A 250,532-nucleotide genomic window follows, 5' to 3' on the forward strand; every position below is an offset into this window, starting at 1 on the left:
TTAGTTGACTCCTCCCTAGACCTCCATCACTTCCATCCTGGACACACCGGATGAACAGACAATCTAAGAAAAAGACATACAAAAGTGGTTTCATGATTCCCCTCATCTCCAATTCCAATCTGATTATTGACCCAAAGTAGAAATTCTGGAGGAGCCACCAGAAGTTTGCTATGGAAAGAGGAGGTGGAGGAGGGAAGCTTATGCCACACCAAGTGTCTCCATCACTGCCGGACACGATTTCTCCAACATGCCTCCTCTCTTGCCTGAAGCTGTTGGTGTAAAGTTAAAGCTGAGATCATAGAAAAGTCTTCTGCCAAGTGAAAGAAGCGAACACCCATTCTGATCTCTCCCTGGCTGTGTCCACCCTGAGAATTTGAGTTTTGTGATATGAGATCATGTCCACTGTATATACTTCTGTGTCTTCTACACCCACTAGAGCACCTGCATACAACAGATGCACAATCATTGTTTTTCAGATGAATGAATTTATGGATGAATGAGCAACTGTGGATACTAGTGAGTAAATATTGCTTTGTTTATAATTACAGAAAGAATGGATATATTGCTCAGCGTTGTCCACTGAAAACAAATTTGTTTGAACAGCAATTCAATTACATCAAGAGTAATTGCCCATTACTGTATTATAGACCTAATCCGATTCCCACAGAAATTAGCATATGCATTTTAAAAGCATGATTACAACTGCCATTAAGTGACTTCCCTGTGGATTCCTTCCTGATGGCAGAAAAGTAAAATTCTGTACTACACTGACTCATTTTTCCATCTCTGAGGAGTTCCTCCCAGCTCAAGTATGACATTTGCTTAAAAGATGAAAACAGCCCCATTCCAAATAAATATGACGTCTGGACACTTTTTCAAGGACAAACATTTTATTGCAATGTAGGCACTTGGCAGGGTAAACATGTGGTTACAAAGTGGTTTACGTTTATTTGCTTTATATAGTGACCAGAAAAACCAATCCACAGTGTAGATCTCCTTATTGAGGTTGCAGACTTCAGAAGCAAATTGTAAAACCCACTTGTTTTTGGTAAAGAAGGTACATGTAACTGACTTTTTCACCAAGTGAAACTGTATTATTTATTTTAGTCAGTGATGTCTTTCTCTTCCCCAAATTAAACTTGCTAGGTTAGCAAACACCACTTAGCACTTTTTATAAAGAAATAAAATCACTTATCTGAGAGAATCGTGGAACCCTTTGAAATCACTACCTCTAATCTGAAGGTTATGAAATCAGACTTGAGAATCTCTGTAGTAAAATACAGAAGATGGAGCATGAAGACCCATAGGTCTTCATACTCAGTCTCTTTCTAAAAATTTTGAACAAGCTAGAATCTTTTCCTTGTTGTCTCCAAAATGCATTTTTTTTTGAAATAAGTTTACTCTGAATAATGCAAGACACTACTGACTCTGCTCTAAGCTGCAAAGGATAAGCAAATTCATTTTTAAGGAAAACATCCTTTCTTTGTGAAAGGTCAATAAAACATAACTAGTCATGGAATTTTTGCCAAAAGCTATGTCTTGAGGTTTTATGCATTTCAAAGAAATTTGTCCATAGGAGAGAGCCCCTGAGCAGCTTGCAGAGGCTTTTCCTGCTGCTTACTTAAATCACAATAACCTTGCTCCAACCTGGAAACCACTGAAGCAATCTAGACAAGTCTGTATCAAAAGCAAGAGAAACTCCCAGTAATAGGAAACTATTCCACTCAACATGTGAAAACAAATAAGGAAATTTTAATGCACTTTAATTTCCTGTTCCATCATCAAATGGAACAGTCACCTGACTTAATCTAGTGGACGTGTCTTTTGTGAAATATGTACAGAAAAACTCTGCGTTCTCAGCTCCGTACTTCCTCTTAATCTCTGGTCTCCTCTACCAGCGGATGGGTAGACACTGATGTTCATCCATCCAATGAAGTGACAAGTACTGTCATTTAGGGTTGGAAAAATCTCTCAGCTTTCCAAGTGGGGCCAGGAGCCCTGAGGTGAGCAAAAGGGAGGAAGCTAGAAGCTTCTACGTGGGCTTAGCCTGCGCCAGGACCTCCTTGCTTGCTGATCACCATTCTCCTGGAGAAAAGGGCAGTCCTTGGGGAGGCTGGGCACTGCACCTTTGGCTCTCAGTCTCACTGGGCAGCGCATCAGACCATTTGGCCACTTGCCTTTTGGACTTTGGACTTGATTTAAGGGAAGACTCCCAAGGGCAAAAAGCCCAAGTAAAATATATCTCCTTGCCTGACAGCAAGCCCCAAATAGCCCCAGCACAGCAGTGTGGTTGGTGATCAGTTCTCACATTTCCTGAGAAGCCTGACACAAGCAGTTCCTTGTTAGGCACTAGGGATATTAAAGTGACTTGAGAATCCAGGGAGCCATTATTCAAGGCTGTGTGTGCAGGAAGTACACAGGATGACCAAACCCTAGCATCTGTCCTTGAAGGAAGGGGCCCCTGGAAGAGACAGGAAGTAAACATAATTGCAATATTTTGTGCCAAATGCAAGGATATGAGTGAACACGGGTGCAATAAGGACCAGGGAGGGGAGTGACCTCTGCCTTCCACCTATAATGCTGCTGCTGCTGCTGCTAAGTCACTTCAGTCGTGTCCGACTCTGTGCGACCCCATAGACAGCAGCCCACCAGGCTCCCCCGTCCCTGGGATTTTCCAGGCAAGAACACTGGAGTGGGTTGCCATTTCCTTCTCCAATGCATGAAAGTGAAAAGTGAAAGTGAAGTCGCTCAGTCGTGTCCGACTCTTCATGACCCCATGGACTGCAACCTACCAGGCTCCTCCGTCCATGGGATTTTCCAGGCAAGAGTACTGGAGTGGGGTGCCATTGCCTTCTCCACCTATAATGAGAGGATCTAAACACGCTAAGTGTTAGTCACTCGGTCATGTTGGACTCTTTGCCACCCCATGGACCACAGCCTGCCAGGTTCCTCTGTCCATGGAATTCTCCAGGCAAGAATACTGGAGTGGGTAGCTATTCCTTTGGCCAGGAGATCTTCCTGACCCAGGGATTGAACCCAGGTCTCCTGCATTGCAGACAGATTCTTTACTGTCTGAGCCAAGGGTGAAACAATGCAATATGAGAGTATCCTGATTATTTTTCATCCCCTATGACCCAGAAATCCAAGCAATTCTTCATAGGGAGGTAGAGAGAGAGATATTTTAATTCCTGCTTAAATGGTCAAACTGTGGACAAATTCTTAAAAAAAAAAAACCTGATATTAACTACTTGCTGATGATAATCAAAACAAGCTCTTAGGACAATATGTTTAGATCTAATATTAAAATTTGTAGAAGGAAACTTCAAGATGTAGACCTGGGACTAAAGCTTTTAGAAAATCATCTGGTATTTTTCTGAAGGACAAGAGAATACATCTTTTTAACCTTTGGCAAGAAAGTTCATTCCACCTTAACACTCACAGGTAAAGGTCATGATCCATTCAGAAGATGTATTTCCATCTATTTCCATTAAAGCAGGTTTTGGGAGAAAGGAACAGAGCCATTTTCAGCACAGTATCAGTGCCTGGGACATAACGAGACTCAATTTGCTGAACAACTGAGCAAATAATTTCCATTGTTGGTAATATCTTTGGAACTTAATGATCTATAGCTTGGTTTCTCTCTTCTTCCTTTCTCTCTCCCTTTTACTTCCCTCTTTTCTTTCTCCTTTTATTCACTTATTCACTTTATTCCCTCCTGCGAATAAACCAGGACTGTTTCAATGGAAAGAAAGTTGTCATGTTTTGAAAATCAGTATATATTTTTTTCTTTCAGATTAAATTCCTTTGGATCCTTCCATTTATGCTAGACAAGCACCTAATCTTTCTTTTTTTTTTTTTTTGTTCTTTTTTGTTACTATGCCTAACACAGCATGTGTCGTAGAATAGCTGTTCAAATAATGTTTAATTGGCCGGCTTTATGCTTGATAATTTAGCTAAGCTCTTTCTCTGCACAGTCTAAGGCTAATTTGGAAGGCTTTCAGACTTAAACATGCCAAAGAAATTTCCTTGCCTCATCTGATGTTCTCCAAAAAGTGATTAATTAATAAGAATTAGCAAGATGAATTAGTAGGAAATTGATAGCGGCATTAGTAAGAGGCCCAGCCAGCCCCCAGACCACAGCCTCGCTCTGTTTCCGCTCAGCCTTCCTGAGATGTCTCAGGCTGATCGCTCAGGCTCTGTGGGGCGCACACAGCAGGCAGGAGGGGCCAGCGCGCACCATCTCCCTTTCCTGCAGCCGGGCTGTGGACGAACGGTGAAGCTGGATTACAGGATCTACCTTCGCATTCTCACCGAACATGAAGAAGCCTTAAAGTGCATTAGAAGAGAGTGTGCAGGGTGCCCGGCTGTCTCCTCTGCCTTGCCCGCAGCCCCGTCCCACCCTGGGCCCCTCAGCTGCCTCTCACCACCCCCCCACCCCACGCCATTACCTTTGTAATTCTTATTCAAATGCTAAAGCCGTAATTCATGGGAGGACAGTTCCATTCCACAAAGGCTTGCCTCAGTGCTTCTGCCCCGTGTGCAATTCCCTCTAGCTTCATTATACAAATTAAAGAAGTACTTCATGCTTTTTTTTTTTTTTTTTTTGGTAACAACTTGCAGGCACCCCCCCCTTCCCCTTTGGGCTGAGTTTGTTCCAAGAAAGACTGGCCACGCTGTCCCTTTCACTCCTCTGAAGGGGGCTCTGGGGGGTCTTCTCTCTGTGTATCTAGGGTATCGGTGTTTGCAACATTCTCCACCACCCACTGACACTCATGAACGGGGTAGGCCTTCCTCTCCTGGGCATCCTCACTGGTGGCAGGCTGGGCTGTGCTGCAGCTCCCGCCCACCGCCTCTTCTTCCACAGAAACCTGGCTCTCCCTGGGGCTGATGGGGTCAGAATGGAACACGCAAGCTTCTAGGGACACAGCCTCAGCCTCCACAGAGCACACGGGCCCTCCTCCTTCAAGGGTGCCCAGTCCAGAGGCATCCCCTGTGAGCTCACTCTCAGCGGGCTCTCCCGCCTCCTCTGTGGGGTCTGGGCCCCGGGCCCCCTCACTGAGCCCCCCGCAGGTTGGCTGAGCATCTGGAAATTCTCCCAGCTCCACCCCGCTGGCCTCGGCCTTGGGAGCTGGACCATGGGCCTCCCCCTCACTGACTTCACTTTCTTCACAGTTGTCCTGACCCGAGGCAGATGCTTGACTGGCCTCTGTGTCGATTTGGGTGGCTTCCTCTTCTTTTTCAATATCTTGGGGAACAAGGGCCTCCTCATGTGTATCTTTCTCAACCTCAAGCACAGCGGACTCCTCTGTTACTTCGGCGGTCACCGTCAGCAAATTTCTGAGCTCCTTCAAAGAGCCTGCGGCAGAGCTGGGCTCTGCATCTTCCTGGGTGGGTTCTCGGTCCTCAGGAGTCTCTTCCAACTCCGGCTGTGACAAGTGTGTGCCCAGGGCGCCTGCTGTCACCTCTGTAGCCACCAGATTCACAACCGGGCCATCTATACTCGAATCAATGACCTGCCTGTCCCCATCTGGGGGAGGGCTGGACACAGGGAGGGAAAGGCCTTCTTCTCTGGCCAATGGACTAGGGACCTCTGGCTGTTTCATCTCCCCTGCCTCCTGGAACACCTCATTACTCAGGATCTCACTCTCTGAAACTCCGGGAAGAACGGCTGAGGCTCTCCTGGCGGGGCTGGCCTGGTTTGACCCCGCAGGAGTTTTTAGATCAGTGAGGCTGGACACACTTTCACTGGGCAAGGCCATGTTGTCTTCAAACAAATTGTGTTTCTTCAGGATAGCAGCCTCCTTTATCACTGAGAGATACCAGAAAGCAAAACATAATGTTAAAACCTTGCCCTGACTAATCTGGAATTTCTGATTTTATCTAGAAGCTAAAATTCCCTCTCAGCTTTTCTAACCATCTGAATTTCCCAATTTCAAATTCCAGCTTACATCTAACCCTCTTTCAGGAAGCTTTCCCTGATGACCAGAGCCTACAGACTCATTCCAAACCCTGGACTTCTGTAATGTTCACTCATTCATTCCTTCACTCATTCATTTATTCAAACAGCACACTTTTACTGGACATCAACTATGGGACATGCTCTAAGAATCCAAAGATGAATGAATAAAACATGCCCTTGGCTTTCAAAGAGGTCAAATCTACTACCATCATTGGTATCACCCTTGGAGGCCCTACCACATCTCATTAGCCGCTAGTGTGTGTGGCTGCAGTGTGTCTACTTTGACTGACACTCCTTTAGGGCAGGACAGGCCCTTAGTTTCTCTGCTTTTACACTCAGAACAGTCCTGAACGTGTAACGAGTCCTTAGTACTGAGCCTGCAGAGAGAACCTTATGACCTGCCGTGTCCAAACTAAAGGCCTCTGTCCATCCGGCTCAGTCCTAGAGGCTCCAAGAGGAGTAAAATCAATAATAACAACCATTTCCTTCACATCCTCTCCAGAATTTATTGTTTGTAGGTTTTTTTGATGATGGCCATTCAGGTCAGCGTAAGGTGATAACCTCATTGTAGTTTTGATTTGCAGTTCTCTAATAATTAGCATAATTAACATAGCAATTGAGCATCTTATCTTGTGTTTGTTGGCCATCTGTACTGGACAGCACAGGGAATTCTACTTCACAGTGCTGTGGAGACTGAATGGGAAGGAACTCTAAAAGGGAGGGAATATGTGTAAATGTACGGCTGATTCATTTTGCTGTACGGTAGGAACTAATGCAACACTGTAAAGCAACCATCCTCCAATAAAAATTAATTTTAAAAAATAACGACAACCAGCAGCTGACGTTTTTGACAATCAGCCTCTCCCTCTGGCTGTGTAGGTTGTACAGTGCCCAACAATCTCACACCCCAGGGGATACCATTCACATCACAGATTTGTGTATTCAGCAGAGTAATTTTCCAGCAGGCCGCAGTAGCATGTCCTGCTCAAACCAAACCAGTATATCGTGACAATTTTTTGACAGAGAGCAGTCCGCCATCTGGAGGAAGAGAGCTTTTTTCCTAATTTGCCCAAGGGTGCTGTGGTGGACTGGCAGTAGTCTTGACTGAGCTGTGCAGATACTGAGATGACATCTTTGTATTCCTTATCTCATTGGATGAGCTACTTTGACCTGGAGCTTGTGCTTGGCCAGCTTTCTTTGTGGAGACCAGATATGTTTCAAGCCTATAGTTTTAGGGACAGCCCTCTCCTGTGTATTTCTATCAAAGTTTTCCTATCTACACTCCTATCCTGAGCAGGGCCTGATTCCATGGGATACTGTGAGCCAGAGTCCTAATGGGACTCGCCAAGGACGGAGTCACAGCCCAGTGTATTCTTTCTAGCTGAGTGGAGGTGAGGAATGTGCTGAGAGGGCAGAGCAGCTGGGAAGCCCCGCTGCTGAATCACCTGCTCCAGGCTGGGGAGGCGTTGTAAGCCTGTGGCCAAGAAGAGCTCTTTTTCCTTTGTTCTGTCTGGAACAGCCGGAGGAGGCCAGCTGTTCATGAGACACCCTAGGTTAATCTCTCTAACCTTAGTTTTCTCATCTGAAAAATGAAGCTTAAAATTCCCAGTTCACAGAGTTCTTATTTGGATTGAAAGCGAAATAATATCTAACGGGCCAGTGGAGTGTGAGCCAAACCGCAACCGCTCAGCGGAGGTCAGCGACCCTCACTTCTTCAGTCCCTTGTCCTCTGTCTCCCCAGCTCTTGGTGTCAATTTCCTCTTCCCTTTTCATTCCTGTGGACAAAACCTAGCTGGCCCTGTGGGGTCCCCATCAGGGGTGCGCCCCTCTATCTAGAGCTTTCTCCAGCACCAGGGAAACCTTTCATACCTTTCAGACTTTCATCTAGGAGGATCTGATGTAAAATCTCCTCGTAGACATTTTCAACATGGATCATATTGGTGTGATCCGCAAAGATGTACTGCTCATATTTCTGAAGCTCCTGGAGAAGGAGAGATAAGAAGATAAAGGGGACATCGCATGAGACACCAGTTTGCAGAGGAGCTCCGGAAACGACAGCTGTCCCTCTTGTTCCCCCTTGGAGTGTGAAGCATTGGTCACCTGCTTCCTTCCCCCAGACACCATGACCTGGACTGGGTTCACACTCTATGCGCTTTGAGGGGGCAGACACCAGAGACCCTGATGTCTCAAGGCCTTGTCAGTGGGTCTGGACGTTTCCTTCTTTTTCTTCTTTTTTAATGCCAACAGTACTTTACTAAGGTGTAAGCTATACCGGGAAAAATGCGCACGTTTTAAAAGTAGAGCTCAACAACTTTAAATATATAAATATACTCAGATAACCATAACCCAGATCAAGGTAAACATTTTCATCACCCCTTTTTCCAGTCTAGACTACTTACCAAGAGATTAAGCTCTGATGTTGTATCTATCACACTAGATTAGTTTTTCTTGTTTATTTAACTTTATGTAAATGGAATCCTATACTCTTTTTTTGTGTTTGTTTTTGGAGATTCATCCATGTTGCTGCATGTATCAGTAGTTCATTCTTTTTTACTGATAAATGGCACTCATTATATGGACAAGCTAAAACTGTTTATCTATATTCCTACTGCTGGATATTGACTGTTATGAACATAGATGCTATTGATATTCTTGTGTATGATTTTGTGGATTTAGGGCTTACTTGAGTGTATACCTAGAAGTGAGATTGCTGGGTCCTAGAGCAGATGTCAGAGAAGGCAATGGCAACCCACTCCAGTACTCTTGCCTGGAAAATCCCATGGACGGAGGAGCCTGGTAGGCTGCAGTCCATGGGGTCGCTAACAGTCGGACACGACTGAAGTGACGCAGCAGCAGCAGCAGCAGCAGCAGCAGAGTAGATGTATGTTTAACTCTTAGGATGCGTCCTGTTCTCAGGTGTGGAGAATCCCTAGTCACAGACTCTTGAGAAACAGTCTCCTCTTCCCCTCCAGCTGGCCCGGAAACTCTGTGATTCTAAGACAATCCAGGCATCACACAAAATCCTTCAACACTTTCTGTTTTCCAAGGGTCTCCACGTGGCTTGCCTTTTATCGGCATGAGGTCAAGGAAGGGATCAAAACGAGCCAAGTCATATCCTTGTGATTAACTCCATAATGCTTGCCCCTGACAGTGCAGGACGGGGGCTCCTGACCCCCAGTTCTTAGAGAGCCAGGGTCTTAGCAGTGGGATTCGATGGCTTTCGCTTGGAGGGAGGAGATTTACAGCAGGCCATCAGAAGCCACCCCACTCAGACTCTCAGAGCCAGGACAGGGGGGTCTGTAGCCCAGGACCAGATCCCAGTGGGTAATAATGGGACCCCTCTCTGCCCACCCTAGGGAAAGCCACAGGATTAAAGAGACATGAGCTTCCATGACCCTGAGAGGGTCTATGAGATAAGACTGACACACGGATAAGGGCCACATGGGCAGAGCGCAGCTCAGGGACTTCACAGTGCCCTGGACTGGCTGTGGGGCTCTGGGCAAGCCGGCTCACGGCTCTGTGCCTCTCTCTTCCTCTGCAAAACGAGGTTTGTGTCTTTCATCTCCCCACATGATCTTCCACTCCTTAGTTCCCTGTTATTCATCCCTCAGGACTGGGAGAAAACATGGCTCTGGGAAGTCCTCTCCGTCCGCATAGGCAGAGCGGGGCACCCTCTTCCAAACTCGGCCACCTCTCTTCCCCACAAAGCTCCTGCCATGCTCATCGCAAAGTGCGCTCTGTGCCTGTCTGCTGTCTCTAGGCTGTGAAGCCCAGGACAAAACAGGGACGGTGGCTGGGCACGTGCCTGGATCATGCTTATACATGTTCGCTGAATAAACAGCAGGCCTTTGAACTTTCAACCAGCTAAGTAATTGTGTGGAAAAGAATCATTCCGAGGGGCACTTTGCTGTTGTGATGTGCGCAACTTTACAAAACAGGTTTTCTATATTGAATTGACTGAATTGTGACACATATTAATTTCCAGGATCTGTTAAATTGGAATTAAAAAAAAAAAATCTCCCCAGGCAATTCTAACGTGCAGCCTGGGTTAAGTACTGCAGATCTTAGAACCAAGGGAAATACACACTAGTAAACTAAACAATCTTTGCCTGAAGCACATGCTCCCTAGTTCATCCTCTCTGTAAATCCAGATGTTTTTAAATGTCTTGGTACTGATACACTATTCCTCATTACTGAAAATGCCAGGCCTCAATTTCTCTCCAAACTGGTCTCTTTTGATTAAAAATCACAAGCGCCTCTTAGAGATTTGGTATAACTCTGCAGATGGCTGGAGAGAGAGGAGCATACAGGAAGAGGGTTTTTTTTTTTTAAACCCTTCTCCTCTCTTGGGAGGACGTGGCTCCAAGGCCCCCACATTGCTTTTGGGATTGGAAAATAAAAATACCCTACACAGAACATCTGCATGCAGACATGTCCAAGGTGGACCGAGTCATCCTTTGAATGGCTGGACTTTTCCAGCCATAAGATGGAAAATCATATAGGCAAGAGACAATCATACAGGTAGATTCTTTACTGCCCTGACTTGATCAAACCTTTTCTACGAAAGAAATTTACCCTCAGAAATAAGTGCCAGGTACTTGGTATGCCTCTGGCTTTCTGAAGAAAAACAGTATGTACAGAATATAAAAATGATCAAGGAAATTTTTGCAATAAAATAACTCATGCAATGGACTCTAATGTTCCAATGTTTGGAGACTCTCTAAGCTGCAAAAAGCCCTTTTTAAATTCTAAAAGGCTCTTTATTATTTGTGCCAAGAGGGAGCCGGCCTTGTGAAGGTCCCAGCTTGCAGAACATGAAGCAGCACAAAAAGTAGTAGTAAACACCATTTATTGAGTGCATCCCATGTTATCAAATGAATGCGAGCTGAGTTCAAACTCTGGTGGATTCCAGCTCTGTGACTTTGGTCCCACTACTTAACCCCTCAGGTGCAATGAGGACATAAACAGTACCTGCTCACAGGGGTCATGAGGATCAACAAGACAATCCATACAAAGTGCTGAGCACGTGGCAAGCACTCATCGAATGGTCACCGTGTCACCCTGGTCTTCTCAGTCTTAAGAAGGATACTGCAAAGTATTACCTCCATTTTCTAGATGAAATCTAGGCCAAGAGAGAGAGAAAAGCTCTTGCCCAAGGCCCCAGAGCTGCTATGTGGAGGAGCTGGGACTTGAATCCAGGTCTTGACCTGGCCTCCTTAGTTGGCTCACTTGTGACCCCGCACTGAAGGTGTGACCTAGTCACACCTTCACAAGCTTGGCTGTCACTAGCTGCCTAGTGTTCATAGAAGCTTTAGATGGTTTTAGTTTCACTGACTTCAGTAAGCAAATATTACTGAAACTACAAATATCCTTCTGCAATTGTGTGACTTAAGGTCTTTTCCTGGATAGAGTGGTCAAGTTTCAGAGGCTGTGTTGGGCCTGTGGTGGGTGGGTGGGGGTGGGGGTGTCACACCATAATGAGGAACAATCCGTAGGCACTCTATTGTAACCCTTAACTTGGTTCAAACTCAGATCATTACCCTTTGAGATTCTGTCTTGTCCAAGGGTTGGCAAATCCAGACAGCTGCTTGCCTTTGTAAATAAAGTTTTATTGGAACACAGACTGCACATCTGTTTATGGGTCATCGAAAATGGCAACCCAGTCCAGTGTTCTTGCCTGGAGAATCCCAGGGACGGGGGAGCCTGGTGGGCTGCCCTCTATGGGGTCGCACAGAGTAGGACACGACTGAAGCGACTTAGCAGCACAACAGCAGCAGCATGGCTGCATTTGTGCTATCACGGCAGAACTGTGTGATTGCAACAGGAATAATATGGCCGTGAAGCCTAAAATATCTGCCACCTGACCACTTACAGGAAAAGTGTGTTGACCCCCTCCCTGGTCATCTACTGCTTGTAAGTGCATCATGGCCAAAAAAAATTTACTTGAACTTCAAAGGCAACAAAAGCAGGTTCCGGAGTAACCCATCTCCTTACTGGTTTGCACACGGATGCCAGTGCCTTCTGCAGGGTGGGAAGTGTGATTTGAACCAACGCCTCTTGAAATATCCTCTTCCGGATGGTGCTGCTGTCATAATCATATTGCTGTCGGTACAGAGAGAGAAACGTATGCTAAAGACAACGTTACAACCTGCTAACTTTTGCGTAAACAAAAAACTCGGCAACTCACTTCGTCTCCCTTCCCACCCCCACCCTCCCATCCTAATTTCTGAGGACCCTCGTGGTGTTCCAAGGTTTCAGAGATCTTTCTATGCAGTTCTCTCACATTGCAGGTAGAGGTTACGACTGATAATGACCCATCTCCACCTCCCCTATTACAGATACAAAAACTGAGGTAAGATCAAAGCAGAGCATTACTATAAAGTTGAAGACAAAACTAGGGGATGGGTTAAAACTTCATCACCCCTGTTTTGGGTTGGTGCATGGGAGCCATGATCATCTCCTTCCTTCACTCTACACCCTGAAAGCGGGATTGGTAGGTTGTAATGATTTCTGCCAAAGAAGAGAGTGTCTGGCTCACAGCTACATTAGCACTGTGGTATGTTCAACAAAGAAGTTCAGTATCTAGAATAGGAAAGAGGATGTCCTATTGACACATGGAACAGCCAAGTCTAGAGACCCGGGTTTGATTTTAAAGGGGGTTCAGGGAGAGGGCACAGACAAACTGAGCATAGTCACAGGGATGTGTGCAGAATGGTCAGGCCAAACAAAGGATGGTTAAAGAGATTTATGCCAGAGATAACTTGGGGTAAAATCATAGCTGTATTCAAACAACCAAAGACTACCATGTGGAAGAAGGGCATGAGAAAACAGTGTAGAACTAGAATTCTCAGTGGTGAGAATTTTGACTTAGCATTGGGAAGTATGTTCTTGTAGTTTAAAGTGTCCAGAGAAGATATGGACTTTCCTGAGAGGTAAAAATTGTGTTGCCATGGGAGGGGGCATTGACCTTGATACTATCTTTTCTTTCTCAATGGCAAGTTCATTATTTTTTGTGTTACCATGGCAATTATTGCTTTTAATCTCAATGATTTGGTTGCCAGAGTTTCCTACTGCCTGTGAGGTATTAAGATCAAGTCTGAAATTCAGGGACCACCTCCTAGGCTCTGTGAAACTTTGATCTTCTGTTCCAAAGCTCTGCTTAGGGAAAGTAGGTCATAAAAAATTAGTGGACTAAGTTTAGGGATAGTTTTAGCTCAAAGCTCAAGTAGCCTGTTAAGCTTACGTAAGTCAAGTTCTTGTGAGGATCAAATGAAACAGGATAAGTTTTTCTAAAAAGCTTAAAGATATGCCCTATATACATGCAAGCTCCTATTATTACAACTATTTTGAGATACACTGATGCATGAAGCACATTTAAAACAATTTCACACAGCAGCTGTCCTTTCCTTGAAGTAGTTCCTTTGCCATGAGGTTTTTTTTTTATATATAATTTTTTTTATTTTATTTTTTAACTTTACAATATTGTATTGGTTTTGCCATATATCAACATGAATCCGCCACAGGTATACACATGTTCCCCATCCTGAACCCTCCTCCCTCCCCATACCATCTCTCTGAGTCGTTACAGTGCACCAGCCCCAAGCATCCAGTATTGTGCATCGAACCTGGACTGGCGACTCATTTCATATATGATATTATACATGTTTCAATGCCATTCTCCCAAACCATCCCACCCTCTCCCTCTCCCACAGAGTCTACAATACAGTTCTATACATCAGTGTCTCTTTTGCTGTCTCGTATACAGGGTTATTGTTACCATCTTTCTAAATTCCATATATATGCATTAGGGTTAGTCATGAGGTTTTGATTTTTCTAAAAACTGTTAATTTAAATGGGTTTTACTGTATTGCAAACTCGTAAGAAAGAGAGTGTGTGTTTTATATTTTCATATTCCATGCAATACCTATCACAATTCTTTGCTTATAGTGGACAGTCAATATCAAGTCCAATTGCTATGTAAGTAAGCCTAAGACATGTCACTCTGGCTGGTGACCAATGATGCGAGGACCTGTGGTCCCTAAAGTAGCCACTAGATGGCAGAATAGGCACGACAGTCGAAGGGGAACTGCCGCGAGATGATCCTCGCTGGTTATCAGGGAGAAAAGACCAGGCACTTGCTTTTAAAAGGGGAGGCAAGTCAAAGAGAGAACTTGATATTTTCCACTTAACAAAAGAAATGAGTCACGTTCTTGCTTCATGCTTCCCGCAAGTGAGAGAACAATTTTACCTTTAAGACTCGGAGCTTAACCTTCTCAATGGCGACTGTGGTTTTGGAGGCCTCTCCTTGGAGATGTGGGGAAAGCAACTGCTCAAAAGTGAATACTGCATTCTCCATCAGCTAGAAACCAAAGCAACACAGAAACAGAGGGCAGTCAGAAGCTGGGATCGCCACCCTCGGGTCAAAGTCAGCTTGGAGAGAAAGGAGGGCATGACCATCGGAGATGGTCACTGGCCTGGGAGTCACCCAGGGCAACAAGTCCTCATTCCACTGTGTGGTCTGTGAAATGCACAAGCCCACAACCACAATGAGGTCAGTAGGAGGCTGGGAAACACACACTCCTGTACCTGTATGTGTACAGGTATGTACACATGTATGTATCTTTTCTTCTCAGGTCTCCTTCCACCCGGAACTGGAAAACCCAAGACCATGGGATGGGGGATATCATCATTTCCTGTGGTTATTCCTATCCCCTGCAGCCAGGGCTTAATGAAATGAGGTGGGAGGCTTCTCCAATTATTTTTTGGCTCCTTAGCTCTGCACCTCTCCTTTCAGATGGATGTAAACCATCCCAGCACATCTCTGACTCCACTTTTCACCCTCCAACCCTACTTCTCTCCCTTTCTCTGCCAGGCTGGGAAAGGAGACAGGGTCAAGGTTCAGTGGAGCCCGTGACTGTCACACTCATGGGTTAGGAAATGGAAGTGGTTCAGATTTCTTATTCTCTGCACTTATGCCTGTATCCATTTCACCATAGTCCACTGCTGTCAAAGGAGCTTCAGTTAAGCCGTTGGCCAATTTTGCTCCTCATTCATCTTTAATCCTTCACAACTCAGAGGTTAGATAATAAATAAAATGTGCCACTTAATCCTGCCTATAACTTTTAAGGAGAGAAAAAAAGCTCCTTTCTTCCCCAAGCCTATGATCTGAAAGCATCCAACACAATAGCTTTCCTCTCAGCACTTTCAAGGCCATAGTGAATTTATCTAAGAATTTGTCTCACTACCAGCTCCCTGAAGTGGGGTCTGGCACAATGTCCAGCCCACAGGAAGCGCCCCGGGAATATCTGTAAAGTAGAATTATGCTCTTATGGCTTCAGTGATCCCACTCTTCCTTCTTAGAAAGCGTTAGAATATGGAACGAATTTGTGCTATTCATCCCTGTTCCTAAAGAAAAAGTTCTTTATGGGAAGGAAAAGGAATCTATGAACTAGACTCAAGAAATCCAAATTTAAAATTGTGATTGATTGACTGATTTAACTAGATTACAGAATTGATTCAAGCTAGTGGTTCTCCATTCTGGCTGCATATTAAATGCAGTAGGAATGGGATTGGGAGAAGTTTGTTGAATTACCAAAAAAATATATCAAAATCACTGGGAGTGTGCCCCAGACATCAGTATTTCTTAAAAGCACCCTAGATGATTCCAACCTGAAGCCAACATTAATAGCACTGACTTGACAAATCAATTAATTATCAATTAATGCTACTCTATTTCCCTGAGACATTTCTTCTCTATGATGCTCATCAACATGGAAAAAATGGAGCCAGCAGGAACAGGACAAAACACGTTGTCACTCAACATGATGGCTAAAGAGACGGGCCCGGTTTCCCCAGCTACGCCAGCACACCTGTCTCATCTGCTGCGCGTGATTCTCTGCAGCCCCATCCTCTTCCACCACAGATGACCCCACCGTCCCTACCTCTTGCATGTAGTTCTGTGTCCTCTGGACCACCAGATCGATGTGGGGGAACCTGAAGCGGCTCTTGAGATCCTGAAGATGCTCCTGAAGCAGGTTGACTTTATTGTAACAAGGCTCCATCTTCACGGAATCCAGCGGAAGATCCATAAGCTGCTCTAGATGCTGAATTTCAGTGGAGGGGAAAACGACACACCTTCAGACCTAGGAACTATATTACACCACTATTGTGTATGTGTGTGCTCAACTGCTCAGTCATATCTGATTCCTAGCGACTCCATGGACTGTAGCTCACCAGGCTCCTCTGTCCATGGAATTTCCCAAGCAAGAATACTGAAGTGGGTTGCCATTTCCTCCTCCAGGCGATCTTCCTGATCCAGGGATTGAACCTGCATCTCTTGTGCCTCCTGCATTGTCAGGCAGATTCATTACCACTGTACCACCTGAGAAGTCCATTACATGACTATTACATAAATTCTAAACAATCAAATATATGTTATTAGAGTGAATCACTTCTCAGATCCCTATATATGTGATATCTTCATTGTCTTTATTTCCCTCCTTTGATGGGTCCCTAGGACAGCTCTCTTGCCAGGACAGAGACAGGTAGAAGAACCAACTGGACAATGGACACATCCAGGGATGCATTCCATGGGACTCCAGTCTTGTCAAGCTCTTGATGGACTCCAAGTACCCACTTCCAGAGCTCAAGAGTTCAGGAAGTCTCTTTGGCATGTGGAACTGCTGCTGGGCTCCCAAGCCTCCAGAGCCTTGTTTCATGAGAGGTATCCCTCTCAGAAAATCCCAGGGAAGTCAAGATGCCCCCTGGACTCCTGGACTCTAAGAGTAAAGCCAGAGTCCCTGGAGCTCACTGAGGCTCTGTCTGTGCCCAAGGGCTTCTCTCTGCTAGTAGATGGGGGGTAGGGGGATGGGGATGGAGTGAGATAGGAAGAAGCATGGCCTAGTTTTAAAAACTGGGGTTCCCCATCCTCTAGTCTATACAAGTGATAGCTTGATCAATGAGGCCATGCAATTTCCAGCAAGAGGATAGCAATAGACTTCACCTGCTAAAGACTTTAAGTATTACCAACACAGACTTAACACTATGAGTGATTTCACCAACAGAGTGCATCCTATTTTCCAAGCCTATTTAAAAGTGATTTTAAAAACTGAATTTTGGAGTTCTAGAATAAACAAGAGGGTGGGTGGAGAAAGAGAAAACAGAAAAGTGTGCTGAAAACACAGGCCTAGGGAGAATTGGGGAGGAACAGGGTAACTGAACAGACAGGATGTGCTTGCTGTCTGAGTTTCAGGTCACAGAAAAGAGATAAATCTAGATTTCTAGATTCTCTAAAGAAAAATTTAACAAGGGCCCACTTTCATGGTGTTTGTAAGAGGAAAATACTACTCCCTTAAGAAATGAGTTCTAGAGAACTCCACTGAAGTAAAATTAATGACCAAAACCATGCTGTCAAACTTGCCCCTTGTCAAATAATTTGCAATATGTCTATTTTTTACGATAGCAATTAAACAGACAGGAGAGGAAAAATCAGTTACCACTTTGCTCCTGTCAGATCAGATCAGCTCAGATCAGTCGCTCAGTCGTGTCCGACTCTTTGCGACCCCATGAATCGCAGCACGCCAGGCCTCCCTGTCCATCACCAACTCCCGGAGTTCACTGAGACTCATGTCCATCGAGTCAGTGATGCCATCCAGCCATCTCATCCTCTGTCGTCCCCTTCTCCTCCTGCCCCCAATCCCTCCCAGCATCAGAGTCTTTTCCAATGACTCAATTCTTCACATGAGGTGGCCAAAGGACTGGAGTTTCAGCTTCAGCATCATTCCTTCCAAAGAAATCCCAGGGCTGATCTCCTTCAGAATGGACTGGTTGGATCTCCTTGCAGTCCAAGGGACTCTCAAGAGTCTTCTCCAACACCACAGTCCAAAGCATCAATTCTTCGGCACTCAGCCTTCTTCACAGTCCAACTGTCACATCCATACATGACCACAGGAAAAACCATAGCCTTGACTAGACGGACCTTTGTTGGCAAAGTAATGTCTCTGCTTTTGAATATGCTGTCTAGGTTGGTCATCACTTTCCTTCCAAGGAGTAAGTGTCTTTTAATTTCATGGCTGCAGTCACCATCTGCAGTGATTTTGGAGCCCCAAAAAATAAAGTCTGACACTGTTTCCACTGTTTCCCCATCTATTTCCCATGAAGTGATGGGACCGGATGCCATGATCTTTGTTTTCTGAATGTTGAGCTTTAAGCCAACTTTTTCACTTTCACCTTCATCAAGAGGCTTTTTAGTTCCTCTTCACTCTCTGCCATAAGGGTGGTGTCATCTGCATATCTGAGGTTATTGATATTTCTCCCGGCAATCTTGATTCCAGCTTGTGCTTCTTCCAGCCCAGCGTTTCTCATGATGTACTCTGCATAAAAGTTAAATAAACAGGGTGACAATATACAGCCTTGAGGTACTCCTTTTCCTATTTGGAACCAGTCTGTTGTTCCATGTCCAGTTCTAACTGTTGCTTCCTGACCTGCATACAAATTTCTCAAGAGGCAGATCAGGTAGTCTGGTATTCCCATCTCTTTCAGAATTTTCCACAGTTTATTGTGATCCACACAGTCAAAGGCTTTGGCATAGTCAATAAAGCAGAAATAGATGTTTTTCTGGAACTCTCTTGTTTTTTCCATGATCCAGTGGATGTTGGCAATTTGATCTCTGGTTCCTCTGCCTTTTCTAATACCAGCTTGAACATCAGGAAGTTCACGGTTCACATATTGCTGAAGCCTGGCTTGGAGAATTTTAAGCATTACTTTACTAGCGTGTGAGATGAGTGCAATTGTGCGGTAGTTTGAGCATTCTTTGGCATTGCCTTTCTTTGGGTAAGACTGGCAAAAAGTTGAACAAGTGATTCCCTAAGGCTGATGAAAAGAAAGTCCTTTATCATGTACAATTGGTGGAAATGTAAAATCTAAATCCTTTTTGGGGGATGTCAATGGAAACATCAGTTAACATGAGAGAAATTCCCACCTTTCAATCTAGCAATCCTGTCCTAGGAATCAGATCCCATAAAAATAAAAGCTTCAAAGTAAATGAATATATGTTACAAGGTTATTTATTTCAGCTTTGTTCCTGGTGCTAGCAATATTTGGATGGTTGAATGAATCATGGTGTATTGGTACATGAAGTATTATGCAGCTGTTACAAAAAATGAACTAGAACTAGAACATTAACTTAAAAACAGTTTCATGAGGTATTTTTGAATAAGAAAACAGAAAAGCAAAGCAATATATACATAATATAATCCCATTTTTCTAAGAGCAAACAACCTAAAAAAACATATCCCACAAAACATGTGTTTTATATGCTATATGAACATGGAGAAAAGCACAGAATAGCGTATGCTAAGTTGTTCACACTAGTTGCTTGAGTTGGAGGAGGGGACGTGGGGGAAGGACAGAAAGTTAAGTTTTAGAAAGGCTACCATGAGAAACCTCAAAATACTAACAAATTATCTTGTTTATATACAATTTCATGTATGTATGCATAAAAAAATAAAGGTTTTTTTTTTTTTTTTGGTTTTATCCACTGGCTTGGCTTGTAGGGATGTTCATCATGATACTGCAAGTGTAAAATAAAGCTGCCCAGTTATGTCTGTCACTTTAGGATACAGCGAGTCCTCTGGAGGTCTTGTTGAACCAGACTGCTGCTGTGCCCTACTCCAGGGTTTCTGATCTGGTAGCTCATGGGTGCGGCCTGAGAATTTGCATTTTTAGCAGTCATATAATGAGGATGATACTAGTCTCAGGAACATAGTTTGAGAAACATTGGTTTTTGTCATGCTTTTGGAAGCAAATCAATCAAAACACAAAACATATATAAATGAGGATATATGCATATATATTTGTACAGGCAAGGACAAAGCATGTGAAAACACACACTAAGCTATTTATATGGGTTAATTCAAGGAGTTAGAAGTGGAGATACTTTAGGAGTTGGGGGTGGGCTAGAATTAGGTGGGTATGAGCAATGGTGATTAATTTTGCCTCTATGTAAGTATCTTTGTATACTGTTTAAGTTATACAAGTACCTTCCCTGGTGGCTCAGATGGTAAAGCGTCTGCCTACAATGTGGGAGACCTGGGTTCGATCCCTGGGTCGGGAAGATCCTCTGGAGAAGGAAATGGCAACCCACTCCACTACCCTTGCCTGGAAAATCCCATTGTCGGAGGAGTGTGGTAGATTACAGTCCATGGGGTCGCAAAGAGTCGGACATGACTGAGCGACTTCACTTTTAAGTTATACAAGCATGTTATTATTTTCATAACATGAAAACCATTAATAAAGGAAATCAAGTAGATGGATGGATGAATGGATAAATGAATAATGTGGATGAATGAAGGACAGAAAGACTAGATGAATAGATGGAAAGGCAGATGAATGGAAGGCAGGGAAGAAGAAAAGACAGGAGAGAGAGAAGGAGAGAAAAAAGAATGAATGAATGCAGACAAAGACTCACAAAAAGACCATTCACACTCCACTCCTTCACTTCATACCTTACCTCCTTTAGCTGGGTACTGTCTTTGGTGGTCTGAAAGCTCTGGCTAAGTTCATCCACTTCTTTTTCAAAGAGTGAGCGCAGTTCACTGAATCCCGAGCTTACGGGTCCCATCAGCTCCTCCAGAATGGACCCCAGGAACGGCTGCACACTCTCTGCACAGCTTTTCTCCGCTGGCTGAGCCACCATCGCTGAGGTAGGAAATAGCCAGGAAACTGTGAGTGATGGCAAAACTGGATTCAGAGGCACTGGAGCCAGGCCAGGCTGGACAGTGTCCCATGGAGACATGTAACAGCCAACGCAAGCTCAGGCAGGCAACACAGACGAACCCAGTGCGTCCTGTGCCAGCACTCACCAGGATGGAAAGCCATCAAAGAGAATCTCTCCTTGAGAACTCGAAAAAGAGAAACCCCTCCCCAAGATTACCTCTGCCCTGGGATGAAATACATTTTTTGCTTGGTCCTTATGAATAGACAATGCTTAATACAAAAAAATGAAAATGCTAATGACTCATCTATTTCCTATCAATCATCACCATTATAAATTCATAGTTTGTCTTCTAAAAACACATTTATTAGGTTTTTAATTCCTTTTTCTAAGAGTTAATCAGTTCATCTAATTCAATTTTCCTCCCCTCTCCTCAAGGGCCTTTTAAAAAATTCAAGTATGGTTTCTTTTTAGGCAAAATGGAAACAAATTCCAATCGGTTTGCCACACCGCCTCCCATCCCCACACCCAATTTTTAAAAACATGCTATTTTTTCCTGATAATCAAGGATGACAAACTTAGTGACAAAAATATAAAGAGTACAGAAAATCATAAAAAGGGACTAAAAGGTTCAGGAGGGAGGGGACACATGTATGCCTACGGCTGATTCGTGCTGATATATGGCAAAAGCCATCGCAGTATTGTAAAGTAATTACCTGCCAATTCAAATAAATTTAGGAAAGGACTTAAACAATGTAACCATACTCTTACTTCCCAGAGGAAATACTGCTCTTCGGAGAGGACCATAGTAAAGATCCTGATCCAGTATGTCTGGATAGGCCATGGAAATCTGTTTTTTTGTTTGTTTGTTTAAGTATTGAAGCAATTCTCATGATTAGCCAGGTTGGGAAGCACTGCGGCAGTAAAGGATATCTGAACTGGAAAAGGCTTGAGCTTGCTCTGTGGATGAAAGGCTAGTTTTGTGGAGCTCGGTAAGCCACCGAGCCTTGTCACAGGACCACAGAACTGAGAAGGGAAGTACAGATTCATCTTGATGTCCAGGTCCTCATCCTACAGATGGGGAAGGGGGCCGGGAGATGTCAGATGATTCCACCAAGGTCACACCCTAACTTTCAGATCCAGAGTCACAATTCAAATAGACTTCTTATTTTCTATTAGCAAATAACTTGCTTATAGTGAGAAGAATGGCCACGTTCTCACTTCAATTTGCAGAAATCTTTCACAGGGTTACAAAGGATCAGACTGCCTCTTACTCTGAAAATCTGACATGACCAATACTATTGATATTATGTACTTATAAATATTTGAGATAGAAAATATTAACCAGGTCATAGAATTACTAGGGGGAAAAAAACTCTTTCTATTGTATAATTCAATGAAACAATCTATGACTCCTAAAAATAACTAACTTACTTGATACCAAAATGCAAAATTGTTTGCTAGGAGGATAAATGAATTATTTATAAATTAACTCTGGGAGAAGAACTATGTGAAAAGTGTCTAATTGAAATTTCAGAGCAATCATGGTCATGGCTAATATATAGTAAAGATTTAGTAGTTGGCTGGTATGCCCTGCTGGGTTGGGGTGGAGACAGGCACAGGGAGGGGTCGTGGGTGGCTATGCTCCTCTCTGCCAAACCTCCCCTTGCCTATGTACCACCGTGGGCTCCAGCCTCCCTTTCTGTGCCTTTATGCAGCATTCCTTCCACCTCTGCCTTCCTTCCTCCACTTCTGTTTATAAACATCCTACTCACCTCTTCAAGGCCAAGTTCAAATTTCACCCACTCGGAACAGCCTAATGCCCTGAACCACCACCCAGCTTCCTGAACTACAGTCTACTGGTGTTTCCCTAATGATCAAATAAATTTTACATCCCACACAAGTATGCTCTGCTATTTTTCAGGGATGCAGAGATGAATCATGTGTTGTGACACATTAATTCAAGAGCCGTACATTAATTCAGTTGAGCAGAGTGATGAAGAGAGAAAACCCTGGAGCTGCGGGGTGGGGTTGGTCTGACTGTTTCACACTCTACCTTCGGAATCTCAGGCAAATTACTTCATCTCTACTTCAGTTTTCTTATCTGTAAAATGGGGCTCATAATAGGCTTCATAACTCTGAAGATTATGGTGTGGATTAAATGAGTTCGCTGTGCTCAAAATGCTCAGAACTGTGTGTGATCCTCTGAAAGTACTCAGAAACTGTCAGCTCTTACTGTATCTGTGAGTAATATCATCCTTTCCAATCAACTGACATTAAAACATTCCTCTCATTGTCAGGGGCCCACATGACTTTTTTTGAAACTGAAGTGGTTCCTGCCTGGGAATCATTGTGCCCTCTGTTCTTGCCTCTTCTGTGGCATTTTTCATATTTTTTCCTTCTGTTTTGGTGTCTGTGATGTGACTTTTATTCTCTTCTACTTCTCTTCCTCCTAGGCGCCTCATAGGCCTTGTATTCAGCAGGGGCAGGATAAATGCTTATTAAATGATTCCGTATTCGTGCAGCAGAATTTAAGCCAAGAATCACATGGGAGGAAATGGAGAGAAAGCTACTTTAATACTCCCGAAGTTTTTTTGAAATCCAAAGCCCTTTATCAATGCAGCTCGATGTGCACTTTCTTGTTTTAAAGGGGAAGACAAGGGCCTGATGAAAATATGTTTCTGATATTCCATTTTTAAAAGATCTGATCATGACTTCCTTTCAAGGCTTCCTTTAGGAAACCAAAACCAGTCCAGTGCAGAATATTTTTTCATCTTATGTGAAGGGATTTAGGCAAGAGAGAAAGAGAGACTCATTTAATTCAGGCCAAGAGAATGGCCGCCATTAGCTCAGCTCAGCTCCAGTCAACAGGAGTGTATTTGGCTGTGGTACTTTAGTGTTGGCCATCTTAAGTTGTATAAAGCATTTCAACATACAGTCAACTCCAGATCAGTCGTACTAATAAAGGAATAAGAGACCTGGGTAATAGGAACCAGAAAGCAGTCTGAAGTTAATTTATATCTGGCTGGAGAAGGCATCGCATGAACAGATAAACAATAGATTCAGACGCACACGCCTTGGCTCTAGTTATGCCTCCTGCAACCTCCTCTCAGGAGGACTTGTTAGAAGAGTCCAGCGTGAGCTAGGCTGCAGTATGAACAGAGCCTGAAGTGTAGAGGATAATCCTCCAAGTGGAAAATCCCATTAGGTTCCACGTCTCTTGAACACAGGAACTAGATCTCCCCTGTTTGCTGCTAAAGCTGCATCACCTTGCTCAGAAAGCACTTAGTGAATGTCTTTTGAATGAATGACTGAGTGAATAATTTGAAAGCTGACTACCTAAGAAAATTGCTGATAAACAATCACAGATAAGCCAGCATGCTTCCCTCTGAAATGATGTTCAGTGTGGCGTGCTTTGGGGTATGTAGGAGGCAGAACCATAGAATTTTATTCTGTAGAATTTCTTACAGGCCATCTAAAGCCTCCTGGGAGGAAAGAGGCAAGCTTTTCTCTGTCAAGGGCCAGGTCAGGAACATTTTCAGCTTTGCCGCCCGTAAGATCTCAGTTCTAACAACTCAGCTATGCTCCTGCGGTGCCAAAGCAGCCACAGACAATACAGAAAGGAGTGGGAACAGCCATCTTCCAGTAAAATGTACTTTATAAAAATAGTGGCAGGCTGGATTTGATCCAAGAGCCTCAGCAGGCAGACCCTGATTGCATGGGCCCTTGTGATTTCAAGAGGAGGGCACCAAGGCACAGAGAAGTTGAGTGACCTCCCTGAACCCACATACCCAGCTGACATTAGAGCTGGGGCCACAGATGGACCTGATTTAGGATGGTTCAACTTTCAAGCTTTCAAGTTTATAACGAGGTGAAGAACGCATTACCCGTTGAGCAGAAGTGTTAGTCGCTCAGTTGTATCTGACTCTTTGTGACCCCACAAACTGTAGCCCACCAGGCTCCTCTATCTATGGGATTTCCCAGGCAAGAATACTGGAGTGGGTTGCCATTCCCTTCTCTAGGGAATCTTCCTCACCCAGGGATCAAACCTGGGTCTCTTGCATTGCGGGCAGATTCTTTACTGTCTGGGCCACCAGGGAAACTACTTCAAATTTTGAAATCTGATCTCTTCTGGAGCAGGTGAGATGCAGTATGATGCTCTTTTTGGGATGCTGGGCAGGGTTAACAGCCACGGCTCCCATCAGGGACAGGATCACAGGCATAAACAACCAACCCACTGACGGCCATTCTGTACCCAGACAAACCTTTTTGTTTTTCCCCTTCAATACACTATTCAATAAATTACATGAGCTATTCAACACTTTATAATAAAACAGACCTTGTGTTAGGTGATTTTTCACAACTATATGCTGATATAAGTGTTCTGGGCATGTTTAAGGTAACTAGGCTAAGCTATGATATTGGGTAGGTCAAGTGTATTAAATGCATGCATTTCAATTATGATGAGTTTATTGGCTCATAACCCCATGATAAGTGGAGGAAGATCTAGAAGATCTAGATTTATTGACTCTAACCCAAAAGCTTTTTTTCTTATTAAAGGAAAATCCATTATTCACTGATTTGGATATTCACTGTGAGTCTGCATATACCAGACATGGTACTAAGCACAGGGAATACCTGAGTGAACCAGGGCAGCATGGCCCTACTCTTTAAGAGATGACAGCAGGTGGAGGGCAGGGCAGAGCCATTACAATTTGGTGTAAGAGGTACAGGATCAGGACATACAGGCACCACTACAGGCAAGAGGCACTGTTTCCTCCAGCCTGCGTCACTGAAGTTTCCATGGGGAGGTCCAGACCCTTAACAGCACCACTGGCTGCTAAGTCACTTCAGTCGCGTCCAATTCTGTGTGATCCCATAGACAAGCATTACCACTTTCTCCCAAAGTCCCTCAGTTTAATTCTCCTCTGAAACTATGAATTCTCACCATGTACATGCTAAGTCACTTCAGTCGTGTTCGACTCTGTGCGACCCTATGGATTGTAGCCCACCAGGCTCCCCTGTCCATGGGCTTCTCAAGGCAAGAATGTTAGAGTGGGTTGCTGTGCCCTCCTCCAGGGGATCTTCCCAACCCAGGAATCAAACCCACATCTCTTACGTCTCCTGTATTGGTAGAAGGGTTCTTTACCACTAGCGCCACGTGGGATGTCTCACCCTGTGGAAGAGCTTTAAATGCACAGCTTATCTAGCTCATAGGAGCAGGCATTATCTCCACTGACCTTTGATCTTTCCAATTAAGAAGTTCTTTGAGTTCACAATCTGATCCATGTCTGAACGGATGGTTCCTTCCAGGCCCTTCGTCAGAGCCCTGCACTCCTCCTTCAAGGTGCTTAATCCTTCTGAAACTCGATGCTGAACCAGGTGGTAGGCCTCTTCGAGGAGCTGGAACAGAGAACAGCACACAAATTGGGGCTCTGTCATGTGTCAGAGCCTGACAGAGTCAAGCACAGGAGGGTGGGTTAATCACAGATGATCGCAACATAAACAAAACCGTGTGCACATTCTAATTTTTCTTTCAAAGTTTGAGTTTGTTTGGATTAGTCCTGATGTATATGAGACTGAGCAGACTGGGCAGTTCTCCACCCAGGGAAGGAATTACGTATAAAAAAAAAAAAGAAAAACAAGACCTTAAAAAGAGAAGGGAAGGGAATGTTCATTTTGAGCAGCAGAGCTGGCTGAGCAGAATCATCGCTCACCCCAAACCAGGCCCTCTTCCTGTCGTTCTTCTTCCCCTTCATTTTAGGCAGGATGTCTGTCTGAAGGGTTGGCATGAGCTCCTCCATCACCAGGTTACTCAGGATCTGTCGAGAGGAAGACAGCCACTATATATGTGTCTTTATTTCTGCTTGCCAAGGCAGAAGTGAGGGCTGGGATAAATTGGGAGATTGAGACTGACATATATACACCACTACTTATAAAATAGATAACTAATGAGAACCTACTGTAGAGCACGGGGAACTCTACTCAATACTCTATGGTAAGCTATAAACCTATATGGGAAGGAAATCTTAAAAAGAGGAGATAAATGTATAGATATAGCTGATTCACTTTGCTGTACGGCAGAAAATAACACAATGTTGTAAAGCAGCTATACTCAAATTAAAAAAAAAAAAATGCTTAAGTGAAAAAACCAAAAAAAGAGGAAGAAGAAAGCCTCAGAGCTGGGTTAGCTGGTAACACCTAAATCTGCACATCAAGCCAACTGAAGGTGTCATAACTGGCCACCCCTGTCCTGAATATTCATTGGAAGGACTGATGCTGAAGATCCAATATTTTGGCCACCTGATACATAAAAACGAACTCATTGGAAAAGACCCTGATGCTGGGAAAGACTGAAGGCAGGAGGAGAAGGGGATGACAGAGGATGAGATGGTTGCATGGCATCACTGGCTCAATGGACATGAATTTGAGCAAGCTCCGGGAGTCGGTGATGGACAGAGAAGCCTGGCGTGCTGCCGTCCATGGGGTCTCAAAGAGTCAGACACGACTGAGTGACTGAACTGACTGACTGTCCTGGCTACCTAAGATTGTCCTGCACTCCATGAAATCTGTTAGGTTAATAGTTTAACTCTGGGTCTGAGACCTCAGAAATCTCAAGGAAGAGTCATAGAGGGTAAATGTTCTAAATATCTGCAGGGAACAGTCACGCCTGCTGACATTTTCCCACTGGAAAGGACAAATTCCTCAACTTGAACTTCTACTATTTGAAATAGAACAATCTAATGCATTTAGGATAAGAGAGGAAACGGTATTGTGAAGGGAGTAAGACTTGGTTTTGGCAGCTTGAATCCTTGTCTGTATCCCCTGAGACCACTGTTTCCTCGTGAACTTTTCTGGGATCTAAATGTCTTCATGCTCTTTGTCCCTACTGCACCCTGAATCCCATGTCCATCTTCTTTAAAGTTTAGAAAAAGAAGGGAGTAACAGATACTTTGGAACAACTGGACATTGGTGGGATGAGAATATGGGAGAGGGGTTGTATACAGGTTTCAGAGTATTTTTTTTTTAATTGTTCCCAAGTCTTCCCTAAAATTTTGCTTGGCTCAATGGAAGTGTTTCTTTTGAATGTGAGTGGTGATTTACCTGTCTGCACATAAGGCCCCACGTAACACTGGCCTTTCTTCTTTATATTCCCCCACTGGAATTGGAGCAGTTCTGTTGTTTAGATTTAGATCCACCATGAGTTTTGGAGCTCACAGCTCAGCTTTCAGTATCAGGCTGCAGCCCAAGATTTAGAACAAGAGTAACTTGGGGAAAGGAGGCGAGCAGAATCATAGTAGAGAATCATTTGACATCTGCTCTGTGAATTGAAAAAAATATTTGTCCAAAATAATTGACCTGCTCATAAACACTCAAATTAAGATTTGGGAAAGACTTTCTTTAAGGTCACTGGTCAGTCTCATGCTAGTGGAAATACTCATGAGGTCACTAGAGTTTGCTTTTCAAAATGGCTCTGTTTACACGGGCTGTAACAGTCTAGATGAACTGAACAGGAACACTCCCAGGGTGGAGGTGGGTGAGATGTTCAGTCTGCCTAGGTCTGTGAGTTCCTAGGAGAGAAGGCTAGGAGTCAGTGCAACCGGGGGAGTTCCATCATCTGTGATGTGGAACTTCAGGTGTGACTATGATTATAACAGGGGTAGGATTTCCACTAATCCTAGTAATTCACTGCCGGGGATGTTTTGACCTTTCTTAACCATTATCTGGGGAGCAGTCAAGAGGTCAGTTCAGCTCAGTTGCTCAGTTGTGTCTGACTCTTTGTGATCCCATGGGCTACAGCATGCCAGGCTTCCCTGTCCATCACCAATCCCCAGAGTTTGCTCAAACTCATGTCCATCGAGTCAGTGATGCCATTTTTGAGGATTTTTGAGGCGTTAAAGAGAAACCTGACATGTGTAAATCCCATAGAAATCAGCAAGTGCCCAAACTGGGTTCAAGTACATAATTAATAATTCATGAACCTTATCTTGCTCAATGGAGTAAATTCTTGTTGGACACACCTGCCCAAGAGTGACGAAAGCATTGGCATTGGGAGCGTGAGCTAAGAGCTTAAGGAGACTAAAGCCAGAATTTAATTATCCAAATCCATCCTTTTGCAGAGATTGGCTTGAATCTGAGCATGAGTGTGAAGAAGATTTGAAGATGGAAATGTTACATAGTCCAAAGGAAAAAAAATGCTCCATTTGGGTGGGCTTGTAGTTTGCTTTTAGTCTTTCCCATACAATGTTCCAAGAAATTTGGTTCTATTTTATAACTTAAGGGATTGGAAAGGAAATATGTCTGGGAAAAAAAGAAGGGGGATGAGAGTGGGTTGATGGAAAAGGAGGGGCGGGGAGTGTGAGATTAGGGAATAGCCCTTGGGCAGGCAACAGCCAACTCTGTGTCCTCCCAACAGTTCATCTTGTTTCTGTATCTGTCAGCCCCAGCCCTCTCTGACTGTGAACTGCGCCTCACCAGCCCAGGACCTGCTCTGGGATTCCCTGCCTTGGTCAGCCCTCCATGAACAGGGTCCAGAGCCCTGGGGCTACCAGGGAGAAAGCAGTTAATTTAATAAAAACAAATCATATTAACAAAGGGGTTTCCCAACCTTCTTCCTTCAGAATAGAAACCACTGAGTTTTACCATAAGGAACCTAAAAATATTTCCTGTGCCTTAAAAAAAAGGGGCGCGTGTGTACATTTAACTGCTGGGATTTAACTGGGAGATTTAAAAATTCCATCACACATATAAGAAACCAAACGCACCATTAGGTTGATGGAAACCAACAATTCCAGGCTCACTCCCTGAGCTGTTCTTCTACAGTTGTTCAGTCATGTCTGACTTTTTATGACCCCATGGACTGCAGCACACCAGGCTTCCCTGTTCTTCACTATCTCCTGGAGCTTGCTCAAACTCATGTCCATTGAGTCAATGATGCCATCCAGTCATCTCATCCTCTGTTACTCTCTTCTCTTCATGTCCTCAATCCTTCCCAGCATCAGGGTCTTTTCTAAGGAGTCAGTTCTTCGCATCAGGTGGCCAAAGTGTTGGCGCTTCAGCTTCATTCCGTGAAGGCCACACTACATTTACCTTCCATATGCTGCGGCTGTGGGGAAGGTGTGAGGCCCAGCAATACTGCCCTCTTTACTGAGGCTGACTCCATGGTCTGACCAGGCTGCTGGCCGCGTGCCTTTCGTGTTACTGAGCAACCAAGTGTGAAATAGTGCATTTAAAGCAGGTCACATTCAAGGTCACCAGAAAGAGACAACTTGAACATATGGACAAGGGGAAAATGTGGATAGCTATCTGGTCTTGAAACCACCCTGATGTGTGGGAATTTTGAGCTGTTCTCTTAGCCCATCTGGTTAATTTAAAAGCAAATAAAAAATAAATCACGTAACTTGTATTTACATTTTCCAAAATGCTTTCCCTCATGACTTCATTTGATACATTTTTAACTGACAAGTAGAAAATATACTGATGCTTTTACTGGGGTACAAATATTTTCACCTTAATAGTCTGTCAAGCAAATTATTCTAAGATATTTGCTTTGCCTGGACACTTGCCTAAAATAACCATCAGCACGAGGGCATGCCATACTTGCTGTATGAGTCATTACTATGAAGATAATAATGTAGCATTGCTGAAAATCTTCTGAATACAGTCTCCGAGGGTAGAAGGGGTTAGGATAATGTTAAGGTTAAGTTCTTAGCAGACAGGAAAACAATGCAAATAAATGCAGTGCTTTAAACAAAAGATGTCACATTCTCAAACTCAGTCATGCTATGCCCTTTTCTTTAACTACTTGGTAGCTTCTTTGGGACCTTGACCTGTTTTTTCTGTGAGTCTTAGGATAGACGTTGCTTCAGTTCCATGTGTAACGGCTAAGATGAAGTTTACCCTCACCAGGCCTCACACAGGAAAAGTCTTGAAAGTTATTTCCTTTCAGCAGCTTCTTCAAGGTTCACCTGACAGGGCTCAAAATGCATGTCGGTCACAGACTGGTTTTGTGACTTGGGCCAACTTCTCTGAACGTTCTTTCTCCCGCCTGGAGGGTACTGGACGAATAATCCTGAAATGCCCTTCCAGTGCTCACATTTTATGAGGTTGTGACTTTATGAAAGAAACTCAGATTCCTGGAGGAGCAAAAGCGTTTAGGGATTTCTTCTGTTTCTTTTCCCCCTTTAAGATATTTTTAAAATTTTTTATTTTATTTTTAATTGGAAGATAATTACTTTACAATACCATGTTGGTTCCTGCCATACATCAACACGAATCAGCCATAAGTATACGTATGTCCCCTCCCTCGTAAGCCTCCCTCCCACCTCCTACCCCTTCCCACCCCTCTAGGTTGTCACAGAGCCCCAGTTTGAGTTTCCTGAGTCATATGGCAAATTCCCACTGTCTCTCTATTTTACATATGTTAGTGTATATGTTTCAAGGCTACTCTCTCAAATCATCCACCCTATTCTTTCCCCACAGTGTTGAAAAGTCTGTTCTTTATGTCTGTGTCTCCTTTGCTGATCTGCAAATAGGATCATCGGTACCATATTTCTAGATTCCATATATATGTGTTAATATATGATAATTATTTTTCTCTTTCTGACTTACTTTACTCTGTATATTAGGCTCTAGGTTCATCCACCTCATTAGAATCGACTCAAATAAGGTATTTTTTTATTCTGCAAAATTAGCACCTTCCTATGACTGCTGCTAATGCTTTATGATGTCCATATATGTACAGACCACACATGGTCCCACATACACCTCTAAGGCTGCCTTGTTCTCTGGATGCTTCTAGGTACGTCTCGCCTCACCAGAATGGCAAGGCATGAGTCATTTCACTCTATCACACCTTAAAGCAATTCACACATATCAGCCCAAAGCAAAGAGCAGAAAGTCAATCCTCCCCTCCTGCCCCCCCCCCCCACAAAAAAAAACCCAAACTCAATACTCAACTCTCAGAAAAGAATTACTAGGTACTGGCTTTCCATGGGATAGTGAAGGAATGTGAGCTGATATAAGATTTCAAATGAAAGAAAAAAAAAAAAGTACCTTAGCTTAACTCAAGGAGCTAAATAACTGTTTAACTTGAACCTATAAAGGGATGTGCTTCCTCCAAATATGAGAAATCAACAATTGACTAAAGTTCTTAAGTCTCAGGATGGGAAATAAATGAGTTTAGAATCTACCGAAGAAAAAGAAGGGGGAGGAGGAGGAGGGAAGAAAGAGGAGAAGGAGACAGAAGAGGAGGAGATTCTGCATCATATGTTAAAACAATAAAGAACAGCCCATTACCATGAGAAAATGTTTCTAGCTTTAGATATTTAATGCCCATATAAAAGCAAGATACCATCTGGCATCTTCCAAATACTGTTCCCTAATAACAAATTTCACTGGCCCCCAAAAGAGGCATTCTGGGCTATGAGGGGAAGTTAAAGAAGAGCATTCTTGGACCCTCTGCGCTTCTAATTAAATAATGTTCACACCCAGCCTCTTCTTCCTGGCTGAATCGGCCTGTGATTGGTGTCCTCATGGGGGATAGGGTCACATCATGAAACATAGTTTCCTTGGAGATCTATAACAATGTACCTGGTACCAAACCAACCCAGACACTTAGCCCCTGATTGACATTTAACCAAGGTCATGGGAGACTATGGACCTGGACACAGGAGATAGAGCACTGCTGCTGCTGCTGCTGCTAAGTCGCTTCAGTCGTGTCCGACTCTGTGCGACCCCATAGATGGCAGCCCACCAGGCTCCCCCATCCCTGGGATTCTCCAGGCAAGAACACTGGAGTGGGTTGTCATTTCCTTCTCCAATGCATGAAAGGGAAAAGTGAAAGTGAAGTCGCTCAGTCGTGTCCGACCCTCAGCGACCCCATGGACTGCACCCTACCAGGCTCCTCCATCCATGGGATTTTCCAGGCAAGAGTACTGGAGTGGGGTGCCATTGCCTTCTCCAATAGAGCACTAGAAAAGGTAAATGAAACATCTAGAAAACTATCTAATGCTTTCAAATTTGGTATCCTTTAATTACTTCATTTATAAATCATTCCATAGATGAAGACAGCTATTTGCCAACTACTTTTCAAACAACATCTTATTTCATTCTCACAGCCCTGTCAGGCAAACATTATCATTCCTATTTTTTCAGAGGAGTAACCTGAAACAGAGAAGTTAAATAACTTGGCAGGCTTTAACCCAAATCTGCTGACTTAAAGTCCCACCACAGACTTTGTACTATGCCACACTGCTCACATTTGCTGCTAGTCTCGAAGCACAGGTCACTTGCGAGAATACGCTTTTTCTGGAAAGAAATTGGAAGTGGTTCTTCCACTGCAGCTGCAGTTGTCTGGACTGCCCTGCTGCAGGTCTGGAGGTCTGGAGTGCCCAGTCAGGAGGTCTTTAGAGTGCCCAACAGCTTGCTGATCAAACGCTTCTCGACAATGAGAGAAATGGCCTATGGAACCACATCGTCCATGCCTGCAATTTTTTTTTGTTGTTTGATAGTTTATTATGACCCTGACCTCCTACCACTTAGACAGAGAACAGGATCCAAAATTCTGAGCCCCACGTTACCTGGACTTCATCCCCAGTGACCATTTCCCACGAGCCATAGTGTCCTTTCTCCTGTCGAAAGAATTGAACAGCTTCCAAAAAGGCTTGGGCTTCAAATGTCGTCTGCTTCATGTAATCTAAAAGAAAGAGGCAAGGGCATTTAGCAAAGAAAAAATTCTTAAGTTAATGTTCTTCCGTGGTTCAGAGACCATTACCTGAATATTACAAGGAATAGAATTATGAGACACAAAAAAGTGAAGTACTGAATTCAAAGTTCATTTGCAGGTGGGGACATGCCTGGTGGTCTAGTGGCTAAGACTGCATGCTCCAATGCAGGGGGCTGGGGTACCATCCCTGGTCAGGGAACTAGATCCCATGTGCTGCAACTAAGAGTTCAAATGCCATAATGAAAGATCCCACTGCTACAACTAAGACTCAGCGCACTCAAATAAATATATCAATATTTAAAAAAAAAGAAAACAACAACAAAAAAACTCAAAGGTCATTTGCATGAATGAAAACGAACTTTCAGGTGTATATCACATGACTTCCTCATTATACCAGCTGATTAACTCTATCAGTTACTAGACATGCTGGTTATGACCAGAAGCAAATCTATCCCCATTTATCTCTCTTGTAAATGTTTCCCTCAGACATCCAGGCTCCAGTGGTTTTATACCACCAAGTGTAACACCTCAGCAAAGCAGACTATTCCTTAAAATGCCTCATGTATCCAAGGTACCCCCTCCCAGTCCCCCAAACAAAATATCTACTGATATCAACTTTTTGTCAAAAGGACATCAATATAAGAGGCTGATTTTTGCAAATGAAGGAGAATAATTGTTAAAACATATAGTAAGAAACTGCTAGGTATGTTACATATGTCAGTGAAATCTCACAAAACCCTCTGAGGTGAGTGTTATTATCATCTCTAGTTTATAGATGAGGAGACTGAAAGCACAGAGAGGTCAATGAATTGCCTAAGATCATATGCTGCTGCTGCTGCTGCTAAGTCGCTTCAGTCGTGTCCGACTCTGTGCAACCCCATAGATGGCAGCCCACTAGGCTCCCCCGTCCCTGGGATTCTCCAGGCAAGAACACTGGAGTGGGTTGCCATTTCCTTCTCCAATGCATGAGAGTGAAAAGTGAAAGGGAAGTCGCTCAGTCGTGTCCAACTCTTAGCGACCCCATGGACTGCAGCCCACCAGGCTCCTCCGTCCATGGGATTTTCCAGGCAAGAGTACTGGAGTGGGGCATTGCCTTCTCCGTAAGATTATATACCAATAAGGAAATGAACTTGGGCAGTCTGATTCAAGAACCTACTTCAAAGCACTACACTACAATGCCTCACATATTAGTTTTGGGGTTTGCCTTTCCAAACATACTGGATTTTTAAAAGGTATTATATCTGAGAGGTAATATCCTACCACAAAGGAATGGATACCTAATGGTACAGGGTTTTAAAGTGTGCTGAATGGCCTTTCCAGAATTCCACAAATCACTCTATGCATGCAAATATGCTCAATTTCTGTTATGGATTGAATGCTTGTGTCTCCTAAAATTCATATATTAAAACCCCAATCCCCAAAATGCGATATTTAGAGATGGAGGCTTTGGAAGGTAATTAGGTCACGAAGGGGTAGATCCCTTATGGTGGACGTAGAACCCATATACATAATATACAATGGAATATTACTCAGCCATAAAAAGGAACAAAATTGGGTCATTTACAGAGACCTGCATGGACCTAGAGTCTGTCATACAGAGTGAAATAAGTCAGAAAGAAAAAAACAAATATCATATATTAACACATTTTTATGGAAAATGATTGTTGTTTAGCTGCTGAGTTGTATCCAATTCTTTGCAACCCCATGGAGTGTAGCCTTCCAGGCTCCTCTATCCAGGGTATTTCCCAGGTAAGCACATGGAGTGGGTTGCCATCTTCTTATTGGCAGGGCAGAAATAGAGACACAGACATAGAAAACAGACATGTGGACATGAGGGGAGGGGAAGAGGGGTTAGATGAATTGGGAGATTGGGATTGACAATATGTACACTACCATATGTCAAGCAGATAGCTAGTGGGAACCTACTGTATACCTCAGGGAGCTCAGCTCAGTGCTCTATGGTGACCTAGAGGCATGGGATGTGGGTGGGCAGGGAGGTTCAAGAGGGAGGGGATACATGCATATGTATGGCTGATTTGCTTTGTTGTACAGCAGAAACTAACACAGTACTATAAGGCAGCTATATTCCAATTTTAAAAAAAGAAAAGACTTACTCCCTCGCTCTCCTTCCTCTGTCTCTCTCTCTCACCAGCCACCAGATCTACCACTGCCTTGGTCTTGGACTTCCAAGAGCACGATATTTGTTAGAGCAGCCCAAACTAACCCAGAATATTTTCAACACATAAAACTAGCTCATGGAGGATACAGTGATAACCAAATTATAGGAATATTAGCAAGTAAGTGAATTTTAGAAATAATCTAACAATAAAGAAATCAAAACTTAGGAAAGGGAAATAAAGTGGGCAAAGTGAAGTGACTGAAAGGGCCAAGTATCCTATCTTCTGCTTCTCCCCAGTAGGACACAAAGTTCTTTTGCCAAGAGCATAGGCTCTGTATTCATAGGGTGATGTTAGATTGGTCAGCTGAAGGCAGCTGATTTGCTGGGGGGACCTTCAAAGCTTTAGCCAATGGGACTGCTCAGTCAGTGACTCAGTGGTTGATTCGGGGACTGAGCAGAAAGAACCTAAATTTAGAGGATCAATCTGCTTCAAGGGGGGACAATCAATTAATAGATTGTAGATGACTCTTTCAAGACTGACTTACTAGGTCATAAGCCTCAGGAACTTGGAAAAGAGAAACTACAACTCAAAGAATAGCCTCTATAAGAGGATGAGCAAAATTCTTCACAATGAGGATACCATGACGCCTAGAAGGTCCACATTCAAAAATGTGGAAGAGTAACTGACATTTCTAAGATCAACAGAAAGACTGGTTAAAATCTAATTCAGAAAAAGGGCATGTCCCAAGAATCAGGTTTTTAAATTGAAGCATTTTCTTCTTTGTTATTATTTTTTCTTGGTTTGGCAATTGATTTAGTGTTTAACCTTAGAGGTTTGGAAAACACAAATTAAGATTTTGGTATAAAATTGACAAGGGGCTGTGATATGGGACTCAGTACACTGGAACTATACCAACTGAGATGGAAACTGTAATTACTACATTGAGATTCAAAACTGACTCATGAGCTCTTATTTTTAACAGCTGTTTTCATTTCCAGCCTAAGGAAACAAAGAGATGGAAGAAAATGTGGTACTTAGATGAATTGCCAGACCCATGAGCCTACGAATGAGGTTTAAGTTCTTCAGGTCCTTACAAGAAGCGTAAATTTACTTATTTCTTCTCAAACTGATCCAAGTAACCGAAGGAAGAATCTGAAATCCAGTAAATACCATGTATATCTATATATAAGACAAAACTATGACACTCCCACTGATGGTTGATTTTTCAAAGGTCTTCAGAAAACATAACTGAAGAAATGAGATTTGAAGGCAAGATGTGGAGTCAGAGAGAAGTCAAAGAAGAAACAGAAGAGCTAGAATGTAGTAATGGTACAGGATGGAGCACCTTAATATAGGCAGAGAAGAAAAGTATTAGTAATCAAATGGACCATAAAGGAAATTATAGTCGTTGAACAGTAGTAATAAAATTTAAAAGAATAAGGACATGAATCTCCATTTTGGACTCTACCATTAAGCCAGACTTAGATCGGATTTTAACTACTCTTTTTCCATATGGTAAAAGGGGTCTAATTACTGATTTCATCATTAGATTCTTAGCTTATAAAGTGATTAAATTAATTTATATAAAACTTTTAGACTAGTACCTGCCACATAATAAGTTGCTTTATGGATACTGGTTCTCATGATTATAAACAAAGTTCAATAGAAACTGCCAGATCATTAAGGAAATAAAGAACAAAGGTTTGCTTTGTAAAGGACAGAGCTACATTGCAAGGGTCATATGATATTCATTTCTTCTAAGCTGCTTGCAGAGGCATTGCTGAACTCAGCCAGAAAGTACAGGTGTTTGAAAGAAACCAGATTATCAGTTATTTAATCAACTTCCTGCCACAGATCCCATGGGAACAAATTCCAGGATCACAATCACCCACTCCCCTGCCAACAAGAAATTGAGAGTTAGTTCAATGGCCCCCAGGATCAACAATGGCTTTTGGTCTTTCAGCCTTCTTCCTGCAAGATGACTCACAAAGATGGCAGGCATCAACTCAAACTCAACTTTTCCAGCATGCTGTAGTTAAGAGGATGCTCAAAGACACAGATGTGCTCCAGCTCCTTCATTTTATGGACAAGGAAACTGGAAGAAGAAATGGTTAATTTCTTAGCTGAAGGTCACACAGCTGGTCAGAATCAGAGCCAAGAGTTGAAAAAGTGCCTCTGGCATGTCACAAGCAGCCTTGGCATTCATGCTCACTTAAATCATAGACTATGAGAGTTAGAAGTGATCTCAAAGGTCACCCACCCCGAGCTCTTGTTCAATGCTGGGAGCCTTCAGAATTCATGACAGACACTCATCCAGCCATAGCTTGACTATTTCCAGTGACAGGAAGCTCACAATGTAATGAAATAGTCTTTTTTTTGTCATTGAACTGTTGTAATTATTTGAAAATTTTTCCTTCTTCTGAGCCAAAATCTGTTTCCACAAACTCTCATTAATCCTGCTTCTGCCTTTCAGAGCAAAATAGACAAGTTTACTCTTCTTCCACATGGTAGCTAAAAGATAGCTGAGTATTCTCATTTTCCTGCAATCATCTTTTAAACAATATAACTTAGGGATATTTTTTTAGAAGTTGGCCTTCCTTTTTCCTTCCTTCTCTTAGTGACCATTTTGAATCTATCAATATATTTCTTAAATTTAGAGCATGATTGAACACACTATAAAAAATACTGTCTAACCAGTGCAAATTATGTAAAGTAGAAATATTATGTTCCTTTTTCTGGTCCCTAACCTCTTTTTTCGTCAATCACACCATACTTTTGGCTCATACCTTTTTCGGAGTCCAATAAAACCCCTATAACTTTTTCATATTACACCCTTGTCAATCTAAGCCTTTTCTAACCTATATTTCTGCTTTTGATTTTGAAGTGCAGGCTTTAACACTACCCTGATTAAATTACAATTTGCTATGATGAGTTAGTGCCCCAGAGCCTGCCATAATCATTTAAAAAATTGTAATTCTGTCCCTAGACTCCCATTTACCCCAGTATCATCTGAAAACTTGGTGGGCTTACCTTCTACGTTTCTATCCAACTCATGGACAAAAACATTCATCAGATCAACGGTGAGGACAGAGGCCTGCGAAACTCTAAACATTTTAGGAGACAGATGGGAGACACATCTTGGCCATTCAGTCAACAATCACATCCTCAGGGCTAAGACATGTCTATTTTCCTTAGTCTCTTCCTAGTTCTCATCTGTGCAGCTGCATGGAAAACTCATATTTGGGAGACATGATTATGAATTTTTGCAAGGGAAAGAAAGCTCCTCTAGGCCCCGTGGGGACAATTTTTCAAGGGGCCAGCCAGAGAGAAATCGCTTTTGTTTTTTCCACTTATACAGATTTACTGCACGTCTGAGTCAACTGAAACGCCAAAGCTCCAAGGCCTATGTAGTCATTCTGGATTTTGACTCTGGCTGCTATGTCGGGACTCCCTGACTCGGGCTGGGTTTGGAAGCTGCCTTGTTATTTTATTTCATCAGTAAACTGTGCCAAGCCATGTTAGCCAATCTGCCTGGTGATTTGTGCAAGTTATGTAACGGCATTACTCACTCCACTGCTATGGGGCTCATCTCACTAATGTATACTTCTAAACTGCCTTCAGCTTCAGGTCATATGTCGTCTTTTTTTAGGAGAGCTGCAGCAAGGCTGTTTTGTCCTACTTTCTTTTCCAGAGCAGAGAAGCAGCACGGGGGGAAAGGAACCAACATTTTTTTAATTCTGTCATGGAGTATGAACCATAGGAGATGTTTACACACACTATCTCCTATAATTCTTTGCATAATCCCATTAGGTAGGAATTCATATTCCCATTTTAAGGCTGACAAAGAAACTGAGTTTCAGAAAAGTTAGCTAATCTATTTAAACTAGTAGATAGACAAGCAAGGCCTCTTTGCTTCCAATATCCTGTTATAACACTCTCTGGTTTTATTTTTTTAACTTTTTATTTTGATATAATCACAGATTCACATTTTTATAAGAAACAATACAGAGAGATTCAATATATCCTCACCCAGTTTTCCCTAATGGAATATCTTGTAAAAACTATGCTGCAACATCACAGGCAGGAAATTGACATTGATGCAATCTAGCCACCTTATTCAGATTTCATCAGTTTTACATGCACGGGTTGTGTGTGTTGTGGCTTAACTTAAGAATTATTTTAAATTTTATTTCCACCTCAAAGTTTAGAATCATATAGTTCTAGAGTTTGACTATACCTTAGGGATCATTTAGTCCAAAGCATTCATTTAATTAGTGAGCAGCTTGAGGGCTATAATGTGATATGCATTATTAAAACAGAATAAAACCCCCTCATTGGAATTAAAAATGAATGATATCTGTCCCAATAAAATTATGGCACCCCACTCTAGTACTCTTGCCTGGAAAATCCCATGGATGGAGGAGCCTGGAAGGCTGCAGTCCATGGGGTTGCTGAGGGTCGGACACGACTGAGCGACTTCACTTTCACTTTTCCCTTTCATGCATTGGAGAAGGAAATGGCAACCCCCTCCAGTGTTCTTGCCTGGAGAATCCCAGGGACGGGGGAGCCTGGTGGGCTGCCGTCTATGGGGTCGCACAGAGTCAGACATGACTGAAGTGACTTAGCAGCAGTAGCAGTATGAGACCTAGCCCCGGGATTAATTAGAAATCCCTAAATCATATTTTGTAAACTGCCAGACTAAAATATTCATCTACATCTACTGGCCAAATCATGCTATGTTAGTGAGCACAGACCTGCTAGAAAGAGAAGAGGAATAAGCCAAGAAGGAATGTATACATCCTGAAGATCCAGGGACCCCAGGATGAATTATATCAGACCTGGTGTTACTCTAGGTGAAACTACTGAACAAAAATACTAATACAAGAACTCACCCTGAGGATATAAAAGACCTCTTAAACTACGGAAAGAAAGGCGTTTCCTTTGTTTTGATAGAATGTCTTAACCACACAGAAAAACTGCATTCCTCATCCAGCTGAAAGGGGTACATCTCATGAATTTTTGACTTGTCAGTTATTATAAGACTATTAACACAGAGAAGGAAGTGGTGATTACTAAAATAAGCGAAGATTAGATAGACATATTATGTTGGTAGAATACCCACCATTGGCTTTGGGAGACATCCTGTATCTAGATTTTCGCAAGGCAAATATTAAGAGTTTTGCATAATTTTGACTGACACACTGAAGAAACTTGGATTAGTTGATAATGCAAATAAACATAATGAAGTAGTGAAACAGCCTGAATGATGGGTGCTAGTTAAAGGGCTGATGTTATTGACATCCTAGCTGCTGCTGCTGCAGCTAAGTCACTTCAGTTGTGTCCGACTCTGTGCGACCCCATAGACGGCAGCCCACCAGGCTCCCCCGTCCCTGGGATTCTCCAGGCAAGAACACTGGAGTGGGTTGCCATTTCCTTCTCCAATGCATGAAAGTGAAAAGTGAAAGTGAAGTCGCTCAGTCGTGTCTGACTCTTCGCGACCCCATGGACTGCAGCCTACCAGGCTCCTCCGCCCATGGGATTTTCCAGGCAACAGTACTGGAGTGGGGTGCCGTTGCCTTCTCCGGACATCCTAGAGGAAAAGACTTTCAATTACTTGGAAAAGGTAATTATACAGACAGAGATAGTTAGGTAACCCTAGGGTTTCACTTAACTGTGAGCTCAGTGCAAGTCAGTGGTGTGATTCAGTGAAACACAGAGCAGGTGAGGCTGGACAACAGGAGTGTGGACTGTATCAAAGACAATGATGGTTACAGATAGATTCTAAGATACACTCCTCTGAGCTTATCATTGTATACTTCCAGCTCATGCTGAGCAACATAGTATCTTTTTAAAATGTTAAAAATAAAGAAAAAAAGGTGGAGTACTTCTGAAGAAGACCAAGTAAATGAGGAATCTCACATCCTTGGCAAGAAAAAACCTAGAGGGAAGAAATCATTTTCTGTAAGAGCTGCAATGTACAAGAGGACTGGATTTGTTCTGTGTAGATTCCAAATACTAGAGTCAGGATATCATGGTCCAAAGTAGAGTACTTAGAGTACTCTACTTAGAGTACTTTGAGTCAGTACTCTGAGTCAAAATTTCTAACATTTAGATTTATCTTAGAGTGACATAGGCTCCAATAAGTTATCAAAAGTTTCAAGATGAAGTGCTCGATTGGGGCTGAGTTACCCTGCAGATGGTGTACAGACTTGCTCAAATTTCTCTATTATACACTGTCATGACATCGTGTACCTTCTCACCATAGCACTTAGAACAATTAAAATTTCATAGTTATTAGTGTAATTATTTAAATAGGCCTTTTTTCCAAGACTGTAAACTCTAAGAGCACAGGAGACTGCTCTTTGTATTCATCTGCACCCTCAATACCTGGTCGAGTGTTTGGCACATCAGAAAGGAAAAGAAAGAGATAAGAAATGAGGGAAGGAAGGAAGAGAGGAAGGGAGAAAAGGAGGGAGAGAGGGTTTCAAATACCAGAGAGAGGGCTGGACTAGGTCTCTTTATAAAGTTTCTTCTAAACTGAGATTTCCTGATTACAAACAAAAACCAAGCATTGCAAGTGAATCAGATTCTCTTAATAAGTCTTTCCTCTACTATTGTAAAGAGCTTCTGAAGGAAATGGATGTATTCATCTCAGTGCTTCTCAGACTTTGTTGAGCATCAGAATCCCCAGGAGAGCTCGATGAACTGACTGTTGGGCCCCACCCCAGAGTCTCTGATTCAGCAGGTCTGCTCCAGGGCCCCAGAATTTGCATTTCTAACGAGCTCCCTTTTCATGCTGTGAAATCAGTTCTGAATACTCATTGAAAGCACTGATGCTGAAGCTGAAACTCCAATACTTTGGCCACTGATGTAAAGAACTGGCTCACTGGAAAACATCCTGATGCTGGGAAAGGTTGAAGGCAGGAGAAGGGGATGACAGAGGATGAGATGGCTGGATGGCATCACCAACTCGATGGACATGAGTTTGAGCAAGCTCCGGGAGTTGGTGATGGACAGGGAAGCCTAGCATGCTCCAATTCATGGGGTTGCAAAGAATCAGACACGACTGAGTGACTGAACTGACTGAATGAGCTCCCAGGTGAGGTTGCTGCTGCAGGTCCAGGGCACACGTTCTTGAGAACCATTTCTTTACCCAACATGAAGGGAGTGATTCTCAAACAGAAGAATCACCTCAAGTGCTTGTTAAAAATATGATTCTTGACCTTGCCCCAGAGATTCCAATTTAGCAGGTCTGGGATTGTACCCAGGAATCTGAATTTAAACAAGCTCTTCAGGTGGTTCTGTTGCAGGTGGTTTGCTGACCAGATTTTGAGAAAGCAAATTACATAGAAGCAAGAGATACAGTGAAAGGTTGTGGCTCCTGAATGCTTAGTGTTTTGATGATGGCTTTCTCTCATTGTCAGGTTAAGAAATGTCCCCTTTGGTCATGGGTAAACCTATGGCTGATTCATGCTGATGTTTTGCAGAAACCAACACAATACTGTAAAGCAATTATCCTTCAATTAAAAATAAATAAAACAAAAAAAAATCCCCTTTGTCAACTGCTTGCTCACTTAATACAAATGAACTTTTCTACTTACTCAAGGTGATGTATAAAAACAGTACTATGATGAAGATTTACCAAAGGTATGTGGATAAGGAGCCACTTTAGGTTCGTGAGAACATCCTCTCACATGACTGGAACTCTACCCATGGGGGGAACCCCCATTCACTTCAGAAGCGGTTATCATTGTCTGGACATATATCATCAGATGCAACCCTAGTTGAACCTTATTTTCCTTTTTTTGGTACTCAGTGGCTATGTGGACTGGTATCTTCTGTGGCAGCCTTCTTTAGGATATATGATCTCACTTTTTTTTTTTTTGCAAGTTTTAAATCAAGATTTATTTTATTTTATTATTTTTTTAATTTAATTTTATTTTAAAATTTTACATAATTGTATTAGTTATGCCAAATATCAAAATGAATCCGCCACAGGTATACATGTGTTCCCCATCCTGAACCCTCCTCCCTCCTCCCTCCCCATACCATCCCTCTGGGTAGTCCCAGTGCACCAGCCCCAAGCATCCAGTATCATGCATCGAACCTGAACCGGCAACTCATTTCATACATGATATTTTACATGTTTCAATGCCATTCTCCCAAATCTTCCCACCCTCTCCCTCTCCCACAGAGTCCATAAGACTGTTCTATACATCAGTGTCTCTTTTGCTGTCTCGTACACAGGGTTATTGTTACCATCTTTCTAAATTCCATATATATGCGTTAGTATACTGTATTGGTGTTTTTCTTTCTGGCTTACTTCACTCTGTATAATAGGCTCCAGTTTCATCCACCTCATTAGAACCGATTCAAATGTATTCTTTTTAATGGCTGAGTAATACTCCATTGTGTATACGTACCACAGCTTTCTTATCCATTCATCTGCTGATGGACATCTAGGTTGCTTCCATGTCCTGGCTATTATGAACAGTGCTGCGATGAACATTGGGGTACAATGTTCATTGTACCCCAACATTGGGGTATCTCTTTCCCTTCTGGTTTCCTCAGTGTGTATGCCCAGCAGTGGGATTGCTGGATCATAAGGCAGTTCTATTTCCAGTTTTTTAAGGAATCTCCACACTGTTCTCCATAGTGGCTGTACTAGTTTGCATTCCCACCAACAGTGTAAGAGGGTTCCCTTTTCTCCACACCCTCTCCAGCATTTATTACTTGTAGACTTTTGGATCGCAGCCATTCTGACTGGTGTGAAATGGTACCTCATAGTGGTTTTGATTTGCATTTCTCTGATAATGAGTGATGTTGAGCATCTTTTCACGTGTTTGTTAGCCATCTGTATGTCTTCTTTGGAGAAATGTCTATTTAGTTCTTTGGCCCATTTTTTGATTGGGTCATTTATTTTTCTGGAGTTGAGCTGTAGGAGTTGCTTGTATATTCTCGAGATTAGTTGTTTGTCAGTTGCTTCATTTGCTATTATCTTCTCCCATTCTGAAGGCTGTCTTTTCACCTTGCTAATAGTTTCCTTTGATGTGCAGAAGCTTTTAAGGTTAATTAGGTCCCATTTGTTTATTTTTGCTTTTATTTCCAATATTCTGGGAGGTGGGTCATAGAGGATCCTGCTGTGATGTATGTCAGAGAGTGTTTTGCCTATGTTCTCCTCTAGGAGCTTTATAGTTTCTGGTCTTACGTTGAGATCTTTAATCCATTTTGAGTTTATTTTTGTGTATGGTGTTAGAAAGTGTTCTAGTTTCATTCTTTTACAAGTGGTTGACCAGATTTCCCAGCACCACTTGTTAAAGAGATTGTCTTTAATCCATTGTATATTCTTGCCTCCTTTGTCAAAGATAAGGTGTCCATATGTGTGTGGATTTATCTCTGGGCTTTCTATTTTGTTCCATTGATCTATATTTCTGTCTTTGTGACAGTGCCATACTGTCTTGATAACTGTGGCTTTGTAGTTGAGCCTGAAGTCAGGTAGGTTGATTCCTCCAGTTCCATTCTTCTTTCTCAAGATCGCTTTGGCTATTCGAGGTTTTTTGTATTTCCATACAAATTGTGAAATTATTTGTTCTAGCTCTGTGAAGAATACTGTTGGTAGCTTGATAGGGATTGCATTGAATCTATAAATTGCTTTGGGTAGTATACTCATTTTCACTATATTGCTTCTTCCAATCCATGAACATGGTATATTTCTCCATCTGTTAGTGTCCTCTTTGATTTCTTTCACCAGTGTTTTATAGTTTTCTATATATAGGTCTTTAGTTTCTTTAGGTAGATATATTCCTAAGTATTTTATTCTTTCTGTTGCAATGGTGAATGGAATTGTTTACTTAATTTCTCTTTCTGTTTTCTCATTATTAGTGTATAGGAATGCAAGGGATTTCTGTGTGTTGATTTTATATCCTGCAACTTTACTATAGTCATTGATTAGTTCTAGTAATTTTCTGGTGGAGTCTTTAGGGTTTTCTATGTAGAGGATCATGTCATCTGCAAATAGTGATCTCACTTTTTTTATCTTAATTTTTTTAAAGACTTAAAGAAATAAAAATGACCTATGCTCTCATCTCTTCCCAAGATAAGGATGGTATAATTAAACTCCTGATAAGGGAGGAGACAACAGTTTATTCTTTGCAAATACTGGGAAGATACTCTATGCCTTGAAGCTAGGTTCATTGAATTTGCCTTCCATGGCCGTGAAAGCGTTCGTCTATCACCCAATGTATCTAAGATACCTGAACAGAATCAGACCAAGAGAACAAAGACAAAATCAGTCATTTCCTCTCTGCCCAGGGCAAACATCTACAGCTTTATACGGGTGAGAGCTGTAATTCTAAGACAGTAAGTGCAGAACTGTTTCCTAATCTTCTAATGACTGTTTGTGGAGACGATGCTGAAATGCCTCAGAAGGAAAAAATAATTACATCCCCCCAAATCTAAGCAAAACAAATGAAACCTAATTTCCTCTTTAAAATGTGAATTTTAAAAGAGTACACCATATAATGCTTGCTTACAGGCTGTTGTGACTGTGTACACACTCAGGTAATCTCTCAGCTCAGACCATGGAAGCTGGGTCAGGTGCCCCTCACTGATACTGTGGGGAGTGTATGGCTTAATCCCTGCAGGGAAAACCTAAACTTGAGTATTCAGATGCATGGGGAAGATGCTTCTCTAGCTACACACTTGTCTTTCATTTTTGATGACACTTTCTCTTATTCCTGGAAACAACTGTTTACATGGGCTCCCCTGTTGGCACAGTGTAAAGAATCACCTGCCAATGCAGGAGATTCAGGTTCAATCCCTGGGCTGGGAAGATCCCTTGGATAAGGAAATGGCAACTCACTCCAGTATTCTTGCCTGGGAAATCCCATGGACAGAGGAGTTCTGGCAGTCCATGGGGTCACAGAAGAGTCAGACACGACTTAGTGACTAAATAACAACAACAGTGACCTGTTTACACCTGGTATACTTTATCACTGCAACACCCAAAATACCAGAGGAATTCTCCCTGGCTGATTCTATGGATGACATTGTGAGTTCAGAACACCTTGCCTAGTCTTACTCCCATCTGTAGAAGCATCTTTCTACAGATAAAGGAAGAGGTTTACATTAGGGAACAAACCACTGGTGTTAGCTAGCATCCTAGCTTGACACATCCACAGAGTGTACTGCTGCCTGATGATGTTATCTGGGGATTTTCATCATCATCATTAATCATCACCAGTGATTAATAATAGCATCCACCTTGCACTTGTCAGAAGATGTTACAGTTTACATCTCATTTGATTCTCACAGCAATTTCATGAGACAGGCAAGCCAGATATAATCATTCCCAGGTAGAAAATGGAAAAAACAGAAAATCAAAGAAGTTTAAGTCATTGCCCAAGGTCAGATGAATACATAACTCATTTTATCAGGTCATCAAATGAAAGCTAAAATAATAGGCAGAAAACAATTTTTTGCTCCCATACAGACTCAGTATCAAAAGGGACCTAGCCTTACTTAAAAGTTCTAACTACAATAGAAGTTGTAACTACGTTTATGGAGGATAAAATATCTAAGTTTCCTGAGATATTTGGGAAAATATAACATTTTCCCAAAGACCTAAAAAACAAAGTTGACCCACGCTCCATTCCCTTCCTAAGAAGTACAGATGGCAGTCACAGACTTCTGGAACCCATTATCTGGTCCTGATTAAGAAAGAAGTTGAGCCCAACAGGGAGCTCCACTTGGGGCTTTGTGACAACCTAGAGGGGTGGGGGGAGGTGGGAGGGAGGTTCGAGAGGGAGGGGAAATGGTAGATTTACATTATTGCATAGCAGAAACCAGCACAACATTGTACAGCAATTACCCTCCATTTAAAAATTAAAGAAGGGGAGCCTAGCTAATCCATGGTCTCTTCCTTATGTTTGGTGAGGGTCAGTATATAATTTAGTCCTCAGATTCTTAGGGACCAGATCATTTTATGAAAACTAAGAACTTCAGCAGTCATGTACCAATAAAAACAGTGTCCACATTCCTGACCTATTACAAGAAGGGCCAGTGCTGCCAACAGAGTTCTTTTTCATTTCTGGGTTAGCTGAGCCCACGATACGTATTAACTTTGCAAAATTAAACCAAGAAACACTTTGAAAACATCTTGCTATTGGGGAGGCTGAAGGCCTATGACTCTACAGCAGCATATACCATCCCACTAAATGACCCACTGAATGTGGCTTTATACTTAGAGTAAATGTGTTTGGGGGCTTTCCTGGTGGCTCAGTGGTAAAGAATCTGCTTGACAATGCAGGAGACATGGGTTTGATCCCTGGGTTGGGAAGATTCCCTGGAGAAGGAAACTGGCAACCCATTTCAGCATTCTTGCCTAGGAAATCCCGTGGACAGGGGAGCCTGGCAGGCTACAGTCCATGGGGTCACAAGAGAGTTGGGTATAACTTAGCAACAAGCCACACAAATGTGTGTTTTTATTATGAAAACTCTTACACATTCACAATCATTATCAGTAAATTCCAAGGAGCAGCTTGTTTAATAGCTCAGCTACTGATGAGTTTAAGCAAAACATGACAAGATTACTGAATGGAATATTATGCAGTCACTAAAATAACAGTTACGATGACTTAGACACATTGTGGAAAAGCAGTTTGGGGAAAACTTTAATTGCTAAACCCAGGTTATAAAAATCACATACACAGCCTGATTAAGCAATATATACACCCATACGAGCAATGACCAGAAAGGAATGCATAGGAAATGGGAAAGGAGTTATGGGAACTTTGTGACTCAAACTTCATGAAATGTTGTATTATTAGCCTTAGGAAGATACCTGCTGATCGAGTGACTTTTTTGATTGTTTGCTTGTTTTACCAGTCCTCTCTTGACCATGAACAATATGGCCTCTCCGGAGTCGAAAGAGTCCTGTGGCACTTTGTCTCTTAAATTCTCAGAGCAGCTGCCAAATCATGGCACGTTCCATGATCCCAACATTCAGGGTCCATAATGAAGTGTCTGTAGAGTGCATTTAACTGACATGTGTGGAACAGCCTTTTTCTCCCTCAGGATGGGTGGAACTCGAGCCTGGCTCCTCATGCAGCCCATCGAGCAGTTTTCAGTGTGATTTCAGCAGAAGAGATCATGCTTTTTGTCCTCTCCTGAATCATACCGTTGAGTGCGGTTCACTCAGGTCTCTGCTGACTCCTTCAAGCGTCTTCTCTTCATAAATGGAGAGAACACTCTAACCTCTCAGAGCCCTTTGAGCTTGTCACAAATACCCTTTAGAGTGTTATTACCATCCTCTGTTTGCCATGAAAGCTGAACAGCCTCACAGGATGACATACGGTCCTTGAGGACGAGGACAGGCACATTCGTCGCCGTATCCTGACAGCACATGCCTGCCCCACATGCTCTTCTGAACAGACCAAGGAACAAAGAAATGAAGGACTCAATAATTCCGAGGCAGCACAGAGCAGTGAGGGTGACTGCCTGAGGGGAATACAAACTGGGTGGCTATTTCCACTTCTGCCAGTTTGGCTACGGGGCTTGAGGTGAGTTACTTTTTGCTCCTTCCAGACTAATTCATCTCACTTGAAATGAGAGGCTGTCGGGTCTCCTTTTCCAGCTGTGAAACAGTGTAATCCTACGATAAGCCACAATTACAGTTAGTTTATCAACATTCGGAGAGCGCTTTCCATGACAGTGTTCCAACCTGGGGATATAAAGTTCCAGCTGCGAGACCACTTTATCCTCCTCTTCCCATTACACCTTCTCTCTGTCTCGCAAGCAATGCATCTTTCTCTGAGCTATTAGAAAATAATACATTACATGTGTGGCTTTCACTACATATTCTATTGGCTAGTACTGGTCTAAGTTTCTGGATCCTCCCCTTCTCCCTTTCACTAACCCAAATAACGGTTCAGTTTTTGGTTGTTACCACTGAGCTCACCACCTGGGTATTTAATTAATTAAGCCAATAAAACAGTGAAAATACACATTTGCCATTTCATGATCTATGACAAGATTATAGTTAAACTGATTTGTCTCATGTAGAATCATTAACTTAAGTCATAATGGGCTTGGTCTCTAAAACATCCTTCTTTTCCCTTGAAAAAGTAGAACCTGCCTGATATCTCAGAACTTTTAACAAAAGCATCTCAATTTACAAAATCTTCCAGTTCTCCAGGAACAGTATACTAGTTTGGGTGTTTATTTAAGTACAAACTATAAGATCATTAAAAGATTCTGTCTCAGTCAGAAATTTCTTTTATGAAGTGCTACCAAACAAAACATTATATCCTTTATCCAAATCAGAACAATCAATTGGGATATAGGTCAGTTCTTGATTATCTTTGCTGATTAAGTAAAGCAATGACAATGATAATTCTTAAAACTGTGTTTGTTTCTGTGCTTTGTATATCTACATTTGAATTCAGAAGAGTTTGTTGTCCTCGTGCTTCAACTTCTATTAAAACAAAGAACAGATTAAAAAAAACAAAAACAGTAGTCCCAAGATGGCAGAAGAGCAGGTGGACGTGGAGTGCATCTCTTTCCATAGATGCATCAGAAATATATCTACAGAACTTAACCTGGTGGCATAGTGGATAAGAATCCACCTGCTAATTCAGGGGACAGGGGTTCAATCCCAGGTCCAGAAAGATTGCACGAGCCAAGGAGCAACTAAGCCCATTTGCGATAACTATGGAATCCCTGCTCTAGAGCCCATGAGCTGCAGCTACTGGGCCTGTGTACCACAACTGCTGAAACCCGTGCACCTAGAGCCTGCACTCTGCAACACGTGAAGCCGCAGCAATGAGAAGCCCGTGCACCACCATGACGAGTAGCCCCACTCAGTGCAACTAGAGAAAGACCATGCAAAGCAGCACAGACCCAGTGCAGCCAAAAATGAATACATTAATTGTTTTTTTTTTTTTTAAAGAAATACATTACAGATGCAACAGTTCCCACAGAACGTAGGCTGAACACTAGTAAAAGACCTTGATCACCAGAAAGGACCATGAAACAAAGAACAAAGTTGCCTGGTAGGGAACTAAACTGCTCTGCTAGTCTTCCTTCCTCACTTGGGCTTCCCTTGTGGCTGTGGCTCAGCTGGTAAAGAATCCACCTGCAATGCAGGGGACCTGGGTTCGATCCCTGGGTTGGGAAGATTCCCCTGGAGAAGGAAAAGGCTACACACTCCATTATTCTGGCCTGGAGAATTCCATGGACTGTATAGTCCATGGGGTCCCAAAGAGTTGGACACAACTGAGCAACTTTCACTTTAAGTGATGGCATCTCAAACTGATGTTGGTTCAAACAGCTTCCTTCTCTTTCCATCCTTTGTTCCTTATCCAGCCCCACCCCCCCCACACACACACTCTCACATGTATGCACACATGTGTACACACACCAAGCAGCTAATCTTTCCCTGGACTGCAGAAAGTAATCAATACTGGCTTTAAAGGCTTAAGAGAAGGTAAGAGAAAGGAAAATGCGAGGGCAAAGAGACTAGGCCAACGCTGTGCAGTAGAAGTATAATGAAAGCCACATATGCAATTTTAAATTTTATAGTAGCCATATCATAAAAGTAAAAAGAAAGGGGGGCTAAGATTAATAACATATTTTATTTAAACCAATATATCTAAAACATGTAAGCCATATAAAAATTATTTTAAAAATTATTAATGATATAGCTTGCATTCTTTTTTTTCTCATACTTAGTTTTTGAAATGTAGTGATTATTTCACACTTTCAGCATATTTTATTTCAGATTATCAATATTTCAAGTGATCAGTAGCCATATGTGGCCAGTGGCCATCATCTTAGACTGCAGGGCTCTGCATGTTCATGGTTTAAGTTCTATTATTTATCTGAACGGGAAGGAGGCAATAAAAGGGAGAGGACCACGGCACACCCAAACTGTATTCAAGCAGCATCATTACAAAGGAGATGTACTCAGATGTATTCCTACTCTAAATCAACAAAGAAGGAAGAAACCTGACTTTATAATTTCTCGTTACATACATAGACAGTTCATCTACTAGAACAATCCTAGGAGCACAATAATGCACAAAAATAAGGAATAAGATGATTTACAACAAGTCCCGTATGGATTAAGATTAGAGTTGAAGACCCTTGTCAATATATCTCACTCATAATCCCTGCTCTATGGGCAGTGAGGAATCCTTGTGGCTTTAACTTGGAGGGTTCTCTAACAACAGAGCCATATCATAATACTTCTGCTTAGCGTGGCTAACCACCAACGGACATATTAGATGAGATCATTTCCAAACAGGATACAGCCTTGCAACGATCTGCTATATTTGTAGCAGCAAATTGTTCACCCTTCTCTTATGTTGCACCAAAAAAGAAAAAACAGCTAAAATGCTTGATGGATTTAGGTGTCTCCAGTTCCTATTGTAGACAGTCTCAGGAGTTGCTATAGACTTCAATTATGTGATGTAATTAATTCATTTCATGGAACATATTTGGAAGAATCAACCTGATGATGTAATTCCCTTATGGTAAAACAGAGAAAGAGGAAATAAAAAGAAAGCCTCAATTCCTGTGTTGGAAATACCAAAGCTTCTGAATGCATGAGAGAGAGAGAAACATGTGTGCACATTTCTTATGTTGATTTGCTGTTGTTCACTCGCTAAGTTGTGTCCAACTCTTTGTGACCCCATGGACTGCAGCACACCAGGCTTCCCTGTCTTCCACTATCTCCCGGAGTTTGGTCAAACTCATGTCCAAGTTAAGTTGGGGATGCCATCCAACCATCTCATCCTCTGTCACCTCCTTCTCCTCCTACCCTCAATCTTTCCCAGCATCAGGGTCATTTGATGTGTTACTTATAAGCAAATATATCTTGAGTATTCACAGTTCTTAATGGTATTTTTACCACTAAGGAAGACATGATGGAATCATAGAACTAGAGTGGACTTTTAATGTCTAGTTCATTTCTTTACTAGTAGGGTAGCATTTATTTATTTAATAACTGAAACATCACATAAATTATTCCAGATCTATGATCATTATTAATCATAGTAAAGGCTAATATTTCTAATTTGTACATTTCATGCATGGGTTTACAAATCAAAATTAATCAAGTTTAAGTCATTCAGAAGACATTCTCTCAGTCTTTCTATATATCACACTTGAGAACACAAGAGTTCTTGTTCTCAGGCAGTTCTCTCTCATGGGTGACCTGCATTCCTCATGTTACAATTGAGAACATTTCTGTAAGTAGTATCTTCAGTGGAGTTGGAAATACCCTCGGAAGGTCATTATTGTGTCTTCCCCAACCTTTTCTTTTAAGCTGAGTAATACAACTATCTCTAATACTCCTTTCAGTTTTTATTTTTCAACCCCACACTTATATTTTTGAATCTCCTCTGATAGCACTCTACAACTCGACATTTCTTAAGTTTTAGGCTAGGTGTAGTTCTCCGTGTTTAATTCTGTGCATATTTAATATAACCATATTTTATACTGCAGCCTTCCCTCACTCCTTCACTTTCAGCACTCTTAAACTCTCTTAATCATTCCTACTATTTTTCCATAGTACCTATTACCTATTATCATATTTTATAACTTGCTTATTTACTGTATTTATGGATTCTTTCCCGTCTCCACCATTGGTCCCTAACTAGAACATAAGTGTCACAGAACAGAGGTCTTTGTTTTGCTCATTGCTGTATCTTGAGTCACTAGAAGAGTGCTTGGCACATAGTATGTACTCAAGAAATATTTTGTCAAATAAATAAATATAGGCCTGATCAACACAAATTCACAGTTTCTAATTAAATTAATGTATAAGTATTCATCTAGACACATGCTCCTAGTTGACTGGTAAGTAATTGGGCAGGACAATTAAAGGTCTAAATTTAAAATACATGTTTGTGTGTGTGCTAAGTTGCTTCAGTTGTGTACAAGTCTTTGCAGCTCTATGGACCACAGCCCACCCAGGCTCCTCTGTCCATGGGATTCTCCAGGCAAGGATACTGGAGTATTCCTCCAGGGGATCTTCCCAACCCAGAAGAACCCATGTCTCTCATGTCTCCGGCACTGGCAGGCAGGCTCTTTACCACTAGCACCACCTGGGAAGCCCAAAATAAATGTTTATTTTATTACAATAGAAAATAAAATTGGGTTATATTGGAAGTACTCACTCTTCAAGGAGTTTGTTACTCCTCAGGATCAAGGATTGGGAATACTGATTATTTCTGATTCATTCCCGTATTTTTTCTAATTATGACCACTGAGTCCACCAATCAAGAATATTCAGTTATGCTCACTCACTTGTCAATTTAAATATAGGTATCAAATATTAAATGTATTTTACCTGTTTTACAAGTTAGAGCTTATAATTTTAGATTAACAATTACTGTGCCTACATGCTATCTTGAGAAAATAGACCCAACTTCCATTTTTAAACAGCAATTTTAATGATGTAAGTTTATTTTTAATCCCTATTTTATCCCCAGTGGTTATTATGGCACCTAAAATATAGTAAGGGATATTTATTTATTTAATGAAAAATTATCCTGGCAAAGGGCTTCCCTGGTGGCTCATATGGTAAAGAATCTGCCTGCAATGCAGGAGACCTGGACTCAATCCCTGGGTTGGGAAGAAGCCCTGGAGAAGGGAATGGCAACCCACTCTAATATTCTAACTGGAGAATCCCACGGACAGAGGAGCCTGGAGGGCTACAGTCCATGGGGTCACAATGAGTCGGACATGAATGAAGTGACTAAAATACTTTTCAATCATAGCAAATGAGGGACAATTTGACCAAGGACATTTTGGAGGGAAAGTAACAAATACGCATATTCTAAAAAATTTTAAAGTAGGAAAAAAAGTGGTAACGACGGATGCAGAACCAAGAAAAATCATATTTCAACCAGAATCACCGCACCCATGGCCTAATCCCTATCACATATTCACTCTCACCAAACACTGGTTGAACATGTTCTATGTATGAGTCACTGTGAAGAATTCTCTGAATAGAAGGGAATAAGATTTGGTTCGGGGGCATGAAGTTTAGTGTAGGAAATAAGATAATTCCACCATCTGTTCACCACTCTATCCCCAGCACCCCAAACAGCCACAAGGCCGATGCTTAATTTGGTAAAAGTGGTACAAAGAAAGGATAATTATCCCTAAGGCAATAAAGGGTGTGATAAATGCTATCAGAGAAAGCAAAGGGCCCTCTGAGTTAAGAAGGGAAAGGAGTCTCTCTGGTTTGGGATGGGACTGTTTTCCTGGAACAGGGAGCTAAGTGGACGAGGACAGATTCAGGAGTGGCCGGTGGCAAGGTGTTCAAGGCAAACGGAGGAGCATGACCCAAAGCAAAGAAGCAACACGTAGAGCACGTACAACCGTCCTCCCCAAACAGCATTTCCTGTTTTAAAATATCTGAGTTACAGAATCTTCAAATCAACCTGCAGAAAGGGCTTTTGATTTATATTAGGTGCGGATATAAAATTAAAGGGTTATAAAGGCTTCTGAGAGAGTACAAAGTAGTGGACTTTGAAGTCCAAGAGGCCACCGGGTTTTCAGACTGTGACCAAGATGCTGTTGTGCTGTACGAGGTCCGTGCAAAGGACTGAGTACAGAGTCTGGCACTCAGTGGCTTGTCTACGGCAGCTAGCAGCTTCCCTTCCTGTCCTTCACTCAGGATCCTAACCGCATTCTCGAGTTACTTGGAAGGAAAAGCATACATTACAGGCATACCTTGGAGATACTGTGGTTCAGTTTCAGACCACTGCAATAAAGCAAATACCCCATTAAAGGAGTCACATGAGTGCTTTGGTTTCCCAGCACATATAAAAGGTATGTTTACAATATACTGTAGTCTATGAAGTGTGCAATAATAGTATGTCTTAAAAATGTATATACCTTGATTAAAAAATATTTTACTGCTAAGAAATCCTAACCATCATCTGAGACTTTCATAAGTCGTAATCTTTTTGCAATAGTAACATCAAAGATCACCATAACCATAATAATAAAGAAGCCTGAAATACTGCAAGAATAACTCAAATGTGATACAGAGACATGAAGTGAGCAAATGCTATTGGAAAAATGGGGCTGATAGACTTGCTTGACATGAGGCAACCACAAACCTGCAAGGTGTAAAAAATGCAATAGGTGCAAAGTGCAACAAAACAAGGCTTGGCTGTCAGCACTCTAGTCTACCCCCATCAGTGTGAATCCGGTCTTTAGAAATGAGTTTTTAAACTCCTCCACTGAATACGACATGTAACAAATTAACACTTTCTAAAGTAATTTATAAATTAATGTGATTCCAATTGGAATCCCAGCAGGCATTAATGAATAATAAGCTACAATGAATGTGAATTCACAAATAAGATGATATGCCTAAAGTAATCAAGAAAAATATAATATAAATGAACTGTAAGGGGAAACATTTTATCAGATATAAGAACATACAAGAAAAATCTACTGTAATAGAATCAAAATTGCATTAACATGGGAATGAATAGATCAATGGGAAATAAAAGAGAATACTTAGATAACCTAAAGATTTTATATATATAGATATAGATATTTAATTTTATATGACAGAGATAGTAGTGTATTCAGTTATTTAGTGGGGAAGGTTAGATTTAATAAATGGTGCTAGCCCAATTGATTATCCACTAATATACATACATATACATGATTTTCAAACAGCTAGAGACTTAAATGGGCTTCCTAAGTGGTGCTATGGTAAAGAACCCATCTGCCAGTGCAGGAGACATAAGAGAGACAGGTTCGATCCCTGGGTTGGGAAGATCCCCTGGAGAAGGAAATGGCTACCCACTCTGGTATTCCTGCCTGGAGAATCCCATGGACAGAGGACCCTGGAGGGCTACAGTCCATAGGGTGGCAAATAGAGTTGGACACAACTGAAGTAACTTAGTACACACAGAGACTTAAACATTAAAAATAAAACAATATAAAAACTTTAAGATATATCAAGGAAAATTACATATCTAATCCAGGGACAGAGGAAATCTTAACCAAGGTAGAAAATCCAAAAGCCATAAAAAAAAAAAAGATATATCTGACTGCATAAAAATAAGATATCTTTGTATGGCAAAGTATATCATAATTAAAGCTTAATGACAATATTATCAGTTAATGACAACAGATAAATGATGAATTTGAGGGAAATGTTTTAAATGAAGAGACAGAAAAGAGTTAAGCTCTTATAAGAAAATAACAAAAATAGAGAGTGGAGGGTAGAGAACAAAAGAATGAATGAATGAATGAAAATGGTCAAAGAGCATCTATGGGTGATTCACATAAAAGTAAATTAAAAGGCTGATAAATACTGGATAATAAGCTTGGACTCGCTGGTAGTCAAAGGAAGGGCAGACGACTACTACTAAGTCACTTTGTGTCCGACTCTGTGCGACTCCATAGATGGCAGCCCACCAGGCTCCCCCGTCCCTGGGCTTCTCCAGGCAAGAACACTGGAGTGGGTTGCCATTTCCTTCTCCAATGCATGAAAGTGAAAAGTATAAGTGAAGTCGTTCGGTCGTGTCCAACCCTCAGTGAGAAGGGCAGTCTAGGTTTCAAGGAGATTCCCTCCTCCCTTATCAGCTTGACACAGCAGGAAAAGAGCAAAAAGGCCTTTTGGAGACAGGGATGCAGGAAAAAGAGTGCTCTCATACACTATAGAAATGTGAATTTTTATAATTCATCTTAAGATTAATCTGGCAGTATTTACTAAATTAAAAATACATTTAGCTTTAAACCTAGCAATCCTACTTCCTGGACACTGACTGCCTCAGAGAAAAAAAGAACATGAGGATCCATGCACAAGGATATGTATTTAACCATAGATTATAGTGGTCAAGGAAGCAAAGTTAAGGCCATCAGTAAAAGAATGGTTGAATAACATACCATAACATATCATATGGCCCTTAACAAATGAATCATAACCATGTCAAGTGACTTGAATAGATTTCCATGAGGCCCTATTGAGTAAAAAAAAGGCAGAAAAGAATGTATTACATAGTTTTATTTTAAAAAACCACTGACCACAAAAACCCTGTAATGTATGTATGCATATGAAAAAAATATGGAATGATACAGGGTTTTTAATATGGTTTACAGAGAAATGAAGAGGATAGGAAGAAGAGTGCAAACAAAAAAGCCTAGAACTTACGATATGACCCAATTTATGCATTTATAAAAAATATATGTGTGTTATATATATATATATATTATATATGGGTAGACAGATAGATGAGAGAAATTTAAAATAAAACAAAAAGGGGGAAACAACATTTGTCCCCCAAAATCATGTAGTTCACTAAAACTGCCTGCTGCCTGCAAATTGGTCCTCTGCCCACCCACGTTTATCAATGCTGCTTTTCCTCCACATGATCCTGGGGTAGGCACCCAGCCTCCATGTGTCCTTCTCTATCAAACGATGGCAGTGGAGCACATGATCACCAAGGTTCTCTCCAGCCCTGGCATCATCATCTGATGCCTCTGAGAACACAAGTCTATGTTTATATTTCCCTGGTAACCATGTAGCCTATAGAAATAAACCAATGAGGGTCAGAAAGCAGAAGCTGGCTACATCCCACTACCCTATTTCTGTTTTACTCGTTCTCTTTTTAAAAATGTTTCCTTGGCTAAGTAATCAGGCCAAAGCTTATTTTTATGATGCTATGAAACCATCACCATGGTGGGGACGCACGCTCACTTGTGGTGCATTTGCTGGTTTACTTTGCCATGTTCACTGAATTTCTGTTAGACGAGTGCTGGTCACCAAATAGGCATGTGAAGGAAGGGCTGGGTGCAAGCCTCCTGAACAGCATGGTGAGAACTCCAGCACTGCTCATCTGGGAACTAAGGCCCGGAGCAGGTGAAGGGACGGCTGAGCACGGTGTACACAAGGCAATCAGCCTTTGCTGCACCCCCATCACCTCATGGCTTTTCAGATGATCAGTGATCAGCACCCACGTGCCCCTGCACATCAGAGGCATGAGGAATTGGAACCAAAGCTAGAACGTTAGGGCAGAATGGATTAGGGTGAGATGGGGGTGAGGGCAGTGGACAGGTCAGAACAAGGACTGTAGATAACAAAGAGAGAAAGAGAAAATAAGAAAAGGTTACAAGAACAGGCCCTTTCTAGAATAGTTGAAATTAAACCCAAGAACTGTGGTGTCGAGTGGGGTTGGAATTATAGCTACAGGGATAATACAGGCTGGAATTGTGGGCAGAGGGAGCAAAGAGGAGGATGATACGCCTTGATGGGCATTCACAGATATGAAAAGCTGCAGGCAGTTGGCAATAAGCAGGGGAGTTCAGCAGGAAGTGGTGATGGTAGTTGAGTCACTAAGTCGTGTCTGACTCTTGTGAGCCCGTAGACTGTAGCCCACCAGGCTCTTCTGTTCATGAGATTCTCCAGGCAAGAATACTCGAGTGGGTTGCCATTTTCTTCTTCAGGGGATCTTCCTGACCCAGGGATCAAACTTGGGTCTCCTGAACCGTATGCAGGTTCTTTACTGACTGAACCACCAGGGAAGTCCCAGTAGGAAGTACATATGCCCTAAATGTAGCACTGGGAGAGGGAGACGGGGATGACAGAGTAGGTGACTCCCTCAGATTCCCAGAGTTTAAAAAAAAATTAATTTTGTAAACTTGATGAAAATTTCAAAATATTGTAACATCAACTTTAAACATTGCAAAATTGTGACTTAAATGTCACCACTTTCATTTATCCTCAGTCATCATGACAAAAAAGTGTTTTATTAGAAGAGAAAATAAAATGATGAAAAGCTGCGAACACTGTTTATGGGATGACATTACAAACACTGACATGTTATTTTATGAAAATATTTTTCTCTCTTAAAAACAGTTATAATGTATGATATGCATTCAGCATTTACTGTACGTCATTGTACTAAGTACTCTCTTGCATTATTATCTCATGTGATTTTCACTACATGAGGTCAGCACTATAAGTACCTCTCCCTTACTGATGGAAAATTGAAGAGTAATAAAGGTAAGTAACACAGCTCCTAAGAGAGGCTCCTAAAAGATGAAGCCAATATTTGAATTCAAAATAATACGACTCCATATCACCATGTCATAACACTCTCCACAAAGAGAAAATCCACTTGAATAATGCAAAGTTTCAGAGCAAGTTTTTTGCTGAAAGCCTACTTCATGAAGAGACATACACCATCATGTTCCCCCCAAAATATGTGCCCACAAATGTTTCAGTCATGCAAGGCCTATGGTCCACGTTGTTTGAAAAAATGCATGGGTCAAACTAAATATCAGAGCTCTTATTTTCAAGTATTTTGTAGACAAGTGGTCAAGAAGCTTTTTCTGTAAAAGACAAAATAGTAAATGTTTTAGGCTTTGAAGGCCACATAGTCTCTGCCGCAACTACTCAACTCTACCAGAGTATTGCAGAAGCAGTCACAGGATACCTGGGTGAACAGTGCGGCTCTGTTTTTACATGAAAACAGATGGTGGCCCAAGGTGGCCTATAGGTCACAGCTTGCCAAATCTTGCTCTAGACCACGTGTTTGTTCTTCAAGGCTAATTTGCCATGTTACTCCTTCAGAGAATCTCTCCCTCTGGACCAAGCTAAATCAAGTCCTTCTATTATAATGTTCTGGTGCATCTTTCACACACACACAGCTGAACTTTTTTTCTTTATTATTACTAGCTTGTAACATCTAGGAAGGTGGGGGTCATGTCTATTTTGTATCCCACTGGATTCTCAGAACCTAGCAAATGCTCAAGACATAAAAAGATGCTCAGTGAGTATTTGTTGGCAGAAGGAAGGGAGGGAGAAAGAGGGACAGGGAGGAAGGGAAGGAGGAAGGAAGGGAGGGAAGAAGGGGGCAAGAAAAAGAAGGAAGAAAGAGAGGGAGGGAGGAAGGGAGGGAGGGAGGCCGATAGAAGCTTCTCACACTTCACATGCTTCCGTGTTCCAGAGTAGAATTAGTGTGCTTCAGAAAGCCTCCTTCCCCAGCACCGCTGTGACAAGCATTGTGCAGTCTTAAGGCACCATTAGAAATCAAAATGTTCCAGCATGCTTTTACATAATAGAAAAACAAATTCTTACCTTTTTTTAATCTGTAGGTGCAAGGACACACATTTTGAAAGGTCATTCTACCATTCGAGGAGTGGAAAGAATGATAAGATCCATCTGGTCTTTCCTTGTATCACGCCAACATTTGGCTACGTCAAAGTACCCAGTATTAGAAAATCTGACCTTCCCCTGGTGCTGCCTATTTAGCCTTAAATTCTCCCTCTGCCCGGTTAACATCAGCCACTATATTGTGATGGAAAGTGATTAGTCAACCTACCAGTCTGGCTAATACTTTCTATCTCTCTGTCTCTTTTTTTTTTTCCTACTACTTTATTATTTTAATTTTTATTTTATATTGGCATACAGCTGATAAACAATGTTATGACAGTTTCAGGTGGGCAGCAAAGGGACTTAGCCATACATACACAAGTATCCATTCTCTTCCAAACTCCCCTCCCACCTAGGCTGCCAAATAATACCGAGCAGAGTTCCCTGTGCTGTAACAGTAGGTACTTGTTGCTTATCCATTTTAATCTATAGCAGTGTGTGTACATGTCCATCCCACACTCCCTAACTATCCCTTCTCCCCATCCTTCCCTCCTGGGAACCATAAGTTCATTCCCTAAGTCTGAAACACTACATCTCTTGATCTTCTTCACACCACTTCCTAGTTGGTGTGCAAACTCTCACCAGGTTTTATTAAGCTAATATTATAAGCCTCCTCTAAGGAGCTCCAAGAACTTCATGTCTAGGGGCTGACCCTCACTTCTCACCACAATACTATAGGTGTTATGGGTTGACTTGCCCAAAGCCCTCTGCCTCACGAAGACTTGGAGCACTAAGGCAACTCCCCTTTCCTACCCCATCAATTGGAGAAACTGCCACCTTATTTGTAGAAGGATAAAAAGAAGAAAGATGAGATTATTTTTGTTTTCATTCTGGCAGATATGAGACAAACTTGAGGCTTCACCTCAGTCATTCTGGAAGATCATTCCAGATCATTCCTTCTCGTAGAAGAATAATGTGATGGCAAACTTAGAAATGCATGTAATAGATGCTACTCAGGGGCTTTCACTGAGCTCAAGTTTAATTTTTAGTAATTTTGAATTATAGATTCGATGTCTATTTTTAATTAAATAAAACTACTAGAAGCGAGTAACTGCAATTGCATTTCAGAATCTGGACTGCCAACATTTATAATATCATATATTATATCATATAATATCATATATGAAATGAGTCACCAGTCCAGGTTCAATGCACGATACTGGATGCTTGGGGCTGGTGCACTGGGATGACCCAGAGGGATGGTAGGGGGAGGGAGGAGGGAGGAGGGTTCAGGATTAGGAACGCATGTATACCTGTGGCAGATTCGTTTTGATATATGGAAAAACCAATACAATATTGTAAAGTTAAATAAAATAAAATAAAAAATAAATAAATTAAAAAAAAGCAAAAAAAAGAAACACAGGTCTTTTGGAGCAAAACAAAATATGTTTAATCCTTCTCCTATGTGACAGAAGATAGTTGAAGACTTTTCTCCTTTCCTCAATCTTTGTGAGGTCACCTGTCCAGTTTTCTCATCATATAGCCTAGTTTCCTGACCTTGTCTTTTCATCACTTCTCTGAACACACTCTAGTACATTGCCACAGCAAGAACACAGATCTGTGCGTGAATCGGGCTGAGTTATTTAATAACTTTGTGACCTTAAAGGAGTTTCTTAATTTCCATGAGTCTCAGTTTTTTCATCTGCAAAATGAAGTAATTTTGCAGATGAAAAAAAAGTAAATTCGGCTAAAAAGTAATTCTTCTTAAAATCATCATGGGGACTGATAGATCATATATCAACCACCCAGTACATTGCTAGGTATAGCAGGCATTATTCCAGTTATTCCATTATTCCCGGATGGGATAAGAGTTCAGAAGCCAATTCAATGTGAGAGGGAAAGTCTATAAAGGTGAAGAAATATTGTTTGTGTTCTTCTTTTGTTAAGTTACTTATTCAAAAGTGAAGGTAAATTTACAATTACCAATATGACTGTAAAGGATTATATGCAAAATGACAACAGGTGTACAAAAATAATAACAAATTTTTTAAACAAAAAGGAAGGATATTTAATAGGGCACAACCAGCAAAACCATTAATTTAAATAATAACATAATGCAACAAATTTCACTTTGCCTGGCCAGTTTTAGTAGTCAGAAATATGACTAGTAAGATAGATTTTCACCAAATATCCAAATAATAAGCCAAAAGTACTCTTCTATACCAAGAATAAAGACTAAACAGGAATGATATGAAGTGATAAGGAGCATGAGAAAAAGTTGCAAAGGTGATGCACTTTGGGAGAAATGGAAAATAAGCAAATAATACACAGTCAAGTGGAAAGTCAAGGAAGAAAGCTGAGGCTTCCAAGGAACTTGCCTTTGCTGTTAATACAAATAAAATGGACCCTCCTCCCAATACTCTGTATAGTTTTTTGTTTTTTTTTAAAAGACATTTATTCAGCGTCATGATCAGACTATTACATTTAGCAATCAACAGCATGGGTGCAAAAAAAAAAAAAATCTACATTAAAACCCTTTGTTGGAATGCTTTACACTTTCCACAGATCAGAAACTAAAATAACCTGTTATACAATTAGTCACGAGTACAGTCCTCGAGTTTTTTGCCCATACACATGAGTATTGTCTAAAACATGTCTTCTTTGTAGCAGCTAGGCCCTGCCACCACTGTGCTTGGCTGAGTTCACAAATCTGTGGTAACCTGTAGCTTCCCTGTCACTTCTCTGGCTCTCCTCTCCTGCTGAGCTTTGTTTCCTGGCAGTAATGAAAACCTGCCACTGCCGTAGCTCCTGCTGCTGCTGGAGCCACCATAGCCACCTTGGTTTCGTGGTTTGGCAAAGTATTGGCCTCCACCACTATAGGGGCCAGAATTTCTGCCTCCAAAGTTTCCTCCTTTCATGGGTCCAAAATTTGAAGATTGATTGTTGTAATTGCCAAAATCATTGTAGCTTCCGCCACCTCCAAAATTGCTTCCGTCATTACCAAATCCATTATATCCATCCCCACTGCCACCATATCCGCCACCACCACGGCTGCCACCAAAGCCACCTCGACCACTGAAGTTTCTTCCACGACCAAAGTTGTCATTCCCACCAAAACCACCTCCACGACCGCCACCAAAGTTTCCAGAACCACTTCGACCTCTCTGGCTGGATGAAGCACTGGCCATCTCTTGCTTAGACAGGGCTTTTCTCACTTCACAGTTGTGGCCATTCACAGTGTGGTATTTCTGAATGACAATCTTGTCTACGGAGTCATGGTCATCAAAGGTTACAAAAGCAAAGCCTCTCTTTTTGCCACTGCCTCGGTCAGTCATGATTTCAATTACTTCAATTTTCCCGTACTGTTCAAAATAATCTCTCAGGTGATGTTCTTCAGTGTCTTCTTTAATGCCACCAACAAAAATCTTTTTCACAGTTAAGTGGGCGCCAGGTCTTTGAGAATCTTCTCTTGAGACGGCCCTCTTTGGTTCCACAACTCTTCCGTCCACCTTGTGTGGCCTTGCATTCATGGCCGCATCCACCTCCTCCACCGTGGCGTATGTGACAAACCCGAAGCCTCTGGAGCGCTTGGTGTTTGGATCCCTCATTACCACACAGTCTGTGAGCGTTCCCCATTGCTCAAAATGGCTCCTCAGACTCTCATCGGTTGTTTCAAAGCTCAATCCTCCGATGAAGAGCTTCCGCAGCTGTTCAGGCTCTTTGGGAGACTCTGATTTAGACATGACGGCAGTGGAGGCAGGGAAGACTTCAACGATGCTTTCTCGGCGGCGTCCACGGGCAGAAAGGAGTAACCTCTCTGTATAGTTATAATAGCTACTCTTATCATTTCAGACACTTCAACTAATGACCTCCTCCCTAAGATTATTCATTCAGTTAAAAAAAAAAAAAGGAAAAAAGAAAATGTGTGCCTACTTAATATACCCCAGGCCCAGGGCTGGAACGGAGATGAATTAGTAGATAGGCACTGGCCTAGCCTCCAGGAGTTTCTAATTTTTGAAGTCAGACAAGTAAGCAGTCAATGATGTTATAATGTTGTAATACTGGGAGGAAAGAGGGAAGGACAGATGGATGGACAGACAGAAAGAAGGAAATCAGAGGGGCTTTCATCTGGCCCTGATAGACTAAGGAAGGCTTTCCAGGGGAATAACACATAAGCCAAGGCCTTCAGAAAGTCAAACTAGGAATCCGCAACGGAGCTACTAAAGCGGGATTTAGTTCTAAAGAGACAGTAAGAACAGTGTTGTAATTCTAGGATATGTTCTTTGGAGGAAAGTTAAGAAGACAAGAAATAAAATTTCAAGATTATAATGTGTAACGGTCCATTTATTTCCAATTGTTAGCTCCCTATTATAATATTTCAGTTTCAAATCTGCCCCCTTCTCTTCAATTATGAAATTCACATTTCTAGGAACATCTTAATTAGAGTATAGTGGCTTAGAGTCCTAACCTGGTAAAAGGAAAAATGTTTGAGTAGAGTAGTACCCTGTTTATTTAAAATCACCAAATATGGATCTAGAAATCAGAAAAGGAATCAAAAATGGGATAACTTTAGACCACCTCCTCTGTCTACTCATCTATGTTGGGAATTTCCCTATACTTATTTCATAAATGACCAAACCCAACTATAAACGTCCATCAACCTAACACAAAATGAATGATATTAATTATACTTAGAACTTTCTGGCAATCCTAAGAAGATTTTGTTTGCAAGATCTGTTATAGAAGAAATAATAGAAGTTTTGCACTTGTTTCTGTCAACAAGAATTCAATTTATTTTTCATTTTAATGTTGCTCATTGGCCAGCACAGATGCAGGTAAATTGATTTATTTTATAGTCAAACACTAAATATGATGACATGCATCTGCATAAAAGATACACAATGCAGCACCTACACTAAGACAGCAATGCCAGCAAGGCCAACCAGAAAGCTGGGATATAGTCCCCACCACACAACACACAATACACACACACACACACTACTCTACACATATCAAAAGTGGCCCAGCTGTAATACTGCATGCCCTCAATGAATGGCCTTGTTGCACAATGTTGTGGTTTCAGACTAGGGCACATAGTGCCAGGAAGTACAGCTCACTCTGTGTGTGTTAAGCTTCTTCTGATAAGAAGAGCGAGGCGGATGCAAGCCACCTATGTTCTTGGCAAGAATGACTCATTACAATTACCCAAAGGAGTCTATAACTTTTTGGAGAGGGTTTTGCTTCTCACAACTTGAAAATATCTCATTAGATGTCTTAAACAGTAGGAAAGAACAGAAGAGGGGAGACCTTCAGCTATCACTCTCCTCACAAGGAAGAAGGAAAGGACAGTGGCTAAGATGTCTGAGAGACGCACGTGTGGGTTGATCCACCATGTTTTCAGGAGCTAAACCACTTCAAGTTGGGCAAGAGTTGACTTGAGATGAGATGGAATGAAGTAAAATGATGTTCCTGGTCTACTTCCTAGTTCTGTTATTCCACCTGTCCTTGACAGTCAGAAGAAAATAATTAGGTCCCAAACTCTCTACTATCAATTGAATGGACTAGCCCTACAATTGAGTCTTGTTTACAAGCAGTGGCTGTATGTTTGAGGTTGGTTTCCTCCCACCCAGCATCTAAGACAATGCTCTGGATATGGTAGTTACTTAATAAGGGGTCTTTTGTTCCAAATTTTGCCTACCTTGTCATTTAAGGTGTCATTTATGCCTGGCATAGATACACAAAACTAGAAAATTGGTTATCGCCAGGCCAGGCGTTTGTGCCACCCTCTGCCTTCTATGGAAAACTGGGGAAGGAACAGGGAACTCCAAATGAAGAGAAGTTTCAGTTCTTTTCTTAGTTTTCTCTTCTCAGTTGGTACTTGCATAGGCTGTACCCTGATTTCCCACAGGAAAGGGAACTTTGACCAAGCGAGTGGCTTGATCAAAAATGGCTATTATGATGTCAACGCTCCTCCCCAACTTCCTTCTCTTTCATTCCCTTTCTAAGCCCCTTAAAATAGGAAGGTCCTACTAACAGGCAGATGGTGGTCACTTGAAGCATAATTTGTGGTCTCCAAAAGAAAACACTAAAAAAAAATCAGGTCAAGTCAGGACTCCCCTTCAGCAAAATCAATATAGGAATCCAGCTAGCATAAGAAAATGTTAAAAGAAAAATATATATATATACAGGCTATGTACTTAAAGCATACAGAGATGGTAATACAGAAGTACTACGAATTTTCATTTTCACCCCTACAATATATCCCAATATACCCCCAAATTATTCTCAGCTGTATATTTGCATAAGCCAAGAAAACTCTGATTTTGGAAGAGCATTTTTATAGTATACAGTTTGCTACAAGAACACCCATCTGGGTCAGGGCACAATTTCACATTTAAAAAAAAGAGCAATTATCCCTCAATTAAAAGTAAGTCATGTTTTTTAAAAGGCAGAGAAGAGACTGAATTTCTGTATCTTAATTGTCACCTGAGTTTCAGCAAATGTACAGCCGCTCACTTCCCTCTCAGATAGATAACATGAAATTAATTATGCCGGCATGGATCAGTGAGAAGGGACTATCCTCACATCATTTGGGCCGAATAAAGAATTGGACTAGATTTTTCGAACAGCAGCTAGTCATATAATGAGCACACAACAGGTGCTTAATAAGCACTTGTTCACTGAGAAGGCACAGTGGCCCGGCAGGTGTGATAGAGCCGAACTTTGGAGTCAGATGGCCTGTGCTTAAAATCTTGTCTTCCTGGCTGCCTCAGAATCCTCATCTATAAAATGAAGGTCTGATGACAACGGTGTTCACCTCACAAGACTCTTGTGAGAGTTAAACGAGTTAATACAGTGGTTTTCCAAGTCTGGTTGACCAGGAGTATCAGTATCACCCAAGAACATGGTAGAAAAGAAAATTCTTAGGACTCAGCTCTTAGACCTGCTGATTCATAAACTTTGGAGCTAGCGCCCAGCAATCTGTGCTTTAACAGGCCTTCCAGGGGATTCTGATGCCACCAAAGTTGGAGGCTCACTGGGTTTACACCTGTAAGCAAACATCTCGGTTCACTTTGTTCCCAAACTCAGAGGAGCACTCAGGGAGCCCTCAACATTTAAAAGCAGCACCAAGTTAACTCAAGTTTTCAAAACCCAAGATTCTTCTGCTACTGTGAGAAGTGTCCTCCCTATACACGGAGGAAGGAGTCTCCTCAACCCGAAGACAGAGGGACACCAAGAAGAATTCATACAAACAGACCTTGCTTAGGTCCCCCAGTGTACTGCATGCATGCGTGCTCAGTCGTGTCCAACTCTCTGTGACCCTATGCACTTAGCCCACCAGGCTTCTCTGTCTACGGGATTCTCCAGGCAAGAGTACTGGAGTGGGTTGCTGCTTCCTCCTCCAGGGGATCCTCCCAGCCCAGGGATTGAACCTGCATCTCCTGTGTCTCCTGCACTGCAGGTAGATTCTTTATCACTGAGCCATTGAGGAAGCCTCAGTTTACCACACTTAGTTCATACTCTTTGACCTATCATATCTTTCCATGACTTTCCATTCTTCATCACACTCAGCATAAAAACACTCAGGTTTAACCATTTCTTCAGGTCTTCATTTCCTTGTAAAGGCTCCCACGTCACCTAAAACTTACATTAAAGAAATGTATAAGCTTTTCTCCTGTTAATCTGTCTTTGTTAGTCTAATATTCAGACCCAGCCAGGGACCCTAAGAGGGTGGAGAAAAGTTTTTTCCTCCCATGCAACAGTTAGAAGAGGACACAGGCAGAAGGGGAAAGAGTCCATCTTTTAAAGGAGATCATCCATCTATACATACTAAGGTACAAGCTTGGCAGAGGGAGCTGTTACATAAAACTAGATAATTCAATAGAAAAGAAAAAGGCTCACACTAGGAATGCAAAACTTGGTAAATAAATAAAATACATCACAGCTGTACTTGTTGTTAGATTTAAGATAATTTTCAGAAAGGAAATTCTATCAAGTACCCTAGCTAAAATACCATGTAACTGGTTCAGTGTTGTCCCATAAATGTTAAGCACACTGTGGTCATGCCCTGTTTTTTAACAGCTTGTTGAATATCACTTCAAACACTGATTTCATATTATAAAAATCCTAACTCTCCACCAGGAATGTAATTTAAGAAAAATAAACACTGAGTTGCTTACAGCAAAATACCTTACATTTTAGAGGAAAACCCTAGGCAGTAACCATTCTCTAACTTTGAAGGGACGCTGGTTTAGAATACAGATTTCTGGGCTCCTCTTCTCAGAGATTCTCATTTAGTAGGTATGGGGTAAAGCCAGGAAATCTGAAATGTTAAGTCTGCTCACCACTCTGACCCCACAGACCAGGTCATTCAAGGGCAAGTGGACATTCAGGGACCACATTTTGAAAAACATGGTTTAAAATCCTTGTCTCTGGATAACCCTAAACCAATAAGTGCTTCTGATTAAGTTTTCAGAGAGCTGAGACTTTTTGACCCTTTATATACAGAAATGGTTCGAACTCTTTTTAATGGAAGGCTTCCTAAGATGTAGTCCCACATTTCTCTGTCATCTTACCTGAAGCATGTAAGGTATAATTAAATCATGATGACTGACGACTTTATAACTATTATCATGGCTGATATGTACTATAGGTGCAGAGAGCATTCAGCCTAGAATTGACCAAAACACTGATTCCTGAAGTGGCCCCAGAACTTGAAAATGTTCCAAATGTCAGAGTTAGGTTTTGAGTCTCTTTTCCAAGTGCAAAGAAGGGAATGTGCAGTTGCAGAACCTCAAAGGCAATACAAAACGGCTGCAGGATGAATGGAAAATATGGAAGCTGCCTTTGTAAAACTACTACTAGAGACATTTGACTTCGAAGGTCATTCAGATTTTTATATACTGGTATCTAACAACATGGTGGGCTCTCTACTGTAACCATTCCTCTAGCTGAAAATAAAAATATGTTGGATAAAGTACACTGTAAATAATATTTTTAAATGCCTTAATGAGCTGGCAATAAAGTAAAGAATCTGTTATGAGTTACACTGTGTTCCCTCCAAATTCGTATGTTGAACTTCTGACCCTCAGTATTTTAAAAAGTGACCTTGTTTGGAAAGAAGGTCATTGTAGAACAAGTAAGTTAAGATGAAGCCATTCTGGGGTCGGTTGAGCCCTCAAACAATGATGTGCGTGTGTTTAGTTACTCCAACTCCCTGCGACCCCATGGACTATAGCCCACCAGGCTCCTCTGTCCATGGGATTCTCCAGGCAAGAATAATACAGTGATGTCCTTATAAAAAGGGGATATTTGGACACAGACATGTACATAGGGAGGATGCCACGTGAAGAGAAAGGCAGAGATAGAGGCGATGATTCTATAAGCCAATGAGAGAAGCCTGGCTTCTCTCACAGATCCTTCCCTCACAGCACTCAGAAGAAATGAACACTTCCAACATCTTCCTGCCTCCAGAATGATAAGACAATCAACTGATGGTGTTTTAAGCCACCCAGTCAGTGGTACTCTGTTATATCAGCCTTAGCGAACTAATACAAAACCCAACAACAGCCCTAGGAAACTAATATAAAACACCAAAGTGTAAGTCCAGACTTGAAGCCACTTTTAGAAAAGTGGACATTAAAAAAAAAAAAAAAAAAAAAGAAAAGTGGACATTGGTAGACCTAATGCCTTCACGATCTTTGAGCTAATGACATTTAGCTACTCTCTTTACAGCCTCCCAGGATGCTGAGTATCAGAAACAAAGGCCCAATCTGTCACTGGCAAAGCCCACTGGGGTCCTCAGGATAAACGAGATGGAATCTAGACGGTAAGTTAAGGTTTAACGTCTTCTTTTGTGCTTAGTCTAGTGTCACTTGCCAACAGGGGGCTGGGCGCAGACGCCTTGCGCCTAACTCCTGGGATTAGAGTTTCCAGTGCAGAACTGCTGAGCCTAACACCTCAGCTTGGCAGGCTGTGTGCAGAAGCTCTGCACAAGACACTGCAATCCAGGATGGTAGAGGCAGGCCTGGTGTGGAAATGCTCTGACTGGCACTTCAGTCTGGCATTTGCTGTCATTTTTCAGTCACTGTCGTGTTTGACTGTTTGCAACCCCATGCGCTGCAGCACTCCAGGCTCCCCTGACCTTCACTATCTCCCAGAGCTTGCTCAGACTCATGTCCATCAAGTTGGTGATGTCATCCAACCATCTCATTCTGTGCTGCCCCCTTCTCCTCTTGCCCTCAATCTTCCCCAGCATCAGGGTCTTTTCCAATGAGTTGGCTCTTTGCATCAGGTGGCCAAAGTATTGGATCTTCAACTTCAGCATCAGTCCTTTCAATGAATTTTCAGGGTTGCTTTCCTATAGGATTGACTGGTTTGATCTCCTTGCAGTATCCTGGGATTCTCAAGAGTCTTCTCTAGCACCACAGTTTGAAAGTATCAACTCTTCATCAGTCAGGCTTCTTTATGGTCCAACACATATCTGTGCATGCTACTGGAAAAATCATAGTTTTGACTATATGGACCTCTGTCAGTAAAGTGATATCTCTGCTTTTTAATACGCTGTCAAGGTTTAATGCTTTTTTTTTTTTTTTTAATATGCTGACATAGCTTTCCTTCTATGAAGCTAGCGTCTTTTAATTTCATGGCTGCAGTCACTGTCTGCAGTGACTTTGGAGCCCAAGAAAATTGTCACTGCTTTCACTCTTTCCCCTTCTATTTGCCATGAAGTGGTGGGACTAGACCCCATGATTTTCATTTTTTAATGCTGAATTTCAAGCCAGCTTTTTCACTCTCCTCTTTCACCCTCATCAAGAGGATCTTTAGTTGCTCTTCACTTTCTGCCATTACAGTGGTATCATCTGCATATCTGAGGTTCTTGATATTTCTCCTGGCAGTCTTAATTCCAGCTTGTACTTCATTCAGCCCAGTATTTCGCATGATGTACTCTGCACATAAGTTAAATAAGCAGGGTGACAATATATAGCCTTCTCATACTCCTTTCCCAGTTTTGAACCACTCTGTTGTTTCATGTCTGGTTCTAACTGTTGTTTCTTGACCCACATATAGGTTTCTCAGGAGACAGGCAAGGTGGCCTGGTATGCTCATCTCCTTGACAGTTTTCCACAGTTGGCTGTGATCCACAAAGTCAAAGGCTTTAGCATAGTCAATGAAACAGAAGTAGATGCTTTTCTGGAATTCCCTTGCTTTCTCCATGATCCAACAAATGTTAGAAATTTTGGTCTCTGGTTCCTCTGCCTGTTCTAAATCCAGCTTATACATCTGGATGTTCTTACTTCATGTAGTGCTGAAGCCTAACTAGCTTAAAGAATTTTGAGCATAAGCTTGCTAGCATGTGAAATGAGCACAATTACATGGCAGTTTGAACATTCTTTGGCCTTGTCCTTCTTTGGGACTGAAATGAAGACTGACTTCTTCCAATCCTGTGGCCACTGCTGAGTTTTCCATACTTGCTGACATACTGAATGCACCTCTTTAACAGCATCATCTTTTAGGATTTTAAATAGCTCAGCTGAAATTGTTATCTCCACTATCTTTGTCTGTAGTAATGCTTCCTAAGGCCCACTTGACTTTACACTCCAGGATGTCTGGCTTTAGGTGGGTGACCACACTGTCGTGGTTATCTGAGTCACTAAGACTTCTTTTTTTTTTTTGGTATAGTTTTTCCGTGTATTCTTGCCAGCTCTTCATAATCTCTTTTGCTTCTGTTAGGGCCTTACCATTTCTGTCCTTTATTGTACCCATCTTTGCATGACATGCTCCCTTGATATATCCAGTGTTCTTGACAAGATCTCTAGTCTTTCCCATTCTGCTGTTTTCCCCTCTTTCTTTGCATTGTTCATTTAAGAACACCTTATCTCTCCTTGCTAGTCTCTGGAACTCTGCATTTAGCTGTGTATATCTTTCCCATTCACGCTTGCCTTTCTCTGTCTGGCATAATATTTGCAAAACACCTGCAGAGCCAACTGGCAAGAACTCCACCCCCTCCTTCTGCAGACAGAACCCTATAAGGCAACTCGGCCAAGAGCCTGCCCAGGAAAGTGAATTCTAGAGCACAAGCTTTTCCATTCTTCACTCAAAGAATAAAGCTTTCTTTTGCTTCTGAACTGAACTCAATCTCATTCTACTGCCACAAACACAAACACCACCAGGCAGGAGGACCCTCACTAGGTCCCAACTCAAAAGACTTGGTAACAAATCCATATAAGGTACTACATTAAATTGCAGAAACCACCTGCAGACAAATGGTCTTAGACCAGTACAAGGAAAATTGCCTGTTTCAAAACCAGGGCATTAAGTGAAGGAGATAAATATTCCTCATGAAAAATCACATTCATAAGCATGTCCCCACAGCCTTTACGGCCTAAATTCACATTAGCTGAGTGGTCCAAATATCCAGCAGTGCCCTCAAGCATCTGGTAAGAGGTAACCCAAATCCTCTCTAGAGGATCTCACCTTCGGTTGGCCTCAATGCAATATGAGCTTATCATCAAAAATCACAAAGCACACGAGTTAACAAGGTGCCATAAGCAAGAACGAAGAGAAGTGAGAGCAGAACACAACCCATTAAGATCTTAGATACTGGAATCAGTGACCACAGAATACAAGATATACTAAGTTTAACATATTTAAAAATAAAAGAAGCAATTGAAAATGTGAGTGAATAGAAAGAAATTCAGATTAGAAAAAGAATCAAACTGAAAATTAAAAAAAATATTAAAAACATGGGCTTCCCTGGTAGCTCAGACAGTAAAGAATCCGCCTGCAATGTGGGAGACCTGGGTTCAATTCCTGGGTTGAGAAGATCCCCTGGAGGAGGGCATGGCAACCCACTCCAGTACTCTTGCTTGGAGAATCCCCATGGGTCGCAAAGAGCTGCAACACAACTGAGTGACTAAGCACAGCACAAAAGCTGATTAAATACAGCTGAGAACAGAGATTTGTAGAAACTGTTCAGAAAAAAAAAAGATGGAAAATATTGAATAAAAGGTTAAGAGAATAAGAATATATATTCTATATTTAATCAGATTTCTTAAAGGAGAATAAACAGAGAATGAGAGAGAAGAAGAGATAATGGCTAAGAGTTTTCCAAAATTGATTAAATAATAACCCACAAATTCAGGAAGACCAACAAATCTCATGCAATATAAATAAACAAGAAATTACAGCTAAGACACATTCTTATAAATCTACAGAATACCAAAGAGCTGGTTTCTTTTTTTAAAAAAATAAGAAAGGAACCAAATTACTCTCAAAAGAACAACAATTAGGCTGATAGCAAATTTCTCAACTTAAGTGACAGAAACCAGAAGATAGTGGAAAAAATATTCAGTGTGGTAATAGAAGCATAACTGCCACACCAGAATTTCATATGTAGTGAAAACATCTTTTAAGAACAAGGATAAGATAATGATATTTTCTGATAAACAAAATCTAAGAAAATGTGATCCCAAACTGAAGAAATTTCTGGAGGATAAACTTTAGGAAGAAAGAAAATGCTCCCCGAGGAAAGGTCTGAGATAGAAAAAGAAATTATGAGCAAACAGTGATAAAGATAAGGTAAACATTAAAGTTGTAATGTAAAAAGTAGTAACAATAATATATTTTAAGGTTAAAATAAAAAAGAATTAAAATCAAGTCAACAATATCTGCCTATCAGTGAGTAGGGAGTGGGGGGAGCACTAATGGAGTTAAAATGTTTTAAATTCTCTGTATTTTTTGAGCCAGAATTAAGGATATTGATTAATTTTTTGACTTTGAAAAGTTATGCAGCTAACAAAATATAAATAGAATATACACATCGACTGTATAGTGATAATAATTCAGAAGAAGGCCAGAATGCAGAGAAAAGGCAATAGAAAAGGTGGGCGATATAGAAAAGACAAAATAAGATAGTAGGTCTGTATGAGTAATTACGGTAGATATAAGTAGCATGAATGCTCCATTTAAAACGTTGTTGTTGTTTTTACTAACTGGATATCCAGGGAAGCACTAAAGAAAAAGAAAGTGTAGCTACATTAATATCAGTCAAAATAAAATCAAAGGCAAAAAAGCATTAATAAAGATAAAATGAGTCATTTCATAAAGAAAAAAGACACTAGGAAGATAGAACAATGTCAAACATGTATTCATCTAGTTGTGTGTGTACATATATATATATACACACACAAATATATGTATAACATATATATATTACAAAATATGTAACAAAATATAATTCAACAGTTAATAGAAATGAAAACCATCTATCACCATAGTGGCAGATTTTAACACACCTCTCCTAGTAATTGATAAATTTAGCATAAAAAATAATGAGGAAAAATACAGACTTGAATGACGTAATTGACACACTTCAGCTAATGGGTGTATACAACTGTTAAATATATATTCTTTTCCATTATCTATGGAGCTTTCATAAAAATTGACCACATACAGAGCCATAGAGTAAGGTGCAACAAATTTTAAAGGGTTATATCATATATTTTCTGTTACAGTGCAGTTAAACTAGAAATTAAGAATAAATATACACTAATATTGGAGAAGCCAATGGCACCCCACTCCAGTACTCTTGCCTGGAAAATCCCATGGGCGGAGGTAGGCTGCAGTCCATGGGGTCTCAAAGAGTCGGACACGACTGAGCGACTTCACTTTCACTTTTCACTTCCATGCATTGGAGAAGGAAACGGCAACCCACTCCAGTGTTCTTGCCTGGAGAATCCCAGGGACGGGGGAGCCTGGTAGGCTGCCTTCTATGGGGTCGCACAGAGTCGGACACGACTGAAGCAACTTAGCAGCAGAATACACTAATATAAATTTGGAAATTAAAAAATGTAATTCTAAGTAACTCATAAGTCAAAGAAGAAATGATAACGGAAATTAGAAAATATTTAAATCTTAATGATAATGAAAAACACTGTCTATCCAAATTTGCGGGATTTAGTTAAAACAATATATAGAGGGGAATTTATAGCGTTTAAATGCTTATGTCAGGGTAGAAGGGCTGGTGATTAATGAGTATTTTATAATAATTTCTACTGTTGCAAGACAAATTATCCCAAGAGCTAATGGCGTAAGCCAAAGCAATAAATATCTATCCTCTCTCATAGCTTTTGTGGGTCAGGATTTTGAAAGCATGGCTACGTGGTTCTGGCTTGAGGTGTCAAGGTTGCAGTCACATCATCTGAAGGCCACAATGCATCCACTTGCAAGGTCTTGGCCGGCAAGTTGGTGCTGGCTGTTGGCAGGAGGCCTCAGTTTCTCCCCACGTGGCCCTTCACAGAGGGCTGCTTGTGTGTTCCCACTGCGTGGTGACTAGGTTCTCCCAAGTGGGTGATCCAGAAGAGAAAAAGCCAGGCAGAAGCTACTCTTTCTTGTGATCTATTCTTGGAAGTCACATACTATCATTTTTGCCACTTTCTACTTGTGAGAAGTGAGTCACTAAGTCTGGCTCACAAGAGAAGGAAAATTCGTCCTCACTCCCCACTTTTTTTTTTTTTTTAAAGGAAAGAGTCTCAAAGCATTTTAAAACAATCCCAATGAACTGAGCATCTACTCGTTGTAGAGGTGAATAAAAAACTCCAGCAGAACAAATCCCAAGGAAACAGAAGAAAGGCAATTTTAAATGATAACATCAGATATTAAAAAAAGAGTAAACAGATACACAATAATCTGCAAAGTCCAAATTTGGTTTTTTGAAAAAGCTGACAAAATTGACAACCTTCTAGTAAGACTGGACAAGAAAAAAGAGAGGAGCTATAAATAAGCAATATGATAAATAAGGAGGGAACAAGTGCAGATGGTACAGAGAATAAAGGAGGCATTGTGAGTGTATTCTTTCAAAATATGATGATACTATACACAACTATATGCCACTAGTTTTTTTGAATCATAAACAAAATGGATACATTTCTAGGACACTGTAATCTACTAAAACTGACTTGACAAATAGTAAAACTGAATAATCGTACAACAATTGAAAAGCTAATAATCCTACAACAATTTAAAAGCTAAGTAGTTTAAAACCCTCCCTCCAAAAGAACACTACATTTAAAAAGTTTTACGGGCAAGCTTTACCAAGTAGAAAAATACATTAGAAATTCCAGTCTTAAACTATTCCAGAATATAGAAAAGGAAAAAAGAAGAGATAGGAACAGTCTCTAACTCCTTTTCTGAAGCAAGAATAACCTTAATAGCAAAATCTAAAACTGTCAGTTGCAAAATAGGAAGATTACAGGTCAAATACACCTAGCACAGATGTGAACATTCCTTAAGACATTAGTAAATCAAATCAAAAGTAAATTTCTACAAACGAGCAGCAGAGAGTGTTCACAGTAGCACTGTTAACAATAAATAATGGGAGCAACTCAAATGCCTATCAATAGTAAAATGGATACAAAAAATTATGGCATATTAATATAATGAAATGTATTCAGCAATGAAAATGAAATATAGCTACAAGCAATAACATGGGTGAATCACTGGAAATACTGGAAATAGAAGCCATGAAAGAAGATGTCATAAAATTTCATGAGATTAAGTCTAAAAACATGCAAAACGATTAAACATATGCGATAAAACCACAAAATCCAGGATGATGCTTTCTCAAAGGGAAAAGAAGGTAATAGGATCAGAGAGAGGCACCTAAGAAATAAGAGGTAACTGTATGTTCTTTATATTTTCTGCAAGTTTCATAAGCATTCTTTTATAGCTACCCAATGTTTAATTTAAAAATTCAAAACAACTAATAGAATGAACAATAGCTCCTAGTATGGTTCTCTTCCACTTTATAGGCTCTAAGTTTGTTTACAGGGTGGGAAGGACCACTGCAGCTCACCACTCTGTAACAATAGGTGAGGATTTTCTCCAGGCTCTCCTGGATGTTGAGTTTTCAAAGTTACCTTGGGACTTCCCTGGAGGTCCAATGGTTAAGAATCTGCCTGCCAATGCAGGGGACCAGTTTGATCCTTGGTCCAGGAAGATTCTACGGGGCCTAAATGCCCCTGCGCCACAACTACTGAGCCCATGCTTTCGAGCCCACAAACAGCAAGAAGAGAAACCACCACAATGAGACGCCCATGCACCGCATCTGGAGAATAGTCCCACTCACTGCAACTAGAGAAAGCCCGAGCACAGCAACGAAGAGCCTGTGAAGCCATAAAAAAATAATACAAGAAATGTGGAACATATGCCAGACAGAGTTATTTGGTAATATTGATTATCTATTGAAAGTGAAAGTCACTCAACTGTATCCGACTCTTTGCGACCCCATGGACTGCATAGTCCATGGAATTCTCCAGGCCAGAATACTGGAGTGGGTAGCCCGTTCCCTTCTCCATGGGATCTTCCCAACCCAGGGATCGAACCCAGGTCTCTCAACATTGCAGGCTGATTCATTATCAGCTGAGCCACCAGGGAAGCCCTAGCCACATATTAAAACAACCATACCATTTGCTCTGTCATTTTAAGAAGTCTGTTTCAATCTTAACCACATTCCATCTACAAGTTAAAAAACTGGAAGGCTATTTAAGCTTTCAGTCATAACAACATCAAAAACTGTCCTGTGATTTTGGAATTTATCCAATCCAAATAGCACAGACAAAAAATTTTTGCTTGAATTCACTTTACCTCTCTGATTGCTTTTTTGATTATTCTTCTAACTTGTCGCCTTTAACTATCATAATAGCACAATTTTTAGACTTTCATACCAAAATAACTACTTGGTTCATTGGAAGTGAAGGGGGAAGGTAGGCAAGAATCTGTGGTTTCACTGAAACTATAGTGTGTGTTTGACAGGCCAAAAAAAATATTCAACAGTAGTTCAATGGCAACATAGCTTCAGACAGCAAATGAACCAAAGACTATATATATATGCTGGTGGTGATAAATGCTCAATGGCTGAGAGGAGTTCTGTTTATTCTGGTCTCTGATGGAAACCTGCTTTTTCAGGTCCAGCTCTTAAATCTGGACTAATTCCAAGCAGCTTAGACGGTAAAGAATCTGCCTGCAATGCAGGAGATCTGGGTTTGATTCCTAGGTTAGGAAGATCCCCTGGAGAAGGAAATGGTTACCCACTCCAGTATTACTGCCTGGAGAATTCTGTGGACAGAGGAGCCTGGCAGGCTACAGTTCATGGGGTCACAAAGAGCTGGACACTACAAGTTAGTTGGCTCCAACTCTTCGAGAGGTTCAAATAATTTAACTAAATCTTTAAGTATACATAATATGAATAAAACATGTTGAGACCTAGTATTTCAGTTTTATTGACATATAGTTGACATAAAATCATGAGACATTGAAAATGTACATCATGGTGATTTAATGTACACAGACATTGTGAAAGGATTACACCCATCTTGTTAATTAACACATTCATCACCTGATGTATTTATCCTTGGGGGAGGTGGGCAGCGAGAACATTTAAGTTTTACTCTTTTAGCAAATTTCGTTATACAGCACAATCCCAGGGACGGGGAGCCTGGTGGGCTGCCATCTATGGGGTCGCACAGAGTCGGACACGACTGAAGCGACTTAGCAGCAGGAGCAGCAGCAGCAGTTATACAGTGCAGTGTTATCACCACAATCATCGTGTTTTCATTAGATCCTCAGACCCTTTTGATCTTATAACTGAAACTTCGTACCCTATCACCAACATCTCCTATTTCCCGTACCCCCAACCCTGGCAACCACTTCTCTCCTCTGTTTCTATCCTTTGACATTTTTTTAGATTTCACATATATGTGATACTATGCAGTATTTGTATTTCTCTGTCTGGCTTATTTTAGATTTATTACATTTAAAGTATTCCAACCTGTGTCTTCACAAGCCTTGACAAATCAGAATTTTTATTTAGACTGTATAAAACCATATATGGTTTGCATTTTATACTATACAAAATTTAACCAGTAAATAGCTACATTAACAAGTATTTCATTTCCCAAGCATAACTAAACTAAAAAATATAGTCATGTTTAGCTGGTGGACAAAATACCAAGGTATCAGACAGAGCTACTTATCAAGAAACCAGACATATCCCCGGTCTCAGATGACTTCTGGTGAATGGCTACAGGTTTGCTTCACTTTGGTCCATGCAAACGTATCACAAGAGTAACTTGATTTAATAGTAATGTGCTTTAAATGACTGAAAGATTAAAATTCTTTTAAAAAGTAATGTCGAAGGGACTTCTCTGGTGGTCCAGTGGTGAAGATTCTGCCTGCCAATGCAGGAGACACATGTTCAATCCCTGGCCCGGGAAGATTTCACATGGCGCAGAGCAACTAAGCCCACAAGCAGCGACTACTGAGCCCTAGTGTTGCGACTACTGAAGCCTTGCGCCTTGAGCCTGTGCTCTGCGAGAAGAGAAGCCACTGCAATGAGAAGCCTGTGCACCACAAAGAAGAGTAGTCCATGCTTGCCACAACTATAGAAAGCCCACATGCAGCAATGAAGACCCACAGCAGCCATACATCAATAAATAACTTTTTTTAAAGTAATGTTTGAAGGGATGCAACAGGTGATCACTAAGATCCTTTCCAAATTTAGAGTTTTATGAACAGTAAACAAGGGTCTGCTGCTGCTGCTGCTAAGTCGCTTCAGTTGTGTCCGACTCTGTGTGACCCCATAGACGGCAGCCCACCAGGCTCCCCCGTCCCTGGGATTCTCCAGGCAAGAACACTGGAGTGGGTTGCCATTTCCTTCTCCAATGCATGAAAGCGAAAAGTGAAAGTGAAGTCGCTCAGTCGTGTCCGACTCTTAGCGACCCCATGGACTGCAGCCCACCAGGCTCCTCCGTCCATGGGATTTTCCAGGCAAGAGTACTGGTGCCAGGAGCCAGCACGGGAGTCCCCACCCACAACAAGGTCATGCGGGAGAGCTCTGATGGGCAAGGCGAGTCAGAGCTCAAGGGCGCCCCCCCGGATCTGCCTGAGTGTCTACCCCAAAACCAGAATCTGTCTGTTTTACTATTTTATGACTTTTACTAACTCCCCTGACATTAACGGGGGGCTATCCCCGACCACCTTTCTTTGAAGAAAATTAACTTAGAGCTCTCGTTAATAAGTCTCCTGGGCATAATAGGAGTGTTTTAATTCAAACCCCTCTGATGACTTTCTAGCTTGCCTGACAGGTTTGTTCAGATTCACAGCCTCCCAACCACGAGAGGCACAGGAAGCTTAAGATATTCTAACAATGCAGAGCTTCTCAGAGTTAAAATTGTTAGAATAGAGCTAGTAGAGGATTTCTTTGTTGAGCTAATGCTTGCTGCCAAGTTTCCATATCCCTTACCTACTGTGTCCCTGGGAGTGTATTGATTAATATAGCTGGTGTATAAAAATGTAAGTAGTAGCTTTAATGTTTGTAACCTTGGACCCTTGAGTTAATTCTTTTCTTGTTATAGCCCACCACACTTTTGCCCTATAGGACTGTGACTTTATCTAATACTTTTGGAGGGTGGTGCTTGACTTTAGAATAATCACCTTTAGAGAAAAATAAGTTTTTCTGAAGAAAGGGTCATAAAATGTTAACAGGCCTCCTGGCCAGAAGATGATGTAAATTCACCCAAAGCTTTTGCATATGATAAGTTTGCAGAAAGAAAGCCTTGTTTCTATAAGGATCAAGGACTGCTGACCTTGCATGACTCTACCACCCTCCCCCCATTATCCTCTATGCACAACTTAAGGTATAAAAACTACTTTGGAAAATAAAGTTGCAGGCCTTGCTCACCGATCTCTTTCCTTTTCCTTTTCAGGCTGATTCCCTGGAGCACAGGGGCCCTCTGGGTTCACTTTCCTGCCTGGGCTTCTAAGACACACTCGAGAAAGTGCCCAGGGTGGGGCACCTTCCGTGATTCGAGAGGGCGCCTGCGGCCTACGTGAACAGAGCAAGTCCCATGCTGGGGCTTTATTGGCTTTCTGCGTAAACCAAGGAATATCAGCCTCTTTTCTCTCCTCTATTTCCTTAACTGCAAAATTCTTTCCTTATCTCTTTCTCTATTTCTCTCAGTCACCGACACCATCCTCCCGAGGGAATCCCTGGATTCAACCGGGGCTAGACCCCAGTATACTGGAGTGGGGTGCCATTGCCTTCTCTGAAACATGGGTCAGAAAGGGGAAAACGATAACTTCTTAAGAAAAAATGACATTCACATATGAATGTCACATATTTAGAATATGTTGAGTATTACCTGTGTGAGGCAAAGAGTACACACTAACTCAAGGAGAGACTAGTCTCCAAGCAGAGAGAATCCTTTAAAATTTTTTGTTGGGGACAGTCTATGAAAATTGGAAATTGATGTCTATAGTAATTAGCAAACATTTTTACTTACAACACATAGAGGTTTTAATGCATTGAAACAAATGTGGACAATGAAATTCTTTTTATAAGTAAAAGCATTCAAAGAGATGTTTATAAAAAATGTACTTTTATTTATGTCCAGTCAAACATCATTCATTTGTAGTAAAGTGTCCAAAAGAGTCCAAGCACCGTTGTGTGTATGCGTACTCAGTCACTCAGTCATGCCCAACTCTTTACGACCCTATGGACTATAGCGCGCCAGCTCCTCTGTCTGTGGGATTTCCCAGACAAGAACACTGAAGTGAGTTGCCATTTCCTTCTCTAGATCTTTCTGACCCAGGGGTGGAACCCTCGTCTCCAGCATCTCTTGCATTGGCAGGCAGATTCTTTACCACTGAGCCACCTAGGATCCCCAAGCACAGTTAGAATTCTCTAGTCCATAGATATGTGCGTATACAAAAATAAGCATGTGCCATAAATCCAGAAATATGTTTTCAAACATTACAAAGAAAATTCACTGTATATTTTCAGTTGAAATTGATTGATGCCCATATCAGACACTTAGTCCCTCAAGTAATAAACTTGTTTCATAAGTGGTGATGGGTGTTCAAATAAACACACCAAAAAGGATTTGCTGTAACTAATTTGAATTATATGACTCTTTTCTGTTTTAAAATTCAATTTAATTCAGCAGCATTAATTGAACACTTAAAATGTGCAAGTGTCAAAATCCAATCTAACACAGGCGTTTGATTTGACATGGGATTTCTGGGATAAGAGCTCAAGGCACACAAGCCTGACAGCAACTGATTCCAAAGTTTGATCACTATTACAGCTCCACATTCAGCCTAACTCACTCCATTACACACACCCTTGGATGACATAAATGTAATAGGTGATTGAACTAGTCTGAGTTAAACCAGAAGTTTGCGAAGTGTCTTTACATAATTGTGTTCTCTTCATTAAGAAAGACGTGCCTTTTTATATATTAATACTATCTTTTCCAATGCAGGGGCCCTTAAGCTTCCCAGATATTCTACTGTGCCCTCTTTATGATGACAGCGAGTGGTGTTTGTTTAGTGGCAGTCCTGGCTGTCCTTCAAGCCAGCAGAGGACTGCTGAACAAACCTTTGCCAGCATTGCACCTTGGTTCCAGAATCACCTTCTTCTGCTGCTGATTCCCTAATGTGACTCCTTTATTACTCAAATCTGTTATGCTTTATACTGACAATTCTTTCACTTACTCATGCCAGTGTATTCATGAATTAGGCCAAACCACATTTATAATTGTCATCTCTAAAATACACAAATTCTGAAATCAGATTTACTTTCATTATTAATTCATTAGTGTTTTTGAACCATTTTAAGAAACACAAGATATTTACCTGAGCAATGCAGGACACAAGGGCTTCCCAGGTGGAGCTAGTGGTAAAGAACCCACCTACCAATGCAGGAGACATAACAGACATGGGTTCGATCCCTGGGTCAGGAAGATCCCCTGGAGGAGGGCATGGCAACCCATTCCAGTATTCTTGCCTGCAGAATCCCATGGACAGAGGAGCCTGGCAGGCTACAGTCCATAGCGTTGCACAGAGTCAGACACAACTGAAGCAACTTAGCATGCACGCACACAGAGGGGCACAGGATGATACAAGATTTACCTTTAGGAATTTACAATAGAGTTAGAGAAGTAGGACACCCAGACATGAAAATGCACGCCGTAAGCATCCAACCACTGGAACAGACAATAGACATAAGTGAAGTTATTCTCGGGGCAGGGGTCGGTCTGAAGCTTGTTCTTAAAGGAGCAAGAGAGAATGTGAAGAGGTGAGGAGTGAGTGTTTCAGGTGTATGAGAAGGTCCAAAATGTCTAGGTAAAGCTTCCATTCAAAGCAGGTGGGCAGGGTAGGGCAGCAAGGTTGGGGAGAGGAAGCTTGTACTTGAGAAGAGGAGGAAATCAGGCACACACAACCAGTCTCTTTGGAATGAAGTGTTTCATTTTTTCGAATGGCAGTGCTGCTGAAGGCTTTTAATAAAAATAGTTGTGTTTAAATATGATTTATCTGACCATTACACATGAAAGGAGATGGAGGTAATTGGGAAAGTAAAATCAACTGAAAGCCTCTTAGAATGTTTTTTATGAGTCCAAAGCAGGTTGGTAGCAGTGAACTTGAAATAAACTACAGAAGAGACATTGGCAATTGAGTGGGTGAGTCAGAGAGCCTAAATGAGTTACTGAATTTCACATGACTCTATATTCCTAATGAACACATTGCTTAAATGTTCAACAGTAAAATCACAGATCCATGTAGTGAGTGAAGTTAGTATTTAACACAAGATCACCCATCTATTTTGCATCAATGTTTACAGATTTGGGGTGCAAACATCTGTAAGCTACCTCAACACACTCCCCATACTTTGCCCCCAATGGGCATATATGCAACTATACCTGAGGATAAAGGGTGGATACATTTGCAGAGCCTGAACCAGTTGCCAGGCCTTCAGCCAATGCCTTCTCCTCTGTCTTCTAGTAGCTTAAAATTATATCCTCTCTCCAAGGTTAGTCGTGGCTTTGATGACCACATGCAGGCTGCTGACTTCCCACCTGTGTCTGCACTCGGGACCGAGCTCCTGCTCTGCAGCTTTGTCTGGGCATCTGTCTACAAGACTCTCTCTCCTGGATGTCCCTAGACTTCCCCAGCTCAACACCTGCAACACTGAACACAAACTCCCTGGAAACTGCTCCTCTTTTTTTTTTTTTTATTAATTAATTAATTTGGCTGTGCCATGTCTTAGCTGCAGCACACAGGATCTTCTATCTTAGTTGCAAGATTTGGGATCTTTCAACAGGGGCATGTGGGATCTGATCGCCTAACCAGGCGTTGAACCCAGGCCCCCTGCACTGGGAGCGTGGAGTCTTAGCCACTGGCTGACCAGGAAAGTCACTAAAGCCTGCTCCTCTTTCACACAAGGTGCCCATTTCAGAGAAAGGCAGAAACCTGGAGCTCTTCCTTGGGTTCTCCCATCGCCTCACTTTGCACATGATCTATCCCTAAGTTCTGTTGATTCTACTTCTGGATATCTCTCTTATTCAGCCACCTCTTGCCACCTGCACTGTCACCTCATTGGTGCAAGCTACCACTATCTATTGCCTAACAAAGCTGCCTAAGTGGCCTCCTGGCATCCCAGTGGCTACCCTCCATCCGCTGCCCACACAGCAGCCAGTGTGTGTGACCTTTCTAGCGTGAAAATATGACTGACTTGCTTCTGTGCTTGGAACCCTTCAGTGGTTTCCAATTGGTGCTCGAATAAAGTGCAAATCCCTTAATATGCTTCACACAACCCTTTATAGTCTGACTCCATCTCTCCACCTCACTTGGCATCTCTCTCCTCTCTGAGCATCAGCCACATGAAATTCTTTTAGTTCCTCTAATAGTCTATGCTTTGACTCTCTTCCAGTCCCAACAAATCCTATTCCTCCTGCCAGGAACACTTTTCCCTCTTCCTGAAAATTCTTATGCCAAGGAATGATTTTCCTGAGCTGGAAGGACAGACTCACATTGATAATGATCATTATTTCACATTGCACGTGTACAGCCCTTTATATATGCAAATAGTTTTAACTACATCTCTGTATCTACAAGGACCATATTTTGCAATGGTGTTGGAGAAGACTCTTGAGAGTCCCTTGGACAGCAAGGAGATCAAACCAGTCAATCCTAAAGGAAACCAACCCTGAATATTCATCGGAAGGACTGATGCTGAAGCTAAAGCTCCAATACTTTGGCCTACTTGATGCGAAGAGCTGAGTTACTGGAAAAGACCCTGATGCTGAGAAAGATAGAAGGCAGAAGGAGAAGGGAATGATAGAGGATGAGATGGTTGGATGGCATCACCAACTCAATGGACATGAGTTTGAGCAAGCTCTGGAAGATGGTGAAGGACAGGGAAGACTGGTGTGCTGCAATCCATGGGATCGCAAAGAGTCAGATACGACTGAGTGACTGAACGATAACAACATCTCTGTAACTACAAGGATCATATTTTGCAAACTACAATTGTGAATAGGATTTTGGACAACAGGACTGTCTTAGAACATCTTGGCTTTATGTAAGACCCATTTTTGTAGCAGTGGACATTTAGAACCCTAGACTTCTCCCACCCAGGAAAAGGCACTGCAGTGAGATTCCAAAAGGACAGAGGACAGCAATTGCTCTAGGCACGTGTCACATAATGGGATGGATTACGTAGTGGCACCCCAAATTGTGCCACTCGAGTATGAGGATTATTTTGAGCTGAAAACAATCAAAACCCCAAAAGACTCAGGAAGAGCCTCTTAACTTCCCCTTTGCTGACTAAAAGAGTTAAGGTAGGAGGACTGTCCTAGAAAGAAGATATCACCATAGATAAGTATAGGAAAGTATGAGGTGTGGTAGACAGAGAAGAACCTAGCAAAGCCTTTAATCAAAGTCCTCTCTGTGTCCCACGGTCGTTTTTAACTTTTTATTTTGTATTGGAGTATAGCTGATTAACACTGTTGTGATAGTTTTAGGTGGACAGCAAAAAGACTCAGCCATACATATCCATGTATCCAGTCTCCCCCAAACTCCCCTCCCATCCAGGCTGCCATACAACACTGAGCAGTTCCTTGTGCTGTACAGTAGGTCTTTGTGGCTATCCATTTTGAGTACAGCAGTGTGTATACATGTCCATCTCAAGCTCTCTAACTGTCCTTCTCCCCTTTCTTGCCCCTGGCAACCATAAGTTCATTCTCTCTGAGTCTGTTTGTTTCTGTTTTGTAAACAAGTCCATCTGTTCATGTCCTTTTAGATTCTGCATATAAGGGATGTCATATCATGTTTCTGCTTCTCTGACTTAGTATGATGATCTCTAGTACATTTTGCTGCAAATGGTATTATTTCATTCTTTTAGATGGCTGCATGATATTCTATTGTATATATATGTACCCCATCCTCTTTATCCATTCCTCTGTTGATGGATGTGTCTCACTGTCTTTGGATGGCCCAGCAAACATGTGTTCACCAAACACTAACGCTTCTGTCTTCCTATGAATGTAGAACCCTGAATTACCTTACTTCCCTTTGAAGCCTCAGATCTCCCACTTTCTTCTCCATAGTCCAGAATATGTATCAGTTCAGCTCAGTCTCTCAGTTGTGTCCGACTCTCTGCAACCCCATGAACCGCAGCACGCCAGACCTCCCTGTTCATCACCAACTCCCAGAGTCCACCCAAACCCAGGTCCATTGTGTCGGTGATGCCATCCAACCATCTCATCTTCTCTCGTCCCCTTCTCCTCCTGCCCTCAATCTTTCCCAGCATCAGGGTCTTTTCAAATGAATCAGCTCTTCTCATCAGGTGGCCAAAGTATTGGAGTTTCAGCTTCAACATCAGTCCTTCCAATGAACACCCAGGACTGATCTCCTTTAGGATGGACTGGTTGGATCTCCTTGCAGTCCAAGGGACTCTCAAGAGTCTTCTACAACACCACAGTTCAAAAGCATCAATTCTTCTGCACTCAGCTTTCTTTATAGTTCAACTCTCACATCCACACATGACCACTGGAAAAACCATAGCCTGACTAGACGGACCTTTGTTGGCAAAGTAATGTCTCTGCTTTTGAATATGCTGTCTAGGTTGATCATAACTTTCCTTCCAAGGAGTAAGTGTCTTTTAATTTCATGGCTGCAACCACCATCTGCAGTGATTTTGGAGCCCCCAAAAATAAAGTCAGCCACTATTTCCACTGTTTCCCCATCTATTTGCCATCAAGTGATGAGACTGGATGCCATGATTTTAGTTTTCTGTATGTTGAGCTTTAAGCCAACTTTTTCATTCTCTTCTTTCACTTTCATCAAGAGACTCTTTAGTTCTTCTTCACTTTCTGTCATAAGGGTGGTGTCATCTGCATATCTGAGGTTATTGATATTTCTCCCGGCAATCTTGATTCCAGCTTGTGCTTCTTTCAGCCCAGCGTTTCTCATGATGTACTCTGCATAGAAGTTAAATACGCAGGGTGACAATATACAGCCTTGACGTACTCCTTTTCCTATTTGCAACCAGTCTGTTGTTCCATGTCCAGTTCTAACTGTTGCTTCCTGACCTGCATATAAGTTTCTCAAGAGGCAGGTCAGGTGGTCTGGTATTGCCATCTCTTGAAGAATTTTCCACAGTTTATTGTGATCCACACAGTCAAAGGCTTTGGCATAGTCAATAAGGCAGAAATAGATGTTTTTCTGGAACTCTCTTGCTTTTTCAATGATCTAGCAGATGTTGACAATTTGATCTTTGATTCCTCTGCCTTTTCTAACACCAGCTTGAACATCTGGAAGTTCACGGTTCACGTATTGCTGAAGCCTGACTTGCAGAATTTTGAGCATTACTTTACTAGCATGTGAGATGAGTGCAACTGTGTGGTAGTTTGAGCATTCTTGGCATTGCCTTTCTTTGGGATTGGAATGAAAACTGACTTTTTCCAGTCCTGTGGCCACTGCTGAGTTTTCCAAATTTGCTGACATATTGAGTGCAGCACTTTAATCTCACCATATCTTGCCGTCTTTGAAATTCTTCATACTTAAGCGAATTCCCCATCCACAGGTTATAAATTTGGTTTTCTACTGTTAATCTATCTTGTGTTATTTTAACTGCCAGCCAAAAGCACTATAGGGGAAATTTCTCCTCCCCTTCCCCACTCCCACAATAGACTTCATATTTAGTCCAGCGTGTCGGAGGGGGATGCTAAATGAAAGAGTGTCAAAAATAAAAACAACAGAGGCTTCCCTGGTGATCCAGATGTTAAGAATCTGCTTTTCAATGCAGGGGATGCAGGTTCAATCCCTGCACTGAGAACTAATATCCCACATGCTGTGGGACAACTAAGCCTGCACGCTACAACTAGAGAGAAGCCCGTGTGCTGCAACTAAGACCCGATGCAGCCAAAATAAAGAAAGAAATACGTAACCATTTAAATAAATAAAAATTTAAAGAAATAACAACAACCACACACACACACACACACACATCTCTGTGCTCCTTAGGAATGCAAATAATCTTTGAGGCACACAAAGGAAGTGCCGTCTCTTGAAGGAAAGAGGAGCAGAGAGCTCTCTGCTTGTCCTTACTTGCCCTGGAATATAGCCTTATTGTCCAAGAGCAGGGTGTAATCAGGCCCTTTGTCAGGGTTAAATAGGGACAAACCCCCTCCATAAGGAGGAAGAGAAGAAGTTGTTCCAGATTCAGAATGAATGGACATGGGTATCTAGACCAGTTTGAACCCAGAACTCCCAGGGTAAGTGGCCTGGGCTGTGTGGTGCGAATTTGAGCACAGAGGGAGGTATCCTGGGACACCTCCCCGCTCCGTCAAGTGACAGAAATCCTGGGTGGAACTTACCAGGAAGGTAATGAGATGATCTTCCCTGAAAGATCTCTTGAGGGCATTATGCTAAGTAAAATAAGTCAGACAGAAAGAAACAAATACTGTACGATCTCACTTACATGTGGAACCGTAAAAAGACAAACTGAACTCATAGAAGCAGAGAACAGAAGAGATGGGGGGTAGGATGAATGAAGGGGGTCAAATGTATGAACTTCCAGCTATAAAATAAAATCAGGGGATGTACTGTACAGCATGGTGACTATCATTAACAATACTGTATTGTATATTACACAGTGGCTAAGAGAAGAGATCTTAAAAGATCTCATAAGAAAAAAATTCTGCTAACTTCTTGAGGTGACAGGTGTTAACTACACTTTACAATGATCATATATTAAATCATTACGTTGTACACCTGAAACTAATAACAATGCTATATGTCAATTATATCTCAATAAAACTAGGGAAAAAAAGATCCCTAAGGACCTGTGAATGGATGGATCAATAGCAGCTCAGCATCAGATGCTAGGATATCTCAGACCTAATTCTCAGCGGTGGCACGTGCTGGCCTGAGAGCCCATCAACAACAATACAAGCGTACAGCCCAGAGCCCGGTCGCCTGGGGATGGAGGTCAGCAAGCTCTCCGCAGCCCCCTCAGGGTTTCTGGTCCTATGACAGCATTCATTTGACACCTATTTCTAAACTCTTCGGGTAATTATGGAAAAAAATAATGGTTAACTGGGAGTTTGTGAAATCTCTTAATGGTTTACTCAAGATCCTGCAATGAATAACAGGGAGAGATTGAAACCCAAAAAAAGTGACTCAGTAAAGATGAGTGGTACATTGTGTGGTCAAAAACAAAGAAACAGAGGCAGAAAAGGAGAGATCCATGGGCTCATTGGCCCATGGCCATCAAGAACAGTTCTCTACAACGTTCTGATGGTTTCTGGTTCTGAGGGGAGCCACGGGAAAGTTCTGCCAAGTCACGCTAAGTCTGCAGAAAACCTCAGTAAGCTTTCTGGACAGAGGAATGTGACACAGAGAACTAGGGCCACGTGACTAGACCTCATTATCTCGGTGCCTTTGATAACATACTGGAGAGCAGAGTGGGGTTTTGAATCGACTGATATCTTCCATAAATGGACTCTAACTGCAGGCTTACAATGCTTCCAAAAACTCCCCAGAGAAATTCCTATTATGTACATGAAGGGAGAATGAAGCCAGGCCCATCTGGCGGGGTAGAGAACATTCTCTGCTGAGTGAAACTTCATGGCTCTTGTGTTCAGTGCCAATGGCATGTTCCTACTAGACCACGGCCCTGCACACTGAGGGGCAGGTGAATTGAAAACATGAGTCAGATGGTGCAGGCAGTGCTGGGAAATTCTTTGCTCTCTAAAATATCAAAACCACAAGGCAAGATATCAATAAGGGTAACATTTCTATAAAGTCCCTTATGAGTTATGAGCCAGTATTATGACAAATGTTACTCAAGAGTTGCTATAGCAAAATAGAGTGACATGATCTTTTTCCATTAGCTTCCTATCACTACACCAGCTAAAATCAAGAACGGGTTGAGAAGCATCACTAGCAACTTTTGCTCTGTGGAACTGACACTCTCAGGGAAACCTCAGAACTTTAAAGTAAGTGTACAATACGTGTGTGTGTTCAGTTGTTCAGTCATGTCTGACTCTTTGTGATCCCACGGACTGTAGCCCACCAGGCTCCTTGGTCCATGGGATTCTCTAGGCAAGAATATTGGAGTGAGTACTCTTGCCTGGAAAATCCCATGGGCAGAGGAGTCTGGTAGGCTGCAGTCCATGGGGTCGCTAAGAGTCGGACACGATGACTGAGCAACTTCACTTTCACTTTTCACTTTCATGCATTGGAGAAGGAAATGGCAACCCGCTCCAGTGTTCTTGTCTGGAGAATCCCAGGGACGGGGGAGCCTGGTGGGCTGCCATCTATGGGGTTGCACAGAGTCAGAGACGACTGAAGCAACTTAGCAGCAGCAGCAGCAGCAGCCATTTCCTTCTCCAAAGTGTACAATGCAATTAGCTTTATTAGGAAATAAAGGCATAGAAGAATGAGGTGACTCAACTCAAATGTCACCTGCCCAAAGGGGCCTCCTCTGACCAGCCTTCTCCATTCTTCCCTGTGCAACAACTTCTAGTTACTCTGTAACACATACCTTTGACAACCAGCAAGTTGTCTTCTGAATTGGTGCGTGTGTGTGTCCCTCCTTCCTGTCTGAATGTAGATGCCAGAGACAGGGAATTTGCATGGTTCATTACTCTGTCCCTAATACCTTTAGAGAGGCTGGCACAGAGTAAGCTCACAATAACATTTGACTGGTTACCTTTCCAACTGCCAAATGACAAATAGCTCAATTATCTGTAACAGAAGGCTTCGTGGGGTCCAGAAAAACCAGTATTCATATCAACTTTTCAAAAATACCACATACCAGAATGAGCAGTCTTTTTTATTATAGACATTACAATTAAATCAGTATATAGAGGCAACATGGTCTGAAGCAATGCCACGCTTGGCAGTTTGTTAGAAATGCAAAATCAGGGCCCCACCACAGACCCAGTGAATATCTGTAGGTGGAGCCAAAAAAATCTGTTCAGCAAGTTTTCCAGGTGATTCTTATGTACCCTAAAGTTTTGAGTAACTAATTCAGAAATAAAAGTGAGAAAAATGAAATGTCATAAGGACTAGGATTTTCTTGGGGACAACTGGTTCATTCTTGATGTCATTGAGATTTTTTAAAAGTCAGGACAGGGGCCTCCCTGGTGGTCCAGCGGTTAAGGATCCACCTTGCAATTCAGGGGACACCGGTTCAATCCCTGGTCCGGGAAGATGCCACATGCCACAGAGCATCTAAGTCCAAGCACAGAAACTACTGAAGCCCACATGCCTAGAGTCTGTGCTCTGCATCAAGAGAAGCCACCACAGTGAGAAGTCTGCTCACCACAACTAGAGAAAGACCATGTGCAGTAACGAAGACACAGCCAAAAATAAATAAAATTAAAGTAAATATTAAAAAACCAATCAGGACGGAAGAGGAGGAGGAGGAGGCATTATACTCAAAATCGTATACATGAATATGATGCTCTGCCTACACAGGCCCTCAGACCCAGTCCACATCCTGCTCCACTGAGGCTCCGCTGCCCTGGCTTCCCAGATGGCGCTAGTGGTAAAGAACCTGTCTGCCAATGCAGTAGACATAAGAAACGAGGGTTCCATTCCTGGGTCGGGAAGATCCCCTGGAGGAGGAAATGGCAACCCACTGCAGTATTCTTGCCTGGAGAATCCCAGGGACAGAGGAACCTGGTGGGCTAGAGTCCCTGCTGTCGTACAGAGTCGGACATGACTGAGGATCTACGCACACACACACAGCATACCCTGCCCAGACTAAGCAGCTAGCAAATTGACTGTGCCCTTTGTGTACAAAACTCACACTTCACTCAGCTTCCCTCTCCTTCCCCAAGGCAACACCATCTATGTCTCTTTCAAGAAATCATTCTATAGATGACTGATCGGGCCAACCGAGAAAAGGCAGCCCAGCTGGGACCAGCGGGCAGCCGTGCCGTACCATGATTTAGATGTCTGATGCAGTCACTCAGGAGAGCACTGAACTTCTTCTGGTCAGCGGCATCCTGGAAGCAGAAGTAGCCGTGTTTGAGGAAGGGCTGCCACAGGTACACTGGGAATTCCTTGGGTAGGACCACAAAGGGCTGCGTGTTCTCCTTCTCATTGGATGCTGAAGAAACATGGAAAACACCAAGACATCTTAAAATGTGTATGTCTTATTTAAAATTCCTATTTCAGGCTGTGAGAGCTTACTTTAGGCTGTGGGGCAACCAATGGGCTGAAATGGTGGTATGAAATGTCTTCACAGGGTCAGGGAAAAGGAGAGTCCAGGCTCCCCTCGCATCCCGCCACCAGCTTCACCTGCCTCACTTGAGCAGGTGGCCTCACCTCCGATCCACAGGGACAGCTGAGGCCATCAGACACAATCGAGCTCAGCTTCCTCACCTGGAATGAGCTATAGTCAGAATAGAGTCTTTCCTCTGCTGCCACTGTGTCCACCTGTTGGACACTCACCCTACAGCTCCCAATTCACCAGGTCTGCTCTCTGCTCTCCACTCTCTTCCCACCCCCACCCCCCAATCACTGCCAAACCAGCATTTGCAGCTTTGATGCCATCAACCCTTATTCTCACCCTAAACTTGTTCCTTCTTCACCAGTCCCCAAACCAAACTCCCTGGGTCACTAACGTCATCCTGACTGCCGGCTTATGGCTTCTTCTTTATTACCCACCCTTTCAACCTGATCAGGGATTATCTGTTGCAGCCAGTTACCCCTTCCTTTGAAAACATTCTCTTCCCTTGACTTCCAGGAGGGTGACCTTCTCCATGCTTTTTAAACATCACTGCCCCTTTTCACTCTTATTGGTTCCTCTGCCCCTTCTCTCCATCTCTCTCTTTAAGTGTTGGTATTTGCCCTGTTCTGCACTGATTTCTGCCCCACTCTCTTCCCTACTCTCCGGAGGGAAGTATAGTCATCCTTCCTCTGACTTTGCATACTGCTTCTGCAGTTCATGCTTCTTTTTTCTCCTTTCCTAGGAGATCCTTTCTCTATCATACTTTTGCATAGAAAACTCTCATTCATCCTTCGAAACTCAGTTCAAAAGCCACCTCCTCTGGGATGCCTTTGTTGGCACCACCCTCTGCCACCAGAGACAGAGTAGGGTACTCCCTACCTTGTCCTCCCAAAATGTAATGATCTGTGGTTGTGTCTGGTTCCCACACTCAGAGTGAGGGACATAAAGTGAGATAAACCTCCCCCACCTCCAATTAGGGCTTCTCTGGTGGCTCAGAGGTAAAGAATCTACCAGCCAATGCAGGAGACGCAGGTTTGATCCCTGGGTTGGGAAGATCCCCAGGAGAAGGAAATGGCAATCCACTCCAGTATTCTTGCCTGGAGAATCCCATGGACAGAGGAACCTGGCAGGCTAGAGTTGGACACGACTGAGCGACTAAACAACAACCACCTCCAATTAATTCTCCCCAGAAGCAGAACCATTGCCCTGGAGCTCCTTGAGGGTGGAGGCTCCATTGTACATATCTCTGCATGCTCAACTCATAGCATACAAAGCTAGTAGATGTTGTACTACAGTTTGTTAAATGAATAAATATGTTATGTGGTCCTAGGAAATTTTTAAAGCCTTAAACAATAGAACTTTCAGCCCTTTCTTCAAAATCAATTCCAAGAAATTCAAGTTGAGCCATACAATTACTCAGATCTCCTGTCTAAACTTTATTCCTCTCCATGCATTCCATTTCTATGATATTGCATTCATTTAAATGAGCCCCAGCTTGTTTCTAGAGTCGTAGAAAACAAGCAGAAGGAAAAATGAATTCTGGGCTCCCTGCCCACATAATGGGCACTATCTCACGGGAAGCAAGGGGAGAGGGACCTACTAAGAGGCAACTGAAAGCACTGGGCATACCAAGAAATGGATCATAACCATGAGGAAAGCTGCAGAACAGACTCCTGCTACCGGCAAGCTGAGGTTGGTTTAGATATAGAATAGATTTCCTGGGGCATACATGGGAGTTCCATTTCTGAACTTAATAAAGCTGAACATGTTGGGAGCACAATCTTGAGCCCACCAGTCCCAAGCAAAATACCAAGGAATGAATCAGCATATGAATGCCAACAAATGAATAAATGATTGAATACTGTAGCAGAGACCTCCGGCTGTAACACATTTCTATCCTCTCCTCTTTCTAATAACATCCCTGATTTTGAGTTTAGCAAGTGTCTTTATAGACTAAAGACTACATTTCCAGCCTCCACTGCAGTTTGGTTTGCCAACGCCACTAAGTTTTGGCCAACTACTGTGTAAAGAAGACCTATATTGATAAACCCTTTAGTGCTTTTTCTCAAGTGAAGTTAATTCCTCCAATCTTGATGGTGCCTCTGTTCTTTTCAATAAAATTAGAATCACACAGCAATCACAGTTTGTGAAACAACACTCCTTGCCCTTTCCAAGATGTCACAATATTGTACAAACAATTGAAAGCAACATTCACCCTTTACGTTTCAAAGCTTTAGCAAGCCCCATGAAATTCATTTCTATTGTTCTCTAGTTATAATTTACTTAACCTCTTACAATAATTTTCCAGATGCCATTTTTTCCAGTCTGCATTTTTTCTGAGTTGAGTTACAAGGATATCACAAATGATCTCCTATAGAATATTCTATTTTTAAAACTGAGAAGGCCACAACATACAATTTAAAGAGTCACTGAAAGTTTAAAAAAAATAAAGAAAGAAAAATAATAATAAAATAAAGAGTCACTGAAATACCCATTCTGAAGTTCTGGGTCAAGTGGCAGTAGTCACCCAGGCCTTGTGTTTTTTATTCCTTTTCATTCCTTCTGATTTGATCTCAACAATAAATCAATTAATGTTATTATCTGCTCTGACTGATTTCATTGGAAAGTTCTTTTAAGAGGTTCTAAAGTGTGGAGTTGGTGATGGACAGGGAGGCCTGGCATGCTGCGATTCATGGGGTCGCAAAGAGTCGGACACAACTGAGCGACTGAACTGAACTGAACTAAAGAGTCAACATGTTGGTATCCCCATTTCTAGGAGCAGCTCCAGAGCCTAGATAACATGTAAGTAGACATTAAAAGAAAATATAATAATACATATAGTACACATAAAGTGTTGTTTTAGCTTGAATTACTTAGTAAGAGTTTGTTAATCTAGGTTTATGGTTCATGTACTAATCCTATAATAGTGTTATTAAAAACACTACACTAAGCATTCTGCACTGAAATAACAACTGATAAAATTATTTTACATTTTTCCCCATAAATTCCAGTGAAATGATTACACCTATTAATAAGAACCAGGACTCTCTTCAAGAACCTAAGTAATTATTGTGTGCTTTGATTTACACAAAGCCAGATGGAGTTATTACATTATCCACAGTTCATGAATCTCTATGAAGTGCTCTATTTGGTCTGTATATTATTCCTTACACTCTCGGCATGGAAAAAGTGAAATGAATGAGAATGAAAGTATGTTAGAGTTGGTAATAACCTTCTAGATTTTCAATTTCAAGTCCCTAGAGTCGGGAGAAACAGAATTCAAAGAGGTTCAGCAATGGCTAAGGAAAATGCTTGATAAGTGTCACAGAACCAGATGAAAATCCAGTCTTTAAATTCTCAGTTCAGCGCTCTTTCTATAGCAGTATTCAGCTATTATTTATAGATATGCTAATTAATGCAATGGTTTTTTTACACAGTATGTAAGAGTTACTCTAATGCCTAATGCCTACTAAAAGTATTTTGTTGACTTAGGATATTTTATTGCAAATCATCCTAAAATTAGAAAAATAACGTTTTCTGACAGGTTTTACTGAAAGATGGGATTGTACATTTCACAGACTGGGCCCAACATATTTATTTTTGCTGTCCTGTATAAAGCTTGCAATATACTCCAAAGCTTCAAGATATCTGACAAACAGTACATTTTCTATATGCTAGGAACACAGTGACTGACTTGCGTACTACCAAATATGATTTAAAGTAATAGAAGTGGTACAAGGTTTACCCGAATTAGAGAAATTATATCTTCCATTTGCCTATGGAGAATGTGTGTCTAGCCCAGGGTTCCTCAACTGTGGCCTATTGGTATTTAATGCCAGATAATTCTTCAATGTCAAAAACAGTTCAGTGCATTGCAGGACATTTAGCAAGAATTACTGGCCTCGATTCATTAAAAGTCTATTGCACCTTCCTCCCAAGTTGTGATGACCAAGAATATCTCCAGATACAGCCAACTGTCCCTGGAGAGTGAAATCCCCCCACCCTCACCCTTGAGAAGCACTGGTCTAACTAAACAGAACATGTTTAGGAATTCTGTCTTGGGAAGGAACGCTCAGTAACTCACCAATAGGGTCTGGGAAATGCCGATCAGATAATAAATTGTATTCATCTTCTGAGGTTAGCACCTTGCCACCAGCTGGAAGAATTCGGCTTTTAGGGGGAGCTCCTTTCTGATAGGCCTAAGAAAGGAAAGGCAAAAAATGAGTGGACTTTTTCCTCACTGGATTTTTGGGAAATATCAGGAATATTAGAAATAGACAAACCCAGACACCATATCATTGAGTAAGAGCCATTTATACAAAAATTATATTTTGCACCAGAAGCCTCTGTCATAGTAAACATTAGGACTTGCTCTAGGACCAAAAAAGAAAAAAAGGCTCTTATACTTTTCACTAGATATGTTCTGGCTGTAGTGATTGGGACAGGGAAGGGCACATGACCTCAGCATGTCCAATCAGAGTGAGTGTTAGGGTCAGCAAGAAAGGTTCTTACACTTTCCACTGGTTATATCCTGGATGCAGCGATTGGGTCAGGAATGATCACATGACCTGATTCAGTCCAATCAGAGTGAGCTTCAGGACTTGCAAGCAAGGCTGACAAAAAGCCTCAGCTCTGAGAGGAGGTGAGGACAGGACACTGGGCTGCCATCTTGTTACTGTGGAGAAGTCTGAAGGTTTCTGACCATGGAGATTTGGGCCTGGTAAGGAAGCTAGGCTGAATGAAGGCAAAGATTTCAGATGGAAGAAAGAACAAACTGAGTTCTGATATCACTGGAGCCATGAATCCAACTGCACCTGAAGCTGGGCCTGTGTCCTGGGCATTTTAGGTCAGGAGTCAACCAATCCCAGCCCTTTTTTCCTTTTTTTAAATCTTAAAATTTTTTTCCCTTTTTTTTTTTTAAACTGAAGTATAGTTGATTTCATGGATCACAGCCTTGTCATGGAAAAGAGGCTTAAATAACTCAATAAAGCTAAGAGCCATGCCATGCAAGGCCACCCGAGATGGACAGGTCATAGTGGAGAGCTCTAACAAGATGTGGTTCACTGGAGAAGGGAATGGCAAACCACTCCAGTATTCTTGCCATGAGAACACCATGAACAGTATGAAAAGGCAAAAAACTATGACACCAGAAGATGAAGCCCCAGGTCAGAAGGTGTCCAATATGCTACTGGAGAAGAGTGGAGAAATAACTCCAGAAAGAATGAAGTGGCTGGGCCAAGCAGAAAGGACACTCGGTGTTGGATGCATCTGATAGTGAAAGTGAAATCCAACGCTGTAGAGAACAATATTGCATAGGAACCTGGAATGTTAGGTCCATGAATTAAGGTAAATTGGACATGGTCAAGCAGGAGATAGCAAAAGTGAACACTGATATATTAGGAATCAGTGAACTAAAATGGACTGGAATGGGTGAATTTAACTCAGATGACCATTATATCTACTACTGTGGGCAAGAATCCCTTAGAAGAAATGGAGTAGCCATCGTAGTCAACAAGAGTCCAAAATACAGTACTTCAGTGCAATCTCAAAAATGACAGAATGACCTCAGTTCATTTCCAAGGCAAATCATTCAACAACACCGTAATCCAAGTCTATGCCCAACCACTAATGCTGGAGAAGATAAATGGTTCTATGAAGACCTATAAACCTTGTAAATAACAAAAAAGATTTCCTTTTCATCATAGGGGATTGGGATGCAAAAAGGGAAGTCAAGAGATACCTGGAGTAACAGGCAAGTGTTGCCTTGGAGTACAAAATGAAGCAGAAAGGCTAACAGTTTTGTCGACAGAACACACTGGTCACAGCAAACACCCTCTTCCAACAACAAAAGAGACAACTCTACACATGGACATCAGCAGATGGTCAATACCAAAATCAGATTGATTATATTCTTTGCAGCTGGAGATGGAGAATCTCTACACAGTCAGCAAAAGAAAGACCTGGAGCTGACTGTGGCTTAGGTCATAAACTCCTTACTGCAAAATTTAGGGTTCAATTGAAGAAACTAGAGAAAACCACTTGACCATTCAGGTATGACCTAAATCAAATCCTTTATGATCATACAGTGGAGGTGACAAAGGAATTAAATCTGGCAGACAGAGTGCCTGAAGAACTATAGAGAGAGGTTCATAACATTGTACAGGAGGCAGTGACTAAAGCCATTCCAAAGAAAGAGAAATGTCAGAAGACAAAATAGTTGTCTGAGGAGGCCTTACAAATAGCTGAGAAGAGAAGAGAAGTGAAAGGCAAGGGAAAAAGGGGAAAACATACCCAACTGAATGCAGAGTTCCAGAGAATAACAAGGAGAGATAAGAAGGCCTTCTTACATCAACAGTGCAAAGAAATAGATGAAAACAACAGAATGGGAAAGACTAGAGATCTTGTCAAGAAAACTGGAGATATCAAGGGAGCATTTCAAGCAAGGATGGACACGATAAAGGACAGAAATGGCAAGGACCTAACAGAAGCAGAAGATATTAAGAAGCAGTGGCAGGAATACACAGAAGAACTACACAATAACAATCTTAATGACCTGGATAAGCATGATGGTATGGTCACTCACCTAGAGCCAGACATCCTGGAGTGTAAAGTAACGTGGGCCTTAAGAAGCATTACTAATAACAAAGCTAGTGGAGGTGATGGAATTCCAGCTGAGCTATTTCAAATCCTAAAAGATAATGCTGTTAAAGTGCTGCACTCAGTATGTCAGCAAATATGGAAAGCTCAGCAGTGGCCACTGGACTGGAAAAGGACAGATTTCATTCCAACCCCAAAAAAAGGCAATGCCAAAGAATGCTCAAATTACTGCACAATTGTGCTCATGTCACGAGCTAGTAAGGTTATGCTCAAAATCCTTCAAGTTCAGCTTCAGCAGTAAATGAACTGAGAACTTCCAGATTTACAAGGTGGGTTTGAAAAAGGCAGAGGAATCAGAGACCAAATTGCTAACATTCATTGGATAATAGAAAAAGCAAGAAAATTCCAGAAAAATATCTACTTCTGCTTCACTGACTATGCTTTGGTTGTATGGGTCACAGCAAAATGTGGAAAATTCTTCAAGAGATGGGAATACCAGACCACCTGACCTGCTTCCTGAGAAATCTGTATGCAGGTCAAGAAGCAACCCTTAGAACTGGACACGGAACAATGGACTGGTTCCAAATTGGGAAAAGAGTACAAGAAGGTTGTATATTGTCACCCTGCTTATTTAACTTATATTCAGAGTACACCCTGTGAAATGCCAAGCTGGATGAAGCACAAGCTGGAATCAAGATTGCCGGGAGAAATATCAGTAACCTCAGATATGCAGATGATACCACTCTATGGCATAAAGTGAAGAGGAACTAAAGAGCCTTTAATGAAGGTTAAACAAAAGAGTGAAAAAGTGGGTTTGAAACTCAACCTTCAAAAAACTAAGATCATAGCATCTGGTCTCATCACTTTATGGCAAATATTAATAAAGGGGGGGAAGTGGAAGCAGTGACTGATTTTATTTTCTTGAGCTCCAAAATCACTGCAGACTGTGACTGCAACCATGAAATTCAAAGACACTTGCTCCTTCAAAGGAAAGTTACGACAAACCTAGACAGCATATTTAAAAGCAGAGATATCACTTTGCCAACAAAGATCTGCATAGTCAAAGCTATGGTTTTTCCAGTAGTAATGTACAGATGTGAGAATTGGATCATAAAGAAGGCTGAACACTGAAGAATTCATGCTTTCAAATTATGGTGCTGGAGAAGACTTTTGAGAGTCCCTTGAACTGCAAGCAGATAAAACCAGTCAATCCTAAAGGAAATTAACCCTGAATATTCACTGGAATAAACCACTGAATAAACTACTTCAGTATTCTTGCCTTGAGAACCCCATGAACAGTATGAAAAATAATAGGATACTGAAAGAGGAACTCCCCGGGTCAGTAGGTGCCCAATACGCTACTGGAGATCAGTGGAGAAATAACTCCAGAAAGAATGAAGGGATGGAGCCAAAGCAAAAATAATACCCAGTTGTGGATGTGACTGGTGATGGAAGCAAGGTCCGATGCTGTAAAGAGCAATATTGCATAGGAACCTGGAATGTCAGGTCCATGAATCAAGGCAAATTGGAAGTGGTCAAACAGGAGACGGCAAGAATGAACGTCGACATTCTAGGAATCAGTGAACTAAGATGGACTGGAATGGGTGAATTTAACTCAGATGACCATTATATCTACTACTGTGGGCAGGAATCCCTTAGAAGAAGTGGAGTAGCCATCATGGTCAACAAAAGAGTCCAAAATGCAGTACTTGGATGCAATCTCAAAAATGACAGAATGATCTCGGTTCGTTTCCAAGGGAAACCATTCAATATCACAGTAATCCAAGCCTTTGCCCCAACCAGTAATGCTGAAGAAGCTGAAGTTGAACGGTTCTATGAAGACCTATAAGACCTTTTAGAACTAACATCCAAAAAAGATGTCCTTTTCATTATAGGGGACTGGAATGCAAAAGTAGGAAGTCAAGAAACACTTGGAGTAACAGGCAAATTTGGCCTTGGAATACGGAATGAAGCAGAGCAAAGGCTAATAGAGTTTTGCCAAGAGAACACACTGGTCATAGCAAACACCCTCTTCCAACAACACAAGAGAACATCACCAGATGGTCAACACCAAAATCAGACTGATTATATTCTTTGCAGCCAAAGATGGAGAAGCTCTATACAGTCAGCAAAAACAAGACCAGGAGCTGACTGTGGCTCAGATCATGAACTCCTTATTGCCAAATTCAGACTTAAATTGAAGAAAGTAGGGAAAACCACTAGACCATTCAGGTATGACCTAAATCAAATCCCTTATGATTATACAGTGCAAGTGAGAAATAGATTTAAGAGCCTAGATCTGACAGAGTGCCTGATGAACTATGGACAGAGGTTCGTGACACTGTACAGGAGACAGGGATCAAGACCATCCCCATGGAAAAGAAATGCAAAAAAGCAAAATGGCTGTCTGGGGGGCCTTACAAATAGCTGTGAAAAGAAGAGAAGCGAAAAGCAAAGGAGACAAGGAAAGATATAAGCATCTGAATGCAGAGTTCCAAAGAATAGCAAGGAGAGATAAGAAAGCCTTCCTCAGCGATCAATGCAAAGAAATAGAGGAAAACAACAGAATGGAAAAGACTAGAGATCTCTTCAAGAAAATTAGAGATACCAAGGGAACATTTCATGCAAAGATGGGCTCAATAAAGACAGCAATGCTATGGACCTAACAGAAGCAGAAGATATTAAGAAGAGGTGGAAAGAATACACAGGAGAACTGTACAAAAAAGATCTTCATGACCAAGATAATCACGATGGTGTGATCACTCACCTAGAGCCAGACATCCTGGAATGTGAAGTCAAGTGGGCCTTAGAAAGCATCACTACGAACAAAGCTAGTGGAGGTGATGGAATTCCAGTTGAGCTATTTCAAATCCTGAAAGATGATGCTGTGAAAGTGCTGCACTCAATATGCCAGCAAATTTGGAGAACTCAGCAGTGGCCACAGGACTGGAAAAAGTCAGTTTCATTCCAATCCCAAAGAAAGGCAATGCCAAGAATGCTCAAACTACCACACAACTGCACTCATCTCACATTCTAGTAAAGTAATGCTCAAAATTCTCCAAGCCAGGCTTTAGCAATATGTGAACTGTGAACTTCCAGATGTTCAAGCTGGTGTTAGAAAAGGCAGAGGAATCAGATATCAAATTGCCAACATCCGCTGGGTCATCAAAAAAGCAAGAGAGTTCCAGAAAAACATCTATTTCTGCTTTATTGATTATGCCAAAGCCTTTGACTGTGTGGATCACAATCAACTGTGGAAAATTCTTCAAGAGATGGGAATACCAGACCACCTGACCTGCCTCTTGAGAAACCTATATGCAGGTCAGGAAACAACAGTTAGAACTGGACATGGAACAACAGACTGGTTGCAAATAGGAAAAGGAGTATGTCAAGGCTGTATATTGTCACCCTGCGTATTTAACTTCTATGCAGAGTACATCATAAGAAACGCTGGGCTGAAAGAAGCACAAGCTGGAATCAAGATTGCTGGGAGAAATATCAATAACCTCAGATATGCAGATGACACCACCCTTATGGCAGAAAGTGAAGAGGAACTAAAAAGCCTCTTGATGAAAGTGAAAAAGGAGAGTGAAAAAGTTGGCTTAAAGCTCAACATTCGGAAAACTAAGATCATGGCCTCTGGTCCCATCACTTCATGGGAAATAGATGGGGAAACAGTGGAAACAGTGTCAGACTTTATTTTTGGGGGCTCCAAAATCACTGCAGATGGTGATTGCAGCCATGAAATTAAAAGACGCTTACTCCTTGGAAGGAAAGTTATGACCAACCTAGACAGCATATTCAAAAGCAGAGACATTACTTTGCCAACAAAGGTTCGTCTATTCAAGGCTATGGTTTTTCCAGTGGTCATGTATGGATGTGAGAGTTGGACTGTGAAGAAAGCTGAGCACCAAAGAATTGATGCTTTTGAACTGTGGTGTTGGAGAAGACTCTTGAGAGCCCCTTGGACTGCAAGGAGATCCAACCAATCCATCCTAAAGGAGATCAGTCCTGGGTGTTCATTGGAAGGACTTACGCTAAAGCTGAAACTCCAATACTTTGGCCACCTCATGTGAAGAGTTGACTCATTTGTAAAGACCCTGATGCTGGGAGGGATTGGGGGCAGGAGGAGAAGGGGATGACAGAGGATGAGATGGCTGGATGACATCACTGACTCGATGGACATGAGTTTGAGTGAACTCCGGGAGTTGGTGATGGACAGGGAGGCCTGGCGTGCTGCAATTCATGGGGTCGCAAAGAGTCGGACTCGACTGAGTGACTGAACTGAACTGATTCACTGGAGGGACTGATACTGAAGCTGAAGCTCCAATACCTTGGCCATCTGATACTAAGAGCCAACTCATTGGAAAAGACCTTGATGCTGGGAATGATTTAGGGAAAATGAGAAGGGGGTGGCAGAGGATGAGATGGTTAGATAGCATCACCGACTCAGTGGACATGAATTTGAGACAACTCTGGGAGACAGTAGAGAATAGAGGAGCCTGGTGTGCTACAGTCTGTGGGGTCACAAAGAGTTGAGACCGTCTTTTCTCCACTTTCTTTCCTCCTTTGTTGAAGATTAATTGATTGTAGTCTGTGGGTTTATTTCTGGGCTCTCTATTCTATTCCATTGAGCCATATGTTTGTTTTTGTGCAATAACATGCTGTTTTGATTAATGTCGCTTTTTTTTTGCAAGATCATAGGACCAGCTCTAGACTAGAGCAATTGCTTCTGTCAGGGTAGAGCTTTACTTGACCTGACATGGGTCATGGTGCCTTCCGGAGCTAAGGTGAAAAAAATGTTTACATACTTGCTACTTGTAGGTACTTCAGTACTTTTGTGTAATGGTCACAAGATGATAAATCAGAGTCTTTAATCTCAGGGATATTCACTGTAGATACGTCTCAAAGGAGAGAAATGTAATCTCAGTAACTTCTAGAAATTCAGCACTACACTTATTATTTCAGATGCTAGCACCTGAATCATTCTAATAACCATAAGAATGATGACACATACAGATATTTACAGCACAAAATACTTGGAGACTGATGACTAATGAGACTGTGGGACATGCAGGTGCAATTATGGCTGCTAAGGATTTTTACCAAAAGCATAAAAATGTAACAATGATAAAATATGCCCTCATACATGAGGCTGTTTTTCAGTAAAATGGTTTGCTGCTAAGTCGCTTCAGTTGTGTCCGACTCTGTGCGACCCCATAGACGGCAGCCCAATAGGCTCCCCCATCCCTGGGATTCTCCAGGCAAGAATAGTGGAGTGGGTTGCCATTTCCTTCTCCAATGCATGAAAGTGAAAAGTGAAAGTGAAGTCGCTCAGTCATGTCCGACTCCTAGCGACCCTATGGACTGCAGCCTACCAGGCTCCTCCATCTATGGGATTTTCCAGGCAGGAGTACTGGAGTGGGGTGCCATTGCCTTCTCCAAAATGGTTTAGGATGGAATTATAATATCATGACATCTGAACAATTCTGGTCAGCAGACAAAACGCTCTGCTGTTTGGGAAACAACAGAATTGCAAAGCATCATGAAAGCAGTGAAGTAGTTGGTTAAACATATACTCATGGAGACATACAGATAAGATAAAATGTAAGTATGTGCTCTGATGGGAGGGCATAAGTCAAGGGAAAATTGTGAGACTAACAAGCTACAACCAAGATGAGAACTGAAACCATAAAACTGTGGGACCTAAAGTCTGGCATGGTGGTTCTCTTGGGAATACCTAAAATAATGTTAATAATGGCTACAAAATCAGAGTAGCAATAACATATTCTGCATCAATAAGATAGTGGTTGAAGAAACCCAAACAAAACAAACTCCTGTGTGTCTAAGAAGGCTGTTTTCATTTTTGTAAGAACCACTAATCAACTGCTCAAGCATATCAGGACCCACAGCAAATGAGAGAAGATTTGAAAACGGCGTGATATGGAGAAAGTTTAGGAACAGTTTGATTCAGACTGGCCTCAAATCTGAACTGTGTTATCTAATCTAGGTTTTTAAAGACATTATATGTTATATTATTTAACTCTCAAAACAGCATTGTGAATTAGACATTATCTCCATTTTATCAATGAGAAAAGTGAAACTCAAAGAGGTTAAATAACTTGTCAATGACCCAGTGGTGAGAAGGTGATGAAATCCAGCCCCAGGAAGCAGGAACTGAGAATGAAAATAAGAATGCTCATTTTTTTTTCCTGTTCAATTACCAGCCAAAACTGGATTCTTGATAAAAGAATTGGTAATTTATAAATATTTAATTTATAACTTTTAGGTGTAAGCTTTTTTTTTTTTTTTTTTTTTTTGGCTGTACTGTGTGACATACAGGATCTTAGTTTCCTGAACAGGGATTGAACCCATGGCCCCTGCAGTCCTACGGTGGAAGCCTGGAGTCCTAACCACTGGACCGCTCAGGAGTTCCATCTTAGGTGTAATTAAAAAAAAATCCTTTTGTAATTAATAAACAGGATATCATTAAAACTTTGAGGGACTATGGCACACTGCATGGGCATTTTTTCCAAGTTAAAAAAAAATTTGGTTATTACCAAACTCAGTGACCATATCTTAGCAACCAGAACAAGTTCACTTGAAAATGATGAGCAAAGCAAAGAAAGCAATATAGTTCATAAACTGTAAGCTAAGGGAGCAAGTTTTAACCTTAAAATGAAAAAGGGAAAAAAAACAAAATTTGATTCAAAATGAAACTTCAGTTAGTGCCAAATGTGATGAAAACCTTAATAAATACAAGAGTGAGTTCATGAGTGTTTCCTCCACATCAGCTAGTTGTCATACCAACAACTGGTCTATATTGGGCTCTGCTAGCACTTGGCCATACGCTAAGGGCTTCAGTGCGTTCATGTGTTTATCCTCACAACAACATCATGATGAAAGAATCATGCTTACCACTTTACAGATGAGAAAACTGAGGTTCACGGAGATTAATAACTTATGCAAGGACACATATATCTAGAAACTGGTAAAGGTGTGGTTCAAAGTGCAAAATATTAACCATTACGCTGCACTGCCTCTTCTTAAGCTTCCCTGAGAGGATGATGTAGTGGGACACATGAACTATAAAGTGATTTGTTGTAATTATCATTATTATTTGCACTGTTGATCATTTGCTTCAAAGAGCAAATCAAATGTTGAATAAAATCCTAAAATAGAGAAACCAAAGAAGCTATTTACTTAATGAAGGTTAGAAAGAGTAAGACTACTCAAGAAAGCAGTATGAGTATGCCTGGGAAGTGGCATAATACGTCTGCATTCTACGTTATTTCTGTTTTCCATCAGAAATGGGAAGGAAACATATTGTCAGCCTGAAGCCTCTTCCTAACGGTTTAGCATCAGAGGTGATTACTCAAGAGTATCTGTAGAGGATGTCTTGACTAGTTTTGAACTTAGAGTCAAGAAAGTAGAGTTTTAAATTGGTGACTGTCTTTAATCCATAAATAGTCACTATTCATTTCAAAGGGAACTTGAGAATCTATTGACTGACTCTCTGAATATGTGTACTGTATGAGATCTAGAAGGAATCAGTGGGATCACTCAGCCTCACACTCTAGTTTAATGGAGGCCAGAGCTCAACTTTAGTTTTCCAAATTCTCTGCCCAGTGTTCTTTCATCTATACCACATTACCACCCTTGATGGGGAAAGACATGAAAGCCAATAAAATCTGAGGTCCTCTCAGATGCTAGGCACTTTACATAAGTTACCTCGCTTTCTCCACATTTTACAAACAAGGAAAAGAATGAGATAAGCAGGGAAAAGCTAATGAAAAAGTCTGTAAGTATAAATGGAATAAAGTGTGTGAAATGTTCTGAATTTTTAGGAACCCATACAAATCCAAACACAATCTTAATAAATAATTCTTCAGCGACATAGGAGGCTTAAGACTGGGAAGACGCAGAGACACAGAGCAGAGAGGGAGAGCTGTCGGAGGTGGCTGGGACAGTCCTCGAAGCCCAGTGATTATAGGGAAAGGTTCCTGCACTGGTCACTCAGTAGAACCTTCCATGTTCACACTCAGTGTAATTACTTGTTCAAAGTCTATCTTGCCCGCCAGACTGCAAGCATCTGTGTGCTCTACAGCTATACACCTAGAACCTACTATAACCCACAGTAAGGATCTGTTGACGGAAATGAATACCTGAATCCGTTAGTGCTCATTGAATCAGTCAGTCTCAAGGAATAGGGCATGCCAATCGACCCAGACAACATTTAAGAGCACTGCAAGAGCCAGCAGCAACGAGGAATGTCTTACCTCTCTGTTCTCGTAGCTTTCCACAGCAAAGTCATTTTTAACCACAACGTATCTCTCTCTCCATTTCTTTATGTCTTCAGCAAACTGTAACAGTTCTCCTTCATACAAAACAGTTCCAGGCTCCAGCGGCGGCTTAAAGAAGATGAATACAATTAACCATGACGACAAAAGAGGGCATATATCCACTGTCTATTCATGGTATTTCAAGGAATATTTTTGGAAACTATCTTGTGCTTAGATACTCAGGAAATTGTTTCCCCCACTTCCCTCCACATTTCCCATTCCTACTTCTCCTGACCAAATGCAAATATTTGTCTTCTTGATAACTTTGTAATCTGCATTCCCTCCATTATCCTCCAAGAACAGAAGCAAATGGGAGAAGGGATTATAGTAGCAAGGTTATGCCTTGCATATGTGTGGTACTTAATAAATTCTTCATACACTCTGTGGAAGAGAGGGAGACAGGTGGTTAGCTGTAAGTTGTGAACATCTATCCCAGCATCCTGAATATGCCTCAGGGTTAATTCCTGAAAACACAGGGGCGTTCACAGGCTGTTCCCCTATTTGTCAACCTTCAGTGGCTGCCTCAATAGTTTGTGCTCAGGGGTTTTCCCAAACGCAAAGCTCTGGGGACCCAGGCTATAAAACTTCACCTACCTCCAAGCTCCTCAAAGAGATCGTGCTTGCTCTCTGGTTAAAGAACAAGCAGGCAAGGCAGCAAACCTTCATTCTACTTCTTCAATTTAAAGGTTTTTTTTTTATTTTAATTTTTTTATTATATATATATTTTTTATTTTAATTGGAGGCTAATAACTTTACAATATTGTATTGGTTTTGCCATACATCAACATGAATCCGCCACGGTGGATTTTGCATTAATTATGCTGGTGATTGGAGAAGGCAATGGCACCCCACTCCAGTACTCTTGCCTGGAAAATCCCATGGACGGAGGAGCCTGGTAGGCTGCAGACCATGGGGTCACGAAGAGTGGGACACGACTGAGCGACTTCACTTTCACTTTTCCCTTTCATGCATTGGAGAAGGAAATGGCAACCCACTCCAGTATTCTTGCCTGGAGAATCCCAGGGACGGGGTAGCCTGGTGGGCCGCCGTCTATGGGGTTGCACAGAGTCGGACACGACTGAAGTGACTTAGCAGCATGCTGGTGATTAGGGAAGTCCCTGTTAGGTTCCTAGACAGGTCTCTATTGGTCTAACTGTGTAAGGGCTAATTCTCATCCTGCCTCATGTATTATCTCAAAATATAGGAATGGGCCTCTTGTCTTTCATGTGTCACTGACTTTACATAAACTATAGTGCCTCTCTTTCTGACTTACTTCACTCTGTGAGACAGGCTCTGAGTTCATCCACCTCACTAGAACGGACTCAAATTCATTCTTTCATGGAATCTAGAAAAATTGATGACCGGATTTTCAGGGAAGGAATGGAGACACAGATGTAGAGAATGGACTTGTGGACACAGTGGGGGAGGGAGAGAGTGGGACAAATGGAGAAAGTAGCACCGACATATATTCACTATCATGTGTAAAGGGGATCTTCCCGACCCAGGGATCGACCAGGTCGCCTGCACTGCAGGCAGATTCTTTACCATATGAGCCACCAGGGAAGCCCCATAAAACAGAGAGCTGGTGAGAAGTTGCTGTGTAACACAGGGAGCTCAACCTGGTGCTCTGTGATGACTTAGAGAGGAGGGATGAGGGGAAGGGGAGGAGGTTCAAGATGAACAGGATATATGTGTAATTATGGCTGATTCACATTGTTGTAAGGCAGAAACCAACACAACACTGTAAAGCAATTTTCCTCCAATTAAAACATGAATTAAGAAAGAGAAAAAACTGTAGTGCCTTTAACACAATATTGTAAGCCAACTATATCTTAATGAAAGAAAATCATAATCCCTTTAGAAATGTCTCTCCATTTTCAAGCAAAATTTACACGAAGCATACAGAAAAGATAGATATGCTCATCTTTTTAAAAATCCACTCAGGGATGAAATTTCTAAGGTAAATTTCAAGGTATTGAGACAGATGATGAAATACTCTCCTACCTGGACTCCTTAACATGTAAAAGAGGCCCTCACTCTCCTCTTTAAATGAGACTGAAACCATATATAAGCATAACTTTATAGTTGTTACGCACAGCACTTCTTAAAACTGGGCCACTTAAATCAACTGATATGCTTGTTAAACATATGGGCTCACCCTAGATTTATTATATAAGAATCTCTGGGGATGTGGACCAGAATTTTCACTTTTATCAAACTCCCTAAATTTTTTCAATAACTGCTTTATGGCGATGACAATCAGTTATCTCTGCAAACCCATGCCACTAAATCTCTTGGTCAACTTGCAGCAGTATTGGACCCATTTATCATTCGTCCTTTCTTGAAATCCCTTCTTTATTTGTCTCAGGCACATTGCACTTCCCTGATTTTTTTTTTCCTACTCCACAGGCTATTTTTTTTTCAGTCCATCTTGCTGGAATCTTCTCCTTTTTCTGATCTCCAAATGTTGAAGGGGCCAGAACTTGGTCATGGAACCTCTCCTATTCTGTTTACACTTTCCCTTGATTATGTCCCATGACTTTAATAGCAGTTAGGAGCTAAGAAATCCCAAATTTCTATTCTCTAGCCTCAACCTCTCCACTGAGCTCCAGATCAGAGCATTTAACTATCTATTTCAATATTTCCACAGGTGCATGTCAAATAAGTATCTTAAACATAACATGGACAAAAGTGAACTTAGGATCCCCGTTCACCTCTGAGTCTCCTGAGTAAAAGACAGGTCTAACTGCTTATTTGCTCAGGCTGAAAGCTGTCATCACTAATTTCTCTCTTCTTCTGTTCTCTCAGATCCAACCCATCCGCAAGTTCAGTCAGCTCTGACTTGGAGTCTTCTCACAACAACTTCCATCACCACCCTAGTCCAATTTGCCATCATCCTTCTCTTGGACTGCTACAGTGTCTTTCTTGCCAGTTTCCAGTTCCCTCTCATGTCCCGCCCTGTAGTCTATTCTCTAGAGAAAACCCAGAGAGATCACTTAAAGTTATAAGTCACTCTGTATTCCATACCCTCCAATAACTTCCCACCACACTTAAAATAAAAACCTTTATTGTGGTCTATGGTCCTATATGATCTGGCTTCTATTAGTCACTCTGTATTCCTTTTTCAACTCTCCTCCCTTGCTCACATGGCTCTCAAGACACCAGCCTTCCTGCTGCGCTTTTAACTGCAGCAAAATCTTTGCAATTTTGTTCCATGTGCTTGGAGCACTCTTTCCACAGATACTCACACAGCCTATTCTTTTATTTCACTCTAGTTTCTGCTCAAATGTCATCTCCACAAAAGGCTTCTCCGAAATATTCATGACTCCTGCTTTGTTTTACTTGATAGCATTTCTTATTACCTGATATCACCTGATATTCATTTATTTATTTATTGTCTTTCTTCTATTTGAATATTAACAGGAAAGCAGAAAATCTGTCTTGTTCTCCAGTACTTAGGATAGGGCCTGGCGAGCAAGCATGCATGCCAAGTTGCTTCAGTCATGTCTGATTCTTTGCAAACCTATGGACTCTAGCCTGCCAGGCTCTTCTGTCCATGAGATTCAGGCAAAAATACTGAAGTGGGCTGCCATGCCCTCTTCCAGGGCATCTTCCCAAACCCATGTCTCTTGTCTCCTGCAATGGCAGGCAGGCTCTTTACCACTAGCGCCACCTGGGAAGCCCCAGGGCCTGGCACATAGTATTAATAAATATGTGTTTAGGCTGTGGATAATTATAATAATGGAGCAAAGGAGAAATAAACTACAGTTTAGAAGATAAAAATCACATTTGATCAATGACCAAAATAAAAATGCCAGAAGTATGAGGCATTGAAATTATGACTTTTTTTGTACTGAACTTCATCAGAGCAAGTCAGATTTCCTGACATCAAAGCATCAGTGTGGGAAAAGATGATAAAATCGAAATCATGCTTGTTTTCTTTTTTATATGGATTGCACCATCAACAAGAAATCATATGTTCTAACTTCCAGGCAAATAGTTTTTTGAGCACGATTTGAGAACAGATTTTTTAAACTGTCACACCAATTATTGTTTATTTCAGAAACATCATGAGCTATAAACCATTCTTAGTGGGAGAAATATGGAAACCAAATGTCCATGGGTTACCTTGGTCTTCAAAAATTGTGATGTTGAATCTCTTTGCTGCTCTACTTCACTGCGTACGTGGTTGCAGAAAGCCACGGAGTACTGGCGACTGTAATAGGGACTGAAGTTTTTGATGGCTGCCTCAGTTTTCCCTGAAAAAATATGAAAATCAGAATTTAGAAATGTATCATCTGTCAGAGACTAGACACATATCTCCATAATTCTATAAATACCCCCTCAAGGTTCCCCACACCTCTGCTTTCTAGGGATTTGTTATTTCCCCACAGTGCCTGAGAACTTAGATACCTTTATCGATTCCTTCCTGCTGGCATCACCCTGAGTGACTTCAGGGTCCCCGAGGACCATCTATCCAGTAACCAACTTGCTCCACTTTATATCAACAGCCCATTGTCATGACCACACACTCAACCATCCTCCCAGTTCTTCTACAACCACCATTCTACCTCACCCTGTTCTCCCCATCACCTTGCTCTTCATTATCCTCTACTTTAAGTCATTCAACATCTCCTGCACAGCAATACCACAGTCCCAGGCTCCAACATTTCAGCTCTGGACACACATCACTCCATTTCTTTACCCCCCAGATCCTGAGGCTCCACTTCTAGTCCTGAGGATCCACAGCCCTGGATAAAATCAACAAACTATTTCTTCTAGTTTTGCCCCTATGTCTCTGGTCTAAAAGTTTTTTTGTGATTCAAAGAATTATATAATTACCATGGGGCAACTTTTGGCTTAGGAATCTTGAGACCTGAATTCTGGTCCCAATTCTAGAAGACAGAGAAGTGAACCAGCTGTATGACCGTGGGTGTCACTCATTCTCTCTGGGCTCCAGTGTCGTAACTATAAGAGAAGGTGCTCACTAGTCCACACTCTTCTTGGAATCTATGTGACAGTGAAATATAACCATGGAAGTACAGCTGTCTGAAAACTAAGACTGATAACTACAATATGATCTCTCAGCACCAGAAGAAAATAAAGCTGAAGATTAATCATGTCGGGGGCCGGGGCAGGGGAGGTTGAGGACTGGAGATGGAGGGAGAGGGAGAGTTAGGCCCTGGAATGCTCTTGAGCTTTTCCAACCTGGGCAACCAAACTGCAGGAAAGGAGAAGGAAAAATAGGGGAGGAAGAACAAAGGAGCATTCTGAAGCAGATAAGAAATCCTCACAACCTTTCAAGCACTTCCCACTGAGAACAGAAATAAATATAGGTCCCACTGACTGTGCTTACCAGCTGTTAGTCCTTGGAATGAAATGTTAGTTTGAGAAAAGTAAATCTGATATAATATTCCAAAATATTTTAAAAGGCTTTCATGTGAACCTGGCATAGTTTTTGTTTTCAAATTTGATATTATAGTCAACAGAGAAATAGTAAAACATACAGGCAACATTTGTTTAGAGCTATTATGCATGTAAAATTTCAAAACTAAGTGAAGGGTTATAACCACGCAGATAAAGATACTCAATATGAGAACTATGAATCCACACTTGCCAATTTCTATGCCTATGGAATCATTGCCCCAAACACCCACAAGTGTATGAGTTGCTGTTGTTCAGTCGCTCAGTCAAGTCCAACTCTGTGACCCCATGACGGCAGCACACTAGACTCCCCTGTCCTTCACCATCTCCCGGAGCTGGCTCAAACTCATCCTCTCTATATGGAAAGTCCTTCTGTAGCCCAGGCATTTAGGTCTCATAATATATATGAGGTAAAGGGGAATTCTCACTTATTCTCTCAATAAAATGACATTTTCTGGTTGTATTCATGAGCTTTAATAATTACTACTTGAGTTGGTGATGGACAGGGAGGCCTGGCGTGCTGCGATTCATGGGGTTGCAAAGAGTCGGACACGACTGAGCGACTGATCTGATCTGATCTGAAGGTGCCTTGAGACCTACTAATAATAGGTTCTGTAGAAATGCAAATAAAAGCTCCTATAATTTCAATCAGGCATGCTTTTCCTTGCTCTGTGAGTTTATGGTATTACTATTAATCAGTATTTGCATAATACTCTCTTATGCTCAGGCTTTTAAGTATCTAATTGGTCATTATTTTATTAGCTTTTATGCAGTGCATAAGAAGGAAAATTCTATATACTTGTCTATAATTTCCTTGTATAGGCGTGGGGCATCTTTGAGAATTCCCACAATGAGGATGTCTCACCTCACTGAAACGTATAAATGAATAACAAAAGTTGGCCATTAGGTCCACGTAACCACTGTTTAGTCTAGCAGAACAGCTGGTTAATTTCTGATGCGAATTTTTGTATGCTTGCAAGCACTTGGATTTAAATAAAAGAAGATGGATGTCATTGTATGATGAGTTCTACAGAACCTTGAAACCTGATATCCTGCCACATCACCAAACCTCCCTCAAGGATATTCTGTTTCTACTGAGATGCTACAATGTCTCTGATCCCTTCCAACACAGGAGAAAAACACTTCTGCAACTTGAATATCTGCATATGGTGCAATCCACACAGCAGTGACCAAGGAGGGAGTACTCATAAAAAGGGATCACAGCTTTTGAGGGTAATTAACCTATTGACTGTTTCCACATGTGAACAAAACAGCTAATAACATCACAAATTCTAGAAGGAAAATAACTTAAAAGCTATTCCCAAAATGTATCTAGATTTTAGATTCAGCTGATCTAAACCCAAATAAAAGAATGCCTGGTGTAGGGATCTTGACAATTTGAGAAAAGCCTAGAGTTGGGGCAAAATAACACTGTAGTTAGGATGGATTCTGAAGTTAGATAAGGGATGAATCGTATCTCTGCTACTTACGAGTAGTAAGACTTCACACCAGTTTCTTCCCCTCATATAAAATGAAGCCAGTAAGAGTAACATTCTCATGAATTAAGGTGTTACATTACTCAACCATTAAACATGAAATATTGCCATTTGTAAGAATGCGTATGGAGCTAGAGAATATCATGCTTAATGAAATGTCAGGCTGACAAATACTGTATGATACCACTTATATGTGGAATCTAAAAAGTAACACAGATGAATGTATATGCAACACAGAAATAGACTCAGAGACATAAAACACAAGCTTGTGGTTGTCAAAGGAGAGAGGGAAAGGAAAATGACAAATTAGGGGTATGGAATTAATAGATACAAACCACTATATGTAAAATAGATAAGCAACAAGGATATACTGTATAGCAGAGTGAATTACACCCATTATCTTATAATAACCTATAATGGAATATAATCTGCAAAAATACTGAATCACTTTACTGCACACCTGAAACTAATACAGCATTGTAAATTAACTGTACTTCGATTAAAAACAAGAGTAACAGTCTCACAGTGTGGTCATAACTACATGAAATAACTCAGTAAAGTGCTCAGCACTGCATTTGGCACATAGAAAGTGCTCAGTAATCCCTAGTAATTAAACTGATGAAGAACTCAAGCTAACCACCCAGGGAAGGTCCTTAAGCTGAACCAAGGAATGAAGTCAAAAGCAAGTTGTCTACTGTTAACTCTTTAACATGGACCTGCCCTGTTGCTTACAAAACCACTATCCTACTCACTGAAAGCTCAGGACAAACATAACCTACATTTTCACAGATGTTTCAGGAATGCTTACTAGCATGTAAGAGGCTCTCAGTGCAACATGAATTAAAACCAAATAAATCAAACATTAGCCTTAATGAGCCAAAGTGAAAAGGCAAGTTAGTATATGTATTACATTGAGTTCCCCACTCTGAGCCTAAATTTTTAAAATTGAAATATAGTTTATTTACAATGTCAATTATTGCTGTACAGAAAAGTGATTCAGTTATGCATATACTGTTGTTGGGCTGTTCAGTCACTAAGTCATGTCCAACTTTTTGTAACCTCATGGACTGCAGCATGCTGGGCTTCCCAGTCCTTCACTATCTTCTGGAGTTTGCTCAAATTCATGTCCATTGAGTCACTAATGCTATCCAGCCATCTCATCCTCTGCCACCTTCTTCACTTTTTGCCTTCAATCTTTCCCAGCATCAGGGTCTTTTCCAATGAGCTGGCTCTTGACATCAGGTGGCCACAATACTGGAGCTTCAACTTCAGCATCAGTCCTTTCAGTGAATGTTCAGGACTGATTTCACTTAGGACTGACCAGTGTGATCTCCTTCCTGTCCAAGGGACTCTCAAGAGTCCTCTCCATCACCACAACTGGAAAGCATCAATTCTTTGGTGCTCAGCCTTCTTTATGTCCAACTCTCACTTCTGTACATGACTACTGGAAAAACCATAGCTCTGACTATATGGGCCTTTGTCGGCAAAGTGATGTCTTTGTTTTTTAATACACTGTCTAGGTTTGTCATAGCTTTCCTTCCAAGGAGCATCTTTTAATTTCATGGCTGCATACATTCTTTTTATTATTCTTTTCCATTATGGTTTATCATAGGATATTGAACATAGTTCTCTATGCCATACAGTAGGACCTTATAGCTTATTCATTCCATATATAAAAGCCTACACCTATTAACCCCGACCTCCCACCCCATCCCTTTCCCAAGCACCTTCCCCTTGGCAACCACCAATCAGTACTCTATGTCTGTGATTCTGCTTCTGTTTCATAAATAGGTTCACTTTTCTTATTTTAGATTTCAAATATAACTGATATTGTATGCTATTTGTCTTCCTCTTTCTGATTTATTTCACCTAGCATGATAATCTCTAGGTCCATCCATTTTGCAGCAAATGACATTATTTCATTCTTTTTAATGGCTGAGTAATACTCCATTGTATAGCCGTACTGTATTTTTATCCATTCATCTGTCAATGGACCCACAGTGGCTACACTAACTTATATTCCCACCAACAGTATATAGGAGGGTTCTCTTTCTCTCCACATCCTCTCAAGCATTTTTTATCTGTAGACTGTTTAACCATGGTCATTCTGACTGGTGTGAGGTGGTACCTGTTTGTAGTTTTAATTTGCATTTCTCTAATAATTAGAGAAATGTTGAGTATCTTCATGTGTCTATTGGCCATCTGTATGTTTTCTTTAGAGAAATGCTTATTTAGGTCTTCTGCCCATTTTGGGGTAGGACTGTCTGTTTTCTCATTGTTGAATTGTATGAGCTATTTGTATATTTTGGAAATTAAACACTTGTCAGTTGCATCATTTGAAATATTTTCTCCCATTCTGTAGGTTGTCTTTTTGCTTTGTTTATGGTTTCCTTTGCTGTGCAAAGGTTTGCAACTTTGATTAGGTCCCATTTGTTTATTTTTGTTTTTATTTGTATTGCTTTGGGGCTTCCCAGGTGGCACAGTGGTAAAGAATCTGCCTGCCAATGCAGGAGACGCAAGAGACACTGGTTCAATCCCTGGGTCCAGAAGATCCCCTGGAGAAGGAATTAGCAACCCACTCCAGTATTCTTGCCTAGGAAATTCCATGGACAGAGGAGCCTGGTGGGCTATAGTCCATGGGCTTGCAGAGTCGGACACAACTGAGCAACTGAGAGCAGTGCGGGAGACTGTCCTAAGAAAACATTGGTATGATTTATGTCAGAGAATGTTTTGCCCATGTTCTCTTCTAGTAGTTTTATGGTATCATGTCTTATGTTTAAGTCTTCAGCCATTTTGAGTTTTATTTTTGTGAATGGTGAGAGGGTGTGTTCTAACTCCATTGATTTACATGCAGCAGTCCAATTTTCTCAGCACCACCTGATGAAGAAACTGTCTTTTCCCTAGTGTATATTCTTGCCTCCTTTGTCAAAAATTAATTGACCATAGGTGTGTGGGTTTCTTTCTGGACTCTCTATTCTGCTCCGTTGATTCATTTGTCTGTTTTTATTCTAATACCACACTGTTTTGATTACTGTAGCTTAGTAGTATTTTCTGAAGTCTGGGCGGGTTATGCCTCCTGATTTGTTCTTTTTTTCCTAGGGATTGCCTTGGCAATTCTGGGTCTTTTATGGTTCCATATGAATTTTAGGATTATTTCTTCTAGTTCTGTGAAAAATGTGTGAGCCTCAATTTTGTCACTTATAAAATGGGGATTATAAGACACTCATTTTCACAGTGCCTTATAAGTATTCAATGGGATATTCTTCAGGTTAAAAAGTACCTAGAGCAGTATCAGACACTTTAGATACTCAATAAATTTTGACTATTATTACTATTATTTAATATCCCACCATAAGGGCATTCAAATAAGTGGATCAGCCCACAGGCACCACATAAAATAATCTCTGCTTAACCCAGCTTGTTTCCACAGTTCTCAAGATTCTTAAGTATTGTATTACCTTCCTCTCCACCCTCTGCAATTGAGTATCATATTCTCTTGCCTAAATTGTTTTTGAAACACACTGCCAGGTATTTCTCTAAAAGGAAGTTACTCAATAATATAAAGACTAGAACCACAAAGGGCTTCTTCCACATTTTCTTGTACCAGCATTTTGGGCACAGGCATATTTCTTCTAATCCTACTTAAGTATTACAGCCTGTACTGGGCCTTGGGCTGGTGCAATTTACTTGACCAGGCTGGTCTTAATACCCTTCAGGGTAATCATCACTGAAGTTAAAAGAAACCTCCATGAGAGCTCTGTCCACAACACTTAGCTTCAGTTCAACTTTGTAAAAATAAGAAAAGTATCTTCTGGCCCTTTTAAAAGCATCTGAATTCACACAGGTTCAAAACTCAGCACTATTATTTGATTCTTGTCACTTCTACTTTCATAACATTTCTTGAATCCACCTCCTTTACCCCATCCCAACCACCACACCGTCAATCAAGTCTTTATTATATTGCAAAAAACAATGTACAAGTGTCTTAATCTGCCCTATCTCAAGATTCCAGCATAGCAAAAAACAAAACAGACAGACAAAAAAACTTTTGTAGCTCTTAGTTCTAAAAGAGGAACAAAGAAGTCAAAACCAGAGTGGGACAGGGGAAAATGCCACTGCTAATACATAGATCCTGGAGGATTACAGGAAATAGCCAAAGCTTGGTCCCTATTGCAAAGGCAAGATTCTGGGAAGTGGCCAGAATGAGTCTAGAGTCAATGGAACAGAACAGGAGAGGCTGAATCCTCTCTGGCCACCATGGTCCCATTCAAGAGAAAGCCCCGACACAAGTTGTCAAGGCCCAAATATTAAAGTAGGGAACTGTCCTTCAGAACCAAGTCTTGCCTTTAATTTTCCCAGGCAACTCTTTTGAAAGCCTTAAGGGGCACACCTCATAGTCATAGGCCATAATCCTCTCTATCCCGGCTTGACAAGTTTCATTTGACATGTTGTTGCAAGACCATGTTAATTCCTTCATAAAAACATTCAACAGTTCCCCATTGCCTAGAAGAGTAATCACCCAGACTGGCACCAAAGGCCCTGTGATCTGGCTCCAGCTCTCTTTTACTTCCCACCTCTCCTACTCAAACTAACGCTTCTCATCTCCAGTACATGGCCATGCCTTCACCCCTCCTTCTCCCTTACTCCAAGCCCAGGTGGGAATGCCAACCCAAGAAGAAAACTTTCCGGCTCTCCCCAGCTGGATACACTCACCTTCTTTTGTATTCTCCGAAAAATACACCACTTTTGCTACAGCTGTTTAAATATAACATATCTCTCCTCCAAGTATATACTTTTATTTGTGTACTCAGCAAATATTTGTTGAATGAATGAAAGAATAGCTAAGTAAATATTTGAGTAAAGTAAATTACAGTGCATCAGAATCATGAAATCTATGCCAGTACCCTAAGAAAGGAGTAAGGTGCAGCTCTCAGTTTGACTACTTATTATTAAAAGTACGTATCCTTACACAAGCTTCCTGGGTCAGGAAGGTAACCTGGAGTAGGAAATGGCTACCCATTCCAGCATTCTTGCTTAGGAAATCCCATGGACAGAGGAGCCTGGCAGGGCTCCATGGGATTGCAAAGAGTTGGACATGACTGAACACACACACGCATGCACGCACACATACACAAACACACACGTACTCTTACACAGCATGCAATCCGTGAGGGGCCCTCGGTTAGCCAGTAGCAACCTTTTCCAGTTGTTGGGTCTAGTCAATGGAGTAACAGAGGAAAAGGACATACCTGAAGAATTGCTGAAACAGAAAAGCAGAAGCAGGGGCAGGGGTAGGATTATGAAGATGTCAACACTGACCAGGAAAGTGTTGACGAGGAAGGTGATTAAAAAAAAGCTCAGACATGTCCCCTCCTGAAGAGGCCCGCAAGGCACTACCTGAGAAGTCTCAAGCAGCTGAGCAGCCTACACCATCTTTGTCTTGGATAAAATGACCGAAGAGAAAGATAGTGCTTATGACTTCAGTACAGATTATGTTTAATAAATCCTGTCCTTCTGTAAGGGTTTTTTTGTTGGTGGTGGTTTTTAACATTGTGAGCAGACTGCTGAGCTGTTCTCTATGTGTGATGTACCAGTTTGTTAACAGTATCACATAAGCTATGTAAATTTTGTGAGTATGTATATAATGATTGTTGTTGTTCAGTCGCTCAGTTGTGTCCGACTCTTTGCAACCCCATGGACACCAGGCCTGCCTGTACCTCACTATCTCCCAGAGTTTGCCCAAGTTCACATCCATTGAGTCAGTGATGCTATCCAACCACTTATATATAATGATATATTCATTATATCAGCCACATATAATGATATATTCATTTAAAAGAATAAAGCGACTTTTAAAAACTGCACTCTCATAGCATAATTCTTTTGTTTCAAATCTGGCTCTTATGGGTTAATTCTGTTTAAGCTTTTATATCAGTTTTGTCCCTGAAATTATATATGGGGAATTACGTGAAAACAAAAGCTTTTCTTGGTTTGTGTGTTTTTCTTGACCAGTTTACAGAAATGGGAAATATACAAGGGCCTAGATAAAACTTATATGAAGTCTGAAGAGCCTGACAGATTTGTATATATTCTCATTCTAGAAGGTTCTTTATCAACATTCTAGTCTTGAAGTAGTTTATCTCAACTCTATCCTTTATCAATAGCTTTCTTCCTTGATAGATATTGTTTCTTGTGGATTATTCCTAGTTCCTCCATCATTCCCAGGATCAAAACAACTATGGTATATTAAAATATCTTCTCTGAAATATTCATATTCCATCCTTTTTCAATTACTTTGAGAAAAGTAGCTCAGGAGTTACAGTAAGATATAGAAAACCCAAACATTACTTTTGCTATATCTCCTTCTTACCTTTTTTCAGTTATTTTTTAAATAGTTGAGATTATAACATTTTATATCTAGTTTTATTTACTTAACACTCCACCTTTGGTTTTTCCTGTATTACCCTCCCAAATCACAATTTTCAGTGTTACATTTCTATTGTTACTTGAAACAGAAAAATACAGAAATTAAAAAAAAAAAGTTCCTTTGAACAAGGTGGCTGTTTCCTGGAAACTGAGGCAAATTCAGGAATGAGAAAAGGGTTAACTAGGCCTTTGGCACACTTTTGTATGACCTGTTGAGGTTTCAAGTGAAGATTAATTTGGGAGAATGAAAAAAGTCCCTCTGAAAATAAAATATTTTTAATATTTATAAAACAGAGTATAATAAATCTATTATTTGCCCCAGAGTTTCTCAGATTATAAAAGTTTAAAATACTAATGAATTATAACATATGCTTTAGTTTCAGGTTTCTAAGCACCATCACTTTGCACCGTAGGGGGAAGAAATCAGAAATCCCAATTCACAATGCAAGGTGCAAAAAGCTAATTACACAGAATAATGCCCAAGGACTTTCTCTTTCTTCTAGGAAATGCCTTAGAGAACTGGGATAAATTGGATTCTCCATAATGGAACTAAATGATGTTTTATCTTTTAAGCACATTTATTATTGGAACTTGAGTGGAAGGTTTTCTTAGACTCTAATACAAAAATTCTTCACGGGCAGCATTGATGCCAGCAGGTCCCTGTATCCTACCTGGCAGAAACTCTACTCTGAGTTAGAAATGAGACACATAGACTAACTTAAGTTCTCTGTGATTTACTTCAGTTATTCAGAAGAGAAACACATATTTGCATTCTCAAGAGCTTACATTAAACATATGAGTCTTGCTAGGACCCTCCCCGGAGTATGGATAGAAAGCAGATATACTTAGGCACAACTAATAGAATAGTTTCCTCATTTCCAAAACTGACACTCATAGAAATTCTCAATTCTGAGTATACTTGCCCTTGGACTGTTAAAGACTTTCACTTTTTTTTCCTCCAATCCCTATTCTAAAAGCAGGCACCATATCTTTAATATGGCCACAAAGCTGAGCCCATTAAAGGCATTCAATGAATCCACATGTATAAACAGATGCTGGATAAGGGGTCAGGCACCAACACCAGTTGGTGAGGCAGAAGTGAAAGCAGTATTTTCTACAAATGATCACAGCCACTGAACTAAATTAAGGTTTCCATGTGCACTGTATACGTAGTAGAACAATACTATTTAGTAGAACAATACTTCAACAGGTTAGTATGAGAGAAATGAGAGGGGCTATCTATGGGAGGAAAGTGAAAGTGAAGTCGCTCAGTCATGTCTGACTCTTTGCGACCTCATGGACTGTAGCCCACCAGGTTCCTCTGTCAATGGAATTTTTCAGGCAAGAATACTGGAGTGGGCTGCCATTTCCTTCTCCAGGGTATCTTTCTAACTCAGGGATTGAACCTGGGTCTTCTGTATTGCAGGCAGATGCTTTACCATCTGAGCCACCATGGAAGCCCTTAATGCTACCATTTTAAAAGTTACAATCCCCCACTACCTTACTCTATGGAAAAATAAAAACCCTACTGTAGTCAGCTATTCCAGAGAATAGTTTTTCAGAACCTGTAGAATCTTAAGTCTGGTTTCCTCTTTTTTAGAGAAAGAAATCAATCATAGTGTTAGAAAAATAAATATATGCCCATACTTGTACGCACACATTTATTCTTTTTTTAATATAAATTTATTTATTTTAATTGGAGGTTAATTACTTTACAATATTGTATTGGTTTTGCCATACATCCACATGAATCCACCATGGGTGTACACGTGTTCCCCATCCTGAACCTCCCTCCCACCTACCTCCCCGTACCATCCCTCTGGGTCATCCCAGTGCACCAGCCCCAAGCATCCAGTATCCTGCATCGAACCTGGACTGGCGACTCACTTCGTATATGATATTATACATGTTTCAATGCCATTCTCCCAAATCATCCGACCCTCTCCCTCTCCCACTGAGTCCAAAAGTCTGTTCTATACATCTGTGTCTCTTTTGCTGTCTCGCATACAGGGTTATTGTTACCATCTTTCTAAATTCCATATATATGCGTTAGTATACTGTATTGGTGTTTTTCTTTCTGGCTTACTTCACTCTGTATAATCGGCTCCAGTTTCATCCACCTCATTAGAACTGATTCAAATGTATTCTTTTTAATGGCTGAGTAATACTCCATTGTGTATATGTACCACAGCTTTCTTATCCATTCGTCTGCTGATGGACATCTAGGTTGCTTCCATGTCCTGGCTATTATAAATAGTGCTGCGATGAACATTGGGGTACATGTGTCTCTTTCAATTCTGATTTCCTCGGTGTGTATGCCCAGTAGTGGGATTGCTGGGTCATAAGGCAGTTCTATTTCCAGTTTTTTAAGGAATCTCCACACTGTTCTCCATAGTGGCTGTACTAGTTTGCATTCCCACCAACAGTGTAAGAGGGTTCCCTTTTCTCCACACCCTCTCCAGCATTTATTGCTTGTAGACTTTTGGATCGCAGCCATTCTGACTGGCATGAGATGGTACCTCATAGTGGTTTTGATTTGCATTTCTCTGATAATGAGTGATGTTGAGCATCTTTTCATGTGTTTGTTAGCCATCTGTATGTCTTCTTTGGAGAAATGTCTATTTAGTTCTTTGGCCCATTTTTTGATTGGGTCATTTATTTTTCTGGACTTGAGCTGCAGGAGTTGCTTGCATATTTTTGAGATTAGTTGTTCGTCAGTTGCTTCATTTGCTGTTATTCTCTCCCATTCTGAAGGCTGTCTTTTCACCTTGCTTATAGTTTCCTTTGTTGTGCAGAAGCTTTTAAGTTTAATTAGGTCCCATTGGTTTATTTTTGCTTTTATTTCCAATATTCTGGGAGGTGGGTCATAGAGGATCATGCTATGATTTATGTCGGAGAGTGTTTTGCGTATGTTCTCCTCTAGGAGTTTTATAGTTTCTGGTCTTACGTTTATTTCTTTAATCCATTTTGAGTTTATTTTTGTGTATGGTGTTAGAAAGTGTTCTAGTTTCATTCTTTTACAAGTGGTTGACCAGATTTCCCAGCACCACTTGTGTAAGAGATTGTCTTTAATCCATTGTATATTCTTGCCTCCTTTGTCAAAGATAAGGTGTCCATAGGTGCGTGGATTTATCTCTGGGCTTTCTATTTTGTTCCATTGATCTATATTTCTGTCTTTGTGCCAGTACCATACTGTCTTGATGACTGGCACACATTTATTTTTAACCATAATTAGATGGATGATAACTTTAAATTTTCTTCCATTTCATTTGGGAAAAGTGCTTGGAAATTTTCAAGATTATTTTGCCATTACTTCACAACATGCCTCCAATTTCCTCATGACACATTTGATGAGAATGAATCTTGTTTATTTTGCCACATCTCTAAACTATCTAATCTCCCCTAAGGAAGTTGCAGATTGGCTATTTTTTTTTTTTTTAACAAAAAGGAGAGGAAAGAGTGTGAAAAAGAATTGTAAAATATCATGTATGAAACGAGTTGCCAGTCCAGGTTCAATGCACAATACTGGATGCTTGGGGCTAGTGCACTGGGACGACCCAGAGGGATGGTATGGGGAGGGAGGAGGGAGGAGGGTTCAGGATGGGGAACACATGTATACCTGTGGTGGATTCATTTCAATATTTGGCAAAACTAATACAATTTTGTAAAGTTTAAAAATAAAAAAAATAAAAAAAAAAGAATATTAAGCCAATCTGACCTAGCAACTTTTTCAGAAAGCATCATAAAATTATGAATTTAGGAAGAATACTAATATTTCACCCATTAAGCAACCTTGAAAAAAATATAAAACTAAAATGCAGAAACCAAAAAAATGAAAATTCCCTTTGCTCTTTTTGAGTCTAATTATGGTTATTAATTTTATGCACATATTTTATCAGAGTCTCTCAGATTATTCCCAAATCCTGAAAATAATATTTTCTTTGAGATTTCAACCATACAAATAAACACAGCATGCACATTAAAAGAAGTCAGGCCAGACTTTAACCAGGCAACAAGCTTAGGAATCACTAAGTGATTCCCCTTCCAGAAGGTTCTCTGGTGTCTTGTCCAGATTCTGGTTTTTTTCCTAACTATGTCCTTTATTTTTTAGTTTATTCCATTTTTCTTCTTCCTGGACAGAATGATTTTTGCCTGAAATGCCTTCTGCTACAGGTTTTACTTCTTCTCTTCAAGAATCTATGCCATTAATGTAAAAAAAGATGGTAGAAAACTATGTCTGAGACACAGATATGCTTGCGTTTTGTTAGTCTGAAAAGATAGGTAACAACAAGGAGTGGACTCTGCTAGAAAATTAAAGGTGGCATTGGTAGGTTTCAGAAAGTTCAGGAAAACTTTGCAAACTATTCAACATTTTCAACATTCATGATTTTTTGAAACTATTTACAAGGCAGATCAAGTACTCATTATGGAAAATTATTTTAGCATGCTCTTTCTTAACCTCACATGAATTTCAAAACTGCCAAAATGGTTCTGACTCCTGTCCACTTGATTCAGTCAAGCACTGGGTCCTCTGAACACAATTTTCTTGATGATAGCTCAAACACTTCCAATTTTGCTTTTTTGCCAACCTAACGATTGCCAGCCAGTGTATCAGTTAATCACTAAATTTGAAAATTCTTGAGTAATGTATACCAGTGAAAAATTAACTGAAAGCTATTGCATGTGATGTTCTAAAAACAGAAACAGAAAAACTCCACCGAAAACCCCAACAGTACTATTGAGACAGCACCAGGTTATATATATTTAGTACTAGGTTATTTAAATCATCCATTTTTCTATTGGAATTGCTCTTCCATAAAGTGAGTTCTCATGGTGCTTAATAAACATGGTAAAACCTTATAAAATTAGTTCTGCTTGGAGGCCAAGCCTCACAGGTAATTCACTTGTTCTAAACTAGCTACCAAAGGGATGAAATATGACATAAAACTATAGAAAACTGAGACTACCTTTCACCCAACAAAAGGGATTTGAATTCATTTGGACAGTAGTACGGACATGCCAAGGTCAACCACATTTCAACTTCCATACATTGATGAAAAGACCAAAGGTTACAGACTTCTAGAGGTGGAAGGGATCATAACAGTCATTTCCAACCTTTTCCTATTTTCAGATCAAGAAATTAATTGACCCATGATCACAAAACTAGTAAGTAATAGCACACATGAAAATTTACAAAAATCTTTGTCAATGTTTTTAAGCAGAGTTTTTCTCTCTAATAATACTACACTGATTTTTATGGAGGAATTCAAGCATTTCATTTCGACTAATGGAGGAATATAAGTACTCTTTTGTAATAAAAACCACATTGTCATGAAGCTTTGTGAAATGATCTTAAATTGAGGTAAAAAGATGTTGTTATGGTTAATTTTATGTGTCAGCTTTAGTGGGCTGTGAGATGTCCAGGTATATGTTCAAACATCATTCAGGAGGGTGCCTTTGAGAGTGCTTCTGGATAAGGTATCTGTAAATACTAAACTGAGTGAACTGAGTCATGAACATTGTCCTCCCCAATGTAAGTAGGCCTCATCCATTCATTTAAAGACCTGAATATAACAAAAAGGCTGAGTAAGAGGCAATTTCCTCCAGCCCGACGATCTTGAGCTGGGACACTGGTCTTTGCCAGCCCCTGGCCTTACATTCGGAGAAGGCAATGGCACCCAACTCCAGTACTCTTGCCTGGAAAATCCCATGGGCGGAGGAGCCTGGTAAGCTGCGGTCCATGGGGTCGCTAAGAGTCGGACACGACTGAGCGACTTCCCTTTCACTTTTCACTTTCATGCATTGGAGAAGGAAATGGCAACCCACTCCAGTGTTCTTGCCTGGAGAATCCCAAGGACGGGGAAGCCTGATGGGCTTTCGTCTATGGGGTCACACAGTCGGACACGACTGAAGCGACTTAGCAGCAGTAGCAACAGGCCTTACATTGAAACATCACCTCTTCCTGGCTCTCAAGGCTGACTTTCAGACTGGAGCTCCACCATCAGCTCTGGTTCTCTGACCTCAGACCTTGGGACCTGTCAGCCTCCAGAATCGCAGTGAGTCAAATTTCTTATTTAAAACATCTCTCCTGTCTCTCTCTCTCACCCTGACTAATATAGATATAATCAATTGAAATACATTACTGAGTCCCAGCACAATTATCAATTTATTTCATTTAATGTATATTAAACTGTTGGGTCAACGTGTTAAAAGCAATGCAAATATCTAGGGCTTCAGTGTAATGAGTTCTTAATTTATCAGTAGAATCTGCATGCCAATGTGTTTCAGAATACTCTCTGAAATGCATGGAGTCTGTATTTAAAATATTCCCTTAAGTGATTTATGAAGGACAGTAAAAGCATTTGGCTCAGCTATATCCAATTGGCAGGAGTTGCCAGCCAGAAGGCAGAGATCCAGCAAAGCTCTGGGCACAGGGAAAACAAGTTGACCTTATCTGAGTACCCCTTAATCTCATTAAGGTGTTCCAATTAAGTGGTATCACTGTCTCAATTAAAGCTGCTGTCTCTGCTGGCTAATACCATACAGCTTCCTGGGAAATGCACTAATTAGGTAGATCTTCTTGTCTACTGACTAAGAGTCTGTTTTGTACCAAATCAAGGTTAAAAGGTACTGCTATGGACCAACCCCATCATCCATAGGATATCTGAAATGTCCTCAACATAGTTTCTCGTTTCTCTTGTCTCTTCTCTATTTGTTGTTATTGTTTAGTTGCGTCAGATTCTTTGCGACCCCATGGACTGTAGCCCACCAGGCTCCTCTGACCATGGGATTTACTAGGCCTAATACTGGAATACTCACTGGAGTATCCACTCCAGTATTCTAGCCATCTTCTTCGCCACGGGATCTTCCCAACCGGGAATCGAACCCAAGTCTCCTGCACTGCAGGTGGATTCTTTACCGACTGAGCCACCAGGGAAGGCCCTAGTATCCCTACAAGAAAGCTGTTCTTTCCTGGGATGCAGAACCTTGACTAGACACCTCATATTGTGACTATCCTAGGCAGAAGCTCTGTTCCCTCTCATTAGCATGGCATAATTCTTCATTTATTAAAGTCTTCTTTAATGTTCTTTGATAATATTTTGTCACTTTTATTCATAAAGTTTTTTGCACATCTTTGTTAGATTTATTTCTAAATCCCAATTTCAAATAGACTTTTCTTGCTATTTAATGAATAGAATCTTTTTTCTCTTACATTTTCTAATTGGTTATTACTAGCTCAACTTTTATATGTTTGACCTATATCCAGGAACTTTTTTAAACTCTTAATTTATCTTTAAATTATCTTGGATTTTCTATATACTCAATCATATCTTCTGCCAAAAGTTTAAAAATTCTCATTCACACTTCACACACAGTTCACACTCTAAAGCTGATTAAATCCCAACATGAAGTCACATTTTAATTCTATGTGGGAATTAAATCAAATGAGCTATATCAGTTTAGAAAATGTTTTTATGCTCCTGCTCAACAGATCTGGAAAATATATGGATAGAATAAATTTGCATTTTCACCCCACCTATAATTAGTTCATTATCAAATTAAAACTCTAAGATTTGTGATTCATTAAGAGTTCATTAAATTAGTGTTATTCAGTTTGAATCCCTGTACATTTTCTCAAAACTCTTCATTTTAAAATAATTTTTGTAGCCACTTCAATGTATTCTTTTCTTAATTAAAAGATCTAGGAAAATTCGGTATTGAAAGCAGTTTCCATGGAAATAGGTATTCAATACAATAGAAATATCAATACTACAGTATATAGTGCTTTCTCCTAATTTTTCTATTTTAATAGAATAATATGATATGGGGGGCTGGCAGACAATAGATGAAAACAAAATCTGAAATGCAGAATAACTTCAAAAAAATGGGGGTAGACATTGTGGTGCTAATGCCAAAGCAGGCTAAAGAGTAATTGCATTTTACACTTGCAATTGGCTCTCCAATGCAATCCAACAAATAATTAGCTCCTTTTACATTTAAGGTCTTTTCCAAGTTCAACAACTGTTAAAGTCAAGCAAGAGTCCATGAGGTCAAGGAGCATACAACCTAGAAAAAAGAAATGACAGGTGTTGTTGCTATTGTTGTTGTTTACACATTATGTCCAACTCTTGCGACTCCATGGACTGCAACCCACCATGCTCCTCTGTCCAAGGGATTTCCCAGCCAAGAATACCAGAGTAGGGGCTATTTCCTTCTCCAGGAGCTGCTGCTGCTGCTAAGGAGCACCCATAGTTATATTCAAAAGACCATGACATAAGGCAATGAGGAGCATTAAAAGAAAAGCATCAAAAACATGGTTTCTAGCTTCATGAAGGAGGAATATTTGGTTGGACCCTTTAAGAGTTTTTAGGTTTTCAGTGAGTAGAGATGGTGAGAATTTATCAGCTACAGACTTTCCACTACCTTAGACACTATATGGAGGTGTAGGGCCCTACTGTTGTACAGCTAGATATCTCCCAAAATGAGACCCTTGAGCCTGGAGAGACCCATAGGAGGGTTTGCTCCACCCTCCTAAGTGCAGAAGGTATGATAGCAAGGTGCTGATGGAAGTGGACAGGAAGAGCTAAAGCCACGTTTCAAAGAAGTATACTAGCTCTAAGGAAATAATAATAGTTAGCATCCTAAACCCTTTATGCTATTGAATTGTATACCTATGTTATTAACTTTTATACCTATTTTACAGATGTGGACATTAAAGCAGAGAAGAAATGCGTATAGTTCAGGAGAAAGTAGAAATTGAGTTGTTTTGAATCCTGCACATCTCAGAAATAGAATTCTAAGAATCAAAGGAATAATTCATGTGAAACACCTGGCAAAGTGCCTGGTACATTATAAGCCCTCAATAATTAGTAGCAAATATTTGAAGAAATGCCATTAAAAATTGTGAAATGGCTCTTCCAGCCCCTATTGGGAATCATTGACCTTGAATGATTTCTTTATCTTTCATTCATTTTATTTTTAATTGTGTTTAATTAAATAGGTAATATTCAAGTATTCAAGATGGGAAAGATTAAGGGCAAGAGGAAAAAGGGGGCGGTAGAGGATGAGATGGTTAGATAGCATCACCGACTCAATGGACATGAGTTTGAGCAAACTCTGGGAGGTAGCGAAGGATAAGGAAGCCTGGCATGCTGCAGTCCATGGGGTCTCAAAGAGTCAGACATAACTTAGCAACTGAACAATGAATGACAATATTCAAGTAGTTCAAAAACAAAATAAAAAGAGGTATACTTTGAGATATATTCCTCCCTCATTCCTCCCTCATGGACTCATTCTTGTCCATTCCATTTCTGCCTATCTCTTAAATGCAATAACTTTTACTAGTTTCTAATACATCTTTCCTGTGCATGTATGTATGTATATATTCTTATTTTTAACAATTTATTACACAAAGGTTATAAATATGCAGTGTAGCATATTTATACACTGTTTTGAAACTTGCTTTTCATGTAACAGCATATACTGAAAACTTTTCAATACTAGTACACAGAAAGTGTCCTCATTCCTTTTTTAAACCTGTGCATGGGCTTTCCTGGAAGCTCAGATGGTAAAGAATCCGCCTGCAATGTGGGAGACCTGGGTTCCATCCCTGGGTTAGGAAGATCCCCTGGAGAAGGAAAAGGCTACCCACTCCAGTATTCTGGCCTGGAGAATTCCATCAACAGAGAAGCTTGGCAGGCTACAGCCCGTGGGATCATGAAGAGTCAGACACGACTGAGCGACTAAGCACAGCACAGCACACGGTATTTCACTATATGGATGAACCAGTTGTTTAATTTGATGCTTCTTGAAGTGTGGGCCCTAAACCAGCCTCATCAGCATCACTTTAAAACTCGTTAGAAATGCAGATTTCAGGACCAGCCCAGACCTACTGAATTAGAAATTCTGGAGGTGGGGCTCAGCAATCTGTGTTTTGGAAAGTCCTCCAAGTAAATCTGATGCACAGCGAAGTTTAGAACCACCGGTTTATTCCGCGAAGTTTAGAACCACCGGTTTATTCAGTCCTCTACTGTTGATACTTAGTTTCCTCTGTCTAGTATAAGGAACGTGCTAAAGAATCATTGTATATGTGCCTTTTGTGCAAGAATGTATATCAGAGGCGGGGAGGTGGGAGGGAGGGTCAAGAGGGAGGGAATATCTGTATACCATGCCTGATTTGTGTTGATATATGGCAGAAACCAGCATGATATTGTAAAACAATTAACCTTCAATTAAAAATAAGTAAATTTTAAAGAAAGAATGTATATTAGAATGTACATGGTATAATCTCACAAAAGAAGAGTGGTAAATGGCAGTCATATATAACTGTGTTTCTACTTCCTCATTACTATTCAGGTGCATCATTTCTTTGCATCATTGCAGATTTTTGTTGGCCAGCTGGTAACTAAGCTAACAGTTATAACATTGTTTCTACAACAAGAAAAAAAAATCCAAATCATTTCCTAAATCCAAATCACTGACTTATAATTGAAGCATGTGAGTACATGAAGCACTGTCTAGATATGAGAAGAGAAACTGTTACTTCCACTTGGCAAAAGGGAAACATTTTAAAAGGAGATTCTATCTTGGATAAGATGGACTTCTGTGGCTGACTGAATGTAGATCAGAGGTGGACTGCTCCCATGGATGCAGAGTTGACTTACTGTGCAATCATAGTAGGCTGTCATCTGTCCGCAGTCCCCCAGCTATGTCACCATTTGAGGTTTTACACCAAGCACTCAGAGGGCTCATTTGGTTTCAGAACCAACACCCAAAATGAGAGACTTCTGGGGTTTCAGATATCTCTGGAGAAAGCTGGCTCAGTCTCCAAACTGAGCAGATCCTCCTGAACAAGGCTGGACTTACAATGGTCAAAAATTCTGAGAGGTGTGCATCCAAATACCCATTAATTTGGTTCCATAACTTAGTTATATGATTGTAGGCAAGTTACTTTATCTCTGGGGCAGTCTCATTTAACAGACAATATTGCCATGATGAAGATATCCCACCTCTGCTCTATGTAGTACAATAGCTGCTAGTCACATGAGGCTGTTGATTTACTTGAAATGTGTGGCTAGTGTGACGGAGAAACTGAATAATACTTCATGACTTGTAGTTAACTTTAACAACCATGGCTAGTGACTACCATGCTGAGTGGTGTGACTCTAGAAAACCTTCATATCTTCATCTCAAACGGGGGATAAAAACCACCTATCTCAGTGCTTTCCTTCATCTCTCTGGTCATAGGATTCTCTTCGGCTGCCTGATTTTTTTAAAAAAATTCCATTTCCTACCTCAGACCTACTGAATCAGAATGTACTCAAGAAAAAGCTAGAGATTTTGTACTTTCAATCACAAATCCAGCCACTGAATTTAAGCCAGTAGAGGAAAGTGTTTTTTTTTTCCCCTCCCCTACAGTACCCAATTCAAGGCTCTCTGACATATGATAAGACAGTGTAGTGCTTCTAGGGGTGGGGGATATTCCAGAAGGCTGAGGGCACTTTATCAGTTTTCCTTTGTTGTAATGGAAAGGAATAGATTACAAAAGGTACCTAGAGTAGTCAGATTCATAAGTCAGAAAGTACATTGGGAGATGCCTGGGGGCAGGTGTTGGGGAAGGAGAATCGAGACATGGTGTTCAGTGGGGACAGAGTTTCAGTTTAGAAAGGTAAGATTCGGGAGATGGATGAGTGTGGGAGTTGCACAGCCACGTGAATGTACTTGGTGCCACTGAACTGTACAGTTAAACGTATGTTTTATATTATGTAACTCTTACCACCATTTTTTTAAAAAGTAGTCACATGCAATTTTCTCTATTTAAAAAAAAGAAAGGACTAGAACAATATAAGCCAAGGATCTCTTAATGGATTGCTTTAAGGCTGGATGATCTTGATTTTATTTGATGAGATAAATTATTTTGGAATTTGGTGGAGGAAGTTGGAATAGGGAGGTAAGAGAAAACTGTTAACGTGTCATTATCACACCCAGATAATTTGAAAAACAGATGCAAAAAAGGGATGGGGAGAGAGGCAGAAAGAAAAATCTTTTATAACAAAAAGCTTCTTTAATGTCAAAGCTGTTAACTTCATGAAACAGAGAAAAGAAGGATCTCAGTAGGATTAAAAGATGGCTTTTTGGCAAATGGGTTGCATTCTAGTTCAGTCCTAGATCTGCTGCTGCTTCAAGGAGTACATTATATAACCACCACAGGGAATTCTGAAATTTCAATATAGTTCCAGAAATCTGTGAGCATACCCAAGTTGCATACGTGGAATTAATCTGCTCATTTAGATTCCTTAAGAGAACATAACGACATTCTTTTAGAGTACTTGAAGCTCTCCTAATAAAAGATACAAACAGTACAGAAAAGTTTGTTACTTGTAGAAGCAGAAACATCATCAGCTAATAAATGTGTCTGTTATGCCTCTGTGGGTTCTTCTCACCAAGCAGACAGATCTGGAATCTCATAAATAGATGCCTTTGGGTCTGCTTTACACTGGATACATGGAAACGGGAATAAAAGATGGTAATTAGGGAAAGAAGAAAGCTACGGTGAGGTAAATAAATATATATGTGTAAAGCTAAAAGAAACTCAGGTTGGGAACTTCACTTGAATTTTCATTTTAATTTCATTTTATTGTAAAATATTGTGTATATTACAGCATTAGGCTAACTGCAAATTTCAACTTTTACTACTACAGTAGATGGAAGAAAACCTAGCTATGAGAAAAAGTGTAGAGCAATTCATTAATTATTCTTTATCCCTTTTAAATCATTGATTTATGTTAAAAACCAAATTATATATAATTTGGTCTAAAGCTTTAAAATGAGGAATTTTTTAAGTAAAATTTTTAATTTCCAAGATTGGGGGTTTTTTGTTCCATCTAATATAATAAAGTATAAATATTTTGTATAATAATAACAAAAATATTTTTACTGAATGAATGAACATATGAATGAACTAGGTAAGGGTGAAAACACTACACTTTTGCCCACAACATCCTCTCCTCCTTCTTCCTCATTCATACTCTTCTCTCTCTTTTATTTCTTGATGTGGACCATTTTAAAAATCTTTATTGACTGTGCTACAATATTGCTTATGTGTTATAGGATTGGGCTTTTTTTCTTTTTGGTTTTTTTGGCCTCAAAGCATGTGGGATCTTAGCTCCCAAAAAGAGACTAAACCCGTGCTCCCCCTGCATTGGAAGGTGAAATCTTAACCACTGGACTGCCAGGGAAGTCCTTCTCTTTTTTCCTTTAAACTGAATATTTTACTATTCACCTCTGGCCCCTCAGACACTTGCCCCTCCTGATTCTCCCAACCTCTAGCTGCCTCCAAGCTCAGCTTCCTGCACTACCTGTCCTAGAGCTCTGGGATACCACTCTAATATCACAGTCAAGAGTATCTTTTATATCCTTACCCCTGCTGCTGCTGCTGCTGCTGCTAAGTCGCTTCAGTTGTGTCCAACTCTGTGCGACCCCATAGACGGCAGCCCACCAGGCTCCCCTGTCCCTGGGATTCTCCAGGCAAGAACACTGGAGTGGGTTGCCATTTCCTTCTCCAATGCATGAAAGGGAAAAGTGAAAGTGAAGTTGCTCAGTCTTCTAGCAACCCCATGGACTGCAGCCTCCCAGGCTCCTCTGTCCATGGGATTTTCCAGGCAAGAGTACTGGAGTAGGTTGCCATTGCTTTCTCCGTCCTTACCCCTAACTAACTTCAAAAATCTGTTGCATCCATACAGTTATGTAAAGTTTAAAAATAAAATAAAATTAAAAAAAAAAAAAATCTGTTGCATCCATGTGTAGCCCTGGATCAACTCTTCTGCCCATTTTCCCATCTGCTTCTTTCAGGCTTCCCAGCAGTACAGAGGACATCACAAAGCCATGCACATTTAGCTTCAGCACACAAAAAAATGAGCTCCGGTCTGGTTTGGACTCATTAGTGTTCAGCAAACATTTTCTTATCAGTGGTTATTGCCTCTTTGGGGCTTCCCTCATATCTCAGTTGGTAAAGAATCTGCCTGTGATGCAGGAGACTCAGGTTCAATCCCTGGGTCGGGGAGATCCCCTGGAGAAGGAAATGGAAACCCACTCCAGTATTCTTGCCTGGAGAATTCCACAGCAGAGGAGCCTGGCAGGCTACAGTCCACAGGGTTGCAAGAGTCAGACACGACTTAGCAACTAAACCACCACCACCATCGCCTCGTCTGCTCTCCACAGCAGCTATTGCCTCTTCATCAGTATCCTTACTCCCTCCTCCAATTTCCTTTACTCTCAGACTTCCTGTTTTAAGAAAATAGAGATAACTTGTGTTAATTCTCTCCTATCCACTTCCAAGTTCATCTCATAGTCAAATATACTTTCTTCCTTCCTGCCTGTCTCAAAGGAAGACATTCCCAACTTCTTCCTTCAAACTCTTACCCCATAAACTATATCCTTTTTCTTGGATTATCATTATCTTCCTCTCCACTGGTTTTTACCTCGAAGCCCACAAATGTGCTCAAGTCCTGAAACAAAAACAAACCAAAGCAAAAAAATCTGCTTCCAGATCCATCACCTCTTATGTCCTTCTCAATCAGCCACTTTCCCCCTTAGAAACACAACCCCAACCCACAGGGCACACACCTTGATGACTCCCATGTGTGTGTCCATCATCCCACCCTCTCCTGAACACTGCTATATATTTCCAGCTGTCTCCTAAACACACCTTTTGGATGTTGGTAGAGGCACTTCAAATTTGCTTCCTCTCTCACTTAACAAATCCACCACAACCTGGGTGCCTGCAGTAGAAATCTCAAGTCATCTTTTCCCTCTTTGGTGTCACAGACATTAAATCCTGCCCATTTGATCTCAGAAACTGCTCTCAGTCTCAGCCCTCCTATCAAGGATTATCCAGACTCTCATCTCTGGCAAGGAAAATTCCTGGGTTCCTATCTTGTTTCCTCCCTCTGACCTCTCCCTTTTCAAATCTGTGCTTCACACCACCAGCAAAGGTAATATCATGAAAAGTGCATGACTGATCAGATCCCGCCCCTGGTATAAACTATCTTGGGCTCTTCAGGCTCTTCTCAAGTTGTCCCCAGCCCACCTCTCCAGGCTGTCTTCTATCCACAGAGCGCGGCGTGCACTGCCCTGTTGTTGGGGCATGCGTATCTCTGACCCTGTGCCTCGACCATTTGCTCTTATCCATAGGCCCACACTCCCAAACATCCTCAAATTGGAAATGTACCCTGAAGCATCTCCTGACTTCCCTTCATCTAGCACTTCAGTCGGAATTAATTTCTCCCTCTTGTATATTTACAACCCAAGCTGAACCCCCAGTTTGCCCTTTTCCACTGCAGCACACTCTAGTGTAGTGAACTGTGTACATCCCCCCTCTCACCAGGATTCCCTCATAGCTCAGCTGGTAAAGAATCCACTTGCAGTGTGGGAGACCTGGGTTTGATCCCTGGGTTGGGAAGATCCCCTGGAGAAGGGAAAGGCTACCCACTCCAGTATTCTGGCCTGGAGAATTCCGTGGACTGTATAATCCATGGGGTCGCAAAGAGTTGGACACAACTGAACAACTTTCACTCTCATTTTTTCCTCTCTCACCAGCACAGCAGCTCAGTGAAAAGCCCTGAGAACCTAGAAAGGTTACTACCAGGCATGTAGTATGCCTCAACAGATATCTGGGGAATTGGTATTGTAAATATTAGCTTTATATTGAATGCATTTTCTCCCCATCTTCCCAACATCCACCACCATAACACGAAGGAGAAAGCAGGTAGAAAATTAATTTGGCAAACAAATGGAATATTCACACCAATATTTAGACTTGTAAGTACCTCTAGAATTCTTTAGAAAGTGCCATTCCAAAACTGTTCTCTTTCTTACAAGCTATGGGTTTATTTTTCCTTCATTAGAGAACCAGGAAGCCTTCATTAAATAATAATTTGTCAGAAAGAGTCATCTGAAAGCAAATTGTTTAGCTATATAAGGATTTAGTATGAGACAAATTGTAAAAAAAAAAAAAATCAGTAATCTTAAGTGTTTAGATAGCTGGCACATACTGGACTGTGGTGGCCTCCTGATGAATTCATCTCATTTGCTCCCAGCAGCCTGGGGCTCCAGAGGAGGAGCTCACAGAGGAGCATTTTATTCTTTTTCCCCAAATCTGATCTGAAGTCTACTGTTCCACTGGGAACAAATCGTCAAAGAAAGCTACATATTTATAAAGAAAGTTGTGACGTGGAAATTTACATTAAGACTATGCTTGGGTGACACCAAAATATTGGGTTGGCCAAAAAGTTCATTGGGGTTTTTCTGAAAGTTCTTAGAGAAAAACACGAATGAACTTTTTGGCCAGTCCTAAAGACCCTTGATGCTGGGAAGGACTGAGGGTAGGAGGAGAAGGAGGCAACAGAGGATGAGATGGTTGGATGGTATCATCTACTCAGTGGACATGAGTTTGAGCAAACTCCAGGAGATGGTGAAGGACAGGGAAGACTGGCATGCGGTAGTCCATGGGGTCACAAAGAATCAGACACGACTGAGCAACTGAACGACAATACTTAGGTGATTTAATCCCACTTAGTGTGAAAGAGAGGCGGGAGGGGGATCAAGTTTAAACAGTATATTAGAAATTCACAGCTTCTTGGAAAAACAAATTTATGGTGGAAATAATTTTAAAAGAGAGACCTTTAGGAAGAAAAGAAGTGAGTTCCTCTGTCATCTGTCCTGCTGTTTTCCATGAAGGCTTTCTATGGTGCTTTGGGCTTGTCTATATTTGGGTAATGGCAACAGGTGAGAAATAAAGCACAGCTGCATACTGACTCCCTGGGGAGGGGGAAATTCTGCAAACATCCTAGGTAATGAGTACAAAACATATCTGTACACACAATGCCTTCTGTGAGTCACAGGCTCTTTAAAAATCTCCAGATAAACAAACAAACAAATAAAACACCACTAAACAATAACCCCCAAAAAAGTTTTTTAACCAAATATAATCAAAAATAATTTCCAGATTGAAGGAACTTCCTTTAGGAGGGAAAGAGATGAAAGTCTTGTCTCAGTTACCCAGGGCCAGAAAAAAAAAATCTATATATATTTGTTGTTAAGGTTTTAAATAAATAACACCTGCCAACCAAAGCCAGGGAAATGAATGGACAGGAAATGAGGCAAACTTCAAAGAGGAAGTGGTTTTGAGCTGTCAACTGGAGTGGACTAAGGAGTAGGAAACACACAAGATGTGTAAAAATGGTAAATCAAGGGCCTCATCTTAAGCGAGAATCTCAAAGCCCGAGGCTAGATTATCACAAACACAAATAATACAACATATTAGATTTTTATGGCCACTTAAAATAAGAAGCAAATCAAAAGACATCAAGAAGATGGTGTATTATACATAAGACCTAAGTTTTCCACTAAAATGTATGCAAATCATTAAATCATTAAAAATCTAAAGGAAATATTTTAAAAGTGTAATTAAGAACACCTCTTTTTTATTATATAATCATCCGAGATTATTTAAAATCCAGTTGTTTGAACTTAAATCTTAATTGTTATACAATTCAGTAGCTTACCTGCTGCTTTAAAGTTATAATATAAAAGTTGAAGCAAATAAAAATTCCTTCCATCAAAAAGCAATGTGGCACTTTCCTAGCCATTCAGTGGTTGGGACTTCACCTTCAGTAGTGGGGTTGGGGAGCTAAGATCTCACATGCCTCAGAGCCGAAAAACCAAAACATGAAACAGAAGCAATGTTGTAACAAATTTAATGAAAGCTTTAAAATGGTCCACATCAAAAAAAAAAAATCTTAAAAAAAAAAAAGAAAAGCAATGGATTTCTCAAACTAATTATGCATAATAAAGTTTAAGAAAGTGGAACCATCAGGGAAGTAAAGTATGTGAAGTGAAAGTCGCTCAGTCATATCTGACTCTTTGTGACCCCATGGACTATACAGTCCATGGAATTCTCCAGGCCAGAATACTGGAATAGGTAGCTTTTCTTTTCTTCAGAGGATCTTCCCAACCCAGGGATTGAACCCAGGTCTCCCAAATTGCAGGCGGATTCTTTACCAGCTGAGCCACAAGGGAAGCCCAAAGTATAGTATATTTTAAATTGAATGTTACCACTAAAAACACATTTGTGAACAGAACTACCATGTAAAAATGCATGTTGTAGAAGTAAACAATCACCAGAAAACGAACACAGAGTTTTACACAGAGAGTTCACAGAGAAGTAAAAACTCGAAACCAAGACAAAGAAAAATCCCAGCTGGGCAGAGGGGGACAAAAGACTGAAAGAAACCACTAAAACAACAGCAGCGATTATCACTGAATAGTAAGCCCATGGATGAATTTTTTTCCATCTATTTTTATAAACGGCCATGCTTGGTAGGTATATTTTATTTTTAAATGGGTAAGAAAGAAAACTTCCTCCAGAGAGATAATACAAAGTAATAACCTGCTTCAGCTCAGTTCAGTTCGGTTGCTCAGTTGTGTCTGACTCTTTGCAACCCCATGAACCGCAGCACACCAGGCCTCCCTGTCCATCCTGCTTAGTTAAGGTCTAAATAAAAACAGATTAGAGAGCACACAATTGCCCAAATAAAACCATTATATATTATTAAATTAGTAGTTGAAAATTAAGGTAAATGGTGTTCCATTAATTGACAAAGCATGGCATAATCAATTCAATCATTTTAAGAGGAGTAGTAATCAATAGTAATCTCTCAAAGAGCATCAATTCAGCCATCATTTTCAAGAACATTTATACAGCTGAAATAAGTGATTGATTTAGCTAAGCTATGATTTTGCACTCAGGTTATTTTAAGCATGTAAAACCAATTTTAAAGAACCAGTAGTTATATAATAATAGCAATTTTTGGTTAACTATTTCTTCAATATTACAATTTTAACACATGATTCTTTCAAAATATATTAAATGTTTATTATATGCACATAATATCAGTAAGTGAATTGAAAGAAGTAGAAGGAATAATTGTCCCCAGTTTCTACCGAATGACCTTCTTCATTCTTGTTCCTTTTCTGTGAGGCACACCTACCACCCACTCCCTCATTCCCATTGCACTTCACCTCTAGACATACAAATGATTATAATGTCACTGGGGAAAGAACTCAAACATACTGGGAAATATAATAAATATGTAAAATCATTTTTCTTACTAGTTTCATTACATTTGACTTCTGATTAAAATAAATCATTTCTGTTGCCATCTATGACCTTGGTGTCATAGTTTATCCATAGAAACTCCCTTTCTTGAAATTACCAAAATATTTTTTTGGTCAGCACTTTTGAAACATAATTTACATACCATAAAAGTCATCAATTTTAAGAGTACAATTCAGTGAGTTTTGACAAACGTTTATAATCATACAACTACCACATGATATAAAATATTTTTATCACCCCCAAAGACTCAATTAAAAAAAATTCAGGCCATCTACCTAACAAATAATAACATTTATTCCCATTCAAATGTTCAAGTACCCTAAAATCAAAATTTTAAATGATTCCAAAGAGTGTTGTCCTTTGACCTACTGAGATTTAGTAAATCTGGTTTCTAAAAGTTTGAAAAGACAGTCTATGCCAATATTGTTTGTAAACAGCAACTTCCTAGAAGATTTCTTTTCGAAGAAGAAATATTAAAGTTTTAAAGCACTCATTTTGTTTCTAAGAAATCTCACTGATTTAAGAATTTCCTTCTGAAAGTAAGTCTTTTTCTCTACCAAATAGCTTTTACACTTAAATTTACATTTTGGGAGTTTTCTTAATATAAAAAAAGCAAAGGCTGGTTAATCGTATCAGTTCCATAAACGCTTAGTCAAAAATGTGAGAGTGTACTGGATAGATTAGATTATCATGAAATGTAAGTAGTAGGAAGATTTGTCTAACTTTTGCTGTACATTGCAGTTGGTGCTTTAAACATGATCACATGTCATCATCTAATCAGCCATAAGCCCACATGCAGCAAGCAGATGAGAACAGAAACATCCTCCAGAGATAGTAACAGACATAAGATCAAAAACAGGAATCCAGGACCCTTCCACCCCAAGAGAACATGCAGAGGATCAGTGTATCCAGTTCTAAGCTGCAGTCGTCTGCTTTGTGCTTCAGTGACCTTGGCTGCCAGAAAGCAAAGCCTCCGCTGTGTTTTCCTTACACATCATCTCTCACAGACTTTTCAGGACTTTCTGTTTACTAGGCTTTTCTTGATCCTCTTTCACAACTTCCTACTCAGTAACTCTTTTACCAGTAAGAGACTAGAGAAAAATGGCTAGGGTAAAACTCAAATCTATTCATCTTTCAAATAATCAGCAATGAAATAATCATTTTCAGAGGTTAAACTCTAGGAAGAGTACTGAGAGGAAAGTTTGGAATCTGTTCAATTCAAAGTGAAGCTGCTAAAACAGATGTATCTATCAACCTTCAGCCTGGATGACAGAGACTGACAGACTGATTTCTTCGGGCAGGTTTCCCACACATCTATTGTGGGGTGTGATCCTTAGTACAGTGATGCCTGAAATGAGCATGTTCAGAGTAGTATGAATGAAACTGGCCCAAGGTGAGCAAATTACATGATTTCAACACATGCTTTCCTGTGTGTCTATGAAAAGACATGCTTTAGTAAATAAGACCATCAAGAAGTTAATCATGAGATATCACCTCACGTCAGTCAGAATGGCTATCATCAAAAAGTCTACAAACAATAAATGCTGGAGAGAAATGTGGGGAAAAGGGAACCCTCTTGCACTGTTGGTGAGAATGTAAATTGATACAGCCACTATGGAAGACGGTAGGGAGAATCCTTAAAAAAAACTAGCAAAAAAACCAGCAATCCCACTCCTAGACATATACCCTAAGGAAACCAAAATTGAAAAAGACACATGTACCCCAATGTTCACTGCAGCACTATTTACAGTAGCTAGAACATGTAAGCAATCTAGATGTCCATCTACAGATGAATGGATAAAGAAGTTGTGGTACACATACACAATGGAGTATTACTCAGCCATAAAAAAGAACGCATTTGATGTAGTTTTAATGAGGTGGATGAACCTAGAGCCTATTATACAGAGTGAAGTAAGTCAGAAAGAGAAAGATAAATATCATATACTAACACATATATATGGAATCTAGAAAGACGGTACCAAGGAATTTATTTTCAGGGCAGCAGTGGAGAAACAGACATAGAGAACAGACTAACGGACATGGGGAGAGGGGAGGAGAGGGTGAGACATATGGAGAGAGTAACACGGAAACTTGCATTACTATATGTAAAACAGACAGCCAATGGAAATTTGCTGTATGTCTCAGGGAACTCAAACAGGGGCTCTGTATCAACCTGGAGGGGTGGAATGGGGAGGTTCAAAGGGAGGGGATATATGGATACCTATGGCTGAGTCATGTTGAGGTTTGACAGAAAACAACAAAATTCTGTAAAGCAATTATCCTTCAATTAAAAAAATAAAAAGAAGAAGAAAGAAGAAGTAAATCAGATGAGAAGTCAGAGAGAAGCATGAAATCATCCATTAAACAAACTCCTAACTGGGCATAATATGGGTGGAAGAGAGCCAAGGCAAACATGCCTCTCAGCTTGGGAAAGAGAGTTCAGGAGCATGGGTACTCAGTGCTTCAGCCTCCCTCCTGGAAGAGCCTTTGGTGAGATGACTGCAGTCACCAAATGTACATTATAGTTTGGGGACATGTGTTAGTACACTTCAAGAAACCAGAACCACACAGGATGTGGCTTAACTAATTTAGTCTTTAGTGATAGAGGCAATACTTCAGTAAGAGATAGACTGGTCCCTGGCATGTTTTAAAATAAGTGTATTTCATTACTCCTAAAATGTACAGTCTCTTTGTATTTTAACATCTCTAAATTGAGACTGTGTTTTATAATCAACGGGGTCTTATGATTGCCTTCCATGAAGGTGCTATCATGGCATGATTGCATGTGCACAACTTGGTCATAGCTGTTCACACTGCTATGACTGTCCCTTTAGCTGAACTTTGTTGATAGTTGGCATTGAATTTAATTGGCATTTTTATTGGCATTTTTAACAGATTATATTGATTTGACATCAAAACAAAAAAGTCATTTTGTAAAAAGAAAGGTATGGAAATGGAGTTGGAGGATAAATTTTATGTCAGTGAAATAAATATTTATCTTTGGGAAAGTGACCATAATTCTTTGTCTTTTTGCAAAGCAATGCTCAGATTTTTTAATGAGATTTAAACAAGAGGTGAAGGAAGTTGAATTGCATGTTGTTACAAAGACTCAGGCAAAGGACTAGGGCAAAGGACACCGCATGCCAAGCAATACAACTGAAAGCAGGTGGAAGTGCCAAATATCTCAAAAGAGATGTAAGAAATGTCCAAGCAATGATAACTCAGTTTGGCCAAATCATGTGTAGAACACAATGACCATTAAACATAATGGGCAGCACCTTCTTTCATAATGGTGCCCACAATCGTTGTGCACTTACAAGTGAGATCAGATGCAAAGCAATGAGATAACATAGTCAGGTCTGTCTTCAGCACCCCCTCCATGGTCCTCCCCTCCTTTGGGGACCTCAGTACACTCCCGGCTGTTTCTGTGCCTTAGTATTACCTCTCTGGGAGACACTACTATTTGAAACATAACATCTAATTATGAAATAAGCTATGGACATGGCTGACGCAAGCTATAAACTGCTTTACATAATTCCTTGAAACCATCTAGAATATTGGGAAAATCATAGGTTTATATACATTTGATTCCTTGATTGCTGGTTATAATCAGAGTGCCAATTCATCCAAACATCATGAATTCTTCCATTTAGGGGGAATAATTTGGCTTCTCCGATTTGAATTTATGATTTTTTTAAAAGCTTTAAAGTTATTAAAGTTTAGCAGAGTATTTAAGAAAAGACAAAGTTTGAACATAATAAAAAAAAAATCTTAACTGCCTCCCTATTCCTTTCTCATACCGGTTTCTTTATATCTGTTTTCTTTAACATATACAAATTGTTTCCCTTTATCTCTACCAAAGACTACTTATAACCCTGCCAACAAAAAGCAGAAGCACAAGAGTTGACAATTATAATGGTGAATTTTCAATAACCAAGAAAGCATGACAAAAAAATATCCCTTCCCCCAAATTTGACTGGAGACAGAGAAGTTAAAGAGTAACTAGGGTGAACGTGGGACTTCCCTGGTGGTCCAGTGGTTAAGAACCCACCTGCCAATGCAGGGGACATGGGTTCGATCTCTGGTCCAGGAAGACCCCACAATCCGCAGAGCAGCTGAACCCATGCACCACAACTACTGAAGCCCACAATTCAGAGCCCATGAGCCACAACTGTTGAAGCTTGAGCTCTAGAGCCCATGCTCTGCAGCAAGAGAAGCCGCCACAAAGAGAAGCCCCTGCACCACAAAGACTCGCTCCGGCTCGCTGCAGCTAGAGAAAACCCATGGGCAGCAACAGAGACCCAGTGCAGCCCAAAATAAACAATAAAAAAAATTTTTTTTGTTTAAAAATAGTGACTGAATTAAGTACAAACTCCCCACTCTAACACTGTTAGTTGCTCAGTCATATCTGACTCTTTGTGATCCCAAGAACTGTAGCCCACCAGGCTCTTCTGTCCCTGAGATTCTCCAGGCAAGAATACTGGAGTGGGTTGCCATTCCCTTCTCCAGGGGATCTTCCCGACCCAGAGACTGAACCCGGGTCTCCGGCAACACTGGAAACCCTTTAAAGACCCACATAATATTCCCAGCTTGCATTTTCCTCTACTTCTGCTACTTTCCTGCACTCTGATCAAATTATTGCTCTTTCAGCAAGAGCTGCACCTGTTCACATCCATGCTGTGCCCTCAGTCTGGAATGTCCTGTCTCCAAGTACAACTCAACCCTCCAGATTCCTGCCCATCCTTCAGAATCCATTCATTCAATATATATGAAGCACAGTCTAATTGTAGAACACTAAGGATAAAAAGAGTAATTTGGAAGGTTCTTCCCCTGCAGAATCACCATTCTGACCTATGGTAAATGCTGCATCTTCCACAAAGCCCTTTTGGATCCACTCAAACACTTGCAATCTCTCCCTCCTCTAAGTCCTCTTCTCTAGTATTATTTCAATTCAACAATCTCTTACTGAACTCCTGCTCTGTACCAGATAATACTGGATAATACTGGACACTTGCACATGCATTTACATCACTTAATACATGTAACAGACTCACTAAATAGAGTCACCACAGACCTACTGGTCATGTGAAAAAAAAACTGATGTTCATAAATTCACATTCATGGCAAGGGTCCTATTAGGGACCAGAAGCAGGTCCTATTGACTTTTGTATCTGGCACTATTTCAATCAATATTTCAGTAGCAGTCACTGGATCTTATGATTTGCGAGTCATCTCACCTTTTCTATTACAATAAAATCTTAAAACAAGAATTGAATCTCATTCTAATTAACAACTTGACACTATACGAAATATCTGGCTTACAGCTGCTTAAAGTATATTTACAAAGAAAATTGTATTCCAAAATTCCTGGTGAATGATGATTCATAATAATGCAAAGATGAAGGTCTGAGACCAACTGACATTGTGCAAAGTAAAGAAGTACCAAACCCTTAACAGAAGTTGGAATAAGAGGAAAGATAAGAATTGTGGAGAATCTCAGAGTGCATATGGGGAAATCATTCGTTCACAAAAGGGAAAATAATCTATGTGGACCTGACTGAGACTGGAAGGTCTAATGTAACAACATGCTGCTGCTGCTGCTGCTGCTGCTGCTAAGTCGCTTCAGTCCTGTCCAACTCTGTGCGACCCCATAGACGGCAGCCCACCAGGCTCCCCCGTCCCTGGGATTCTCCAGGCAAGAACACTGGAGTGGGTTGCCATTTCCTTCTCCAATGCATGAAAGCGAAAAGTGAAAGTGAAGTCGCTCAGTTGTGTCCGACTCTTAGCGACCCCATGGACTGCAGCCCACCAGGCTCCTCCGTCCATGGGATTTTCCAGGCAAGAGTACTGGAGTGGGTTGCCATTGCCTTCTCCTAACAACATGCTAGAAAAGTATTAAAAGAAAAAAATGTGAATAAGAGAAGAAAGTTTGCAAGAAATCAGACTGGCCTCATTAAGCTCTGTTCACAGATGCTAAGTTAAAGGTAGATTCTGGGGACCAAAGAGATTAGTTGAATAAATTCCAAGGTATAAATCCAGGGACATCAAATTAGTCAAGAGCTAAGGGGTTTTTAAGCCTTGACTAGGACTTGAGATCCAGAAAGAAAAATAATCCTCCTTCTCTAGGAACGTTAAGTAGTTGAGAGATATCTTAAATTACTCTGAGAGCTCATCTTGGGTCAAGAGGTAGACAGTGAGAAACTACACAGTGAGAAACATCTATAGGCTCATGGTTAAAAGCAAATGTAGACAAGGGAGAGACCGGCAGAATTTTACAGCCGGAAGGAACCATAGCTGTAATCAAATCAAATTATCTAATCAAACCTAGTCTTGTGACAGACACAAAAGCAAGGGAAAGTTGAGTCCCTTTAAAGATTTACGCTTATGCTAAACTAATTAAGTAACATGAGCTTGCCCACTTATAACAGACCTCATCTAATTATAGTTTTGTGCCCACATTCCACCACCATATACGGCAGTGAAAGCCATGTATGCACTCCAAAGAAATACATATATGCCTTGCCAGAACTCTGATGGATAGTGGGATCAGAGAATCATGGGAGACAAAGGAACTACGAGAGGGTTCACAAAGTCCAGAAGTAAAGTTCTGGAGGCAGACACGCTTCACTTTAGGTCCCCTGGGAAGTGAAAGTAGAATGCTTTCCAATGGAAGCAGGGTACAGAGTGATGCAAGCGTGCTCTCCGTTTAAGGGGTCTCATGTTTATCACACTTCTCAGTGTATACTAGTTTCCTAGTTTTCCTTTGGCTTCTGTAACAAATTACCACAAACTTTAAATTTTTTAAAAAATGACCTATTATTAGCCAGTGGAATATGCTGGATGATGCAGGGAGCTCAAACTTAGAGCTCTGTGACAACCTAGAGGGGTGATATGGGATGGAAGGTTGGAGGGTAATATACCTGTGGCTGATTAACATTGTTGTATGGCAGAAACCAACACAATACTGTAAAGCAATTATCCTCCAATTACAAATAAATAAATTAATAAAACAAGAAAAAACAACAAAAAGATCACAAGAGACGATTCTACACATGGACATCACCAGATGGTCAATACCAAAATCAGACTGATTATATTCTTTGCAGTTAAAGATGGAAAAGCTCTATGCTGTCAGCAAAAACAAGACTGGGAGCTGTCTGTGGCTCAGATCATGAATTCCATATTGCCAAATTTAGATTTAAATTGAAGAAAGTAGGGAAAACCACTAGGCCATTCAGGTATGACCTAAATCAAATCCCTTATGATTTGACAAATAGATTCAAGGGATTAGATCTGATAGAATGTCTGAAGAACTATGGATGGAGGCTCATTATGTTGTATAGGAAGCAGTGATCAAAACCACTCCCAAGAAAAAGAAATGCCAAATGGCAAAATGGTTGTCTGAAGAGGCCTTACAAATAGCTGAGAAAAGAAGAGAAGGAAAAGGCAAAGGAGAAAAGGAAGATATACCCATCTGAATGCAGAGTTCCCAAAGAATAGCAAGGAGAAATAAGAAAGCCTGCCTAAGTGAATAGTACAAAGAAAAAGAGGAAAACAATAGAATGGGAAAGACTAAGAAAGAGACATCAGAGAACATTTCATGCAAAGATGGGCACAATAAAGGACAGAAACAGTATGGACCTAACAAAAGCATAAGATATTAAAGAGGTGGCAAGAATACACAGAAGAACAATGCAAAAAAAGATCTTCATAACCCAGACAACCATGATGGTGAGATCACTCACCTAGAGACATCCAGGAGTGCAAAGTCAAATGGGCCTTAGGAAACAGCACTATGAACAAACCTAGTGGAGGTGATGGAATTCCAGCTGAGCTATTTCAAGTCCTAAAAGATGATGCTGTGAAAGTGCTGCACTCAACATGCTAGCAAATTTGGAAAACTCAGCTGTGGCCACAGGACTGGAAAAGGTCAATTTTCATTCCAATCTCAAAGAAAGGCAATGCCAAAGAATGTTCAAACTACTGCACAATTGCACACATTTCACACGCTAGCAAAGTAATTCTCAAAATTCTCCAAGCTAGGTTTCAACAATATGTGAATGAAGAACTTCCAGATATTCAAGCTGGATTTAGAAACGGCAGGGGAACCACAGATCAAATTGCCAACATCCATTGGATCATAGAAAAAGCAAGAGAATTCCAGAAGAACATCTGCTTCACTGACAATGCTAAAGCCTTTGACTTTGTGGATCACAATAAACTGGAAAATTCTGAAAGAGATGGGAATACCACACCACCTTACCTGCCCCCTGAGAAACCTGTATGCAGGTCAGGAAGCAACAGTTAGAATTGGACATGGAACAATAGAATGGTTCAAAATAGGGAAAGGAGTACGTCAAGGCTGTATATTGTCACCCTGCCTATTTAACTTATATGCAGAGTATGTCATGTGAAATTCTGGGCTGGATGAAGCACAAGCTGGAATCAAGATTGCCAGGAGAAAGAGCAATAACCTCATATATGCAGATGACACCACCCTTATGGCAGAAAGTGAAGAAGAATTAAAGAGCCTCTTGATGAAGGCTCTTGAGGAGAGTGAAAAAAATGGCTTAAAACTCAACATTCAAAAAACTAAGATAATAGCATGTGGTCCCATCATTTCATGGCAAATAGATGGGGAAACAATGGAAACAGTGACAGACTTTATTTTTGGGGTCTCCAAACTCACTGCACATGGTGACTGCAGCCATGAAATTAAAAGATGCTTGGTCTTTGGAAGAAAAGCTATGACAAATCTAGACAACATATTAAAAAGCTGAGATATTACTTTGCCAACAAAGGTCCACATAGTCAGAGCTATGGTTTTTCCAGTAGTCATGTATGGATGTGAGAGTTGGACCATAAAGAAGGCTGAGTGCCAAAGAACTGATGCTTTTGAATTGTGGTGTTGGAGAAGACTCTTGAGAGTCCCATGTACCACAAAGAGATTAAACCAGTCAATCCTACAGGAAATCAACCCTGAATATTCATTGGAAGGACTCATGCAGAAGCTGAAGCTTCAATACTTTGGCCACCTGATACAAAGAACCAACTCATTAGAAAAGGCCCTGATGCTAGGAAAGATTGAAGGCAGGAGGAGAAGGGGACAACAGAGGACAAGATGGCTGCATAGCATCACCGGCTCAATGAACGTGAGTTTGTGTGGGCTCCAGGAGATGGTGACGGACAGGGAAGCCTGGCGTGCTGCAGTCCATAGGATTGCAAAGTATTGGACAAGACTGAGCAACTGAACAACAACAATTAAACCAGTGAAAGCAATTTAGTCATAGAAACCTAGTAGAGACTTGTTCTTAGAATTCAACGTGTGGCAAGTCAATATAAATCCTGGGTAAAACCTGGTACCCCCCCTGGGTCAACCCCTTAAATTACCACACACTTTAAATAACAGAAAAGTATTCTTTGCTCAAAACAACAGAAACTTGTTCTCTCACAGTTCTAGAGGCCAGAAGCCTAAAACCAGTAGCACTGGGTCAAAATGAAGATGCAGTAGCCCCCCTCCCTTGGCAACGCCACGCTCCCTCTCAGGCTCTCAGGGAGAACTCGATCCAGCCTCTACCAGATTCTGGTAGCTGCCGGCATTCCTTGACTTATGGCTTCATCATTTAGAACTCTGTCTCAGGGGCTTCCCTGGTGGCTCACTGGTAAAGAATCCAGCCAGTGCAGGAGACACAGTTTCGATCCCTGGTCTGGGAAGATTCCACATGCCATGGAGCAACTAAGCCCCATCGTGCACCACAACTATTGAGCCTGTGCTTTACAGCCTGGGAGCTGCAATTGCTGAGCCCACACGGCACAACTCCTGAAGCCCACGTGCCCTAGAACCTGTGCTCCACAACAAGAGAGGCTACCACAGTGAAAAGCCCGCATGCCGCAACTAGAGAAAGCCTGTGCACAGCAATGAAGACCCAATGCAGCCAAAAATTAATTACTTTTAAAAGATTCATTTTGATATTTGGCAAAACTAATACAATTATGTAAAGTTTAAAAATAAAATAAAATTTAAAGGAAAAAAAAAAGACTATTTAAAAAAAACTCTGCCTCAATATTCACATTGCCTTCATGTGTGTGTGTGTAATCGCCCTCTGCTTCTCTCATAAAGATACATGTGATTGCATTTAATCACCTCATCTTAAGACCTTTAATCACATCTGGCAAAGACTCTTTTTCTAAATAAATTAACATTTACAGATTTCAGGAGTTAGGACCTGATACCTTCTCTGAGGGATATTCTTCAGTCTACTACACCATGTTACCAAAAGTCAGTCACTCCCACAGTTAACATAAAAATATTTTCAAATAAAGAAACCGATGGTCTCATATGGTACCACACTGCAAGACTCTTCTCCACCCCATTTCTATTCCTCGTACACCCCTGTGTTACTTGCAGTGGCACATTTCTCTGTAAGAATTAATTGTAAGTTCATCTAAGGGAGCATGTCAGGCAGTATAAACATTCAAAAAATCTAATAAAATTATCTGGGCATTCATTCCTGACTTCTTTTAGCAGCGGATTCTTAAATCCTTCCTAAGATGGTTCTGGACATTGCACAACCCTTCTGTTGGCCTCCAGTAACCCTTCTACTCTAGTAACTGGCCCTTATCAGTCTTCCCTTTCTTCTGCTTCTCCACACCACATACAGAAAAGACCAAGTTATGTTTTCCTTCACAGATAGCTGAAATTTATATATCGGTTTTTCATGTTGTTTGTTTCATTCATTCTCTCAATAAATATTTCTTAACTACCTACCATGATCCAGACACTGTGCTTATCCTTGGAGATACAAAGATGAAAGATGGCCTGGTGCCCCCAATGAACATAGCAGATATAGAGAATTGTCAACATAGTAAACATGATGAATGCCAGACGAAAATAGATACAGGTGCCAGGGGAAAGCTACAGTAACAGAACAACACACTGCAGAAAGAGCTCAGGTTCTGGAAACAGAAAGAACTGGCTTCAAATCTCAGCTCACCACTGACTGCCTTACTCTGGGACCTTAGGCAAATTATGTAAGCTTTTGGAGCCTCACTTTTCTTACCCGTAAGATGGAAACAAAGACTGCTCACTTTAAACAGCTATTGTGAGAACTAAATAGTAAGATATATACATATATATTGGAGAAGGAAATGGCAACCCACTCCAGTGTTCTTGCCTGGAGAATCTCAGGGACGGGGGAGCCTGGTGGCTGCCGTCTATGGGGTCACACAGAGTCAGACACGACTGAAGTGACTTAGCGTAGCATAGCATACATATATATATAAGGCAAGGTGCAAGGAGCATCTAAGTGGCCTGAGGGACCTGGGGAAGCCTGACAGAGAGGTAAGGCTTGAAATGAAACAGCATGCATGTAAAGGTTTGTCGGGTAGTCCAGACAGAGGCTAAAAAAATATTTAAAGTTCAAGGTAACTAGAAGGAAGGTCACAAGATGAGGGTGGAGAGGTGGGCAGGAGTCAGTCAAGAGGTTCACAAGGGGCCACTGGAGACCTTCAAAGGGGGAAGGGACATGCTTGGATTTCTGCAGACATGTCAAGGGTGGTTTGGGGTACACAAAAATGAGCTGGGAAGATCAGTTACAACTTGTTGTAATAATACTGGCAAAAGTTCATAAAGACTTGAAGCCGGGCAGTAACATGGAAGAGGGTAAGAGAGGAGACTATTAGAGACCTTTTGGAGGTAGAGTTTACCATTTAATAGGGGACTGTCTGTGACAAGTAACAGCAAGGCAGGAGATAAGGATGGCTCCAAGATTCTCAAGTGACATCTGCATCTCTGTCTCCACCTCTCTATGTTTTCTTTCTAATAAAATCAAATGAAATCTTTCTTCTGAATCAAAGAAGAAATTCAGACTGAGATATAAATACAAAAGTATGTTGAACATACTTTTCAGCTTTCAAGTGGTTGTTTTGACAGCATGAAAGCACTATAAATGTATTTTTAAAACCCATTAAGCTTTCTCTTCAGAAAATTTTATTATTCTTATGGAATTCTCCAGTTAAAGCATTCTTTTCACTGATGGGAATTACAGAGTGCTGAGAAGCTATAGATGCCAAATGTAAACACAGAATTATAGGTAGAATTTTAGAGTTCACCCCAGTAATCATGACCAACATCCCACAGCCAGTGGTTAAATTGTATCCTTAAAAGCTAGCTTCAGCAGCTAAACCAAGTTACTGGGAGAAGGTTACATTATCAAACATCCACTGGCTAATTCACTCCTGAACTGAACTGATTACCATTACACCTGGCAAGGATTATGGATTATTTTTACTTCTCTAGTAATTTTACTTTTCTTAAGCTGATTCAACATTCATTCAATATTCAGTTATGGTGTATTGAGTGGCTATGATATGCAAGCATATGAGAAGCCACAGAACTAATGAAGAACGCGATCCAGTGCCGAGGGAGAGGTCAGATACAGCACGTTCTGTACAAGGCCGAACACACTGAGCAGCCCACAAGTGCATTCGACGGGGCTCTGAAAGTTCAAAAGAGAGCTATCTTTCGGAGCAAATAACTGAAGGCCGAGATGAAGGGCGAAAACAACTCTCTGCTGAGAGAGCCACATAAACAAAGAGGCCGAATGTAAGAAGCCCAGGGCTTCTCCCCTGGTTCTTTCAGTTCCCCCGAGACAGCCTGTTCTTTCCCACTGAGGCGACTTTGCCTAAAACGCCTTCCTTCCTTCCTTTCTCCTTCTGCTGGTCTCATTCAAATGTTACTTCCTCTAGGAAGCCTTCTCTGACAGTTTTAGCTAGAATTTAAAATTTCCTTTTTAACTCAGAAGGACCCTCCAAACACATTTTAAGTCATGTAAAAAGAGTCAGACACGACTGAGCGACTGAACTGACAGACTGACTGACTGATCAGGTATTATTTAAGAATGACTGCCTGGTTTTATGTTTTGTTTTTAATGGGAGAAAATCAGATTTAATTTTATTTGTACAAGAACTCCACATACATAACGGGGCCAGAGACCCCAAAGACATGGGCGGTTAAAAGACAGAGAGGTACAATGAGGTCCCTATGCCATCCTGAGCTAAGGGTTTAGAGAAGAGGCTGAGTCTCTGAAGACTGCCTGTTTTTAAGTCCCCCAGTTTTGCCACTTGACATTCAAAGGACTTTGGGTAAATTCCTCACGTTTTCTGTGCTTTTCCTTATCCATGAAATGGAGATCCCTACAGGATTGGTTAGCATTACATGGGATAAATTATGTCAAGGGCTTAGCACCAAACCTACCAAGGTCAATGCTCAATAAGTGCTTTTATCACATGCTTAGAACTGTCTCTGCCTCTAGAGTATAAATCTCTGGTGGGAAGGGATATATCCTATTTATCTCTGTAGTTCCAGACTCTTGCACAGCACTTGGAAAATGCTGAATAAATTAAAATTTTCTGTGGCTGTTATCTGATTCTGGGAGTATCTCAAGTAGATCTTGAGGAGAAAATATCAAATAAGCTGATGGTGATTCAGATTAGCATTCAGAAGAAAATCGATGACACTGATGTGTAGATATAAGAGTTGTGTACACAGAGTGATATCAAGAGGTAGAAGACAACGAAGAACAGAAAAAGACACTGGAATAATCTCGTTTTCGAATTTGGAGAAGAAAGAAAAAACAAGGATGGTGCAAGATGGGAACTGGCTAGGGAGAGAAGAAAACCGTCGGACAGCCTTGTTCATGGAAACCAAGGAGAAAAAGAGATTCATAGGAAAGCAATTATCTCAACAGTGGAGAACAAGAAAAGAAGACCAAAAAAAATGGATTTCATGAATAGAGGTCACTGATAACGTGAAAAGTAGCAGTTTTAGTAGACAAGTGAAGGTGGGGAGAGGAATACAGGGTGAATAAGATCGTGTTAACTTCCTACTGCAGCAGGCATTTGGCAACTGAAAGAATCAGGGGAGAAACCTTAGGGTGAATAAGAAAGTAATGAATACAAAATCCTACACTTCAACAAAAAGGTGGATGGTGACGGAAAAGAGAGAAACGGGGTGGCAGCTCAAGATATAACAACTCAAAAGGTCAAAGGAAGGAGTTCCCGGTGGTGAGGGTAAAGATGGCCATAACAGTGAGACACAGGAAGGGCTTTTGCCATTTCCAAGACAAGAAGAAACCAGTGCAGAGGCAAAGGCTCCAGGTGGAGAGGAAGAGAGAATGGATGAGAAGGTCTGGTCCTAGATAACTTGGGATAAAAAGTAGACTCCCCTTGTCCTGAAAAAGGACAGTGTGGCTAAGTGGCCATTCAGAGACCATTATGACAACAGATCCCAGAAGCCAAAGACCCTGGATAACTAGAACAGCTCTTCTTGTTGTTGGCCCAACAGAACTGTGGCTGGACCTCAGAGATGAAACAAGAATTCCCCCATCCACTGCAGAACACCTGGTTTTGAAGAAATCAGCAATTGCAAACAGTAGCAAGGAAGCATTGTGGTGAATACATTTTTCCAAATTTACCTTTTCAGACTCAGCAGTGACTTGGAACTTTGAAAGTTCCTCAAGCCACATAATACCACAGAACCCCCACCATACTACTCAGCACCAAGAAGCTTAAAAATATGGGAAAAAAACAATTTATAAGGTATTGCTTTCAAATTGTTTTCTGATGAAAACACAGTGAAAGCTATACATAGGATCCTAATTAGTATAAATTTGGTATACTCTAGTTTTAGTCAGAGAAGGCGATGACACCCCACTCCAGTACTCTTGCCATCCCATGGACGGAGGAGCCTAGTGGGCTGCAGTCCATGGGGTCACGAAGAGTCGGACACGACTGAGTGACTTTACTTTCACTTTTCACTTTCATGCATTGGAGAAGGAAATGGCAACCTACTCCAGTGTTCTTGCCTGGAGAATCCCAGGGACGGCGGGGCCTGGTAGGCTGCCATCTATGGGGTCACACAGAGTCGGACACAACTGAAAAGACTTAGCAGCAGCAGTTTATTTTAGTAGTGGGCTAGCAAGAGGACTGAGGAGGGCATGGCAACCCACTTCCGTATTCTTGCCTGGAGAATCCCCATGGGCAGAGGAGCCTGGCAGGCTACAGTCCATGGGTTCTCAAAGAGTTGGACACGACTGAAGCGATACATGCAGCAAGAGGACTACTATTGTCTTAAGGCCCTGTAACAGTAATAAGGATCGTATTATTATCACAGCAGGCATTTGGCAAGAAAGTTAAGCAAAATATTTGTACAATAATTTTTTTTAACTTGTCCTTGTTAGTTCTATGAGTAAAAATGCTTAAGGACATTCTGCATTCTCAGTTAATAGCCAAAATAAATGATCTTTGCAAAAATGTGAGAAGGCTCTATTTCAATGGAAAAAACTGAAATCATCAACATTTTGTCACTCACTCTGCTTGAGATGAGTTGAGTGGGTTACTTCCTACATCTCCTGCTGCCATACAACAGAAAAGGCACCCTCTTCAGTCTACCCTTTCTGTGTTCCAATTATTTATTTCCTGGTTCACATTATGGAAAATGTGGTAAACATTTTATTGACTCTGGACATCACTTACAACAATACTCAAGCTACTCTGGGATTTGGCAAACAGAAGAAGGGAAAAGAAAAAGGAGAATTTAAAGAAGAGAAGAAATCGAGGCAAGTAAACTAAAACCAACTGAAGCTTTTTGGCACTCCTTTCCCTCTCAATGCCAACAAGTCTTGTTCTAGATTAGGAAAGTTAAACATCTATAATGTCAACACTTTTATTTAAAGAATCTGGGAGAGAGTCCATGGACCTCCTGAATTCAGATGGGGGTGGGGATATAACACATATATCTTACAACAGTAGTTACTTTATTGTAGTTACTAAAAACCAATTAGAAGTGCTTCCCTGTGTCCCAGGCCAAATATCATAGATTTGTGTCTATTGTCATGTTCTTGCAATATTCTCAGAGAGGCATCTATAATTTGGCTTCAGGTCTGCTGCTGGGAGATGGAGGAGATTATACTTGCCCTAATTTGTAGCAAATCTTCAACCATTCATTTTGTAGCTCTCTGACCTCCTCACACCTTATTCAGGAATTGTCTTCCCAATTCTCTTTAAGAAAGAGGCTGTGTAAAGATATTAGTCCCTCCGTGAATTGTGTCTCTAGGACCTAGAAAGATTTACACTAGTGTATGTGATGACAGCCACATCTGTAATTAAAGTATCAGCTGCTTGAACAGGGAAGTACAGAGAGCATGGGAGTCTTCTTTAAGAGCAATGTTCACAGTTCTCAGGAGAAATGGGAAGTTTTTAACTTAAATTTTTTAATAGGGAAGGATACAGAGACAGCTGAGAGATAATGATGTTAAAACAGAGGACCAATCTTGACTCAGCTTCCCGCAGTTTACACCCAATTACAGAAACTACAAGTAGACAATGCATAGTACAAAACAGAGCCTGAGGTTCACAAAAACAAATTAAGTAGTACAATTTCAAGTTCCCTGAGGTCCCTGAGTTGTCACTGATTCAAATACACAAAAATTATTGATCTGTAGAATAATTTCTCAGGGAGCCGATGGAGTCCATCATGAAAGCTGTGTAGGCCAAGAAATGAAACAGTAAACTATCAGAAGTAGAACACAGAAATCACTGTCTCCTTCCACTTCCTGTGTGCATGGAAGTTATGCTCTTTAAAGTCCACTTGGCTGTATTCAGCTTTAAAAAGGAGATGTATTTTGCAGGTTATAAAATACAACACTTAGCTTTAGAGAAAATCTGTAGCACAGCAGGAAAAAGACAAATGCAAGAGACAGAAGCCTTAAAATCATTACAAATTATGGGTAAGTTTTTCTTTTTTTAACTGGAGGATGATCACTTTACAATGTTGTGTTACTTTCTGCCATACAACAATGAGAATCAACCATAATTATACATATATCCCCCCCGCCTTGGGCCTCCCTCCTCTCTTGGGAAAGCTTTAATCTCATACATATGTGGAGTAAAAGTATGTTTAAAAATGCCATTTTAAAAGGAATCATGTTTCTCCTGGATGTTGTCCACTGACATGGTTGACTAGCTGTCCACATGTAGCACAAAGGCAATGACTGGTGGGAGCCAACTCTCACACTCCAACGTTGCAACTCGACACACTAACACAACAGCCAGGCCTTGTGATTTGTCACATCAAACATGAAAAAGACACCTCCATGGGACTTGAAAATCAATGATGTTTTAGAAAAATCCTCAACCCAAAATAGGAAAAAGAAACACATGAAGATAAGAACATCAATGAGAATGTGAGCTGTTTTGCTTCTTTTGGAGAGAAAGTGATACTTTCTGTTGTCATCTAATATGTCTAGAAAAATGGTTATGCTTTGGGGGTCATAGGCCCCTTTAACAGAATGCTGTAAGTTTTGGATATCAGAATAAAGGTATATGGACACAAAATCCTGAATCTCCAAATTCCCTGGCTTCAAGTCAAGGCATTTTGATTTAGATGTCTGAGAAGAATCCTTCTGAAGCTAGCAGGATGAATATTCTCAGTTACAAAATTAGATCAGAATGAGTTTTATGGGAAGCCTGCGTTGGCCAGCAAATGCAAAAATAATGGTCCTGTCCTGAAAGAGTAAAGGAAAAGAGGAGATTACATCTAAATTTTATTAATATTTTAGTTCAGACTTAAATTCAATTTTAAGTCTTCAAATTTAAATTTAAGGGAGGAGAAGGGGACGAGATGGTTCATGGCATCTCCAACTTGATGCACATGAGTTTGAGCAAGCTCTGGGAGTTGCTGATGGACAGGGAAGCCTAGCGTGCTGCAGTCCATGGGGTCACAAAGAGTCAGACACGACTGAGCGACTGAACTGAACTGAACTGAAATTCAATTTTTAAATGGTGAGGGAATTAACACAGGCACCCAATCATTGCAACTTTAATATACCAGATGCATCAACACCATTTCTTAGAGAGAAATTTCTATTTTCTTAATAAAAACAAAGAGGTTGTAGTTGAAGTTTATTAATGAAGCTAGCAAATGTTAATGGTGAATTACACAGAAAAAAAAATCATCCACACTGTTTAGAGGGGACCATATATCTTAAGACTTGAATATCTGCAACCTGCTAAGGAAATACAACCCAGCAAGTCAAAACAAACAACCTAGCAACTGCAAATTACTGTTCAAATGCGGATTCCAAAATCTTTGCTCATATAATTAATGGGATCTTTATGAATTAATTAACTTCACAAATCTTGATTCAATGCTGAATCATCTAGCACACTACATTAAGCAGTGAGGGTGATAAAAGAGTATAGTTCACTGTGGAAGACTATACCCCAAATGGAAAAAAGAAAGCTCAAGATTTGAAATTTATCATGAAAAAAGAGAGGTAGCGAGGGTAGGATGAAATTCCAAAAAGAAATACGGGAAAATCATATACTACATTTATGCCTGCCACCTTGTACAGCAACCTCTGTATAATTACCTCTACAGACACTGCTTACATTTTTATTTGTGTACATGGAGAATCAAGGAGTCACATCCAGAAGATACCCAAGCAGCACTAAAGTAAAGAAACCTGGGAGGAAAAGAGTGAGTGATGGTCACCACTCCTTGTCAGGGGTATCAAGGGCTCTGTGCAGATAAGACATCGGCAGTCTTGCTTGCTGTCCATCTTTCTGGTGACTAGTTCTGAAAATATAATAGTCTACTGAAACATGCTAAACCCCGCTAATCAGGGATTCAGTCCTTGGATCTTCATGGGAATGAAAGCTAGAAGGCATAAGGAGCATCATTAGCATCTAAGAAGTCCCAATCTGCAGACTAAAAGATGCAGGAACACAGGTGGGATTCTCACACCCCTTCCTCTCAATGATTAGGACTCTGGAAAAGTGGGAACATTGAGGAAGTGAACTTACTAGGAAGAGATTATTGGCAAAGAAGATGTCATTTTCTGTTTGATGACTTCATGTAGTACCATGATGATCTTTGGGTAGGGTTGGAGTACACTTCATGAGGACAAGGAAGAAAGTCTTGAAGACTATTAGGTGGCCTTTAAATTGAATATGAAAGAAAGAAGAAAGCAATATTCATGCAAAATCATAAAACCAGTAACCAGAGAGGTCTGTAGTCATGTCATGGGAAAATGCAGAATAGTTCAGGAGGAGCCACGAGACTCCTATAGGAAAATAATTGGGAAAAACTTCCAAAATAACACTGTCAAGGGTCTTGTAGTTTTAAAGGACCACTACAGAGCTTGACAATTGAAAAATAAGATGGTAAATACTACCTCATAATAATTACTGGGAGTTGGTAGTATTTCAAGGAAATATTTGTAAGGAAGGGTGCCAAAGAAATATCACTTATCTGTGTGAAAATTCAACCTAGGTGGTAAGGGTAATGAAGAAGCATTTGAATGAGGGTTAAATGAGAGGAAAAGATATCATCTTGCTGATGAAATTCATATTAACAGATTATCTGGCCAAATGGAAGAAATGGATGATATGTTTCTAATTTAGTTTACAATGCTGGCAGAGAGGCACAAAACAGTTGTGATGGGAAACTTCAACTTCCCAAATATTTGACTGACGACTCTAAACTGAAAACAGAATGTCTGACAAGTTGCTGCCTGTACCGGATAGTAACTTAATTTTTCTATAAAGAGAAGCAGTAACCAGGACATTGCTATGTGTGCTTGGTCCCTTCGGTCGTGTCCGACTCTTTGTGACCCCGTGGACTGTAGCCCACCATGCTCTTCTGTCCATGGGATTTTCCAGGCAAGAATACTGGAGTGGATTGTCATGGCCTTCTCCAGGGGATCTTCCTGACCCAGGAATCGAACCCACATCTCCTGCAGCTCCTGCACTCAGGCAGATTCTTTACCACTGAGCAACCTGGGAAGCTACTTGAATCTAATTCTAAACAACCAAGATATCAGCTAGTGAAGTGAAATAATGAGCCTTGGGTGAAAGCTATGATGCCATTGTAGCACATGATAAAGCCCTCTTAACTGTCCTTTACTTACCCAAGATTTTTCACTATCTTTGTAAAACACACTTGCTGATACAAAGAGTCTCAAGGCTCAGGTTTGACTGAGTAGAAGACTGCCTTCTACTACCTCCACTCACCTGCCAAGCCATGTACTTATCAAACATCTGTTGTATTTCCTTCCAAACTTATTCGTTCCAATTGTACTGGATATTGTGAACAAATAAATATTATACAAAATGACTACATATTAGCAAAAAAAGAAAGAATTGTTAACAAAGTTAAATGTTCTGGTAAATTTTGGTAGAGTTCTAAAGAGAACTGTTGTTAAGTTAAAGCAATTCAACAGTAAACATTGTTTGAAAACTTAAAAACCACACAAAAAAATGGACTTAGATAGATTTTGTGATCAGATTTCTTTACAAGACTTTGAGTTCAGTTCAGTTCAGTCGCTCACTTGTGTCCGAATCTTTGTGACCCCATGAATCACAGCACGCCAGGCCTCCCTGTCCGTCATCAATTTCTGGAGTCCACCCAAACCCATGTCCATTGAGTCAGTGATGCCATCCAACCACCTCATCCTCTGTCGTCCCCTTCTCCTCTTGCCCTCAATCTTTCCCAGCATCAGGGTCTTTCCAATGAGTCAGCTCTTTGCATCAGGTGGCCAAAGTATTGGAGTTTCAGCTTCAACATCAGTCCTTCCAATGAACACACAGGACTGATCTCCTTTAGGATGGACTGGCTGGATCTCCCTGCAGTCCAAGAGACTCTCACGAGTCTTCTCCAACACCACAGTTCAAAAGCATCACTTCTTTGGTGCTCAGCTTTCTTCACAGTCCAACTCTCACATCCATACATGACTACTGGAAAAACCATAGCCTTAACTAGACAGACCTTTGTTGACAAAGTAATGTCTCTGCTTTTTAATATGCTGTCTAGGTTGGTCATAACTTTCCTTCCAAGGAGTAAGCGTCTTTTAATTTCATGGCTGCAATCACCATCTGCACTTTGCCCAACTCAAAAAAAAAATCAAAACTGAAAATTACAAAAATTGTAAATGACGCAGAATTATAGATGGTACAAAAAAACCCTCTGCCCTACGTCAAAGATTGGTGACTGAATATATTTGTTTTATTAATATATTTTAAGTTAAAATACAATATACAAATTACATGTATCTTTTTATGATTTTCTACTTTAACTGTCTTTTTGATTAATAGTCCAACTCCATTCCAACAGCAACAGATAAAAGCTCCTGTCCTGGCCCTTTTGATAGCCAGGTAGTGGGTGGTTGAAAATATGATGATAAAAACTAGCCTTCAGAAAGGCAGACTTCAAAAGACTCAAAAGAAATTAGAGCCAAGACACTGGGGCAAGAGACTCTGAAAGAGGGTTGAGTAGCACTTTCCAGTCCACATAGTCTGTAATTCTGTCTACACAATCACAGATTGTGATTCCAAGGGAGAAATGATAGGAGTTCCTACAAAGTTCTATCACAACCTCTGATTTCAACAGGTTAGGATAAAACATAGACAGATTGAGACCTATAATGTATAAGAACAACAAAAAGGGTTCTTTTAGTTATGTTAGAAATGAGGAATATCAGGAAGAGATAAGCCAGATGTTTGGCACCAAGGACATGTTGTTGCTGGAAGAATAAAGAGAACTGCTCCACTATTATTTATGTCCTAGTCTTCTCTTCCAAGAAGAATGATTTCTGGACTTAAAATAGTAGACTAAATATGGTAAGAGAAAAAGAAAGTCCAAGATTGGTAAAGATACTTCAAATGATAAGTGGAATACTGTAAAATAGCTACAATCCAGTGTACTGAGAATATTCACAATTAAGACCGCTAACTGCGGCTGACCAATAGAGGTGCTGAAAGAGTTGAATGAATAAATGTAGATCTGATTCTCAGACAAAGAAAAGAGGAAGAATGAACACAGATTTTGCAGTCTACAAGACTTTGAGCTTAATTTTTAAAACCAGGAAAGATAAGAGTCAATATTAATGGGATGGTCTGAAATTTCACAATTAAAAAGTAAATGAGTGATAGTTGCTCAGTCATGCCTGACTCTTTGGAACCCCAGGGACTGTAGCCTGCCAGGCTCCTCTGTCCATGGAATTCTCCAGGCAAGATTACTGGAGTGGGTTGCATTTCCTTCTCTAGGGGATCTTCCCAACACAGGGATCCTGCATTACTGGACAGTCTTTACCATCTAAGCCACCAGGAAAGCCTACTATTAAGAGACATTTCTAAGTATAAAGACAGGTCAACTTAAAAAGTATCAGCAGACACACGCTTGACTTTATCTTATAATCTATAAACAATACATTAGAATATGTAATGAATCCATATACCTTTTCCAAAGGAATACCCAAGACAGAAGTAGCAATAAAGTTATCAAATGAAATAATTTAGATGAAGTTTTTCTAAGAGATGGGGACTGGGCAAATGGTCAGGAAAGAAATACAGTGTGCTTTTAACTTTGTATGAAAAATAATGTTAGCAATAAATAAATGTCAAATTTGAGGAAATCCAGGAGATAGTGGAGGATAAAGGACCCTGGAGTGCTAAAGGAGCCTTTGCATCCATAGGGTCACAAAGAATCGGACGTGACTTAGCGACTGAACACCGACAGCAATAAATAAATAGCATCTGTTTCAAAATAGAAGCAACTATCAAATTTATTGGGGAATAATAGAGGCACTTTTTTAAAAAAGCAGGATCAAAACTAGAATGAGTACTATGGAGGAGAGGGACACATTCTCTCCATTCTTTATATTTTCATAAAAAGCAATCTGGTAAAACAGGAAGGAGAAATTGCCTAAAGATGGGTTTCGAGTCCAAGACAAAGAAATGCATTGTTTCTCCTGCCCTGCTTTCTATTTGAATAACTGACACGCAGTCAAAACTTTTGAGATCTTTGTAAAAATGTGGCAGCTCTTGGAATTAAATGAGTTTAAGAAAATTTATACAGACAAAATGCATTAGTAATGGTAAATGATGCTGTGAAGTTTAGTGCTGTAGTAAAAAGAGGTCTGGCTTTAGATACAGAAGGACAAATACTGCATGATTCCACTTCAGGGAGGTGCCTAGAATAGGCAAATTCATAGACAGAAATTAGAATAAAGGTTATTATTTAATGGGCACAGAGTTTACATTGGAGATGATGAAAAAGTGTGGGGTATATACTATAGATAGGGATGATAGTTACACAACATTGTGACTATATATAATGCCACTCAATTGTATACTAACAAATGACTAAAATGATAAATACTGTGTTATATATATATACCAAAATAAAAGAGGTCTGGCTTTGACCAGACAGATATGGGTTTGAATCCCAGATTCTTATAGACTGAGAGCACTTTTTTTCTTATTGAAAATGATTGATTTACAATATTATATTAGTTTCAGGTGTACAACATAATGATTCAATATTTTTAAGGATTATACTCCATTTAAAATTATTACAAAATAGGGCTTCCCTGGTGGCTCAGAGGTAAAGAATTCGCCTGCTGATGCAGGAGACATGGGTTCAAACCTTGGTCCAAGAAGATCCCACATGTCTCAGATCAACTAAGCCCACACGCCACAGTTACTAAGCCTGTGCTCTAGAGCCCAGGAGCCGTGACTACTGAAGCCACACGCCCTAGAGCCTGTCCGAGCTCCCCAACAAGAGAAGCCACTGCAATGAAAAACCTGTGCACAGAAACGAAGAGTCGGCCCCGCTCGCTGCAACTAGAGAAAGCCCACACAGCAACGAAGACTCAGCACAGCAAAAATAAAAAAAATAAAATAATTAGTTATTACCAAATAATGAATGTATTTCTCTGTGCTGTAGAATAGATCCCTTATACACACAGGAGCCTGAGTGTCAACCGAGGACCAAAGGCCAGGGATAAATGGCTGGTGCTGGGTGAAGGATGTGGCAGAGGCCTGGTGCAGGAGCTCAGCGTCAGCTGAGAGGCAGGCGTGGAAACAGAATAATCCAGTTCTGGCAGAATTCACTAACAAAATCATAATCCAAATATGGATAGACTGGCCTTAGGAGATAATGAGGTTCCTGTTACTGGAGGTATTGAAAGTTGCTTATGGTTTTATAAGGGCATTCAAACATAAGTGAAGTGAAGTGAAACCGCTCAGTCGTGTCCGACTCTTTGCGACCCCTTGGACTGTAGCCTATCAGGCTCCTCCGTCCATGGGATTTTCCAGGCAAGAGTACTGGAGTGGATTGCCATCGCCTTCTCCAGCGGCTCTTCCCGACCCAGGGATAGAACCCGGATCTCCTGCATTGCAGGCAGACGCTTTAATTCCCTTTCAAAGGGGTAAGCAGGTGATGTTCATTCCTTTACAAAAATCTGCTTAAACTATGGTACATTTACAATGATACCCTCAAATAATGGTGAAGTAGAAAAGTAATCGGGATGGAAAAAGAGCTCTCAGATTATTTGATTATTCAATCTACTCCTGGATAAGCACAATCAAGATATTCAAGAATATGTAGCAGGAAGAACATATCCTTAGAACTAAGAATTGGCAAATATAATAATCACTATTAAATATGCCTATAGAATTTTTTTTCAAGAGATTCTTAGGTATATATGGTGCTTGAAGTGAAGTGAAACTTGCTCAGTCGTGTCCAACTCTTTGCGACTCCATGGAATTCTTCAGGCCAGAATACTGGAGTGGGTAACCTTTCCCTTCTCCAAAGGATCTTTCCAACCAACGGATCGAACCCAGGTCTCCCGCATTGCAGGTGGATTCTTTACCAGCTGAGCCATCAGGGAAGCCCATACATGGTGCTTAGAAAGGACTAATTCAGATACATTTCTATCTGAAAGAGATCTGAAGATTCAGTTGACTCTAGCACAAAGCAAATATTTATGCATTTATTCACTTCATTCAGTAAATAAATATTAAGGACAGAGATCATGGACTACAAAGAGAATAAGAAAATGCATAAGGTAAAATTTCTGCTCCCAAGAGCTCAGATTACTTACTGCATTACAGAGAATTCAGAAATTCAACATGAATGTTACACTGTGTATCTATAATGCCTTTTGTTTTAATGCTATAATTTTTTTAATTGTTCACCCTCTTTGACACCCAAGAAGTACTGCTAAGAGAATAATCAGACACATAAATATTCATGTGTTAGGATGCTCACTAAAATTATTTTTAATAATAAAAATTTGAAAATGATAAAAAAACAAGAATAAAAAATATTTGAACATTTAATAAGAGGAGAATGGTTAAATAAATTATAGGCTATAATTTACAGAAGCTGGTATCATCCACAGCCAACAAAACATGCTTTAGAAGAACATTTAGAAGAACATTTGGAGATAAGAGCATTGTTTGTGACATAATATGGACCAGCAGTATACAGATTTGCATACAAAATACAATCTAGAGAAATGGCACACTGTACTTCCTCTCAAAACAAAGCAGTTCTCAGTCTCGTGATAATGCTGTCCTTCAGAGTAACTATCAAAACTGAACCAGAGGGATGAATTGGGAGGCTGGGATGGCCATACATTACACTATTGATACTATGAATAAATAACTAGTGAGAATCTACTGTATAGCTCCAAGAACCCTACTTAGTGCTCTGTGGTGACCTAAATGCGAAGGAAATCCCAAAAAGAGGGGATATATGTATACATACAGCTGATTCATTTGCTGTACAGTAGAAACTAACATGACACTGTAAGGCAACTCTACACCAATATAGATAAATTTTTAAAAAATGAACTAGGATAATTCTAAGGGGCACGAATTATACACATTCAAGTATAAAATCACAAGTCAGAATTTTAGCCTCAGTTCCTAATCTGGAAATTGGGGATGATCATATTTATAGAAAATTATGTATAACTGAGCTTGGATCCCTGCTCTGCCACAGACCAGCCCATACGTAAGGCTCTTGCAACCAATAGACAGCAACCATCGCCATCTCTACTTCTATCATCATAACAGAGTGGAGGCCAAAAAAGAAGCAATAAGAGATAATTCAATAGAGTGATTATTTAAAACAACTCATTGAAGACAATCATTTTTCCACCTTCTTGATTTCCCAGATAGTTATTTTAAATCAATGGTTATAAAGGTAAGGGACCTCACCCCCAACTCAAGGGAGTGTATTAGATCTATCAGGAGTGCAGAGGAGTCTTCCCTGATTTAAAATTGATAGTCTCATGATTGACCATCAGTTAGCTTGATGCTAAACAAGGAATCTGAGCCTGTTGGTGAAAAAGTGCACAAATTTTTTTTTAGGTCATCTAGCGTTGTTTAGCCTAATAAGATGAAATTTGCAAAAGATAACTGAATAATAAGAAAGAGCTAATGTAATTTATCCCCCACTATAATTTACTCCACATCCTTAAGAAGGCAGGCCGTGGACACACTGACTTTTCACTCCATCATTCTCCCCATATATACTAGGGGCCATTAAACTAGGTAAGAAGATGAATTACTAGAGATGATTATGCATGCCTTCAGCAGTCCATGAAATGTACCCGAGAACAATAAAGGTATCTGATGACCTGTCAGGGAGATGCTTATGCAAATGAGAACACATGATTATACTTCTGCTTGTTCATCTAAAGGCTATCATGATATATAGACAGAAAAACTTCACTTGCTCCATAGCATCACAAATAAGAAGCTGGTTTCAGATTAGGATATGCCAGAAAGGAGAATTCATGGCCAAATGCCGAGTTCAGCTGTAAAAGAGGACAATAATGGACATAGATCAGCATCCAAGCTTATTTCCTTTGAAAACAATAATTGCATTAGATGACAGTTCTTACTGCTCTCCTGAAATTATAGTATTCGGCACTAAAAATTATTTGTAATCCTCAGAGGTAAAATTCGTTGCAAATACATATCGTCAGCATCTTTCTGCTCCTAAATAATAGACAATATTTCTGACCAGAGTTCAACAACCTTCAAGGTATCCATGAGAATTAAGACAAAAAGATGAGGCAACTGATGGAACTCAGCTAGGTTACTATGCAGCCCAGCCTCTTCCTCACGCAGCAATACAGTGGCGGTGTTAAGAACAGGGCCTTGATTTCGGAGGGAATACCATCCACTACTTAACATACATGTGGCCATAAACACAGTCATAATCTCCCTGAATCTCAGTCTTACCATCTGCAAAATAAGCATGATAACAGTACCTATCTCAGAAAGTCATTGTGAGGATTTAAATGAGATAACTTGTGAAGGTTCTTAACACAGAGGCTGTCAGGTAATTAAAGGTTTACAAAACAGAAATAGAGTCACAGATGTAGAAAACAAATTTATGGTTACCATGGGGATAAGGGACAGGGAGGAATAAATTAGGAGATTGGGATTAACATATACACATTATTATATATAAAATGGATACCTAATATGGACCAACTCTATAGCACAGGGAACACTAGTCAATATTCTGTAATGACCTATGTGGGAAAAGAATCTTAAAAAGAGTGGAGATATATATATGGGCTTCCCTGATAGCTCAGTTGGTAAAGAATCCGCCTGCAATGCAGGAGACCCTGGTTCTATTCCTGGATTGGGAAGATCCACTGGAGAAGGGAAAGGATACCCACTCCAGTATTCTGGCCTGGAGAATTCCATGAATTGTATAGTCCATTGGGTCACAAAGAGTTGGATACGACTGAGTGACTTTCACTTTCACATATATATATGTATATAACTGATTCCCTCACCTAAAACTGACATACACTATAAATTCACTATACTCTAAAAAAATTTTTTTAATAAACAAACAGCAGTTATTATTAGAGGAGATGTCAATTGTCTGATATCTCCACTTGGATCTCAAACTTATCATGTCTAAAAATTAACCCTTCACTGTCAAAATGTGTTTTCCCTAAACTTCTCTGTTTCATTAAGTTGCAACTCCATTCTCTATGTTGCTCAGGTCAGAATACTTGGAGTTGTCCTTGAAGCCACTTTTCTTCCCTCTGATTCCATAGACCTGATCAGCAAATCCTGGCAGCTCTATCTTCAATATGTATTTATAATCCAACCACTTCTCACAACCTCCAGCTACCCCCTAGTCCAAGGCTTCCCTGACCTGGATCACAGATCTAGCCTCCTAAGTAACCTCCAGCTTTCTCCCACTTCCCTCTTACAATCTGTTCTCTACAGAGCAGTCAGAGAAATCAGGTTATTTCAATCTTCTGCTCAAAACTCCCCATGGTTTCTCTTTTCTTTCAGAGTAAAAGCCCAAATCCTTAGTAGAGCCTCTAAGCCCCTCTGTGACATGGCCCTCCCTACCTCTCTGCCCCCACCTTCCATTGCTCTTTCCTCTCTAACCACACTGGCTTTCCTGCCGTTCCTAAGAAAGGATAAGCTCCTTTCCAAATTCAGAGCTATCGAACTTGCTCTTCCCCTGCCCAGGATGTACCCGCCCCCAGACCTTCCTGTATCCCACTCTATAGCACTTCATGCAAATGTCATAGAGGGCTTCCCTGACCCCTTATCTGAAGTAGCAGCCCTCATCACACTCTCCTCTTTTCTGCTCTTCTGTTTCTTCAAAATACTCATTACCACATGCCATCTTACTATTTATTCGGTTTATTTTTCCACCAATACTTCCATGATAAAGTCCCTCAAGGAGGAAGAAAGTCTGTGAAAGTGTTCTAGGTATAAGCCAATAAGGCTCTAATTGGGAAGATGGCAGGAAGAATGGAAAAGAAGAGATATTTGGAAGAGGCCTTATCTGAGAAGAGTCTGTAAGACTCCACTGTTGATTACATGAATCAGAGAAACTAGCCAACATGATTCTGAGCTTATTATTCTCAAAACAGTAATAACCTTAGAGATATAAAGGCATTGTATATAACAGGGTGTTCTCTCTGAGATGCTGGAAATGCCCATTTTGATGAGTTATGTTTTCAAAGACGTCTAAGCAAAAACTCATCAAACTACACCCTTAAAGTCTGTTCATTTCACTTTATGTAAGTACTCAGGAAAAGTATACAGAGAAAACAATATATTAAAAAGTCAGAAAGTTAATAAAAATATTCTTCTAAGTTTAATTAAATAAATAAAGTCCCTCAAGAGCAGTTTAGTTTGTTTCATTCATCTCAACTCATGAAGCAGGGTACATTTTATTTGATGACTAAAAGGAAAGATACGTAATGAATGCCTCACCATAAAAAATAGATCTGTCCCATGACATTTTATAAGTTCATCCTAAGTAAGGTTCTATAGAGAGACAATCAATTAAATGACTTCACTAATAAGAAAACTGAGGCCTAAAGACAAGGCCAAAGTCAGATGGTAAGTGTTAGAACCAGGGCTCGCTTAAGCAAGTTTTTCTGTGCTGAGCATCATGCACTTATCCCTAAAGTCCATGCTCTCTACCAAGTTTGGAACACGCTGTAGTCTCAACTCCACCAACAGTAGAAAATGTATATCAGTTCAGTTCTGGTTCAAATTAACTGACTAAGAATTTTAAGAGAAAGGGGTGGGAGGGGGGTTCAGGATGGGGAACACATGTACGCCTGTGGTGGATTCATGTCAATGTATGGCAAAACCACTACAATATTGTAAAGTAATTAGCCTCCAATTAAAATAAATAAATTTATAATTTTTTAAAAAAAGGGAAAGGACTTTATATAACGTACAATTTATCTAAAATCTTTTACTTTGGTTTTAGAATAAATAAAACTATTGTACATGAATGAAGAGCTAACAGTTGAGAGTCCAAGTCTCTATCAAGGTTAAGTACTTCACAAGGATTAGTACAGGAAATCCTTACAACCACCATTTGAGGCAGTACTATGGTCCCCATTTTACAGCTGAAGAAACGAGGGTCAGCGGAGGTTGTGTGCGTGCATGCTCGGTTGTGTCTGACTCTTGGCGATGTTAGAGAACTTTAAAAGCTTGCACAGCTAGCAAGTGATGGGTCAGTACCTGAACTTGAGCAGTCAACCTACAGAGCCAATGTTCTGTTGAATCAAGAAAGCTGCAGAGGTAACATGTATGTTGAAAGTTTTAAAAGGATTTATCTGCTCTGTGGATTCATTTTGTCCACTTTCCTGAAAATAGGACAGATATATATTATAAATATCATTCTGAAATGTTTTATTACAAACTCAAACATCTTACACTCATTTGCAATATATATACGTATTTCTCCTTTTAATTCACAATGCAAAATTGAAAAAAATATCCTTAGAGAAGTGATGAGTTTAGTCCTCAACAGATCTCAAGGCATCAAATATTTTCATGAAAACCATAAAGAGACACTAATGTTTGTGATCTCTTTCTCAGACATCCATTGATGTCAATAATTGTAATGATCTGAAATAAGCAAAGTAGTTATGGTATGCCCCAAGCGTTTCTCATGGAAGTGCCAAAGAACAATACTGAAGAGAAGAAATGCCAAAACAGGAGACGTCCTGGTAAATGGGTCACAGAATTGTCATGGGTCAAGAGGCGGCATTCTTTATGGCTCTTCTGAAACTTAGAATTCTAGAGACTACTGAAAATGCAGAAAAATGTAACTTCAGAGAAAATGGGACATCCCAGAGTCTAGGTGACATATAACGCTTTCCAAAGAGTGTTGAGTAAGGCAACTATGTTATTTCAACTGCAACGACAAATTATATGCTTCAAGAAGCATTTACAGGACTTGCCCAGTGGTTCAGTGGTAAAGAATCCACCTTCTAATGCAGGGACTTGGGTTTGATCCCTGGTCCAGGAAGATCCCACACGCCACAGAGCAACTAAGTCCGTAAGCCACAGGTACTGAAACCTTGCACCTAGAGCCCATGCTACACAAGAGAAGCCACCATGATGAAAAGCCTGGACACCACAGCTAGAGAAAGTTCACGCAGCAATGAAGACCCAGAGCAGCCAATATAAATAATTTTTTTTTTTTTAAAGAAGCACTTACATTATTCAAAATTCCTAAAAGGGGAAAAATGATGTATTGGCAATACATCATTTAAGATAAGGGCTTTTTGTCTAACCTTTTACCTTAAATATTATTTAAATACACAATAGCCCAAACGTGATCCTATGAAACTTGGTGCATGATAGAGGGAGAGTGAGTTGGAGTAGGGAAAGAAATCCATGGGAAAGAATATTCTGGAATGAAGAAGTCAGTAAAGATTCCAAACATCCTCTTAAATTTGGCTCTAGAGTCCATAGCAGGAGCCAAGAAGAGAAAATGGGAGAAAAGAAAGCGAAGCCCACCATTTAGTTCTTTTCATTGTTCTCCACTGTGCTCCTCCTGGCTGGGAGAAAGGGGTGATCATGTTAAGTATCAGGGTTCCACATGTTTCCACTTCTTTAAGATAAAATCCAGAAGATACAAGAGTGTAGCATTTCTTTATAAGCTTAAACATTCAAGAGAGAGAAGTACAGGGGGAGGAACGATCTCACGGCCTCTTTTATCCGAGTTCATGAAGGATGAAGTCACGCACCAGCCATTCTGTCTGCCCACCTGTGTCTGTGATTCTTCAGTAGCAGGAGGAAGTTGTACTTAAGTTTTGAACCTAAGGCTGAATAATACATCAGATTCAAAGGGAAAACTTGCCATTTTCAGGATTTTATGTATAACTCTGAATTAGAGTGTTTTCTGGTATGGTCTTGAAATTTAAAGCTTAGAGATTTGGGGTTTGGTTCGGTTTGATAGAAATACCATGGACTTGATGAAAATAGCTCTATACCAGGAATGTGGAGACCTGAGTTCAGTCCTATATCTGTCATTGCTAGTTATACAAACAGGAGCAACTCAGTCTCTCAGATCACAATGAGGTGACTGGATTAGATGTTTATCTCTAAGGTCCCTTGGAGCTCTATGAATCTTCCACCAGTCTTTATTCAAGAGCAGGTGCCTAAAAGAATTATATGAGCCATAGACATGAACCTCAAACGTAATTTAAAGTTTCCTAGAAGCACATTAAAATTTTTAAACAGGTTGAATTAAATTTGTTTTATTTGTACTTAATGTGGAGATCAGTCCTTGGTGTTCTTTTAGAAGGAATGATGCTAAAGCTGAAACTCCAGTCCTTTGGCCACCTCATGCGAAGAGCTGACTCACTGGAAAAGACTCTGACGCTGGGAGGGATTGGGAGCAGGAGGAGAAGGGGACAACAGAGGATGAGATGGCTGGATGGCATCACTGACTCGATGGACATGAGTCTGAGTGGACTCCGGGAGTTGGTGATGGACAGGGAGGCCTAGCGTGCTGCAGTTCATGGGGTCGCAAAGAGTCGGACACGACTGAGCAACTGAACTGAACTGAATTGTGTTTTATTTACATATGTATTTAATCCAACAGGATCAAAATCATATCACTTCAATGTATAATTGCTATTAAATAATATTAATGAGATATTTTACATTCTTTCCTTTTTCTACTAAATCTTCAAAACTTGATACATATTTTATACTTGCATCATATCTTTATTTGGATTAGAGGTATTTCAAGTAGTCAATAATCAAGTTTAGAGGGCTTGAATTTTTCTTACCTAAAGATACAGCTTACCTTCAAAGTAAGATTACATTTAAAGTAGAAAAACTATTCATTAAAACCTTAGGGTCAACATATTGAGGAGATGTTAGGGAAGGGATGATCAACAAAGTGATAGGACTTTTTATGGTAATTGACAAATGGAAGGATACAGAAGGAAGCTGTGTCACGTGGAAATTCAAGGGTTGGACAGAAATGATGTATGCCACCTCCAGGCCTAGTCAATAAAATGTTTGCCCGTAATTCAACACTGTATCTTTTCTCTTATATACAGACATATGCAGTGTGTTTAGTTAAGGTCTCTGTGGTCATAACAATAGAGGAGTCACTAGATCAGGGGTTCCTAATCTGGGGTCTATGGATCTTTATGGGATCTTCTGATAGAATTCAGGGAGTCTAAAAGTGGAATGGGGGGAAATAACATCTTTACTTTTATTAACTTCCAACTCGAATTCATCATTTCCTTCAATTATGAATGTAGGCAAACCACAGTAGAATTTAACAGAGCTTGTGACCTCACCCTCGCCAGAGATCACACACTCTTCCCGGCACATTTCATTAACTGCACATCGTACAATAGCCCCTCATCAACGTGACAGTGGTTATCAGACCCTCCTCGGGACCTTATCATTGAATGCATTAATAAAGAGGCACAGATATTATTATGTCACAGGTTTTTAATATATTTTGATATCTGTGTTTCAATAAAATTGGTTTCTCTTGTAAGCCTATGTATTTTTTTTTTTTAATTTAAAAATGTTACTATGAGAAGGAGGTCCACAGATTTCAACAGACTGCCAAAAGGCTCCATGGGACAATGCACTAAAGGGAGAGATTCTGGGTCCTTGAATGTCCCTAACTCCCTTCCCTATCCCACACTGAATCATATTGGATTGTGTAATGAGTGAGAAATAAATCATTATCATGTCAAGTCACTGATATGTGAGGAGAACTCAGCAATTAGCCCACTGTAGTGTACAACTGAAACGTGGCTTCAGGCCAATGCCAGTTGGTTACAACTGCAGCCAGATTCCATGCACTGAAGAGACGGCACTGGCAATGATGTGCTGGTAAACTGAGTCTCAAAAAAAAAAAAAAGACCTACCATGGCTGATTTTCAACTACCAATACGATGGCACTGAACTCTGAATTAGAAGGGTTGCCCGGACTCGGGCTTGAGCCAGTGTGAACTGACTCCTGGCCTGTCGTTGGAACTGCTCTCCCCATAACAGTTCCTAGAAAGGTGTCTTGCTATTGACGTCCCCTGGCTGGAGGGGAAGGATGTATGCAGAATCTTGAGAATAATTGCTTGAAGGCTCCTATTTAAACCACTGTGTCTGACTTTTTCATAATGAATAAATAAAGCAGAATACCTTAGGTGCAGCAATTTGTACATTCCACAAGCTGTTGAAAAGAATCTAATTAGTACTAATTACAATACTAGAGTGTCCCAACAAATTATAATGCCATTGCTTCTGTAGAGGCATTGTGTTTAAACACTCTGAAACATTAATTAGTCTACAGAACAAATGTGTGAGATAGGTATTATTCAGCAGTGTCTGGAAGCCAATTATTTACTCTGGGAAAGCCTGATACTGTTTCTGATAGTAAAAACAAATTGACAGTTGGACGGGGAAATCCCAGAATTACATGAACTTCGTGTCTGAACTCCTTTTATTTCACTGAGCATTACTGCTGTCCCCATTTTACACCCGAGAAACGGAGCACAGCCAGTTATCAGACCCAATACGCACAGAGAATCCAGCCTCAGACTCCGTAAATCCTCAGGGAGATTATCATGCTTGTTTTTCTAATTTAAAATCTTCTTTTATGAGTCTTTTGTGTCTTATTTTCCAAATATATTTTATTTTATAATGAAGAAGCTGTTTAAAGGGACCATTTTATTAAAGTTAAAGTGACCTACTATGCTGCTTTCGCTTATTTATAAATTCCCTATTATGTCTGCTAACATGCAGACAGATTTTACTTTCTGGATTAAGCTACGTAAAATCTCATCTACTGAAAATATTCACTTCAAAATATAGTCAAATCATTTAGAATTAAGCTATGGAATCAAGGGTTTAGTAAATGTTTCAATCTCATTTTAAAATAAATAAGTTGGGCTTCCTTGGTGGCTCAGTGGTAGAAGCCACCTGCCAGTGAAGGAGACACAGGTTCAATCCCTGGTCCAGGAAGATCCCACTTGCTGAAGAGTAACTAAGCCCGTGTGCCACGATCACTGAGCCTGTGCTCTAGAGCCTGGGAGCCATTAACTACCGAGCCTAAGTACCACAATTGCTGAAGCCCAAGAGTCCTAGAGCCCGAGCTCTGCAACAAGAGAAGCCACCACAATGAGAAGCCCTTGCACCATAACCAGAGAGTAGCCCCCTATCACCACAACCAGAGAAAAGTCTGCACAGCAATGAAGACCCAGCACAATCAAAAATAAACAAATAAAACCATAAATAAATAAAGTGAATAACTCACTGTTCAAGCTCATGCTCCTTTTCATGAGAAAGGAGCTATGTGGACAAGAAAAAGCTATGTGGACCAGGACTGCAGTTTCTGGAAGAACATTTGATATTCTGCTGCTTATTCTCTGAGAAATTCACTTGCCTGTCGAAGAGTAGGCACTCAATACACGTAGGTGTTTAATGTTGCTGTTATCATTATTATCACTCCTCAGGCCAGGAGTTATCATTTTTGGTTAAAAATTGATATCCCAATTGAATGCACAGGTCTTACTTATGCTCCAAAATTCTTAGCTGCTTTAAATCTAAATTGTTGTTGTTGGTTAGTCGCTCAATCATGTCCAGTTCTTTGCATCTTCATAGACTGTAGCCCGCCAGGCTCCTCTGTCCATGGGATCTCCCAGGCAAAATTACTGGAGTGGGTTGCCATGTCCTTCTCCAAGGGATCTTCCTGAGCTAGGGATCAAACCTGCATCTCCTACATTGGCAGGCAGGTTCTTTACCACTGAGTACATTTCAATTAATGACTAATTTAATCCCTCTTTACAATGAAACAGTTGGAAATATTTATACTCCAGATATTCAATTCAGTCCCTCAATCGTGTCCCACTCTTTGCGACCCCGTGGACTGTAGCACATCAGGCTTCCCTGTCCATCACCAACTCCCAGAACTTGCTCAAACTCATGTCCATCAAGTTGGTGATGTCATCCAACCATCTCATCCTCTGTCCCCTTCTCCTGCCTTCAATCTTTCCCAGCATCAGGATCTTTTCCAAGAGTCAGTTCTTCTCATCAGGTGGCCAAAGTATTGAAGCTTCAGCTTCAGTATCAGTCCTTCCAATGAATATTAAGGACCAATTTCCTTTAGGATTGACTAGTGTGATCACTTACTCCAGATATTGCAGAATATTATCGATGTTGTGAGTGAAATTTACCTTTATTCTAACTATGTCTGTTTTGTTTAGACCATTATTCAGGCTTCCCCGGTGGCTCAGCAGTAAAAGAATCCACCTGCAAGGCAGGAGACACAGGAGATACAGATTTGATCCCTGGGTCAGGAAGATCCCCTGGAGGAGGCAATGGCAACCCACTCCAGCATTCTTGCCTGGAGAATCCCATGGACAGAGGCTACAGTCGTGGAGTTGCAAAGAATCGGACACAAATGAAGCATCTGAGCACAGACAAATCATTCAGACATACCTATCTAACTCACTCAGCATGACCTGCATAGGAAATAATTTTAAAAACAAGCATCTTCAATCCAAATTGGGAAAACTTCTGAATTCTTAAGCTAATCCTAGAAACTGTCAGTTGTCCTGTGTGAGCCCCCAAGGTAATGGCACAAGACAGCCACTAACTATGGCCTTTTTGAAAGAAAATCCACAGTTTCCTTTCATTTCTCAGTCAATCCTGCTCATCTGTCCTGGCCCCAGACCAGCCCCATCTCAGCAATTCTTCATGAAGATCTGCTCCACTCCTCTCCCAAACCTACTCAGAATGTTGGTAGCAGGTAGTACAACTACATTCTCCAACAGCTGTTCCAACAGACCCAAAAATGCAGTATTCATATTGCTGTTTCCTAGAGACCTGGAGACAAGAATTATTTCTGTGTTCCATTTCTCTCCTCATCGTGTTCATATTTTCCTCTACTTTAGCACATGGAACATATTTATAAAAAACTGTCTTAACACCATTGTCTGCTGATTTCATCATGTCTGTAATTCCTAAATCTGTTTCTATTGATAATTTTTTTCCCCTTTGAGTTATGATCTTTTCCTGTTTTTTCATTTGCCTGGTAATTTTTTATCAGATGCTGGGTATTATGAATTTTACATTGTTGAATATATATTTTACTGTATTCCTATAAGGAATATTGGACTTTGTTCGGGCATGCAGTTAAGTTACTTAGGATCAGTTTAATCCTTTTGAGGTTTGCTTTCACATTTTTTTTTTATTAGAGCAGGTTCAGACCAGTGTTAGAGTTTAAAGTTAATTTCTGTTCACTACTACTTACGACTTGGAGAAGGAAACGGCAAGCCACTCCAGTATTCTTGCCTGGAGAATTCCCATGGGCAGAGGATCCTGGTGGGCTATAGTTCATGGGGGTCACAGAAAGTCGGACACGACTAAGTGACTAACACACACACACACACACACACACACACATACTACTGAGGACTCCACACAATGCTCTATGTATTACAAGATCTTTCTCTTATATTTTGTTGCTGTTGTTGTTTTTCTAATGTCCTTCTATTTGGGATGATGGGGATGTAAACTATTTCTAGCTCTGGATGACCTCCAGGAACTGTTTGACTCTATAAAATCAGATACACATGATCGTCTGTTCTAGAAAATGGTCTTGTATTACTTCTCTGCTAATTTTCTCCTCTTCATTTTCTTTGTTCTCTATTTCCGAGAACTTCAGAGTCAGACATTGAAATTTTTGAATTGACTCTTTAATTTTTAAATATTTTTTAACATTGCCTCTTCTATTTCCTATCTTTTGATCTTTTTGTTCTATTTTTACAAGACTTTCTCAACTTTGTTTTCCAAAGCAACAACTGGATTTCTAAATTTCTTGATCATTAGGTTTTTAATTTCCAAAGATATTTCTTATTCTACTATCATCATTTCTTACATTGTCTGGCAACCTGAACTTGTTTTCCAAACTCGATACTTCTCTTATTTTTTAGGATATTCACTATAGTTTAAATTTTTTTCTCCTTTCATTCATTTATTAAGCAAATATTTATTGGTAACAAACCATGTATCAGACACTGATCTCTCAAAACAAAGACCCTGCTCTCATGAAGGTGAAAGTCGGTGATAGGCATTAAAAAACTAGCAAACACATTTTATTAAAATGTTGGTTGGTAATGAGGATCCCCTCCACCAAACACTCTCTCACTTGCTCACTACATTCCACCCATGCCACCCTTTCTTCAGTTTGCTCAAGTTTCTTTTTCTCCTTCCCTTTCTATACACTGTTTTCTATGCTCAAAATATTCTTCCTTATCCTGCTGAGCACTGTATCTTCAGAGTATCTCATCTCCTTGCCCTACCATCAGTTTTCCAATCTCACTACACTTTCTATTCCATTCATAACATTTATAAAAATTTGTAATGTTGCTCACTTACCACATAATAGCCATTTATGCTTCTTCCTTGCCAAGTGAGCCTGATTTTGTTCAGGTGTCGAGATAGCCACGGACTTCAGAGAAGACAGGGCCTGGCCCTAGCCAGGGGTGATTCTGGATCAGTCTAACAAAATCATGATAATTCCCTACTATTGCAAGTGATGGCTTAGGAAAGAATGTGTGACCCAATTCTGATCAGTGGATCACATGTCAAGTCTGCTATGAGAAGCTGGAGAAAGTTTGCTCTTATAGAGAGACCCAATTCTGATCAGTGGATCACATCACAAGTCTGCTATGAGAAGCTGGAGAAAGTTTGCTCTTATAGAGAGACTAAAAGAATAGATAGTCCTATTCTCTGCCTCTGGGACATTGCTTTACTTAAGAATGTGGTATCTCTCGCTACTCTAGTCATCTTTCAACAATAGAAGTGCTAACCCACAGAGAGCAGAAAGACAAAAATAAGCTGACTTTTGATGATATCACGGAGCCACTAAATTAGTCCTATCTTCATGCTTCTTTACATTCCAGTGAGCTCTACTTGAGAAATCTACTAGATAATGAGCTTCAAATACCAAAGAGACATCAGCATAAGGAGTGATGAATTAAGTAACATTTACTTGGAAAACAAGAAGTAAATAAGAAAAAAGAATATAATGTAATGGTTATTTGTTCTGACACAGCAAAATCATAAAATAAAATTGGAGAATTGTGATGGCATGTATAAAACTTACTAATTCTTCTTTTCAATTTATTTTTTAATTGGAGAAAAATTGCTTTACAATGTTGTGTTGGTTTCTGCCATACAACAATGCAAATCAGCCATAATTATACATCTATCACCTCCCTCTTGTGCCTCCTTACGAATTCTTAATACATTTGTTCAACAGTTTTCTGCAATAATTGATGGTGGTAATAGTCACATTATTGTCTCATACAGTTGCATGTATTAAGTGGGATAATGCAGAATTTGAAGGTATTTAATTCCATTATCTATTGTGACTTTGAGAACCAAGAAAAAGGAGACAAAAATATAATGTAGGACATACAAATTTTTTTTCATAGTTCTATTAAAATGGTCCAGAAACAATGGCCAACCCAGTTGGCCTCCCTAGGCCCAAACTGTCTTCTTAAATACCACTTTCCACTAAGAGAAATCAGGGATTCTTTTAGACATGCTTATTGCAAGTATGGGATAGGAAATAAACATGATGAACCAAGAACATTTTGACCTACCAGAAGAAAGCTATCAAACACTAGGAGGGTAATTTCAAAAGGACTCAGGAGCCAACTTGAAAAGGCTTTCATTGCCAATGATGGGAATTTTCAATAAGGATAAGAATTTTTAGTAAGGATAAGAATTACAACAAGCTCATGAGTTCATAATATTTTCTAAATTAATTAATAATCTTCAGAGGATGACAGGAAACCTAAAATTATTTTGAAAACTGTTAAATAAAATGAAATGGTAAAGTTTTTTATTCTGCGTTTCCTATGTGAACTATCATATGAGGTCACCAAATAGTAAATAAGGAAAGTAGCACTACATAAAATTGGTCAAGCTAATAAATGAAAACGAAATGACATAATTAGAATATCACCATTCTTCAATCCCAGAGATATCAATGGGTCTCAGCAATGAGCATCAATAACTGCTAAGTGAAAATGAAAGTGACTTAGTTGTGTTCGACCCCATGGACTATACAGTCCATGGAATTCTCCAGGCCAGAATACTGCAGGGGGTAGCCTTTCCCTTCTCCAGGGGATCTTCCCAACCCTGGGATCAAACACAGGTCTCCTGCATTGCGGGTAGATTCTTTACCCACTGAACCACAAGGGAAGTCCAAGAACACCGGAGTGGGTAGCCTTTCCCTTCTCCAGCAGATCTTCCCGACCCAAGAATCGAACCAGGGTCTCCTGCACTGCAGGCAGATTCTTTACCAGATGAGTCTGCTAACATCACCAAAAGAGACAACCAAATGTTAGGCGCCTCCAAATGAAGAACACAGCACCACCTATAACCTTGACAAAAGTATTAATTCTCAACCTGATCACATCTCAATATCCCTCTGTCAATTTGCAGAAAATATAGGAGAAATGTGTGGAATGGCACCATGAACAATTTCCAGACTGTGGAAAAAGTACATGTCCAATAGTCCAGATCTGTCAATACATTATTTGCAAGTAAAAATTAGAGACGTAAGGGAAACCTGTAGATTAAACTAAAGACAGAGATTTTTATAATGGGCAAGACTAAACTATAGTGCTTAAAAATACATTGTTGGGTGATAAAACCATAGGAAATGTCAGGAAGTCATTACTATACAATCTAGGATGACTAGTGTGGTCGTTTGTAATATTGGCAGCCCCTAAGGAATCACAACTCATGGTATTCATGACTTTGTGGAGTTCCTTCCTCTTACATCTGAACTGGCCCTGAGATTTGCTTTAACCAATAGAATATGGCAGAGTAATACTGTGCTGTTCCAAGGCTAAGCCATAAAAAGCTCTTGTCTTTGCTTTCATGCAAACTCTGACCTAGCACTTTATTTTTTTAGTAAAGAAAAACTAGTTAGTTCTATTCAATTTTATTTGGCACTAGGGGCAGAATATATCCTTAGACCATAAAAGAGAATAATTCTCTATTCCACAATTTGGAAACTTTTAAATAGTATTTTCAATCACGAGATCTATTCTTTTCATTTGTCTCTCAGATGAGTAATGTAAAATAATAATAATAAAAAAAATTTTGTCTACCCTCCTCAAAAATCAATCTTGATTTTTCTTCTGTTGAAGGAACCATGCTGTCAACAGTCAGCTGTCAATCCATGAGGCAGCTGTAGTTAGGATGGAGAATCTGACCATGGGGAATGACTTCATTTTGCTTTTTAATTTGAAGATAATTGCTTTACAGAGTCACGTTGTGTTGGTTTATGCTGTACAACAACATGAATCAGTCATAACTATACATATATATTCCCTCACTCTTGAGCCTCCCTCCTCCCCACCCTGTCGTCACAGAGCGCCAGGGCGGGCTCCCTGTGTTATACACCAGCTTCCCACTAGCTATCTATTTTACATACTGACCTAGCATTTTAAAATTCAGGACCCTGTTGGCGAGACCAGTATCTTTAGGGCTGAACAACAATCTCTGGGAGTAGTTTTTTTTTTTTTTTTTTTGGAGATTACAGAGGGGAGGTTTCTGGGATGCCTACTGAAGCTCTTTCCATTTCTTAACCTGGGTGATGGCTATGGGATATTCACCTTGTAATGATGCTCTAAGCTATGCATTTGTTTACATGGTTTTAGAGCCTATGTTTTATTTTTAAATAAAATGGTTTTAAGAAAAAGAAAAAAATCCCCATGGTTTGGCATAGAAACCTTTATTCCTCTTCTAAAATTCCTTTGGACTGTGGACTTTTTATTTATTTATTTTTAGACTATGGACTTTTTTAAAAGCACTCAAGGCTTCTAGTTTAAAACTTTTGATTTATTCTAATCTATCCACAGCAACATCCAAACACATCAAGCAGAGAAATATAAACTTCTTTGGATCTTAGATCTTGCAATTTGTAAAATCGAATTAATTTCTTTCATATATAAATCTTTTCTTCACTCCTGTGAGAAAAAAACATATAGTACAAAAAAAGAGGCACTTTTATAAACTGGCTTGCATTTTCTTACTGGCAGCAACTTGCTGGTCTCTTTTTAAAATGAGTTTTCCAGCTTCAAAAAAGAAAATGTGTATTACATTTGGGATTTTGTGTGTGTGCGTGTGTGTGTGTGTGTGTTTTAGTTTGGAACTGTTAGAATTTTAGCCCTCGTGTCACATTTTACTAAAGTGCTTTAAAACGGATTGTAGCAGATGAATTGTGCTCTTTTGTTCTCTTGTCTTCCTTTTCATTATCATCCTCACCTCTGACTTCATTTTCCATTTCACAAGGCAAATTGTTGTAGGTATCTTTTTTCTTAAAATGGTGTTAGCTAGCTTCACTGACAAAAGAAAAGAAAAGAAAATTTCTGGTTAAGGGATCAAAATTCACTGCCATACAGCACATAAAATATTTCGTAAAACTGTCACAGTCCATTTACTTTGATTGAATTAGAAACTACTGTGACAAATTGCGCTCCTGCTATCGCACTTCTTACCTGGGGATCCAGCTCAGATAATAACCCCAAAGAATAACAGAGTACAACCACAATCAGTTCAATAGTTCACAGCAAGATAAATAAATGAAAATCACTATGGTCATCGTAGGAGTTACTAGTATAAAAAATAAATAAATAAATAAAATTTTAAAATCATTATCGTCATTCTAGGAGTTTCTATCACTAAAGCACTCTTGAGGAAGTGGTTCTCTCGTAGCAAATGTCCACAGGAGAAAAATATGTTTCATCAAGACCAGATCTTGATTTAGCATCTGACTCTATGAATTCCTCAAAGCATGAACTGGGACTCAAGAGGGAAGACCACTCTTTCTTCCACAAGTACAGGAGAAAATGTTGGTTTGTCTGAGCCAAGTGTCCTTATTTTTAATGAGATTTCTTAGATTAGGAAACTCAATTCACATTAAATTCTTAAAGTCTTGATTTCCATTCACAAAGACTAAAGGTAGCAGAAAGTAATAGTTGCCACCAGAAATTCCCAATCTGCAATAGTTTTCCTAATGCAAAACTCCCGCTAGCTTCATTCAGTTCAGTCACCTCATTAGTAGATTGGTATTTTTAAAATTAAGATATAATTTAGATGTATATAATCAATACACATTTTTGCATTATTTATACTGGGTCTTCTCCTTCTTTTCTCCCATCCCTGCTATTCCCACCTGAGGCACTGCAATTCCTCACTTCTTAGGCGAACCCATTCATTTCTACAAATTAGGACTGAGACAAATACTTATGCTATAATTCTTACCCACTTCCTACTTTATTTGGATTAATTCTTCTTACAGGGGATCTAGAAAAGCGCTACACTTAGTGTACTGGCTAATATGCTTTGGGCCATAACAGAAAATAGTTGTATTAGTTAGAGTTTGACTGTGAATAACAGTAATGGCACAGGGAACACTGGCTTAAGTAAGACAGAAGTTTCTCTCTCCCTTATTATGCCAGAGGTAAGTAGTCCGAGGCTGGTATGGAAGTTCTACTACATGAAATCCTCAGGACCTGGGCTCCTTTTGTCCACTTCATTTTGCATGAATTCCTTCTTAAAGAACACCCCATAGTCCAAGATGGCTTCTCCAGTCGTGTTCACAATCTTGCCAGCAGTATGGAGGACAACAGAAAGAAAGGCACACCCTTTACTTTTAAGATCACTTTCTGGGGATGACATACAACACTTCTATCTACATCCCATTAGCCAGAACTCAGCTACATGACCCTATCTAGTTGCAAAGGAAACTCCAACTAGGTGTCTTTATTCTAGGAGTTCATGTGGCCAGCTAATACTTGGAGCTTCCATCATTTTAAAAAGCAAGAGAGTATTATATTAGGGGATAACTAGCAGTCTCTACCAACCCAACTTGTATCTCTCATAACAAGAAGTACCCAAAAGTAGGGCAGGCAGTCAGTGAGGTTTATTGGGCTCCAACTTCTCTCTGAGGCTGCCTCGGCCTGGCACAGCTCCACGTGTCGCCTCTGTCTTAAGCTAGCTCCCTTCCTGCTCCTCAAGACAAAAACAGCAGTTCTAGGCATCATATTTCAGATGCAACAAAATCCAAAAGAAGAGGAGGAAGGATGTCTCTCTTCCCTCTGTCCCCTTTTGAAAAGGGAAGAAAATTTTCTTAGAAGCAGCTGGCAAAGTTCCCTTCAAGTCTCAGTGGCCAGATTTCATCACAATCCCATGCTTTGTACACAGCTGACCCTTGATCATCATGGTGGTTGGGGGGATGGGTGTGAGGGGCGCCCACCCTCCACACAGTTGGCCCTCCATATATGCATTCCTTGGTAACAGCAGTTCCTCCATATCTCTGGTTCCACATGTTCAGATTCAACCAACTGTGAATCACGTAGTACTGTAGCATTTACTATGGAAAACATATCTTACCCATGAGTTCAAACCCATGTTGTTCAAGGGTCAACTGCAGTCACTGACAAGAAGATACCACCATGACAGGCAGGGACTCATCAGCACCCACCTCTCAGAAGCCATAAGTGGGGCTAACCTCTCTGAAACAGAGGGCTGCACAGAGGTTCAGTACCCTAACAAAAGTGGGGTTCTGTTATTAAAGAGGAATGGGGAAAGGATGTTGGGGTGGCATCTAACAGTGTCTACCACACTCTGTTTCCTAAAGTTCCATACAGTTGACCTTTGAACAACACAGGTTTGAACTCTGTGGGTCCACTTATCTTTTTCAATAGTAAATACTATAGCACCACACAATCCACAGTTGACTGAATCTAGGGATGCGGACCCATGCTCAGTGAGGAACCGCAGTGATTAAGGACCTACTATAAGTTATACGCTGGAGAAGGCAATGGCACCCCACTCCAGTACTCTTGCCTGGAAAATCCCATGGATGGAGGAGCCTGGAAGGCTGCAGTTCGCAGAGTCGGACACGACTTAAGCGACTTAGCAGCAGCAGCATAAGTTATACGCAGATTTTCAACAGCACAGAGGGTCTGCACCCTTAACCTTCATGTTGTTCAAGGGTCAGCTGTACTATTCCTAGAGATAAACTGGTCTCTAAGATCAGACCAGTTCTCATACCCATCTCCTACCAACAAATTACAAGTGAAGAAAAAGCAATGTGTAGACTAGTAACTACACATCTAGGTTGCGTAGACCACAAACTTCCTAGTGTCCATGCACCTGGTCTAGGAAGACTTCTTACTCCAGACACTACAATCAGCATGAAGTTCCCATTTCAGCTGAGTTAGCCCTTATGGTATAAATAGGAGAAAATTTCCCTGAGAGAAATACATGTTGTTTTTAAGTTGAAACGCACTTCTTACTTTATAAGCATCAGATCCCTTATGAGCATTTCAGAAGAAGCCACTTTACAGGTTCAGTGTGGCTGACGATGCAATAGTAAGTCTAGGAAAAGAACAGTTTTCCTGACTGACTGCTGCTGCCAGGCCTGGAAGTGTCCTCCAGTATTCTCCCACCCCCACCAAGAACCCACGTAGCCTTCAATTCTCAGCTACAGTACTGAATTTCCAGTGCTTTTCTGGCCCTCCACGGGACATATGTGGGAGAGTTTTCAAGTTTGTTTTCTTTTGATTCATTAACAATTCAACGGCACTTTTTTTAAGGAAACAAAATTATTGCCTTAACAGGAAAACACTGTTTTTGGAGCTGTAGTTCACTTCTAGGCATACTAAAAGCTTGAAAGGAAAAGAAAACAAGCCAGAAAAAGAAAAAAGTGCCCTAAAATGACCACTGATGCCTGCATTATATGAGCTTTCTTTTTCCTTAAAGAAAAACCCTTTTAGGTCACGACTAAAAAGCATTTCTGAAGGCTAACAGATGACACCACCCATGTGATTACAAACTGATCTTAGTATTATTTATGAATTGCATCATTTTATCAAGGGACGTTACTCAAAGACTTATAGACCCTATCCTCAAAATGTATTCTGTCCTTAAGAAACATGAGTCAGTCAGTGATTTTCAAAACTAACATCTTTAGAGACAAATTAATACCTTTAACACTTCTGACATCACTTTACCTAGAGATTGACTAAATCCTAAGAAAGAAATTACTTTTGAAATATCCGTATGACAGAGATCACTATTAACACAAAGTTTTGAGGCACACAAACCAAATGGCAGCTGTTAAATGATTTGCCGAAAAGCCAGTGCTGATTCAGAATCATCAGCCTACTAAAATACAGCTGCTCTCAACACGTACAAGATTAAGTTAACAAAATTCACTGCAAATGTATTGACTGGTTATCCTCCATGTTGGCAAAGTTTATTAAGCTTGAAGAAAAGTTATTGTCTCAGCTACAGGAGCTTTCAAATCCATACTATTTCACTGGCAGCTACTTGAGAAACAGGTCATAAAATTGTGTTTAAACTTTACCGTCATATTTTCAATTGTTCTGCTTACGATTAAATAAAAGCCTGAGAATATTTATGGGCTGAAGGATGGGCAAAGCAGTGAAGACAGGGTTATGGTTTTTTTTCAGGGATCTGGGGCTTCAAAACTGTCAGGAAATCACAGCCTCATGACCTTCTTTTGCTCATGCACTAACAATTCACAACACCATGCATTTTTCCAGTGCTGTTTTCTCTTTTTGGCAAGACCAGTATTCTCAAATGAGGAGATTTCTCATTTTCTCTGGAGGTATTCTAACTTTAACTCTTCTCTTGCCTCCACCCCCACATATTTTGAAAGTGCCCTCCCAAACAAATAATGAAGAGACATAAGAGAACAAGACTAGAGGATATAATGACTGTCACACAATCTGTTATAGTTTTAATGCATTCAGAACACATTTATTACCAATCCTTCCTGTGCACTAGCTATCTCATATTTTTGTATGTGTAATAATTTGATTTCAGAATGAAAAAGGTAATACATTTTCTTATCATATGAGTACATCAGCAGCAATAACCGTGGTAACCATGAAGTCTTCTTCAAGCAAGTTAACCCCTCATATGGCTGGACTTCCAACGATTACTGTAGATGGCCATGCTACAACTTTATGTGTTTCTAAGCTTTTCAACAAAATACGGTTTTATAAAATAAATGCCATAAACCTATTTTGCTAATAACTAAATGCAAGCCGCTTCTCACAATGTTCTATTACATTGTTCTTTCAGTCCCCTACACACTGATATCAACAATAAGCCTGTAACCAAATTTGTAAGACTAAGGCACACTTAGTTTAGCTTTGTTTTCTAATATAAATAAATCATCCATCTTTTCCCACATGTTAAATAAACAGCAAAGGAATACTTGACCAAATTTTGCTCCCTGACAGTATGGGCTGTTGGTGATCAGCAGAGCAGAAGTCTGGAAAATCAATTAAGTTGCTCTCACGTGCCCTGATTTGATATCCGTTTTAAGTGGTTTTCAATGTTGTGGTAACTGCAAGGAAATACGGAATAAGCACACTAACTAAATCCTTTCCTCTTAGGAAATGGTTCAGGGGCCAGAAAGAGGTATCAGAAAGAACTTAAATTTTTTTTTAACAGAATTAGGATAAAGCCTAGAGTATAATACTAGTTTAGCAGGTATTTCTAAAGCCAGAAAACATAAATTCACGAGCTAACCAACTGTTAGGTAGTGGTTGTCGGCAAGATTTGTGGGGGAGGGAAAAGAGGCCAATTTCACCCAGGAGATAGAGAGTCATGATTTCCTGCAGTTTCAGCTCAGCTTGGGTTTTGTTTTCTTCTGCCTCACACTCTACTGTATCACTGTTTCCCTGAAAGTCGCTCAAGTGAGTTTCTCTCCGTCTACAACTTCAGCCACTGTTACACAACACGCGTGTTCCTCTTTTGCCTGCCCGCCCCCCGGCCCCTCACCTCCCCTCCGGGAAGGGAACAACCTGGGAGAGGAATGACACTGGCCTTGCTGCCTCTGATGAAACCATCCCGCAAGTGACATTATGAAGTTCAAGTGAAGCTGTGGCCGACGCTGCGTTTTGCAAAACCTGGCCAATATCACCAGGAGGGGAATTCAGCGCAAGAGGCCGGGAATCCCCAGGGAAATCTCTAGAAGCGAGGGATATCCCCCCAGTTCTCTTTTCGGCAAGTTCAGAAAGGGCTCAGAACTGTGTGCCATGCCAGGTACAGGGGGGCGAGGTGTTGCTGCGCGGGGGACGGGGGTTGGGGTGTGCAGAACAGACACGGAAAACCACAGAGTGGAGGAAACGGGGGGGGCGGGGGGCTGGGGGTGGTCCCCCTCTCCGCAGCCGGCACCTGCGTTTCCCAACCGTCCGGCGGCGCGTCGGAAGCATCCCGAGCCTATGCGCCCTGGACCCGCGCACCCGACCCCGACCAGGGCGCTCCGGCGAGCTGCCCTCCGGCGAGGGGACCCCCCTGGCTGGGGAGGGGCTGTGCGCCCGGGTCATCCCCGCGCCCGCAGCTCTTGAGCCGGCCGTGGAGGGCGGGAGCGCGGCAGGTACCGCGCGGGTTACCCACTCCCGGACCTGTGCCCGGGCGCCCAGCCTGGCCCCAGGCTCCGGGCGGACCCGTCGCGCTCCCGGGAAACCCCCGGCGGGCGTACCTCGGATGTAGGCGCACTTGCTCTCGTCCAGCTGGCTGGAGGCCGAGCCGCCCATGGTGACGGTGCCGGAGGATGCGGAGCGCCGCGGCTGCCCGGGCGGGAGAGACGGACACTCCCGTCGGCGCCCGCTGCCAGCTCCTGGAAGTTGGTGCGACGGCGATCCGGGCTGTGCAATTAAAGGGCAAACTTCCTCCGAGAGGCGCGGCCTGCCGGGGCGCCTCCTCCGGGTCCGCGCCCTCTGAGGATCTGTGGGCCGGCCCGGAGCTGTCTTCCCGCCCTCGCTCCACGGGTGAGCTCGAGGGGATGTCGGGTCTGGAAGGACTTTTCTTCTCTTCGCTGGCTTCTTATTTTCACCTTGGGGTCAGAGGACAGTTTCCCTGGTGACCGGACACCTCTGAAGCTGGAACCTTCCTCCTCACCTCTCAGGAGGTGGAGGTCAAGGGCCCCTTGCTTTGCACGCCCTGCCCTTTGGTACCAGAAGCAACAGTTCTTTTGGAGCATCACCTAAGAACTTGTTAGAAATGCAAAATCTAGGAGGCAGCTAATTCAATTTAAAGGGTTTATATGAACGTATTTACAAAACAGAGGTAGAATCCCAGATGAAGACAACAAACTTAAGGTTAACCACCACGGGATAGGGGATGGATCCTTTCAGGGGATGGATCCAGGGAAAGATCTCCGGAGAAGGGAAAGGTTACCCACTCCAGTATTCTGGCCTGGAGAATTCCATGGACTGTACAGTCCATGGGGCTGCAAAGAGTCAGACACAACTGAGCGACTTTCACTCTCACACACCCACAAACACAGTGGATGGATGGGGGGAAGGGGTTGGGAGATTGGCACTGACACATACATACTACTATGTATTAAAAAGGTAACTGACAAGAACCTACTGTATAGCACAGAGAACTCTATCAATACTCTATATGGGAAAAGAATCTATAAAGAAGAGTGAATACATGTACCTGTATAACTGATACACTTTATTGTATACCTGAAACTAACACAACATTGAAAATCAACTATATGGCCAATAAAAATTTAAAAAAAAGAAGTTGAGCCAAGGAGGGAGTGGAGGATTAGGGAAAAAAGAGAAATAGAAAAAAAAAAAAAAATAGGGAGAACCTAAGTTTGGATCCTACAATAGGCTCACAGTCCAGCAACTTCTTGAGATTTGATCAAAATCTGCTCTTGCAACTTCAGATTCCCTTCCTTTCCTTGACAAACTAGAAATAGTTCATTAGAAAGGGCACTTGTTCTTTTCCCACAACCACTGTTTAGCTTGGCAGCTCCTCCCAAACAAGAACCAGTTTGGTAGAAGGGTCACCACTCATCTCTCCCTATTCTTAGCAGTCAGATTTTAGTGACTCCTGCTGACTTAACCTTCAAGGTCAAATGATCTGTTCACACAAGAACGAGGCCTGAGGGGGACGTTTTTCTCTCCAAAGTTACTTATCTAGCATTCTAACACAAAGATTTCTCATTCCTCACCCCCAGTCTCTCACATCTTATGTTCCAGTCCGTCAGTAAATTCTTTCAAATTGACTTTCAAAATATAGTCAGTGTCCAGCCATTTCTCATCCTCTCCACAGCTATCAACCCCATCATTTCTCACCTGGATAATTACACATGCCTCCTAACTGGTCTGCCTCCTTCAGAGAAAAGCCACAAAGTCTGTCACTGACACAAGCCCCGACTTCCTCTCTGCCCTCACCTATCACCCACTCTCCCTCCCCTTCCAGCCCTGCTGGCCTTTTTGCTCTGCTAGGGCACACCAAGCTCAGGGCTTTTTTTGCACGTGCTCGCTCTTCACCTAGCTTTCTCTTCCCTCAGATAATTCACATGGTTTCCTTTCCAACTGTCTCACTTCATTCAATCTCTACTTAAATGCAAATATATCAGAGATGCTTTCCTTAACCCCTGTTTAAACACCAGGCTTCATTCCTCTGCCTCTACCCCTATTCATATCACCCAGCATCATCTGACATATGTTTCTTTCTGGCTCTCCCCACTGAAATGGAAATTCCATGAGGTCACAGATTGTCTTTGTTGATGCTGTTGTTGCTGTTTTTTCTTTCTTAAGGGCAGGGATTTTTATGTTCTCTGATAATATGTTCGATGCCTAAAACAGCACCTAGCACATAGTAGGTGCTCGTAGATAACTCTTGAATAAGTGAAGGAATGAGATATAAGAATCTGCAATCAATGGAAGCTGTGATCACAGTGGATCAAGAGCATTTCCAGCTATTCAGTGATTTGAGCTATTCAGTCTTCAACTCTTTTCTCAATACTCTAGTCAGCTCTTAGTATTAAGGGTATCATAAAGTACTCTTGCCTGGAAAATCCCATGTACAGAGGAGCCTGGTGGGCTGCAGTCCATGAGGTCGCTAGGAGTCGGACACGACTGAGTGACTTCACTTTCACTTTTCACTTTCATGCATTGGAGAAGGAAATAGCAACCCACTCCAGTGTTCTTGCCAGGAGAATCCCAGGGACGGGGAAGCCTGGTGGGCTGCCGTCTATGGGGTCGCACAGAGTCGGACAGGACTGAAGCGACTTAGCAGCAGCAGCAGCGTGATACACTTTAAATGTATCATATGATACACATTAAATGTATCATATCATATCATTCTTCTCAGAAAAGTAATTCCTTTCATTATACAAATTGGTATAATTATACCTCAGAATGCTGTTATTCTTATTAAAGAGAACTAGATTGGATCTCCTGTCAGAGTAGAGTTTTAGCTTGTCACCTCTTATTTGGGAATACACTGAGAAAAGACTGACTATACTGATTTATCATTCTTTGCTCACTTGTAGCATTCACAGAATGAACAAGGTACACGGAAGGATTTTGTATGGTGTAGTTATTAAGATTTATAACCAGACAGTTCCAGCCTGGAACCTGACCTGAACGTGTGACCTGGTCAAGTTTCTTAACTTACCTGTCTTAGTCTCCTTATTTGTTAAACAGAGTTAATAACACTTACCTCATAGTGTAGACAAAATTAAATTTTATTGGGTTTGCGAACCACTTAACCTATCCCCAGGAACACAGTAAGTGTTCAGTAAATGGAAATTAGGAATTTTATTATTAGTAAGGACAACAGTGGTCAGAGAGGCAATTTTCTAGAGAAAGTGGATTTTAATTGGACCTTGAAAATCATTGATGTTATATTAAGCAAGAACTTCTGCTCCCTTTTTTCCCCAAACAAATAAAGCTCTTTTTCCCTAATTGGTTTACAGAAAAAATTAAGGAATTCATTATTTTAGTCATAGTATTTAATATTTGCAAATCCTAAGTGGGAATCATTTTATTAATCACACACTAAAAATGAGTCTCCAAGCAATTTGATAGCTTTTTGAACCAGATTCAATTTCATGTGATTCAAATCAGCTAGTTTAGGAAATTTCCTTTGAAATATTAGTTTTTGTACTGCATCGATATTTGGGGGCTTAAAATACTCTTAAAGACCATTTCTTTTAAGTAAATTTCACATACTAAAAATGGTTACCTTTTTTGACATCTTTATTGAGATATAATTCACTCAAAGTATCTTTTTTTAAAGGAGCAATTAGTTTAATAGACATTTCGCACCTTGAAAACGTGTGCATGTTTTGGGATTCCTTTGCATGTCATAGAATTATGAACCTCTTGTTTGTCACATTCTCATTTGACCTATATACTGTAACATACACTGCATATTAAATTCATTTTGCTTCAGTAGTTCAGTTCAGTTCTCTCACTCTTTGAGACCCCATGGACTGCAGCACACCAGGCTTCCCTGTCCACCACCAACTCCCAGAGCTTGCTCAAACTCATGTCCATCAAGTCGGTTATGCTATCCAACCATCTCATCCTCTGTCGTCCCCTTCTCCTCCCACCTTCAATCTTTCCCAGCATCAGGATCTTTTCAAATGAAGTCAGTTCTTCACATCAGGTGGCCCAAGTATTGGGAGTTTCAGCTTCAGCATCAGTCCTTCCAATGAATATTCAGGACTGATTTCCTTTACGATGGACTGGTTGAATCTCCTTGCAGTCCAAGAGACTCTCAAGAGTCTTCTCCAACACCACAGTTTAGAAGCATCAATTCTTCAGCTCTCAGCTTTCTGTATAGTCCATATAGTCTCACATGCATACGACTACTGGAAAAACCATAGCTTTGACCAGATGGACCTTTGTTGGCAAAGTAATGTTTCTGCTTTTTATACAGTGTCTAGGTTGGTCATAGCTTTTCTTCCAAGGAGCAAGCATCTTTTAATTTCATGGTTACAGACACCATCTGCAGTGATTTTGGAGCCCAAAAAATAAAGTCTGTCATTGTTTCCCCATCTATTTGCCATGAAGTAATGGGACCAGATGCCATTATCTTAAGTTTGTGAATGTTGAGTTTTAAACCAACCTTTTCACTCTCCTCTTTCACTTTCATCAAGAGGCTTTTTAATTCTTCGCTTTCAGCCATAAGGGTGGTGTCATCTGCATATCTGAGGTTATTGATATTTCTCCTGGCAATCTTCATTCCAGCCTGTGCTTCATCCAGCCCAGCATTTTGCATGATGTATTCTGTATATAGGAGAAGGCAATGGCAGCTCACTCCAGTACTCTTGCCCGGACAATCCCATGGACGGAGGAGCCTGGTAGGCTGTAATTCATGCGGTCACTATAAGTTAGACACGACTGAGCGACTTCACTTTCACTTTTCACTTTCATGCATTGGAGAAGGAAATGGCAACCCACTCCAGTGTTCTTGCCTGGAGAATCCCAGGGACAGGGAAGCCTGGTGGGCTGCTGTCTAGGGGTCACACAGAGTTGGACACAACTGAAGCCACTTAGCAGCAGTAGCAGCAGCAGCATTCTGCATATAAGTTATATAAGCAGGGCGACAATATACAGCCTTGAGGTACTCCTTTCCCTATTTGGAACCAGTCTGCTATTCCACGTCCAGTTCTAACTGTTGCTTCTTGACCTGTATACGGATTTCTCAGGAGGCAGGTAAAGTGGTCTGGTATTCCCATCTCTGTAAGAATTTTCCAGTTTGTTGTGACCCATACAGTCAAAGGATTTGGCATAGTCAATAAAGCAGAAAGTGAAGTCGCTCAGTCGTTTCCGATTCTTTGAAACCCCATGGACTGTAACCTACCAGGCTCTTCTGTCCATGGGATTCTCCAGGAAAGAGTACTGGAATGGGTTGCCATTTCCTTCTCCACAATAAAACAAAAGCCGATGTCTTTCTGGAACTCTCTTGCTTTTTCAATGATACAGCAGATGTTGGCAATTTGATCTCTGATTCCTCTGCCTTTTCTAAAACCAGCTTGAACATCTGGAAGTTCACGGTTCATGTACTGTTGAAGCCTGGCTTAGAGAATTTGAGCATTACTTTACTAGCATGTGAGATGAGTGCAATTGTGCGGTAGTTTGAGCATTCTTTGGCATTGCCTTTCTTTGCAATTGGAATGAAAACTGATCTTTTCCAGTCCTGTGGCCACTGCTAAGTTTTCCAAATTTGCTGGCATATTGAGTGCAGCACATTCACAGCATCATCTTTTAGGATTTGAAATAGCTCAACTGGAATTCCATCACCTCCACTAGCTGTGTTTGTAGTGATGCTTTCTAAGGCCCACTAGACTTCACATTCCAGGATGTCTGGCCCTAGGTGAGTGATCACACCATCGTGATTATCTGGGTCATGAAGATCTTTTTTTGTATAGTTCTTCTGTGTATTCTTGCTACCTCTTCTTAATATCTTCAGCTTCTATTAGGTCCATAGCATTTCTGTTCTTTATCAAGCCCATCTTTGCATGAAAAGTTCCCTTGGTATCTCTAATTTTCTTGAAGAGATCTCTAGTCTTTCCCATTCTATTGTTTTCCTCTATTTCTTTGCAATGATCACTGAGGAAGGGTTTCTTATCTCTCCTTGATATTCTTTGGAATTCTGCATTCAAATAGGTATATATTTGCTCTTCTCCGTTTCCTTTATCTTCCCTTCTTTTCTCAGCTATTTGTAAGGCCTCCTTAGACAACCATTTTGCCTTTTTGCACTTCTTTTTCTTGGGGATGGTCTTGATCCCTGTCTCCTGTACAACGTCATGAACCTCCATCCATAGTTCTTCAGGCACTCTATCAGATCTAGTCCCTTAAATCTATTTCTCACTTCCACTGTATAATCATAAGGGATTTGATTTAGGTCATACCTGAATGATCTAGTGGTTTTCCCTACTTTCTTCAATTTAAGTCTGAATTTGGCAATAAGGAGTTCATGATCTGAGCCACAGTCAGCTCCTGGTCTTGTTTGCTGACTGTATAGAGCTTCTCCATCTTTGGCTGCAAAGAATATAATCAGTCTGATTTCGGTGTTGACCATCTGGTGACAGCCATGTGTAGAGTTTTCTCTTGTGTTGTTGGAAGAGGATGTTTGCTTTGACCAGTGTGTTCTCTTGGCAAAACTCTATTAGCCTTTGACCTGCTTCATTCTGTACTCCAAGGCCAAACTTGCCTGTTATTCCAGGTATCTCTTGACTTCTACTTTTACATTCCAGTCCCCTGTAATGAAGAGGACATCATCTTTTTTGAGTGTTACTTCTAGAAGGTCTTGTAGGTCTTCATAGAACTGTTCAACTTCAGCTTCTTCAGCACTACTGGTCAGGGCATAGACCTGGATTACTGTGGTATTGAATGGTTTGCCTTGGAAATGAACAGAGATCATTCTGTAGTTTTTGAGATTGCATCCAAGTACTGCATTTCAGACTCTCTTGTTGACTATGATGGCTACTCCATTTCTTCTAAGGGATTCTTGCCCACAGTAAAACACATTTCCTTATATTCTCCCTTGAATAATCTTTGAAGGTTGTGCTAACTGTAGGCAAACTGTAAAATTAATTAAATTTGTCTCTGAACCTCTCCCATCTTTCCTTAGCACTCTTTTCTCCTCTTCTCTTTGTACAATTTCTAAAGAATGCCTAACTTTATCAACAAAACTCTCATAGGTTGTTGCACAAAATAGAGTTAACTATTGAAAGTCATTTTATGAACAGTTTTTTGTTTCTTTTTTTAAATGAAGCTCCTACACTTACTAGCAAGATTGTTTCAATACTCTAATATGGTCTATCTTTTTCAGAGGTACAAGGTTTAGAATCTCCAGTCACCATTCTGACATTGCCTCATGACTTGGGGAAATAACTTAAATTTTCTCTTTGTATTTCTTTTCTTCAGAATGAGTATCTGTGAAAATTAAATGAGATCAGACCACATATATAATACACAAAATACATACTAATACGTCCAGCATATATCTCACAATCTCTAAATGAAGCAAGCATGAAAAAAGGTAATAAATGAAAATGTGCTTTATTAACATAATAATGTTAATTCTTTTTATTTTTGTGCTTATTATAGTACTTTGATATGTGTACAACAAGTCACACTTTCCAGGAGGCAGGGCATCAGGACAAATTTTGAAAGGGAAAGCAATGTGCCTATTATATTTTAGTTGTATATCTGAAAAAAAATGTTTTCTTGATGCAAACTCTAGAAAATGGAGCTGGTTGAAATAGAGAGAATATGTAGAAGATGGAATCCAACTTCTGCTCATCAGTGAGTCTTGAGGAGAAGTTTCAAAAGGTCCAAGGATGTGTGGAATTTTTATTAGAAAAAGTCTTTTTTTAAGTTTATAAAGATTGCTTCAGTTCAATGTGCTTTTCAAATATGAATCATCTCAATTGTATGTAGATCTCCAGCACAGTGTAAGAACTTAGACATAGAGTAGAAGTCAAAGTATTTTAACAGAAACTGACAAAAGCTTGAAACTAAGGATGACAAACTCTAGAACCAATAGGGCAATTAGACGTGTATGAACCAGTCTTCAAATCTAACAAAGACGAAAAGCAACCAAGGCCGCAAGTGAGATGCTGTTGGCCTTGGATCCCTGAGCGTAGTTTCAGCCATGTTACTTCCACCTCATGAAGATGGGTTTTGTGATGGGTTGAGCTGTGGGCATGGTGGTTGGGGTGCTCTTCAGCATCTTTTTCCCATCTCAGGGTCAGAATATGGGGTCAGGAGCTGATGGGTGGTACCAGGAAAACCACGATGCAGTGTGGTGGCACCTTTAGCACATTCATGGCTATCAGGATGGACATACGATGCTAATCAGGGCAGTGTTGCTCGCTATATCCACCCTCTCCCATCAGTCCCAGTCCATGTAGTATAGTAAAACAAGTCTTTGACTTAAGCCCCTTCATGGATCACAGCCTTGTTGTGGTTAAAGGGACTTGCATAACTCAGTGAAGCTATGAGCCATGCTGGGCAGGGTCACCAAAGATGAAGAGGTCATAATGAAGAGTTCTGACAAAGCACGAGCCACTGGAGGAGGGAATGGCGAACCAATCCAGTATTCTTTCTGTGACAATGCCATGAATAGTTTGCAAAGGTAAAAAGGTATGACATTGAAAGATGAGCTCCCCAGGTTAGAAGGTGTCTAATATGCTACTGGGGAAGAGCAGATTGATTTAAGAAAGAAAACTGACAAAGAATAGACCAGCATAGTTACTCTTGCAAAAATCTATGACTGTATTATTGCCATAGATAAACAGATTATAGGGTTCTTCTGAAGTCAAGATTACCTTGTACTTGGACAAGTGGTTAGTTTAGTACAAGTGCACAAAGAGAAGAGTGCCACCTGCTGGACCAGCTGTGATACTCCGTGCTGGGCTGGGGCTATATGAAAATGAAGGAAATGACACCGACTCTCATCCAAATCAAATTCACATGCTTGCCTTTAAAGTAGTTTAACAGTCGTTTGGCATTATTCAGCTATTCCTTATAAGCTTCTTTTGCTCAGCTGACAAATGAATTACTCTTCCAAAACAGACTTTTCTGTTGAATTTATTTGGGGGACTAATTCAATTATTTTATATTACGAGCTTATACTAACTGCTTATAACGCACAGTTTGACATTAATTATAATCCATTTTGTAAAGCATAATCTCTTGATTATTTCCTTTTGCAGTCTCAGTTCCCTCTTTTCTATATAATGCATTAATTCTCCTAGTCGGGTAGCAATAGTTGTGAAAAGTAATATGCCAGCGCTCTGACTTCTACTGCAGCGTGCTTGAATCGGGAGATGAGAGGAGGTATTGACAAGCAACTCCAGGGAGATGCAGTAACAGTGGGGCTGGTCCATCAAGTTGGGGATGGATATTACATCACTGAAATTGTTTAGAATTCCTATACATGATAATAAGAAAATGCAAGCGGACTTAGTGTTGTTCATTCAGTCATGTCCCACTGTTTGCAACCCCATGGACTGTAGCCTGCCAGGCTCCTCTGTCCATGGGATTGTCCAGGCAAGAATAGTGGGTTGCATGCCCTCCTCCAGGGGATCTTCCCGACCCAGGGATGGAACCCAGGTCTTCTGCATTACAGGCAGATTCTTTACCGTCTGAGCCAGCAGGGAGGACCAAAATGACTTAGCCATTTTTTTTTTAATGTGGTATTATCTTTAACTAAGTACAAAGACTTTTCCAATCATGTCACCCAGGAATCATTTTATCCACTGCTCTATTTGGCTTCTAGTCTCTTGCCTCTCTCCTCAGCAATGGTAAGGCAGATACCCATTCCACAGGGAAGGGAGTTCCATGGTTTGTTGCCTTTGCCAATAATGAAAATTTTTGAGAGCCAGGTAGCAAAGCTGTGGCCATTGGCATCTTTCACATGGACTACATCGAAAGAACCAGGATGTCTCTCCTGATTGGTGACCACACCAGTTCTTCTCAGGTTAGCACCTCCAGTCACCATGCACCTGTGTCAAATTTGATTAAATCAGTACTCTTTCCAGTCTCCAAGTCAATTTGAATGGTGTCATTCACCTTGATGAGGGAATCAAGGGTAGCGGATGATGCGAGTATAGTGGGTCACCAGATGAAGGATTCCTTTTGTCCCCACAAAGATCTTTCCCACTTTGCCCAGCTTGTACCTTGCCTCCTCAGGTGTAATACAATGAACAGCAAAGCAACCACTGGGGTCATAGATCAGATGAAAACTCTCTCCAGTTTTATCAGTGCTGATGACATCCATAAAACCAGCAGGGTAAGTTATGTTGGTGCAGACCTTGCTATCACTCTTAATGAAATTCTGCATACAGATCTCTATTTCATCTCCTATTGGGGCATAGTTGAGTCTGTTCCTTAGGAAAATGATTAGGGGCAAACATTCCCTAGTTTGTGGGGACTGGTAGATGGACGAGGAGCAAACACACCAGTCAGTTTATCCAAAGCTTTGGAGCTGCTATGGGCTTCAGGTGCTTCTCGGGACCACAAGCTGTGGCTGCACTAGGCACTAGGCACGAAAAAGAGCTGACTTAGTTTTATTATTGCTTTTTGTTCTCTACAGACAATGTATCCTTTATTGCCTGAACCAAGGACAGACCCTTCTCACAGCATCTTCCCAATACTCTTTGCACTCACAAATAGTGTGAGTAGGACAGAGATGTCCAGATTTCTTATGTTTGATGCCTTATGTTTGAAAGAAGGTATCCTTCCATATTGGCATAATTTATTGAACCCAATTAAAACTGTCTTCATCCACACTGCCTTAAATTCCTTTTCTTATTTTGACATTGCATCAAATTATCATTTCATTTAAGTTGTAAATGATAAAGCTATCACTTTTAAACACCTTAAGGTGGATCAATTTAATCAGATTACATTCTCCTAAAATTTAGCCAACATTATCTCACTGCAAGAATAACAGTTCTGAAGAAGAAAGAGTGTGAGGGCCTTTGAAATACATTTTGTTAGTCTGTTCCCAAACTTGGCCAGTTTGAATCTTGCCCAGGATTTCTCTATTGTAACTACTGAAAAAGAACTGTTGGGCTGCCCTGGTGGCTCAGTGGTGTAGAAGCCACCTGCCAGTGCAGGAGAGACGGGTTTGATCCCTGATCCAGGAAGATCCAACGTTCTGTGGAGCAACTAAGCTCATGCACCACAAACATTGAGCCTGGACCCTAGAGCCCAGGAGCTGCCGCTACTGAAGTCCGCATGCCCTAGAGCCTGTGCTCTGCAACAAGAGAAGCTATAGAAACCCACGCAACAAAACTAGAGAAAAGCCCGGGCAGCAACGAAGAGCCAATAAATTAATAAAAAAATTTTAAAGGAAAACAACTGCTCCCTTTCCCCTTGGGCTGATAAACTGGCAAGTCATGGATCTTGAGCTGTTCAGTTCAGTTCAGTTCAGTTCAGTCGCTCAGTCGTGTCCGACTCTTTGCAACCCCATGAACCGCAGCACGCCAGGCCTCCCTGTCCATCACCAACTCCCGGACTCCACCCAAACCCATGTCCATCAAGTTGGTGATGCCATTCAACCATCTCATCCTCTGTCATCCCCTTCTCCTCCTGCCCTCAATCTTTCCCACCATCAGGGTCTTTTCAAATGAGTCAGCTCTTTGCATCAGGTGGCCAAAGTATTGGAGTTTCAGCTTCAGCATCAGGCCTTCCAATGAACATACAGGACTGATCTCCTTTAGGATGGACTGGTTGGATCTCCTTGTAGTCCAAGGGACTCTCAAGAGTCTTCTCCAACACCACAGTTCAAAAGCATCAATTCTTCAGCACTCAGCTTTCTTTATAGTCCAACTCTCACATCCATACCTGATCACTGGAAAAACCATAGCCTTGACTAGACGGACCTTGGTTGGCAAAGTAATGTCTCTGCTTTTTAATATGCTGTCTAGGTGGTCATGACTTTCCTTCCAAGGAGTAAGTGTCTTTTAATTTCATGGCTGCAACCACCATCTGCAGTGATTTTGAAGCCCAGAAAAATAAAGTCAGCCACTGTTTCCACTGTTTCCCCATGTATTTCCCATGAAGTGATGGGACCGGGTGCCAATAGTTTAGTTTTCTGAATGTGGAGCTTTAAACCAACTTTTTCACTCTTCTCTTTCACTTTCATCAAGAGGCTCTTTAGCTCTTCTTCACTTTCTGCCATAAGGGTGGTGTCATCTGCATATCTGAGGTTATTGATATTTCTCCTGGCAATCTTGATTCCAGCTTGTGCTTCTTCCAGCCCAGCATTTCTCATGATGTACTCTGCATATAAGTTAAACAATCAGGGTGACAATATACAGCCTTGACGTACTCCTTTTCCTATTTGGAACCAGTCTGTTGTTCCATGTCCAGTTTTAACTGTTGCTTCCTGACCTGCATACAGGTTTCTCAAGAGACAGGTCAGGTGATCTGGTATTCCCATCTCTTTCAGAATTTTCCAGAGTTTGTTGTGATCCACACAGTCAAAGGCTTTGGCATAGTTGATTATGCAGCTAGTGAACATTTGTTCACCAGAAGGAGAGCCTCTGACTGAAACAAAAGATTTCTCTGATGACATTCTATTAGTTGAGTTCTGGCTTTTCCAGTTACATGAAACAGTACATAGTTCCCCCCTCCCCCTTTTTTTGTTAAGTTTGAATTGGGTTTCTGTCTTCCTTTCCAACCAAAAACATTTTGACCAATATATATTGCTTTAAATATAGTACTTGTATGCAAGATTAAAACATTCTGTAGCTATACTAAATCTCTTTATATAAATGATTAAAGCAAATATAAATAGACATTGCTTTCTATGAGTGATTTGTAGCCTATGCCAACAAATGGCAGTTAGCACAATATATAATAATTTGCTTTACTTTTCTTAATCATTTTTCATTCTCTACAGTCATGTTTAAAAGTGATTTATTTTCATTCTAGACATGTGATTAATGATTGGCTCTCTGTGTACACTAATTCCAATTCAAATTTAAAGTCATCTGTCTCAAATTTTGGCAAGAGAATTAGCAGTCCTGTACGTGTTACTACCTGAATGTTTACAATTTTAGTTCCTTACTGATCTCATTTTTTTTAAAAATTAGATTCATAAAATTTAAAATTTTAGTGTAAGTCGGGCTGCAATTAAATTTGGAAGTATGGCAGAGTTTGGATTAGAGCTAAACCAAATTGGCAGGAATTCTGCAGCCTTAATGGCTATGTTTTACATGGTGCTATTAAAATTATAGCCACATAAATTATGTCACTTAATCCTAGACGTCTTGGAAATTAACCATGGTAAGAGGGAGTCCAGTGTTGATAAACTAAGCGGTATCGAGAAAACTGTTGTGAAAGTATCAGTAGAAAAGCAGATGGAAAACAAGGATTGCTTTAACTTTATAGGTTTTCTGTTTGTCTGTTGAGTCTTATGTGCTAGAACCTTGATGGCTATGACTTGGCCTCTGATGCCTAGAACAGTCCCAGGCTTTTGGTCAGCACTCAGAAAGAGCTTGTTGAATGAATGAATGAATGAATGTTCTTTAGTAGATACAAATCTCTGATGCAACAAGATTTTTCCTGTAATTACTGTAGGTTATCAGACTGATCCAGAAGGAATTTCAGGTATTCTCTTCTCCAGGCTTCCTCATTTTAATACTGAAGGAACTGAGATCAGAAGAGGTAAATGTTTGTTCAGAACAAACATGGAGTAATTAATCAGTTAACAAACATTTAAGGAGTATTCACTGCTGATGAATATTTGGAACTGTTTCAGATAATGGGAATACAGCAGAGCATAAGACAGCCTGAGGCTCTGACATCAAGAGTTTACATTCAGAGTGATGACTGAGTGATCAGTGAGTAAATGAGATTTCCATTCCTTATAAATGATGCTATAAAATGCTAGTATAGAATATTGTGGTGGAGAATGACAGAACATGGGGAGAGACACAGCTGATTTAGTAGATTACTCAGCACAGAATCTCTAAGAACTCTCATTTGAGCCAAGCCGTGAGTGATGAGGACACATCTGTGCAAACATAGAGGAAGAGTATTCCAAGCACAGGTGCAAAGGTTCTAACATGGAAACAAGCTTGGTGTGCTTGATGGAAAGAAAAACAGCCATAGTGCTTCTGCTGGAATGAAAAGGGGAGGAAATGAACAGAGATGAGGTTTGGTGGGCAAATACCACACCCTGTAGAACCCTGTGTATCAGGAAGAGAAGTTTTGGTTTTATTACAGAGGGTGATGAGACCCCAATATAAGTTTTGAGGAGAGAAGTCACATAATCTAATTTTCATTTTAGCCATTTGCAGCTATGTGGATGGAACCTAGACATTGTCATATGGAGTGAAGTTTGTTAGAAAGAGAAAAACAAATACTGTATATTAACATATATATGCGTAATCTAGAAAAATGGTATAGATGAACCTGTTTGTAAAGCACAAATAGAGTCACAGACATAGAGAGCAAATGTATGGACAACTAAGGGGGTGAACTGAGAGGTTGGGATTGACCTATATACACTATTGAGACTGTGTATAAAGTAGATAACTCATGAGAACCTGCTGTATAGCTCAGGGAACTCTACTCAGTGCTTTGTGGTGACCTAAATGAGAAGGAAATCCAAAAAAGAGGGGATATATGTATATGTATAGGTGATTCACTTTGCTGTACAATAGAAACTAAAGCAACATTGTAAAGCAACTAGACTCCAATTTTTAAAAATTAATTAAAATTTAAAAAACAAAAATTGAAGGAAAAAAATAAGATTAATGAAAAAAAGAAAAATCACTGAGACTGGTATATGAAGAAACAATCAGACTGAAAAAGACAGGAAGCTGGGACTGATTGGAAGATGGTCTTAGTAGTTCAGGCTAGATGGTGGTCACCTGGACTAGGGTGTAGCACTGAAGAAGAGAGCAGTAGCCAGACTCAAGACATACTTTGTAAGTACTACAGGACTTGTTGATAATTGCTTATGGGCAATTGGACAAATGAAGATGCCATTTACCATGATGGGGAAGACCCTGGGAAGAATAAACTGGGAGGAAGGGAGAAATAATTAGTTCTGCTTTAGATATATCAAGGGCTTCCCTGGTGGCTCAGACCATAAAGAATATGCCTGCAATGCAGGAGACCCAGGAGATGTGGGTTCAATCCCTGGGTCTGGAAGATCGCCTGGAGTAGGAAATGGCAACCCACTCTAGTATTCTTGCCTGGAAGATTTCATGGACAGAGGAGCCTGGCAGGCTACAGTCCATGGGGTTGCAAAGAATCAGACGCGACTGAACAATGAACAGACATACTAAGTTTGACATTTTTATTAAACACTTACAAGGAAATTCTGAAAGGTAGTTGGCTAAATAAGTCTAGAACTAAGGATAGAGGTCAGGAAAAGAGGTATGGATTTGAAGTCATCTGTGAATAGATGATACTTAAAGCCATGGCAGTAGGGAAGAGTGCAGGTTGAAAACACAGAGGCTTGCAAGAGGTCTGCTGGAGGAGGAGGAGCCAGAAAAGATGCTAAGAAAGAGCTCTCAGGCCAGTCAGGGGAAAATCAGATGAGTTTGGCTTCACGGACATCTACACAAGCAACCTTAACAGGAACTGTCTCTTATCGATGTGGTGTTAGGAGAATGGAGGAATGAAAGCCTGACTGAAGTGCATTATGGCAAGAATGAGAGGCAGGACAAAAAGGCAGTAAGCTAAACATGGCTTTCAGAAATTTTTCTGTTGAATGGGGAAGAGAAATGGAGTGGTGATTGGTGGCAGGTGGAGGACAGAGAGAGAGAGATTAGACTGCTAGTGGAGACAATGCAATAGAAAGAATCTGATGATACAGAAGTGCAAGGGGATAACTGAAGAGACACAGCTGTGTGAAACAATTGGCCTTGCCCTTGACTGGGGCAAGGATGCTTTACCCACTATGATTCAAGGGAAACACAGATGCTGAGGTTCAGATGCTGGTGAGCTGCAGGATTTGGTAAGGAATTGAGGCAGTTCTTGGCCAGTTCTTTCAGAGTTATATTCAATTTTCTCAAATCCCATTCTGGAGTATAACCACATAGCCTTCAATAGAAAATAATGTCATATTGCTTGTATTGGACACAATAGCTGAAACTGTTGATAGAGGTGATTCCTACTTCAGTTAATTTGAAGCGTGAAAAATATTCTGCAAATCTGTTATGTTCAATGGTACAAAAATGTCTTTTATCTAAGTAAATGGAATTCTTGTAGCACTAAGCTTGTCTTGAGGACATGTAGAAGAGACAAAGCCCTCAATTTTTTGTTTGAATAAAGGAGGAAAGTCAGTCAATACATGAAAAATGTGAAGGGAATCTGGGTCCTAGAAATCACGTTGAACCATTGAAATAGTCAACTCTGGAACAGCCCTACCTCAGATTTCTTGTTGTGTGAGCTGGTAAGTGTACTGACTGTTGCAGATGTTTTTTAGTATTTTATTGGAGCAACAGGTAGCCATCTGGAAAAAATATATAAAGCTCAAACTTTATGCAAAATCAATTTCTCACAAAATAAAATGTAATTTTAAAAGTACTGGACAAAGCATCAGACAGAGGAGCCTGGCAGTCTACAGTCCATAGGGTTGCAAAGAGTCAGACACAACTTAGCGACTGAACACACATGAGCTCACATGGGACATTTATGCCATAGAAAACTAGGCAAAGGTTAAAAGAGAAATAGAAAGCAATTTATGTTTAAAAAAAAGAGAAAGATGTCTAGGATACATTTTTAAGAGGGGAAAGAAAGATATGAAATGGGTCACATAGTAGCCTACCATTTATGTAAAAAGAGAGAGAAACTGATAATATATACAAGCTTATATGTTGTCTTTCAGGACAGGGGGAGTAGGTAGTTGGCAGATGAGATCTGGAGAGAGCTTTTTTACTACATATCCTTTTCAGTTCACTTCAGTTCAGTCACTCAGTCTTGTCCGACTCTTTGCGAGCCCATGGACTGCAGCATGCCAGGCCTCCCTGTCCATCACCAGCTCCCAGAGTTTACTCAAACTCATGTCCATTAAGTCAGTGATGCCATCCAACCATCTCATCCTCTGTCATCCCCTTCTCCTCCTGCCTTCAATCTTTCCCACCATCAGGGTCTTTTCAAATGAGTCAGTTCTTTGCATCAGGTGGCCAAAGTATTGGAGTTTCAGCTTCAACATCAGTCCTTCCAATGAATATTCAGGACTGATTCCCTTTAGGATGGACTGGTTGAATCTCCTTGCCGTCCAAGGAGCTCTCAAGAGTTTTCTCCAACACCACAGTTCAAAAGCATCAGTTCTTTAGCACTCAGCTTTCTTTATAGTCCAACTCTCACATCCATACATGACTACTGGAAAACCGTAGCCTTGACTAGACAGACCTTGGTTGGCAAAGTAATGTCTCTGCTTTTTTATATCCTTTTATTTATTTTTTTTATTATTATTTTTACTTTACAATATTGTATTGGTTTTGCCATACATCAACATGCATCCGCCACGGGTGTACATGTGTTCCCCATCCTGAACCCCCCTCCCACCTCCCTCCCCATACCATCCTTCTGGGTCATCCCAGTGCACCAGCCCCAAGCTTCCTGCATCCTGCATCGAACCTGGACTGGCGATTTGTTTCTTATATGATATTATACATGTTTTAATGCCATTCTCCCAAATTATCCACCCCCTCCCTCTCCCACAGAGTCCAAAAGACTGTTCTATACATCTGTGTCTCTTTTGCTGTCTCACACACAGGGTTGTCATTACCATCTTTCTAAATTCCATATATATGCGTTAGTATACTGTATTGGTGTTTTTCTTTCTAGCTTACTTCACTCTGTATAATAGGCTCCAGTTTCATCCACCTCATTAGAATTGATTCAAATGTATTCTTTTTAATGGCTGAGTAATACTCCATTGTGTATATGTACCACTGCTTTCTTATCCATTCATCTGCTGATGGACATCTAGGTTGCTTCCATGTCCTGGCTATTATAAACAGTGCTGTGATGAACATTGGGGTACACGTGTCTCTTTCAATTCTGTTTCCTCAGTGTGTATGCCCAGCAGTGGGATTGCTGGGACATAAGGCAGTTCTATTTCCAGTTTTTTAAGGAATCTCCACACTGTTCTCCATAGTGGCTGTACTATGGAGTGCATTCCCACCAACAGGGTTCCCTTTTCTCCACACCCTCTCCAGCATTTATTGCTTGTAGACTTTTGGATCGCAGCCATTCTGACCGGTATGAAATGGTACCTCATTGTGGTTTTGATTTGCATTTCTCTGATAATGAGTGATGTTGAGCATCTTTTCATGTGTTTGTCAGCCATCTGTATGTCTTCTTTGGAGAAATGTCTATTTAGTTCTTTGGCCCATTTTTTGATTGGGTCGTTTATTTTTCTGGAATTGAGCTGCAGGAGTTGCTTGTATATTTTTGAGATTAGTTGTTTGTCAGTTGCTTCATTTGCTATTATTTTCTCCCATTCTGAAGGTGCTTTTCACCAAACCAAACAAAAGAGGAAGAAATAGGGAATCTACCTGATAAAGAATTCCGAATAATGATAGTGAAAATGATCCAAAATCTTGAAATAAAAATGGAATCACAGATAAATAGCTTGGAGGCAAGGATTGAGAAAATGCAAGAAAAGTTTAACAAGGACCTAGAAGAAATAAAAAAGAGTAAATATATAATGAATAATGCAATAAATGAGATAAAAAACACTCTGGAGGCAACAAATAGAATAACGGAGGCAGAAGATAGGATTAGTGAAATAGAAGATAGAATGGTAGAAATAAATGAACCAGAGAGGAAAAAAGAAAAATGAATTAAAAGAAATGAGGACAATCTCAGAGACCTCCAGGACAATATTAAATGCCACAACATTCGAATCATAGGAGTCCCATGAGACAAAAAGAAAGACCATGAGAAAATACTTGATATCCTTTTATGCCTTTAAATTTTTTAATCATGTAAGAGTATTGCCTACTTTTTTAATAAAATAAAATATGACTCCATATATATTCATAGTAATGTCTCAGCATTTTAGGACTTTTTTTGTTTGTTTTATTTTTTTGATTCCCTATAAGATAGGTAGTTCAGAGAGCTCTGAAGTCAGGCTTTCTGGGTTCAAACTCTGATTCCACCAGCAACCTTAAGTAATCTACTTAACTTCTCTGTGCTTTAGCTTTCCTATTTTCCAAGATGGGGATCATTTTGAGAACTGAAGGACAGGATTCTTGCACTGCTTAGCCCAATGCTGGACCCAGAGTAAGGCCACACCAAAGGGTAATGAGCATCATTTCTAATTTGCTGTGAATATCAAAGCAGCAGAAATTTTAAAGCAAAAGCTGTTCTCCTAAGTCTTAATTTTGTTATTCTGTGAAATGTAAGTAATTTAAATTGGTCAATTTAACAAATGGAACCTGATGGATGGATAATAAAAATGCCAACACTAATAGCTGGCAAATATATTCTCATTAAGACATTTTTTCATAATCTCTTCTCGTTTTTCTCTCCTTCAGTATGTTTTGTTTTTCTTAAGCTGTAAAATATTATTTACAAAATGCTTGCTGACAACATCATTATCATTTCCACAAGCAAATATGAAACCATCGGTAGAACCTGAACCTACCTCTTTCCATGCTTTTTTTGTGTGTGTCAGTAGTTCTGGTCACCTTATCATCTCTTGTGAGCCCCTGAAGAACAAAGACCACAATGAGTGATCACTGTCATATCCCTGGTACCTGCCACGATGCCTGGAGCATAAAGGCATATGGTAAAGAGTTGTTGAATGAATGGACAAATGAATGAATGCATACTTGAGTTCATGAGAGAAAATGGAGGGAAAGTAATCCTCTTTCTACTTCTGCAGCCTTGCACAGTCAAAAGAAAGTGAATGAGATGCTAAGGTTCATGGAAAATTCAACAACAAAGAAAGAGGTTTCATCTTCTTATCCAGTTCATGATCTCAATGAGTTCACGTTGCTTAGAGGTTCTCTCTGGTTTCAGTTCTGAAAACTATTGTAGGACAAGTGAAGAAAGCATTTATGGAATACCTACTGTGTATGAGGTACTGCATTAGACACGTCAATACATTGTTTAAACCTCTCAACAATAATAAGAGATAAATGTTATTCCTACTTTGTAGATAAGAAAGGGGTTATCTTCTAAAGGAGGTACACAAACTAATCAATCATAGAAATCAGCCAATCCTAAAACATTCCATCTATAGCTCAATAGCCTGAACTCTGCCTATCTAATTTCAAAATTAGCTACAGTATCTTTCTCAAGCAAATGTTCTAACTTGGAAGCCAAGCTGTAGGGTAAGATAAAAATAGTACAGCAATACCTCTATACATATTTCTGATCACTTTTAAAGTAAAAATATATAGCTCTAAGGTAGCTGCTCAAAAGGTACTTGCAACAAAGTAGTCTGGAATTCCACTAGGACTTAGCTTGGTAGATTTCTCTTTGACTTACAATCCAGACATTTTATGGGGGAAATTAAGAGACACAGTGAATGATTATACTATTGCTTTTTGTCATCCCTTGCTGATGAATATAACCACTAGGGTAGCTGATGATTAAATTTTAAGTGTCAATTTGGCTAGGCTATGGTATCCAGCTGTTTGGTCAAATGGTCTAAATATTGCTGTGGAGGTATTCTGTAAATGTAATTAACATCTATAATCAGTGCATGCTTGCATGTAAGTTGCTTCACTCGTGTCCAGCTCTTTGTGACTCTATGGACTATAGCCCGCCAGGCTTCCCTGTCCATGGGATTCTCCAGGCAAGAATACTGGAGTGGGTTGCCATACCCTCCTCCAGCAGATCGTCCCCACCCAGGGATAAAGTAAAGGAAATTACCCTCAATGAAGTGGATGGGCCTCATTCAATTAACTAAAAGCCTTAACAGTAAAAATTAAGGATTTCTGGAAAGGAAGGAATTCTAAGTCAAGACTAATATAGAAATCTTTTCAGGGTTATCAAGCTGCTGGCCTGCCCTATGAGTTTTAGACATACCAGTCCCCACAATCAATTCCTTAAAATTAAATATCTTTATATTTATTTACATATATGTAAAATAATTTGGGAGAAGAGCATCCATAATGCTCAACTGTAAGAATCAAAACATTCAAAAATTTGTTTATTTGCTTTTTTAGCAGCACCATGAGGCTTGTGGGATTTTAGTTCCCCAACCAGGGATTAAACCCTGGCCACATAGTAAAAGCACCAAGTCCTAACCATTGGACAGCCAGGGAATTCCCTAAATACTTTCTGTTTAATCAGAAGTTACACTGATATCTTTAAGCTTTGGGAGTAAAATATTCATATGGGTGCTGTGGCATTGTGAATTTATAATAAGAAATATATATTTGGTCTTCATCCCCATTTCTGGTACAGAGCTCCTAAAACCCCTGAAATTTCATAAATGTGAGGATGATAAAAATGTCTTTTTTATGTTAATGAGTGACTTTTGTAAAGCCCTAGGTTAATAAAGGAGGAGAGGGTGCGAGGCAAGGGGGTTTGGTTGCCAGGGAAAGCCAACCACAAGGGGAGATGGGCTGGAGGTTGAACCAGTTGCCATTGGCCAAAGATTTAATTAGCCATGCCTATGTAATGAAGTTTCCATGAAAACCCAAATAGACCAGGTTCAGAGAGTTTGCAAGGGCTGGAAGACTGGTGCTCGGACAGGGCATGGAAGATTTGTGCCCTTACCACATGCCTGCCTTCTGGCTATTCCTGATTGGTACCCTTTTATCATGTACCAATGATCTAGTAAGTAAATTGTTTCTGTGAGACACTCTGGCAAACTAATTCAACCCATAAGAGAGTAGAGGGAACCTTTGATTTTCAGCCAGTTGGTCAGAAGTACAGGTAACAACCTAGACTTGAGATGGGCATCTAAACTAGGGGGTGGGGACAGACAGTCTTGTCAGACTGAGCCCCTAGCCTGCAGAATCTGATTCTATCTCTAGGTAGATCAGTTCGGTTCAGTTCAGTTGCTCAGTCTTGCTCAACTCTTTGGAACCCCATGGACTGCAGCACGCCAGGCTTCCCTGTCCATCACCAGCTCCCAGAGCTTGCTCAAACTCATCTCATCCTCTGTCATCCCCTTCTCCTGCCCTCAATCTTTCCCAACATCAGGGTCTTTTCAAATGAGTCAGCTCTTCGTGTCAGGTGGCCAAAGTATTGGAGTTTCAGCTTCAACATCAGTCCTTCCAATGAACACTCAGGACTGATCTTCTTTAGGATGGACTGGTTGGACCTCTTTGCAGTCCAAGGGACTCTCAAGAGTCTTTTCCAGCACCACAGTTCAAAAGCATCAATTCTTCAGTGCTCAGCTTTCTTTATAGTCCAATTCTCACATCCATACATGACTACTAGAAAAAATATGGGTTTTAATATACAATAATTCATTTCCAGTTCTAATATATATTTATAAGTTGTGTTTCTCTGGAGAACGGTGACTGATATAGAAGCTACGCTATTTGCAACAGATCAAAAATAAACTAGTATTAAGAAGACTGAAATAATGAGGAGTCTGAGTCTCTTACTGACTAACATTTATTCAGAAACGTTAATTCCAAATCTGCTTTGAAGTCCTACAGTCTCTAATTATAGTACAAAAAGACCCATCATTTTTAAAAAGTAAAATTAATTGCAGGTCATTTTAATTTTTAAAACACATGTGATTTATTTAAACACTCTGAAGCACTACTTTTAGGGATCCCATAGGATTTTTCTTTCACTCCTTAGGTTTTATCCAGGTTGTATTACCATATCCATCTTTAGATGTGCTCCTAAACTTTTAAACTTTACTAATTTTAAAATCACTAAAATATGAAATAAGAACTATCAGGAAAGTAACTGGAGCAACCACACACACCAAAAAAAAAAAAAAAAAAAAAATTGGAGGAAAATACCACAATGCTCTGAGTAATTAGGGGACAATCACTTAGCAATATTGAACAGAAAAGAGAGAATGAAGCACAAAGTGAGCTGACTTTTCTGAAAAGTGTTTGAATCTCAAGTGTTGAAAACATGCCTATGGGACTTCCCTGGCAGTTCAATGGTTGGGACTTCGTCTTCCGGTGTGGGGACTGTAGGTTCAGTCCCTGGTTGGGGAGCTGTGGTCCCATGAGCCTTGAAGCCAAGGAGTCAAGGCATGGGGTGAAGTGGTGTTATGGCAAATTCAGTGGATGCTTTAAGAATGGTCCATATTGAAACGTGTTTTTTTTTTAACAAAAGCATGTTGAAAAGTAAAAGAAAAAATGTCTAATTTTCTCAAGTTTATATAGGGAGACACCATAGGTCTTTAAGGAGCACCTACCATGGACCAGAGTCCTGGCTGGGAGTTGGACACAGCTCCCCCCTCGGCAAACATTAGAGTCTAGTGAAGGAGACTGTCAGACATGTAAACAAACAATTGCAATGAATTGCAACATGCTTTGCAAAATGATTTCATTTATGCTGATTTGGGAGAAAACTTTCCCCAGGCAGGAAGGACAGAAGGATGACTGCTCTAAAGAAAGAGAGATTGCAAACAGAAGGTAAGAGACAGCCTTCCAAAGAAGGTGAACTTTCACCTGGGTCTTGAGGCAGACAGGACGGGTCATTTGAGAGTGCAGAGAAAAAGGATCAAATCTCTCCAGGCAGGAGATTTCCAAAGGCACAGAATTCGAGTTAGGGCCAGACTAGCAGCCTGACTTTGCTGTAGGGTATATGGTGGGGCATTGCACAAGGTGAAGTAAGAAAGATAGGACTTACTGAGAGCCTGGAAATGGGGGAAAGGGGAAAACGCCTGAATGTTTGGTTTGGGAAACATGGCTGTGGAAAACAGAAGGCTGGAGACAGACAGGACGAACTGCTTTGGGAGGAAGAAGATGAGCTGAGTAGGGGAATGATGAGATTGAAGAGCTATTGGAATGTCCAGGTGGAAATTTCAAGTAATCACAATAACCCAGGTCTGCCACTTGGGAGAGAGATTAGGCTAAAAATATAGGTTTAGTCCTCATTAGCAAACTAAATGAGATTCCCCAGAGGAAGAGGGCAGGACGATGAAAGGAGAGAACCAAGGACCAAAACTGCTGAATCCTAATATTTAAGAGGCAGATGAAAAGAACAGCCCTGGAGGATGCTGCAAAAGGTCAAGGAGCTATTATTGTGCTGTTTTGTTTTAATGTGGCAAATTATATATGACACGGAACACAGCATTTTAACCACTGTTAAGTGCAGAATTTAGTGGCATGAATTACATCTACCACATGGCACAAACATTACGACTATTTCTGAAACTTTTTCATTACTCCAAACAGAAACCCTATAACCTTTATGCAATAATTCTCCATTGCCCCTAACCCAAGCCCCTGGTAACTTCTAAACGCCTTTCTGTCTCTATGAATTTAACTGCTCTGTGTACCACGTATAAGTGGAATCATACAATATTGTGCCTTTGTGTCTTACTTATTTCACTTAGCATTGTCTCTTCAAGTTTCATTCATGCTTCATTCCTTTTGTATATTTTGAGTTTATATGCACACTTATGTCTGACTCTTTAGCCCACTAGGCTCCTCTGTCCATGGGATTTTCCATGCAAGAATACTGGAGTGGGTTGCCATTTCCTTCTCCAGGGGGTATTCCCAATCCAGGAATCAAGCCTGTGTCTCCTGCGTCTCCTGCATCAGAGGAGCAGATTCTTTACCCACTGAGCCATTTTATATGTTGTGCCTTTTTAAAAATCAGGAAATAGAAACAGAATAGTCGTTAAGGGTATACTAGGGTTATTATTAAGGCTTACCCACTGGGGCTTGCCAGAGGGAGAAAGAAAGGAGATAAATCAACTGAGAGGCCAGAACTGAAAGTCAAGTGCAAAAACTATGATGAACTATGAACTCTGTGGTAGAGCAGACAGACATCTGGGAGTTGGAGGTTGCTGGGGAAATCTTCATCCGAGAACCAGGGAGCAAAGTGTATCTGGACTGATACGTGAACCCAACACAATATTCCCCTCTTCTGATGGGAAGGCCTGGTGGGAATTAGTTCTGTCTGAACAGTTCCACAGGCCCTGCGTGAAGGGGTTAAGGGGTCGGGTGGAAAGTAAAGTGCATGAGTCAGAGAAGCACATCAAAAAAACAGGTCATCAAGCAAAGAGAGAAGGGAGCTGAAGGGCAGCTCAAGCCAGGTGAAAGAGGAATATGCAGATAGAATGAGTGAAATACTCAGAAGCTAACATTAGAGGCTAAGTTCTATTAACAGAAGCTTTGTATGAGTCGGGCAGCTTCATTGAAAAGTTCTAAGACTGGAAAGACACACAGAGAGTGAATTCAAATGAAATAAATAATTGGAGAAAAAAGAATCAGAGTATACAGGGCCATATTCTCCAAATATCTATGCCAGATAATTAGGGTACCTATGTATCACTCCTGGTTGCCCCCCTGTTAATATTTTTGCCCCCAAATCTTAAAAGATAACAGTGCAATTTCTAACGGCCCAAAAAAGTTATCCTGAATACTTTTAATTCTTATAGATGAGCATTATAAATATTTCATCACTCATATTATTACATTATTGGTTGAGAAGTTAAATTTCTTCTTATATAACATTTATGTCAAATAAAGTAACTTTGTCACATAGCAAATGTGATCACTGGGCTTCTGAATCCACAAATTTACCAATTTTGCTGGAAAATGAAGCCAAAGAATTATAGTAGACTATAGAAGGACTACCGTCCCTGGTGGCTCAGATGGTGAAGCCTCTGCCTACAATGCAGGAGACGCAGGTTCAATCCCTGGGTTGGGAAGATCGCCTGGGGAAGGAAATGGCAACCCACTCCAGTATTCTTGCCTGGAAAATCCCTTGGATGGAAGAACCTGGTAGGCTATAGTCCATGGGGTCTCAAAGAGTCGAACATGACTGAGCGACTTCACTTTCACTTTCATAGGACTGACCCAGACTTGCCTGTGAGTGTCCGGGAGTCTCCAGCAGAGGCGTGGGTCGGTGGTGGCCTGCTGCAGGGCTGGGGGCACTGAGTGTAGCAGTACATGCATGGATTCTTTTGAAGGAGGTCGCCATTATTTTCATTACCTCCACCGTAGTTTGGCCTCAGGTAAATAGCAGGGAGGGAACACAGCCCCACCCATGGACAGAAAATTGGGTTAAAGATTTACTGAACATGGCCCCACCCATCAGAACAAGACCCAGTTTGCCCCTCAGTCAGTCTCTCCCTACAGGAAGCTTCCATAAGCATCTTAACCTTCTCCATCAGAGGGGAGACAGACTGAAAACCACCATCACAGAAAACTAACCAATCTAATCACATGGACCACAGCCTTGTCTAACTCAATGAAACTATGAGCCATGCCATGTAGGGCCACCCAAGACGGACAGGTCATGGTGGAGAGTTCTGACAAAATGTGATCCACTGGGGAAGGGAATGGCAAACCACTTCAGTATTCTTGCCTTGAGAACCCCATGAACAGTATGAAAAGGCAAAAAGATATGACACTGAAAGATGAACTCCCCGGGTCAGTAGTTGTCCAATATGCTATTGGAGATCAGTGGAGAAAGAACTCCAGAAAGAATGAACAGATGGAGCCAAAGCAAAAACAACACCCAGTTGTGGATGTAACTGGTGATGGAAGCAAGGTCTGAAGCTATAAAGAGCAATATTGCAGAGGAACATGGAATGTTAGGTCCATGAATCAAGGCAAATTGGAAGTGGTCAAACAGGAGATGGCAAGAGTGAACATTAACATTTTAGGAATCAGCGAAAATGGACTGGAATGAGTGAATTTAACTCAGATGACCATTATATCTACTGGTGTGGGCAAGAATCCCTTAGAAGAAATGGAGTAGCCATCATGGTCAACAAAAGAGTCCAAAATGCAGTACTTGGATGCAATCTCAAAAACGACACAATGATCTGTTCCTTTCCAAGGCAAACCATTCAATATCACGGGAATCCGTTTATGCCCCAACCAGTAACACTGAAGAAGCTGAGGTTGAACAGTTCTGTGAAGACCTACAAGGCCTTTTAGAACTAACACCCAAAAAAGATGTCCTTTTCATTATAGGGGACTGGAATACAAAAGTAGGAAGTCAAGAAACACTTGGAATAACAGGCAAATTTGGCCTTGAAGTACAGAATGAAGCAGGGCAAAGGCTAATACAGTTTTCCCAAGAGAACACACTTGGTCATAGCAGCACCCTCTTCCAACACCACAAGAGAAAACTCTACACATGGACATCACCAGATGGTCAACAACAAAATCAGATTGATTATATTCTTTGCAGCCAAAGATGGAGAAGATGTATACAGTCAGCAAACACAAGACTGGGAGCTGACTATGGCTCAGATCATGAACTCCTTATTGCCAAATTCAGACTTAAATTGAAGAAAGTAGGGAAAACCACTAGACCATTCAGGTATGACCTAAATCAAATCCCTTATGATTATACAGTGGAAGTGAGAAATAGATTCAAGGAATTAGATCTGATAGACAGAGTGCCTGAAGAACTATGGACAGAGGTTTGCGACAATGTACAGGAGGCAGGGATCAAGACCATCCCCAAGAAAAAGAAATGCAAAAAGGCAAAATGGTTGTCTGAGGAGGCCTTACAAATAGCTGAGAAAAGAAGGGAAGATAAAGAAAAAGGAGAAATCAAATATATACCTGTTTGAATGCAGAATTCCAAAGAATATCAAGGAGAGATAAAAAAAAAAAACCCCTTCCTCAGTGATCATTGCAAAGAAATAGAGGAAAACAACAGAATGGGAAAGACTAGAGATCTCTTTAAGAAAATTAGAGATACCAAGGGAACTTTTCATGCAAAGATGGGCTCAATAAAGGTCAGCAATGCTATGGACCTAACAGAAGCAGAAGATATTAAAAAGAGGTGGCAAGAAGATCTTGACGACCCAGATAACCATGATGGTGTGATCACTCACCTAGAGCCAGACAACCCGGAATGTGAAGTCAAGCAGGCCTTAGGAAGCATCACTACAAACAAAGTTAGTGGAAGTGATGGAATTCCAGTTGAGCTGTTTCAAATCCTAAAAGATGATGCTGTGAAAGTGCTGCACTCAATATGCCAGCAAACTTAGAAAACTCAGCAGTGGCCACAGGACTGGAAAAGGTCAGTTTCATTCCAATCCCAAAGAAAGGCAAGGCCAAAGAATGCTCAAACAATGGCACAATTGCACTCATGTAACACGCTAGCAAAGTAATAATCAAAATTCTCCAAGCCAGGCTTTAACAGTATGTGAATCGTGAACTTCCAGATGTTCAAGCTGGTTTTAGAAAAGGCAGAGGAACCAGAGATCAAATTGCCAACATCCGGTGGATCATGGAAAAAGCAAGAGAGTTCCAGAAAGACATCTATTTCTGCTTTATTGACTATGCCAAAGCCTTTGACTGTGTGGATCACAACAAACTCTGGAAAATTCTGAAAGAGATGAGAATACCAGACCACCTGACCTGCCCCTTGAGAAATCTGTATTCAGGTCAAGAAGCAACAGTTAGAACTGGACATGGAACAACAGACTGGTTCCAAATAGGGGAAGGAGTATGTCAAGGCTGTATATTGTCACCCTGTTTATTTAACTTACATGCAGAGTACATCATGAGAAACGCTGGGCTGGAAGAAGCACAAGCTGGAATCAAGATTGCCAGAAATATCAATAACCTCAGATATGCAGATGACACACCCTTATGGCAGAAAGTGAAGAAGAGCTAAAGAGCCTCCTGATGAAAGTGAAAGAGGAAAGTGAAAAAGTTGGCTTAAAACTCAACATTCAGAAAACGAAAATCATGGCATCTGGTCCCATCACTTCATGGGAAATAGATGGGGAAACAGTGAAAACAGTAACGGACTTTATTTTTGGGGGGTCCAAAATCACTGCAGATGGTGATTGCAGCCATGAAATTAAAAGATGTTTACTCCTTGGAAGAAAAGTTATGACCAACCTAGACAACATATTCAAAAGCAGAGACATTACTTTGCCAACCAAGGTCCGTCTAGTCCAGGCTATGGTTTTTCCAGTAGCCATGTATGGAGGTGAGAATTGGACTATAAAGAAAGCTGAGCACTGAAGAATTGATGCTTTTGAACTGTGGTGTTGAAGAAGACTCTTGAGGGACCCATGGACGACAAGGAGATCCAACCAGTCAATCCTAAAGGAAATCAGTCCTGAATATTCACTGGAAGGACTGATGCTAAAGATAAAACTCCAATACTTTGGCCGTCTGATGCCAAGAACTGACTCATTGGAAAAGACCCTGATGCTGGGAAAGATTGAAGGCGGGAGGAGAAGGGGACGACAGAGGATGAGATGGTTGGATGGCATCACCAACTCAATGGACGTGAGTTTGAGTAAACTCCAGGAGTTGGTGATGGACACGGAAGCCTGGCCTGCTGCAGTCCATGGGGTCTCAAAGAGTCGGACATGACTGAGCAACTGAACTGAACTGATGGAAGATCTGAATAACATTAACAAATAAAATGTAATCGTCGTGTACAGAACGCTGGACCCAACAACTGTCGACTACCTGTTATTGGGTTCGCCAAAAAGTGCATTCAGGTTTTTCCATACGATGCTATGGTGAAAAGCCTGAACACACTTTTAGGCTAACCCAAAATTTTTCTAAGACACAAGAAACATTTACAAATATTCTCTGTATACTAGGCCATAAAGTAAGTCATCATGAATTTCAAAAGACTGAAATCATATATGGCTATGCTATAAATCAATAATTTAAAAATGATAACTAGCAATTAAGAAATATACTTCTAAATAACTCATGGGTCTTAAAAGAAATAGATATGGAAATTTTTAAATGCCATGAATCAAAACTTAGAGGATACTTCTAAGTTTCTAAAAGAAAATTTACAGATTTAATTGCAAAAATTATAAAATTTAAATTGCTGAAAATGTATGAGCTAAGCAGACTTCTCAAGATGTTGGAAAAAATTACAGCAAAATAAACCCAAACAGGAGAAGGGAGAACATAATAAAGTGAATAATAAGGAAAAAATAAGGAAATACAAAATAAAATATAATAGTATCAACAAAGCCAGATATTTGAAAAAAATTAAAAATTGATACACATCTATTGATATGGGTTAAGAAAGAACAAATAAGCATATCAGGATGGAAAAGCAGACACAGTTATGGTTACTACAGACATTAGAAAGTTAATAAAAGTATTCTACCAGAGCAAGGCAACAGATAATTCAGAAACTCACTTTGGTGTAGTAAGTATCTAACCAAATGGGAAAATCCAAGTTCAGGCAATGTAAGTGTACTCTTGGGACTTCCCTGGTGGTCCAAAGGCGAAGACTCTGCACTCCCAATGCAAGGGTCCCGGGTTCAATCCCTGGTTGGAGAACTAGATCCCACCTGCTGCAACTAAAAGAACCTGCAAGCTACAATGAAGACACAAGATTTCCACATGCCACAACTAAGACCTGGCACAGCCAAATAAATAAGTAAGTATTTAATAAATACACACATAAATAAATGTACTCCTCAGGCTCTGGAACTAACACTTTTCTACCTTTACATTTCCTCAACGTTAAAGAAGTACCTTAAAGGACATAATTTGTGCATTTGTCTATTTTCTCTTTAAATAGCATCGTATAGCAAAAATTGTACAAAAAACTCTTCTAAAGGATATAAACTTTGTGAAATAAAAGCCAATTGTGAATTTTAAATAATAAAAATTAATAAGATAATATTATGCAGAACTTTATGCCAAAAATTTGAAAGTTTAAAAGACATGGGCAAATTCATAAAATATTACAGAGAATTAAGGCAAAATTTAATTGTGTAAGCATACTAATTTAAGAGGATTCTTTCTCCCAATAACTCTTCAAATATACTGAAGTGTTAACTATGAAGTTTAATCAAAACTAGGAATGCTTTACATACATAGGATATGTCAGCTAGGGTCATTCTGCCCACTGAAATAGGGAATGTTGTTGTTATTGTTCAGTCACTAAGTCCTGTTCAACTCTTTTGCGACCCCATGGACTGTAGCCTGCAGGGCTCCTCTGTCCATGGGATTTCCCAGGCAAGAATAGCGGAGTGGGTAACTACTCCTTCTTCAAGGGATATTCTTGACCCAGGGAGCAAATACAAGTCTCCTGCATGGCAGGCGGATTCTTTACCACTGAGCCACCAGTTGTTGCTGTTTAGTCACTCAGTCGTGTCCTACTCTTTGCAGCCCCACAGACTGCAGCACTCCAGGCTTTTCTGTCCTCCACCATCTCCTGGAGCTTGCTCAAACTCATGTCCATTGAGTTGGTGATGCCACCCATCGTTCTCTGTCATCCCCTTCTCCTCCTGCCTTCAATCTTTCCCAGCATCAAGGTCTTCTCCAATGAGTGGGCTCTTTTTACTTTTTTTTTTTTTTTCCATTTTTACAATGTTGTGATTTCTGCCATAGAGCATTTACTTTTTAAAAAGACTTGCAATCGTAAATTCTTTCCCTGTCTCTTTGAGATCTGTCTTCTATACTCAAGAATGTGTCTTTCATGGACCTGGGAGCCATCTCTCTGAAATGTAGTCATCAGAAAAGATACAACCCCTATCTCCCAGTCTCTGGAGGGTAGGAGCCCAAGTTCAATAAGCATCACTCAGCAAACAGATGACTTATCTTGGCAAGGCATCCGTGCTTTCCTCAGCCTCTCTTCTCCTAGCTTCTCTGGACACCATTTTCCTTTCCCATACTAAGCAGTACTGTACCTCTTTTGTTCTCATGTCTCCTGCTGACTCTGCTGAGAGTCTCATGTTTTACCGTAAGCAGTTGATTGAAGTATTTCTTAAAGTAAGACAATTCCCTCCATAAGATAAATTCAAGTGCCACTTATAAAGAGAATTTTTTACCTGATACAGCTCATATAAATCTCCATATATATCTATTTGTATGTCATTCTTGAATCCCTTATCACCATGCTTATAAAAGATGATTACCAGCAAGCAAATAAATATTCTTTGCCTTATCAAAGAGCAAAAGAGCAGACAGGGGAGAGATTTCACTAAATTAAGGACACTTACTAATGGCAATTAAAGAGTCCATTACTTCACACATCAAAAAGCACTTAAATGGCGATTTATTTTGCTGCATAAAATATGTAAAAATAAAAATCATATAGCTATTTAACAGATTATGAGGCTACTAAAATACATTAAAGGGTTTAGTGCTAAACCATGTCCACCCAAAGCACCAAATTCCCTGCCCGTATCTAAATGTCAACCTTGAAACAATTAATTTCCTCAAAATTCTCTAAAAGTTATTTTTTATTCTACTGCCCATTCTACTGCCTTCACCTTTAGTCTCCGTTTACTTTTTTCTTCTCTGGAGACTAGCTTGTATTACTATTAGCTGAAAATCACAAACCACAGATTGTTTACTTCACACCTAATTAGTACCCTCAGTGAGAATGACAACTTGTTGTAAGTAAGCAAATTATGATGAGTCTGGAATGACTAGTCTATCTATCAAGAACATGCTGCATGATAAAGTAGGTAACACTTATTAGCTATGTATTATGTGTAGTCATTTTAGATGCATATTTTCCTTTAAGTCTTATGATCCGGTGGCAGGTGAATATACGCATCCCTATTTTATAATCTAGGAAATGACACTAAAGGAGGTTAAGCAACTGCCCCCTCAACCTCAAATTAAATAGCTAGGAAGTGACAGAACTTGTTATAAATTCAATATTTTTTTTCTGACTCAAAAACCTATGCCCTTAATATAATAAATGTTATTATAATAAATAAATTATAATAAATTTGTCAAGTGCTACTAATTTTCACATTCTACATACATTTGTTCTCAGGGTATTTTTATCTGAAATTAGGAATTCAGGTAGCTCTCTCGTAGATACTGTGCCTCAGTGTGTTGGACAGATACAGTTAAGGTAGCATTGCACTATTAACCAAAAAAGTGCCACTAGTTTCAAGTAATTTTAATACATCCAAGAAACATTTAAATTGCTTTTCACCTAATAAACTTACTTCTTTATTGTGAGCTATACATATTTTCTAGACATTATTTACTAAATCCTGGCAGGTTTTTATTTCTCTGAAACCATAAATAAATATACAAAATATTTTTAAAATTTTATTTATTAACAATTATTATTAAGAAAAATCATGTTTTTGAAAGTATAGTGGATTTGCAATTTTTGGCTGAATTGCTTTGTTGTATACAGAAGAACTGTACAAAAAAGAGCTTCACAACTCAGATAATCACGATGGTGTGATCACTGACCTAGAGCCAGACATCCTGGAATGTGAAGTCAAGTGGGCCTTAGAAAGCATCACTACGAACAAAGCTAGTGGAGGTGATGGAATTCCAGTTGAGCTATTTCAAATCCTGAAAGATGATGCTGTGAAAGTGCTGCACTCAGTATGCCAGCAAATTTGGAAAACTCAGCAGTGGCCACAGGACTGGAAAAGGTCAGTTTTCATTCCAATTGCAAAGAAAGGCAATGCCAAAGAATGCTCAAACTACCGCACAATTGCACTCATCTCACACGCTAGGAAAGTAATGCTCAAAATTCTCCAAGCCAGGCTTCAGCAATACGTGAACCATGAACTTCCAGATGTTCAAGCTGGTTTTAGAAAAGGCAGAGGAACCAGAGATCAAATTGCCAACATCCGCTGGATCATGGAAAAAGCAAGAGAGTTCCAGAAAGACATCTATTTCTGTCTTATTGACTATGCCAAAGCCTTTGACTGTGTGGATCACAATAAACTGTGGAAAATTCTTCAAGAGAGGGGAATACCAGACCACCTGGCCTGCCTCTTGAGAAATCTGTATGCAGGTCAGCAAACAACAGTTAGAACTGGACATGGAACAACAGACTGGTTCCAAATAGGAAAAGGAGTACGTCAAGGCTGTATATTGTCACCTTGCTTATTTAACTTCTATGCAGAGTACATCATGAGAAATGCTGGACCGGAAGAAACACAAGCTGGAATCAAGATTGCCGGGAGAAATATCAATAACCTCAGATATGCAGATGACACCACCCTTATGGCAGAAAGTGAAGGAACTAAAAAGCCTCTTGATGAAAGTGAAAGTGGAGAATGAAAAAGTTGGCTTAAAGCTCAACATTCAGAAAACTAAGATCATGGCATCCGGTCCCATCGCTTCATGGGAAATAGATGGGGAAACAGTGGAAACAGTGTCAGACTTTATTTTTTTGGGCTCCAAAATCACTGCAGATGGTGACTGCAGCCATGAAATTAAAAGACACTTACTCCTTGGAAGGAAAGTTATGACCAACCTAGATAGCATATTCAAAAGCAGAGACATTACTTTGCCAACAAAGGTTCGTCTAGTCAAGGCTATGGTTTTTCCAGTAGTCATGTATGGATGTGAGAGTTGGACTGTGAAGAAGGCTGAGCGCCGAAGAATTGATGATTTTGAACTGTGGTGTTGGAGAAGACCCTTGAGAGTCCCTTGGACTGCAAGGAGATCCACCAGTCCATTCTGAAGGAGATCAGCCCTGGGATTTCTTTGGAGGGAATGATGCTGAAGCTGAAACTCCAGTCCTTTGGCCACCTCATGAGAAGAGTTGACCCACTGGAAAAGACTCTGATGCTGGGAGGGATTGGGGGCAGGAGGAGAAGGGGACAACAGAGGATGAGATGGCTGGATGGCATCACTGACTCGATGGACGTGAGTCTGAGTGAACTCCCGGAGTTGGTGATGGACAGGGAGGCCTGGCGTGCTGCGATTCATGGGGTCGCGAAGAGTCGGACACAACTGAGCGACTGAACTGAACTGATACCTAAAACACTGTTTACCAGAGGCAGGGGGTGAGGGGAGGGGAGAATGGCAGAAGGTGGTCAAAGGGTAAAAACTCCCGTTCATAAGATAAATAAGTACAAGGGATGTAATGTACAACACGACCATGACAACTATCTCTAGCACTGTTGTATATTATGAAGGAACGTTGTCAAGAGAGTAATTCTACGAATTCTTGTCACAAGGAGAAACTTTTTTTCCTTTTCATTTTTTTCATTCTTTTTTTCCTTTTTATCTGTACGAGAAGATAAATGTTAGCTGACTCTATTGTGGTAATTATCTCATTGTATATATAAATAGAACTATCCTGCTGAGTACCTTAAACTTATACAGTGATGTATGTCAATGATTTCTCAATGAAACTGGGGGAAAAAGAATTTTAAATAAATAAATATGCAAGAGAGTCAGTTTACATTAAAAAATTCCATGTACAGTCTCATTAAAAACAATAAAATACCTAGGAATAAACCTAACTGAAAAGGTAAAAATCCTGTATTTCAAAAACTATAAGACACTGATGAAGGAAATTTAAGATGAAGCAAATAGTTGGAGAGAACATTTCCATGCTCTTGGATTAGAAGAACTAATATTGTTAAAAAGACCATATTACCCAAAGAAATCTATAGGTTCAATGCAAAATCTGTCAAAACACCAATGAAACCTTTCACAGAACTAGAACAAATAACTCTAAAATTTGTATGGAAACATAAAAGACCTGAATAGCCAAAACAAACAAGAAAGGAGAACAAAGCTGGAGGTATCAGGCTTCTTTATGTCAAGCTATAGTACAAAGCTAGTCACCAAAACAGTATGATATTGTCACAAAAACAGACACAAAGATCAGTGGAATGGGATAGAGAGCCCAGAAATGTACCCACATTTATACGGGCAATTTATAATAAAGGAGGCAAGAATATACAGTGTGGAAAAGATAGTCTCTTCAATAAATAGTGTTGGGGAAATGTGACAGCTATATGCAAAATAATCGAAGTGGACTACTCTCTCACACCATGCACAGAAATAAATTAAAATGGATTAAAGACTTAAATGTAAGACCTTAAACCATAAAACTCCTAAAATAAAAAATAGTACAATCTGATATTGGTCTTAATATCTTAATAATATTTGGGTGAAAAATATATTTGGGGGGATATGTCTCCTTAGGCAAGAAAAACAAAAGCAAAAATAAACAAATGGGATTACATCAAACTAAAAGGCTTTTGCACAGCAAAAAGAATCTGTCAACAAAATGGAAAGGCCATCTACTCAATGGGAGAATATATTTGCAAATAATGTATCTGATATGGGATTAATTTCCAAAATATACAAAGAATCATACAACTCAACATCAGGAAAACAAACAACTCCATTAAAAAGTAGGCAGAGCTATATGGGTGAGTGGATATATGTATATGTATAATTGATTCACTTTACAGCTGTAACAAACACAATATCATAAATCAACTCTACTCCAATAAAAGTTTTTTAATAAATAAAAGTGATATATCATTGCTTTAAAAAAAAGTAAGCAGAAGATGTGAATAGACATTTTTCCAAAAACAGACACACAAATGGCCAACAGGCACGTGAAGAAATGCTTCACATCACTAACCACCAGGAAAATGCAAATCAAAACCATGGTGAGATGCTCCCTCTCACCTGTCAGAATGGCTCTTATCAAAGAGTAATAAATAAATTAAAAGTATTGGCAAGAAGGTGAAAAAAGGGGAACCCTTGTGCATTGTTGGTGTGACCTGTAAATTGGTGCAGCCACTGTGGAAAACAATACACAGTTTCCTCAAAAAATTAAAAATAGAACTACCATAAAATCCAACAATTCTGCTTCTAGGTTTTTCCAAAGAAAATGAAAACATTAATTCAAAAAGATATATGCATCCTTATGTTTATTACAGCCTTATTTACCACAGCCAAGATGTGGAAGCAACCCAAGTGCCCATCAGTAGATGAATAAAGAAGATGTGGTATATACATAAACCGAGGAATATTGTGGGTGCACGCATGCTCAGTTGCTTCAGTAGTATGTGACTCTCTGCAACCCCATGGTCTGTAGCCCATCAGGCTCCTCTATCCATGGGATTCTCCAGGCAAGAATACTGGAGTGGGTTGCCATGCCCTTTTCCAGAGAATCTTAAGGAAATGGCAACCCAGTCCAGTATTCTTGCCTGGAGAATCCCATGGACGGAGGAGCCTGGTGGGCTACAGTCCACGGGGTCGCAAAGAATCGGACACGACTGAGCGACTTCACTCACTTCACTCACTCACTCATTTCCCCACTCAGGAATCGAACTCGCGTCTCCTGCATTGCAGGCAGATTCTGTACCCACTGAGCCACCTGGGAAGCCTATGATGGAATATTACTCACCCATTAAAAAATCAATGAATTGTTACCATTTGAGACAACATGGAAGGACCTAGGGGGCTTCCCTGGTAGCTCAGCTGCTAAAGATTCCACCTGCAATGCAGGAGGCCCCCGTTCAATTCCTGGGTTGGGAAGATTGCCTGGAGAAGAGATAGACTACCCACTCCAGTATTCTTGGGCTTCCCTGGTAGCTCAGATGGTAAAGAATCTGCCTGCAGTGCAGGAAACCTGGGTTTGAGCTTCCTGCTCCAAGCTCATGAAGAATTGGACACAGCTGAAGCAACTTAGCATGCATTCATTGAGGTTTAAAAAGGGATTTATTTATTCACTGATGGCACATTGACAGTAGAAAAGGCAGTATAATATGCTAGTTAGAGGGTAGGTTTTCAGATCAGTCACACTAAGAGTTGATGGTGACTCAAGCAGATACTTGCTGTGTGACTTTTATATCTTCTAGCCTCATATTTTTCGTCTGTTAAGTGGTGATAAAGTGGGCTTCCCTAGTGGCTGACAGGGTAAAGAATCTGCCTGCAATGCAGGAAACCTGGGTTCGATCCCTAGGTTGGGAAGATCTGGAGGAGGACATGGCAACCCACTCCAGTATTCTTGCCTGGAGAATCCCCATGGACAGAGGAGCCTGGTAGGCTACAGTCCATGGGGTCACAAAGAGTCGGACATGACTGGCTAAGCACAGCATAGCACATGTAGATATAAAAATTAAGTGAAAGAATGTATGCTTCTAAACAGCACATTATCTGCTGCTGCTAAGTCGCTTCAGTCGTGTCCAACTCTGTGTGACCCCATAGACGGCAGCCCACCAGGCTCCCTCGTCCCCGGGAATCTCCAGGCAAGAACACTGGAGTGGGTTGCCATTTCCTTCTTCAATGCATGAAAGTGAAAAGTGAAAGGGAAGTCGCTCAGTCGTGTCCGACCCTCAGCAACCCCATGGACTGCAGCCTTCCAGGCTCCTCCATCCATGGGATTTTCCAGGCAAGAGTACTGGAGTGGGGTGCCATTGCCTTCTCCAGTACATTATCTAACACTTGAGAAATATTTTTCCTGTCCATCACAAATATTTAAAGTATTATTTCAGAATATGGCAAAATCCTTACAACATAATATTAAAATTTGAACTATATGCAGAAAATGATTGCAATTGTACTATAATCTAAATATTGCTATAATCTACTGATATGCTATATTAATGTGCAACTTTTTTCTCACTAGCCCCTCTCTAGGCGAGACCTCAGTTCTGTCTCCCCAGTCCTCATAAGGATTTCTAGGAAGCTTCAGGGTATATCACATGTACATTACATTTCCACAACATACAAGCTACTTCTGGTGTAATCTAGTCCATAGCACCTGGGCTGGAATTTCCTCAGCCTCCAAGGCCAGTTTTGTAATTAAATGTGATGAAATTCTTTGTACATCCTGGCTTTGGTACCTGAACTTAAACTGAAATATTCTTTAATTGTCCATGAAGAATTAATGCTGCCTGACTTCTACTAGCTTTCCTAGTAATTATTCTCTCCTTTTTTGTCATTTGTACCTCTAAATCAATCTTACTATATGCTTCCCTATTTTTATTTCTAAAATATTTTTAGTGAAAAATTATTTAAATTCTATAGTACTTTCCAGTCTTCAAAAGTTTCATACACATGGTTTCATATAATCCCATAATAACCCTTTTTAAAAAAGTCCTCCAGCCCTACATTGACCCTTATCTTTCTCTTTCTCCTGCTTCCCTCTCCCCACTGGTAACCACTAGTTTGCTCTCTATATCTTTGAGTCTTATGTTGCCCTATCTGAAAATTGTCTTTCTTTCATAGGTATAGTTTTGCCTTTTATTGAGTTGACTTTATTTTTTTTACTGATAGTGATTTAATCTCCTAGCTTATAAATTCCTTATGAGAAGAGACTAGATTTCTTTTTCTTTAGCATCCCCCCATAACATCCACTATAATTCTACCTTAGACAAAGTATGAACTTGGAAAATTTTGATTAATGCAATCTCAAAGATACAGTAGGGAATAAACTATGTAATAGGCAACTATAACTCAGTATTAAATCCCTCTGTGCTAACAGAGTGAACCTTTCCTTGTTAACTTCTCCCAACATTCCTCACATCACCACAGTCCAGCCCATCCTAAAACAGTGACCTGGCAAATTCCTCCCCAACCCGGGCTGCTGAGACATGAGCTGAATGTGAGACATGCTTTCATAAGGAACAAGGCAGGTGGAGGCACTGGCGTGCTGCATTCAACATGTGCTACCCTCTATTCTTGATCAATTTCTAGTGTATCCTTTTTTCTGCTTCTTTGTTGGTTACAGGTGAAAATGAAAATAATCTCAACCCACTCGTCATTCAAACCAAGCTTTAAACCTGAATCAGCCTGTGTGGTCTGACCTGCCTCTTCGGGTACAATTGTAAATCCTTTATATACATTATCTCATCTAATCCTCACAGAACAGGGTGATGTGGCAAAGACAGTGCTCACCAATGATTCCATAGCCTTTGCATTTTGCATCCTTCCTTGCGGATAGGTTAGGGCCATGTGACTAGTTCTGGCCAACGCGCTAAGTAGAAAAAACATATGTCTCTTTAGGGCCAACCAAGTTAAAAGCCAGTACACCTCCTCCATTCCTCTTCTGCTATAAAACTCTTGGATTGAAAGCTGTTAGTCATAAGAGGGAGGGCTGCCACATCCTTACTGGAATCAATGAGAGCAAAAAATATAATTTAATTGTGTTAAACCACTTAAAAAATTTGCAGCTGCAGCATAGTCTTCCCTGTCCCAACTAACATAGATGACATTCAGGATATTTAATAACTAATTAAATATTAGTACAGAATGGGCCCTGACTATCAGAATGAATGTAATGACCAATCAGAACAGACATTGGGTGTAGACAGCTGGTATGGCTATATGAGTCCATACCAGATGAACAGCCCAGAAAATAACTCTACAAACTTATCCCAGTTGCTTAAATAGATAAAGTTCAAAGAAGGTCAAGTGGCCTGCCAAAAATCAATCCATCCAGGCCTTATTCATACAAAGTCTGTTCTCTTTCTGTTTCAACATTCTGCTTCCTACTTGTTAAAAGATGTGTAAATTATTTCAGCAACTCATGAAAAGTGGTTTTTGATGCTGCAATGCTGCTACTGCTGCTAAGTCGCTTCAGTCATGTCCGACTCTGTGTGACCCCATAGACAGCAGCCCATCAGGCTCCCCCGTCCCCGGGACTCTCCGGACAAGAACACTGGAGTGGGTTGCCATTTCCTTCTCCAGTGCATGAAAGTGGAAAAGGAAAGGGAAGTCGCCCAGTCATGTCCAGCTCCTAGCGACCCCACGAACTGCAGCCCAGCAGGCTCCTCCGTCCACGGGAGTTTCCAAGCAGAAGTACTGGAGTAGGGTGCCAGTGCCTTCTCTGTGATGCTGCAATAGAACCGTCCAAATAGTTTATCTAAACCGTGGTGTTCATGTGCTCAGTCGTCCAATTCTTTGAAACCCTATGGACTATAGCCTGCTAGGCTCCTCTGTCCATGGGATTTTCCAAGCAAGAATGCTGGAGTGGTTGCCATTTTCTCCTCCAGGGGATCTTCCTGACCCAGGGATCAAAACCACGTCTTCTGGGTCTCATGCATTGGCAGGAGGATTCTTTACCACTTGGGAAGCCCAATAGTATATGTTTATTATTTCAAGTTTGCTTTAACTTGAACAACTTCTAGCCTCTGTGTAACATGTCAGCATTATATTTTGCCTTTCTTTTACATTTTCCTTCTGTCATTATTCATAATTAATCCCGAAACTGTAGTATTTAAGTTGATACCTCCAACTTTATGATATAATATATATTTAAAAGGCAAGAGAAAATTAAATTGGATGAAATGCTAGCTTTTGGCAGAGTTCTTTTGCTCCTGCTGCTTGTTCTTCATTTAAATTCATAAGTCTCTTTTCTCTATGACAGGATAATCATCTCCACAGCAACTAACTATTATACCACAAAGGAAGATGCCTATGAGTGAGAACTGATCAGCAGGAGCTGAGCAACACTTAGGCAACAGAGATTCTATTTTCACACAAATATCTCTAATTATAATAAGCTAAGGAGGAACTATATCATTCCCTTCATCACCCCCAAACACAAGCCGAGCTGTTGCTACATCGTTTCCCACAAAAAAAAATGGTACTTTCAACAACAGAGAACTTTAATAAGAGCATATGCCTATGAAGAGATGATATCACCTAGTATTGTGAGGTAAACGTGTATCTAGACTGAAAAGCAGGTACTGGTTAAATTAAAATCACATTACAGCATGATTCAAGAGTCAAAATTAAAGCAGGGTTTGTTTCACAGATTGTTAATAATATTCAAACAACAAGCCAAAACCTATTTAAAGGTGAAAGAAAAGGTACAAAAATGGTTACTGGCCAAGTGATAATTATTACCAGAGCTGCTCTTTCCAAAGAGGAAATTTGGAATGGGAGTGGTGGTGGTCAGGAGCTTGTAGCTGTATAATTACAGCAATAATACCATGTATTACATTTGAAATGGGTCTGAATACAACACAATTTCAAGACAGCACTTTTGCTGACAGAATTCTCTAGGGAATCTGAAACCATACTACCTACTCATGATGGACTACTCTGGTGGTCCAGTGGATGAAACTATGTGCTTCCAACTGCAGGGGGCTTCTCTGGTAGGGAACTATGACCCCACATGCCAAGACCCCACATACCAAGTTCAGTTCAGTTCAGTTCAGTTGCTCAGTCGTGTCCAACTCTTTGCGACCCCATGAATCGCAGCACGCCAGGCCTCCCTGTCCATCACAAACTCCCGGAGTTCACTCAAACTCCTGTCCATCGTGTCAGTGATGCCATCCAGCCATCTCATCCTCTGTCGTCCCCTTCTCCTCCTGCCCCCAATCCCTCCCAGCATCAGAGTCTTTTCCAATGAGTCAACTCTTTGCATGAGGTGGCCAAAGGACTGGAGTTTCAGCTTTAGCATCATTCCTTCCAAAAAACACCCTGGGCTGATCTCCTTTAGAATGGACTGGTTGGATCTCCTTATAGTCCAAGGGACTCTCAAGAGTCTTCTCCAACACCACAGTTCAAAAGCATCAATTCTTCAGCACTCAGCTTTCTTCACAGTCCAACTCTCACATCCATACATGACTACTGGAAAAACCATAGCCTTGACTAGATGGACCTTGGTTGGCAAAGTAATGTCTCTGCTTTTGAATATGCTGTCTAGGTTGGTCATTACTTTCCTTCCAAGCAGTAAGTGTCTTTTAATTTCATGGCTGCAGTCACCATCTGCAGTGATTTTGGAGCCCAAAAAAATAAAGTCTGACACTGTTTCCCCATCTATTTCCCATGAAGTGATGGGACCAGATGCCATGATCTTAGTTTTCTGAATGTTGAGCTTTAAGCCAACTTTTTCACTCTCCTCTTTCTCTTTCATCAAGAGGCTTTTTAGTTCCTCTTCACTTTCTGCCATAAGGGTGTCATCTGCATATCTGAGGTTACTGATATTTCTCCTGGCAATCTTGATTCCAGCTTGTGCTTCTTCCAGCCCAGCACTTCTCATGAAGTACTCTGCATATAAGTTAAATAAGCGGGGTGACAATATACAGCCTTGACGTACTCCTTTTCCTATTTGGAACCAGTCTGTTGTTCCATGTCCAGTTCTAACTGTTGTTTGCTGACCTGCATACAGGTTTCTCAAGAGGCAGGTCAGGTGGTCTGGTATTTCCATCTCTTGAAGAATTTTCCACAGTTGATTGTGATCCACACAGTCAAAGGCTTTGGCATAGTCAATAAAACAGAAGTAGATGAGTGGTGCGGGTCAAAAAAAAAAAAAAAATACACCTACTTTGTCAACAAAGGTCCATCTAGTCAAGGCTATGGTTTTTCCAGTAGTCGTGTATGGATGTGAGAGTTGGACTATAAAGAAAGCTGAGCGCCAAACAAATTGATGCTTTTGAACTGTGGTGTTGGAGAAGACTCTTGAGAGTCCCTTCGACTGCAAGGAGATCCAATCAGTTCATCCTAAAGCAGATCAGTCCTGGGTGTTCATTGGAAGGACTGATGCTAAAGCCGAAACTCCAATACTTTGGTCACCTAATGTGAAGAGTTGACTCATTGGAAAATACCCTGATGCTGGGAGGGATTGGGGGCAGGAGGAGAAAGGGACGACAGAGGATGAGATGGCTGGATGGCATCACCGACTCAATGGACATGGGTTTGGGTGAACTCCGGGAGTTGGTAATGGACAGGGAGGCCTGGCATGCTGAGGTTCATGGGGTTGCAAAGAGTCGGACACGACTAAGCGACTGAACTGAACTGAACTGGTGATGGAACACAAGAAAACAATGGCTGATCACTAGATGCTGCCTATTACCCACCATTTTTACTTTGGTTTCCTAGAATTTTAAGTCAAATAAATCATCTACAATCTTACAAGTGACATGCATTGTTTGAAGAATATCAATCTCTTCTCTCCCACTAGATGATAAGCATTTTGAGGGCAGGCACCGTGTCATATGATTATGTTATTTCCTATAATGTTCAAGACAATCCACGATAAAGAGGTTCTGTCTCAATATAATACTGAAATGGCAAGGTCCTCATCTGTGTTACAGCAAGAAAAGTATAGACTTAGGTCTATCAGAGATGATTAATGTAGGACCATTTTCTGAACCCTTTATTGTGGTAAAGGGTATTCTCCTGTCTGCCTATTTTCTTCCAACCTAGTAAGTAGACAGAAAACAGAATGAAGTCAGAAAGGAAGCTAGAAAAAGAAATACAGATTGGAAAGTCTTGGTCAGACACTGAGAGTTAGAGTTGCTGAAGATCCCAGCAGACAAAGATGCCTTCAGACCCTTTTTTTCTTTCAAACAAGCAATCACCTTAATTGTTACTGTGACCTGGTAAGAATCTCCTTCCTGCCTAATTAAATTCTATACTATTTTTTTGTTTTTCTTTTGGCCTCCCTTTAGACAAACCCTTTAAACTTAAAAAAACTATAACCAATATAGATTGTCACCCTCTTTTTTTGGAAATTGTTTCCCTTGCTTTCATGAGGCTACATGCATTGTGCTAAGTTGCTTCAGTCATGTCCAACCCTTTGCCACCCTATGGACTGTAGCCCACCAGGTTTCTCTGTCCAGGTTTCTCCAGGCAAGAATACTGGAATGGGTTGTCATGCCCTTCTTCAAGAGATCTTCCCAACCAGGGATTGAACCCACAGTCTCCTGGATGTTCTTTCATCTGTCTTTACCTCCTCTTTTGCTCTTGGATCCATTCACTCTTCCTTCCTCTCCGCACTGCACGAAAGTGACCAAGCTCCGAGTTACAGAGCAGAGCCCTCTGGCTCTCAGTATATCCACTCCCCATTGGAACCTTCAGAAACTTTAACTCTCAGCTCTTGACCAGGGCTTTCCATCTGTACCTCTATTTCCAATTTCCATTTTGAGCTCAGATCTGTGTTTTTTACCTACTGCTGGAAATTTGCACTTAGTTTTCTTGCCTTTAATTCACACTCAACTCATCTGAGATAAAATTCTTGATCTTTTTTCACAAATTAGTACCCCCTCTGACCTTCACTTTTTGATACGAGTATTCTTCCGGGCTGAAGACGTGAAAAATGGTAGCCTTATAAAAAAAAGAGAATTGGTGATTTTAAGGACAAAATCAACATATCTAGAGTAGAATCTTCTGGGGGAACAAAACTAAACACTAGGGCTCCCAAGTGGTGCTACGGGTAAAGAACTGGCCTGTCAATGCAGAAGGCAGAAAAGATGTGTGTTTGATCCCTAGTTTGGGAAAATCCCCTGGAGGAGGAAATGGCTACCCACTCCAGTATTCTTGCCTGGAAAATTCCATGGGCAGTGGAGTCTGGGAGGCTACAGTCCATGGGGCCACAAAGAGTCAGACATGACTGATTGCTCACACACGGAACTTAAGGGTTACATTCCTGGTTCAAGTCAAGTTTATGGTTATGCGTCTTGCTCGGTTTAATTGCTATAGAAGAGGGCTGCCCCAGACCAAGTTCAAGCTTTACAGCTCCATCTGTTGAAGAAAGACAAGCTTCCTGGCAGATTAAATAATTCCCCATTTCCCCACTAGTGTTTTTTTTTTTTAAGCTGTTTTAATAAAACAGAGCTCAATAGGTTTTCTTTTCAGAAGTATGCAAGTGAATCCAGTGACTTCAGGACCACAGCTCTTCCTGAACTTTGAGGATTCTGTGGTACTCAGGTATCCTAGAGAATTTCTGGACTCCTTTCTCTCACTCTCATGTTCAGTGTGACACTAACACAGGTTTTCTTTCTCTAATATACCTCTCAAATGTCTGTATTCTTTTCCACTCCCTCTATTACCACCAGGTCCAGGTTCTTATTACCTTATTCCTGAAGTACTTTTTGTCACTCTTTGCTATCTCCTTGCCTTTCTGTCTCCAGTGATCAAGTCCTGTGGTCAGAAAGCACCTTGGAGTAAGCTAGTCCAAAGTCCACATAACTCTTAAATCACTTCCCCAGAGTCTCTTAGTGCTCCTCTGCTGCTGCTGCTGCTGCTGCTGCTGCTAAGTCGCTTCAGTCGTGTCCGACTCTGTGTGACCCCATAGGCGGCAGCCCACCAGACTCCTCCATAGTGCTCCTCTAATCTAGGATAATTAATCCATCTCAAGCACAGTGATTAAGTTGAGTACCATATTACTTCTTGTTTTTCAAAACCTTCCAATGGGTTTCCAGAGTAAAAATTGAACTCTGGAGCTCATATTCAAGTAAGGCTCACAGGCTATAATAGTCATCTACCTCTTCAGCCTCCTATCTCACCACACAGCCTCTCCACCACTCATGGTAAACACGTAAGAGTTCCTTGGGCTTCCCCTGTGGCTCAGCTGGTAAAGTATCTGCCTGCAATGTGGGAGACCTGGGTTCGATCCCTGGGTTGGGAAGATCCCCTGGTGAAGGGAATGGCTACCCCACTCCAGTATTCTGGCCTGGAGAATTCCATGGACTGTATATTCCATGGGGTCGCAAAGAGTCGGACAGGACTGAATGACTTTCACTTTCATAGAGTTTCTCAAATACACCGTATAGTTGAACTCGGCTTATTTTGGTTCCCTCTATCCTAGAATGTGCGGAGAAGGCAATGGCACCGCACTCCAGTACTCTTGCCTGGAAAATCCCATGGATGGAGGAGCCTGGTAGGCTGTAGTCCATGGGGTCGCTAAGAGTCGGACACGACTGAGCGACTTCACTTTGCTCTTTCACTTTCATGCATTGGAGAAGGAAATGGCAACCCACTCCAGTGTTCTTGCCTGGAGAATCCCAGGGACAGGGGAGCCTGGTGGGCTTCCGTCTATGGGATCGCACAGAGTCGGACACGACTGAAGTGACTTAGCATCCTAGAATGTGTCATTTTCTGCTAACCAAAATTCTGCTTCTTCTTCAAGATCTAAGGCTCAAACACTCGTTGTTTGAAATTGTCTTTTCCTCTCTTCTCCCACAGCATTTCATTTGTATTAAAGAGAATGGCTTTACTAGTAGCTGTGAATATGTTTCAGAAAACTGTGAGCTCCTTGAGTACATGTATTATGCAATATTTTTGTTTTCTTGAGGAATTCTCAAGAAATGGAAAATTCCCTATTCTCACTTGCTGCTTTTCAGACATTTTGGTTGGTCTTATATGTGACAAAGTGTTTTTACATAATTATTGATGAAACATTCAATCTCTCACTCTGTACTAGCAGTACAGGGGCTGCAAGATTGAATTCTTGGCACAAATAATACACTGGGGCTAATTACTAGAGCAATAGCAGGATAACTGCTTTCCTGGCATAGAATTCCAGTGGGGTAAACTGTAACTTATAATGCTTAGTGGTGGCAATATTTTCTTCATTAGACCTGCTCATGGAATGCGGGTTTGGGCATTCTTCCTAACAGTTTAGCCTTGAGTCTCATGTTCCAACCATTCCAACCATTCTGTGAACTACATCATACCTTTTCATAAAACTCCTTTTCCACTCAGTCAGCCAAAGTCAGCTTCTGTTGCTTGCAACCAAGAACCCTGACCGATAAAGACATTTTCCTTCATTCCCCATAGACCAACTAAGTCAGGATCTCAATATTTAAAAGACTTTACTGAAGGGTCAGGGATACCATGAGGAAAATACTGTATTAAAAGTAACCTATCACAGGCTACAAGAAAACAGATGCGTTCAGGGGCTGCAAGCCCAGCCTGTGCTCACAGAAAAATTTCATAGGCCCCTGTGCTTCATTCCTGGCATGGCTACAGGTGCTAGCTTTATCCCCACCACAGCCAATTATTCTCAGGCACAGTACACAGTGCCCAAGGCCCACAGTGCTTTTATGGGCCCATTAAAATGTTTTTGTTTCAGTTGTTTTTTTTTTAATTGAATTTTAAAATTGGGTAAATTATAATAAAAATGTAATAAGAAATTCAGCCTGGATTACACAACACAGTCATAAAATGTGTGTGTCTGTGTGTAAAACAGTATAGTGAAATAAAAAATAGAGCCACACATATACATTTAATTGAATATTTACAATGGTGCCAAGTCAATTCAATGGGATAGGAAAGTTTGTTAAACAAATAGTGTTACAACACTTGGAAAAAATGTCTGGAAAAAAAGAATTCTTGAGCACTCATCTCAGTGTCTTGTATACTGAAATGACACTGATACAGAGAAGACTAGCACAGCCTTCGCACAAGGATAATGTGTCCATATTTTTAAGACAGTTGCTTTTAAGTATTCTTACCACACACCAAAAAAACAGTAAGTGATAGATATGTTAATTAGCTTGATAGTGTTAATTTATTCACAATGTGTACATACATATACCAAATTTAATTAGAACAATCTAATTAAATAGTGGACAAAAACCTAAACTGACCACTACTTCATCCAAGAAGATATACACATGCCAAATAAGCATATGAAAAATATGATCAATATTATACGTCATTCAGTTCAGTCGCTCAGTCGTGTCCAACTTTTCGTGACCCCATAGACTGCAACACACCAGGCCTCCCTGTCCATCACCAACTCCTGGAGTATATGTTATTAGCCAACTACAAATTAAAACAACAATGAGATATCACTACACACCCATTAGAATGGCCCAAGAAACCACCACAACATTGTAAAGCAATTATCCTCCAATTCAAAAAAATAAAAGAATGGCCCAAACATAACACACTAACAGCAACCAAAGGCTGGTGAGCATGTGGAGCAACAGAAACTCTCATTCATTGTTGATGGGAATACAAAATGATGCAGACTTTGGAAGACAGTTTGGCAGTTTCTCATGAAACTAAACATATCTTCTTAGGTGGCTCAGTACTAAAGAATCTGCCTGTCAATGCTGGAGACGCAGAAGATGTGGGTTCAAACCCTGGGTCAGGAAGATCCTGGAGGGGGAAATGGCAACCCACTCCAGGATTCTTGTCTGGAAAATTCCATGGACATGGAGACTAATGGGCTGCAGGCTATAGTGTTGCAAAGAGCTGGATAAGACTGAGCATGCAAGTACCCGCCCAAATATATTTTTATTGTGTGATCCAACAATTGCACTCCTTGGTGTTCACCCAAATGTGTTGAAAAGTTATGTATATGGATGTTTATAGAAGCTTTATTCATAATTGCCAAAACTTGGAGGCAACCAAGATGTCCTTTGGTAGATGAATGGATAAACTGTGCAATATTACTCAGCACTAAAAATATGAGCTTTCAAGCCATGAAAAGACACAGAGGAATCTTAAATGCACATTACTAAGTGAAAGTAGCCAATCTGGAAAGGCTACATACGAAATGATTCCAACTATATGACATTCTGGAAAAGCCAAAACTACAAAAGCAGTAGAAAGATCAATGGTTGTCAGGGGTTCAGGGGAGAGAGGGATGAATAGGCAGAGCATAGAGGAGTTTTAGGGATTTGAAACTACTCTGTAAGACATAGCAGTGGCTGCATGTCTAAACCCCTTGAATGTACAAAACCAAGAGAAAACCCTAAAGTAAACCACGGACTTGGGGCGCAGAATGTTGATAGTGAGGAAGGCCGTGCATATGTAGCGACATGAGGTATAATTCTCTGCACTTTCTGCTCAGTTTTGTTTCTAAACTGTTCTAAAAAATAAAGTCTTAGAGAATATTCTTATACATATATCCAATAAAGAATTTATATAATTATACCATTATATGTAAAGGCCTCCTACAAACAAAAAAATAAAAGGATTAAAAAACCCAATTTAAAATGGGCAAAAGACTTGAACAGACATTTCACAAAGTAGGCATACAAGTGGCCAGTAAGCTTGTGAAAAGATACCTAATATCATTAATCATCAGGGAAATATTAATTAAAATTACATTGAAATTCTACATCACACCCACTAAAATGGCTAAATCTAAAGACTGACAATACCAATTGTTGCCAAGTGTGTGGTAGAAGTGTAACTCTCATACGCTACTCAAAGCAGTATAAAGTGATACAGCTTCTTTGGAAAACTGTTTCAGTTCAGTTCAGTTCAGTTTAGTAGCTCAGTAGTGTCCGACTCTTTGTGACCCCATGAACTGCAGCATGCGAGGCCTCCTTATTCATCACCAAGTCCTGGAGTCCATCCAAACTCAGGTCCATCGAGTCGGTGATGCCATTCAGCCATCTCATCCTCTGTCGTCCCCTTCTCTTTCTGCGCCCAAGCCCTCCCAGCATCACAGTCTTTTCCAGTGAGTCAGCTCTTCGCATCAGGTGGCCAAAGTATTGGAGTTTCAGCTATAGCATCAGTCCTTCCAAAGAACACCCAGGACTGATCTGCTTTAGGATGGACTGATTGGATCTCCTTGCAGTCCAAGGGACTCTCAGGAGTCTTCTCCAACACCACAGTTCAAAAGCATCAATTTCTTCAGCACTCAGCTTTCTTTATAGTCCAACTCTCACATCCATACATGACTACTGGAAAAACCATAGCCTTGACTAGACGGAGCTTGGTTGGCAAAGTAATGTCTCTGCTTTTGAATATGCTATCTAGGTTGGTCTAACTTTCCTTCCAAGGAGTAAGCATCTTTTAATTTCATGGCTGCAATCACCATCTGCAGTGATTTTGGAGCCCAAAAAAATAAAGTCAGCCACTGTTTCCCCATTTATTTGCCATGAAGTGATGGGACCAGATGCCATGATCTTAGTTTTCTGAATGTTGAGTTTTAAGCCAACGTTTTCACTCTCCTCTTTCACTTTCATCAAGAGGCTTTTTAGTTCCTCTTCACTTTCTGCCATAAGGGTGGTGTCATCTGCATATCTGAGGTTATTGATATTTCTCCTGGCAATCTTGATTCCAGCTTGTGCTTCTTCCAGCCCAGCTTTTCTCATGGTGTACTCTACATATAAGTTAAACAAACAGGGTGACAATATACAGCCTTGACGTACTCCTTTTCCTATTTGGAACCAGTCTGTTGTTCCATGTCCAGTTCTAACTGTTGTTTGCTGACCTGCATACAGGTTTCTCAAGAGGCAGGTCAGGTGGTCTGGTATTCCCATCTCTTTCATAATTTTCCACAGTTTATTGTGATCCACACAGAAAATTGTTTTGGATCTTATAAAACTGTACACTTACCTAATGACCCAGCAATTCCAATTCTAGTTTATCCAAAAAGAAGGATATTATCAATTCACAAAAACCTGACCAAGAGCGTTAAAAACAGCTTTATTCCAAAAACTGAAAGCATATACAAATGTCCATCAACAGGATTATGAAGTTTTGAAAAGATGCTGCTGCTGCTGCTAAGTCGCTTCACTTGTGTCTGACTCTGTGTGACCCCATAGACAGCAGCCCCTGTCCCTGGGATTCTCCAGGCAAGAATACTGGAGTGGGTTGCCATTTCCCTCTCAATGCATGCATATGCTCAGTTGCTTCAGTCGTGTCTAACTCTATGCGACCGTATGGACAGCAGCCCACCAGGCTTCTGTCCACAGGATTCTGTAGGCAAGAATACTGGAGTGGGTTGCCATTTCCTTCTCCAAGAAATGAGAATATGATTGTTTATTTCAGAAGGGAAATTGAAGGAGGACATAAAGGAATTTTTTAGGGGCAATGAAATTATCTTATAACTTGATTTGAGTGTTGGTTAAGTTCCCTCATAGGTCAGATAGTAAAGAATCTGTCTGCAATGCAGAGACCTTGGTTCAATCCCTGGGTCAGGAAGATCCCCTGGAGAAGGAAATGGCAACCCACTCCAGTACTCTTGCCTGGAGAATCCCGTGGACAGCGGAACCTTGCGGGCTACGGTCCATGGGGTCGCAAGAGTTGGACATGTTCAATTCAGTTCAGTCACTCAGTCATGTCCGACTCTTTGTGACCCCATGAACTGCAGCATGCCAGGCCTCCCTGTCCATCACCAACTCCCGTTGTTCACCCAAACCCATGTCCATTGAGTTGGTGATACCATCCAACCATCTCATCCTCTGTCGTTCCCTTCTCCTGCCCTCAATCTTTCCCAGCATCAGGGTCTTTTCAAATGAGTCGGCTCTTTGTGGCCAAAGTATTGGAGTTTCAGCTTCAACATCAGTCCTTGCAATGAACACCCAGGACTGATCTCCTTTAGGATGGACTGGTTGGATCTCCTTGTAGTCCAGGGGACTCTCAAGAGTCTTCTCCAACACCACAGTTCAAAAGCATCAATTCTTCTACGCTAAGCTTTCTTTATAGACTTAGCAACTAAACCACCACCACCACCTACATGAGTATATACATTTGTTAAAACTCACCCAGTTATACACTTAACGAATATTGCATTTCATTGCCTGTCACTTTTACCTCCTTAAGAAAGAAATGTGACCTGAAGCTTGTTAAGCAAGACATATCATATACACATCTTTTTCATTTTCTTTCCCCTAGAAGAGTATACAGAATACAGTGAAGGCTCAGTACACATGTGAGGAAAGTTAAATGAAGAAATTGTTTTAAAAGTTTATAGCCATGCAATTAGACATTCAAGTAGCTTCTTTTAGGCATGTGTCTGGTTTCCTACCATAACTCTTTACAGAGAGAGGGACCTTCCTTCTCTGCTTTTCTTCAACTCTCAATGAGCACTCTAACTTTGAGCAAATTACCTCTCGTTAGTGGTCAATATAAATGTATGAGGTGCGTGTGTGGCTGTCTCCCCAGGATGATCAATTGTCTTGAGTTTTTCTCCTGTGATAGAAACTACATTCTAAATTGATTAATCACTTTTAAAACGTTTATCTGATCACCTAAATGAATAGTAAAAATAAACTGAAAACTAAATCATAAGTATTTTTGAGAAAAGCACCTTTGCTTAACTAATGATTTTCAAGATAATTTCCCCTCACACTAGAGCAATGACTACAAAATTATTTTCTATTAAGTATTTTTTTGTTCTAAGACTGTTTCCAAATTCAAACACTTATTATGAGAAATCTTTTCTTTACTAATAATTTTAAAGTTTTGAAAAATAGAAAGATTGTATAACTTTCTAAATATGTTACACTAATGTAGAAAATAATCTTTTTTCCTTAGATACAGATCCTTAAAATGAAATTACTTTCAGTACTTGAATGTGACTTGAAAGAATAGACTTTTTTTTATAACTTCAGTTAAAAAAAGCAGATGTCAGACAAAGATGTGTTATTGAATTCTAGCTATTGAAATGTGATATCTGAAATTCAAGGTGGAAAAAGAGACAATGGGGATCAGTAAATATTCATATTTACATACCAGAGCTGTATTTTTCAAGGATGTTTTGCTTTAGATTAAGTAAAAGTTACTCAGAAAATCTTAGATCTTTGAAATATTTTTCAAATATAATTGCATTTCAATGAAAATAACTGCATTTCAAAAGCCAGAACTTTCAACAACTTCCAGATTAAGAAGTGAAGTCACAGTTAATTTGAAAAGATGATTGGAGAGCTTTTATTCTATTATATGACTAGCATAAAAGGAAACTTCTGAATCACCTATACGTTCTGATTCTTTACTTTTAAGCTGAGGTCACATTCCTCTCCCCTGTCCGTCATGGGATGGCCTCCTCCATGAAGTACACATCTGGTTTAAATTCCTGCCATATGTGATAAATCAATGCCTAACAGATAATAAATTTGGAAGATTGTATTCCCATAGGGCTTTGGCTTCATTCTCTTAGCCTTTGCAAATCTGATGATTTTTCCATTCCTAGCTCATCCAGAATGTGCTTTAGAACTAAGAACTTGTCTCCAAATGCAATCAGTGGAAAACGTGAAATGAGCCATCGTTGCTGCTGCTGTGTCTTTATGAGCTTTCAAAAACTGAACCCACCCTTTCACAACTTCCTATGCTACAGTCCTTTTTATCCAATACCATTTAGTAATTCAGGATTACTACTAAAGTGTAATAGATATTCACTATTTGGATTATTCATGCATCTATTCTCTTATTTAAATACAAAAATTTTTTTTTAAAAGTATCCCCATTTTTATCAGTTAAAGCAGGACTACCTGTTGTGACAGAGCAGTTTAAAATAGTGGTTAAGGGCATGAATTTGCCCACCGTATTGCTTAAGATGACTTAGGCAAGTATTAAAATGCTTTAACTTCTATTTTCTTTTTTTTTCTTTTGCCATGCTGTGTCATTTGCAGGATCTTAGTTCCCTGACCAAGGATTGAACCTGGGCCATGGCGGTGACAGCCTGGAACCTAAGCCACAAGAGAACTTCCTAAATTTCTATTTTCTAATCCATAAAATGGTAGTAATGATGGTAGTAACTTCCTCATAGGGTTGTTGTAAAGATGAACTGAGATGATGCTTATAAAATGCTTAGCACAGTGCATGCATGCTAAACCACCTCAGTTGTGTCGGACTCTTTGTGACCCCATGGACTGTAGCCCCCTAGACTCCTTGATCCATGGGATTCTCCAGGTGAATACTGGAGCGGGTTGCCATACCCTCTTCCAGGGTATCTTCCAGACCCAGGTGTCAAACCCCTGACTCCTGCATTACAGGAGGATTCTTTACTGCTGAGCCACCTTACTTAGCACAGTATCTATTATTATTATATGCTCAGTTGCATCCGACTCTTTGAAGCTCCATGGACTGTGGCCGGCTAGGCTCCTCTTTCCATAGAATTTTCCAGGCAAGAATACTAGAGTGGGTTGTCACCTTCTACTTCAGGAGATCTTCCTGACCCAGGGATCGGACTCGCATCTCTTGCCTTTCCTGCATTGACAGGTGGGATTCTTTACCACTAGAGCCACCTGGGAAGCTCTAGTGTGTCTGAATGTGAAAGTCACTCAGTTGTGTCTGACTCTTTGCGACCCCATGGACTATACAGTCCATGGAATTCTCCAGGCCAGAATACTGTTGTGGGTAGCCTTTCCCTTCTCCAGGGGATCTTCCCAACGCAGGGATCAAACTCAGGTGTCCCGCATTGCAAGTGAATTCTTTATCAGCTGAGCCACAAGGGAAGCCCTAGCACAGTATCTAACACGTACAAATTTTATGAGGTTGTTGTATATTAGCACAGTTGTGACTTTACCTACACGTCTTCTAATTTCTAGAACTAAAGCTAACATTGCCAAGAGTGGAGCCTTATGAGAGATGCTCTTCCATAGTGTGTAATTAATAATGACTGTCAGGGAATAATTTTTTCTGTGGCTTTTATCAGTCTCACCACGTTTGGTATGTGTCCATCTCCCCCACTAGATGCTAGGTTCTTTGAGGATAGTGTCTATGTCTCATGTCTCTTAGAATTACTGAGTCTGGTTAACTGTAGGCTATTGCTAAGGGAATGTATAAATGAACATATGTGTACATATACTGGAAACATTCATTTTAAATTTGAGTTATTTAGATGATTTTAAGTAACTAGAGAGAAGAATTTCTTTTAACTGAGTCTAGTAGAGCAATATAGACATTACAGCTACAAAAAAAGGACAGTTAACAATCACGTGTTTTTCTTTGTTTACAATTTCAAAGATGAAGTCACAGTTCAGCTGTTTTATAGGTGAGATGACCATTAGACATCCAAGTGGAGAGTCTGAAGTGGGGACAGGAATGGACATGAACTTGGAGAGGTTCCTTAATTTCTGGAAACTTACAGAAATTATAAGTTTGGAGAATTGTCAGTATGGGTACTACTTAGAGTCATGTGACTGAATAGGAATCACCCAGGAAGGGGATACAAATTAACAGGAAACAAGGTCCTAAGACTAAAGCCTGGGACATTCCAAAACTTAGTTTGGGGTGATGATTAGAAGCCACAAGAAAGACTGATCTAGAGAGAGTCAGAACACAGAGAAAATCAATCATCATGTGCTCAGCTCTCATTGTCCCTGGCTCTTTTCAACTCACTCTCTGATGCTTCTCATCTATCTCATGAGGTTTTTCCAATTTCAGTGCACTGTTTGGATCCACATGTCTAAATTTCCTAACCGCCCCTCTGATTCTCATGACCCTTACTCAATGATTCTCTGTTTTGCATGTGTCTTCAGAGACCCACTTTCAACTTGAGGACATGGGGTCAGGGTGTCCCTTTGCAGCCTAGGTCTCATGTAAGCCATGTTGTACCTTGCCCTTACTCCTCACCTCACTTGTCATCTTCTCCACTGAAAGAGACAAAGAGATAGCTATTCTTGATGTTCTTGAATTCAGACCGTGTGACTCAACTTTCAGATGGGTGCCTTGCACCCCTTTAAACTTATCCTAAGCCCTGCTTTCCTGGACTTCTTCCTTCTTGAGTACTATTTCTTGCTCCAGTTCTGGGCATTCAGCCACTTTGGAGAAACAACCTGTGATTTCCAGTCTGTCTCTGAGTCCTTCTGTTTCTGCACAACCCCATCTGCATTTTACCCCAACTTCAGTGGCTAGAATTTTTGCTATGAACTCTTGGGTCATCTGAGCCATAGTTGGAGGAAGGTCAAGTCTCCTGAACCCACCCTAACATACTGCCCAGACTTTTTACTATAGGGTGATCTTACAGAGTCTGAGGGAGAAGGAAATGGCAACCCACTCCAGTATTCTTGCCTGGAGAATCCTACAAATTATGGTCCATGCAGGCTATGGTCCATGGGGTCACAAAGAGTCAGACACGACTGAAGTAACTTAGCACAGCACAAAGAGTTTGGGGCGAAATTTTCCCAGAATAGAGATGCACGAGATGGAAATTTCAAATATTTGATTTTCAGCTTATAATTTGTAATTGCTTCCTGAAATCACATGCTAAATCAGTAGGAATTTCTTAAGGGGGCACTACAGAGTCTAATTAGCAAACAACACCTGATATTTGCCCTAGAGACCATGGGATATAATTTAGCAGGAGGGGAAGAGAATCCCAAGATAATCAGGTCCTAGAACTCTTTTAAAGAGTTGCTATTTGAGGGCTCTATAAGCATTGATTGGTCTCTGTTTACCTTAAATTATTACCAGGAAGGGTTAGGCATATTTAAGGAACTAGAGACTGAGGTGTAGTAATAAGCCATTTGAAACCCTGAGTTTCAAGGCTTCTGTACTACTAGATGGCTCTTCTAGGTGGCAGAGTGATAAAGAATCTGTCTGCCAATGCAGGAGATGCAGGTTCAATCCCTGGGTAGGGAAGATCCCCTGGAGAAGGAAATGGCAACTCACTCCAGTTTTCTTGCTTGGGGAATCCATGGACAGAGGAGAGTAGTGGGCTACAGTCCACAGGGGTCGCAAAAGAATCAGACATGACTGAGACTGATACTACTAGATCTCTAGAAACAAAGTAAAGAATTTCCAAGTTCTGTTTTCCTGTTTGTTGATGATGCCTAATCTAGAGCAATTATTTTCTTTACCTCATTGCTTCCTGGTGGCTCAGATGGTAAAGAATCTGGCAGCAGTGCAGGAGTGAGTGAGTGTTAGTTGCTCAGTCATGTCCAACTCTTTGCAACCCCGTGGACTGTAGCCCACCAGGCTCCTCTGTCCATGAGATTCTCCAGGTAAGAATACTGGAGTGGGTTGCCATTTCCTTATTCTTGGAGAAGGAAATGCAGGATACCAGGGTTCAATCCCCGGGTCAGGAAGATCCTCTGGAGAAAAAAAAGAATGGCTACACACTCCAGTACTCTTGCCTGGCGAATCCCATGGACAGAGGAGGCTGGCGGGTTACAGTTCATGGGGTCACAAAGAGTCAGACATGACTGAGTGACCGAGCATGAGCACAATATATATATATTACACTGTGTCAAGTGTGAATAATGACTGGTGCTGAAAGGTCAACAATGACATTTTGCCCCCCTGCTGCTTTCCCTCTGCAGTGTGGGAGAGGACATATGTGCACACTGCTAATCTAAGCAAGTAAATGGGAGAGAGAGACACTAAATGTGGTTTGAGAACTAGTCAAACTTCACAAACTGCCAATACTTTGGCCACCTGATGCGAAGAGCCGACTCATTGGAAAAGACCCTGATGCTCGGAAAGATTGAGGGCAGGAGGGGAAGGGGATGACAGAGGATGAGACGGTTGGATGGCATCACCGACTCGATGGACTTGAATTTGAGCAAACTCTGGGAGATAGTGAAGGACAGGGAGGCCTGGCGTGCTGCAATCCATGGGGTTACAAAGATTTGGACATGACTTAGTGACTAAATAGAACAGCAAACTTCATGTTCCAGTGGGAATTTAGGATTAAAATATAGCATTTTAAACTTTTACTCTTGGTATGGAATGTTACTGTGTTTTGACAAGACTTTAAAATCTACATCCTAATGCAGTTTGACTTGAAAGGCCACCGATAACTAACTTTCCTGTTGGCCATAACTTTTCTTTGAATAGCTGCAACAATATCATATGACATTCCTACTCAAGACCATTCCTGGGGTATTCAGTTCCAAAGATGGAAAACTCATTGCTTCTCTGTTCTTTTCTACTAAAGAGCTCTCTATCTTCTGTATCTGTTGACAAAGATGGCCTTTTTTCCATACTATGAATGACATGGTGTCTATATTTATGACATCTTCCTGTAATGTCATTTGTATTCAGTATGTGTCAAGCCACATTAAAGGCTGGGATGAGAATATGGCCAAGTCTAATTAAAGAGACAAGTCAAGAAATGAATAGGCTGACATATAGCTAGGAACTAGATCATGTAGAAGAAGGGACAGCTGTCCTTTGAGCTCAGGCCCAGAGTAGTCTTTCAAATTTTAGGAAAGGGAGAGTCAAATCAGGGAAGCTAATGTGATACAGTCCAAAAGTGAAACAGTGGTCCAGTGGTTAAGAATCATCCTGCCTGGCTTCCCCTGTGGCTCAGATGGTAAAAGAATCGTCCTGCCAATGCATGGGACACGGGTTCAATCCCTGGTCCAGGAAGATCCCATATGCCACAGGACACCTAAGCCTGTGCGCCACAACTACTGAGCTCACGAACCTAGAGCCTGTGCCCCACAACAGTGAGAAGCCACCACAATGAGAAGCCCATGCCCCACAACTAGAGAGTGGCCCCTGCCTGTCACAACTAGAGAAAGCCCGCGTGCAGCAGTGAAGACCCAGCACAGTCAAAAATAAATAAATAAATAAAAACAATGTTGAGTGAAAAAGTAAAAAACAAGAGAGGACCCATAGGATAATACCATTAAAAAAAAAAAGTGAAACAGGAGACTAAGGATCAAGAGGTCAAGAAATTAGAAATCCACTAACTTCGAACATCATTACTGTTTTAGAACAAAACATAATTAGATCAGAGGATGAATGAGTATTGGGGAGAGACAGAACTAGGTGGGTTAGGCCACTCATATGTTCTTTACAAGATACTATAACAAAAAGATTCATTTGCAGCTACCTTTATTTTATCTTACCCCATATGTGGAAGAACTTAAAATCCTTAAGGAATCACAGTCAATTCTGATCTTATAAGCATTACTTAGGAAGTGTGTCTATTTAAAAATAATGAAACAATATACACAATTGAATATTAGCCATAAAAAGATGAAATATTGCTATTTGCAACAACATGGATGGACCTGGAAGGTGTTATGCTTAGTGAAATAAGTCAGACAAAGAAAAACAAATACTGTGTATTTTCCTGTCAGTTCAGTTCAGTTCAGTCGCTCAGTCGTGTCTGACTCTGCGACCCCATGAACTGCAGCACGCCAGGTCTCCCTGTCCATCACCAACTCCTGGAGTTTACTCAAACTCATGTCCATTGAGTCGGTGTTGCCGTCCAATCATCTCATCCTCTATCGTCCCCTCCTCTTCCTGCCTTCAATCTTTCCCAGCATCACTCATTTGACTCTTTTCAAATGAGTCAGCTCTTCACATCAGGTGGCCAAAGAATTGGACTTTCAGCTTCAGCATCAGTCCATCCAATGAATATTCAGGACTGATTTCCTTTAGGATGGACTGGTTGGATCTCCTTGTAGTCCAGGGGACTCTCAAGAGTCTTCTCCAACACCACAGTTCAAAAGCATAAATTCTTCAGCACTCAGCTTTCTTGGAAAAACCACAACCTTAACTAGATGAGCCTTTGTTGGCAAAGTAATGTCTTTGCTTTTTCATATGCTGTCTAGGTTGGTCATAGTTTTTCTTCCAAGCAGTAGGCATCTTTTAATTTCATGGCTGCAGTCACCATCTGCAGTGATTTTGGAGCCCCCAAAAATAAAGTCTGTCACTGTTTCCACTGTTTCCCGTCTATTTGCCGTGAAGTGATGGGACCAGATGCCATGATCTTCGTTTTCTGAATGTTGAGTTTTAAGCCAATTTTTTCACTCTCCGCTTTCACTTTCATCAAGAGGCTCTTCAGTTCTTCTTCGTTTTCAGCCATAAGGGTGGTGTCATCTGCATGTCTGAGGTTGTTGATATTTCTCAGGCAATCTTGATTCCAGCTTGTGCTTCCTCCAGCCCAGCGTTTCTCATGATGTACTCTGCATATAACTTAAATAAGCAGGGTGACAATATACAGCCTTGACGTACTCCTTTTCCTATTTGGAACCAGTCTGTTTTTCCACTTCCAGTTCTAACTGTTGCTTCCTGACCTTCATACAGATTTCTCAAGAGGCAGGTCAGGTGGTCTGGTATTCTCATCTCCTTCAGAATTTTCCAGAGTTTGTTGTGGTCCACACAGTCAAAGGCTTTGGTACAGTCAATAAAGTAGAAGTAGATGTTTTTCTGGAACTCTCTTGCTTTCTCAATGATCCAAAGGATGTTGGCAATTTTATCTCTGGTTCCTCAGTGAATCTAAAAAGCAAAACGAGCTAACAAATATAATAAAATAGAAACAGACTCACAGATAGAGCAAACTAGGGGTTTCCAGAGAGGTGGGGGTGAGGAATGGGCAGAACAAGTAAAAGAATTAAGAGGTACAAACTAGTAGTTATATATGTCACAGAGATGCATTGTACAACACAGGGAATACAGTCAATATTTTATAATATTTATGGTATGCAGTCTATAAAAACATCAGAACACCAAGTTGTACACCTGAAACGAAAATAATACTATAAGTTAATGGTTCTTCAATAAACTGCTTACGAAATGTAAAACAAATATTTTTCTACAGACTAAAATCTTTAGAAAATATATCTTCCTGGATGTAACACATAAAACCTTGGTATTCTTGGTTGACCAGAATGGTTTTCATATTTACCTGAATTATAACCTACTTCAGTATGTTCTTTGATGCATATGTAAATGGTTTACTTTTGTGGAGTATAAAATGCTAATGATTCAGCAGATGGATACTGCAGAGTTTTCTACATCTTGATGTAGTCTAAAATAAAAAGACATTTTCTTTGTCTGCTTGGGATTTAGCAGTTCTTTTAAATTCTTTACTAAAAAACATTTCCAAGAAATGTGTTAGATAAGAGGGGTCTTTACCCTCCACTCTCTCACCCTACAAAAACTATTCTTCCGTGGCTTGTTTTACGTGGGAAAAATTAAAATGTCCACAAGGGCAGTTTGAACAAGCTGTAACTTGATTTAAATATTTCACACTTTTCATCTGTACTTTTCCCCTGGGGCTCTTTCAGCCTTCTTTTCCAGAGAAATATCCATTTGAGTTCTAAGTTTTGATCTTAATTATCTATTCCTTGTTAGTTTCCAGGATTATTCTTGGTGTTCCTAGATCAACGTCAAGGCACAGTTCTCACTGCTTGCAGTAAACATTTTGAAAGGAAAAAAACTTACAAAGTTTGTTTGAATAGAATAAACTTAGTTTATATTAGAAAACTAAAGCCAGTAATTATTAAATCACACTTTATTTTATATATCAAGTTGGATATCACAATAGTACCCTCCATTATTAACTACAAAGAAACAGCTGGCTAGTCAGCCTGCATCAGAATGAAAACTTTTATTCATTCTTTTGACTTTTCAAACACATGCTAGTTCATTATTTTAATAAAATGCACTAACAGATGTTAGGCAGAATGTGGCCACATCTGGGACATATAAAATACCATTCCAAGTCTCCATAGGAGGGAAATAGCAATAGTATTTAGTTCTCCCCCAAAGCTTAACTAGCCCATCTCATTTAATCTGTTTAACTCTAAGCTGAACAGTTAAGAGTAGCACCAATTATTTTGATTGTCTTGGGAATATAAAAAGGAACAATGAACTAAAACACCAAGGGAAGTGT

At 40.6% G+C, this 250,532-nt stretch overlaps 2 protein-coding genes, 2 long non-coding RNA genes and 1 pseudogene across 4 annotated transcripts; all 5 read right to left on the reverse strand.

Moving 5' to 3' along the window:
- Nucleotides 1-871: 871 nt before the first annotated feature.
- On the reverse strand, nucleotides 872-189,144 carry NIBAN1 (niban apoptosis regulator 1). The gene is made up of 14 exons (XM_055582930.1): nucleotides 188,939-189,144; nucleotides 112,306-112,436; nucleotides 108,115-108,246; nucleotides 97,323-97,437; nucleotides 92,948-93,115; nucleotides 33,254-33,369; nucleotides 26,390-26,494; nucleotides 25,913-26,075; nucleotides 20,469-20,656; nucleotides 15,901-16,062; nucleotides 14,208-14,318; nucleotides 11,954-12,061; nucleotides 7,829-7,940; nucleotides 872-5,809 (listed from the first exon to the last, which is right to left on the reverse strand). The coding sequence occupies exons 1-14, from the start codon at nucleotides 188,991-188,993 to the stop codon at nucleotides 4,683-4,685; spliced, it is 2,793 nt and encodes a 930-aa protein (XP_055438905.1). The 5' UTR covers nucleotides 188,994-189,144; the 3' UTR covers nucleotides 872-4,682.
- LOC129653356 (uncharacterized) lies at nucleotides 48,174-61,729 on the reverse strand. Its single transcript, XR_008715078.1, has 2 exons — nucleotides 60,637-61,729; nucleotides 48,174-49,170 (listed from the first exon to the last, which is right to left on the reverse strand). It is a non-coding gene; the product is annotated as an uncharacterized LOC129653356 (long non-coding RNA).
- Nucleotides 63,083-64,409, reverse strand: LOC129653354 (heterogeneous nuclear ribonucleoprotein A1-like). The gene has a single exon (XM_055582932.1). The coding sequence runs from the start codon at nucleotides 64,392-64,394 to the stop codon at nucleotides 63,354-63,356; it is 1,041 nt and encodes a 346-aa protein (XP_055438907.1). The 5' UTR covers nucleotides 64,395-64,409; the 3' UTR covers nucleotides 63,083-63,353.
- LOC129653355 (uncharacterized) lies at nucleotides 133,111-135,259 on the reverse strand. Its single transcript, XR_008715077.1, has 3 exons — nucleotides 134,945-135,259; nucleotides 133,967-134,019; nucleotides 133,111-133,863 (listed from the first exon to the last, which is right to left on the reverse strand). It is a non-coding gene; the product is annotated as an uncharacterized LOC129653355 (long non-coding RNA).
- A 9,271-nt stretch (nucleotides 189,145-198,415) lies between the features above and the next one.
- Nucleotides 198,416-208,366, reverse strand: LOC129654316 (40S ribosomal protein S4-like; annotated as a pseudogene).
- Nucleotides 208,367-250,532: the final 42,166 nt, after the last annotated feature.

This window comes from Bubalus kerabau, chromosome 5 (genome assembly GCF_029407905.1).
Source record: "Bubalus kerabau isolate K-KA32 ecotype Philippines breed swamp buffalo chromosome 5, PCC_UOA_SB_1v2, whole genome shotgun sequence".
NCBI lineage: Eukaryota > Metazoa > Chordata > Mammalia > Artiodactyla > Bovidae > Bubalus > Bubalus kerabau.

What these genes read in the sequence shown, in the direction of transcription:
- LOC129653354 (XM_055582932.1), bottom strand. Translation starts at nt 64,394, where the DNA reads ATGTCTAAATCAGAGTCTCCCAAAGAGCCTGAACAGCTGCGGAAGCTC.
- NIBAN1 (XM_055582930.1), bottom strand. Translation starts at nt 188,993, where the DNA reads ATGGGCGGCTCGGCCTCCAGCCAGCTGGACGAGAGCAAGTGCGCCTAC. An exon ending in CATCAGACATCTAAATCATG is followed by an intron (nt 33,370 to 92,947) that starts GTACGGCACGGC and finishes TCTTTCTTTTAG; the next exon opens with ATTACATGAAGCAGACGACA. An exon ending in ACAGTACCCAGCTAAAGGAG is followed by an intron (nt 16,063 to 20,468) that starts GTAAGGTATGAA and finishes ACTGAAATTCAG; the next exon opens with CATCTAGAGCAGCTTATGGA.